This window comes from Oryzias latipes, chromosome 23, assembly GCF_002234675.1.
Source record: "Oryzias latipes chromosome 23, ASM223467v1".
Lineage (NCBI taxonomy): Eukaryota > Metazoa > Chordata > Actinopteri > Beloniformes > Adrianichthyidae > Oryzias > Oryzias latipes.
In genome coordinates, this window is record NC_019881.2 from 12,531,521 (window position 1) to 12,736,881 (window position 205,361).

General features: G+C 39.5%; 5 protein-coding genes and 2 long non-coding RNA genes across 10 annotated transcripts in view; 4 read left to right on the forward strand and 3 right to left on the reverse strand.

Annotated features, from left to right (window-relative positions):
* LOC101159060 (leucine-rich repeat-containing protein 17) overlaps positions 1-62,994 on the reverse strand; it is a 122,600-nt gene extending 59,606 nt beyond the window's left edge. The window contains exon 1 of the mRNA XM_004083013.4: positions 62,757-62,994. The gene's annotated coding sequence lies outside the window, so the exon portion shown is untranslated. The remainder of the gene's footprint in view (positions 1-62,756) is intronic.
* A 21,892-nt stretch (positions 62,995-84,886) lies between these two features.
* Positions 84,887-143,864, forward strand: ccdc146 (coiled-coil domain containing 146). 2 transcript variants are annotated; one of them, XM_023952483.1, is made up of 23 exons: positions 84,887-85,030; positions 85,626-85,774; positions 103,528-103,610; positions 104,810-105,025; positions 107,385-107,436; positions 109,613-109,695; positions 109,851-109,944; positions 110,050-110,123; positions 113,502-113,729; positions 113,822-113,911; positions 114,413-114,509; positions 116,106-116,198; positions 116,361-116,528; positions 116,733-116,821; positions 118,348-118,512; positions 118,637-118,712; positions 121,874-122,022; positions 122,101-122,329; positions 137,997-138,107; positions 138,209-138,346; positions 140,276-140,401; positions 142,157-142,279; positions 143,587-143,864. In XM_023952483.1, exons 2-23 carry the CDS (start codon positions 85,667-85,669, stop codon positions 143,779-143,781), a joined length of 2,787 nt encoding a protein of 928 aa, XP_023808251.1. In that variant the 5' UTR covers positions 84,887-85,030; positions 85,626-85,666; the 3' UTR covers positions 143,782-143,864. The 2 variants fall into 2 exon arrangements, with proteins under 2 accessions (XP_023808251.1, XP_023808252.1); XM_023952484.1 differs by lacking the exons at positions 121,874-122,022; positions 122,101-122,329.
* fgl2 (fibrinogen like 2) lies at positions 85,944-97,932 on the reverse strand. The gene is made up of 5 exons (XM_011491048.3): positions 97,085-97,932; positions 96,250-96,454; positions 88,799-89,018; positions 87,797-87,967; positions 85,944-87,723 (listed from the first exon to the last, which is right to left on the reverse strand). Exons 1-5 carry the CDS (start codon positions 97,661-97,663, stop codon positions 87,408-87,410), a joined length of 1,491 nt encoding a protein of 496 aa, XP_011489350.1. The 5' UTR covers positions 97,664-97,932; the 3' UTR covers positions 85,944-87,407.
* Positions 131,904-134,370, forward strand: LOC110017599. The gene is made up of 4 exons (XR_002872797.1): positions 131,904-132,415; positions 133,088-133,150; positions 133,476-133,568; positions 134,179-134,370. It is a non-coding gene; the product is annotated as an uncharacterized LOC110017599 (long non-coding RNA).
* Positions 141,409-182,809, reverse strand: gsap (gamma-secretase activating protein). 3 transcript variants are annotated; one of them, XM_023952485.1, is made up of 33 exons: positions 182,296-182,809; positions 181,461-181,531; positions 180,642-180,698; positions 180,483-180,552; positions 179,244-179,291; positions 178,001-178,089; positions 177,601-177,670; positions 176,950-176,999; positions 176,608-176,718; positions 176,431-176,487; positions 176,288-176,334; positions 176,102-176,187; positions 175,894-175,896; positions 175,001-175,078; positions 174,837-174,923; positions 173,081-173,173; positions 172,782-172,947; positions 172,483-172,573; positions 170,363-170,432; positions 169,813-169,892; positions 169,653-169,733; positions 169,453-169,575; positions 169,256-169,311; positions 168,574-168,605; positions 165,401-165,462; positions 163,081-163,176; positions 155,081-155,151; positions 154,905-154,999; positions 154,310-154,429; positions 149,074-149,135; positions 147,881-147,985; positions 146,477-146,573; positions 141,409-146,335 (listed from the first exon to the last, which is right to left on the reverse strand). In XM_023952485.1, exons 1-33 carry the CDS (start codon positions 182,381-182,383, stop codon positions 146,232-146,234), a joined length of 2,616 nt encoding a protein of 871 aa, XP_023808253.1. In that variant the 5' UTR covers positions 182,384-182,809; the 3' UTR covers positions 141,409-146,231. The 3 variants fall into 3 exon arrangements, with proteins under 3 accessions (XP_023808253.1, XP_023808254.1, XP_023808255.1); XM_023952486.1 differs by having other exon boundaries at positions 141,409-146,332; positions 182,296-182,807; XM_023952487.1 differs by lacking the exon at positions 175,894-175,896.
* Positions 150,623-154,202, forward strand: LOC110017613. The gene is made up of 3 exons (XR_002872798.1): positions 150,623-152,794; positions 152,950-152,990; positions 153,977-154,202. It is a non-coding gene; the product is annotated as an uncharacterized LOC110017613 (long non-coding RNA).
* A 2,552-nt stretch (positions 182,810-185,361) lies between the features above and the next one.
* Positions 185,362-204,178, forward strand: nampt (nicotinamide phosphoribosyltransferase). Its single transcript, XM_023952347.1, has 11 exons — positions 185,362-185,556; positions 191,975-192,131; positions 194,340-194,443; positions 196,446-196,574; positions 199,215-199,373; positions 199,819-199,955; positions 201,833-202,058; positions 202,154-202,273; positions 203,151-203,291; positions 203,498-203,632; positions 203,749-204,178. The coding sequence occupies exons 1-11, from the start codon at positions 185,503-185,505 to the stop codon at positions 203,860-203,862; spliced, it is 1,476 nt and encodes a 491-aa protein (XP_023808115.1). The 5' UTR covers positions 185,362-185,502; the 3' UTR covers positions 203,863-204,178.
* Positions 204,179-205,361: the final 1,183 nt, after the last annotated feature.

A 205,361-nucleotide genomic window follows, 5' to 3' on the forward strand; every position in this document is an offset into this window, starting at 1 on the left:
TTTAAAAATCAAACACAAATGGTTTTTATTGACATCCCTTTCTGTTAGAAGCCGTGTCTCTGCTTTTATTGTTGTGTTTCTGGATTTGGTCATTTGTAACAGGATTGTTTTTATGATTTCGTATTGGTAGTTTGCACCCGGATTTGCTGTTGTGTTTCTGTATTTGTTCATTTGTTCTGGGATTTGTTGTTGTTGTATCTTAAATGTAAATGTGTCTTGCACCTCTGGGCCACCCTACAGTAGAATCACAATACAACACTATAGATTTCACAACACAACACAGAATAACATGCCACAATTCGTCAAAACACTAAAAAATTTAACTGACATCACGAAACAATAACTCATAACAGAATAACTTACAACACAAATACTCACAACACAATAATTCACAACATTAATTCACAACATGAAACAATAACTCACAACACAACACTTGAACTCACAACACAACACTTTAAATCACAACACATTGTTCGTTGTAGTGAGTTAATTGTAGTATGTTATTCTGTGTTGTGTTGCGAAATCTAAAGTATTGTGTTGTTACCCTTCTGGGCCACCGCACATACGAGTAGACACAGCCTGCAGGAATCAAAAGTTGAATGAATTTGTCGGTTTTTACCAGTCTACAGAGGTTAAAGTTTCTGAATATGCTGTTATGACTTTTCACATACAGTATATTATTGTAACTCCACCCGTGCTGGATCAGCACCAATGTAGCTCCAAACTATGACTGTGTGAGAACTGGACTGAGTGACTCCTCCCTTCTGGCGTTCCAAACAGGAAGTACCTGCTGGCTTCAAGAAGCCAAAATCCCATAGACTTCTATTGAGAAAATAAACAGCTATTATTCAGTCATCACATTTGTTGGCAAAACCAATTTTGCTCTGATTGCTTTTTTACCATGTTCATACTATACCTTATTTTTTCACAATATTATTTCTTTATTGTAAGTTATTTAAGTCATAAACTGGCCAACAGATGCCTAAATAAAAGCATGTGGTGCCCAGTGGCCCTCACCTCAAAAGGTAGCCGTAGGTAAGACATCACACTCAATCAGTCCATTTCTCTTATGCAGTCAAAAGCAAAATAACAGCTTTGTGTTTGTTTTGCTTTTTTCTCAGTTGGAAAAAAGCCTCAACCAGCATAGTAGCCTAATCACTTACTATTACACATTCATTCACAGAAGCCAAATGATCTCAAATAAAATGCATTTCACTTGAAAAAAGGTTTAATCAATTTTATACAGACTGAATATTTTACATCTGACACTGAAGCAATCCCGATAGAAAACTCAAGAGAGGGGCTACAGAAAAAAATGAAACACCCTGCTTAAAATGTAAATGTGCAAATCAGTGAAAAACTAGACTAAAATAGATTCAAACATTTGTGAACATAACAAGAATTTGGAGTAAAAAGAATAAAAAACACAGAAAACGACCCCTTCCGAAATTTAAAGGTGATTGCATCATTTCACTACATATTACACCACCAGTGACATCATCTGATGACTTCACTGATGTCATGGTTTGACGTCATATAAAATCAAATCATGACTTCATGTCATGATATGATTTCATATGATGTCATATGAAATCATATCATGACTTCATGTCATGATTTGATTTCATATGATGTCATATGATGTAACATCATCTGTAATGAAGTTTTGTTAAAAGTTTATAAATACACCTTAAAACTTAAGATTCTGATCAATTTTTGTGCCCAGGTTTTCGTGTATTGCAAAGAACCAAAGACCAAGTTAAAGAAGAGTCTTCGGTTACAAAGAACCTTTCTTGTCAAACTGTGATTAGAAACCTCAATTAATAGTACCATGGAACCATCAACAAGCCGTGCTGTCCGAAAAACCCTAAAGAATTTAAAACTCAGCAATTTGGAATCTGTTGTGGAGAACAAGGCCACTTCTGAGTTGATGTTTCAGCCTACTCGTCCTAAAAAACGAGACACTTTGTGGATGGATGGTGTGAATGTGACGGAGAGTGTGATTACTCCCCCCTTTCTGACGATCATGAGGATTTTCCTGACGTGCCAGAACCTCCGCAACCAAAAAGACAGCGGGATTGGGAAAAAACCCAAGCCCACAATCTGCCGTCAAAAACTGGATAAGCCGACTTCAACATCTGAGTCAACCTCAGTGGAGAACGCAGGAGCACTTCAAGTAGAGAACGCTGCTCTGAAAGGGGAAGTAAAGCGTCTGAAGGAGCTTCTCCGGCAGGAAGATCAGAAGCTGACGGACTCTGCTCTGAAAGCTGATCACCGTAAAGTAGAGATGAGCCACAAGAAAGAACTTTTAGCAAAAGTGGAAACCTCTTTGAGCCACCTGACAAAAGAAAGGCAGCAATGGGAGGTAGAAAAGTCCTCTTTCATGCAAGAAATCGCTCAGCTAAAGACGGCTCAGAAGGAGACCGATTCTAAAAAAGCCTCCAAGCAAAAGAAAAGGATCGTCCAACTACTCCGTCTGACGGACGACCTAAAAATGCAGCAAGAGCGTCTTCTAAATGACCATCAGTTGGCATTAACAGAAGCACAGAATCAGCTGGCTAAAGAAAGAGAAGACTGGCAGAGGAAAATGGCTGAATTAAGAAAACCTTGTGAGGAGGATAAGGCCTCCAGGACAAGGATGGCAGAACTACAGGGTCAGATTGAACACCTAAAAATGGATCAACGGAAGAAAGATGACATGCTGCGGGAAGCTGCTCAGAAAGCTGCTCAGCTTGAAGAACAGATGAGCCGAGAAAGACAACATTGGAAAGAAGAAGAGTCCTGTTACATTGCAGAAATCAAAGAGGTCATGTCCAATATGAATGAAATGCAGACCGAGATGATGGATTGTGAAGAGTTCTCCAAGAAAAAGGTCTTCCGGCTCCAAAAACAGAATGAGTTCCTAAAAAGGCAGATACGGGAGGAAGGTTTGGAGCTTACCAGAAACTTTGAAAGAGAGAAAGGTAAGCTGGATAAAGAAAGAGAAGGATGGAAGAGAGAAAAAGAATCCCTTGTGAAAGAATTGGCTGAATTAAGAAGAAATTGTAAGGAGCTCAAGGCAGCATGTTACCAAACTGAAAAGACCTTTTTGGAACAGCTCTCCAATAATGAGAAGGCCATGCATAAATTAAAAGAAACCATCAGAGAAAAAGACGCCATCATCAGCAAATATGAAGTCACCTTGAAGGAAAAGCTGCAGCAAGAAGACCAACGGCTTCAGATGGCAAAACAGGCCCATCACAAGAACAAGTTGGACCGTGGTTTGAAACTACAGCAAATGGGAGAAGAGCTGAAGCAAGAGAGGATCCAAACAAATCAAGCCAAACTCAGCTTGGACCTGGAGGTGAAGGAGTCCACCAAACTAAGAGCTGCTTTGGCCCAAGTCCAGAGAGAACTTGAAGGCCAGCAGCAGCAGCTGGAAGAAGAAAAGTCCAGCCTTTCACAACAAGTCGCTCACCTCAAGAAAGTTGTGAAGACGAAAAAGAAAACCATCAGAAAGACTCAAGAGGACTTCCAGATCCAAATCCATCAACTGCAGCAGCAGGTGGACGAGCTGAAAAAGAAGACTTCAAAGAAAAGTCTTGGTCAGAGGTTCCTGAACCTGTTTAAAAGGTCCCCGACCACAGCTCCGGATAGAAAGCCTTCTTCCTGTAACACCCCCGCCCCCCCCACGCACACACACCAAGCCCCCCACAACCCACACAGACACAAAGTCCCCCCACAATCCCCTCCCCATTTAGTCTTTAGCCCTTTAGCAGCTTAGATGGAGTTATGATGTTCTAAGTAGAGCAAACTGTAGGAAAAGCTCCAGTGTTAAAGGGTTAAACATTTAGTTAGTATTTTACTGGTAGGAACTAGTGTGGCTTTTTCTATTCTAAATGTGTAATTTGTAAATATTTATTTTCTATTCTCTTTTTTTATTCTATTGCAATAAAGGTAACTTTCCACAACAGCCCTTTTAAGTTTAAGCTAGGTTTACTTTAACAGTTTTGTTTTAATTTTTATTTTAGTTTTTCATTTTGTTTGTTTAAAATAATTACTATAAAAAATATTATATTAGTGACAGTGCAGTTCTATTTTTCTCGATGTCAGGCAATTGTGTGGAAAGTAACCCACCCCCCCCTTAATGCCTGACACTCAAGTCTAAACAGGGTTTTCTCCAGGTGCCCTGGTTTCTCCCTCTGTCAAAAAAAAAAACCCCAAACCCTAGTCCCCTAATACTTAAAATAAATAAATAGATAAAATAAAATAAAAAAATTAGCATTGCATTAAAGGTGACTTTCCAAAACAACCCTTTTAAATCTAAGCTTCTAAGCTATGCTTCCTTAACTTCATTATTATTTTAGTTCTTCTTTTGTTTGATTAAAAAAACTATTATATTAGTAACAGTGCAGTTCTCTTTTTCTCGAGGGCAGGCAATTGTGTTGTGGAAAGTCTCCCCCCCCCCTCCCCAATGCCTGACATTTGAGTCTAAACAGGGTTTTCTCCAGGTGCTCTGGTTTCTCCTTCTGTCCAAAATAAATCCCGCAAATTCTAAATCTCCTACATCTTTAAAGTAAAATTTCAAAGCAAGAAATATATTTTAAAAAATTAAAAAAGAAAAAAGATATTGTAACTGCAACGAGGGTGAAACACTCAAAAAGGTTAAAGGTGTCAAAAAAAAAGCGTCAAGACGCCAAAAAATCAGGTCAAAAGTCGCCCAAAGCACAAAACAACATGACAATTGTGTAACGCAACAAAAATACACACATGCACAAAATCACCGAAAAAATGTCGAAACTGTAATCGCAAAAAATGACGATGACGGCAAAAATGAGGACAAAAATTCCCCCTCCTTGAATGCCACCTTATCACGGTGGATGGGTTTGCGTGCCCAAGAAAATCCCCATTTGATAGCCCCAGCCTGGGCCTATTGATGTTAAGGGATGGGCCAGACTAAGAGCAATTCACACAAAGAAAGAACAATGACTTGAGACATTACTAATGCAGGGTTGCTCATTCCTGCTCCTCCAGATCTCCCAACCTGCCTGTTTTCCAGCTCTCCCTGCACTGCTTCCTGCTGGTTACCTGGACCAGATGTGTTCATTCAACCAAAATGTGGAGACGTCTGATTAAGCCAATCAGCAGCTAGCAGGACTTGGAGATCTGGAAAAAAGTCAGGGTGGTAGATCTCCAGGACCAGGAATGAGCAGCCCTGAGTTACCAAAGCCTTACTCTAAACGAAACAAAGCCCCATTGAGCCTCAGTCACAGCTATCCTTACAGGTGGCAACAGGCTGTCTGCAGGGAAAAATGGCAAAATCTGTCAAATCAGTCCCGGCCTGAAACTGCAAACAGAACCCAAAGTAAAAATATTTTCAAAGCAAACGGTCAGGAGTGAGATTTCTCACCTGTGTGGATGTTGCTTCACTCTGAGATTTTGTAAAGTTAGAACAGTCCCATCACTAAACAAGCAGAATAAGAAGTAAAGCTCTTTGCTGTGCATTTTTGAAACACATACGTACGGTGGCTGAGAGGTGCAGGAAATGTGTACATTTAAGATAAAACAACAACAAATCCCAGTACAAATACACAAATCCAGAAACAGAACGAATGAAAGCGGAGACACGGCTTTTAACGGAAAGGGAACGTCCTGAATCCCAGAAGTGACGTTATATAAAACTACTTGTGTGTTTTTTTTACATTTATTTATTACTGTTTTTATATGGACATTTGAGATACATGAGACAATCCAAAAGCATTTTTAAAATTGTTTACTACAATAAAAATGACAACATTGTTTATTAAGGTAAAGTTTTTGCATCACTTTGGGTATTAAGGGGATTCCCTTTCCATTAAGCTTCCAAAACACGACAGCAGAAGAAGAAAAAATGAACAAAAGCGAGCAGCTGCTAATGGATAGGGAATTCCTTTAATACCAGAAGTGACGCAAAAACTTTACCTTTCTAAACAGTGTTTTCTTATTTTTATTTTATCGTAGTAATACAATAAAAAATTGCTTTTGGTTTGTTTTATGTATTTATAATGTCCTCATATATAAAACAGTAATAAATAACTTTAAAAATCAAACACAAATGGTTTTATATGACATCCCTTTCTGTTAGAAGCTGTGTCTCTGCTTTTATTGTTGTGTTTCTGGATTTGGTCATTTGTAACAGGATTGTTTTTTATGATTTGGTATTGGTAGTTTGCACCCGGATTTGCTGTTGTGTTTCTGTATTTGTTCATTTGTTCTGGGATTTGTTATTGTTGTATCTTAAATGTAAATGTGTCTTGCACCTCTGGGCCACCCTACAGTAGAATCACAATACAACACTATAGATTTCACAACACAACACAGAATAACATGCCACAATTCGTCAAAACACTAAAAAATTTAACTGACATCACGAAACAATAACTCATAACAGAATAACTTACAACACAAATACTCACAACGCAATAATTCACAACATTAATTCACAACATGAAACAATAACTCACAACACAACACTTGAACTCACAACACAACACTTTAAATCACAACACATTGTTTCGTGTAGTGAGTTAATTGTAGTATGTTATTCTGTGTTGTGTTGCGAAATCTAAAGTATTGTGTTGTTACCCTTCTGGGCCACCGCACATACGAGTAGACACAGCCTGCAGGAATCAAAAGTTGAATGAATTTGTCGGTTTTTACCAGTCTACAGAGGTTAAAGTTTCTGAATATGCTGTTATGACTTTTCACATACAGTAGATTATTGTAACTCCACCCGTGCTGGATCAGCACCAATGTAGCTCCAAACTATGACTGTGTGAGAACTGGACTGAGTGACTCCTCCCTTCTGGCGTTCCAAACAGGAAGTACCTGCTGGCTTCAAGAAGCCAAAATCCCATAGACTTCTATTGAGAAAATAAACAGCTATTATTCAGTCATCACATTTGTTGGCAAAACCAATTTTGCTCTGATTGCTTTTTTACCATGTTCATACTATACCTTATTTTTTCACAATATTATTTCTTTATTGTAAGTTATTTAAGTCATAAACTGGCCAACAGATGCCTAAATAAAAGCATGTGGTGCCCAGTGGCCCTCACCTCAAAAGGTAGTCGTAGGTAAGCCATCACACTCAATCAGTCCATTTCTCTTATGCAGTCAAAAGCAAAATAACAGCTTTGTGTTTGTTTTGCTTTTTTCTCAGTTGGAAAAAAGCCTCAACCAGCATTGTAGCCTAATCACTTACTATTACACATTCATTCACAGAAGCCAAATGATCTCAAATAAAATGCATTTCACTTGAAAAAAGGTTTAATCAATTTTATACAGACTGAATATTTTACATCTGACACTGAAGCAATCCCGATAGAAAACTCAAGAGAGGGGCTACAGAAAAAAATGAAACACCCTGCTTAAAATGTAAATGTGCAAATCAGTGAAAAACTAGACTAAAATAGATTCAAACATTTGTGAACATAACAAGAATTTGGAGTAAAAAGAATAAAAAACACACAGAAAACGACCCTTTCCGAAATTTAAAGGTGATTGCATCATTTCACTACATATTGCACCACCAGTGACATCATCTGATGACTTCACTGATGTCATGGTTTGACGTCATATAAAATCAAATCATGACTTCATGTCATGATATGATTTCATATGATGTCATATGAAATCATATCATGACTTCATGTCATGATTTGATTTCATATGATGTCATATGATGTAACATCATCTGTAATGAAGTTTTGTTAAAAGTTTATAAATACACCTTAAAACTTAAGATTCTGATCAATTTTTGTGCCCAGGTTTTCGTGTATTGCAAAGAACCAAAGACCAAGTTAAAGAAGAGTCTTCGGTTACAAAGAACCTTTCTTGTCAAACTGTGATTAGAAACCTCAATTAATAGTACCATGGAACCATCAACAAGCCGTGCTGTCCGAAAAACCCTAAAGAATTTAAAACTCAGCAATTTGGAATCTGTTGTGGAGAACAAGGCCACTTCTGAGTTGATGTTTCAGCCTACTCGTCCTAAAAAACGAGACACTTTTGTGGACTGGTGTGACATTGACGGAGAGTGTGATTACTCCCCCCTTTCTGACGATCATGAGGATTTTCCTGACGTGCCAGAACCTCTGCAACCAAAAAGACAGCAGGATTGGGAAAAACCCAAGCCCACAATCTGCCGTCAAAAACTGGATAAGCCGAATTCAACATCTGAGTCAACCTCAGTGGAGAACGCAGGAGCACTTCAAGTAGAGAACGCTGCTCTGAAAGGGGAAGTAAAGCGTCTGAAGGAGCTTCTCCGGCAGGAAGATCAGAAGCTGACGGACTCTGCTCTGAAAGCTGATCACCGTAAAGCAGAGATGGGCCACAAGAAAGAACTTTTAGCAAAAGTGGAAACCTCTTTGAGCCACCTGACAAAAGAAAGGCAGCAATGGGAGGTAGAAAAGTCCTCTTTCATGCAAGAAATCGCTCAGCTAAAGACGGCTCAGAAGGAGACCGATTCTAAAAAAGCCTCCAAGCAAAAGAAAAGGATCGTCCAACTACTCCGTCTGACGGACGACCTAAAAATGCAGCAAGAGCGTCTTCTAAATGACCATCAGCTGGCATTAACAGAAGCACAGAATCAGCTGGCTAAAGAAAGAGAAGACTGGCAGAGGAAAATGGCTGAATTAAGAAAACCTTGTGAGGAGGATAAGGCCTCCAGGACAAGGATGGCAGAACTACAGGGTCAGATTGAACACCTAAAAATGGATCAACGGAAGAAAGATGACATGCTGCGGGAAGCTGCTCAGAAAGCTGCTCAGCTTGAAGAACAGATGAGCCGAGAAAGACAACATTGGAAAGAAGAAGAGTCCTGTTACATTGCAGAAATCAAAGAGGTCATGTCCAATATGAATGAAATGCAGACCGAGATGATGGATTGTGAAGAGTTCTCCAAGAAAAAGGTCTTCCGGCTCCAAAAACAGAATGAGTTCCTAAAAAGGCAGATACGGGAGGAAGGTTTGGAGCTTACCAGAAACTTTGAAAGAGAGAAAGGTAAGCTGGATAAAGAAAGAGAAGGATGGAAGAGAGAAAAAGAATCCCTTGTGAAAGAATTGGCTGAATTAAGAAGAAATTGTAAGGAGCTCAAGGCAGCATGTTACCAAACTGAAAAGACCTTTTTGGAACAGCTCTCCAATAATGAGAAGGCCATGCATAAATTAAAAGAAACCATCAGAGAAAAAGACGCCATCATCAGCAAATCTGAAGACACCTTGAAGGAAAAGCTGCAGCAAGAAGACCAACGGCTTCAGATGGCAAAACAGGCCCATCACAAGAACAAGTTGGACCTTGGTTTGAAACTACAGCAAATGGGAGAAGAGCTGAAGCAAGAGAGGATCCGAACAAATCAAGCCAAACTCAGCTTTGACCTGGAGGTAAAGGAGTCCACCAAACTAAGAGCTGCTTTGGCCCAAGTCCAGAGAGAACTTGAAGGCCAGCAGCAGCAGCTGGAAGAAGAAAAGTCCAGCCTTTCACAACAAGTCGCTCACCTCAAGAAAGTTGTGAAGACGAAAAAGAAAACCATCAGAAAGACTCAAGAGGACTTCCAGGTCCAAATCCATCAACTGCAGCAGCAGGTGGACGAGCTGAAAAAGAAGACTTCAAAGAAAAGTCTTGGTCAGAGGTTCCTGAACCTGTTTAAAAGGTCCCCGACCACAGCTCCGGATAGAAAGCCTTCTTCCTGTAACACCTCCGCCCCCCCACGCACACACACCAAGCCCCCCCACAACCCACACAGACACAAAGTCCCCCCACAATCCCCTCCCCATTTAGTCTTTAGCCCTTTAGCAGCTTAGATGGAGTTATGATGTTCTAAGTAGAGCAAACTGTAGGAAAAGCTCCAGTGTTAAAGGGTTAAACATTTAGTTAGTATTTTACTGGTAGGAACTAGGGTGGCTTTTTCTATTCTAAATGTGTAATTTGTAAATATTTATTTTCTATTCTCTTTTTTTATTCTATTGCAATAAAGGTAACTTTCCACAACAGCCCTTTTAAGTTTAAGCTAGGTTAACTTTAACAGTTTTGTTTTAGTTTTTATTTTAGTTTTTCATTTTGTTTGTTTAAAATAATTACTATAAAAAATATTATATTAGTGACAGTGCAGTTCTATTTTTCTCGATGTCAGGCAATTGTGTGGAAAGCTATGCTACCACCGCACATACGAGTAGACACAGCCTGCAGGAATCAAAAGTTGAATGAATTTGTCGGTTTTTACCAGTCTACAGAGGTTAAAGTTTCTGAATATGCTGTTATGACTTTTCACATACAGTAGATTATTGTAACTCCACCCGTGCTGGATCAGCACCAATGTAGCTCCAAACTATGACTGTGTGAGAACTGGACTGAGTGACTCCTCCCTTCTGGCGTTCCAAACAGGAAGTACCTGCTGGCTTCAAGAAGCCAAAATCCCATAGACTTCTATTGAGAAAATAAACAGCTATTATTCAGTCATCACATTTGTTGGCAAAACCAATTTTGCTCTGATTGCTTTTTTACCATGTTCATACTATACCTTATTTTTTCACAATATTATTTCTTTATTGTAAGTTATTTAAGTCATAAACTGGCCAACAGATGCCTAAATAAAAGCATGTGGTGCCCAGTGGCCCTCACCTCAAAAGGTAGTCGTAGGTAAGACATCACACTCAATCAGTCCATTTCTCTTATGCAGTCAAAAGCAAAATAACAGCTTTGTGTTTGTTTTGCTTTTTTCTCAGTTGGAAAAAAGCCTCAACCAGCATTGTAGCCTAATCACTTACTATTACACATTCATTCACAGAAGCCAAATGATCTCAAATAAAATGCATTTCACTTGAAAAAAGGTTTAATCAATTTTATACAGACTGAATATTTTACATCTGACACTGAAGCAATCCCGATAGAAAACTCAAGAGAGGGGCTACAGAAAAAAATGAAACACCCTGCTTAAAATGTAAATGTGCAAATCAGTGAAAAACTAGACTAAAATAGATTCAAACATTTGTGAACATAACAAGAATTTGGAGTAAAAAGAATAAAAAACACACAGAAAACGACCCTTTCCGAAATTTAAAGGTGATTGCATCATTTCACTACATATTGCACCACCAGTGACATCATCTGATGACTTCACTGATGTCATGGTTTGACGTCATATAAAATCAAATCATGACTTCATGTCATGATATGATTTCATATGATGTCATATAAAATCAAATCATGACTTCATGTCATGATTTGATTTCATATGATGTCATATGATGTAACATCATCTGTAATGAAGTTTTGTTAAAAGTTTATAAATACACCTTAAAACTTAAGATTCTGATCAATTTTTGTGCCCAGGTTTTCATGTATTGCAAAGAACCAAAGAACAAGTTAAAGAAGAGTCTTCGGTTACAAAGAACCTTTCTTGTCAAACTGTGATTAGAAACCTCAATTAATAGTACCATGGAACCATCAACAAGCCGTGCTGTCCGAAAAACCCTAAAGAATTTAAAACTCAGCAATTTGGAATCTGTTGTGGAGAACAAGGCCACTTCTGAGTTGATGTTTCAGCCTACTCGTCCTAAAAAACGAGACACTTTTGTGGACTGGTGTGACATTGACGGAGAGTGTGATTACTCCCCCCTTTCTGACGATCATGAGGATTTTCCTGACGTGCCAGAACCTCCGCAACCAAAAAGACAGCAGGATTGGGAAAAACCCAAGCCCACAATCTGCCGTCAAAAACTGGATAAGCCGAATTCAACATCTGAGTCAACCTCAGTGGAGAACGCAGGAGCACTTCAAGTAGAGAACGCTGCTCTGAAAGGGGAAGTAAAGCGTCTGAAGGAGCTTCTCCGGCAGGAAGATCAGAAGCTGACGGACTCTGCTCTGAAAGCTGATCACCGTAAAGCAGAGATGGGCCACAAGAAAGAACTTTTAGCAAAAGTGGAAACCTCTTTGAGCCACCTGACAAAAGAAAGGCAGCAATGGGAGGTAGAAAAGTCCTCTTTCATGCAAGAAATCGCTCAGCTAAAGACGGCTCAGAAGGAGACCGATTCTAAAAAAGCCTCCAAGCAAAAGAAAAGGATCGTCCAACTACTCCGTCTGACGGACGACCTAAAAATGCAGCAAGAGCGTCTTCTAAATGACCATCAGCTGGCATTAACAGAAGCACAGAATCAGCTGGCTAAAGAAAGAGAAGACTGGCAGAGGAAAATGGCTGAATTAAGAAAACCTTGTGAGGAGGATAAGGCCTCCAGGACAAGGATGGCAGAACTACAGGGTCAGATTGAACACCTAAAAATGGATCAACGGAAGAAAGATGACATGCTGCGGGAAGCTGCTCAGAAAGCTGCTCAGCTTGAAGAACAGATGAGCCGAGAAAGACAACATTGGAAAGAAGAAGAGTCCTGTTACATTGCAGAAATCAAAGAGGTCATGTCCAATATGAATGAAATGCAGACCGAGATGATGGATTGTGAAGAGTTCTCCAAGAAAAAGGTCTTCCGGCTCCAAAAACAGAATGAGTTCCTAAAAAGGCAGATACGGGAGGAAGGTTTGGAGCTTACCAGAAACTTTGAAAGAGAGAAAGGTAAGCTGGATAAAGAAAGAGAAGGATGGAAGAGAGAAAAAGAATCCCTTGTGAAAGAATTGGCTGAATTAAGAAGAAATTGTAAGGAGCTCAAGGCAGCATGTTACCAAACTGAAAAGACCTTTTTGGAACAGCTCTCCAATAATGAGAAGGCCATGCATAAATTAAAAGAAACCATCAGAGAAAAAGACGCCATCATCAGCAAATCTGAAGACACCTTGAAGGAAAAGCTGCAGCAAGAAGACCAACGGCTTCAGATGGCAAAACAGGCCCATCACAAGAACAAGTTGGACCTTGGTTTGAAACTACAGCAAATGGGAGAAGAGCTGAAGCAAGAGAGGATCCGAACAAATCAAGCCAAACTCAGCTTTGACCTGGAGGTAAAGGAGTCCACCAAACTAAGAGCTGCTTTGGCCCAAGTCCAGAGAGAACTTGAAGGCCAGCAGCAGCAGCTGGAAGAAGAAAAGTCCAGCCTTTCACAACAAGTCGCTCACCTCAAGAAAGTTGTGAAGACGAAAAAGAAAACCATCAGAAAGACTCAAGAGGACTTCCAGGTCCAAATCCATCAACTGCAGCAGCAGGTGGACGAGCTGAAAAAGAAGACTTCAAAGAAAAGTCTTGGTCAGAGGTTCCTGAACCTGTTTAAAAGGTCCCCGACCACAGCTCCGGATAGAAAGCCTTCTTCCTGTAACACCTCCGCCCCCCCACGCACACACACCAAGCCCCCCCACAACCCACACAGACACAAAGTCCCCCCACAATCCCCTCCCCATTTAGTCTTTAGCCCTTTAGCAGCTTAGATGGAGTTATGATGTTCTAAGTAGAGCAAACTGTAGGAAAAGCTCCAGTGTTAAAGGGTTAAACATTTAGTTAGTATTTTACTGGTAGGAACTAGGGTGGCTTTTTCTATTCTAAATGTGTAATTTGTAAATATTTATTTTCTATTCTCTTTTTTTATTCTATTGCAATAAAGGTAACTTTCCACAACAGCCCTTTTAAGTTTAAGCTAGGTTAACTTTAACAGTTTTGTTTTAGTTTTTCATTTTGTTTGTTTAAAAAAATTATTATAAAAAAATTATTATATTAGTGACAGTACAGTTCTATTTTTCTTGATGTCAGGCAATTGTGTGGAAAGTAACACCCCTCCCCCCTTAATGCCTGACATTCAAGTCTAAACAGGGTTTTCTCCGGGTGCCCTGGTTTCTCCCTCTGTCAAACCCCCCCCCCCCCCCCCCCCCCCCCCCCCCCCAAAACCCTAGTCCCCTAATACTTAAAATAAATAAATAAATAAAATAAAATAAAAAAATTAGCATTGCATTAAAGGTAACTTTCCAAAACAACCCTTTTAAATCTAAGCTTCTAAGCCATGCTTCCTTAACTTCATTATTATTTTAGTTTTTCTTTTGTTTGATTAAAAAAAATTATTAAGTTAGTAACAGTACAGTTCTCTTTTTCTCGAGGTCAGGCAATTGTGTTGTGGAAAGTCCCCCCCCCCCCCCCCCCCAATGCCTGACATTTGAGTCTAAACAGGGTTTTCTCCAGGTGCTCTGGTTTCTCCTTCTGTCCAAAATAAATCCCCCAAATTCTAAATCTCCTACATCTTTAAAGTAAAATTTCAAAGCAAGAAATATATTTTAAAAAATTAAAAAAGAAAAAAGATATTGTAACTGCAACGAGGGTGAAACAATCAAAAAGGTTAAAGGTTTCAAAAAAAAAGCGTCAAAACGCCAAAAAATCAGGTCAAAAGTCGCCCAAAGCACAAAACAACATGACAATTGTGTAACGCAACAAAAATACACACATGCACAAAATCACCGAAAAAATGTCGAAACTGTAATCGCAAAAATGACGATGACGGCAAAAATGAGGACAAAAATTCCCCCTCCTTGAATGCCACCTTATCACGGTGGATGGGTTTGCGTGCCCAAGAAAATCCCCATTTGATAGCCCCAGCCTGGGCCTATTGATGTTAAGGGATGGGCCAGACTAAGAGCAATTCACACAAAGAAAGAACAATGACTTGGGACATTACTAATGCAGGGCTGCTCATTCCTGCTCCTCCAGATCTCCCAACCTGCCTGTTTTCCAGCTCTCTCTGCACTGCTTCCTGCTGGTTACCTGGACCAGATGTGTTCATTCAACCAGAATGTGGAGACGTCTGATTAAGCCAATCAGCAGCTAGCAGGACTTGGAGATCTGGAAAAAAGTCAGGGTGGTAGATCTCCAGGACCAGGAATGAGCAGCCCTGAGTTACCAAAGCCTTACTCTAAACGAAACAAAGCCCCATTGAGCCTCAGTCACAGCTATCCTTACACATGGCAACAGGCTGTCTGCAGGGAAAAATGGCAAAATCTGTCAAATCAGTCCCGGCCTGAAACTGCAAACAGAACCCAAAGTAAAAATATTTTCAAAGCAAACGGTCAGGAGTGAGAATTCTCACCTGTGTGGATGTTGCTTCACTCTGAGATTTTATAAAGTTAGAACAGTCCCATCACTAAACAAGCAGAATAAGAAGTAAAGCTCTTTGCTGTGCATTTTTGAAACACATACGTACGGTGGCCCAAAAGTACGGTGGCTGAGAGGTGCAGGAAATGTGTACATTTAAGATAAAACAACAACAAATCCCAGTACAAATACACAAATCCAGAAACAGAACGAATGAAAGCGGAGACACGGCTTTTAACGGAAAGGGAACGTCCTGAATCCCAGAAGTGACGTTATATAAAACTACTTGTGTGTTTTTTTTACATTTATTTATTACTGTTTTTATATGGACATTTGAGATACATGAGACAATCCAAAAGCATTTTTAAAATTGTTTACTACAATAAAAATGACAACATTGTTTATTAAGGTAAAGTTTTTGCATCACTTTGGGTATTAAGGGGATTCCCTTTCCATTAAGCTTCCAAAACACGACAGCAGAAGAAGAAAAAATGAACAAAAGCGAGCAGCTGCTAATGGAAAGGGAATTCCTTTAATACCAGAAGTGACGCAAAAACTTTACCTTTCTAAACAGTGTTTTCTTATTTTTATTTTATCGTAGTAACACAATAAAAAATTGCTTTTGGTTTGTTTTATGTATTTATAATGTCCTCATATATAAAACAGTAATAAATAACTTTAAAAATCAAACACAAATGGTTTTATATGACATCCCTTTCTGTTAGAAGCCGTGTCTCTGCTTTTATTGTTGTGTTTCTGGATTTGGTCATTTGTAACAGGATTGTTTTTTATGATTTGGTATTGGTAGTTTGCACCCGGATTTGCTGTTGTGTTTCTGTATTTGTTCATTTGTTCTGGGATTTGTTGTTGTTGTATCTTAAATGTAAATGTGTCTTGCACCTCTGGGCCACCCTACAGTAGAATCACAATACAACACTATAGATTTCACAACACAACACAGAATAACATGCCACAATTCGTCAAAACACTAAAAAATTTAACTGACATCACGAAACAATAACTCATAACAGAATAACTTACAACACAAATACTCACAACACAATAATTCACAACATTAATTCACAACATGAAACAATAACTCACAACACAACACTTGAACTCACAACACAACACTTTAAATCACAACACATTGTTTCGTGTAGTGAGTTATTTGTAGTATGTTATTCTGTGTTGTGTTGCGAAATCTAAAGTATTGTGTTGTTACCCTTCTGGGCCACCGCACATACGAGTAGACACAGCCTGCAGGAATCAAAAGTTGAATGAATTTGTCGGTTTTTACCAGTCTACAGAGGTTAAAGTTTCTGAATATGCTGTTATGACTTTGAATATGCTGTTATGACATACAGTAGATTATTGTAACTCCACCCGTGCTGGATCAGCACCAATGTAGCTCCAAACTATGACTGTGTGAGAACTGGACTGAGTGACTCCTCCCTTCTGGCTTTCCAAACAGGAAGTACCTGCTGGCTTCAAGAAGCCAAAATCCCATAGACTTCTATTGACAAAATAAACAGCTATTATTCAGTCATCACATTTGTTGGCAAAACCAATTTTGCTCTGATTGCTTTTTTACCATGTTCATACTATACCTTATTTTTTCACAATATTATTTCTTTATTGTAAGTTATTTAAGTCATAAACTGGCCAACAGATGCCTAAATAAAAGCATGTGGTGCCCAGTGGCCCTCACCTCAAAAGGTAGCCGTAGGTAAGACATCACACTCAATCAGTCCATTTCTCTTATGCAGTCAAAAGCAAAATAACAGCTTTGTGTTTGTTTTGCTTTTTTCTCAGTTGGAAAAAAGCCTCAAGCAGCATAGTAGCCTAATCACTTACTATTACACATTCATTCACAGAAGCCAAAGGATCTAAAATAAAATGCATTTCACTTGAAAAAAGGTTTAATCAATTTTATACAGACTGAATATTTTACATCTGACACTGAAGCAATTCCGATAGAAAACTCAAGAGAGGGGCTACAGAAAAAAATGAAACACCCTGCTTAAAATGTAAATGTGCAAATCAATGAAAAACTAGACTAAAATAGATTCAAACATTTGTGAACATAACAAGAATTTGGAGTAAAAAGAATAAAAAACACACAGAAAATGACCCTTCCCGAAATTTAAAGGTGATTGCATCATTTCACTACATATTACACACCCAGTGACATCATCTGATGACTTCACTGATGTCATGGTTTGACGTCATATAAAATCAAATCATGACTTCATGTCATGATATGATTTCATATGATGTCATATGATGTAACATCATCTGTAATGAAGTTTTGTTAAAAGTTTATATATACACCTTAAAACTTAAGATTCTGATCAATTTTTGTGCCCAGGTTTTCATGTATTGCAAAGAACCAAAGAACAAGTTAAAGAAGAGTCTTCGGTTACAAAGAACCTTTCTTGTCAAACTGTGATTAGAAACCTCAATTAATAGTACCATGGAACCATCAACAAGCCGTGCTGTCCGAAAAACCCTAAAGAATTTAAAACTCAGCAATTTGGAATCTGTTGTGGAGAACAAGGCCACTTCTGAGTTGATGTTTCAGCCTACTCGTCCTAAAAAACGAGACACTTTTGTGGACTGGTGTGACATTGACGGAGAGTGTGATTACTCCCCCCCTTTCTGACGATCATGAGGATTTTCCTGACGTGCCAGAACCTCCTCAACCAAAAAGACAGCAGGATTGGGAAAAACCCAAGCCCACAATCTGCCGTCAAAAACTGGATAAGCCGACTTCAACATCTGAGTCAACCTCAGTGGAGAACGCAGGAGCACTTCAAGTAGAGAACGCTGCTCTGAAAGGGGAAGTAAAGCGTCTGAAGGAGCTTCTCCGGCAGGAAGATCAGAAGCTGACGGACTCTGCTCTGAAAAGCTGATCACCGTAAAGTAGAGATGAGCCACAAGAAAGAACTTTCTAGCAAAAGTGGAACCCTCTTTGAGCCACCTGACAAAAGAAAGGCAGCAATGGGAGGTAGAAAAGTCCTCTTTCATGCAAGAAATCGCTCAGCTAAAGACGGCTCAGAAGGGAGACCGATTCTAAAAAAAGACTCCAAGCAAAAGAAAAGGATCGTCCAACTACTCCGTCTGACGGACGACCTAAAAATGCAGCAAGAGCGTCTTCTAAAATGACCATCAGTTGGCATTAAACAGAAGCACAGAATCAGCTGGCTAAAGAAAGAGAAGACTGGCAGAGGAAAATGGCTGAATTAAGAAAACCTTGTGAGGAGGATAAGGCCTCCAGGACAAGGATGGCAGAACTACAGAGTCAGATTGAACACCTAAAAAATGGATCAACGGAAGAAAGATGACATGCTGCGGGAAGCTGCTCAGAAAGCTGCTCAGCTTGAAGAACAGATGAGCCGAGAAAGACAGCATTGGAAAGAAGAAGAGTCCTGTACATTGCAGAAATCAAAGAGGTCATGTCCAATATGAATGAAATGCAGACCGAGATGATGGATTGTGAAGAGTTCTCCAAGAAAAAGGTCTTCCGGCTCCAAAAACGAATGAGTTCCTAAAAAGGCAGATACGGAGGAAGGTTTGGAGCTTACCAGAAACTTTGAAAGGGAGAAAGGTAAGATGGAAAAGAAAGAGAAGGATGGAAGAGAGAAAAGAATCCCTTGTGAAAGAATGGCTGAATTAAGAAGAAATTGTAAGGAGCTCAAGCAGCATGTTACCAAACTGAAAAACCTTTTTGGAACAGCTCTCCAATAATGAGAAGGCCATGCATAAATTAAAAAACCATCAGAGAAAAAGACGCCATCATCAGCAAATCTGAAGTCACCTTGAAGGAAAAGCTGCAGCAAGAAGATCAAAGGCTTCAGATGGCAAAACAGGCCCATCACAAGAACAAGTTGGACCTTTTGAAACTACAGCAAATGGGAGAAGAGCTGAAGCAAGAGAGGATCCAAACAAATCAAGCCAAACTCAGCTTTGACCTGGAGGTGAAGGAGTCCACCAAACTAAAGAGCTGCTTTGGCCCAAGTCCAAGAAGAACTTGAAGGCCAGCAGCAGCAGCTGGAAGAGAAAAGTCCAGCCTTTCACAACAAGTCGCTCACCTCAAGAAAGTTGTGAAGACGAAAAAGAAAACCATCAGAAAGACTCAAGAGACTTCCAGGTCCAAATCCATCAACTGCAGCAGCAGGTGGACGAGCTGAAAAAGAAGACTACAAAGAAAAGTCTTGGTCAGAGGTTCCTGAACCTGTTTAAAAGGTCCCCGACCACAGCTCCGGATAGAAACCTTCTTCCTGTAACACCCCCCCCCCCACGCACACACACCAAGCCCCCCACAACCCACACAGACACAAAGTCCCCCACAATCCCCTCCCCATTTAGTCTTTAGCCCTTTAGCAGCTTAGATGGAGTTATGATGTTCTAAGTAGAGCAAACTGTAGGAAAAGCTCCAGTGTTAAAGAGTGAATCTTTTAGTTAGTATTTTACTGGTAGGAACTAGTGTGGCTTTTTCTATTCTAAATGTGTAATTTGTAAATATTTATTTTCTATTCTCTTTTTTATTCTATTGCAATAAAGGTAACTTTCCACAACAGCCCTTTTAAGTTTAAGCTAGGTTTACTTTAACAGTTTTGTTTTAGTTTTTCATTTTGTTTGTTTAAAAAATATTATTAAAAAAATTATTATATTAGTGACAGTACAGTTCTATTTTTCTTGATGTCAGGCAATTGTGTGGAAAGTAACACCCCTCCCCCTTAATGCCTGACACTCAAGTCTAAACAGGGTTTTCTTCCAGTTGCCCTGGTTTCTCCCTCTGTCAAAAAAAAACCCCAAACCCTAGTCCCTAATACTTAAAATAATAAATAAATAAAATAAAAAAAAAATTAGCATTGCATTAAAGTAACTTTCCAAAACAACCCTTTTAAATCTAAGCTTCTAAGCTATGATTCCTTAACTTCATTATTATTTTAGTTCTTCTTTTGTTTGATTAAAAAAATTATTATATTATAACAGTACAGTTCTCTGTTCTCGAGGTCAGGCAGGCAATGATTGTGGAAAGTAACCCCCCCCCCCCCTTTAATGCATGACATTTGAGTCTAAACAGGGTTTTCTCCAGGTGCTCTGGTTCTCTCTCTCATGACAAAATAAATCCCCCAAATTCTAAATCTCCTACATCTTTAAAGCAAAAATTTCAAAGCCAAGAAATATATTTTAAAAAATTAAAAAGAAAAAAGATATTGTAACTGCAACGAGGCGTGAAACACTCAAAAAGGTTAAAATGTCAAAAAAAGCGTCAAAACGCCAAAAAATCAGTCAAAAGTCGCCCAAAGCACAAAAACAACATGACAATTGTAACGCAACAAAAATACACACATGCACAAAATCACCGAAAAAATGTCAAAACTGTAATCGCAAAAATGACGATGACGGCAGAAATGAGGACAAAAATTCCCCCTCCTTGAATGCCACCTTATCGCGGTGGAGGGGTTTGGCCCAAGAAAATCCCCATTTGATGGCCCCAGCCTAGGCTATTGATGTTAAGGGATGGGCCAGACTAAGAGCAATTCACACAAAGAAAGAACAATGACTTGAGACATTACTAATGCAGGGCTGCTCATTCCTGCTCCTCCAGATCTCCCAACCTGCCTTTTTCAAGCTCTCCTGCACTGCTTCCTGCTGGTTACCTGGACCAGATGTGTTCATTCAACCAGAATGTGGAGACGTCTGATTAAGCCAATCAGCAGCTAGCAGGACTTGGAGATCTGGAAAACAGTCAGGGCGGTAGATCTCCAGGATCAGGAATGAGAAGCCCTGAGTTACCAAAGCCTTAAGGCCCGTACACACCGGGACGAATATTCGCCAGCGTTATTCGCCAGCGTTTTTCGCCACGTTTTTTGTGTTCACACCCAGGCGATTTTCGCTGACGATGAGTGGAGTGAACATGCAATTTCATTCCCTGACATTAGATGGCGCTTAATGTAAAAGAGAAACACTCCTGTACACAAGGTGGCGCTGCGCAACTTTACGCTTCTTAAAGTCGCTTTTCACTCAGAAGAAGAGAGCAAGTATTTACACGCTTGTCAGAATCAACAAAGAAAACATGAATATTTCAAGCACCAGTAGCTCCAACTGGTGCTTGGTTCGGGGATATTTTAGAATGTCCGTCATTATTGCTTCGCGGCTGTGTAGACGCTACTTGGCGTCTATCTTCTTCGCTGGTATGTGTGCTCAGCAAGGCAGTTTTGTGTTTGAGCGCCCCCAAGTTGTGTTTTACTGTAACTTCAGAAGCTCCAGACACGTGAGCAAAAGCGCCATTCTCATTGGTCGAGTAGATTTCGACGCGACGCGTCGAAAAAAAAAAACGAACCCGAGGCGTTTTTTTTTTTTTTGACGCTTTAACGCGTGGCGTTTTTTCGCGTCGGTGTGGACACTCTCGTTGGTGCCTTTGTTTAGTCACGAGGCGTTAAACGTCGGCGAAAATCGCCGGCGAAATTCGTCCCGGTGTGAACAGGCCTTTACTCTAAATGAAACAAAGCCCCATTGAGCCTCAGTCACAGCTATCCTTACAGGTGGCAACAGGCTGTCTGCAGGGAAAAATGGCAAAATCTGTCAAATCAGTCCCGGCCTGAAACTGCAAACAGAACCCAAAGTAAAAATATTTTCAAAGCAAACGGTCAGGAGTGAGATTTCTCACCTGTGTGGATGTTGCTTCACTCTGAGATTTTGTAAAGTTAGAACAGTCCCATCACTAAACGTGCAGAATAAGAAGTAAAGCTCTTTGCTGTGCATTTTTGAAACACATACGTACGGTGGCCCAAAAGTACGGTGGCTGAGAGGTGCAGGAAATGTGTACATTTAAGATAAAACAACAACAAATCCCAGTACAAATACACAAATCCAGAAACAGAACGAATGAAAGCGGAGACACGGCTTTTAACGGAAAGGGAACGTCCTGAATCCCAGAAGTGACGTATATATAAAACTAATTGTGTGTTTTTTTTACATTTATTTATTACTGTTTTTATATGGACATTTTAGATACATGAGACAATCCAAAAGCATTTTTTAAATTGTTTACTACAATAAAAATGACAACATTGTTTATTAAGGTAAAGTTTTTGCATCATTCGGGTATTAAGGGGATTCCCTTTCCATTAAGCTTCCAAAACACGACAGCAGAAGAAGAAAAAAATGAACAAAAGTGAGCAGCTGCTAATGGATAGGGAATTCCTTTAATACCAGAAGTGACGCAAAAACTTTACCTTTCTAAACAGTGTTTTCTTATTTTTATTTTATCGTAGTAATACAATACAAAATTGTTTTGGTTTGTTTTATGTATTTATAATGTCTTCATATATAAAACAGTAATAAAAACTTTAAAAATCAAACACAAATGGTTTTATGTGACATCCCTTTCTGTTAGAAGCCGTGTCTCTGCTTTTATTGTTGTGTTTCTGGATTTGGTCATTTGTAACAGGATTGCTTTTTGTGATACAGTATTTGCACCCAGATTTGCTGTTGTGTTTCTGTATTTGTTCATTTGTACTGGGATTTGTTGTTGTTGTATCTTAAATGTAAATGTGTCTTGCACCTCTGGGCCACCCTACAGTAGAATCACAATACAACACTTTAGATTTCACAACACAACACAGAATAACATGCCACAATTCGTCAAAACACTAAAAAATTTAACTGACATCACGAAACAATAACTCATAACAGAATAACTTACAACACAAATACTCACAACACAATAATTCAAAACATTAATTCACAACATGAAACAATAACTCACAACACAACACTTGAACTCACAACACTTTAAATCACAACACATTGTTTTGTGTAGTGAGTTAATTGTAGTATGTTATTCTGTGTTGTGTTGCGAAATCTAAAGTATTGTGTTGTTACCCTTCTGGGCCGCACATACGAGTAGACACAGCCTGCAGGAATCAAAAGTTGAATGAATTTGTCGGTTTTTACCAGTCTACAGAGGTTAAAGTTTCTGAATATGCTGTTATAACTTTTCACATACAGTAGATTATTGTAACTCCACCCGTGCTGGATCAGCACCAATGTAGCTCCAAACTATGACTGTGTGAGAACTGGACTGAGTGACTCCTCCCTTCTGGCGTTCCAAACAGGAAGTACCTGCTGGCTTGAAGAAGCCAAAATCCCATAGACTTCTATTGAGAAAATAAACAGCTATTATTCAGTCATCAGATTTGTTGGCAAAACCAATTTTGCTCTGATTGCTTTTTTACCATGTTCATACTATACCTTATTTTTTCACAATATTTATTTCTTTATTGTAAGTTATTTAAGTCATAAACTGGCCAACAGATGCCTAAATAAAAGCATGTGGTGCCCAGTGGCCCTCACCTCAAAAGGTAGCCGTAGGTAAGACATCACACTCAATCAGTCCAGTTCTCTTATGCAGTCAAAAGCAAAATAACAGCTTGTGTTTGTTTTGCTTTTTTCTCAGTTGGAAATAAGCCTCAACCAGCATAGTAGCCTATCACTTACTATTACACTTCATTCACAGAAGCCAAAGGATCTCAAATAAATGCATTTCACTTGAAAAAAGGTTTAATCAATTATACAGACTGAATATTTTACATCTGACACTGAAGCAATCCCGATAGAAACTCAAGAGAGGTGCTACAGAAAAAAATGAACACCCTGCCTAAAATGTAAATGTGCAAATCAATGAAAAACTAGACTAAAATAGATTCAAACATTTGTGAACATAAGAATTTGGAGTAAAAAGAATAAAAAACATACAGAAAACGACCCTTCCCGAATTTTAAAGGTGATTGCATCATTTCACTACATATACACCACCAGTGACATCATCTGATGACTTCACTGATGTCATGGTTTGACGTCATATAAATCAAATCATGACTTCATGTCATGATATGATTTCATATGATGTCATATGAAATCATATCATGAGTTCATGTCATGATTTGATTTCATATGATGTCATATGATGTAACATCATCTGTAATGAAGTTTTGTTAAAAGTTTATAATACACCTAAAACTTAAGATTCTGATAAATTTTGTGCCCAGGTTTTCGTGTATTGCAAAGAACCAAAGACCAAGTTAAAGAAGAGTCTTCGGTTACAAAGAACCTTTCTTGTCAAACTGTGATTAGAAACCTCAATTAATATTACCATGGAACCATCAACAAGCCGTGCTGTCCGAAAAAACCTAAAGAATTTAAAACTCAGCAATTTGGAATCTGTTGTGGAGAACAAGGCCACTTCTGAGTTGATGTTTCAGCCTACTCGTCCTAAAAAACGAGACACTTTGTGGACTGGTGTGACATTGACGGAGAGTGTGATTACTCCCCCCTTTCTGACGATCATGAGGATTTTCCTGACGTGCCAGAACCTCCTCAACCAAAAAGACAGCAGGATTGGGAAAAACCCAAGCCCACAATCTGCCGTCCAAAACTGGATAAGCCGACTTCAACATCTGAGTCAACTCAGTGGAGAACGCAGGAGCACTTCAAGTAAGAACGCTGCTCTGAAAGGGGAAGTAAAGCGTCTGAAGGAGCTTCTCCGGCAGGAAGATCAGAAGCTGACGGACTCTGCTCTGAAAGCTGATCACCGTAAAGTAGAGATGAGCCACAAGAAAGAACTTTTAGCAAAAGTGGAACCCTCTTTGAGCCACCTGACAAAAGAAAGGCAGCAATGGGAGGTAGAAAAGTCCTCTTTCATGCAAGAAATCGCTCAGCTAAAGACTGCTCAGAAGGAGACCGATTCTAAAAAAGCCTCCAAGAAAAAGAAAAGGATCGTCCAACTACTCCGTCTGACGGACGACCTAAAAATGCAGCAAGAGCGTCTTCTAAATGACCATCAGCTGGCATTAACAGAAGCACAGAATCAGCTGGCTAAAGAAAGAGAAGACTGGCAGAGGAAAATGGCTGAATTAAGAAAACCTTGTGAGGAGGATAAGGCCTCCAGGACAAGGATGGCAGAACTACAGGTCAGATTGAACACCTAAAAATGGATCAACGGAAGAAAGATGACATGCTGCGGGAAGCTGCTCAGAAAGCTGCTCAGCTTGAAGAACAGATGAGCCGAGAAAGACAGCATTGGAAAGAAGAAGAGTCCTCTTACATTGCAGAAATCAAAGAGGTCATGTCCAATATGAATGAAATGCAGACCGAGATGATGGATTGTGAAGAGTTCCCAAGAAAAAGGTCTTCCGGCTCCAAAAACAGAATGAGTTCCTAAAAAGGCAGATACGGGAGGAAGGTTTGGAGCTTACCAGAAACTTTGAAAGGGAGAAAGGTAAGCTGGATAAAGAAAGAGAAGGATGGAAGAGAGAAAAAGACTCCCTTGTAAAGAAATGGCTGAATTAAGAAGAAATTGTAAGGAGCTCAAGGCAGCATGTTACCAAACGAAAATACCTTTTTGGAGCAGCTCTCCAATAATGAGAAGGCCATGCATAAATTAAAAGAAACCATCAGAGAAAAAGACGCCATCATCAGCAAATCTGAAGTCACCTTGAAGGAAAAGCTGCAGCAAGAAGATCAAAGGCTTCAGATGGCAAAACAGGCCCATCACAAGAACAAGTTGGACCTTGGTTTGAAACTACAGCAAATGGGAGAAGAGCTGAAGCAAGAGAGGATCCAAACAAATCAAGCCAAACTCAGCTTTGACCTGGAGGTAAAGGAGTCCACCAAACTAAGAGCTGCTTTGGCCCAAGTCCAGAGAGAACTTGAAGGCCAGCAGCAGCAGCTGGAAGAAGAAAAGTCCAGCCTTTCACAACAAGTCGCTCACCTCAAGAAAGTTGTGAAGACGAAAAAGAAAACCATCAGAAAGACTCAAGAGGACTTCCAGGTCCAAATCCATCAACTGCAGCAGCAGGGGACGAGCTGAAAAAGAAGACTACAAAGAAAAGTCTTGGTCAGAGGTTCCTGAACCTGTTTAAAAGGTCCCCGACCACAGCTCCGGATAGAAAGCCTTCTTCCTGTAACACCCCGCCCCCCCACGCACACACACCAAGCCCCCCACAACCCACACAGACACAAAGCCCCCCACAATCCCCTCCCCATTTAGTCTTTAGCCCTTTAGCAGCTTAGATGGAGTTATGATGTTCTAAGTAGAGCAAACTGTAGGAAAAGCTCCAGTGTTAAAGAGTGAATCTTTTAGTTAGTATTTTACTGGTAGGAACTAGTGTGGCTTTTTCTATTCTAAATGTGTAATTTGTAAATATTTATTTTCTATTCTCTTTTTTATTCTATTGCAATAAAGGTAACTTTCCACAACAGGCCTTTTAAGTTTAAGCTAGGTTTACTTTAACAGTTTTGTTTTAGTTTTTCATTTTGTTTGTTTAAAAAAATTATTATAAAAAAATTATTATATTAGTGACAGTACAGTTCTATTTTTCTCGATGTCAGGCAATTGTGTGGAAAGTAACACCCCTCCCCCTTAATGCCTGACACTCAAGTCTAAACAGGGTTTTCTCCAGTTGCCCTGGTTTCTCCCTCTGTCAAAAAAAAAAACCCCAAACCCTAGTCCCCTAATACTTAAAATAAATAAATAAATAAAATAAATAAAAAAAATTAGCATTGCATTAAAGGTAACTTTCCAAAACAACCCTTTTAAATCTAAGCTTCTAAGCTATGATTCCTTAACTTCATTATTATTTTAGTTCTTCTTTTGTTTGATTAAAAAAATTATTATATTAGTAACAGTACAGTTCTCTGTTTCTCGAGGTCAGGCGGCAATCGTGTGGAAAGTAACACCCCCCCCCCCTTTAATGCATGACATTTGAGTCTAAACAGGGTTTTCTCCAGGTGCTCTGGTTTCTCCTTCTGACCAAAATAAATCCCCAAATTCTAAATCTCCTACATCTTTAAAGCAAAATTTCAAAGCAAGAAATATATTTTAAAAAATTAAAAAAGAAAAAAGATATTGTAACTGCAACGAGGGTGAAACACTCAAAAAGGTTAAAAGTGTCAAAAAAAGCGTCAAAACGCCAAAAAATCAGGTCAAAAGTCGCCCAAAGCACAAAACAACATGACAATTGTGTAACGCAACAAAAATACACACATGCACAAAATCACCGAAAAAAATGTCAAAACTGTAATCGCAAAAATGGACGATGACGGCAGAAATGAGGACAAAAATTCCCCTCCTTGAATGCCACCTTATCGCGGTGGAGGGGTTTGCGTGCCCAAGAAAATCCCCATTTGATGGCCCCAGCCTAGGCCTATTGATGTTAAGGGATGGGCCAGACTAAGAGCAATTCACACAAAGAAAGAACAATGACTTGAGACATTACTAATGCAGGGCTGCTCATTCCTGCTCCTCCAGATCTCCCAACCTGCCTGTTTTCAAGCTCTCCCTGCACTGCTTCCTGCTGGTTACCTGGACCAGATGTGTTCATTCAACCAGAATGTGGAGACGTCTGATTAAGCCAATCAGCAGCTAGCAGGACTTGGAGATCTGGAAAACAGTCAGGGCGGTAGATCTCCAGGATCAGGAATGAGAAGCCCTGAGTTACCAAAGCCTTAAGGCCCGTACACACCGGGACGAATATTCGCCAGGCGTTATTCGCCAGCGTTTTTCGCCACGTTTTTTGTGTTCACACCCAGGCGATTTTCGCTGACGATGAGTGGAGTGAACATGCAATTTCATTCCCTGACATTAGATGGCGCTTAATGTAAAAGAGAAACACTCCTGTACACAAGGTGGCGCTGCGCAACTTTACGCTTCTTAAAGTCGCTTTTCACTCAGAAGAAGAGAGCAAGTATTTACACGCTTGTCAGAATCAAACAAAGAAAACATGAATATTTCAAGCACCAGTAGCTCCAACTGGTGCTTGGTTCGGGGGATATTTTAGAATGTCCGTCATTATTGCTTCGCGGCTGTGTAGACGCTACTTGGCGTCTATCTTCTTCGCTGGTATGTGTGCTCAGCAAGGCAGTTTTGTGTTTGAGCGCCCCCAAGTTGTGTTTTACTGTAACTTCAGAAGCTCCAGACACGTGAGCAAAAGCGCCATTCTCATTGGTCGAGTAGATTTCGACGCGACGCGTCGAAAAAAAAAAACGAACCCGAGGCGTTTTTTTTTTTTTTTTGACGCTTTAACGCGTGGCGTTTTTTCGCGTCGGTGTGGACACTCTCGTTGGTGCCCTTTGTTTAGTCACGAGGCGTTAAACGTCGGCGAAAATCGCCGGCGAAATTCGTCCCGGTGTGAACAGGCCTTTACTCTAAATGAAACAAAGCCCCATTGAGCCTCAGTCACAGCTATCCTTACAGGTGGCAACAGGCTGTCTGCAGGGAAAAATGGCAAAATCTGTCAAATCAGTCCCGGCCTGAAACTGCAAACAGAACCCAAAGTAAAAATATTTTCAAAGCAAACGGTCAGGAGTGAGATTTCTCACCTGTGTGGATGTTGCTTCACTCTGAGATTTTGTAAAGTTAGAACAGTCCCATCACTAAACGTGCAGAATAAGAAGTAAAGCTCTTTGCTGTGCATTTTTGAAACACATACGTACGGTGGCCCAAAAGTACGGTGGCTGAGAGGTGCAGGAAATGTGTACATTTAAGATAAAACAACAACAAATCCCAGTACAAATACACAAATCCAGAAACAGAACGAATGAAAGCGGAGACACGGCTTTTAACGGAAAGGGAACGTCCTGAATCCCAGAAGTGACGTTATATAAAACTAATTGTGTGTTTTTTTTACATTTATTTATTACTGTTTTTATATGGACATTTTAGATACATGAGACAATCCAAAAGCATTTTTTAAATTGTTTACTACAATAAAAATGACAACATTGTTTATTAAGGTAAAGTTTTTGCATCACTTCGGGTATTAAGGGGATTCCCTTTCCATTAAGCTTCCAAAACACGACAGCAGAAGAAGAAAAAATGAACAAAAGTGAGCAGCTGCTAATGGATAGGGAATTCCTTTAATACCAGAAGTGACGCAAAAACTTTACCTTTCTAAACAGTGTTTTCTTATTTTTATTTTATCGTAGTAATACAATACAAAATTGCTTTTGGTTTGTTTTATGTATTTATAATGTCTTCATATATAAAACAGTAATAAATAACTTTAAAAATCAAACACAAATGGTTTTATGTGACATCCCTTTCTGTTAGAAGCCGTGTCTCTGCTTTTATTGTTGTGTTTCTGGATTTGGTCATTTGTAACAGGATTGCTTTTTGTGATACAGTATTTGCACCCAGATTTGCTGTTGTGTTTCTGTATTTGTTCATTTGTACTGGGATTTGTTGTTGTTGTATCTTAAATGTAAATGTGTCTTGCACCTCTGGGCCACCCTACAGTAGAATCACAATACAACACTTTAGATTTCACAACACAACACAGAATAACATGCCACAATTCGTCAAAACACTAAAAAATTTAACTGACATCACGAAACAATAACTCATAACAGAATAACTTACAACACAAATACTCACAACACAATAATTCAAAACATTAATTCACAACATGAAACAATAACTCACAACACAACACTTGAACTCACAACACTTTAAATCACAACACATTGTTTTGTGTAGTGAGTTAATTGTAGTATGTTATTCTGTGTTGTGTTGCGAAATCTAAAGTATTGTGTTGTTACCCTTCTGGGCCACCGCACATACGAGTAGACACAGCCTGCAGGAATCAAAAGTTGAATGAATTTGTCGGTTTTTACCAGTCTACAGAGGTTAAAGTTTCTGAATATGCTGTTATAACTTTTCACATACAGTAGATTATTGTAACTCCACCCGTGCTGGATCAGCACCAATGTAGCTCCAAACTATGACTGTGTGAGAACTGGACTGAGTGACTCCTCCCTTCTGGCGTTCCAAACAGGAAGTACCTGCTGGCTTGAAGAAGCCAAAATCCCATAGACTTCTATTGAGAAAATAAACAGCTATTATTCAGTCATCAGATTTGTTGGCAAAACCAATTTTGCTCTGATTGCTTTTTTACCATGTTCATACTATACCTTATTTTTTCACAATATTATTTCTTTATTGTAAGTTATTTAAGTCATAAACTGGCCAACAGATGCCTAAATAAAAGCATGTGGTGCCCAGTGGCCCTCACCTCAAAAGGTAGCCGTAGGTAAGACATCACACTCAATCAGTCCAGTTCTCTTATGCAGTCAAAAGCAAAATAACAGCTTTGTGTTTGTTTTGCTTTTTTCTCAGTTGGAAATAAGCCTCAACCAGCATAGTAGCCTAATCACTTACTATTACACATTCATTCACAGAAGCCAAAGGATCTCAAATAAAATGCATTTCACTTGAAAAAAGGTTTAATCAATTTTATACAGACTGAATATTTTACATCTGACACTGAAGCAATCCCGATAGAAAACTCAAGAGAGGTGCTACAGAAAAAAATGAAACACCCTGCCTAAAATGTAAATGTGCAAATCAATGAAAAACTAGACTAAAATAGATTCAAACATTTGTGAACATAAGAATTTGGGAGTAAAAGAATAAAAAACATACAGAAAACGACCCTTCCCGAATTTTAAAGGTGATTGCATCATTTCACTACATATTACACCACCAGTGACATCATCTGATGACTTCACTGATGTCATGGTTTGACGTCATATAAAATCAAATCATGACTTCATGTCATGATATGATTTCATATGATGTCATATGAAATCATATCATGAGTTCATGTCATGATTTGATTTCATATGATGTCATATGATGTAACATCATCTGTAATGAAGTTTTGTTAAAAGTTTATATATACACCTAAAACTTAAGATTCTGATAAATTTTGTGCCCAGGTTTTCGTGTATTGCAAAGAACCAAAGACCAAGTTAAAGAAGAGTCTTCGGTTACAAAGAACCTTTCTTGTCAAACTGTGATTAGAAACCTCAATTAATATTACCATGGAACCATCAACAAGCCGTGCTGTCCGAAAAAACCTAAAGAATTTAAAACTCAGCAATTTGGAATCTGTTGTGGAGAACAAGGCCACTTCTGAGTTGATGTTTCAGCCTACTCGTCCTAAAAAACGAGACACTTTTGTGGACTGGTGTGACATTGACGGAGAGTGTGATTACTCCCCCCTTTCTGACGATCATGAGGATTTTCCTGACGTGCCAGAACCTCCTCAACCAAAAAAGACAGCAGGATTGGGAAAAACCCAAGCCCACAATCTGCCGTCCAAAACTGGATAAGCCGACTTCAACATCTGAGTCAACCTCAGTGGAGAACGCAGGAGCACTTCAAGTAGAGAACGCTGCTCTGAAAGGGGAAGTAAAGCGTCTGAAGGAGCTTCTCCGGCAGGAAGATCAGAAGCTGACGGACTCTGCTCTGAAAGCTGATCACCGTAAAGTAGAGATGAGCCACAAGAAAGAACTTTTAGCAAAAGTGGAACCCTCTTTGAGCCACCTGACAAAAGAAAGGCAGCAATGGGAGGTAGAAAAGTCCTCTTTCATGCAAGAAATCGCTCAGCTAAAGACTGCTCAGAGGAGACCGATTCTAAAAAAGCCTCCAAGAAAAAGAAAAGGATCGTCCAACTACTCCGTCTGACGGACGACCTAAAAATGCAGCAAGAGCGTCTTCTAAATGACCATCAGCTGGCATTAACAGAAGCACAGAATCAGCTGGCTAAAGAAAGGAAGACTGGCAGAGGAAATGGCTGAATTAAGAAAACCTTGTGAGGAGGATAAGGCCTCCAGGACAAGGATGGCAGAACTACAGGGTCAGATTGAACACCTAAAAATGGATCAACGGAAGAAAGATGACATGCTGCGGGAAGCTGCTCAGAAAGCTGCTCAGCTTGAAAGAACAGATGAGCCGAGAAAGACAGCATTGGAAAGAAGAAGAGTCCTCTTACATTGCAGAAATCAAAGAGGTCATGTCCAATATGAATGAAATGCAGACCGAGATGATGGATTGTGAAGAGTTCTCCAAGAAAAAGGTCTTCCGGCTCCAAAAACAGAATGAGTTCCTAAAAAGGCAGATACGGAGGAAGGTTTGGAGCTTACCAGAAACTTTGAAAGGGAGAAAGGTAAGCTGGATAAAGAAAGAGAAGGATGGAAGGAGAAAAAGACTCCCTTGTGAAAGAAATGGCTGAATTAAGAAGAATTGTAAGGAGCTCAAGGCAGCATGTTACCAAACGGAAAATAACCTTTTTGGAGCAGCTCTCAATAATGAGAAGGCCATGCATAAATTAAAAGAAACCATCAGAGAAAAAGACGCCATATCAGCAAATCTGAAGTCACCTTGAAGGAAAAGCTGCAGCAAGAAGATCAAAGCTTCAGATGGCAAAACAGGCCCATCACAAGAACAAGTTGGACCTTGGTTTGAAACTACAGCAAATGGGAGAAGAGCTGAAGCAAGAAGAGGATCCAAACAAATCAAGCCAAACTCAGCTTTGACCTGGAGGTAAAGGATCCACCAAACTAAGAGCTGCTTTGGCCCAAGTCCAGAGAGAACTTGAAGCCAGCAGCAGCAGCTGGAAGAAGAAAAGTCCAGCCTTTCACAACAAGTCGCTCACCTCAAGAAAGTTGTGGAAGACGAAAAGAAAACCATCAGAAAGACTCAGAGACTTCCAGGTCCAAATCCATCAACTGCAGCAGCAGGTGGACGAGCTGAAAAAAGAAGACTACAAAGAAAAGTCTTGGTCAGAGGTTCCTGAACCTGTTAAAAGTCCCCGACCACAGCTCCGGATAGAAAGCCTTCTTCCTGTAACACCCCCGCCCCCCCCACGCACACACACCAAGCCCCCCCACAACCCACACAGACACAAAGTCCCCCCACAATCCCCTCCCCATTTAGTCTTTAGCCCTTTAGCAGCTTAGATGGAGTTATGATTTCTAAGTAGAGCAAACTGTAGGAAAAGCTCCAGTGTTAAAGAGTGAATCTTTTAGTTAGTATTTTACTGGTAGGAACTAGTGTGGCTTTTTCTATTCTAAATGTGTAATTTGTAAATATTTATTTTCTATTCTCTTTTTTATTCTATTGCAATAAAGGTAACTTTCCACAACAGCCCTTTTAAGTTTAAGCTAGGTTTACTTTAAACAGTTTTGTTTTAGTTTTTCATTTTGTTTGTTTAAAAAAATTATTATAAAAAAATTATATATTAGTGACAGTACAGTCTATTTTTCTTGATGTCAGGCAATTGTGTGGAAAGTAACACCCCTCCCCCCTTAATGCCTGACACTCAAGTCTAAACAGGGTTTTCTCCAGTTGCCCTGGTTTCTCCCTTGTCAAAAAAAAAAACCCCCAAACCCTAGTCCCCTAATACTTAAAATAAATAAATAAATAAAATAAAAAAAAAAATTAGCATTGCATTAAAGGTAACTTTCCAAAACAACCCTTTTAAATCTAAGCTTCTAAGCTATGATTCCTTAACTTCATTATTATTTTAGTTCTTCTTTTGTTTGATTAAAAAATTATTATATTAGTAACAGTACAGTTCTCTGTTCTCGAGGTCAGGCGCAATCGTGTGGAAAGTAACACCCCCCCCCCCCCTTAATGCATTGACATTTGAGTCTAAAACAGGTTTTCTCCAGGTGCTCTGGTTTCTCCTTCTGACCAAAATAAATCCCCCAAATTCTAAATCTCCTACATCTTTAAAGCAAAATTTCAAAGCAAGAAATATATTTTAAAAAATAAAAAAGAAAAAATATTGTAACTGCAAACGAGGGTGAAAACACTCAAAAGGTTAAAAAGTGTCAAAAAAAGCGTCAAAACGCCAAAAAATCAGGTCAAAAGTCGCCCAAAGCACAAAACAACATGACAATTGTGTAACGCAACAAAAATACACACATGCACAAAATCACCGAAAAAAAATGTCAAAACTGTAATCGCAAAAATGACGATGACGGCAGAAATGAGGACAAAAATTCCCCCTCCTTGAATGCCACCTTATCGCGGTGGAGGGGTTTGCGTGCCCAAGAAAATCCCCATTTGATGGCCCCAGCCTAGGCTATTGATGTTAAGGGATGGGCCAGACTAAGAGCAATTCACACAAAGAAAGAACAATGACTTGAGACATTACTAATGCAGGGCTGCTCATTCCTGCTCCTCCAGATCTCCCAACCTGCCTGTTTTCAAGCTCTCCCTGCACTGCTTCCTGCTGGTTACCTGGACCAGATGTGTTCATTCAACCAGAATGTGGAGACGTCTGATTAAGCCAATCAGCAGCTAGCAGGACTTGGAGATCTGGAAAACAGTCAGGGCGGTTAGATCTCCAGGATCAGGAATGAGAAGCCCTGAGTTACCAAAGCCTTAAGGCCCGTACACACCGGGACGAATATTCGCCAGGCGTTATTCGCCAGCGTTTTTCGCCACGTTTTTTGTGTTCACACCCAGGCGATTTTCGCTGACGATGAGTGGAGTGAACATGCAATTTCATTCCCTGACATTAGATGGCGCTTAATGTAAAAGAGAAACACTCCTGTACACAAGGTGGCGCTGCGCAACTTTACGCTTCTTAAAGTCGCTTTTCACTCAGAAGAAGAGAGCAAGTATTTACACGCTTGTCAGAATCAAACAAAGAAAACATGAATATTTCAAGCACCAGTAGCTCCAACTGGTGCTTGGTTCGGGGATATTTTAGAATGTCCGTCATTATTGCTTCGCGGCTGTGTAGACGCTACTTGGCGTCTATCTTCTTCGCTGGTATGTGTGCTCAGCAAGGCAGTTTTGTGTTTGAGCGCCCCCAAGTTGTGTTTTACTGTAACTTCAGAAGCTCCAGACACGTGAGCAAAAGCGCCATTCTCATTGGTCGAGTAGATTTCGACGCGACGCGTCGAAAAAAAAAAAACGAACCCGAGGCGTTTTTTTTTTTTTTTTTGACGCTTTAACGCGTGGCGTTTTTTCGCGTCGGTGTGGACACTCTCGTTGTGCCCTTGTTTAGTCACGAGGCGTTAAACGTCGGCGAAAATCGCCGGCGAAATTCGTCCCGGTGTGAACAGGCCTTTACTCTAAATGAAACAAAGCCCCATTGAGCCTCAGTCACAGCTATCCTTACAGGTGGCAACAGGCTGTCTGCAGGGAAAAATGGCAAAATCTGTCAAATCAGTCCCGGCCTGAAACTGCAAACAGAACCCAAAGTAAAAATATTTTCAAAGCAAACGGTCAGGAGTGAGATTTCTCACCTGTGTGGATGTTGCTTCACTCTGAGATTTTGTAAAGTTAGAACAGTCCCATCACTAAACGTGCAGAATAAGAAGTAAAGCTCTTTGCTGTGCATTTTTGAAACACATACGTACGGTGGCCCAAAAGTACGGTGGCTGAGAGGTGCAGGAAATGTGTACATTTAAGATAAAACAACAACAAATCCCAGTACAAATACACAAATCCAGAAACAGAACGAATGAAAGCGGAGACACGGCTTTTAACGGAAAGGGAACGTCCTGAATCCCAGAAGTGACGTTATATAAAACTAATTGTGTGTTTTTTTTACATTTATTTATTACTGTTTTTATATGGACATTTTAGATACATGAGACAATCCAAAAGCATTTTTTAAATTGTTTACTACAATAAAAATGACAACATTGTTATTAAGGTAAAGTTTTTGCATCACTTCGGGTATTAAGGGGATTCCCTTTCCATTAAGCTTCCAAAACACGACAGCAGAGAAGAAAAAATGAACAAAAGTGAGCAGCTGCTAATGGATAGGGAATTCCTTAATACCAGAAGTGACGCAAAAACTTTACCTTTCTAAACAGTGTTTTCTTATTTTTTATTTTATCGTAGTAATACAATACAAAATTGCTTTTGGTTTGTTTTATGTATTTATAATGTCTTCATATATAAAACAGTAATAAATAACTTTAAAAATCAAACACAAATGGTTTTATGTGACATCCCTTTCTGTTAGAAGCCGTGTCTCTGCTTTTATTGTTGTGTTTCTGGATTTGGTCATTGTAACAGGATTGCTTTTTGTGATACAGTATTTGCACCCAGATTGCTGTTGTGTTTCTGTATTTGTTCATTTGTACTGGATTTGTTGTTGTTGTATCTTAAATGTAAATGTGTCTTGCACCTCTGGGCCACCCTACAGTAGAATCACAATACAACACTTTAGATTTCACAACACAACACAGAATAACATGCCACAATCGTCAAAACACTAAAAAATTTAACTGACATCACGAAAACAATAACTCATAACAGAATAACTTACAACACAAATACTCACAACACAATAATTCAAAACATTAATTCACAACATGAAACAATAACTCACAACACAACACTTGAACTCACAACACTTTAAATCACAACACATTGTTTTGTGTAGTGAGTTAATTGTAGTATGTTATTCTGTGTTGTGTTGCGAAATCTAAAGTATTGTGTTGTTACCCTTCTGGGCCACCGCACATACGAGTAGACACAGCCTGCAGGAATCAAAAGTTGAATGAATTTGTCGGTTTTTACCAGTCTACAGAGGTTAAAGTTTCTGAATATGCTGTTATAACTTTTCACATACAGTAGATTATTGTAACTCCACCCGTGCTGGATCAGCACCAATGTAGCTCCAAACTATGACTGTGTGAGAACTGGACTGGAGTGACTCCTCCCTTCTGGCGTTCCAAACAGGAAGTACCTGCTGGCTTGAAGAAGCCAAAATCCCATAGACTTCTATTGAGAAAATAAACAGCTATTATTCAGTCATCAGATTTGTTGGCAAAACCAATTTTGCTCTGATTGCTTTTTTACCATGTTCATACTATACCTTATTTTTTCACAATATTATTTCTTTATTGTAAGTTATTTAAGTCATAAACTGGCCAACAGATGCCTAAATAAAAGCATGTGGTGCCCAGTGGCCCTCACCTCAAAAGGTAGCCGTAGGTAAGACATCACACTCAATCAGTCCAGTTCTCTTATGCAGTCAAAAGCAAAATAACAGCTTTGTGTTTGTTTTGCTTTTTTCTCAGTTGGAAATAAGCCTCAACCAGCATAGTAGCCTAATCACTTACTATTACACATTCATTCACAGAAGCCAAAGGATCTCAAATAAAATGCATTTCACTTGAAAAAAGGTTTAATCAATTTTATACAGACTGAATATTTTACATCTGACACTGAAGCAATCCCGATAGAAAACTCAAGAGAGGTGCTACAGAAAAAAAATGAAACACCCTGCCTAAAATGTAAATGTGCAAATCAATGAAAAACTAGACTAAAATAGATTCAAACATTTGTGAACATAAGAATTTGGAGTAAAAAGAATAAAAAACATACAGAAAACGACCCTTCCCGAATTTTAAAGGTGATTGGCATCATTTCACTACATATTACACCACCAGTGACATCATCTGATGACTTCACTGATGTCATGGTTTGACGTCATATAAAATCAAATCATGACTTCATGTCATGATATGATTTCATATGATGTCATATGAAATCATATCATGAGTTCATGTCATGATTTGATTTCATATGATGTCATATGATGTAACATCATCTGTAATGAAGTTTTGTTAAAAGTTTATATATACACCTAAAACTTAAGATTCTGATAAATTTTTGTGCCCAGGTTTTCGTGTATTGCAAAGAACCAAAGACCAAGTTAAAGAAGAGTCTTCGGTTACAAAGAACCTTTCTTGTCAAACTGTGATTAGAAACCTCAATTAATATTACCATGGAACCATCAACAAGCCGTGCTGTCCGAAAAAACCTAAAGAATTTAAAACTCAGCAATTTGGAATCTGTTGTGGAGAACAAGGCCACTTCTGAGTTGATGTTTCAGCCTACTCGTCCTAAAAAACGAGACACTTTTGTGGGACTGGTGTGACATTGACGGAGAGTGTGATTACTCCCCCCTTTCTGACGATCATGAGGATTTTCCTGACGTGCCAGAACCTCCTCAACCAAAAAGACAGCAGGATTGGGAAAAACCCAAGCCCACAATCTGCCGTCCAAAACTGGATAAGCCGACTTCAACATCTGAGTCAACCTCAGTGGAGAACGCAGGAGCACTTCAAGTAGAGAACGCTGCTCTGAAAGGGGAAGTAAAGCGTCTGAAGGAGCTTCTCCGGCAGGAAGATCAGAAGCTGACGGACTCTGCTCTGAAAGCTGATCACCGTAAAGTAGAGATGAGCCACAAGAAAGAACTTTTAGCAAAAGTGGAACCCTCTTTGAGCCACCTGACAAAAGAAAGGCAGCAATGGGAGGTAGAAAAGTCCTCTTTCATGCAAGAAATCGCTCAGCTAAAGACTGCTCAGAAGGAGACCGATTCTAAAAAAGCCTCCAAGAAAAAGAAAAGGATCGTCCAACTACTCCGTCTGACGGACGACCTAAAAATGCAGCAAGAGCGTCTTCTAAATGACCATCAGCTGGCATTAACAGAAGCACAGAATCAGCTGGCTAAAGAAAGAGAAGACTGGCAGAGGAAAATGGCTGAATTAAGAAAACCTTGTGAGGAGGATAAGGCCTCCAGGACAAGGATGGCAGAACTACAGGGTCAGATTGAACACCTAAAAATGGATCAACGGAAGAAAGATGACATGCTGCGGGAAGCTGCTCAGAAAGCTGCTCAGCTTGAAGAACAGATGAGCCGAGAAAGACAGCATTGGAAAGAAGAAGAGTCCTCTTACATTGCAGAAATCAAAGAGGTCATGTCCAATATGAATGAAATGCAGACCGAGATGATGGATTGTGAAGAGTTCTCCAAGAAAAAGGTCTTCCGGCTCCAAAAACAGAATGAGTTCCTAAAAAGGCAGATACGGGAGGAAGGTTTGGAGCTTACCAGAAACTTTGAAAGGGAGAAAGGTAAGCTGGATAAAGAAAGAGAAGGATGGAAGAGAGAAAAAGACTCCCTTGTGAAAGAAATGGCTGAATTAAGAAGAAATTGTAAGGAGCTCAAGGCAGCATGTTACCAAACGGAAAATACCTTTTTGGAGCAGCTCTCCAATAATGAGAAGGCCATGCATAAATTAAAAGAAACCATCAGAGAAAAAGACGCCATCATCAGCAAATCTGAAGTCACCTTGAAGGAAAAGCTGCAGCAAGAAGATCAAAGGCTTCAGATGGCAAAACAGGCCCATCACAAGAACAAGTTGGACCTTGGTTTGAAACTACAGCAAATGGGAGAAGAGCTGAAGCAAGAGAGGATCCAAACAAATCAAGCCAAACTCAGCTTTGACCTGGAGGTAAAGGAGTCCACCAAACTAAGAGCTGCTTTGGCCCAAGTCCAGAGAGAACTTGAAGGCCAGCAGCAGCAGCTGGAAGAAGAAAAGTCCAGCCTTTCACAACAAGTCGCTCACCTCAAGAAAGTTGTGAAGACGAAAAAGAAAACCATCAGAAAGACTCAAGAGGACTTCCAGGTCCAAATCCATCAACTGCAGCAGCAGGTGGACGAGCTGAAAAAGAAGACTACAAAGAAAAGTCTTGGTCAGAGGTTCCTGAACCTGTTTAAAAGGTCCCCGACCACAGCTCCGGATAGAAAGCCTTCTTCCTGTAACACCCCCGCCCCCCCACGCACACACACCAAGCCCCCCCACAACCCACACAGACACAAAGTCCCCCCACAATCCCCTCCCCATTTAGTCTTTAGCCCTTTAGCAGCTTAGATGGAGTTATGATGTTCTAAGTAGAGCAAACTGTAGGAAAAGCTCCAGTGTTAAAGAGTGAATCTTTTAGTTAGTATTTTACTGGTAGGAACTAGTGTGGCTTTTTCTATTCTAAATGTGTAATTTGTAAATATTTATTTTCTATTCTCTTTTTTTATTCTATTGCAATAAAGGTAACTTTCCACAACAGCCCTTTTAAGTTTAAGCTAGGTTTACTTTAACAGTTTTGTTTTAGTTTTTCATTTTGTTTGTTTAAAAAAATTATTATAAAAAAATTATTATATTAGTGACAGTACAGTTCTATTTTTCTTGATGTCAGGCAATTGTGTGGAAAGTAACACCCCTCCCCCCTTAATGCCTGACACTCAAGTCTAAACAGGGTTTTCTCCAGTTGCCCTGGTTTCTCCCTCTGTCAAAAAAAAAACCCCCAAACCCTAGTCCCCTAATACTTAAAATAAATAAATAAATAAAATAAAATAAAAAAATTAGCATTGCATTAAAGGTAACTTTCCAAAACAACCCTTTTAAATCTAAGCTTCTAAGCTATGATTCCTTAACTTCATTATTATTTTAGTTCTTCTTTTGTTTGATTAAAAAAATTATTATATTAGTAACAGTGCAGTTCTCTTTTTCTCGAGGGCAGGCAATTGTGTTGTGGAAAGTCTCCCCCCCCCCTCCCCAATGCCTGACATTTGAGTCTAAACAGGGTTTTCTCCAGGTGCTCTGGTTTCTCCTTCTGACCAAAATAAATCCCCCAAATTCTAAATCTCCTACATCTTTAAAGCAAAATTTCAAAGCAAGAAATATATTTTAAAAAATTAAAAAAGAAAAAAGATATTGTAACTGCAACGAGGGTGAAACACTCAAAAAGGTTAAAAGTGTCAAAAAAAGCGTCAAAACGCCAAAAAATCAGGTCAAAAGTCGCCCAAAGCACAAAACAACATGACAATTGTGTAACGCAACAAAAATACACACATGCACAAAATCACCGAAAAAAATGTCAAAACTGTAATCGCAAAAATGACGATGACGGCAGAAATGAGGACAAAAATTCCCCCTCCTTGAATGCCACCTTATCGCGGTGGAGGGGTTTGCGTGCCCAAGAAAATCCCCATTTGATGGCCCCAGCCTAGGCCTATTGATGTTAAGGGATGGGCCAGACTAAGAGCAATTCACACAAAGAAAGAACAATGACTTGAGACATTACTAATGCAGGGCTGCTCATTCCTGCTCCTCCAGATCTCCCAACCTGCCTGTTTTCAAGCTCTCCCTGCACTGCTTCCTGCTGGTTACCTGGACCAGATGTGTTCATTCAACCAGAATGTGGAGACGTCTGATTAAGCCAATCAGCAGCTAGCAGGACTTGGAGATCTGGAAAACAGTCAGGGCGGTAGATCTCCAGGATCAGGAATGAGAAGCCCTGAGTTACCAAAGCCTTAAGGCCCGTACACACCGGGACGAATATTCGCCAGGCGTTATTCGCCAGCGTTTTTCGCCACGTTTTTTGTGTTCACACCCAGGCGATTTTCGCTGACGATGAGTGGAGTGAACATGCAATTTCATTCCCTGACATTAGATGGCGCTTAATGTAAAAGAGAAACACTCCTGTACACAAGGTGGCGCTGCGCAACTTTACGCTTCTTAAAGTCGCTTTTCACTCAGAAGAAGAGAGCAAGTATTTACACGCTTGTCAGAATCAAACAAAGAAAACATGAATATTTCAAGCACCAGTAGCTCCAACTGGTGCTTGGTTCGGGGATATTTTAGAATGTCCGTCATTATTGCTTCGCGGCTGTGTAGACGCTACTTGGCGTCTATCTTCTTCGCTGGTATGTGTGCTCAGCAAGGCAGTTTTGTGTTTGAGCGCCCCCAAGTTGTGTTTTACTGTAACTTCAGAAGCTCCAGACACGTGAGCAAAAGCGCCATTCTCATTGGTCGAGTAGATTTCGACGCGACGCGTCGAAAAAAAAAAACGAACCCGAGGCGTTTTTTTTTTTTTTTTGACGCTTTAACGCGTGGCGTTTTTTCGCGTCGGTGTGGACACTCTCGTTGGTGCCCTTTGTTTAGTCACGAGGCGTTAAACGTCGGCGAAAATCGCCGGCGAAATTCGTCCCGGTGTGAACAGGCCTTTACTCTAAATGAAACAAAGCCCCATTGAGCCTCAGTCACAGCTATCCTTACAGGTGGCAACAGGCTGTCTGCAGGGAAAAATGGCAAAATCTGTCAAATCAGTCCCGGCCTGAAACTGCAAACAGAACCCAAAGTAAAAATATTTTCAAAGCAAACGGTCAGGAGTGAGATTTCTCACCTGTGTGGATGTTGCTTCACTCTGAGATTTTGTAAAGTTAGAACAGTCCCATCACTAAACGTGCAGAATAAGAAGTAAAGCTCTTTGCTGTGCATTTTTGAAACACATACGTACGGTGGCCCAAAAGTACGGTGGCTGAGAGGTGCAGGAAATGTGTACATTTAAGATAAAACAACAACAAATCCCAGTACAAATACACAAATCCAGAAACAGAACGAATGAAAGCGGAGACACGGCTTTTAACGGAAAGGGAACGTCCTGAATCCCAGAAGTGACGTTATATAAAACTAATTGTGTGTTTTTTTTACATTTATTTATTACTGTTTTTATATGGACATTTTAGATACATGAGACAATCCAAAAGCATTTTTTAAATTGTTTACTACAATAAAAATGACAACATTGTTTATTAAGGTAAAGTTTTTGCATCACTTCGGGTATTAAGGGGATTCCCTTTCCATTAAGCTTCCAAAACACGACAGCAGAAGAAGAAAAAATGAACAAAAGTGAGCAGCTGCTAATGGATAGGGAATTCCTTTAATACCAGAAGTGACGCAAAAACTTTACCTTTCTAAACAGTGTTTTCTTATTTTTATTTTATCGTAGTAATACAATACAAAATTGCTTTTGGTTTGTTTTATGTATTTATAATGTCTTCATATATAAAACAGTAATAAATAACTTTAAAAATCAAACACAAATGGTTTTATGTGACATCCCTTTCTGTTAGAAGCCGTGTCTCTGCTTTTATTGTTGTGTTTCTGGATTTGGTCATTTGTAACAGGATTGCTTTTTGTGATACAGTATTTGCACCCAGATTTGCTGTTGTGTTTCTGTATTTGTTCATTTGTACTGGGATTTGTTGTTGTTGTATCTTAAATGTAAATGTGTCTTGCACCTCTGGGCCACCCTACAGTAGAATCACAATACAACACTTTAGATTTCACAACACAACACAGAATAACATGCCACAATTCGTCAAAACACTAAAAAATTTAACTGACATCACGAAACAATAACTCATAACAGAATAACTTACAACACAAATACTCACAACACAATAATTCAAAACATTAATTCACAACATGAAACAATAACTCACAACACAACACTTGAACTCACAACACTTTAAATCACAACACATTGTTTTGTGTAGTGAGTTAATTGTAGTATGTTATTCTGTGTTGTGTTGCGAAATCTAAAGTATTGTGTTGTTACCCTTCTGGGCCACCGCACATACGAGTAGACACAGCCTGCAGGAATCAAAAGTTGAATGAATTTGTCGGTTTTTACCAGTCTACAGAGGTTAAAGTTTCTGAATATGCTGTTATAACTTTTCACATACAGTAGATTATTGTAACTCCACCCGTGCTGGATCAGCACCAATGTAGCTCCAAACTATGACTGTGTGAGAACTGGACTGAGTGACTCCTCCCTTCTGGCGTTCCAAACAGGAAGTACCTGCTGGCTTGAAGAAGCCAAAATCCCATAGACTTCTATTGAGAAAATAAACAGCTATTATTCAGTCATCAGATTTGTTGGCAAAACCAATTTTGCTCTGATTGCTTTTTTACCATGTTCATACTATACCTTATTTTTTCACAATATTATTTCTTTATTGTAAGTTATTTAAGTCATAAACTGGCCAACAGATGCCTAAATAAAAGCATGTGGTGCCCAGTGGCCCTCACCTCAAAAGGTAGCCGTAGGTAAGACATCACACTCAATCAGTCCAGTTCTCTTATGCAGTCAAAAGCAAAATAACAGCTTTGTGTTTGTTTTGCTTTTTTCTCAGTTGGAAATAAGCCTCAACCAGCATAGTAGCCTAATCACTTACTATTACACATTCATTCACAGAAGCCAAAGGATCTCAAATAAAATGCATTTCACTTGAAAAAAGGTTTAATCAATTTTATACAGACTGAATATTTTACATCTGACACTGAAGCAATCCCGATAGAAAACTCAAGAGAGGTGCTACAGAAAAAAATGAAACACCCTGCCTAAAATGTAAATGTGCAAATCAATGAAAAACTAGACTAAAATAGATTCAAACATTTGTGAACATAAGAATTTGGAGTAAAAAGAATAAAAAACATACAGAAAACGACCCTTCCCGAATTTTAAAGGTGATTGCATCATTTCACTACATATTACACCACCAGTGACATCATCTGATGACTTCACTGATGTCATGGTTTGACGTCATATAAAATCAAATCATGACTTCATGTCATGATATGATTTCATATGATGTCATATGAAATCATATCATGAGTTCATGTCATGATTTGATTTCATATGATGTCATATGATGTAACATCATCTGTAATGAAGTTTTGTTAAAAGTTTATATATACACCTAAAACTTAAGATTCTGATAAATTTTTGTGCCCAGGTTTTCGTGTATTGCAAAGAACCAAAGACCAAGTTAAAGAAGAGTCTTCGGTTACAAAGAACCTTTCTTGTCAAACTGTGATTAGAAACCTCAATTAATATTACCATGGAACCATCAACAAGCCGTGCTGTCCGAAAAAACCTAAAGAATTTAAAACTCAGCAATTTGGAATCTGTTGTGGAGAACAAGGCCACTTCTGAGTTGATGTTTCAGCCTACTCGTCCTAAAAAACGAGACACTTTTGTGGACTGGTGTGACATTGACGGAGAGTGTGATTACTCCCCCCTTTCTGACGATCATGAGGATTTTCCTGACGTGCCAGAACCTCCTCAACCAAAAAGACAGCAGGATTGGGAAAAACCCAAGCCCACAATCTGCCGTCCAAAACTGGATAAGCCGACTTCAACATCTGAGTCAACCTCAGTGGAGAACGCAGGAGCACTTCAAGTAGAGAACGCTGCTCTGAAAGGGGAAGTAAAGCGTCTGAAGGAGCTTCTCCGGCAGGAAGATCAGAAGCTGACGGACTCTGCTCTGAAAGCTGATCACCGTAAAGTAGAGATGAGCCACAAGAAAGAACTTTTAGCAAAAGTGGAACCCTCTTTGAGCCACCTGACAAAAGAAAGGCAGCAATGGGAGGTAGAAAAGTCCTCTTTCATGCAAGAAATCGCTCAGCTAAAGACTGCTCAGAAGGAGACCGATTCTAAAAAAGCCTCCAAGAAAAAGAAAAGGATCGTCCAACTACTCCGTCTGACGGACGACCTAAAAATGCAGCAAGAGCGTCTTCTAAATGACCATCAGCTGGCATTAACAGAAGCACAGAATCAGCTGGCTAAAGAAAGAGAAGACTGGCAGAGGAAAATGGCTGAATTAAGAAAACCTTGTGAGGAGGATAAGGCCTCCAGGACAAGGATGGCAGAACTACAGGGTCAGATTGAACACCTAAAAATGGATCAACGGAAGAAAGATGACATGCTGCGGGAAGCTGCTCAGAAAGCTGCTCAGCTTGAAGAACAGATGAGCCGAGAAAGACAGCATTGGAAAGAAGAAGAGTCCTCTTACATTGCAGAAATCAAAGAGGTCATGTCCAATATGAATGAAATGCAGACCGAGATGATGGATTGTGAAGAGTTCTCCAAGAAAAAGGTCTTCCGGCTCCAAAAACAGAATGAGTTCCTAAAAAGGCAGATACGGGAGGAAGGTTTGGAGCTTACCAGAAACTTTGAAAGGGAGAAAGGTAAGCTGGATAAAGAAAGAGAAGGATGGAAGAGAGAAAAAGACTCCCTTGTGAAAGAAATGGCTGAATTAAGAAGAAATTGTAAGGAGCTCAAGGCAGCATGTTACCAAACGGAAAATACCTTTTTGGAGCAGCTCTCCAATAATGAGAAGGCCATGCATAAATTAAAAGAAACCATCAGAGAAAAAGACGCCATCATCAGCAAATCTGAAGTCACCTTGAAGGAAAAGCTGCAGCAAGAAGATCAAAGGCTTCAGATGGCAAAACAGGCCCATCACAAGAACAAGTTGGACCTTGGTTTGAAACTACAGCAAATGGGAGAAGAGCTGAAGCAAGAGAGGATCCAAACAAATCAAGCCAAACTCAGCTTTGACCTGGAGGTAAAGGAGTCCACCAAACTAAGAGCTGCTTTGGCCCAAGTCCAGAGAGAACTTGAAGGCCAGCAGCAGCAGCTGGAAGAAGAAAAGTCCAGCCTTTCACAACAAGTCGCTCACCTCAAGAAAGTTGTGAAGACGAAAAAGAAAACCATCAGAAAGACTCAAGAGGACTTCCAGGTCCAAATCCATCAACTGCAGCAGCAGGTGGACGAGCTGAAAAAGAAGACTACAAAGAAAAGTCTTGGTCAGAGGTTCCTGAACCTGTTTAAAAGGTCCCCGACCACAGCTCCGGATAGAAAGCCTTCTTCCTGTAACACCCCCGCCCCCCCACGCACACACACCAAGCCCCCCACAACCCACACAGACACAAAGTCCCCCCACAATCCCCTCCCCATTTAGTCTTTAGCCCTTTAGCAGCTTAGATGGAGTTATGATGTTCTAAGTAGAGCAAACTGTAGGAAAAGCTCCAGTGTTAAAGAGTGAATCTTTTAGTTAGTATTTTACTGGTAGGAACTAGTGTGGCTTTTTCTATTCTAAATGTGTAATTTGTAAATATTTATTTTCTATTCTCTTTTTTTATTCTATTGCAATAAAGGTAACTTTCCACAACAGCCCTTTTAAGTTTAAGCTAGGTTTACTTTAACAGTTTTGTTTTAGTTTTTCATTTTGTTTGTTTAAAAAAATTATTATAAAAAAATTATTATATTAGTGACAGTACAGTTCTATTTTTCTTGATGTCAGGCAATTGTGTGGAAAGTAACACCCCTCCCCCCTTAATGCCTGACACTCAAGTCTAAACAGGGTTTTCTCCAGTTGCCCTGGTTTCTCCCTCTGTCAAAAAAAAAACCCCCAAACCCTAGTCCCCTAATACTTAAAATAAATAAATAAATAAAATAAAATAAAAAAATTAGCATTGCATTAAAGGTAACTTTCCAAAACAACCCTTTTAAATCTAAGCTTCTAAGCTATGATTCCTTAACTTCATTATTATTTTAGTTCTTCTTTTGTTTGATTAAAAAAATTATTATATTAGTAACAGTACAGTTCTCTGTTTCTCGAGGTCAGGCGGCAATCGTGTGGAAAGTAACACCCCCCCCCCCCCTTTAATGCATGACATTTGAGTCTAAACAGGGTTTTCTCCAGGTGCTCTGGTTTCTCCTTCTGACCAAAATAAATCCCCCAAATTCTAAATCTCCTACATCTTTAAAGCAAAATTTCAAAGCAAGAAATATATTTTAAAAAATTAAAAAAGAAAAAAGATATTGTAACTGCAACGAGGGTGAAACACTCAAAAAGGTTAAAAGTGTCAAAAAAAGCGTCAAAACGCCAAAAAATCAGGTCAAAAGTCGCCCAAAGCACAAAACAACATGACAATTGTGTAACGCAACAAAAATACACACATGCACAAAATCACCGAAAAAAATGTCAAAACTGTAATCGCAAAAATGACGATGACGGCAGAAATGAGGACAAAAATTCCCCCTCCTTGAATGCCACCTTATCGCGGTGGAGGGGTTTGCGTGCCCAAGAAAATCCCCATTTGATGGCCCCAGCCTAGGCCTATTGATGTTAAGGGATGGGCCAGACTAAGAGCAATTCACACAAAGAAAGAACAATGACTTGAGACATTACTAATGCAGGGCTGCTCATTCCTGCTCCTCCAGATCTCCCAACCTGCCTGTTTTCAAGCTCTCCCTGCACTGCTTCCTGCTGGTTACCTGGACCAGATGTGTTCATTCAACCAGAATGTGGAGACGTCTGATTAAGCCAATCAGCAGCTAGCAGGACTTGGAGATCTGGAAAACAGTCAGGGCGGTAGATCTCCAGGATCAGGAATGAGAAGCCCTGAGTTACCAAAGCCTTAAGGCCCGTACACACCGGGACGAATATTCGCCAGGCGTTATTCGCCAGCGTTTTTCGCCACGTTTTTTGTGTTCACACCCAGGCGATTTTCGCTGACGATGAGTGGAGTGAACATGCAATTTCATTCCCTGACATTAGATGGCGCTTAATGTAAAAGAGAAACACTCCTGTACACAAGGTGGCGCTGCGCAACTTTACGCTTCTTAAAGTCGCTTTTCACTCAGAAGAAGAGAGCAAGTATTTACACGCTTGTCAGAATCAAACAAAGAAAACATGAATATTTCAAGCACCAGTAGCTCCAACTGGTGCTTGGTTCGGGGATATTTTAGAATGTCCGTCATTATTGCTTCGCGGCTGTGTAGACGCTACTTGGCGTCTATCTTCTTCGCTGGTATGTGTGCTCAGCAAGGCAGTTTTGTGTTTGAGCGCCCCCAAGTTGTGTTTTACTGTAACTTCAGAAGCTCCAGACACGTGAGCAAAAGCGCCATTCTCATTGGTCGAGTAGATTTCGACGCGACGCGTCGAAAAAAAAAAACGAACCCGAGGCGTTTTTTTTTTTTTTTTGACGCTTTAACGCGTGGCGTTTTTTCGCGTCGGTGTGGACACTCTCGTTGGTGCCCTTTGTTTAGTCACGAGGCGTTAAACGTCGGCGAAAATCGCCGGCGAAATTCGTCCCGGTGTGAACAGGCCTTTACTCTAAATGAAACAAAGCCCCATTGAGCCTCAGTCACAGCTATCCTTACAGGTGGCAACAGGCTGTCTGCAGGGAAAAATGGCAAAATCTGTCAAATCAGTCCCGGCCTGAAACTGCAAACAGAACCCAAAGTAAAAATATTTTCAAAGCAAACGGTCAGGAGTGAGATTTCTCACCTGTGTGGATGTTGCTTCACTCTGAGATTTTGTAAAGTTAGAACAGTCCCATCACTAAACGTGCAGAATAAGAAGTAAAGCTCTTTGCTGTGCATTTTTGAAACACATACGTACGGTGGCCCAAAAGTACGGTGGCTGAGAGGTGCAGGAAATGTGTACATTTAAGATAAAACAACAACAAATCCCAGTACAAATACACAAATCCAGAAACAGAACGAATGAAAGCGGAGACACGGCTTTTAACGGAAAGGGAACGTCCTGAATCCCAGAAGTGACGTTATATAAAACTAATTGTGTGTTTTTTTTACATTTATTTATTACTGTTTTTATATGGACATTTTAGATACATGAGACAATCCAAAAGCATTTTTTAAATTGTTTACTACAATAAAAATGACAACATTGTTTATTAAGGTAAAGTTTTTGCATCACTTCGGGTATTAAGGGGATTCCCTTTCCATTAAGCTTCCAAAACACGACAGCAGAAGAAGAAAAAATGAACAAAAGTGAGCAGCTGCTAATGGATAGGGAATTCCTTTAATACCAGAAGTGACGCAAAAACTTTACCTTTCTAAACAGTGTTTTCTTATTTTTATTTTATCGTAGTAATACAATACAAAATTGCTTTTGGTTTGTTTTATGTATTTATAATGTCTTCATATATAAAACAGTAATAAATAACTTTAAAAATCAAACACAAATGGTTTTATGTGACATCCCTTTCTGTTAGAAGCCGTGTCTCTGCTTTTATTGTTGTGTTTCTGGATTTGGTCATTTGTAACAGGATTGCTTTTTGTGATACAGTATTTGCACCCAGATTTGCTGTTGTGTTTCTGTATTTGTTCATTTGTACTGGGATTTGTTGTTGTTGTATCTTAAATGTAAATGTGTCTTGCACCTCTGGGCCACCCTACAGTAGAATCACAATACAACACTTTAGATTTCACAACACAACACAGAATAACATGCCACAATTCGTCAAAACACTAAAAAATTTAACTGACATCACGAAACAATAACTCATAACAGAATAACTTACAACACAAATACTCACAACACAATAATTCAAAACATTAATTCACAACATGAAACAATAACTCACAACACAACACTTGAACTCACAACACTTTAAATCACAACACATTGTTTTGTGTAGTGAGTTAATTGTAGTATGTTATTCTGTGTTGTGTTGCGAAATCTAAAGTATTGTGTTGTTACCCTTCTGGGCCACCGCACATACGAGTAGACACAGCCTGCAGGAATCAAAAGTTGAATGAATTTGTCGGTTTTTACCAGTCTACAGAGGTTAAAGTTTCTGAATATGCTGTTATAACTTTTCACATACAGTAGATTATTGTAACTCCACCCGTGCTGGATCAGCACCAATGTAGCTCCAAACTATGACTGTGTGAGAACTGGACTGAGTGACTCCTCCCTTCTGGCGTTCCAAACAGGAAGTACCTGCTGGCTTGAAGAAGCCAAAATCCCATAGACTTCTATTGAGAAAATAAACAGCTATTATTCAGTCATCAGATTTGTTGGCAAAACCAATTTTGCTCTGATTGCTTTTTTACCATGTTCATACTATACCTTATTTTTTCACAATATTATTTCTTTATTGTAAGTTATTTAAGTCATAAACTGGCCAACAGATGCCTAAATAAAAGCATGTGGTGCCCAGTGGCCCTCACCTCAAAAGGTAGCCGTAGGTAAGACATCACACTCAATCAGTCCAGTTCTCTTATGCAGTCAAAAGCAAAATAACAGCTTTGTGTTTGTTTTGCTTTTTTCTCAGTTGGAAATAAGCCTCAACCAGCATAGTAGCCTAATCACTTACTATTACACATTCATTCACAGAAGCCAAAGGATCTCAAATAAAATGCATTTCACTTGAAAAAAGGTTTAATCAATTTTATACAGACTGAATATTTTACATCTGACACTGAAGCAATCCCGATAGAAAACTCAAGAGAGGTGCTACAGAAAAAAATGAAACACCCTGCCTAAAATGTAAATGTGCAAATCAATGAAAAACTAGACTAAAATAGATTCAAACATTTGTGAACATAAGAATTTGGAGTAAAAAGAATAAAAAACATACAGAAAACGACCCTTCCCGAATTTTAAAGGTGATTGCATCATTTCACTACATATTACACCACCAGTGACATCATCTGATGACTTCACTGATGTCATGGTTTGACGTCATATAAAATCAAATCATGACTTCATGTCATGATATGATTTCATATGATGTCATATGAAATCATATCATGAGTTCATGTCATGATTTGATTTCATATGATGTCATATGATGTAACATCATCTGTAATGAAGTTTTGTTAAAAGTTTATATATACACCTAAAACTTAAGATTCTGATAAATTTTTGTGCCCAGGTTTTCGTGTATTGCAAAGAACCAAAGACCAAGTTAAAGAAGAGTCTTCGGTTACAAAGAACCTTTCTTGTCAAACTGTGATTAGAAACCTCAATTAATATTACCATGGAACCATCAACAAGCCGTGCTGTCCGAAAAAACCTAAAGAATTTAAAACTCAGCAATTTGGAATCTGTTGTGGAGAACAAGGCCACTTCTGAGTTGATGTTTCAGCCTACTCGTCCTAAAAAACGAGACACTTTTGTGGACTGGTGTGACATTGACGGAGAGTGTGATTACTCCCCCCTTTCTGACGATCATGAGGATTTTCCTGACGTGCCAGAACCTCCTCAACCAAAAAGACAGCAGGATTGGGAAAAACCCAAGCCCACAATCTGCCGTCCAAAACTGGATAAGCCGACTTCAACATCTGAGTCAACCTCAGTGGAGAACGCAGGAGCACTTCAAGTAGAGAACGCTGCTCTGAAAGGGGAAGTAAAGCGTCTGAAGGAGCTTCTCCGGCAGGAAGATCAGAAGCTGACGGACTCTGCTCTGAAAGCTGATCACCGTAAAGTAGAGATGAGCCACAAGAAAGAACTTTTAGCAAAAGTGGAACCCTCTTTGAGCCACCTGACAAAAGAAAGGCAGCAATGGGAGGTAGAAAAGTCCTCTTTCATGCAAGAAATCGCTCAGCTAAAGACTGCTCAGAAGGAGACCGATTCTAAAAAAGCCTCCAAGAAAAAGAAAAGGATCGTCCAACTACTCCGTCTGACGGACGACCTAAAAATGCAGCAAGAGCGTCTTCTAAATGACCATCAGCTGGCATTAACAGAAGCACAGAATCAGCTGGCTAAAGAAAGAGAAGACTGGCAGAGGAAAATGGCTGAATTAAGAAAACCTTGTGAGGAGGATAAGGCCTCCAGGACAAGGATGGCAGAACTACAGGGTCAGATTGAACACCTAAAAATGGATCAACGGAAGAAAGATGACATGCTGCGGGAAGCTGCTCAGAAAGCTGCTCAGCTTGAAGAACAGATGAGCCGAGAAAGACAGCATTGGAAAGAAGAAGAGTCCTCTTACATTGCAGAAATCAAAGAGGTCATGTCCAATATGAATGAAATGCAGACCGAGATGATGGATTGTGAAGAGTTCTCCAAGAAAAAGGTCTTCCGGCTCCAAAAACAGAATGAGTTCCTAAAAAGGCAGATACGGGAGGAAGGTTTGGAGCTTACCAGAAACTTTGAAAGGGAGAAAGGTAAGCTGGATAAAGAAAGAGAAGGATGGAAGAGAGAAAAAGACTCCCTTGTGAAAGAAATGGCTGAATTAAGAAGAAATTGTAAGGAGCTCAAGGCAGCATGTTACCAAACGGAAAATACCTTTTTGGAGCAGCTCTCCAATAATGAGAAGGCCATGCATAAATTAAAAGAAACCATCAGAGAAAAAGACGCCATCATCAGCAAATCTGAAGTCACCTTGAAGGAAAAGCTGCAGCAAGAAGATCAAAGGCTTCAGATGGCAAAACAGGCCCATCACAAGAACAAGTTGGACCTTGGTTTGAAACTACAGCAAATGGGAGAAGAGCTGAAGCAAGAGAGGATCCAAACAAATCAAGCCAAACTCAGCTTTGACCTGGAGGTAAAGGAGTCCACCAAACTAAGAGCTGCTTTGGCCCAAGTCCAGAGAGAACTTGAAGGCCAGCAGCAGCAGCTGGAAGAAGAAAAGTCCAGCCTTTCACAACAAGTCGCTCACCTCAAGAAAGTTGTGAAGACGAAAAAGAAAACCATCAGAAAGACTCAAGAGGACTTCCAGGTCCAAATCCATCAACTGCAGCAGCAGGTGGACGAGCTGAAAAAGAAGACTACAAAGAAAAGTCTTGGTCAGAGGTTCCTGAACCTGTTTAAAAGGTCCCCGACCACAGCTCCGGATAGAAAGCCTTCTTCCTGTAACACCCCCGCCCCCCCACGCACACACACCAAGCCCCCCCACAACCCACACAGACACAAAGTCCCCCCACAATCCCCTCCCCATTTAGTCTTTAGCCCTTTAGCAGCTTAGATGGAGTTATGATGTTCTAAGTAGAGCAAACTGTAGGAAAAGCTCCAGTGTTAAAGAGTGAATCTTTTAGTTAGTATTTTACTGGTAGGAACTAGTGTGGCTTTTTCTATTCTAAATGTGTAATTTGTAAATATTTATTTTCTATTCTCTTTTTTTATTCTATTGCAATAAAGGTAACTTTCCACAACAGCCCTTTTAAGTTTAAGCTAGGTTTACTTTAACAGTTTTGTTTTAGTTTTTCATTTTGTTTGTTTAAAAAAATTATTATAAAAAAATTATTATATTAGTGACAGTACAGTTCTATTTTTCTTGATGTCAGGCAATTGTGTGGAAAGTAACACCCCTCCCCCCTTAATGCCTGACACTCAAGTCTAAACAGGGTTTTCTCCAGTTGCCCTGGTTTCTCCCTCTGTCAAAAAAAAAAAACCCAAACCCTAGTCCCCTAATACTTAAAATAAATAAATAAATAAAATAAAATAAAAAAATTAGCATTGCATTAAAGGTAACTTTCCAAAACAACCCTTTTAAATCTAAGCTTCTAAGCTATGATTCCTTAACTTCATTATTATTTTAGTTCTTCTTTTGTTTGATTAAAAAAATTATTATATTAGTAACAGTACAGTTCTCTGTTTCTCGAGGTCAGGCGGCAATTGTGTGGAAAGTAACACCCCCCCCCCCCCTTAATGCCTGACATTTGAGTCTAAACAGGGTTTTCTCCAGGTGCTCTGGTTTCTCCTTCTGTCCAAAATAAATCCCCCAAATTCTAAATCTCCTACATCTTTAAAGTAAAATTTCAAAGCAAGAAATATATTTTAAAAAATTAAAAAAGAAACAAAATGTTGTAACTGCAACGAGGGTGAAACACTCAAAAAGGTTAAAAGTGCCAAAAAAAAGCGTCAAAACGCCAAAAAATCAGGTCAAAAGTCGCCCAAAGCACAAAACAACATGACAATTGTGTAACGCAACAAAAACACACACATGCACAACATCACCGCAAAATGTCGAAACTGTAATCGCAAAAATGAGGATGATGGCAAAAATGAAGACAAAAATTCCCCCTCCTTGAATTGCCACCTTATCGCGGTGGAGGGGTTTGCGTGCCCAAGAAAATCCCCATTTGATAGCCCCGGCCTGGGCCTATTGATGTTAAGGGATGGGCCAGACTAAAGGCCCGTACACACCGGGACGAATATTTGCCAGGCGTTATTCGCCAGCGTTTTTCGCCACGTTTTTTGTGTTCACACCCAGGCGATTTTCGCTGACGATTAGCCAAGCGAACATGCAATTTCATTCCCTGACATTAGATGGCCCTTAATGTAAACAGAAATACTCCTGTACACAAGGTGGCGCTGCGCAACTTTACGATTCTTAAAGTCGCTTTTCACTCAGAAGAAGAGAGCAAGTATTTACGCGCTTGTCAGAATAATACAAAGAAAACATGAATATTTCAAGCATCAGTAGCTCCAACTGGTACTTGGTAAGGGGATATTTTAGAATGTCCGTCATTATTTCTTTGCGGCAGCGTAAACGCTACTTGGCGTCTATCTTCTTCGCTGGTATGTGTGCTCAGCAAGGCAGTTTTGTGTTTGAGCGCCCCCAAGTTGTGTTTTACTGTAACTTCAGAAGCTCCAGACACGTGTGCAAAAGCGCCATTCTCATTGGTCGAATAGTAACCCGCGTCGAAAAAAAAAACGAACCCGAGGCGGTTTTTTTTTTTGACGCTTTAGCGCGTGGCGTTTTTTCGCGTCGGTGTGCACACTCTCATTGGTGACCTTTGTTTAGTCACGAGGCGTTAAACGTCGGCGAAAATCGCCGGCGAAATTCGTCCCGGTGTGAACAGGCCTTAAGAGCAATTCACACAAAGAAAGAACAATGACTTGAGACATTATCAAGGTTGAAGTTTGTTCTGTCAAAGCTTTACTCTAAATGAAACAAATTTGACCCATTGAGCCTCAGTCACAGCTATCCTTACAGGCGGAAACAGGTTGTCTGCAGGGAAAAATGGCTAAATCTGTCAAATCAGTCCCGGCCTGAAACCGCAAACAGAACCCAAAGTAAAAAAAAATTCAAAGCAAACGGTCAGGAGGGAGATTTTTCACCTGTGTGGATGTTGCTTCATTTTGAGATTTTCTAAAAAAAAATGGGGCAGAGTTAGAACAGTTCCATCACTAAACGTGCAGAAGAAGAAGTAAAGCTCTCTGCTAAGAGTTTCTGAAAACACATACGTACTGTGGCCCAGAAGTAGAGGTGCAAGACACTTTCACCTATAAGATACAACAGCAACAAATCCCAGTACAAATGAACTAATACTGAAACACAACAGCAAATCACGGAACAAATGAATGAGTCCTGGAACACAAAAGCAAATCAGTGTGCAAATGACCAAATACTGAAACCCAAAAACAATCCCTGGACAAATAAAGAAATCCAGAAACACAACGAATGAAAGCGGAGACACAGCTTTTAATGGAAAGGGACGAGATATAAAACGAATTGTTTTATTTTTACATGTCTTTACTACTGTTTTTTATGTGAACATTTTAAATACAGGAGACAGTTCAAAAGCATTTTAGGGAATTCCTTTAATACCAGAAGTGACGCAAAAACTTTACCTTTCTAAACAGTGTTTTCTTATTTTTATTTTATCGCAGTAATACAATAACAAATTGCTTTTGGTTTGTTTCATGTATTTATAATGTCCTCATAAAGAAACAGTAATAAATAACTTTAAAAATCAAACACAAATGGGTTTTATATGACGTCCCTTTCTGTTAGAAGCCGTGTCTCTGCTTTTATTGTTGTGTTTCTGGATTTGGTCATTTGTAACAGGATTGCTTTTTGTGATACAGTATTTGCACCCAGATTTGCTTTTGTGTTTTTGTATATGTTCATTTTTACTGGGATTTGTTGTTGTTGTATCTTAAATGTAAATGTGTCTTGCACCTCTCGGCCACCCTACAGTAGAATTACAACGAAATCACCAAAAAATATGCTACAATTTGTCAAAACATTAAAAAATTGAAATTGCAGCACTTGACAATAACTCACAAAACAATAATTTACAACACAGTAACACGCAACACAACACAATAACTCATTACACAAAACAATAACTAACAACACAATAACTCACAACACAATAACTCAAAACACAACACAATAACTCATAGGTCCCATCATGCAGCACTGTTACTGTGACCCCGCCTACCTTTACAAACATCCCCCACCCGGGACTTCTTGCTGCTAGGAAGCAGCGCTAACCACTGCACTTCGGCTGTACCATAGTGCAGCAGAATGAAAGTAAATGACATTTCAGATTGATTGAAAATATTTCCATTTCTTTCTATTAGAGTTCAGATTATAGTTGGTGATGCCACAGTTGTCAAGGGGGGAAATTTTAATTGGCACTTCATGTCATAAATGTCGCTGAGTTCTGGTTTACTCGTTCTTCCGTTAGTTTACAGCCCCTCACAACCTAGTGTTTCTTTTTGTTTTTTTTGCAACCTTACATAAGCGGTGCAACAAAAAACAGCGAACACTATTGATGCAGTCCAGTCGTACAGTTTTAAGCCAGATTCCTGCTCAGACGAGGAAAACAAAGACGTACGCTACATAGATCTAGTTGTCTACCAGCAGATGCATCGGAATGGAGCGGAGCAGGAAGCTTGTGGCCCCGCCCAGTTAATTTTCAATGTAACAAATACAACCATTTTCAAACAGCATTTCTTCTGATTCACGACGATTTAAATCAATAAATCTTTAGAAAAAGCTTCATTTTCTTTATGTGTGTCCTCCATCGTGAGAAAGATGCTAGAAGGACCTGTTAAGAGCACATTTATGATCAGAGTGGGTCTTTAAAACTAAATCACATCATTCCTAGAACCCAAAAATGCAATGCTGAGAATTGCAGTTGACCAAAAAAAAGAAGAAAAGCAGGATTGTTGCACTAATGGGAAAAGCAGATCTTGCACGGATTTTTTCAGGTGGTTTGTTGAAAGACGTCTGCAATGTCAACAAAGGCGCATGTTGAAGGCATTAGAGGTGATTTACCCAGAGTGGACTGGGGGCTGAACTAAAAAGAATGGAGGACAAGAGATGGGAATTTATGGAGGAGCCTTAAAACCTTGTTTGATCTGCCCAGCTTCAACCAAAAAATAGTAAGAGATTCTTTTAGTGGACGGAGCATTTTAGAAGGCACTTAGAGACCTTTGAGACATTTTTGCAAATAAAGAGAAAAGGTTGAAAACCTCTACAAATGGAGGAAAAACCTGTTTTTCTGCAGCCGTTGCCTTCCCAATGATTTCCACCAATATCTAATGTCCAGCATTAGGACTATTTGTGTTTCCTGGCATGGGATCCTTTGAATGACATGGTCTAGAAAACCCTCAGAAAGACACAGACTGACTGTGCCAAACCCAAGCCCTCCTACTGTTTCCCAGTCTGGAACAGTGGAGTGATGGTTTTATTCCACTGTGAATAACAGACCGAACACATATCATTACACACTTTCTTTTTTTCTGGGCCTCGTTCTTTGACTTTGTCGACTGCATCAATTTACTTAAGCATGAAAAAAACTTCCCAGTTTGTGTTCCTTTACTAAAGCCATAAAATCATCGCCAAATGCTGATTATTTGCAATTCATTGGTAATAACAGCAATCATACTATTTGAGAAAAAAATAAAGGCTTATGTTACTGTTCGTGAACCTCTGCAGGGGTCAAAGTTCACTCTTTTAAATCAGTTTCAGTCAAAATGTGTAAAAAACCTGAAATTTGCTTTTTAAAACTAAAACTGTGATTGATCCAGATCATAAATATAAATAATTGTTGTTTCCTTTTCTTTGACACAGTTTTCTTATATTTTTTCTGTAATCTTTGCCACTTCTACACAGTGGTTAAGTGTAGCCAAAGGCGACTATCTGCTAAAACTATTTTTATTTGGAAAGTTTACGTCATTTCGGGGGTTAGTTTCGGTCGAAAACGCTAATTGCTAAGGCTCTACGGCCTTTGAACCAGCAAAGCTTCGCTAATTAGTTTGGTTCCGTTGAGTCAGCTGTGTGCACTTAACACCGGCTGGAACTTTTTGCTGGAGCTTCAGTTGCTTTGATAAGGCTGCAAAGGCTTTTGTTTTCCAAACCTGCAATGATTAAGAACAGTGCCATCTGCACTGGAAACTGTGGTTATGACCCATGAGCCGCCGGGTCTGATGTTTTAAAGATTTCAAACATCTGTGAGGATTTCAGCATTCTTATTTTATTCTTATGAGTAAAATGAAGACAAATGTAAAAACTCCTTTGGGAAGAAAGTTTTTACGTGGATAGGGGGCATTGCTTTTGTTTTTCTTTGTGTTTTTCTACTTCATGTCTGTATCAGAGTGGGACCCCTATGTTTTTTGTCTGTCTGCACTGATCGTGTTCAGGTGTGGTGCTGGAAAGGTGTGGCTCTCCTTGGATCAGGGCTGATGGAGGCAGCCTTTAAAAGCACCGTGTGGACCTCCATCCCTCGAGATGGGAGCAAAGCTGACGACATACCTAAATTCCTGATAACAGTTGATCCGAAACGTTCAGTGACACCACAAACTTAAGCCTCATTTCTATTATCAACAAATATATCTGACTGTCATCAGCGTAACTGTAAAGTATTTTCTCAGAAGGAAGGAGGTTCCAAAATAGTGCTCTGGGGAACCCCAAACAATAGTGGAGCATTTTAGGAATTACATTCAGAAATTTGAAAGTTCTGTCAGCCAGTTATGATAAACTGACCATAGACCCCAGACAAATCATTGAGTGCAGACAGTGAAATCTTCATGGTTTATGCCATCAAATGCAGCAGACAAATCCAGTCAAATAAATAGTAGTGAAAGTGGCATTTTTTCTAATTACTCTAAAAGAAACAGTTACAATAAAATTTTAAATTGTACCCGACCTCTCAAACATCAAATGCATTCCCTCTTTATAGTATTTTATCCAGTTTATCATCTCAGTTTAAGAACAGAAGTTGGTACAAACATGTTCTTAGTCACAGTAAGTCACTAAATATAAAAACTTCCTTTCCATGGTCTTTTTAGTTAAAAAATTTAGTGTTTAAATACAATAATTGTCAATTGTATGACTCAATCTGATTAGAAAAAGATTGAAAAAAGACACATAAAATCGCTGCCTTTATTTAAAAAAAAAAACTAGTCTCAGGGTTACATTTTTTTTAAACTCTAAAAAAGTATTGTTGTTGAATTACAGTCTTATTTTTAATGTTTATGAGATGTAAATCCTTCTCTGACCCCACTGGGTTATTTGACCTCACTAGACCAGAGGTCACACACACTGAACTCAAACACAAATTTATACCACATTTATCACATAGACAAAGACAGAAACATAGTGGAACAGCTCATTTTGGGCCATTTCAAAGTAATTATTTAGGGGAAACTGGTCCAAGTTAATATGTTGTAAGTGTTTGTGACTATATGCACTGTTTAGTGGTATAGTTTGCTTGTCGTTTTACTTTTTATTAATATATTTTTGTATGACCGAAAGTCCTCCACTGTTCTGTCTGCTTCCTGTTTTCTGTCACAGCTGGTTTCAGTTTCAATCACCTCAGCTGCTTCCTGTTCCTTTCATTACCTTCAGCCTATTAAAAGGTGAAACAGTCTGTGGGAGTCTTCTGTTAAAACATGTCTTAGTGTTTGCTTTCAAAGTCTCTGTCTCATTTGTCTGTCACTACTGCTGTTCTAAATGTTTTCCATGTTGTTATATCTTGAAGTCTGAGTATTCCATGATGTCTAGAGCCGATTAGGCAAGGCTGATTTAATTGTGAAGACCCCTTGATGCATTAGCAAGTGCTTTAAAGAGATGCAAAAACATAGCAATTAAAATAACATGCAATAAATGACCAAGTTCAGCGTTTAAACAAAAATGGGGAACTTTGTAAAGAACATCTGAGCTAATAAATATAAAAACCGTAGGAAAAAATTCAATAAGCAAAAAAAAAGGAAAATTAGCAGAAGAACAATAAAAGGGAGTCTTGTTTGGATTGATGTAGTTCTGCCCCAAAATCAAGTGCTTTAGAAATTTCCCAGAGGTCCCAGTGTAAATTGATGTTCATTAGATTGGCAAATCTGGACCACAGTGCATTGCATTAGAAGTTTTTGCAGAAGAAGTTTTTTGTGCAAAAAAATGTATCTAAATGTTTTTTTTGAACAAACCAATGTTTTCATCTTCAGAACTCAGTGGATTTATAAATTGTCATCGCAAAAGACTCACATCGATTTGATTTTTTTACTTCGTGAAATCAAAGACATCATTTTCACCTTTAAAAAACAAAAGAAAAAAGAAAAAGTAGTTAACTTGGTGTCTGAATAGCTTTGAAAATCCAGGGCACTAGATAGTCTCACACTATAGAGTTTTTTAGTAGTTAGGGAGTTCAGACATAGCCCAAGTACCGTAAACAAATCGATGATGGGAAATGAGGGCAGGCTTTGCCCACAACTCACAGACAAATTTTTAGTACTGCTCCATAGAAACGATGTCCAAGAAATGACATTTTTGGATTAAAAACAGAATAATCACAATCAAACGATCTCTGGGAACACTTTGAAAATGGATCATAATTTGACTGGAGTGGGACTGGAATTTTTTGCAATGTTAGCGACGAGGAAGTGTTGTAAGATTTGCGTATGGTTGTTACCGATCAGGTTTCCGATTGGGCAGCGACATAAAATCCCACAAAACTGGCAGCATAGCATTAGCATTCCACGCAATTAGCAAAAGGACGCTCACGCACAAGTAGCAAAATAAAGGTCCAACAGGACAGTTGGCACCCACAAAGGAAGTGCATTCTCTGAGGAAGCTGAAATAACCTCGGGGGATGGAAAGAGTTCATAAACACAAGGGTCAGTGTGTTTCGGAGGAAAAAAAAAGGTAAAATGAAAAACCTATTGAGCTTCCATTCATTCTAAGCTTCATGCACAGTGGAGTTGTCAATCAGTGAGGCATTTAATTCAAGTAATTTAAATGTCAGCGTGTCTTTTTTTTTTACGGTTTTCCCCTCCAATTGGGAGAAGTTCCATGCGCGCGTGCCAAAATGGCACATTTCAGAACAAAAAAGAAAGTAAAAGGTCAAAAAGTAATAAGACATAGATTGCAAAGAAAAGGGGGGAAAAGCAGCGGGTGAGCCAGCCGTGAGGAAAAGCATGTTCTGTGTTTTGTGTGGAGCCAGCAAGAGAGAAACCTCAGACATCCATGAGAGCTTAATTGGAACCAGACGAGTTCACCTCCGCAGCTGGGAGAAAGGACTTAAAAAAATTAGAGAGTGTCATTTTATTTTGAAAAATATATATAAATCAAAAGTACAATTTCATAAAGAAATAGTTTTTCTTTGATGGAACAAAGACATTGTGCATGTCTAATGTCGAACTTTTATGGAAAAAAAATTGCTTTCTATTAACTTCTGGAGTCCAAACGTGCAGTTATTTGTGTGCATGCGAGCATCCTGACATCAAAAACCATTAAATCTTCTCATTTATTCTGTTTACCATTGCATGCAAAATGATGAGTCTGGTTCATTAGAACCAGGGAAGTATAAAGCTTGTCCTGCAATGTTTCACAGAGCACTCAAAGCTCTGTCAACTACTTCTGGATTATTTCCAGATAGATGTGGGTGGTAACATGCAAGCACACACTACAAAGCACTCTGCTCAAAAAGCATGGCAAGCTGAAAAGGCAGAAAATCCAGTGAAAGGAACTTGTGCACTTTGAAATCAGAGTAAACTTGCAAGTCAAGCAAGTTTTTAGTCCCCCCCATTCGTCATGTCGGGGCAGAATTCCAGAGTTAAACCACATGCTCCCGCAGCGCCGAGCTACAGGAGTTAGGGATTTGACTTGAACTAAAACAAGAGGGATTTCTTTTTAATTTATTTTATTATTTTTATTTTTTTGAAAGAAAACGGACCAAATGCCTCCAACAGCTAGACAGTAAAAGGAAGCAGCTGCTTGGGTTTTCTGAGAAGATTTGTATCCTTTCACCCTAAAAGTTTGAAAAGGTGACAAACCCCAAACATAAAGGGTTCTCTTAATATTCAAGCGAACATAAGAAACGCTAAGTGGATAAATAAACCTCCTACTGTGACAGAGCTTAACCTGGGATGGCAGTAAAGTCTCAACCTCCAGCTAGTAGCATAACAAAATAAAACATTGAAAAGTAATGCATTTAAGTGCTTCTGTTGGAGGAAGTTGGAGTGTAAAAACATTCTGTTCACATTTTATCAGCTCAGAGTTTGTTCTTTTTCAGTGGCCAGAGATAAGATTACATGTTCCCATTTGTTTAAGATGAATAAGAGAACTAAAACACACCAATTCTATCTTCATTATTGGAATTTTAGTTTTTTTATCAGCCTTGCTCTGCAGAAAATCAGCTGAGATCATTGAACCAAAGTCTGAAATTTAATGTTTTTTAATGAAATATTCGGTTTCCTGGGTTTCTTTGCACATTCCCCATTTTAATTTATATATGGTAAGTGTAAAAAATTAAATTTTTATTGCAGCAAAACAGTATATTTTTTACAAGAAATCTAATGTGCATGGAGCCATCTTGGGCATATTAGAAAACAGTGCAAAAATAGAATCAGCTGGAATGTTTGCACCTAAACAATATCTCAAATTGCTGTCCTTCTGTTTAATGTTAAAGTTTTAGTCCTACCCGTAAAGGGTGAGAATCTGTCTGGGGTTCTTCCAGTAGAACCTGCAGATCTCCAGTTGGTCCTGTGTCCCAGGCTCCTAATCCTGTCATGAGCGCTGCATCCACGCCAAGAATATCGGCCTGGCTGCCTTTAGAGCTTGGACTGGCGCTCTGAAGAGAGTGGCTGCTTCTCCTCCTCTCACTTTCTCCCTCCCTTCTTTTTCACCCGCTCATCCCACTGAGTGTGAAGACGGAGACAAAGAAAGACTGCAAAAAAAAAAAAAAAAAAGGGATTCTCATAGGAGCCACAAGGCGGCCTCCGGTGTAGCATTACACTTGAAGGGGGGAAGCTGAACACATGTGGGAGGGCTGCAGTTCTGTGTTGGTCTTTGTTTCTCCAGTGGATTGAATGCTGGATGTGACCTGACGGGAGTGAAAAAGAAAAGCAGAGAGCTGTCTTGTAAATGTTTTGTAACTCAATTGTAATTACCGGTTTGTTTTTTTCCATGATAAAAAAATAGGAAAAGCCTTGGAGATTAGCTCATTTTTAATGCAGATGTGGTAGATTTAGTCATTTGATCTGTTTTATGTTCAAGTGTAAAATCTGCTTTTGCAATGCTTTAATAAAATGGGCTGGTGGCCAGAAGATTCCCTGGACTTTGTTGTGTGCTCTCACAATTATTTGTGCAAAACAAAACAAAAAAAAAAGCTGCTTATTGATGAAATGATTCTAAGAGGTTCACAGTGCTGTCAAAAGGTTTGTTTGGGTGTCACTATAAAGCACAGCTAACATGTAGCAGGGTCAGATTATTATTTTTTTTGGCCTAGAGTACATTTTAAGAGAAGATTGTTCATATTATGCATTGAAACAGCTGCATAAATATTTGTTGTATCTTGTTCACAACATACTTATCTCCTAGATATTGTGAATACTAAGCCTAACCCCAATAAAAAGTATTGTATTCATATATATTATGCCTTTTTAGACTGTTGACCACTATACTTTGAAAACAAAAAAAACCCTTGTGCTATCCTAGGCACTTTAACATTGGGAGTTGGGCCATCTAGACCCACTAAACAGTGCGCTGAACCTTTTTTCTTCAATGATTTGTGATCTTCACTGGTGTCCATGGATTACATGAAATCTTTCCACCTTTATCCACCTTTTTCGTGGTAGGGAGAACACGTCAATGTAAAGGTGGGGTCATAGGATAGCACAAGGGTTACTGCACAGCACAGGTGTCTTACTGTTTGGTTCATTGAATATTGTATGATTATTCATTAATTATCCTTATCCATGGCAGGACGATTATGGACTTCCAGCTGGGAATAAGTTGACGCGAGATCATATTAACTTCAAGACACAGAAGATGAAAGTAAACCTAGCGGCACAACTCCTGAGCAGTTCTACTGCCAAAGCTCTGCGGCTGGCAAACACTTTGGGGCTTCCAAATTTCAGTGATGATGATTGCATTGCAACAGCAACTTTCATTGAGGCAATTTTGAAATATCCTGGTAATGAAAAGAGAATTGTCTACAAAAATTTCCAGTATCAAACTTTACAATCATTGCTTTTTTTTATTTGCAGATGTTTGATACTTTATTAGACATCTTCAATTCAAGAAATTTGCAGTGTCCTGGCTACAAAAAACCCATTAGTGAAAAAAATTGGGAAAATATCATTTGTCATTGAAAAGCCCCGGAAGGAACTCCAGTTCTCCACTCCTCGCGCAGGTATCTGACTTCTTCATCAGGAATTAGTTCATTTTTTTTTAACTCATGCTGTTGGTTCTTTATTATGATTCTGTTCCTCCGATAAAGAATACTGTTCATGAATTAGGAACACGGTTTATACAATCCTTAATTAAAAGAAATTGCTTTTTAGAAACTGATTCATTGTTGGTCATCTTATTTAATATTTTTTTTTCAGATTTATTTTGTTTTGTTTTGGGTTTTCTAATAAACATCGAAAGTTTGTTGGCTTTGGTGCCCGAAGTCCTACAAATGCAAAGTTTTTTGCTGACGTATAAACTGAGCCAGGATCACCAAGAACTTTTCTTCAGTGCCATTCGGAGGGCAGGTACAAGAGATACAATTTGGTGTGTGAGTGAGTCTCTTGAGATGTGAGATTTGGGCTCTGCAGTTCGTGCAACTATGTAAACATCACAGTTATTGTCTTCTGACTGCATCAGTAATTACTAATCGCAGTGAAAGCTGGTTCACGGCAGTGTCGAGAGTTCCATCAACAATTACTTTGAGCACAGTGGAGTGGATTCTGTGTAAAATGCTCTCACTTTCGTTTGGTTCAGTTGCAGAATATACAAGAATAATTTGTATTATATTTCGATGGAGTATTATTATGTTTTTGCAGGAGGCTGGAATAATAACCCAACATGTAGGCAGATCAATGCCAAATTCCGGCGCCTTTTGGTTCACAGCGGGGTGAAAACTGGTACAAGAGGCAACATCGCCAGTCAGGACAACACAATGTGCCTGAAGGTTTCCAAGACATCGATGACCAACCTGGATGCTCCGTCACCTTTTGTGGAAAAATCTATAGTGTTTGAACATGACTACAGCAAATGGGTCCTTCCTTTGCAGTTGGAATTCTTGGTCAATATTGTTGCCTATATTGCTGGTTTCGTGGTTAGGAAGGTTGTGTCTCAGGTCACATGTGATGAGTGTAGGGACTGTTTGGTGTCGTACCCTACAAGTTTCCAGCGAAATGAAATGTATCACCTGCTGAAGCTGAAAGACAACGGGGAACTTGTTATACCATATCAAGGTGTTGTGGATATCCTGGTAGGGGCAGAGAAAGCCATCAAGCGGTCTCAGAATATACATTCAGCAAGGCGCATGTGCCCTGTGCAGGTGATCATCAATGTGGTCAAGTCGGAGTTTGGTGCTCTCTATACTTTAAATTGACAGCTTCACTTCACTGTGAAGGTATATATATATATATATATATATATATATATATATATATATATATAAATATGCCACTACCTCTAGACTTATTTTCAAAACTAAAGAAACTTTTTGCCAGGTTCATGTGGAACAACAAAAAAGCAAGACTCTGTTTGACATTACTATATCTTCCCATAGACAGAGGGGGACTAAAAAGTCCAAACGTTGAATGGCACCACTGGGCTGCACAGATTATATCTATAATGTTTCATTTTACAGCCAAAGACACTCCCCATAGGGTTGAAATGGCATCCCAGGATCTAAAGCTGCCCCTCCCATTATTTCTTAATTCAAACACCTCAAAAAAGCTACGCAAAGAGACAAAGAACCCAATTCTGAAACATATGACACAAATATGGTTCAGAGTTCTAAATTACATGAACCAAACTCTACCACTATCACAATACAGCCCAGGGTCTTTCCACCATCCGGGACTTATATTTTCCAGATTCTGATGTTATGATGTCATTTGAAGAGTTAAAAACTAAATATGAGTTGTGTATAAAATAAATTTCTCCAGGTCAGACACTTTATAAGAAAAACACAGAAGACCCACAATAAACCACCATGTTCACTTTTAGAAAAATTCATGGTGAGAGACAGTTCCAAAAAAGGCGCCATTTGTGAGTTTTATAATCTGTTTTTGTCCAAATAAAACGAAAGTTCACAATACAAAGTAAACGCTTGGAAAGAAGATCTCCAAAAACAAATTACAAATGAGGAATGGGAGGGTGCTTCTGCTGCAGCTCAAAAGGTGTCAATTAACTCAAGGCTAAAATTAATACAATACAAATGGTTAATGCGTACATTTGTAACACCAGGGGATTTAAAAAATGTATAACAAAAATATACCAGATGTTTGCCCCAAATGTATGGAAATGAAAGGAACATACTTCCACTGTACTTGGGAATGCTAATGTATACAAACATTTTGGGAAGAAGTGAAAGTCACAATAGAGAAAATTACTTTAACCCTTGTGCTATCTTAGATGACCCCACCCTTACATTGACGTGTTCTCCCTAACATGACAAAGGTGGATAAAGGTGGAAAGATTTCATGTAATCCTTGGACACCAGTGAGGTTCACAAATCATTGAAGGAAAAAGGTTTAGCGGGTCTAGATGACCCAACTTTCAATGTTAAAGTGCCTGGAATAGCACAAGGGTTAAAGCAGATCCCACTGGAGCCAACGTTTTATTTTTGTTTGGTATATTTCCAAAAATACATAACTGCAACAAAGGTTAGGAGGTCGCTTATAAATCTCAGCCTGATCTATGCAAAAATGTGCATTGCCAAACGCTGGAAAAACACTTACAGTCCAAGCATAACCCAATGATTCCAACAAATGCTGTCAGGAGTCCCGTTAGAAAGAATTACATATATTTTAAAAGACAAAGTAGAAGAATTTGAAAATATTTAGCAACCTTTCATACATTTTGTAAAGAATATGGATCCTTTAGAATAGAACGTTGATTGTTACTTTTGGATGGTACAACAGACCTCTGTTTTTTACTTTTGTATGTTCTTAATTTTAAGTTTATATTCTTAATTTTGTCAATATCTAAGGAGAGGCACTCTTGTTCTTAGGGTGGGGGGGGTGGGGGGGGGTTAAAATAAGACTGCGAATAAGAGAAAGCATTACCTTAATACTGTTGATAAAAGTTGCAATTTTTGTAATGGCTGAATCGAGTGAAATGTAAAATCTGTTTCTGATATTTTTTATTGCATTAAAAATTTAATAAAAAGAATGTGGCAAAAAATAAGTGTTGGCCGCGTCAGCATGAGTGTGACGTCACCCATTGAAAATGGTTTACTTCCGACTCCAACCAAAGCCAATTCAGTGGCCATTTTTTTGCAATTCGTACATTGAGCTCAGGAGAATCTGTCAAACATCTTGGAACGTTTGACATTAGACCACCTGCATCTATTGAGGCATCTAATTGTTCAGTTTATAACTTGAATAACTTACACTATAAAAACGGTATTTAAAAAAGAAGGTATCAGAAAAGAATGATTATTTTGACAAAAATAATGACTAAGTAACATCTGTTTATTTCTCTATAGAAGTCTATGGGATTTTGACTTCTTGGAGCTAGCAGGTACTTCCTGTTTGGAATGCAAGGGGGGGAGGAGTCACTAAGTCCAGTTCTCAAATACAGTCAATAGTTGAAACATGTCCACTGACAGACCTAAAAAGATAAAACATCAACTCGTGCCTATTTTATTGAAGTTCTACATAATTGGGCACTTTTAGCTCTTTTCTAACAAATCTTTGATGTTCCATTTAAAAGCTTATCTCCACATCCTGTGCCTTTTCATGGCAAACCTCCAAACAGGCTGCAAATCATGTGTAAACACAAACTCATTTGTAACTCTTCAAGGAAAAAAAACTGTTTTAGAGTAAAATGTTGATCATTCTAAAGGCAATACCTCACAACAAAGCTGACCTGCATGAATCCTTTTTTGTTTACTATCCTATAGATTTTCTCTGTTTTTATATTCTCTCCCTGTCTGGGGGTGTTTTTGTCCATTTCACTTCTTTTCCATTGATTACAGGGATTGTAAATCCAGATAAAATATGTTATCAGAGGCTCTGCAGGTCATTCATGATGGTTTCCACTAGCTGTTCCTGCTTCCAGGTCATTCAACTCCAATTTCTATTAGTTAATTCCAAGATGTGTTTTCGGAAGCAGAATGCATGTGTCTACTTGAAAGATCTAAGCTTTTATGAAGTATTTTAGAATAAGTTGTATGTCCAGAGTTCCTCAGGGCATCCAATCAATGTGGTAGCAATATCTGCAACCTTTACAAATTTTCAGATTTTGCTTACTTGAATCTGGCCCTGCAATAGACTGGCAACCTGTCCAGGGTGTACCCCACTTTTCCCTAAGTAGCTGGGATAGGCTCCAACAACCCCATCACTCTGAAAGGACTTCAGCAGGTTCTGAAGATGGATGCTTCAGAATCAATACCCAAGATGGAAGACCAGTCCAGACTAATGGTCAAACTTTCAATACCTGACTGTGAAACACTGGAAAAACTCCCTCTTTATCTTTGCTAAAATCCTCAAGAAATCTTGGGAGTTTCCTCCATTTGGTCCACATTTGTTCGGTGGATTAGTGCAACCACTAATTCACCGAACAAATGTGGTCCAACCACTCCCGGTGTGCGCACTGGAGTCTCGACCCCGCCGGATCCGGATGGTGGTCCCGGAGGTCCAAATGCTCCCAGGGCAAGAACCCTGGTCCTGGGGTGGGATCCCTTATGTTTCCTCTTGATCAGGAGGAGGTATTGCTAACCACCAATCTATCTGCCCTACATGCTCACATATCATCAGAATGTCAGAATGTGAATTACAGTGATCAGTTCAGCGGTTAATAGGTTAGTAGATTAATCGTTTTGTGGGATGAGGTTGAAAATGATGTCTCAAACTTAAGAGAAATAGGAAAATTACAGGATTCTAAGAAGGGATTTTTCTTGATATGTCATAACATGTCACAACAAACATTATAAAGACAAACGAAGGCAGGAACTAGTGCGAGAAAACACAGATACCGGCCAAAATATGTGACGAAGACTTGTGGAGCAGTAGCCTGAAAGTGATTAATTCATTAATCATATCTGGAGACTTGATGAGTCATATTTAGTTTGGGGGAAAGCAGATTTCAGCTCAGTTTGTCTGCATTTTTCTACTTCAGTTCATTATATTTGTAGTTTTGTAGACAACTGCTGCAAATCCTCTGGAAACATCCGTAAACTAAAATGCTGCTCACACACGCTAATATAGTCCGTAAGGCTTTGTCCATGGTCTTGAATTGAAGCTTGCATTGCCAGGATGCTGAGGAGCATCACCATTCGTCAGTGGTTTTTGTTTTTCATTGTATTTTTAATAAACAGCAGCAGACATTTTTGCGGTTTGGACTTTTTGGGTAAAAAAATTCAATTTATTTCAAGAGTTTTGTCCCTTTAGACTTCCTGTAGTATGCAAATATGTCAACATAGATTGCAGCAAATGTGTTTTTTCTTTCTTTTGGAGAACATTATGATTGATTATGTGGAAAATAATTATGTTTTATATTAAAAACCTTTTAATCTTTTGATCTTCTTTTCCTTAATTAGGAAATGTCTGCTTTGTACATCAACTGAGTGGATACATCTACAAAAATAAAATAATTAGAAAATGTTTCACTGGGGACAACAATTTCCCTTCAACGTATCAAAAAATATATTTTTATGCATATTGGCTACTTGTTTGCATTTAAAATAGGTTTAAAACAATTGAAGCAATAAAAACTGATTTGAGTCTAATTCTAAATGCTTTTATTGTGAAAATACATGTTTTCCACATCTGTCAGGTTCAAAACCCAAGCTTGCATCAAAAAGAACGTCCAAACTTTAAAGAAAGATAAAAACCTCAGAGTGGCAGACAAAGGGTTAAAATCACATGATCCAGAAGGGGAATTACAGAGAATTTACCAGAAATCCAACACAAGGAATGTCTCCCGCTGAGCAAACCATTCAAGCAAATCTAGTTTTTGGTTTTCTCCACCTTGTAATAAACGTCTGAATATGAAAACAGGAGAGTTTTGCCTGATTTTAAGTCTGAATTCCCTGCTGCTATTAAAGAAAAGCTAACTTTCTTCTTTACACTTTTAACCAAGAAAAAATTGCAAATGTTCTTGTCATACCATTGGGGGGGAAAAAACAATTTCTTTGTTTTTTAACCAGTAATAAATTAAAAAAAAAAAGAGGATTTAACTGATTGAGATTCAGAATTCAACAGATAAAGAGCAAGTTTCTAAAATTTCTAAATTCTTATTTCTACACTACAATAAGATGCTTACAAAAACATTAAATTAAGAATGGTGAGTGATTTTCTAAGACCCCAAACGCCAACAATTTATCTTTTCAATATCATTTCAGCTTCTTTGCCACAACTGAGAGCTTTTTCCAACAGGATTTTATCATCTGCTCCTAATAAAGATACTTTATTGTTCCCAGCTTGGGAACTTTGGTTGTTGCAGCAAAGTGCAGTGATTCATCCCGATTTCAATTAAGGAATACTTAGAAATTGACAAGGACCACAGAATGGCGAGGACTCAGATGCAGAGTTCTTGGAAAACTTTTATTCCTGAGAACCTGAGATAGGCGTAGGGTTTGTTAAACATCTACACATGATAATCAGGCACAGGACAGAGGGAGACACAGACCATAAATACATATGAGGAGGGACAGCACAGGTGGGAACGATCAGGGATGATTAGGACAACAGCTGTGGGGAAAACAGACATGAACAGGAAAGGGAAGAACTTTCAAAAGAAAACAGGAAGCGAGACACGAGGACACAAATGTCAGACAGGAACTTGACGAAACATGACAGAAATGTAATTTTAAGATTAATCTTCTTGACATATGTCCTCCATATTGAGATAAATGCTACAAGAACATGATAAAAACACCATTTTCATTGAAGTGGGTCTTTAGTATCACATCACAATGATGGAGTTTGTAGCTAAACCCAAAGCTGTGTATGTCTATCAAACAACAACTAGCCACCACAAGAATATGTTCCGAGTGAGAAAATAAGGAACTCCCCTTTTTTTTTTTTGTGGGGGGGGGGGCATTTTGGTACATTTATGGTTTTAGTATGGAGACAAAAAATGTGGAACTTTGTGCGGTTTGTTCTGAAATGTAAAACTCATATTTTGGTAATCTGGGTTCTCCGATTACAAACCATGGACCCATAATTTTCCAAATACGTGCGACCAGCCACAAACTTTTTTTGTTGGTGGCACATACCTTAAAGATGGGTTACGGTTAGGATTACAGCTGCGGTTAGGGTTAAACCACTAAATTCTTCGTAAGCACAGCTGTTTCTGCAGCTCGCCGCTCGTCCAGCGGCTTAAAAAATGCAGAGAACACATTTCACACACCAAGGTGCGTGACAGATAATGGGACTTTGAATTAAAGTTTAATTTTAAATATGAATTTTAATATGATTTTAAATAAAAATATAAATATTGCATTTTTTAATGAATATTGTGCCAGATAGCAACAAAAAATTGGTAAATTTTCATAAAATAAGTTTGTCCTTTCAAAAACGAATCTACAAAAACTTTTGATGAATTTACCAATCATAAAAAAAAAGTGTTCTTGTCCTTGAAGGATCAGAGTTTTCTGTATTGTAGCTTCCCTGTATTCTGCAGCCCGAGTGCTACTTCCTATTAATTTGTTTTTTGCATCAAGGACTACTCCCTTAGAAACACAACTGTTTCCACTGACTAAAACCCAAAAGCAGACAAGAAATAAAAAAAGAAGTTGTGGATCCAGCATATCTAGCAATAAAATCCAACTGAGCCTGCTTTCAGACAGAACCACCAACCACAAAAATTATAGTCTGCCCTTGTGGTTTTGTACAATCCTGAAATGAAAGAGAAACAAAGGGAAGAAGAAGAAGTGGGAAACTTTTGGATGAATGATTAACTCTGCAGCAAGGAAAGAGTTTAAAGAATAATATAATACATCCAAAGATGCTGTGCATATAACATTTAAAGAATTACAGCAAATTACTCCAAATTTTATTCATTTGAATCAAATTTCAGTGCTAGATGAAGACGTGCAGAAGTGCATGGAAACGCAATGCAACATCAAAATTTTAATGCAGTTTTCAAGTTATTTATAAAAGTACCCCAATATTAGTATTATTTTTGACAAAGATTACAAAATCATCAATACAAGATTCTCTAAGCACTGCAAAAATAACAAAAGCAATATTTTTGAATGAAATTAAAAGCATTTTTTGAAAAGGCCCATTTTTGATTCTTTGATTTATAACGGCCTTATAAGTCTTCTGCCCCCCTCTAGCCCCCCATATAAAATGTTCAAGCTCTGCCCCGAGATAAATGCTAACTTTAAGACAGTTATATTGTTTCTACTGATACTGAAGACAATAGAAGAGCTACACGGTGCTCTGTCAAAATGTTAGGTTGGGTGTGATTGGAATTGTTAGACGGTTTATTTTTTAATGCTGCAAACAAGGTTGCAGGTCAGCTGATTACAGTGCAAATAAAGCAAATAGAAAATAACCATAAAATGATGTATCAGTGTAATACATGGCTAACATCAACTGAGTACTGTCCCTATCGTGTAATTCATATTTTAACATAAAAATATCAATGTACCACTATTTTTAGAGATTTGTTTGCCAGTTACTGCTGGCTATTATTATCATTACTATTACTATACCAGTCTATGGTTTGATTTTTGGGAAATCTGCAGTAAACAGGTCCTGTGTAGCCCTACTACTACTCAGACCCCGTAAAATAGCCTCTATCCTCAAAATCCCTGCTCTAGAGTTTAGTAGTCTCTGGGGAAAAAGCTGTTCCTCAGTCTGGTGGTCCTGCTCTTAACGCCCCGTTGCCTCCCGTCTGAGGGGAGCAAGGAAAACAGTTTGTGAGAGGGGTGAGTGGGATCCTTCATGATGCAGGAGGCTCGTTTCCTGCATCTGGTTATGCAAATGTCTGTGGTGGCCAAGATGACAGGAGGCTCTCCACCAAGCTCCTGTAGAAGAAGGTCAGGACTGAGCTCCCCATCCCAGTGCGCCTGAGCCTCCTTAGAATATAGCAAGCAAGTAAGTGTATTTATAAAGGACAGTTCATACCCAGGGCAATTTAAAGTGCAGTACAGTATACAAAATTATGACAGGGAATTTAAAACGAGTTTCTAAAACATAAGCAAAATCATTCAAATTGTACAAATACAGTGATTCCTATTTTAAAAAACATTGCTAAACAGAAAAAATTATCAGCCTAGAACCAAACAGAGACTGTTCCAAATCTTGGATGAAAAACACTCCCATGTTTAGTTTTGACTCTTGGAACCTGGAGAGGACGTCTGCCTGAGGGTTTGCAAATGGGTCATATGGAACCAGCATATCAGAGATGTACTTGGGCGCCAGGCCATAGAGAGACCTAGAAACAAGCAAAGCTGTTTTAAAAGCATTGGAAGCCAGTGTAGAGAGCTTAGAACTGGACTGGTGGGGTCATATTTCCTGGTTTTTGTCAAGACTCAAGCTTCAGCTATTTGATAAAGTACATTTAGAGAGCCCAGTGAGAAGGCTATTACAATAGTCCAACCTACTGGAAACAAAAGCATGGATTTGTTTTTTCCAAGTAAGGTTTGGACACAACCTTTTTAATTTTGGTGATAACACTTATTTTTTGATTTTGCTGACCAAGAACAATCATTTCAGTTTTGTCTGAGTTTAGATGAAGGAATTTATTTTGCATTCACACATTAATTTGTTCAATGCAGCTGCAAAGTCATTTTATTGGACCTTGTTCACCCGCTGACAATGAGACATAGATCTGAGTGTCATCAGCATAATTATGACAGGACACACGAGGCACAAAATGGAGACACTGATGTGCCCTCCTGATCAGGCAGGAAGTGTTGGTGCTCCAGGTGAGGTCGTGGGAGATGTGCACGGCTAAATACCTAGACTTTGAAACTATTTCCACCGTGGCCCCTCCAATGTGTAGGGGAAGAGGGAGGTGTAAATCTCTTCTGACATCTGCTAACGCATCATCACGAGAAAACGAGACACTAGATCTTGTTATCGTGAGATAACGAATTTCAGTATGTCATGATCATAAGATAATGAACGATAGGTTATCCTTTTTGTTTTTACTTTTCAGAAGTCCGCAGCAAAACAAAAATTTGTCAGAGAAAATGACTGAGCCGCTGTCACCAACGCCCCGACATTAAATTTGCGCACCGGACAATTGCCCGTATTACCTGTGCCTAAAACCGCTACCACTATTTGAGAAGCACTGCATTAAAGCAACTTTCCTTCATTCTGTCATGCTGCCTCATCATCACACTTTATTGTTTCTGGAAAGACTGTGTCCCCCCCACCCACCCTTTATTTTCGAAGCACCATTCAGACTCCTGAACCGTTTAAAAATACTAAAGAACATACATTAAGCAATGTTGAAAATAAACAGCATTTTATTTCCCCAATAGAAACTTAATGGTTATGACACAGTCATTCTTTGTTTTTTCTTATACTGAAAAATACTTTGTTGTGTAAATCTGACAGTTTTGACTGTTCCCTTTCTATATTTTTAGTTACCAAAATAAAGCATTATGAATTTGCTTTGGTTAAAGCAACTATGAGATACAGTTGCAGTGCTTAACATTGCGATCATTAATTTAAACTGAATTTGACCATTTTTATTACAATAGAAGACATATCGAAATTCAGATAGAGTTTTTTCAAAGTCATATTTAAAAACAAAAAGAAAATATGTTTTGGTAAAATATCAGGATATGTATCGTATCACCAGACTCTTGCCAATACACACCCCTACTGGATGGGTTGGTTTTTGCCAATAAGGAGCTTCAGTAACAGCTTAGCTCGAAGCTTTGAAGCTTGACGCCTACATGGTTACAGAACAATGCATGAGAGGTGCAGGCCGGAGTGACTGCAGGACACTTGTTACCAAGAGTAAAAAAAAAAAAGGGTTTTCTAATAATAACAAGATGGTAGATGTTGTTACTACAAGAAAACAATGTTGTTATCACATGAAAATGGGGTGAAAAAAGAAAGGCAGGTAGTTCATGTCTTCCATAGATGCTGTCTTTGTTGATATAAAAAAAGAAAACCTAATTCCCTTCAACATTTGAGGCGTTTTCTTAACTTAGTGTTTGTTTGTTTGGTTTGGTAAAGTCCTTTTTTGGCTCTGTTTAAATTGTGCTTTCATATTTCTAAATGTTGTTGGTTTTGCTTAATGGATCTGATTCGCAGCTTTATTAGTCATTAGTCAAACTATTTGACTTTAGTTAAGAATCCTATTTAATGAATCTAATGTGACCCAAGTGTGTATTGTTTGCGTCATCGCAAAAAACTCTAGGTTTATGAGAAACAACAGTTATTTTCTACTAAGATTTACATACATTTAAATTTTCTATTTTTCATCGCATTTCATTATTTCTGTATAGTGTTTGACATGCCTGATGGTTTCATGCCCCGTAAGAGCACCACTGATGCCATTTTTGCTTTGAGAATGTTGATGGAAAAGTACAGAGAAGGTCAGAAGGAGCTGCATTGTGTGTTCGTAGATTTAGAGAAGGCGTATGACAGGGTGCCGAGGGAGGAGCTGTGGTACTGTATGAGGTCGTCTGGAGTGGCAGAGAAGTATGTCAGAGTAGTTCAGGACATGTATGAGAGAAGTATGACGGTGGTGAGATGTGCTGTAGGTCAGACAGAGGAGTTCAAGGTGGAGGTGGGACTACACCAAGGATCAGCTTTGAGTCCTTTTTTGTTTGCTATGCTGATGGACAGGCTGACAGACGAGGTAAGACAGGAATCTCCCTGGACAATGATGTTTGCGGATGACATTGTAATTTGCAGTGAGAGTAGAGAGCAGGTGGAGGAACAGCTAGAGAGGTGGAGGTTTGCTCTGGAAAGAAGAGGCATGAAGGTCAGTCGTAGTAAGACAGAATACATGTGTCTGAACGAGAGGGATCAAGGTAGAAGCGTTAGGTTACAGGGGGCTGAGGTGAAGAAGGTGCAGGAGTTTAAGTACTTGGGGTCAACAGTTCAGTGTGATGGGGAGTGTGGAAAAGAGGTGAAGAGGCGAGTGCAGGCAGGTTGGAGCGGGTGGAGGAAAGTGTCAGGAGTGTTGTGTGACAGAAGAGTGCCAGCAAGACTCAAAGGAAAGGTGTACAAGACAGTGGTGAGACCAGCTCTGCTCTATGGGTTAGAGACGGTAGCAGTGAGACCGAGACAAGAGGCTGAGATGGAGGTAGCGGAGATGAAGATGTTGAGGTTCTCCTTAGGAGTGACCAGGTTAGACAGGATAAGGAACGAGTACATCAGAGGGACGGCTCATGTTGCCTGTGTTAGGGACAAAGTCAGAGAAGCCAGACTGAGATGGTTTGGACATGTTCAGAGGAGGGATAGTGGATATATTGGTAGAAGGATGTTGGAGATGGAGCTGCCTGGCAGGAGGGCGAGAGGACGGCCAAAGAGGAGATACATGGATGTCTTAACAGAGGACATGAAGTTGGCTAATGTTAGGGTAGAAGATGTCCATGATAGAGTGAGGTGGAAAAGGATGATTCGCTGTGGCGACCCCTGATGGGAAAAGCCGAAAGAGAAAGAAGAAGAAGTTTGACATGCCTGATATTTTTCCATCCACAATCAAATCAAATCAAACTAAATCTGAAATTCTAAGCTGGATTTCAGCTTTGTTGTTTCAGTGACAGAACAGCAAAAAGCTCATTCCTGTTTTGCCAAGTCAGTTAATCAATACATGTTAGCTAAATGAGAGAATAGACCATTACGTGATACTGAGGAAAAAACAATCCTAAAAACTGGCTAAATGGATCAGTAGAAGGACAATGAAAGAAAAAGAAATTTCAAAGTAAGTCATCATCAGCATAAATTTAACCTTTTTTCATGTTTGGATTAAAAGGAAAGCAGCCAGCCAGTTGTGGACTGTTTCAACCCAGATGCACTGCAGCTAGCAGAAATGGTGGTTTATCCTGAAGATCTGGTGAACAGATACAGTTAAACGCTTCCATCCTCCATTAGGGAACCCCCCCGGGAAAAACAATTTGGAGACAACAGACACAAATGAGAGAAAGTTTCCCAGACTTCTCCAGTGAAATCCGAAATATTTACTATCAAACATTGACCAAATGTAAGAAGAAAAAAAAAACAACAAACAGAAAAAACTGTTATCTTTTACCACAGTTTGTACTTTTCTCTAAGCAGTAAGACGATCTGATCCTGTGGGTTTATTTGGTCTCTTCTGTCACGTAGAACCAGCGTAAACTTTTTATTATCCTTATTTTAACTCCTAGATGCTTAAACCCCAAATCCACAAAAGGCAGTGAAGTAGACGCAGAACTGTCTTTTCAATGGAAACAAAGGGTTGTAACTGAGTTCTAGTCTGCATTGACATTTATAAATGTTCCAGGTTGAGTTGCTCCTTTGATTATAATAGACATACACTGTGTCTGGAACCTTTTAATCCACTAAATTTCTGTTTTTAAGACTGCAACCTTATAAAAACTTCCTTTTCCCTTGAGAATGCTAACCTCCTGTTCTGTTTTGTTTTTAAACCTGGCAGTAATTTATATTTTTTACCAACTGCCTCACTGTGCTCAAGTTTTTTAAACAAAGTCAAACTTTGTGGATATTTTAGGTCTCTTACCCTGCAGGAACTTGCCCCCCCCCACCCCACACACAACCATTACACTTTAAATAAACAGAACTTGTGGCAACTTTTTTACAAGAACTGAGTAAAAGCATCTAATTTAGAGATGCAAAATATATGCACCAGGAAAATAAACCTACTATGCCTCAATACAAATGATAACAGTGGATTTTTTTCTTCGATTTGAAACAATTGTATAATCGTATAGGGTTGATTCGATTAACAGCTTGCCTAAGACTGATCGATCTGGCCTGTACCACAAAATGCACAATTTGTCTGTCAATCAACAGACTCTGATAAAGAGCGATAGTTGGATGGTGCAGAAAGTGCAGGAGAATTAAAAAAACATGACTCAATGATGCTTTTATTAATTTTCTTTGGGGATTAAATGCAAGAATTCATCGATGTTTAGTCTTTTGTTTATTTAATCATTTCTTTTTAATTAAATTTAATAAAAACCACATGAAATCACTTTAATCTGTGGTACAAGGCACAGGTTTCAAAAAACTAAAATAAAACTTTTTCTTTGTCTTTATCAATATTTATTTTACATCAACACTCTAAATGTTTACCTAGTATTTTTTTTTTACTTCAGGCCATCAGCCAACAGCTTCCCGCTAGTCCTATATTTTTCACTTGTTTATTTTTCACTGATAGCTTCAGTTGCCGTATTTATATAAGAAGAACACTTATGTAAGCATGATACTGCCCCGAGCAGGGATGATAATCCACACGCACCGGCATTTTATATGTTTATTAGTCATCTGTTTCTCGCCAGTGATCACCTTCTTTCTGGTTATCTATGGAAGCCCGAAAGGGACAACCTGTGCTTCCCTTTGTGTTCCATAAACCTTAAACTTTAATTCAAAGCGTGTTTTCTTGTCTTGTGTGCAAGTTAGTTGAGCTAACTTGCACATTAAAAGCCTTTATGAAGCAGATGCAAAATTTACCCCTTCGTGCTCATCTGGTTTCTCTGCCTGACCGCTGCTGAAGGCTTTCACTGATCAAACACTAGTACTCATTAGGGTATCTAAGGAAATGTTGCGATATTTAATTTGGTGATTCTTGCATTGATTTAGAATGCTGTCAAGACAATAATTATTTAATTATTTATGAGCGTCTGACTCTTGTTTTCCAAGAGTTTGTGGAAAACAAATTGCCTCTTCATTTGCTATTAAAAAACCCAATTTTTTGTCTTATTTACCAAGCTCCTCTTTTAGCAGATTTATCTCTTATTTCTGATTTTAAGAGAGCTTTATATGGAAGCCCAAGATACAAAAAACTTGTACAGTAACCTCTAAAAGATCTGACTTCATTCCAAATAAATCGGCGGATCAGATGAAATGTGTACAGCTGTTGTTGGCTCGCACATCTGCCTTCAACTGGAGATAAACCCACAGGGCAGCACAGACTTGGCTGTCCAGAACCGGGTTTTCCCTCCCGTCTTCCAGGAACCATGCGAGTCAAATGAGTTTAAGCTGGAGGGGGTCTTAAAGTTTTGCCTGCTGACAGACTGAACAATGACTCGGATTCTCTAAGGGGGTTTCTACAGAGATGACATCAGCCTCAAGAGTTTGCCAGAAGCACTTTTCCCGTTCCAAGAGATTCATGTTTGAAGCAGTTCTCTACGTTCAGCTCTGACGGTACCGGGCACCGACAGAGAAAACAAAAGTTTGATTTGGGTACATTACATTCAAAACGGTGTGGTTTTCTAACCATCCCACTGGGCACGAGATGTTTATTAGATAACTAAAGCCTAAGTGACAACTGCCCTAACAGGTGGATATGGGCTCTCTGCGGGCAAAAAATGGATTAACCTGTGCCTTTTTGGAAATTACCAAATCCTTTTATCCAAAGCTGCTTCAGAGATTTTATGAATGTATAAAAATGTCTTTTTAATTCAATTCTATTTCGTTTATATAGCCCAAAATCACAACAACAGTCAACTCAATGGGCTTCGTACCGATGATTGTAAAGTAAACACAAAATCACAAGCATCATGAATACATGGACTAAACTACACTGGGCCTCCTTGCACTTAAACCCTCCTTCTCGGTATGGAAAAACTCTTTTAAAAAAATGGATTCCAGAAAAAATAGAAGAAACCTCGTGGATGTCCACATGAAGGAGGGATCCCCCCCCAGGACGGACAGGCGATGTACCAGAACTCTTAGAGAAGAATTAACAAGTCTAACTCTACAACTACATGTTCAAATAGTCCAGTAGGTGGGCTTCATCCAGATGGAGTTGGGGGACGGTTGGGGGCGCAAGACGAGGCAGAGGCAGGATCCACAACAAAGTATGGGAGCAGTAGTAGAGACGAGGTACACGGTCACGTAAAGGGGCCCAGACAAGCCAACTTGAACCTGGAATCACTCTGGAGTGGGAAAGAGGGACAGTACATGAATCACACTGCACCAAACAGAGGCATGGAGAACTAAATGATAAATGAATGTTCAAGAACAGAGCAGAGAGGGAGAGTAATAGTACACAAGAACAGAGGACAGAACCCCAGTGCACCATACTTTCCTCAGCTTCAAACTTCTAGCAGCCTACTAACAACAAATTGTTATTGTTAGGTTTAATTTAAAGATGGCTGAATTTTAACAGTAAGGTAAATATTCTCTGAATACTAGCTAGTCTAGCAATAAGCCAGAAACGTGAATTCAGAACCTTTTTTTCTTAACTTTTTTTGCAGAAAAGTTTGACCCAGCTTGGAAAAAAAACCCTGCATGCTGTGTGTCAATTAGTCTTTACAAAACAAAAGCAGACAAATTTATTTTTAACAAAAATTGTGGTTTTTAAAGCGACAGCCTCGCCCTCAGCGGTATTTCTCTCATTGCTCTTTTGCACTGTTTAGACTGCTGTTATTCTTCTTATTATTACTGTTTTTTTTATCTATCCTTATTTTATTATTTTATAAGCTGCTGGCACTGTGGGGCGAGAGGAAAGTAATTTCATCTGTGCTGTATGTCTTGTGTATGCAGCATATTTGACAATAAAGCTGACTTTGACTTTAAATTTTGACTTTGTTGAACATTGAACAATGTTGCAATAAAGTCTTGATTTTGCCACCTCAGGGTTTGAAAATGTAAAAAAACAAAAACTTTTTATAGCTGTTAAGAAGCTCACAGAAATGAAGTTAAAAAGTCTCACCCAAACTTCTAGCCTCGCCAGCTGACACACTATGCATCATCAACATCTGTTGTGGATTGGTAAGCCTCAGTCACTCTCAAAAGCTTCATGAATCACATGGCAGGGATTGCAACTGATGGGAAACGGCGATGAAAAACCCCTGACCAACATATTAAAGCTGCATGTTTCAGCCTTTTTAAATAACCCTTGTGCTACCTTAGATGACCCCACCCTTACTTTGACGTGTTCTCCCTACCATGACAAAGGTGGATAAAGGTGAAAAGATTTCATGTAATCCATAGACACCAGTGAAGATCATAAATCATTGAAGAAAACGTTTCATAGCACTGTGTAGTGCGTCTAGATCAGCGTTTTTCAACCAGTGTGCCGCGGCACACTAGTGTGCCGTGGGAGATGGTCAAGTGTGCCGTGAGAAATTGCCCTCATTAACTGATCTAAAAGCAATTACCATCTCCAGGAAATCAGCTCTTTGTTCATCCAAACAGGCCCTGATAAAACACTGAGAAGTTAAGAATATGAAATATCATAAAATTATTTTTTCTTTGTGTTTATATGATTCTATTAAAGACATTTTGATAAGAATAACGGGATACCGCGATTTAGCTGCAGCTATAACTGTGTGAGGAAAAGTCCCGCCCCTTTAACTGTCTCCACCAATCATTCTTGAAGGCTTAATCACATGTCATCAGTCTGACCAATCAGAAGTGGTTAAAGTATTCACTTCCTTGTTTCGATTTAGCGCAAAAAAGTCTCTCTGTTCTAACAAAAATACCAGCTAAAGCTCGTCTTTAGCGGTGTAGCTTTCCACAGAATCTGGTATCAGACTGGAACAAGTGAACAAAACCATGAAGCTCAAAGACGCTGGTCTTTCTGCGGTCGGCGGATTACGGGCACTACATCTCCCATGATGCAGTAAAGTGACTGTCTTAGCGCACAATGAGTCTCTCCTCTCAACGTCTTAAAACAACGAACACACATCAGTTTTTGAATCTTTTGACTTAATTTTTAATACATCTTTTAGAAAAAACAGCTGCAGTTTCCAGCGTTTTCTGCAATAATTATCACAAAAATGCATGTGAGATTGCAGAGCGGCTGTAGATCAATACAGACTGAGCTTTTTCTTTTTTTTTTTATTTATCTATTTTTTTGGATGCTGGTGTGCCGCGGGATTTTTGTCAAGGTTAAAGTGTGCCGTGGCTCAAAAAAGGTTGAAAAACACTGGTCTAGATGACCCAACTCCCAATGTTAAAGTTTAAGAAGTTTATTGGGCTTCATAAGTCTCAAAATAACTCCAATTTCTTTCTTTTTTATTTTTTTGTTTTTTTTTGGCCTTGTTAATTTAGCCACAAATGGTCATTTTCAGAAAAAACAGATGGGCGAATTTTCATAAAACAGTCTGCCGGAGCCTGGCACAGCTCAGAGGTTCACACAGCTGCGCTGCCGGAAACCTTTCAAAGTTCATTTGAAAACAGGCAAAAAAAAAGGAAAAACATCTGAACACCAGGTGATATGACCTGACTTTATGAGGGCTTGTAAACTCCAGTGAATGTCGAGCCTTTTTTTATTTCCATATTGGGGTAGGATCACCCCGTTTTATCTCGTTTTTGTTGCTTTGGATTGATTTTTTTCCTTTTTTCTTTTCCTTCATGCATGGGAAAATCCTGTATGTGCGGGATAATAGCCAAACAAAATGACATTATCTGGGAAAGTCAGTCGTTTTGCCTGATGACTTTAAACGGCTGGTTTGATCGTACAGAAAATCAGGTCTGAGGAACGGGAAAAGCCATCAATGTAATGACTCTTAAATCTGTGGCTTTATTACTGCAGACTATAACGATAAGGCTTGTTCATGCAAGAGCCTCTATGTAAGGGAAAAATTAGCACTTAAGGAGTCTAAAACTAGTAATTCAGCTATTTAGGAAATGATTTTTAAACAGGTTTAAAACACCCAAAGTATCATCAGTTCAATACAAATCTTTTTGAAGAAAGGTCTCAAACAGAAACTGAGTATTTTATACTTCATACATAAGAACACCCCCCAGCAGCTGTTCCAGGGAGTGAGTGATGACTCCTGCAGGGAAAAAGGCAATGGGTCAAGAGCAGTGTTACATCATCATCACCTAAGTCTCTTCAGTTCAGCTCAGTCTGTTTTTAATTTCTGCATGTAGGCCTCCCAGCATGTCCTCCAATCCAGCTGGCATTTGATGCCGCCACACACAGGGCAGGCAAACTGGAGCACAGCTCTCTGCTTCCCTCTGCTGGATGACTAATGTGTGTGGATGACATAATATGACAGCCTAAAGCTATTTGATTACTAAAATTACAGCGCCTTAGACATGACTTTAGAAAAAATTATAAATTGTTCCCTCAAATTTATAAATTGTTGCCACCATTTGGTATTCTGTGCGCATAAATTAGTATTTTGTGGCCACAAAGTAGCATTTTAATAGTATTTTGTACTAGTATTTTAGTAATATCAGCTGCTATTGCTAATTTGTGACCAAAATATTGATTACTATCCACAAAATGCTAATGTTCCACATAAAATACCAATATAATGCCAATTTGTGCACACAGAGCACTAATTCATGCCAAAAATTGTACAGTTGAGGGAACATTGTAGTTTAGTTTTTTTTAATGTCATTTCCAGGGCATGTTGGATTGAAATTTATTCCAAATATATTCTATCAGTGTAAGTCAGGTCTCTGCAGGCCCGTCAAGTTCTTCCATACCAACTTCAATCAGTCATCATTTTATGGATCTTCTTTACTGCAACAAAACTAAATCACACAAAGTATTTTGGTCTGGTTTCTTGTGTAAATATCTGATTATACTTGATTCAAGACAAAACTAACATACTTAGAACTTTTTAGTAAGACATAACACTTTTTGGACAATATATCTTGAGTCTTTTGATCTTAAAAACATCTTATTTTTAGCAAACGCACTGATTTTTTAAACAATATTTTACTCAAGTTTTATTTGTGAATGGTAAGCTGTCTTGTTTCATGATATGATTTACTTCTTTTGACTCACAGCAGTTCAAATATATTTAGCAATGGCAGAACAAGAGTTTGAAAATAAACACATATTTATGTGTAATTTTTAAAGAAATGTATCTCAAAATGAGTCATTTTAACATGTTTGTGCTCTAAAAAATAAGGATTTGGGCTGTTGTAGCATTTAAATAAGATATAATTGGGGGAAACTGTGTAAAAATACGTTCTTTTGTGTAAAACCTCCTAATTTTTAAAGATATAAAACTATTTTACTGACCAATACGCACTTATTTAAAGATATAATTCCGATTAGCAGACCAATATACCAAAACATGAGTCTTTATAGCAAGTTTAAAGATTTAATTTAATCTTTTGGTGTTTTATTTTAAGACATCTTACCAGAACAAAGTCAACTGGTTCTATTTAAAAAAAAAGGCTTTAGTATCAATTCACCATATTGTTACCCTTAAACAGCTGCAATAATTAAATCTATATCTGTCTAAAAACTCACATTTTTGTTGATCCTAATTTATGGTTCTTTAGTTGGGAATTTTTGCATTTATGTAGTAAAGTTAATGTCCTTGCAACCTCTTGCATAGGTTTGCACTTTACAATTTACTAACTCAGTTAATTGATAAACAATATGGACATAACACTTTGACAAGAACTGTTTATGTCTGTGTGTGTGTGTGTGTGTGTGTATATATATATATATATATAGTGTTTCCAATTTAACAATTTAACCTTTAGGCTAACGTGCTACACGTATTAGGGTTCTGTTCATTTATTTATGTCTTTTTTAGACAACGCGCAGCGTCGTTGTCATGGTAACGCGCTACAACTAGAGGGTAAATCTCTGCCTGCGTGTGCCTGTCTCGTCAACTCTTTTAAAAGTTGTTTGAGGTCGAACTTCAAGCAAACGGAGAAGCGGAAAAGTCTTGTAGGCGTGAGTATAAACGAACAAAATTAACCTTTAAACTTTTACTTTCGTGTTTTTTTGTTTTTTGTTTTTTTTTGTTTCAAATCGGTAGCCACTAGCTTAGTATGCAAAACCGAAACGCTCGTGCTCAACTTTTTCTTTTCAAGCTAACGTGGCGTTCGTAAATGTGCCTGAACAAAAATTCAACCGAAAAAATATCCAACCGTCCGGATCAAATCAATGCACATAACAAACTTAAAATTTATACTCATCATTAACCATTTTTGCTCTGCTTTTCTACACAAATTGTGCGTGTGACTAAGCACAGATATCTCTTAGCAAAAAGTAGTGCACCCAACGTTTATTTTACTAAATATCTGTAAGTATAGCAAGTATACTACACCATGTATACTTCTGAATACAAAATAAATTGGAACATTCCATGTTTACAGTATATAGATAGTATAGAAAAATAGACTTCAAGTACACTGCCTCACTTTTATATACCAAGTATACTTCCTATAGACCCCTTTTTACTACAGAATAGTATTTCTGGTAATGTGTTGTGCATTCTCTGTTGAATCATATGTGTAGATTTATAGAGTTGTTTGCTTTCCCTTAGAGATTCTGTTTGAGGATCAACAAGATAATAAGCCTCCAGGCATGGAGGAACAAGGGAACACTTCTCCACCTCATCCATCTCTCCAGGAAGATCAGCCCTCTGTCAACGTCGCTGTCTCTGCCTGTCCTGCTTTTCAATATCTTGAAGAGGTAAGGAGTCATGTCACTTTCAATCAGATTGTTCAACAGTGACAGACATATAAAATCGTTTTAAATGACATATTATGTGCCAGAGAAGTCGTTTGTCTAACTCTGATTTGTAAATGCAAAGGAAATTCTGACCAATAACTTTTTTTTTATATTTAAAAAACAGCTTAATTTCAAGCACAACTATTTTTTTTATTAAAGTAACCAGTACAGACAGTAAATAGACATTAAAATAACTTTCCAACAATAATGTCTGTCGCTCTTTGAGTAAACATCTCATTCACTTATCTGTTAAGGGCATGCAGCACCTCATCCTTCCTATTTACAGGCTTCTCTACTAGACCGGACACACTTTAAAATATCACATGCTAAACTTACATTTTTATGTACACTTTTTGTTTTCATAGCAGAAGACTAAAAGCTGATCAGGCATCAGGGAGTCTTTAAACTACGAAAAAAACTGAACTCCATTCAGCAAGAAAAAACAAAAACAAAAAAAACTTAAATTTCTCTCGTATAAAAAGTGCATATTTTTGGTTATGACAAATGGAAATGCATCGTAGAAAACATCCATGTGAACCAAGAGTGGTGAAGAAGGATGACAGTTTATATACAGTCTTCATCAGTACCATCAATAATTGGACTTTACTGCATTTGCACTATAAAACCTTTCAAAAACAAAATAAATACTGTACACATCCTTAGATTGAATCCTCTTGTCTTGTCTTTGCCATCCACAGTGTGTTTAAAAAAATGGTATGATGCTGTACAGTTTTCAAACATTAGGTAGCAGTATTGTACAAACAGTGAGTTAGCCTACAGATAAAGAATGTTATATGACATCAAGAGGTGTGCAGTAGAGATAGTCGAACTCGGAATAAGGTTAGAAAAACACTTGGAACTGTTTAATGTCATGATCAGTAGCTGCTGTCAGGAACAATTTTCTAGAGAATCAATAATACAGTGCGTGTAGCACTCACAGGGGGAATCTTTTCCGGCAGCACGCTTTATATTGTTTGGGAAGATAATCCATTGGCAAGCTGTCTCTGTTGTAGTTTAAGCTAGTGGCACCAGAATGTTAACTTGTGATCAGCTTGCAATGAAAAAATAATGTAACATTTGGACTCTGTTCACAGCAGGATGTCTTTTCTGGATTCATTTCATATCCCCGAAAAAAGAAGAAAACATATCATCCACTCTCATATACCTCACTTGGGTGGTTGCTGTTAATTATGGAGTCATTTACAGCGGAGAAAATGATAGGTCATTAGTTTTTACCGCTGGAGTGTGCTGCGCCGCGACTCAGCTGGGTTTATAGCAGGAGGCAGCAAGTGTAGAAATGTCACAGATGGATGACAAATTGCTCGTGTTAACCTCACGTGTGATATTATGGCCCTTTGTGGGAGGCTGGCCTTTCACACTGCATGTGTATTTTCCTATTGTCATCCTTGTTCACAGGTCATTCTCTTTTATTGTGAAAACCAACCTCGCTACGGTAGAAAAACTCCTAAAACATTATGATTTTTAACAATCCTTGTTGGTACTGCTTTTATTGGCTTCTTTTGCTGTGGAAACATGTACAAACGTAATTTCTTTTTATTTTTTAAACTGAAGTCAGAAATGTTATCATATCCACCTAAGGAGCATAGTTTTTAGGCCGTATCATCATCTTGACAGTTTTAAAGGCCTGCCTGTAGTTGGTAGGGTAGTACTCGGATGACATGTTGTGCCACGTTCCCCAGAAGATCCCATTCCGGACTCCTTTGTACCTCTTGTGGTAGTATTTCCCATTCAGATTGGCCGACATGCAGGCATCAAACCACCAGCCGGAGCTGTAGTAGGCGCCGCAGTTTCCCGAGGGGTACATGTCATTGTCCAGGTCCGGCGTGGAAAACAACTTCTGGTCGTGGTTGAAGTGCTTGTTGAAGCTAATGGCGTTACCGGCAGTCCCGCTGGAACCAAAAAACGCACATGTCAATACTGCTTCGCATGAATTTAACTCTGGACAAACGCCAAACAAATTACCTGTATCCGCTTATTGACAGTCGGTAGTGTAAGAATTCGTTAGCCACATAAAACTGGTCATATTTCGCATATTCCCGAACTCCTTCAAAGTCCTCCAACTCGATACGCAGAGTCATATCTTTGGCTTTGGTCAGCAAGTGGATGTGATCGTTTCCTAGCCAAAACTCTCCTCTGGAAGACACAAAAGAACAACAAGAAAACATTGTGTTACAAAGGTTAAAAACGGTTTCGTTTTAAAGCTTTTTTAAAACAAGTTTTATTAGTTATGAGAGTAACAGGGAAGCACCATATACTATGTCCAAATTCCCTCTCCCTAACTATTAAAAGACGATAGTGTGAGACTAAATGGTTAATATAACATTCCTAATTTTCAGTATGACTCTTCATAGGAATTTAAAACTCAAATCAATTGAATCAACCCCCCTCTAGTTATCCGACCAGATGGTAGATTCCAGATAGGCACTAACAACATTTTAAATCCAAATAGTCAGCTTTTCAAGCTGATTTTTTTGTAGTTTTCTTTTTTTTTGCTTCACAACTTAAAAAAATGGGACAAAAACTGTCAGCAGTAATAAAAGAAGACATCTGCACTTTGCAGAACTAAGTTGCACAAAGAAATAGGTGTCTGTGTCATCTTTACCTATAGGAGATCAGCAACGAAGGAGAAATGTAGCAACCTCAAACACAGCATTTTAGTGTAAAATGCTGGACTCAGGTCCTGTTATCAGTGCTGCCACAGCAAAGCAGTTTATTTTCATTCAGGTCCAGTTAACATTTCTTGAAATGCTAACCCTTAACTCCCCATGATGCCCATTATTTCATAGATGAGGGGTTTTTGTCACAAACTTTTCAGTTGAAGCTCAGCATCTGTTGCTAAAGGTCAAAATGTGACCTGCTCTTTGAGCTCCAGCTTTCTCGTCTACAGCGCAGGTTAAGTATTTTGACCTTCCTGTCCCTGATTTATGCAACGCAACAGCCACTTTGGAGACGAAGGAAGCATACCTGAGGTTCCCAAAGCCCTTCTTGTACTCGGCCCAGGTGCGGTTAAAACTGACTGAACCATCAAGGCGCTGCTGTATGACCGTCCAGCCACCTCCGTAGGACTCCATGTTGCAGAAGACCTCAAAGGTGCTGTTGCGGGGGTCGGGGGTCACCCGATAAACGCCGTTTTTCCTTGTTTCCAAAACATTGTAGTCCGAACAATCCCGAGGAGCTAAGATGACTGCAGGTTGGCACATTGATAGACAAAAAAGAAGGCAGTTTTAGATAGATTTTACTAGGATTTAATTCTATTGTCATTGGTTTAAAGACCCCATCCAATCATCAAGCTTTTTAGCCAAAATTAAAAAAAAATGTCGTTTTCTAGAGCATAGTTTTCCTCAGAGCGGCAGGAGCTCTTTAGAAATTTACCTCTGAGTTGTGGGTGGGACTGTAGAGAAACCCTGCTGCACTTCCCGTCATCCATAGCTGAGTAATCTGTTGACATCCTCTCCCACTAGCTTACAACCTCTCACAACCCCAACCTGACATTACCGGTGCAACAAGAATGGTAAGCAACATTGGAGCTATCCAGCCATACAATTTAGACTCAGATTCCAGCTCAGACAAGGAAAACAAAGACGTACATGGATCTAGTCGTCTACAAGAGGATACCTCACAATGGAGCTTGTGGCCCGCCCAGCGTATTTTCTATGTAACCAATACAATCTTTTTCATATAGCATTTTTTTAGTCTGCTGCTGATTCACATGGATTTAAATAAAGTAATATTTAAAAATACAATTTTAAGCTCAATTTTATTTATATATGTCCTCCATCATCAGAAAAATGCCACAAAAAATGTTAAAAACACCCCAAAACACAATTTATATCGGTGCATTTGTCTTTAAGAAGGGTACGTAACAAATACAACTTCTGAGATTGAAGAACAAAATAATATAATGGGTTCCAACTATTACGCAAGTCTCAAATGTGATTTCACTTTGGGGGAATGCAATCAAATTCAGAAACTGCTGCGGTTTTTTTAATGCGTGACTTTATAGGAAAGACACAGGAGGGAAAATTAAACAAGATGTCAAAACCTCCTTTTATCTCTAAACAGTTCCCTTTGAATAAAGATCTTCCTACATATCTTTGATAAAGAGTGAGAAATCAAATCTTTTGGGGTTTTTTTCATCCTCTTTTGACCTCTGCCTGCCCACTTATTATTCTAGCTCTTTCTCCTGTCACCTGTTTCCCACTGCAGGTCATCCACTAAACCCTAAAGCCAAAGTCTAAAGGTCCCCCATGTGGATAAGGGGGGGGGGGGGGGGGGACATATTTTCTCTTATTCTGCAGCTCATGTCTAAATTGTGAAAAGATGTAGCTCACCTTTCTTGAGTTTGCTTCATTCAACATTTATTACTCTTCTTAATATTTGAAGTGGGGTTTGATAGAGGTGTAAATCTCATCCATGCAGGAAAGTTGTGACAATTTTTCTTTAAATTTTTTTTTTGTTTTTTAAATCAGTGACTTGGAAAACTTTCGCACTGCAGATCATCAGTTTGTTAGCGAATTAGCCAAAGGCGTAAAGCTGTCCTTGTATTTCTCTTTTACCTTTTGGCATTTACATTATTGTCCTATAAATTCTTTCAGCGTCCCCCACACCTCGAGTGTCTAACTGCATGTTAACTTCACCCCTCCTTCTCTGTTTGTCCTCAACCTTCTGCGTGAGCGGACAGTCTCGTTTGTCGGAAGCCACCTTGGGAGCTCTGGCACTGAGCCCAACCTAAATAACTCTAATATCGCTCACTTATGGATGTCTAAAAGGATGCTGGCTGATTGTTTGACTGCTTGTTAACTGAAATTAGAAGCTAATTTGTCTTCAACTGCTCTAGAAAGAGAAAACAACATCGCTTTTGCTTCTTAAAGTCCCCCAAAGCTACTTCGGTTACGGTCAAATCACAAAGCTCTGTTGTGGATCTGAACTTTATATACAGTATTTTCTTTTGATCACAACAGATTCCTGTGATATCTCAAGCTACTTTCACATCGTCCTCAGCAACGCATGTACAACCAACCACTTTCAACAAAAAGTCTATGTAAATCTGCGTAAAAATGCTTTTTGGGCTTCTGTGTACAGAACTTTCCGTTCACATGTAGCTATGCACATTTTTAACAATGTTTTCGGGGTGGACGTCCAAAATACACGTTCAAAATTAAACCAGGTCACACTTTGACCAATTAAAGATTCAGACTTACTAGTGATGTATAGATGTCGTCCCTTTTAATTCACGGAAGTTCCAACCGTTTGACAATCGATCATGAAGGAGAAATTAACAATTACAACTGAATAGACCTGTGAATGAAAAGTGTGGAGCTTCGCCATTTCCCACCAAGCCTCTTCTAACTGTAGGTGGCGGACATGCGCTAGTCAGCAGTAGAAAAAAAGAAAAACCAGGTGGGAACATACCTGAAATTACTTTTAGTTTCGTAAACTACAACATCTCATTTTAGCTTAGACTCTGATCAATTTGATATTTAGGAACGCTTTTTTTGTGTATTTGCAAAACAAAGGTGTTATCATAACACCACAGAATTAGAAGGTGTAGTAATATTTGGACCTGGAACAAAGGCTTTTTGTGGCAGTTGGAAGACTTCATCAAAAATCCCATATGTTGCAGGAAGCAACTTTGCAACCAAATTAGGTTTTTAAGATGCCGTTAAACCGTTTGCTGCAGCAAGTAGCAGGCTCATTGCTTTCCCCTCTTTTTTGCTGAGTTCCTGACAAATGAAGCTGTAAGATGACGGGTCTGACAGATTCAGTAACATACTTTTAATAATGACTTGTTGAGAGTCTGGACTGCATACCAAGCTGCCGGCTTGAGTTATAAATGTGCATATGAATGCCGGGAGGGGGGGGGCACTGCTATCAGGGATGTTAGCCTTATGAAAAGGAAAGAAAAGGGATAATGTGTGGGGAAGTGGTCATTTAAGATATTCTGAAAAAAACAACTTCAGTTTTTTGGGTTTAAGAGACAAAATCTAAAAACTAAAGTAATGCACCAATTTGACAAAAAACTAAACATTTATTTGAATCTTTTTGAGGTGATTCCTTTTTACACAGCAACATTACCGTATTTTCCGGACTATAAGTCGCACTTTTTTTCATAGTTTGGCAAGGGGTGCGACTTATACTCCGCAGCGACTTATATTCGAAATAAATTGAAATAAATACATTGTTAACCCTCCTGTTATGTTCATTTGTGAGGAACAGAGATGATGTTCCTGGGTCAATTTGATGTATGAGGTATGTTAAGTGTTAAGAGTATGTTAAGTGACTCAGAGAATCAGCAAACTTTTTTTTACAGTAAGATCTTGAAGGCTAACAACATAATATTCTATTTTCCAATGATTTCATAGATTCAGAAATGCAATAAAAGTGAAAACTGTTTCTACAAATACAGGATGAAAACAGAGTAGTAGTTGGCCAATGATGCTTCATGAAAAGAATAAATAAATAAGTTTGAGAAAAAATTACTGTGAAATTATTAGATAAACAGTCTGCTATGATTGTGTCATATAAGGTTGTGAAAGTTAAAATGCGACTTATAGTCCAGTGCGACTTATCTGTGTTTTTTTCTACTTTATAATGCATTTTTGGGCTGGTGCGACTTATACTCCGGTGCGACTTATAGTCCGGAAAATATGGTATATGCACGGCCAAATATCAGGAACTGGTAGTGTAGGACCCTAAACTGTTGGAGAACCTAAACTGTTGGAGAACCTATTGTTTAATGAAAACAACTTGCCAAGAACAATTAAACTCAAAAATTAGCCCATACAACAGAGGAAGAAATAAAAAGGGTGACAAAGTGGATTCACCCAACTACCCAGGACCCAGCTGGAGATTCTTTTGCGCAGTGGCAGTTCTCTCACCCCTTCAGACCACACCACGTTAGACCGGCTCAGTGGCCTTGTGGTAGAGTGTCCGCCCTGTGACTGGAAGGTCAGGTGTTCAAATCAAGGCTGAGTCATACCAAAGACTCTAAAAATGGGACCTAATGCGTCCCTGCTTGACACTCAGCATTGAGGGGTTGGTTTGGGGTGGTTAATCCACCAAATGGTTCCCGAGCGCGGCTGTGTCTGCAGCTCACCGATGGGTCAAATGCGGAGAACAAATTTCACACACCTAGGTGTGTGACAGCTAATGGTACTTTGAACTTTACTTTTAACGTTACAACACGCCAGATAAAGGTTTCCCCGCAGCCCTTCTTGAGCCGTGCCAGGGCTACTCCTCTTCATTTTTCCTGCTGCTGAGCAGAGTTTCTGGAACCGCTCCTCCTCATGTTTCTAATCTTTGAAAGGTACCGACTGCTCCTCTTCATGTTCCCTGTACCTGTTGATGGTTTGCCGACCGGCTGGCCTGCTCGTTCATATTCTGTGTACCCTGAAGAGGGTCGGCAGGATTGCCCCTCTTCATATTTCCTTCACTGTGGAAAGTTGATGGGACTGAGAGTTGCCAGGGCCGCTCCTCTTCATGTTCCCTCTACCAGTGGATGGTTGTGGATTGTCTTGCTCTTTCAATGGTTCTTTGCCTGAGGATGGTTGGGGGGATTGCACCTCTTCATATTTCCTGTCATTTGTGTGGGTTGTCCAGACTGCTCCTCTTCTTCCTTGTCTTTTCCTGAGAAGGAAGTCACCATGTTACCCCCTCACCCCAGTTGGGCAACAAGGACCTGATCTTTTTTCTGGTTTTTAGTTCATCCTGGTCAGGTTATCTTCGTCACCTCATTTTTATCTCTCCCCTGTGCCATGCTTTTTTTGTTGTTTGGGGGTGAGCTTGTTTTACATTCCTGCCACCAGGCCCAGTCTCTTGGACTGTGGGTCCTACATCCACCGGTTCCTGAGTGCCAAATATGGCTGGATGGATTGTTGCATAGATTATTTTGTGATGAAGAAGACCATTTCAGCTCATAATGTCTCAGTCATACTCCTTTCAAACATCCAGATTGAGCGAAAAAGTAAGAATAAGATTTAATACACGATTTTCAACCGGTTCAAGGTTTTTTTGTTTTAATGAACTGTAGTTTCTGCAGGATGCTGTGGAACAACGTTTCCTTCAGCTCCCATACATGACCCAAAATGCAACACTACATCTATTAAATTATAAATGAAAAAGAAAACATCAGGGCAGTTCTGGGCAGGTTTCATTATTTTCCTTCAGAAATTCAAATTCTAAAATGTTTCATTGGTGCAGGTCCAGGTTGATATTAGACCTGTTAAAGATCCACAACCTTTTTAGGTCATTTGAGTTTCAGGTGAGTTCTTTGGATAGTTTATAATCAAAACTAAAGGCGACAGACTGAAACAGCCTGGCAGTAAAGAAAAGACCTTTTTGCACTAAAACTGGTACAAAGTTGACCTAAATACATCTTTTATTTATGCTACATGACCTTTTTATTTCAGTTATAAATACCACAAAATGTGTATCTTCTAATTCAAGAAAGTTGTTTCTGCATTATTTACTCGCTTTAAACTTCACATCTTGGATTTTTTTTTTGTGATTTCTTTATTTTTTCTGATATTATTTAAGAGTTTTATCCACTTTCTTTTTTAATTATGCTCATTTTTTCCGTCTGTGCCATAATTTTTGTAGATTTGACTAAATTGTGCTGTTGGTTACAGACCTTTTGACCGCTGTAGTTGTAAAAATAAAGGTTATGACTGATCTCTGCTGGGCTACGCAACATTTCTTATTACTTTATGCTAAAGCTTACAGTTTGAAGGCTTATATTAAGTAAAAGTGCAATATGTTTTCTATTCAATACATTTTCTATTCATATGTGATCCAAATCATCGAGAACATGGAATTTGTTCCTTAGTTCTATCTGTTCTAGTGACATTGCAGGTGAAAAACGGCTATTAAGGAGGGAAAAGCTCTTTAGAATCAGCGTTCCTGTCACTAATTATTAGCTAAAATCCTTTAGTGACACCAGCTGCTCCTGGTTTCCTGTTGAACTGACTTTAGACTTGACTGAGCATCACTTCCTGACCTGAAGCAGAAGCTGTTTCCGCCTGTTTCGACTTCAGCACCTAGGATTGATGTTCAAAGTGTTGTTGACCCAGCGTGCAATCCATGAGCAGAACACAGTCAGAAGATCTTCCTACACGGCAGCGTTTCTTACCGGCATCAAATAATTAGTGCTCACATTTACACCGGAGCTTGAAGGGGGCCAGAGGGAGGTCAGCCAGAAAGATTATGAAAGAGTCCGTTGAAGTTAAAGAAGAAGATCAGAGAAGATGGAAGGAAGTGAACAGTTTTTTTATGTTTTTTGAGGGGGGAGTGCCGAATTTGTGAGAGAAGCACAAAAAAAACAAGGGATGGGATGCCAGTGTCGCAGCTAATCTCCTTAGAGCTCACATCTGTTCTCCACATAAAAAGCTAGAGAAAGCATCACATTGGAATATTATTCTGTTTGTGGCTGAGAAGTGGCCTGCATTTCTCCTGCCAGCTTCCACATCCATGTCTCCACAGATCTGCATTTGAAGCTCTTTCCCATGTTGACAGCAGAGCAAACTGTGAATATAAACTATTTAAATGTTTGTGCAGCGAAAATAAAGGCGACTTTTCTCATTACTTGCTTAATCTTTTGCCATCATTTAAAAATTGGAAAAAAATCCTATACCAATTAAAAATCTACTCAGATGAAAATCACGTTTTCAGTGTTTTTAACGTGTTCTTGTAGCATTTTTCTCATGATGGAGGACATATATGAAGAAAAATAAGCCTAAAATTGCATATCTGAGTGTTCAAATCATTGTGAATCAGGAGCAGACAAATAATGCCATTGAAAAAAAGATTGTATGTGCGACAGAAAATCTACTACGCCAAGCCGCAAGCCCTGACATATCCACTTGTAAACGGCTAGATCCATGTACATCTTAAATTTCCTCGTGTGAGCTGGTATGTGGCTCAAAACTGTACAGTTGGTTGGCGCTGATATTGCTCGCCGTTTTTGTTGGGGTTGTGAGGGACTAAAATCTAACATGAGCGCGTGTAAACACAAAGATAATGGGAAATGAGGGTGGGCTTAATTCACACCAACTGTCCTGCCAACAACTCGGAGGCAAATTTCTAATGAACTTGCCTTTTCTTTTCTTGCATGCTTACCGTGGATGAAACTATTATTGGAAGAAACCTGTCAAAATTGTCAGCCTGAACAGTTTCACTTCCCATTTCCCAGAAACTATTGTGAAACTCAGACTTTGTTTTAGTTGCAATAACAAATCTGTTGACCAGATAAGACCAACATGGAGCCAACATTTTATTTTTCTGTTATCCAAGCAGCTGGCCTCTTCTTAAACTTAAGGAAAAAAAAGTGGAAAGTTCTCCACATTGCATGATGTAATGGTACAAATACAAAAGAAAAGTCTTGCATTAAGACTGCTGTGAAATGAGGGAAGAAAGCTTACATTGGGGGCTGTTCTGGACGGCACACTGGGTGTTGCAGGTGGAGCTGAGCCTGTTGACCGCACCAGTGATGTTCTCCACCCGCCTGTCCACCATAGTCTGCACATTTTCCATGTTGAGCAGGTTGAGCCCCTCCAGACGACCTTGCAGAACCGAGATCTGGCTCCTGGCGTTACGCAGGCTGACTGACATTCTATTGAGCTTCACCTGGGAGAGGCCAGAAGAAAGGCAGACGTTTTTTTATGGTTTTATTTTTTTGTTTTGGCATAGACAACAAAAGCAGGTGGATTAACAGACCCCACAGGGGTGTGTTTGTCCAGACAATTGCCATTTCTGAATAGAATTGTTGTCTGTGCGGCGGTTGGCTGTCTGCCAAAGAGGCTGCGAGAAGCAAATCAAGACGGCTCGAAATTTACCACAGTTTTTTTGGCCAATGTCTTATACTGATTCTCCACCCAGTAACATGAATTCTCCCTGGTGGATTGAAGCCAGCTCAGCCTTTACAGCCTTCATAACTTTTTGGTCAGTTTACATTCCAACTGTGTGCCTAGAAAAATAGCAACATAGAAGAAAATCCCAGCTTGAGTATTTATAAACGAAATATGTTTATATCTCATTGCTGCAATCAGTTTCTTCGGGACTGATAACAGTGTCGGATTGGAACTGTTTCAGTTTAATGGATGGACATTAAATAGTGCAAATATTCTTTGAGGAATGTGCACAGCCTACTAAAGTATGTCATCTGCAGGATTTCTTTGAGACATGAAACCTACATGCCCATGAAGTTTTATGCAATTAAGAATTAACTTCTTTTACTCATAACCTTTAGCTCCTTACCTGCATTTCCTGCAAATCCCTCGGGTTTGGTCTAGCTTTTCCCTCCACACCAGCTCCGTGAATCATCCCATCACCTCTCTCCTCTTGGCTTGACCCGCTTTGAACCCCGTTACCGATCCCGTCCATACTCTTGTCCTTCAGAGTATCCAGTTGAGTCAAGACCTCCGTCTGTCCCTGGTCTGCTTGCTGGTATCCAAACGCCCCCGAACCCCGTGTCCCACAGCACTCCTGGTACCCCCTTTTTAGCTTGTTCACCACCTCCTTCAGGCTTTGCACCTCCTTTAGCGTCTTCTCCAGCAGCCTGAACTGCTTGGGTAGCTGGATGCTTAGGGGAGGAAGAGTGAGCTGATAGGGGCAGTCCTCCCCTTCCTCAGTGCCGACCCCAGAGCCGCCACACTGGCCCGAGGGTCGAAGTTTCACGGGGCAAGAGGTAGGGGTGCCAGCCTCAAATCCCGGGTTGTAGGATCCTTTCATGTCCCATCGCTGGTGAGAGTTGACTGAGAAGTCAGCAGCTCCGATAGGCGACAGCGCCAAGGTGACTGCCAGCAGGAAACTGGTACAAAAAACAAATGTCCTCATTTTTTTTCAAATAAGATTTCTCCAAAAGAAACGCGTTAAAGAAGAGAGCGCTCGTGCTACCCGGTACTGCCCTGGCTATCAACTTGCTGTCTAAATTGGTTTCAGTTGTGTTTGTGTGGGTGGCTGTAGATTGTAAGAATGTGTGGATTTAAGGATCTTTTTTGGCGCACAAGTATTTTTGTGTGTGTGTGTGTCGGTGAGCGTGTGTGCATGAAGTGCAGCCTGCAGGAAGAAGTGAGCGCAGGGGATCTGGCGCTGCCTCAGATAGCTGTGTCATTAATATCAAGACGAGAGAGGGAGGAAGGGAGGCAGGCAGAGAGAGCGATGGGAGAGAGTGCTGAGTTTAGGAGGTTGGGAGGGGCCGTACCACTGCGCACTGCAAAACACATCAACGGCAGTGTAGAAAAAAATAAAAAAAGTACAGAGATGTAAAGATTGTAGGTGGATGGAAGGACGACAGAAAGAGGATGTAGAAAAGGCAGTCGTGGTTTTTCTTCCTCATCCATCCATTTCTCTGAATTTGTGACCTGGAGCGCAGAACCTATCCAGTCAGCTGACATTAGGGTGATGCTTTTCATGCTTCGTTGCTCAGTGAATTTGAGTGTCTATAAAATTTCAAGGCCACATGGTGAACCTCTTCAGTCCTCACAGGCTGGCTGGATCATTTCTACAAATACTGACTGTTGAACTGTTGAAATATATTCATGGAAATTAATCAATTCATTTTAACCAATCATGACACAAAATTATTAAAACAATCTATCAAGATGAAATCCTGTTAGGCTGCACTGTTTAAGTTGATCATTGTAAGACAGTGGTGAGGTGTGCTGTAGGGGTGACAGGACTTAGAGGTGGTGGTGGGATTACATCAGGGATCAGCTCTGAGCTCCCTTCCTGTTTACAGTGGTGATAGACAGGCTGACAGATGAGGTTAAAATTTCCCCTCTCACCCTTCAGCGGGTGGTTTCTTACCAAAGCTCGGGTCCTCTACCAGTATCTTAGCTGTTGCTAGCACTGCGCTTTTCTGGACTGAGAGGTCTGAGGTCTTTCCAGGTATCTGTTGTATCCACTCCTCCAGCTTGGGGGTTACTGCCCCGAGTGCTCCAATCACCACGGGCACCACTGTCACCTTCACTTTCCAGGCTCTCTCCAGTTCTTCTCTGAGTCCCTGGTATTTCCCCGGTATCTCATGGCCCTTCTTCTTGATGTTGTCATTAGTTGGCACTACCACATCCACCATAACGGCTTTCCTCTGTTCTTTATCCAGTACCACCATGTCTGTTTGGTTTGCCATTGCCATCCTGTCTGTCTGTATCTGTAAGTCCTACAGGATCTTTGCTCTCTTATTCTCTACCACTTTCAGAGGTGTTTCCCATTTTGACTTTGGGGTTTCCAGTTCATATTCTGCACACATGTTCCTGTATATTATTTTAGCATCTTACGCCTTGCAGTTATGTGCCGGATTGTTTCAGGTGCCTCTTTGCACAGTCTATACCTTGGGTCTTGTCTGGTGTGGTAGATCTGAGCCTCTATTGCTCTGGTGCTCAGGGTTCCTGAGCTGCCAGGATGAGCAGTTCAGTGCTGTCCTGTAGGCAGCCCTTTAGCCATTGATAGGACTTCTTGATATCAGCCACTTCACTGCATCCTCTGCTCTCCATTGCCTGAGACATTCACTGAGCACACTGCCAGTTAAGGCCTTGAGCTTGATGTATTCATGCAGCTTGGATATTTTATCTTGGATAAGGCTTCCACGCTCACTAGTCTTTGACCTCCTTTCTTGCAGCTAGTATAAAGTCTCAGGGTGCTGGATTTGGGATGGAACCCTCCCAAATCCATCCTCAGAGAGCATAGCAGCCTACCTGAATAGAATCCAGTAACCATCACAGTGGCAGACATCCAAGAAAGAGTATCAGATATAAAAAAAACTGGACATCACCAGATCCTGACATAATGCATGCAAACTGGCTAAAGAAACTCACTGCACTCCATGAGCACCTGGCCTGTTGTTGCTCACTGTTTAGCATATCCCTTAAGGGGTTGCCACTGCAAATCAGCTTTCACTGATTCACGCAGATAGTTTGGCAGACATTTCTACGCCAGATGCCCTTCCTGACACAACCCTGTATTTTATCCGGTCTGCAGACCGGCACAGTGGGATTCCCTCTTGGGCCCTCTTGTGGCTACATAGGTAGGCAGTGGTCCCTTGTGCGGGGAGGGGTTAAAAAATTAAAAATCGCTACGACACACCTGTGTCTCACCTTCTTGCTTACCCCCGCGTGTTTTTTGAGTGTTTTCCGCGACATGTCGCTTACACAACTCCCGTAGAAAAAAAAATGTGCATGAACATTTTGACTCTGCAGTTTCACTGACGTTCTATGACCTTCATATTATTTGGGTGCCACCGGTTTACCTCATTCAAATTTGGCCGTTTTTTGGCCTGCAGACAACCTATATCTAGCTGCAAGGGCAGTTACGACTTAATATTTCAAGTTTTTATTGCAATCTTAGTATTTTTATGAAGACAAATTTTCCTGATATGAGTCATGTGCAAGACAGGAAGTAACACGCTGTAAGTTGGAATTTTCTTTCGTAAAAAACATTTTCTTAACAATTTTTTCTCAAATTGCACCTTCTTACTTGATAAGGACCTCTTCCCGAAAAAAATACAAAAATCCTCAGAGGCCATCAGCCAGAATCATTGTTGACACCACTTCTTGTCATGTGACAGGGAAATTAAATTAAAAAGTGGATGTGGAATTTTTTCCTCTGCCAGATGGGGTGAAAGTATGTAAAACTAAAAAGCATTTTCAACCATCGCCTGTCTTCTATCTGTTCAATTATAACTGTATATTGTCATGGAATATGTTTCTCTGTCTCCCCTAAAGGGAGACCCTGGAGGTTTCTGAGTTGGAATTGCACCACTGTTGCCTTCCTTTAGGTTCCTGCAGGGAGGCGTGTGTGAAACTAACTGAATTATAGCCTCATCTTCACTGCTGCTGATAAGATTATCCATTTCAGCGGCTGTGGGGTCCGCAGTTAAACATTTGTGAACCGCTTTAGTTTTTTCAAATCCAAAAAAGCAGGAACCTCTTATTGATAAGCGACTCACTCACGGCTTGGTTTGGATATCTGCTGATGTGCTGGGGCTTTTCAGGCTTTAGGGTTGTCATGCAAGTTGGCATAAGAATTGAGCGTCTGATGGACCATCATGTGGGAATGATCATGACAGCATCTGAAATGAGCTATCTCCTCCAGTGACTTCCTCCCAGAATCACTCAGTCTTGTTTTTATCGTTCTGTATAATCATTAACGGGGTGCAGGCTATTTGTTGCAGTTCATTAAGAGAGTTGTAACCACAGGACAGGTTATTAAAACATTTTCCAAAAGTTTTGTTGGCCCATTTTTTGGTCTAGGGATAGATTTTTCTGCTTGGGTTCAGGGACAAACCCAAATTCTTTTACTACTCAGTACTTAGTGCACTATATAGCAGTGGTTCCCAACCACTGGGCCGTGGTGACAAAACATTTCTACATTTTTTCCCTTATCTGATTCTAAAGTAAGTTTTATTTTGAAAAAAACAACTGGAATTTTTCTATAACACATCCCACTCATTTTGGACACATGTCAAGTCGCTAGATCACATGATGAAAATCCTCCTGGTACTTTCTTAAAGCGCCTACTCCGACTGCTAAATTGAACCCCCCCCCAAGCTAGCAACTTTACCAAACAAAATATACATTTTTGGAAAGTTTGTTTTGGCAGAAAAGAACCAGAGAGGAAACAGAAGAAGCATTTGACTTGAAAATATAAGAAAACTGCATTTAACAGAAAAAAAACTTCAAATTTATTGAGACAGTTGTTCTCACATACCATAATAATATTGCATAATATTCAGTAAACGACTATCTAATGTTATGAGGATGTTGCTAATAAAGTTGTTCAAATTGTGGATTCACGTTCATTATTATATTTAGAAAATATCCGTTTTAGTGAAGTCCATGCGAAAAACTACTGTGCTTCAGTGCTCACCATTGGTGAATGACGATTTGAACGATTTGTGTATATATATACATATATATACCTGGATATACAAATATATATTACGTTTCAAATATATATATATATATATATATATATATATATATATATATATATATATATAATTTTTTTTTTTACAAATCATCCAAGTTTTTGTGTATGAACACATAGTCGATTCATAAATAGTAAAATGTTCGTATTTATATGGTTTTTACTGCAACAAATGGGTGATGTCATATTTGCCCTTCACGAAAAAGAGTTGTGAGCATGTGATTGCGTTAAAATCCAGGGCACTAGATAGTCCTACACTATTTAATCTTTTAGGGGTTAGGGAGTAGTAAAGCAAATGGGACACAACCCCAGACAGGAAGATAATGCAGCAAAATAAATGACCTAGACAGTGATTCAATTTGACTGTCGGCTCACCTCCAACACAAAATGTCAATCAGAGGTCATCAGAGTAAACAGACACTTTGTCACAAAGATCTCCTTATTCAATTTGCGATAAAGGGACTGCCTCTTTTTCTCATGTTCCAGGAGGTTTCTGGTCTGGAATCAATGTGCCGTGTGCATAAACATCCTTTACAAGTCTCTTCCTCCGTCCAGAGAAGGTCGCCACACATAAGCTTCATGCAGTCACCTTATAAAACCATTCCATTGCTTCCACTGCAGAGGAAAAGTCTTGGCGGCGAAAAAGAAGATAGTGTCGATCCACTGTCAACCACACTTCCACAAAACATAAAACGCTCTGGTTTTTAGAGAATTAGGCCCCATTTCCAATTAACATTTGAAGATATGGGGATTACTGTACACCAAATATCTTTGCTTATTTTGCTAAAACATAAAATCTTTATAAATATCTTTTTTTCTCATCCGTGGGTTCTTTTTTTTGGAATTTGCAATAAAAAAAACGTACTTCTGGAATTGAAAGTTGTCTCTATTGACCCAAACAATAACACAATCATGATTTATCTTTGGGTGTGTTTACGTCATTATAATAGTTGCTGCACAGCACAGCTCTGAGATATCATCAGGGCTGCAGTTCTTTGATACAGGCGAAGCCATTGCTCATTACTCGCCACTTTTACCTGCCTGGCTCGCAAGATAAGAGAAGAAGCATCACCTGACCTCTGATTACCTCCACCCACAAAGCTCCAAGACCAGGAAAATCAAAACGATGATTTCCCTTTAGTCAGATGTATTTTTTTTCAATCATTTTGCCAGCTTTCAATAATTCAAGAGTCATAACATTTTATTTACTTGAAGTGTCTCTCAGGGCCATTTTTAATAAACTGTCCCCCTTTTAGGCTGCAAATAGTTGGGCAGATGAGTTTATACATACTTTAAATGTGTTAGATCACAGCTGGATATGTTTTTTTCTCTCGTCTCATTAGATTAAAACCCTTTTCTGGGGCATCTAAAGCTCTGTTTTCTTCACGCACGAAACATTTTTTTCCTGCAACAACAAATAAACTTTATGCGCTGCACAGCAGAAACCTGAAAATGGTTCAAAAACTTCAGGCTGTTGTAAAATCTCAAGAAACAATTCAAAGTTTGTCCCGTTGAAACTCAATTTTTCCACTAAATCACATCATCCATCTGACCAGTAAGCACTTTTATTTACTTGGCTTGTTGTGGTTACCTTCTCGAAAATTTAATCTTAAAAATTGTCAGGAGTTTTTTTTTCATTTATTATTAAGGTTATGAAATATTCATGGTGAGTTCTGATTCTAGCAAATGATAACTGCTGGGAAAAAAAAACCCACAAAGTACCGTTATGACCTAAACCTTTGTTTTTCTCCCCTTTTCCTTTTTGTGTTCTGCAGATGTTTACAGAAGGCAAAATCAACCAGGCGACTTTATCCAAACTGAAAGGCAACTACAGACTTCTCCATGACAAATGGAAGCGGTACGATTTCATGCTTCTGCTGATAAGACGAGAATAAATATTTGCAGTAAATATCTGCAAAGCGGTGAAATGTTTTTAATCATTTTGACTGCGAAAAAGCCTGAAACAAACAAAAAACTTGTTTAACTTAGTTAAATTAATTGGATTTAATTCAATTTACAAGTCATTTAAAAAATAAATTGTATGGGAGCTTGGAGAAGAAGGTGTCAGTATATACATTTCTTTTTTTAAACCTATGGAACAAATTAAAGGAATAAAAAGAACAGGGACTTTGTATGTAACAACCATCATTTTGACAAAAAATATTCAAATCACATTTTTTTTTAAATGTCAAATTAGCCTCTAAGATCCCAACTTTTGGCAAAAGAACTATTATTGAATAAATTTACTGCTAATAAAGATTGGAAATCAGGGACGGATACCTCCAGGCCACGAGGGTCGCTTTCTTGCCTGTTTTCTAACCTTATCGAATTGGTTGGACACACCTGCAGCACGGGACTTGTGCCTTTCTAACGACTGGACTGAGCATCCCCGTACATCATAATTACGTGCAATATATATCATTCTTACAAACACGTTATGACCCACTCACCGCACCGCACACACACATCATCATCGAAACTCCATTTTAGTGAAGCTCCTTAAGGATCCTTAAGGAAACTGCTAGATGCACCCCCTCCTATCTATGACACTCTATATGCTCGGACAACCCGCAGCTGAGCAAACAGATTTGAGCTGAAGGCCTCTTGTGTTGGACAGATTCGATTGCTACAATAGGCGGTCATGAATCTTCTGACACACGGGGTGTCAGAAGATTTAAACCCTTTTTGGATTTGACGCTAAACTTTATTTATATTAATTATGTTTGTATGCATTTCTTGTTGGACTGGGCGGAAAAGAGTGGGATTTTAGAGATGGGCCACAGTGTCTTTAAATGCATCAAACCCTAGAAAATATGTATCTGAGGTGATCTGGATACAATACAAAATTGTATGTTGACTTCCTTTAACATCTTCAGATGTTAATTTTGACATAAAAGCTTAAAATGTCGTGTTTTTTTCTTATGGAAAAACATCAAACGTTTTATTGTGAAGGTGCTTCAGAAAGTTAAAAAATGTCCCAAGACTGGCGCCTGAAGCTGGAGTAGTACTAAACACTCAGACTCCAAGCAGACTTGTGTCATTTTGTTTATCCAACAGTGCCCAAGAATCTGAGCTCAAACTCCTGTCGGAGGCAAAGAGGTGTCGGGCGGAGCTGGAGAGGCTGCAGGTGGAGGTAGAGAGCGCAGAGGAGCAGAGCAATGTTGAGGAGCCTGACAGTGAGGTCAGCACGCTGAGGGGACAGCTCCTGGGGGCGTACAACACACTGCACGCTGCCAAGGAGAGAGAGCATAAGACTCAGCATGAACTGCAGTGGTAAGCTACACACACACACACCATCATCATCATCGAAACTGCTGATGCCACACATTTATATCTTTTTCTGTGAAATGCTGAATGAATCAAACACATGCATAATAAACACGAGCACATCCATGCAGAGACCCATAAGTGAGAGGAACACAGGAGGACAAAGTGAAACCATAGAGTTGAGCAGAAAAGTGATGCTTGACAAGTGTAGGGTTTTTTTTTTGATACACAGTTGCAACCTGGAGTGATCTCCATGAGGCAGCACCTTTTTCTTTATTGACTTTCGAGAGAGGTGAAGGTGAAAGAGTATTAGACACGCACAAATGCACAAACGCTCATAATATCGGTCCTGCTTGTGCGTTGTTCCACGTGGCAAATTTTATGCCACTTCAATGACAAAAAAAAGAGCCCATTATAGAGGCCATATCATGCTGTTTTAAAGGTGATCTTAATCTTATAAACATTTACGGCAGGGTATAGTTTTGTGTTTGATCATTCATTCTAGAATCACGTTTAAAATCCTCCTGCTTGCCTATAAGGCCTTACATGGCCTTACATGGCCCCATCCATGGCCCTCTCAAAATCGCTTCAACATCTGTAAACACAAACAAAAAAACGCATTGTTGCTTTAGGAAAAAAATTTAAGGCTTTTAAATATGCGTTATAGTGCGGAAAATACTGTATAAAAAAGAAATATGCTTCCAGTCTTTTTGGTTTTTTTCAGCAGAGTCCTGGCCGGTCGAAATGCCTACAGATTTCATTAGTTTTGTGGCAAACCCAGCTTTACGTGTTTCATTTTAGCTTCTTTTTTTGTGAAATAGTGCAAATTACTTGTCCAAAAGAACACCATCCTATGTTTTTTATACTGTGTTTTACATATCCATCCTTTGATGGGTTCATGTTCTCCCACCAATCCTTTTCTTTCTCTCCCATGAGCCTTTTTTCTCATCATAGCCTGTTTCTCTGCTCTCTACTGCAGGTTTTTTTTTTTTCCCTTCCACTTCCAACTCTCTCAGCTGCACTTACCCAAAAGGTCAAACACACCCACAGAGATGGAAAAGCACGCACTCGCTCTAGGATCTTCTCTTCCTCAGTACACTTTGTCAAGTGCCAAAGGGAGGGTTGCTGGAACATTGCTTGGCAGCATGATTACATGTTGTCCACCAGAGTTTTCCACACATTTTTTTAAATTATTTTTTTAACCAAGTGGTTTCTTAGCTTTAAAAACATTCGGGCTTAACCAAGTTTCGAAAATTAAATTGAGAGGTTTTCAAAGCAATTCAGTGAAGTCGGAAACTAGTATAAAGGTATATAAAAGGCTGTGAATCATAAAAAAAATAAGTAAATTCAGGGAAAAATAATAACAATCTCGTTGTCAGATGTTTTTTGTGTATTTTAGTTATAAAACAAAGCTAAAGATGTAATAAAATATGGTCAAAAATACAAATAAAGTTGCCGTGAAGTAGTAGCAAACCTTATTAACTCATTCTCACTTTGCTTTGGACTCTACCTCTGCAAGATTAAAACAGCTGCTGCATACAAAGCCCGCGCTGTGGCAAAGGTACGCTCTGTAGGAGGCAGAGTTATTTTTTTTTTTTTTTTAACACTGTGGCCCAGCAGTTATTGAAATATTCAATGCAAACTACTTGCAGTGCATTCTCTGAGGATGCAGTCGTACTCTGTAACAGCGAGCGAGCGTGTTATTTATGACAGCCTTTTGTCCCCGGCTGCTGCCTCATATCGCCCTTTCTTTCATCCTGAACTCTTTCTCCTTCCCTCCTTCCTGCATCCTCTCTTTATGTTGCCAGTCTGTGTGAAGACAGGCAGATGCTTTCTATTTTAAAAAATAAAATAATTCTCTGTCTTTTAGACAAACAGCCTCTTAAGGATTTATTTTAAAATCCTGCATTGCAACATCCCTGCAGAGTTTTTTTCTTCTTTTAAATCTATTTTTATTTTAAATCCACTACATAAACTTGTCAGGAAGATTAATATGATTTGCTTTGTAGAATGTGCCGATATGGCGTTTTATTATGATGGAGCTGGCTCGGAATTATTATTATTTCACGCAAACTGAAATCGACGGCTCCAGAAGCATCTGCTGCACGGAGATGAAAGATGTTTGTTGAAAGTGCATTTCTGCTTTTTAAGTAACTTTTCCAACTTAGAAAAGCATTGGTTCAATTCTTTTTATGATTCAGTTGATGGGAATCTGCAGAGTAGAGAAATTCTAAATATACAAATGGTGCTGAATGTTTGTGGATTCCTCTTTCTGTGAATCAGGAAGTGATTTTTTTATCTTTTCTGGGGTGGGGGGGATCTTCTCTTACGGTGCCTAAACTTGCTTCTGCTTCTTGCCGAGCAGGCTCCAGGAGGAAAAGAAGCATCTGGAGGCAGAAATTCAGAAGAAACCAGCTGTAAGTTTCAGTTCCATAAAAGATAAATCTGATTTTTTTTCATCTGTATTCTCTCTTTAAGCACACCCCTCTTTTTGTTTTCTTACAAAAACTAAGGATGTGACCATATTCATTTACTATAGTGCTCTTTATAGGGAATTTGCCTTTTCCACAGCCCTGGAAATTTCCCACAAGTCTCTAGGAAAAACTAGTGTCCACCGATGTAGCAAATATAGCCCAGGATGCATTAATCTGATTATATGCTTATAAACACAAAAAAATAAAAATAGCAGGTTCCTGCTCTGAAGTACATACGACTCAGACATACAACTCTCAATTTTTTCAAATACATTTTCTTTTATGATTGCCCTAATACTTTGTTGTAGTTTTACGTATTTTGTAAATGTACAACTTTATTTTAATGAATAACCCTAACATATAAAATGAATAACCCTAACATATAAGACTTTGTTTTCACAAAATCCTGACTTTTCCATTTTTTATTTTACAACCTTATTTTTGTCATTTTTTTATTTTTACCTAATAATTTAATTACTTTATTACTCAAATATATTTACCCTTTTCCCACATAATTGTACAACCTAATACTCAAACTTTTTTAAATTTCTTTTATTTTATAGTTGCCCTTATACTTTGTCATAGTCTTACCTATTTTGTAAAAGTACAACTTTTATTTTGATTAAAACCCTAAGTCAGTTTTTAAAAAAAGCGTGGCTTTTTCCTTGTAAAATTACGTTTTATTTTTTTTCTTTCATAATTTTTTTGACTTTATTTTCACAAAATTGTGACTTTTTAAAAAATACTTTCAAAGCTTTATTCCATCCATCTATCTTCTTCCGTTTTGTCCCTTTCGGGGTGACGGGTCTGCCGGACCGTATCCCGGCCGGTTGTGGGTTAAGGCAGCTTTATTCTTATACATTTTTATTTATTTTTTATGTTTTTACAATATTCCTGTAAAATTGTGACTTTTTTCTCATGATTTTATGTCTTTATACTCGTAAAATTTTGACTTTTTTTCATACTTCTACGACTTTATTCTAAAATTTATATATATTTCTTTTATGATTGCCCTAAAACTCATTGGGCCACCTATTTTGTAAATGTATAGCTTTGTTTTCTTGAAATAACTACATTTTTTCTCAAAATTTGACAACTTTATTTTTGTAAAATTTTAATCTTTTTCTCATAACTTCTTCACCTTATTCTCATATTCTTTTTAAATTATTTTCTTTTATGGTGGCCCTAATACTCAGTCATAGTTTTACCTATTTTGTAAATGTACAACTTTATTCTTATAAAATAACTCAATTTAAAAATCAAAAGGGGGCTTTTTCCACGTAAAACATGTTTCTTTTCCTTATAATTTTAAGACTTTATTCTTACAATATTTTGACTTTTTTCACAATTTCACCGCTTTATTTTTGTACATTTTTGCATTTTTTTTCTTTCATTTTTTTTAAAGCTTTATTTTTGACTTTCCTCATTCCTTTAGCACTATTTTCTCATATTTGTGCATTGATTTTCTTTCATGGTGGCTCTAATACTCTGGGTACAAAGTGGAAACTTTTTATTATTCCATATAAAATGATAACAAAATTAAAAAGTCATCCAGTGGGACATCAGTCCAAGCATCTGCTGAAAGCTCTATGTCTGTAGTTCTTTGGCGATGGTTCAGGGCTAATTAGGTTTGCATTGCTTTAACTATTTAAGTTCTTTTTAAGTTCATCACGTTGTGGAATATCATTTTCAGTTCATAATAAAGATACACCACATTAGCTATTTTAGCCATTAGCATCAAAAATCTGCTGAGGGAAATCCTATTAGAAGCACCAGCCTGTTTTGGGTTATTATCAGAAAGAATTGGTTTATCAAGCAGTAGAAAATCTGTCGTTAATATTGAAAGGGAAGGTAGATGTCGAACTCTGAAGAAATAACTGAGTAAATCAGAACGTCATTTCTACTAAAAAATGTGGCCGAACTGTTGAGCAGAAATTTGAACTCTGCGGCAAAAATCTTCCCCCAAACAGAGCAGTGGAAAAAAAAGAAAAGGTTATGTAATATTGAATGTGCTGTGACCGCATTAGTATCATGCCATTCCACCAACAGCTGAACATCAAGTGTTGAAGTTCTCTCTCATTCTTTGAGAAAATAAGGATTGTAACTTGTTCTTCTTCAGGAATCTGACATTGTAACAGAGACTCTAAAGGACAAATATGAAGAACTGAAGGAAGAAGTGGCATTAAGACAACAGGAAATCCGGTAACGCATCAAGAGATGATGAACCGGGATTGTTTTTTCAATTTATAATGCATAATTTTGGCTTTCTGTTTCATAAAAAAAGGGTTTTAAAAAGCAAAGTTGATCTAATTTGCCCCAAAGTCAAAGGCGTTGTTGTGTATCTCCTGCGTTCACAGAAACCTGATGAAGGATCTGGAAGCTCATGAACTCGCCAAATTAGAGGAACAGAAGGAGCTGGAGGAGAAGAAGCAAACCATAGAGCTCAAAGAGGTCTGTGGGAAGAAAAAAAGAGCTGGTGGAGCCCACAGCCTTTTCACCATTAATAAAATAACAAATCATCTGCCTTCTCATGTTTGTGTGCACGCTCCCTCCAAGGCTGAGAAAGCCCAGCTCCTCAGCAGACCTGACCAGATTTTTAAGGAGGCGGAAAGGAAAAGCTCCAGGTTGGAGTAAGTACGTTTAACTCCATTGTGATGCTCATGATCGAGAAGCGCTGTAGTGTCATGAACACCTGGAATAACAAAGAGTTTGATAAAAGACCAACTCTGATCATCTTCAGATCTACTTTAAAAGGGTTCCCAGTTTTTTTTTAATGTGATTATGCCGTTTTAATTTGGTTTTAGCCTAAATCAAACAGCTTTTCATTTTCTAGGACATAATCTCTGAAGAGCGACAGTAGTTCACTAAAATCTTGCCTCTGAGTTGTAGGCAGGACAGTTGGTGCGGAGCAACCCCACCCCCCTTCCCATCACCCGTAACTAAGATAAGGCCTGTGTCCAAATTTGAGGGCTGCATCCTTCAATGGCCGCGGCCTTCCTGGGCGACGTTGGCCGGGTCCTTCATCGAGCGGGTAGTCCGGATGTGAACGGCTGGGATTTTGGATGAGTCTAGCCTTTAGATAATTCCAGCTGTTACATCGGCGAATGTCTCGTCGCCTAGCAACCGTGTGTCCCAAACAAAGAGGAGTAGTGAACCGGGAAAGGAGCTAGAAATTTTCCTGGCTTATGTAATCCAACTTTTAATCTTGGAGGTGTGATTATAAAGAGGTGTAAATATCTTGAACTCGGGTCCCGCTTCACTGTCCGCCATGGTTCAGCTGCAATGCATCTTGGGATAGCATAGAAGGATACACCAGACCAATCCTTGAAATTAGGAAACAGAAGGCCGTATTCATTGGCTGCATTTGAAGAGGTTGCTGAATTTGGACAGAACTTATCGCAGCGCTGTGATGTAAGCAGCCTACAAATGCAGCCCAGGAAGAACGCAGCCCTCCAAGTTAGACACAGCCATACACTCTGCCTTGCTGGCTTACAGCCTCTTTATACCCCAACCAAGTGCAACCAAATGGCAACAATATTGGAGCTATCCAGCCGTACAGTTTAGAGCCAGATGCCACCGCAGACGAGGAAAACAAAGACGTCCATGGATCTATTCATCTACAAGTGGACGCATCAGAATTTTCTACATAACAAATATGCTTTTTTTTAAAACAGATTTTTTTTGTCGGCTCCTTATTCACATCGACTTGAATAAAAAGAATACTCAAAACGCAATTTTAAGCTTAATCTTCTTAATATACTGTATATCCATAAAAATGCCACATGAACCTGTGAAAAACACTAAAAAGACTATTTTCATGGGAGTGGGTCTTTAAGACATTGGCAAAAAGGTGACATGTGGCACTATTTTTCCCCAATTCTGTCAAATTGGATGTTCAAAGAGAATTTATTCCCGTGTTCCCGTGTGCCTCAAGTCCTCCATCATCGTGCCGGTGCCAAAAAAATCATCCGTCTCGTGCCTCAATGATTACCGGCCGGTCGCTCTGACACCGGTGATCATGAAGTGCTTTGAGAGGATCATCCTGAACCACATCAAGGACATCATCCCTGCTACTCTGGACAGTCATCAGTTCGCTTACAGGGAGAACCGATCGACAGAGGACGCAGTCTCACTAGCCCTGCATGCTACCCTGTCCCACCTGGAGCATCCTGACACCTATGTCAGGATGTTATTTGTGGACTTCAGTTCAGCCTTCAACACGGTGATCCCGGACAAGCTGACACTGAAGCTCCACAACCTGGGTCTGCCTGCCTCCCTGTGCCTCTGGATCAAAGACTTTCTCACCAACAGGCCCCAAGTGGTGAGAATCGGGGACTCAACATCATCCACTCTGATCCTGAGCACAGGAACACCACAGGGGTGTGTCCTCAGCCCCGCCCTCTTCACTCTGTTCACCCACGACTGCTCCGCTATTCATTCCACAAATCTGGTTTTAAAGTTCGCCGACGACACCACCGTAGTGGGTCTCATATCCAACAATGATGAGACTCACTACAGAGAGGAAGTTCAGCACCTGACAGGATGGTGTGCTGACAACAACCTCATCCTGAACACCTCCAAGACCAAAGAGATCATTGTGGATTTTAGAAGGACTAGAAAGGTGGCACACACCCCCCTCCTCATTAACGGGGAGGAGGTGGAGCAGGTGGACCACATCAAGTTCCTGGGAATCCACATCACATCTGACCTCACCTGGTCGCTGCACACATCCCACCTGGTGAAGAAGGCTCAGCAGAGACTCTTCTTTCTCAGGAAGCTTAAAAGGACTCATCATCCTTTCATCACAACTTCTGGGGAACTTCTACAAGGCAACCATAGAGAGCATCCTCTGTCTGAGTGCTACGGTGTGGTACGGGAGCTGCACCGCTCAAGACAGGAAGGACTTGGCCCGGGTGGTGAAAACCGCACAGGAGATTGTGGGAGGACCTCTCCCACAACTCGACTCAGTGTATGACAGCCGGGTCCGACGGAAGGCTGGTCGTATTGCTGCAGACCCCACCCACCCAGGACATAACCTGTTTGTACCTCTTCCCTCTGGGAAGAGATACAGGAGCATCAGAACTCACACAAACAGACTGAGGAACAGCTTCTTCCCAAGAGCAGTGAGGTCCATCCACCCCCCCCCCCCCCACACATCACACAACTGGGTCAACGAAACCGCCCCCTCCCCCCAGACTTAACATAACCCACTAACCCCTGTCAGCACACAGCTGACAATGCTCTGACTCTATTTTAAACTGTGTGCAATATTCATGCTGTATGTGCAATATCCATTCTAATGTGGAATACCCACTCGTGCAATATTCACCCCACTCTACTGTACAGTATTTAAGTATTTATGCCTTATATAGCTCCTTATTCTTATTTTATTTTATTCTACCTTTTTTATATCGAGAGTTGCTGGAAAAAATTTCATTGTGCTCTGCAGAATGATAATAAAGATTCTGATTCTGATTCTGATTCTGATTCTTATTCAAATTTTGTGCTCAAAAATGTGTGCTAAATGGACAGGCTAATTTGAAATCTAAGTAATCTGCTCTGTATTTAGATTTACGAATCATTTTACTTGCAATACATCATGATTACAAAACATTGCCACGTTAAATTTTTTATTTTAGATGTGAAATCCCAGTTTTCCATGCATTCGCTGACACAGGTATGAGTATTTGTTGTTGGAGGAATGTCAAAACTTGCAGGTGTATCTTTTTTGTAAGTACAGCTGGAGTGAACTCTCTTCTTTGTGTCAATTTCAAAAAAATGATTTATCTTGCCTGCAAACACTCTGGAACATTCTGTGTGAGCCGTCAGAGCCGTGGCTTGTAATTTGAAATTTACAAAGCTGTGGGATTCTGGTGGGGGGGGGGGTGAATATAAAAGATGGATGCGCGTGCTGTTAATTCATAAGAAATGAAGTCTTACAAGACAGTCGATTTCGCCCCCCCCCCTCATTCTTTATCTGTTCACTGTCTTTTCACTAAACCAAAAAGGGCCGGGCGGGTGAAGATGGAAGCCCTGAATGTTGAGTTTTCAGAAATGGAGCAGCAAGCGAGCGCCCTGAACGAGGGGAACCGGTCCCTCAGGACCACGCGGGACGATCTGAAGAAGGAGGTGGAGGGTTTGAAGGCCAAAGTCGAGGCCAGCGAGGGGGAGCAGCGGCAGCTCCTGAAGAAGCAGGAGCTCCTGCGGGAAGAGGTGGCAGAACTCACCGGAAACAGGTGCAAACCTCTGTGATGAAAAAGGGCAAATCTGAAATATTCCGCTCTGAAATAGATTCTTTTATTTTTTCAATATTTTTCTTTCTTTCTAGAGGCATGCTGGAAATGAAGCAGCGAAGCCTCACGAGCGAGAAAAAGCAGGTTTACGAGAGCAGATCTGTGCAACTCAGTGAGAGTAACAGGTATGAAATCTGACAAAAATCCTCACACACACAAGCTTTCCTAGAAAAACAAAAGCTGTGTTTACAGTTTGTGTTCCCCTTGAGCTCTAAGACCGCGCATTTCCCTCTTCATAAAAGCTGCAGCAGTTAGATTGCTCCTTGCTGCTCTGCGTTGGCTTCAGTATCTCATTGCCGCTTTGCAAAGCTGTGAAGCAGCCTCAGATTTCATGTTTGTTTTACTCACCTTTTCTCCTTAGCTTGTATAAAATACCAACATGAATAAATGTATTGTTAGGGATAGACAGAAACCTCACACTCTTTCATTTTTAATCAACCATATAGTTTTAAAGCACGAGAACAAAAAAACAGATTTTTCTTTCTAAAATGTTTACGTTGAAGCATTCTAATAACAGAAATCTGTACACAGAGCGCTGTGATGTCTTTTTGGAAACACAGAAGAAAAACCACAGCGGCAGCCATGGTGGTGGTAAATATTTGATGGCTTCCTTTGGTTTTCCTCAGGCACATTCAAGCCCTCAAAAGGATGGAGCAAGCGCTGACCGTGGCCACTGAGCAGCTGGCTTTCAAAACATCCGTCTATCATGAGCTACAGGCACAGGTGACTCCAGAAATGCAACGTTTTTCCATATATTTTAATTACATTTTATGTGTTGAAAATGATCAAAGGTTATCACCCAAGCCCTTTAACTGTTTTTGCGCTTCTTTTTTATGCGTTATTATTTTTTAGATTTTGGAAAGTCTGGATCGTACAAATGAAAATCATCTTTTTGACATGCTCTCGTAGCATTTTTCTGATGGACATATATTAAGAAATTAAGCTAAAATTGTAATTTCTGAGTATTTTTTTCAAATAGCTGTAAATCATGACCAGACCAAAAAAAAACCTGCTGTTTAAAAAAGATTGCATTTGTGACGTAAAAAGTACCTGGGGGCGGGCCACATTTCAAGCATCCACTTGTAGACAACTAGATCCATGTCCGTCTTCGGTCTCCTCGTCTGAGCTGGTATCTGGCTCAAAACTGTATGGCTTCTATATTGCTCGGCATTTTTGTTGGACCGCTAAGGCTAGGTTGAGAGTGTGAAGGGCTGTAAGCTAGCAGGAGAGCGTGTAAACAGAGAGCTCATGAAAAAGAGCTTATTTGTGTTGTAGGAAATACGCTGGGCGGGGCCACAAGCTCCCTGCTTTCAGCAGTGGGGAGGGGGAGGAGGGTTGCCAACACCCACAACTCAGAGGTGAATTTCTGATTAACTACTGCCCCTCTGCAGAAACTATGTCGTTACGTCCACAAACATGCAGGTCTAGGGGTGCAGTATGAGGCCGGAACAGTCTCCTATTTCAGAAATGCATACACTCTGATTCACAACTGTAATTTAATGCAAACATGCAATAGAAATTTGGAAATGCATACATGTTTTGCAAATGCACACCCTGTTTTTAACAAACACACGTGTTTCACACATGCAAACTAAATGGTTCACACATGCACAATAAGTGTTTCTCACAAATGTTTCACAAAAACACAATAAATGTTTCAGAAATGCACAAAAGATTCACAAACATCATTTTTAGGTACACTTGTAATATGAACAGATCATTTTCAGATTGGCTGAAAGCGACCACACCTGCTTTGCTGATGAGTTTTAAAACTAGCTCAGACGTACATGGATCTAGTCGTCTACAAACAGATGCATCAGAATGGGGCAGAGCAGGGAGCTTGTGGCTTGCCGTACTAGCTTCTATGTCACATCAACTAGTTTTTTTCAACTGCATTTTTTTTTTTCATTTCTGGGTCTTGATTTACAAAAATTTTAATTAAGAAAAATAAAATACTCAGAGATGCAATTTTAGGGGAAAAAAAATTAATATATGTCCTTCATCATCAGAAAAATGCTACAAGAATATGTTAAAAACACCAATTTCTTATCAAATAAATTTGATTTCATGGATTTAGTGCTGCTGGTGTGTTTTCCGATCCTCTTTGACAACTTGTCACAGTTGAACCTGACAACTCGGGGGACGATTGGAGTTTGATGCTGTTCTGAAAATGTTCTGACTGAATTTGGTTACAGTGCAAACATCCCGTTCGCTCCCTTTCGAGCAGACTCACAAACCCGGCTTAAATCAGATGAAAGCCTGCATGGCTTGATAAAAATTTGAAGAGGCATTTGCGTTCTGACTCCTCTGAATATTCAGTTAGATGCTGTTCCTCAAAGAGAGGCCACAACGAAGCAAAGGATGGAGCTTCAGAAGGACGTGGATGCTCTCAAAGTCAGCCTCAAAACTCAGGTGAGGGTTTGGTTGTTTAGAGTAAAAGATTATATTTATTTTCTGGCATCCTACAGAAAAAAACTGGCACAAACAAGCCATAACTTCCCCAGTCTTTTAGTTTTATCTAGATATTCTTGGCTTTTTTCTTTTTACTGGAGAATCATCTTTCCATGCAAGCAGCTATCATTGACGGAGGTGGAGAGCCAGAAGAAGCAGCAGTTTGAGATAATTCATGAGCTACAGAAGGACTCAATGCGTCTAAGGCAAGAACTCCACCAGCTCAGATGTCTAACCCTCATGAAAGCTGAGCAGAAGGGCCGGGAGCACAGAGAACTGCTCAGGGCGAAGGTGATTAAACAAAAACACAAAAACAAGGGGGATTTAAAAACTACCGGTAATCTGACACCATTTGTTTGCTTATCATATATTCTAAATGCTAGTAAGGATTTATAATAGTTGTATTTGAAAGAATTTGCATTGATGCATACACACGGAAAGAAGAATGATGAGGCTGCAGTTTTTTTTACCTACCTGTAATTGGTTTCTCCACAGCAACTGAGGGAGCAAATCCAGCAGGAGCTCAGGGAAAAAGACCTCATCATTGAAGAGCATGAGAAAGTCAACACAAATCTACAGCAGAGGTATGTGTGTGTGCTTATTCATGCTCCATCCCATGTGTTTGTCTTGCTAAATGCAGTATTAAGGATGTTTAATTCATCGGTCACACTTCAGGGTTCAGACTCATGAACGCAGAAACCAGGAAGAAGTTTCATCACATTTGCAAAAGCATGCAATGAGCCTGCATAAAGCTTTATATATTTTGTGTCCACAAAATGCTAATTTATGTCCACAAAATGCTGGTTTGGGTGCACCAAAGACTACTGTAATTTGTATCCACAAAATATGAATTTGTGCCCAGAAAACACTAATTGTCCCCACAAAAATACTAATTGTGTACACAAAATGCTAATTGTGTAGACATAATGCTAATTTGTGCACACAAAATACAAATTTTTACTTGATCAAAACTAATCTGTGTACACAAAATACCAATTTTTGCTGACAAAATACTGATTTGTAGCCACAAAATACTAATCTGTGTACACAAAATACTAATTTGTACCCCCATAATATTTATTTGTAGTCACAAAATACTACTTTATGCACAAAAATACTCATTTGTGCCCAGAAAACGTTAATTTTTGCCCAAAAAAATACTGTGTAAACACAATGATAATTGTGTAGACATAATGCTAATTTGTGCACACAAAATACTGGTTTGTGTTCAGAAAGAACTATTAGGCCCACAAATATACTAATTGTTTACACAAAATGCTAATTGTGTAGACAAAATACTAATTTGTGCACACAAAATACCAAGTTGTGTACCCAAAATGCTTATTACGGAGAACAAAACATTAATTCGTGGCCAATTTAAGGGAACAATTTATATAATGTTTGAAAATCAAGTCCCAAATTTTAGCAGTCTTCACATCTCACATTATGTTGCCTAACATCGTAGGTTTAAAGTAAATCAGCCACTGTGAGAAATGAACAATAAATTCTCTGATCGTTGGAAAAGTGACTGTGATGTGAAAGCAATATTGAATTCTCTTGAAGTGTGAGGCACTCATGTGGAGTTAGGATTAAATTAAAGCAGGAAAAGGCTGGCCCAGCTCACAACAGAGAACGATGGGACGGAAAGCTACAGCTAAGTTCATTAGTAGCATCCCAGGCAATTTCAATTTGAGGGGAAAAAATGAAACTTTTGATATTTGATATTAGAAATATCTGCCAGGCCTTTAGGGGTTCTTTCAAACACTTTATGTTAAGGGTTTTTCATTAACAAAAAAAAAAAAAGATTGAAACCATTTTTGGTAGAGAAATGTAATTCTTTGCTTAAATTTGTTTTGTTTTTTGCATTTACTGGCAACCCTTCTTTAACTCCAGCTCTTCATTTGTAAACATTTTCAAACAGTTTGTAATAATTGGTAAAATCTGTACTTAAAAAAAAAGATTCAAATCACTGAAATCTAATGTTTTACACAAATCTTTTGAGCCAATAAGCACTGATAAAGTGTAGTTAATACTTTTATGTAGCAAACACTCAATTCGATGTCCTCCTGCTTGTTTAGTAAACACAAATGATCTTTTTTCTTCCTAATAGGATTTCGGAGTATTCTAATCTGTGTGCAATAAGCAAGGAAGAGAGGAGGCGGTACTTTGATCTGAAACAGTCTGTCACTCAAACAGTTCAGCATTTGACAGAACAGGAAGAATTCTTGAAGAACCAGCTGTCGGGCCAGTCCTTTGCTTTGATCAGCATCAACAGGTGTGTTCGTGGTTTCGGTGTATTTCTGTATTCCTGTAATAAAACTGCCAGAAGATAGAGATAAAACAAAAAGTTCTACAGTTAAACAAAAGCGTCTCATGTTCCCAATGTGTTTGTATTTCAGGACAGCCAACCAAGCTTTTGTCAAAGTCTCTGTCAGCAACAGCGAGAGGAAGAAACTAAGCGACGGCATTGCTAAGGTCCACAAACTCACAAAGCGGGAAATTGTTTTGCCGTTTTCCAAAATTGCCACAAAACAAGCCAAAAAATAATAGATAAATGATGCCAGAGCAGTTGTTGCAAACCAACAAACTGTTATTTTTAACATTTGTACTTATTTTCAGCCAAAAAAAAAAAACTTAAAGCTTCATTTTTAATGTAAGACTTGATCATTTTATTGATAAAAATACCAACTTTGTTCAGTTTAAATCCACAGCTGTGTAAAAACGTTTCTGTAACCAACCAAAACCAGTTTTAGAATTAACGTTTGAAAAATAAATTGATATTTAGTCAAATACTTTTTGAGTTATAGAAACTAAAGTGATTACCGTAATTTCCGGACTACAAGCCGCTACTTTTTTCCTGCGCTTACAGCCCTGCGGCTTTTTCAGTGACGCGGCTAATTTATGGATTTCATTGACAGCCGCCGTGTATGTACTTTTGAACTCAGTGAATAGTTTGAACTCTCTATCCAACTCCAAGCACAAGGCATTTCTTTTCAACACACCTCTTGGCAGCCAAACAGCATGGACTTGGCTTCAGGTCTTAGACACTTCAGTCATGGTTCAACAAAACGAAACACGCATGCCCGGCCGCATCCCAGAATCCTTTGGGGCCATTAGACCCAACGTGCACGTGATCGCCGCTACAATATGATGAAGCTTTCAAGTTAAAAGCAATCGTTAAAAGCAGCGTAAAAAAGTCCACCATCACCAACGGGTTTGGAAAAGCCGGTTTGCTGCGTGACGGAGAGAACAGCGCATGGAGTGAATTTACACTCCATTTACGGTTTCTAAGGAAAAAGCGGAATTTTGCTTTGAAAAGCTCACAGCCTCCGTGTGAGTTGGAGTCATCTTCTCCTGCTGCTCTTATAGAGCTTCGGGGCCGATGGCAGTCTGATGGCTCCCACACGTAACAACGCATCCGCCCCTCATACACAAAACGTACAGTATTAAGTCCGATTGCTCCGCACAGACACGATTTGCTCGGTCCACCGGCGCAATGGGGACGAAGTGCTCCTCCTTGAAGCCGCCCTGGCCAGAGGTGTCGGAGTAGATAGGAAGGGGAGACAAGGAGCGCGCGGGGCGGGAGCGGAGCGCAGAGGCGTCCGCGGAGTGCAGAGGCTTCTGAATTCTGACACACGCGCCGCACTGAGGCGCGCGTATCGCGCTGAGGCGCGCTCTTTTCAGTCGCCGCTGCTGTATTTTACCGGTGTGTTTTTTAACCAGCCCTGTTACTCCCATAACGCTGCCGCGACACAAGCGGAAGGAGAGCTGTACCCGTTCACCCCTCCATGCACTGCTGATACTTGCTCATTCTTAAACACATACAACAGTATGGCGAGCCGGGCGTTGGCCCCGCCTTTAGCCCCTAAGACTCATGGGAAATGTGGAATCGCGGATGTAAATTTCCTCATCATAACTGAGGGATGTAATGTTGATTATATGGTTACTGTTTGTAATTTTATGTATGATACCTAGATTGTCAATAAGTAAAAAAAAAAAAAAAAGAATGAAATAAAAACACCATAACTGAGGAACTTGTGAACAGAATACAGGTCCATGCTGTTTGACAGATGTCGATACACTCAAATGCATGGGTCAGAGGCAAAGCTGGCTACACCCACAACATACTAATGAACTGCACTCTCTCTGGGATGCCGGCCGTGATCTGTCAGGATGACTATATCGCCTAACACATGCGCGGCTTGTACTCTGACGCGGCTTGTGTATGTATAAAATTAATTAAACACGTAAAAATGGGTGGGTGCGGCTTGTAATCGGGTGCGCTTTGTAGTCCAGAATTTACGGTAAGTAGTTTGGTTTTGATATTTTGAGATTTGATTTAAGGGCAAAGAAAGATTTGGGCGTTCTACAAATTTTTTTTTAATAGTTTTTTTCATTTCTATTCTAATTTTTAAATTTCTTTGTTTTTAAATAATTTTAAGCTCGTGTATCTGACCAACAAAAAAAGAATGGTTTGAAACATGAAAGTCTTGGTTGTTTAGTATTATCAGTAAACTAAATGCAGTAAATTAATAAGTCAATATTAATATTCTCTTGACTACCTGAGAGTTGTCCAGTCAATTTTTGTTTTTCAAATCCACCAAAAACTACCATTCCCAGAGTTCCACCTCTTTCCATTTTCTATCATTAAAAATTCCCCAGATGTCCTTTGTAGACGCCAAAAGACGTTCATTAAGTAGTACGCTGCTGTTGGAAGATATTCAGGACAGTAGTAAGGAGAACCCTTTGCCTTCCAAACTGCAACAATTCTTCAAGATACTGGTCAATTCTTTTTTGAAGGAATTTGACTGGAAGGTTGTTCCCAGCATGTTGGAGAACAAACCTTGGATCTTCTTCTCGTGTAATCCCCGGGACACTTCGTGATGTTGCGATCAGGTCTCTGTAGAGGCCATTCCGTCACTTCTAGAACTTCTTGGTTTTTATGCTGAAGATAGTTCTTAATGACTTTGACATCATTCTTTTGCAAAAAAAATCCAGGGCCAATCATTTACCTCCCTGATGGATTTGTATTTCTTAGCATTGAGAACACCAATAATGATGACCAAATCTCCAACTGCAGAAATGTAGATGTTCAAGAAACCTTCACCATGCTTCCGTGTTGCCTAAAGGCTGTCATTGTTGTACCGTTCTCAAACTTCTTTCTTCTACAACCAGATGTTTCAAATTTTGACTCATCAGTCCAGATCACCTGCTGCCATTTTTCTGCGCCCCTTGTTCCTATTCTTTTTGTGAAAACTTGAGTTTCTTGGTCTTGACTCCGCATCCGAAGTGCGACTTTTTGGCTGAAACTCTTCCAAGACGACCAATTTCGGGCCAAACTTCACCAGATGGTGGATGGATATACCCAAGTCCCAATGGTTCCTACCGGTGCTAAGCTTATGGCACTGCTGGACATCATCTAACTTTTTTCACACCTATTTAAAATGTTTACACAGCTTGTTGAAATGTGTTCCTTAATTTTGTGAGCAGAATTTGACCATCAAGATCATAGCTGCTGTTCTCTGTCTTCGTCCAAAAGACATCTGGTAATGGAACGGGAGAGTGGAAATAAACAAACTGTTCATCCCAGTCTTTTTATTTCTTCCTCTTCTTTTCAATAACCTGACATCCTGCAGCTTGCCTGGAAGCAACACCAGATCAGTCAAGAATGTGAGGAAAATGAAGTGGAACTGATGAATCTCAGAGAAGTCATCAAACTGCAAGAGGAGACGCTTTTAGAGATAAACAAGAATCATAAAACTGCCAGGAGGCGGCGTGGCTTTCTGTAGGTTCATCATTTGAAGTTCTTGGAAAAAACCACAGAGAAATAGCTTCTTATAAACCACATTCCCCCTTCTTGTAGAGCAATCCAACTCTTGGAACAACAGGAAGTTGTTTCGGACTACACTCAGCACATAAAGCGCCAGGAGGTTGCCATTGCGAGGAGCAACCAAGCTCTGGAGACGGTGGAGAGGAACATCAAAAAACTACAGCAGGAGATCGACGAGAAGAAGAGACACATTGACCTGAAGAACAAGGAGCTCCATCAGAAGAAACAACTTGAGGAGGAGATCACTGTGCTGCAAATAGAGGTAATAAATCTGAGGTTTTTGAAAAAACAAGGAACCTTTTAGCTGAAGGAGTACAAACAACTCAACTCAACATCGTGCTAAAATTATTGCGAGAGCATTCTCAAATGTACATCCTTGTTTCTTGGAACACTTTCCCACTAAAACTTTTAATCTGCATCAACATCTCTCTTTCTCAGTTGTTTCTTTTAGCAGATAGAAAAGCTTCTCTTAACAGTGGCAACTCTTGCCTAGCTGAAAACAAGATTGACAACATTTTAAGCCTTAGTAACAACTCCCCTTATAGGTGGATGTGGGCTGTAAACGAGTTAGAAAAATGACATGCAGGTGACCCGCAGGAAATAGCAAATTCGTAGACCGCTTGTAAAAAAACTGTTCATGCACAATTTTTTCTACGTCGATGCTGCGGGGAACAGGTCATAACAACTGTGACTAAGACTTTAAGCAGAGTTGGCTTAAATGGAGGATTAATGCAAAAAAAATGTTCATGTCTTTCTTTGTTTTTGATCTACTAGCATATAAGTTAATCAAAGCACCTCCAAACATCCTGCAGCTACTCCAACCCCATCACGTTACTGACACGTATTTTTCAACTTTTTGGTGATTTTGCTTCTCGCGATTTTGCACCAGAGTTCAGCAAAGCCAAATAAAACCGACTATTTGAGGTAACAACCTCTGGTGCTGACTGAACTGTCCAGTGTGAAACCACCTTTGGTGGCTGGGACTCTTCTCATGACAACACAGGTCGGTTTACAACGGGCGTTTATTTGCACTTCTGCAGGTCATCACACTTCTTGTAGGACATTGCGTGAAAACGATAACAAAACATTATGCACATTTGAGGAGAAATAAACACTTCAAAATGACACAAAAACAAGCAAAACAAATACCTTGTTTCCGCTTGTCAAGAAAAAGAGTCTCTTTGAGTCCAAGGTTTTCTTTTTTGCAGCTCTTTCTCCCAGCTTGAACTCCTAATTTCTGCAACCTTGTGAGCAAAAGACGTGCTCACCTGCGGCCAACATGAAAGACTCAAATTCTTGCGAGAATAATTCTATTCTTCTGAACATACTTCAAACAAAGTTTACTGTACACTCCAAAGAAATAAAAATGAAATCCCCATTTATTAAACATTTCTCAAGCCATGAACTTCAATAAACTATATAATTTCAAGCTGCATTTACAGTGGCGATCCAGGACTTGGATCGAAAAATAAATAAAAGCAAAAACTTGGATCAGTTTGTGGCTAAGTTAACTGTTGAGTTCTCCAAAATTTCCACAATGTAATACAAACTAATATTACTTTCCTGCGTGACTCTGCACATGGTTCTGCTAATGAATGCAGGCTGACCATGAACGATTCTGCTTCTCGCCAACAAGAAAACAGACTCCCATCAGAACGTGGCTCAGCTCCCACGATCCAAAACTCAGTTGGGGAACTGTCGGAGCTTTCCTTCTTAGTTCGCCCATATTTCTTTAAAGATTTCCTGGGAATTTTTTTCGACAAATATGCTTTTGTTAGCATGAAAACATTTCTGTCAGACCTTCTTCAACATGGCTTCAAGCCACTGACCAAAAAATGTTCCCATCATTAGCTCCATGGTTGTTTGTTTTTATGTGTAAGTTATTACGTTTTTAAACAATAAAAATAAACTTTAGCCTTAAACACATTAAGTTGAAATGAATTGAAGCCTTTGTCAAGCCAGAAAGTCGCTTTAATCTGTGACCATTGTGAAACTATTTCAGAGCCTCATACATGAAAATACTTTTCAGCAGCTCCAGTATCCAAACGATGTTGGATGATTTTTTTCTACTTTGATTAAATATGGCATCTATATGTTATAAATAAGAGTTATGAAAGTCATGTTTTTATTAAATTTAAAGCAAACATTGGTAAATAACAAACTCAGTATTCTTTTTTTTTGAGCCCCTCTTTACGTCAGATTGTTTCTCCGTTGTTTGTTTCAGAAGAAATGCGTGAAGTCTTGCAAGTTAGGAAAAACACAAAACTCAGATTTGAGCCAAAAGCCCTAAAACAAGATGAAATCGCTAATAATCGTAGTAAAAATCTCCAAAAAACCTCATGTCGCAAGGTTCACAGGGACAGCTGGAGCTAACAGAAGTGATTCATTAGATGAGCTCAGTCCAGATCAAGGCAGCTGCTGCACAGAATACTTAGAACTGATGCTGCTCTGGATCACAGTAAAGCATGTAATTGTGCTGCTGAAACTAACCTCTGATCTTTGACATTTGTGCTCAGGTCAATAGCTCCGGCAGCGGCAGAACTCTACCAGAGATAAACAACTATTCTCTCCTTTCAGTGTTTACATGCAAAAATAAACCAAACTGGTGCAATTTTTCCCCAGATACGTACTATTTCCATCAACATTATTTCGTGAACTTGGGTTTTTTGTATTTTTATTTTCGCTATTCATTTGACCCAGTTTTGCCTTTTTATAAATTCCTGTTTTTATGTATTCTTCCCATTTCTGACTGGTCTGGTGTTTGGTTCAACATACCAGTTTTTTCTTTTTCACAGCATATATACAGTCGTCCAATTATATATTTGACCCCAAAATATAGGCCTGCACAATAAATTGCATATGTATCGTTATCGCAATAACAAGCTGTGTAATATACATATTGCAAAAGTCGGCGAAAACTGCAATGAATGGTTACCTTAGATGTGCCAAAATAATCTTTTGGCGGCTTGAAGTATTTTTACAAATCAAATAAAACCTTTTATGCATTTGACTTATCAGATGGACGCCTCCACGTTGTTGACCAATCGGATGGAGCCCTTTTATTTACTTATTTTGGAGCCTTTTTATGTTAGATGTTTGCCTCCTATGTAAACGAGGGTCATTTGGAGAATAATTGAAGTTGTGTTGACTCTTATTTAAATTAAACTGCTGCAGTAAAATGGACATGTTTTTGGTTGTTTTGCTATTTGTTCATATACCGCAAGTTATATCGTCATCGCGAAACTGATCACTAATATCGCATGTTGCGAGTTTTCCTCGCGTCGTGCAGCCCTACCAAAATACATTTTGTTTGGTTGCTGTGACCTCTCTTATTGTGTTTCCTGGACTCAAAAACAACACTGTTGTGCTGTGAGCCTTTAAACAATTTAGTATAGATGATACGTCTTCAGGGATCATAGTATTATGCAGTTGGGACTGCCAGCATGTTGACCCTAAAACACCTCAGTTATAGATATAAAATGTTTTCGGTCAAGTCCTCAAGTGCTTTTTTGATGTCTTGTGAGTCATAAGGCACTTGGCTTTTCTTCAGGGCCACGGTTGACTCTGTTTTGGAAACAATTTCCCATAAAATTATGTTTTAGGACGGTGCTCACTGTAGAGCGCTGCAATCATGGAATGGCGTAAACTTATATAGCGCTTTTCTAGGCCCAAAGCGCCTTACAGTCACAGACCCATTCATTCACCCATTCACACACACATTCACACACTTCCACCAGAGGCAAGGTGGGGTTCAGTGTCTTGCCCAAGGACACTTCGACTCATGGGGGGCAAGGCAGGAATCGAACCCGCAATCTTTTGATCAGAGGTCAACTGCCCTACCACTGTACCACGGCCACAACCTGTAACTGTTGGTGTTGTCCCAGAACCGGAAAAATTATCCAATTAAATTAGGCCGTAAAATCCTTTAAGCTCAGGCTGATTAAGGCGACTGTGGATGGCGATTCATTTGTATGCCAACCCTGGTAGTTAATGACTCATCCAGTGGACCGATGAGAAGAACTACATCTAAGGGAATAAGTAACATAAACAGTGTGTAGCTCATGTAAAGTAGCAAGGTGTGAATCTGATGAAGCACAAATAACAAAATATGTGGAAAACAAGTCAATATTAAGAGAAAGGAACTCATTAGTAAACAACAGTCAGTGGAAGACTGAGACAAACCAAGTTCCTACTTTGTGCTTGTCCTTCTTCCTGGTTTTTGCACATTTCTAGCGATAGTGAAACCAAATAGGCACATCCATCTCTTTTCAGAACCCACTTAATCGCTTTTGGGGTTACAAGGTTGCTGGAGCCTATCCCAGGCACTGTTAGGGTGGGGAACTCCTGGCCAGATCGCCGGTCCATCGCGGGGAAAAGCACATACAGTAACAGCAAAAACTCCACATGATTTGGTGTGCATAATGTAGAGCAACAAAGGCAAACAAAAATAACACACAACACAATGAATCTATTATATACTATGATTGCCAAATAGAGTTTATAAATTTATTGATAATTATGTTTTATTTAAGTTTTTGTTGTTGTTTTTTAGTTTTAGATAGTTTCCATAATCCGGTTCTCAACATTCAGGATTGAAATGTTTTTGATTTTTCAACTAATTTTAGAGCCCATATAGTGTTTATTTATTAACGTAAGGCTTGATTATAAAGGTCTGCCTTAATATTTTTGCGCTAAATAACTGAAATATTTTGTTTCATATTGATCTATGGCAGCTCATTAAAACATATCAGTTTTTGATCAGGGAAGGGCTGGACTGGATCTAAAGCTACAACTAGAGATCTTATTGGATGTATTAAAATATTCAAGTGCAACTATACGTTCTTTTTTATGCTTTTTTCTTTAGAGGAAAAAATATGGGAAAAAACAGATTTTGGAAGATAAATGGGGGGAAAAAAATCAGCAATCCTAGTATATTTGTTTGTTCATCCATGTGTTTATTCAATATTTCTCATTTTTCTCTTAAAAAAAAAAAAACAGCAAATCTTTTTCTAAGCCAGTGTTTCCCTTGTCCGCCTGGCCTCCCCAGGTACAAAAAAGTGAATCACAGGCATCTCTCCATTTGCAGGAGAATTACCACATCTATTCATTCTCCCTCTGAATGCATTCTCTGTATGAATACAATCTCAGTGCAACTGTGTGGGTGATTTATCATATATATTGTCTATTTGTATTCATCTGCAACCAGTTTATCTGTTTATTGCAGACAGACCTCCCTTCCTTTGATGGGAAATGTTGACAAAGATGGATTAGGCCATCTGTCAAGACTATTGAAGTCCAATATTCTAGGAGTGGGGGTTTCATAACTCAGAGGAATTTTAATTGCAGTTAAATAAACAAGTTGGGGTCCTGAATTTACTATGTATTTATATAATGCTGTGCTGTTGACATCCAATACTGGCTCGCATGCATCAAATGTTCACTTCTGACTCCTAAATTTCCCTTGAAGTGTTGTGTAATGACTGCAGCGTTTGGGTTTTGTGAGAAAGCGTGCATGTATCATGTATACAGAAAGGAGGAGAAAAAAAAGAGAGATCCTGACAGACTGCAGGATCCCTGAGGTGATGAGTCACGTTGTTTGTCTGCCCCTCACTTGAATCTTTGTCCAACCTGTCTGAAACTTATCACTGAGGGAAAATCCACACAGCGAACTGCATCCTGACAGCATGTGTGTGCGGGCACAGAGGTTTGTGTGTAAACGAGTCAAGATGGAAAGAGGAAAAAACAGAAAGCGTGCAACCGTCTGACATCTCACATTGTTAAATTTGACTTGTGTCACGTATATGATTCCTGTAAAATGCTTATATTTGCTTTTTAGATGCTTAAACCCTAATGGAATCTTCTAGTTACGGTTTGGCATCTTGCATATACTGTCACCTCGAGCTTTATTTTTGTTTGTTTCATCTCTGCTGCTAAGTGGGTTCAGGGTCATGGGGGCATCCATCTGCACCATGATTCCCAGACCCGGCTCCGTCAGCTTTTCCAGAAAACGTTTGCCAGCAGAGATACAGTCTTCCCAGTCAAGCAAGAAAGTGTCTTTTTGCAGTTGGGCAAGCCTGTCATGTCTTCCCGGGATGCCATTCTCAACAGATGTTCAAACCACCTTTCTTTGATCCTCTTGAACTGCATTCACGATTTGACTAAATCATTATTCGGTCTCACCTCCACCCCTTTTTACAACAGACCATAGGTTCTGTGCTTCCTCCACTTGGAGGAGTTACTCTTCCTAATCTCGAGAAAGTAATAAACATTTTTACAGCTAAGAATTAACTGAAACCCTAAGATTTGATGGTTTGGATTTTCATGCCAGCCGCTTCACACTCCAGACCTGAAGGTCTGAGCTAGATTGAATATGATCACATCATCTGCAAAAATAGAGATTCTGGGTTCCAAAGCTAAACTGCTCCACCAAATGACTGCCCCACGAAATGTCCATTAAAGTTTAGACTGTTCTACAGATGAGATTCAGTTGGGCTCTGCAATGGACTGGCAACTAGTCCGCGGTTTATTCTGACTTCACCCAACAATGGCTGGGATAGGCTCCAGCAACGCTGTGACCCCAAAAGGGTTTAAGCAGGTTTTGAAAATGGAAGATGATATTCAGTTGTTATCCCCTACATCTCATGACTCAAGTACAAAGTTCTAGTTCTTTAGAAGTATATTTTAATAAAAGAAATGATGTCTGTGAATATGTAAATATATTTATTTCATATGTTTACATTTTTTTCAAACGGTAATCAGTAGTATTCCTCTCAATTTGTCTTTTTCTGTGCATAAAGTACTTCATTTATTCAAAGTACTTATTCAAGTTATTTTCAATAATTTAGGACATTTAGTAGGAATAAATCTCGGGACTTTATTAAAAGGTCTCCAGCTATTCTGTTTTTACATATTTCTGTTATTCATTTAGCTTAATAACCTTAGTGTTTTAATTATTCAAACTTTTGTGTTATTCATTTATTATGAGTTTTTTACAGTTCAATCATTGGATGTGGTGTAAAACAAAAGCTATTGTTTAGTGGTGTGTAAATTATTCACCATTCTGGTCATTGTGTTTTTATAGACATTGTGGTAACTGATAACCAAGCTAAAATGATGCAAATGACATGCAAATCCATAGTCGACATGGAAACTGTCACATTGGCAGTGTTTTACAGCACTCACAAGCTGAGAAAGCAAGCAATGATTTGTAACTGTCAGATGAATAAGGGGGGGGAGGTAGGCAGGCAGAACTGAGACGCTGACACGGAGACAGATAAATAAAAAAGACAGGAACGTCAGAGGGAAGGCTGGCCGCAAAATGAATGCGAGCAAGGGCACCTCAAAGAGAAGGAGAGACGAGAGGGAGGTTAACAGAGATGTTCTGCGGCTCATCCATCATGCAGTGTTTAACAGACTTTGGCTGGTTACAGGGTCAGGAGAGAACACAGATCAATCTGTCTCCAATCAGATTGGTGTGTTAGTTTAGGCTGTAGCACCTAAAGAGCGTTATCTGGATTTTGGAGTGCTTTCACACTGAGCTGGTTGGTCCACACCATTGACTGTATATGAGAACTGGACTGAGTTAGTCACGTACCATAGACAAATGGCTTACTTCCGATGTAGGAACTAAATTCATTTGACATTTTTATGCAATATTGATGCCACCATGTTGGAACCAGGTGTGATCAGTAAGCAGCGATTGATCTGAGTCAACATTTCTATGGCAACTACTCTTGCCAATCTGGAGCAAGCTTGTTGAAATTTCACAAAACTACCACTTGAAAGCAAGCTTGGTAGAATCTGTCAAACCTTTTTAAACGTTCAACATGGGGGCTAACAGGCACCACCTACATTCAATCAGGCATCTGATTGGCCGGTTTATAACTTGAAAAACTTTCACTACAGTCTATGGGACTTTGGCTCTCTGAACCAGCGGGTACTTCCTATTTGGAATGTGATGGGGGAAGGGTCACCCAGTCCAGTTTTCATATACAGTCAATGGTCCACGCCAAATCTATATATATATTTTTTAAATAGTTTAATAGTTGTAAAAATTACCTTTTCTCTAAAAGTTAAGGGAAACTAGAAGCTAGAAAAATTAGACACCAACTTTTAGCCTTGCACAGACCGGTTCGTGACCGGTCTGTGATCTCAAAAAGAAAGAAGTTAAAAATAACTGCACTGAGCTATTGTGGAGTAAAAGCATCCTTAAAGCTTTGCAACCTAGTAAAAATATTCATAAAATCAATGTATATATTAACCTGATTTCATCAGTGTGCAAGCTAATTTTGTTTAATTAGACTAACAAATAGGAATGCATCCCAGAGAGAGTGAAGATCACCCTATGGAACTTTTTGAAAGAAAAAAACGCTCTTTGGTTTGTGCTGCCTCGCAAGAGAATGATACCTTGTTGCAGAAAAGCCGTTAGCGTTGGGCATTAAAGCTGTCCTGTAATAGCGATTTCAGGAGCAGTCAACGATATTGGTCCCCTCCGTAAGGGCTCTATTGCACTGAATGTGCCGCCGGCCAGCTATTTTCTGTTGTTTAATTAAAAGGAAGCTTGTGATGGAGAGTGCAGTGAGTGGCTCCTGGAAGTATTAAAGACGAGACGAGGATTGCCACAGATCCGAGTCATATTGTTTCCTCTCTGGGTCCAACATTAGAAAGCTTGGGTCTATATTTTTAGACAACATGCCTCACAAGAAACCTAGCATGGGCTAAGCCCCAGCGCCCAAAACGAAGGTCCAAACTGTCCAACCACAGTAGGATTTATTTGGCCCACAGTGGCTGAGATCACCAGTTTACGTCTGGGCCCCCTGCCCATGTTAACAGCCCTCGTCATGTGCCCGCGCTGCTACCGTACGATTTCTAGCAATTGTACAATGGCAGGGGGCGTGGCTGTCTGAAACCCTTCTATCAGTCAGTTATCGTGCTGCTGCCTTCCTACCACCCGCCTTTCACTGGACTGCCACCTTACGACCTCCAAATGTGCCCAGGCGGCCTCTGACCCATGTCAAATGATCGTCCGGGGGCCGTTTGATTTGAACTTTTTCTTAAAAGCACCTTGGCCAACACGTGACAGGAAAAAATGTGACCCGATTAGTTGCCTTAGGTGGCTGCGCAGTGGCATTTTGGGACATAGGTTGTATAGAACCGGAAAATACGTTAACAAGAGTGTGTTGCGTTGATTTGAGGGCCTTCATTTGCATGACTAGCATGAATTGTGTGGCGTGTTATTTTGAAGTTGAACTCAAATAATTTCCTTTTTATAAAAAAATGTATATTTCTTTACATATACCCTATATGTACTGTTTTCCTTCTACTTTTTGTGTCTCTTGTTTGGTTTTCCATCTCATCTAACACTCATTTTCTCACCCAATGGGCCATCTTTGCTCCCCTCCATTCTTATCTCCCCCTCAGTCTTTTATCAGTCCCTCGCCGGGCACATCTTCCTTTTCGGTCTGTCATCTTTTGACTGTCAGTCATTTCTGTCTGCCAGCATTTTCTTCTTCTTGACCTTCAGTCCGACAAACACCTTGGTTAATCACATATCAGGCCTAGAATTGCAGGTGGGGAGGGAAATTCAGCTTTTTTTTCAACCAAATGCAACAGCTTTCTGCATCTGGAAAATAGAGGCTTGATTAGTTTTATTATTTGTCCTTATAAATAGAAGCGGAAATGTTTTCTTTCTGTATTCAGTGAGTTCCTTTTTCTTCCTCCACATAAAGTGGAATAAACATCTGCTGCCATTGCAGAAGCTGTCAGGTTACAAGGCCGGTACACAGTCCCATCTCCTCTGCTTTTGCTTTCCCTGTCTTCTTCACTTTTTCTTTTTCTCTCTCCAGCCTCTCTGGGCTTCTATTAATATTTTTAATGTATTCTCCCTTTTTTTTCCCCATCTCTCCCTCTTTTGTCCTCGGCTGCGTTTTCCATCCCGTCTCTCTGCTTACTCTGTGCTGCGTGTCATGGCTTCCTGATCATCTCAGGTTTATACACCATATAGACGGCCTTTATCCTACACTGTAAACCCGGATTTCATATCTAATCAAACATTTAAAGTATAATGTACTTACACGGCTCAAATCGATTAAGTTTTGATTGCATTACTAGCAGATGTAAGTATGTTATACTAATTTGTAGACCTAGTTGAGCCAGTGAATAATTTTAAGTGAAATGGCTTCAAATTCCCAAGTTTTAGTGATGCAATGCATGATGGGAACGTGATCGCTGTCACTTTGCCGCCGAGAAGACGTCACTTTGCCGCCGTGTCCCTGCTTTTTGCCGAGAAGACGTCACTTTCTCGCCGCGCACCGGACGGTCCAGTGTCTACTAAAACTCGCCAGAGACGGTAAGTAACTTTGATTTAGCTAACGTTGCTGCTGAATCATTCAACTTAATGTTTCCGTGTTTGTGTGTTGATACAAGGGGATGCTGGTGAGTACTGGGAGGACGTTATCGGTTATCTTATCTAGGTCGGCAGCCATTTTCACCTGCTAGCTAACCAACGTTACAATTTTTTTTTCACTTGGTGCGCTGTTTGTGAGAAGTCCTAGTGAAGCAGTTTGACGTCGATGGACATTTTCATCCGTTAGGTACTTAGCTATCCAAGTAAGTCACTTTTATCACCGGAGGGGCTTTTTATGCGTAACTTTAGAGAGAAAGACGTACTTTTATTAAGTTGAACGGACATCACCGTGACCGTAACCACCTGTTTGGTGGTTTAACGTTAGCTAGCCAAATTGCCTTTTTTATTGCTTGACGCGCTCTTTGTGAACTTGGAAAACTGTCGTTTTAATCAGTCGAACTGGACAATTTCAATCTCTGTAGCGTTAGCGGGCGCCGCCTGGCTTTGAACTCTCAGTAGATTAGAGGCGCCGCAGGCGAAAACCACGCACATTCATGGCGGCGGGGATGGGAGCGCAACGTTATTTACTTTTTTTTCTTACTGGAGGGGCTTTTGTGAACAGTGTAATGCTGTTGTAACTAGTTTAACTAGACATTTTTCCACCTGTAATTTTAGCGTCTTGGTGACACAGCCCGATCCACGCTGAGCGAGGGACACGCACTCAGTGGGAAGAAGAGTGTAAGAGACCACATTGCATTGTTTTTTCCTATTAACGTTTAATGTAAATGACTTTCACCATTAATTGTATTATTGTCTTATGCATGACATGTTTTGCATTAGTGATTATTTTACCTCCAAGTGAATTGCAACACACTCACACCAAAAGAAAACAACCTGGAGGTAGTTGCACGCACAAACACACACACACATTCACACCCACTCAAACTCAGACACACACAGGCTCACACACATGGGCCACCACAAATGCATGAATGAATGGGAAACCCTGATGTGAGGATCCTTAGCAAGATACGTTTTAACTGTTGTGTCCACTATTTTGCAGACCACTGAGCCAACAGACATCAGGTGCCTTTGTCTTCGGGGACTCCCTGTCATTTTGGCGGATGATTCTTCTGCCTTCTTCAGAACATGCTCTGTAAGTTAATTTGTTTTTGTAAATGTTGCAGGTGCATGCTCCTTTTGTCTCCTTTTTAACTGTTAATGAACACTGCCATTAATTTTCAAAATTATTTGATCAGCATCAGTGTCTCCATTAAGTCTCTATTTTATGGCCAAGCAAAGATAGTTTACCCACTTTCAGTCCCAGTCCTATTGAAAAAAATGCTCCCAATAACTAAAGTTGTATGAATCCTTTTACAATTTCCCAATACGTTTTTTAACTTTACTGGCACCAGTTGGAACTTGTGAAAATGTTTTTGGGTCTAAAACTCAAATGGGGAGTTCTGATTGCAATCGATAGGTTCTGGTTGCTCCATTGGGGGGAAAAAATAAATAAATCAGCACGGCTGTGACTCAGAGTGAGTAAACTACATATTTTGGGCAAAGTGTTGCAACCTGTACAGATCTGAATATGGCATTTGATAAAAAAATCGATATTGTCCTTTTAATATAAAATACTTTCAGTGTGGTTTATGTTGTACAATGCTGATCATTATGAACAGTCACGTTATTTTTTTGCACAAAAACCATTTTCTAACTGGCATGTTTATGTTCTCTCCTTGTCAAAATGTTTCTTTCAATGATAGGATGTAACTGACAAGGACTCGTACAGTGAAACTTCAGTGGGAATTCTCTGCCTTGGTCAAGAAAATACCCAGCTCAACCCATCCAGAGTAGGGATCATCTTGGAAGGGTCTGTGGTAATTGATGAACTGTTGAACCTACCACAGGCCTTCTGTGTCCTTTTCGGCCTGATCTATGCCCTACACCTGGACTACCCCGAGTGCATGAAAAACACTTTAAACTTTATTCAGCAAGTAATGCTCAAACTGGGTAAAAGTGAACTGGTACCCAAAATTCAAACTTTGAAAAATCAGCTGGAAGCATAAATCGTGTTCAAAATGGCCCTTCTACTTTTCCAGATTTGTTTGCCACAGTTTGTAATGTTGGACTTTTATGAAAACATGTTTATTGTTGTGTAAGGTTTAGGGTACATGTGTTCTGTGGTTTTTGCACTGATTTTTGCACAGGTTTCCATGACACAGGCTTTAAAAAAATTTCATTTCAATTGAGTTTGGTATTTTAGTTACAATACCAACTAAAAGCTAAAACATTTCCCTAATAGGAGTGTAAGTTACAATACAGTTTTAATGTGATTTGTTGTGATAAGGATGTACACATTATTAACACAATAAGTGTTTTTGATGGTGCTTTGTTTTATGCAATGTTCAGGGCATGAATGACACACATTTTGCCACTGTTTCTGGCTTATGATTCAAAGTTGTTAAAGCAGGGACAATAACCCTGTAACGTAATGCTGTTTTTAAATAAAATAGTAAAAAAAACTTTTGTGTTGCATATTTTTCTTAATTGAAATGTTCTAGTTTAGCAAATGCAATGAATACAAAAGTTTAGTTACTTCAACTTAAAATAGTAAGTGGAGTAAATGTGACAATGTAATTGATATTACTAGAGATTGTAATTGAAATCAACTTGGCATTTAGTATTTTGAACTTAAAATGATAATTCCACCCTTTCATGCATTTAAGTTAAATGCACTCAAGTTTTCATAACCCATTACTTAAAAATTTTAAGGCAACCGGTTTCCTCAAATTTTTTAAGTAAATTCAACTTATCCGGGCTTACAGTGTAGTGAAAACGGGGGCGGTTTGCAATTGAGTTAACCTCACTGCTTGGATTCTGCAGCTATTTAAACAATGTGTTTGTTTGTTTTTCTAAATCTGGAGTCATTGGCTGAAATACTGGACATTAAATACCCGCTCTGATCATCTTATGATCTATTGTTCGAAGTGTTCCCAGTGGTCTTTCAATTATAATGTTGCCGTTTTTAGCCAAAATTAAAAAAAAAACTGTTATTTTCTAGGACATAGTTTCTGCAGAGCAGCAGTAAATTATTAGAATTTTGCCTCCAAGTTGTGTGTGGAACCATAGGTGTGGAGCATCCCCGTCCCCCTTCCCCTCCCCGTTGCTGAGAGCTCTCTGTTCACACTCTCTGGCTAGCTTACAGCCCTTCACACCCCCAACCTAACATTACCGGTGCAACAAAAATGGGGAGCAATCTTGGAGCCATCTAGCTGTACAGTTAAGAGCTAAATGCTAGCTTAAGATGAGGAAAATCCCAAATGGATCGACCGTGTTTCCCCCACTATAAGGCGCAAGGCAAGGCAAGTTTATTTGTATAGCACAATTCGTACACAAAGTAATTCAAGGTGCTTCACAAAACAGAAAAATGCATTAAAATCACAATACATCATAGAAATAATCAACGTAAAATTTACTTTAAAAGAAAAGAAAAGAAAATTTGAAAATTGATTTAAAAATAAAGGAAGGAAAGGAAAGAAAAAGTGCAGATAGGACCTTTCAGTCATATACACGGCTGAACAGAAATGTTTTAAGTCTAGATTTGAACATGGACACAGAAGAGGCCTGTCTTACGACTTCAGGGAGGCTGTTCCAGATTTTAGCTGCAGAATATTGAAACGCTGATTCCCCTTGTTTAGTTCTGACTCTGGGAATCAACAGGAGGCCGGTCCCTGAGGTCCTCAGAGTACGAGATGGTTCATATGGCACTCACATGTCAGAGATGTACTTTGGTGCTCGGCCATGGAGAGACTTGTACACAAGCACCATTGATGACTGATCTATTTTCAAACTTCTGTCATATATAAGGTGGACTGAACTATAGAGTGCATTGAGACAGAAGAGTCAGAGATAAATCCATCTGTCAGACTTAAATATCTGCGTTCACAGTAGCCCAATTCTAGAACTTGTTTGTAACACGCTACACATACATATGTATTTACAAAAACCATAACTTATTGAAACAAGCAAAAAACAGATTGATACGGCTAAAACAAACTGTAACTCTAACTACCAACCTTGTTAGTAACACATAATAACCACAAGGTCCAAAACTGCTACACATTAGCAGCGTTGGCGCATTCACAACACCACCCAACCGAGCATTTGACAGAGCGCCGTGTACCTCTCAAAACAGCTGTGACATCATAAATACAACCAGAATTAATCCTATAAGGCACTACAACTTAAAAGCTTTTTTTGAAAAACATTAACGCTTTTAAGTGCGTCTTTTAGTACAGAGTATACAAGTGGTGGATGCATCAGAATGGAGCAGAGCAAGGAGCTCGGGGCACACCCAGTGTATTTTCTACCTCACAAATGCGCTCCAAATTTCCAACAATTTGTCTTTAATCTCAAAGAAAAATTGCATTTACCTTCAGATTTTCAGAAGTAATTTTTCCTAAAAAGTCGCATTGTTTTAATAAATGAAGGACCCTGGGAGTATTTCAGGCAGGCAACTCTAGCAGTGGGTTTACCTGGTTACTCCTCCCTGAGGGCGGTTCAGTTTAAATAACTCACCTGTTCAGCGTCCTGTGGTGTGCGCTCCATTCCTTCTCCTCCATTTCCTCGAGCTCTGCGTTTGTCACCCCACTCCACCCTTCCACCTGTGAGCTCCATTAGGGGTAGTTTAATACCCAAAGTTTTCTATGGAGATCTTTGATTTATGTATCTGAACGGAGCCTTATGCCAAACTACGAAATATGGAAATAGATCTTCTTTACTGCATGTTCTCTGACTGAAAAATGACTTACCGGTATGTTTTTCTCTCTTTATATATTTGCTTTTTAATTTCTAATTTTTATGACTAATTAATTTACGTTTCAAAGTTAGTATTAATAAAAAATGTAAATTTCATTTTATTTAATACAAGTGTATTCTATGCTGTTATTTTAAACAGAAAATTATCTATCATCCTTTTTTAGTTGTTGAATTGTCGTTTAAATCCAGCGTTCAAAGATGCAAAAAACAAACAAGCGGTCAAAAGTTTTGATTTGTAGCATCTAAGTGGTAAATCCATGTGTCATGTCAGCTCTTCTTGTCTTCCACCAGCTTCCTTCCTTCCTTTTTTTTGTCTTTCAGAAGAAGGGTGTCAGATAAAGGCGTGAGTCTGAACCGCCCCCTGCTCGGCTCTTTCACTGCCTTGCTTTTAGTCTCTTCATCCTTTTGACTCATCTTCTTTGTGCTCCCTCGTCTTCCCCTGCTTCCCCTTCTATTTCTGCTGCCTTAAGGGTTGTCAGAAAAAAAAGAACTTGGTTCCTGAGGGAACTCATGGCTTCTGAAATTTCCGTTTCTCTTATCGCATTTTGCCAGTGACATGTCCCATCTTTGCTCTACATATAACTAAGAAGGTTTTTGCTTTTTCTTTAAATCCCAGGGTACCAAGTATCTTAAATGCTCACAGGAAAGGACTCCCTTTTTTAGACTTCAACATAATCTTTAAACAGTATACCCCCTTTTGTCTAGTTGTATATGAATGTGTTGAGAGATTTCCTTTTTCTCTTTTTATTTCGGTGTCTGCCAGTTGTCAGAAGCCAGCGACAAGACTTTAGAAAGTGTGAATCGAGAGGCTGATTTCACAGAGCTGAAGAGCAAAGTCCCCTCATCTGTGGAGCTGGTTAAGAAAATGGAGCAGGTATTTTGACATTTTTCTGCCGGGAAGGTTTTACAAAGTTCTGTTGGAACTCTTACAGCTGCTCTGTGCATATGTGTGTGTTTGTGTGTTTGTGCACGCAGCTCGAGGGAAATCTAGCGGAGCGTGAGAGGCAGTTGCTGGAAAAAGAACTCCTGGTGGAGCAGGTGACCCGGCTGACGAAGCCGCTTGGGGAGCAGGCTGAGAACTACCAGCAGGACAGCCTCTCGCTGGCGAAGAGGGTACAGATCCATCTAGGAAGAGAGCAGAGGCTGGGACTCATGCACACACACACACACACAACTGTGTGTTTGTAAGCAGGGGTGTATGTTTGCAGCTGTGTGTCTGCAGGTGTGAAAGTGTGTTTGTGTATTTAGAGGCATGTTTATTTGCAGGTATGTGTGCGCATCTGCAGGTGTGAAGGTGTGTTTACAGCTTTGTGTCTGGAGGTGTGTGTGTGTGTGTGTGTGTGTTTGCAACTGTGTGTTTGCAGGTTTGTTTATTTAGAGGTATTATGTGTGTGTCTGCAGGTATATTTGTGTACATCTCCAAGTGTAAAGGTGTGTGTGTGTGTGTGTGTTTGCAGCTGTGAGTCTGCAGGTGTGTGTATTTAGTGGTATGTGCATTTGCAAGTAGGTGTGCGTCTGCAAGTGTGTGTGCTAGTGCCAAGGTGTGTTCGCAGATGAGTCTGTCTACAGGTGTTTGTGTCTTTGAGGGTTCAGGTTAGGCCTGCACAATATACCGCAAATTTATCGTTATCGCAATATCCAGCTCTGCAATATGCATATCGCAAAAGACGGCGAATATCGCAATAAATCGCAAACCCAAAATGTGTTAAAACAATCTTCTAGCAGCTTGAAGCATTTAACGAATCAAATAAATCCCTTTATGCTTTGACCAATCAGATGGACGCCTTCCCATTGTTGACCAATCAGATGGAGGCCTATTATGTTAACCCTGGTCCTGAAGAGCCTCAACCCTGCCTGTTTTCCAGCTCTCCTTAACCAGCTTGCTGTTGATTGGCTGACTCAAGTGATTTCACATCCTGATTGACTGAACATACCTGATTTTGGTTATCATTATCGAGCAGTCTAGGGAGAATTGGAAAACAGACAGGGTTGAGGCTCTTCAGGACCAGGGTTAGCCACCCTGACGTTTGTCCCCCATGTCGATGAGGGTCATTTGGAGTATAATTTTTAAACTGTTGCAATGAAATGGGAATGATGTTTTTGTTTATTTTTCTATTTGTTTATTTACCGCAGATTTATCGTTATCGCAATATTGATCACTAATATCGCATATCGCAAGTTTTCCTCATATCGTGCAGCCCTAGTTCAGGTGTGTGTGTGTGTGTCTGTCAGGTAGGGGTGTGTTTGTGTCTGCATCTGTGTGTCTGCAGGTGTGTGTTTGTGTGTATGTGTCTGCATCTGTGTGTCTGCAGGTAGGGGTGTGTTTGTGTCTGCAGGTGTGTGTCTGCAGGTGTGTGCGTGTGTTTGTGTCTGCATCTGTGTGTCTGCAGGTGTGTGTGTGTGTTTGTGTCTGCATCTGTGTGTCTGCAGGTGTGTGTGAGTCTGCAAATTTTTATATACATATATAATATGTGTCTACTTTATATTCATTCCTGTTTACTTAAAGGAATGTCATAATGGTAAAATACAAAAGCAAAATATTTGTAAAACATACAAATAAAAAATGTATCCCCCCTCCCCTTTTTTTATTTTAGAGAACTTGTAATATTATGTGAAGTGATAAAAGTGGGGGCATTTAGAGGGCAAATTTTAATAGATCATCTGATAGTTTGAGTTTTCTGTCAAGGTGCAAAAATATTATTACTCAAATATAAGTAAATAATGTAAAATATATAAAGTGGGTGTGAACTTTGATCTAGTAACAAAGGACTTGGTGGGTAATTGCTCCCTTCTGATACCTGCCACTAGTGGTCATTTAAGGAACTGCAACATGTGGTAATTCCATGTTAGCAAAACGTCACAAATAAATAATATTTCATTTCTATCCAAAATCTGAATACGCAGAGTTAGAGATGCTGCCCTTTCTAAAAAGAAATGATCCTGTGTGGTCATGTTCCTTCTTGCACCTCATCTATGGACTGAATGCGTAGACCATGAAAGGCTTTTCTAATCAATACTCGTCTTTTTGTTTCTTGTTTCTAGCTGAATGAAGTCCGGACTCATCTGATCGACACCAACCAGCGCATAATGGCGGTTTCTGCAGAACTGTCCGTCAAGCAGGCTGATGCTTCGTGTGAGCAGCAGCAGATCAAAGAGAAGGAAGTCCAGGTCAGAGATCCACATCACCGTGCCGAACAAAAGTCCTCCTGCTTCCCTCAAACCCTCACCGTCTTCAGCTTCCTTGCTGTCTCCTTTCATTGATCGCTGATTGAAGAGAATGATCCGTTCTTCACTCTCTTAGTAAAGCCACAAAAGATGCAACCACATAGAAACAGCTATCCTCTTTGTGGTAAACGGCGTCTCCTTCTATCGCGATTCGCTCCCTTCTAAGAAGAGCCAAAGCATTTTACAGTCCTAACTATCCATGCATACATACATTTACACACCTATAAGCAATTGTCTTGCTCAAGGACGCTTTGACACATGGCAACCAAACCTGTGATCTTCCAATCAGAGGTTGATCGCTCCACCTGTGCATCACGGCTGCCAAAAAAACATCAGCAAATTCTGCAACAGCAGATGCAATCAAAGTGCTAGCAACGTGAAAATGTCCAATAATTCTATGAATATTTAGCGGTTGTGCTAAACTCTGGGTCATTGCTACTCCACAAAAAAAATAAGTCCGGTCTGAAATAAACGTGAGCTGCTTTATGGTCTGATAATGAAATTCTAATGGGATTTTTATCACTTTTTATTTCATATGAGAACCTGAGAAAGGTGAGAAATCTATTGCCCTTTGTAACCATAGCAACCAGTTCCACGAGGCACAAGTTAGGTATTATTAGCTTTGTTAAGTTCCTCCTCATATGAAGCGACGCCTCCATCTGAAGCACTTTTTCTGTGTTTTACCTTTTGGGATTAAAGCTGCAGCTTAATCCATGTCAGCAGTCACTGTTTAATAGAACAAAAAACAGAATCTGTGCTGAAAACTGCTGCCTGTTTGATCAGAAACAGGATAGAAGATCAATCATAAATCATGACTTAAAGCCTGCAAGCAGCCTGTGAGATTAAAAAAAAGTTTAAACCTTGAATATAAACCAATATTTTTAAGCATTTGACGCGTAATATTATACGACAGGATTGTAAAATTGGCTCAAAAAGGCGTAATTTCAATAAGAACAGAAATAAAAGAGATTTATTATGAATTAATAAAGTATCATAACCAGTTAGAGATCTCAAATGCAACTTTTAGCACAAAAATATTGACAATCTGAGCAAAGGATTTTCGTTTTATTCTTGATCTACTACATAGCATTATTTGTTTACTTATTTACCTCAGAACAATTACAAAATCAAAACAATACAGGCAAACCTTTATTGTGGAAATAAAAGGAGAACTGAAAGAAGAAAGTTATATTTTTACCCTTATTACTTATTTATTACTTCCGTTCTCCTCTCTCAAAACAATAAACAAAAAGAAAAATATATAACCGAAAAATTAACACCAACTAATGTGGATTCTTTAGTTTAAAAACGAAATACAGCAATCATTTTTCTTCTTCTCACATGTTCTGCTTTCTCGTCAGGTGGACAGGTATCCTTCCATTCGCTCAAACTATCCCCAACCATTCCTCTTCTGCCGCCGTGCTTGAACCTTGGGGCGTGTCTCTGCTTCCATGCAGTTGGAGTTTGTTGCCGTTTTTCTGATCTGGGTGAACCTACAGGGTTTTGTTGTTGTCAGAAACTGCAGATGTGTGAGGATTCTGAATCCACATGCAGTCACAGTATTCAGGGAGTGTCAGGAGCTGCTGTCCGTCTGCGACTGTGAATGTTCGTTTCGACAGGAACCCGACCATCTGGCTCTGAATGGAGCCACGGAGGGAAAGGAATACAAAGTGATCGATCCTTTTGCTGTGTTTCCAGATGGAGCAGTGCCAGCGTCGGCTGGAGCAGGGCTTGTCACCACATCCCGAAATAGAGGAGGAGTGGAAGAGGAGGCTCCGGGACAAAAGGAGGAGACAGAAGGACAAAGAAGAGAAGGAGAAGGTAAAAACAAAAGAATTTGGGATATTTGAGGAGCAAGATCGACTGGGGTTCTGAGGAAGATGCTGTGAAAACTGTAACGGCCTTGAAATGAACTATTTTCAACACCTGCACACTGGAGATGATTGGCAGAAGAGGGGAAAAACAACAAGGAAAATGGCACAAACAGGAATTCTAAGACGTGTCTTCAGCCCGTCTGTTGCAGAACAGAAATGTGTCTTCACATTCTTCCTCCTGTTTCCATCCCAGCTGACACAGCAACGCTCCAACTCCAGAAAACTCAAACAGGAAGAAACGCTCGTCCTTTCAATCTGCGGTGACACAAAAACCTCCATTCCATTGTTAGACCTCATTAGACTGGTCAGTCCCTTCCACTCCTCCGTTTAACATTCAAACCACACACACACCCTCCAGTTGTCTCGGCCGCGCCCCTCAGATCGCACGCCAGCGGGGGGGGGAACAGCCCATATGCACCAGAGCGCCGCCGTCTCTTTGAAGCCTCGGCGAGGGGTTTGGCCACAGTTCGTCTGCATGCTGTTGTGGGAGTGACAGTCAACGGCAATGGCAGGAGGAAATGTGCAACCGTCCCCCATGGTTACCCGCTGATCCATCTCCCACGCCACAGCGCCAATCAATCCCGCACACAACTGTCGGCGTTCTGTAGAGCGAGTTTGTGCTTTATTAAACAGAGTGTTCTCCTCCAAAGTGGAAATAGACCCTAAACTTAAAGAGAATGCCAGTGATGTCATTGCATTAAGGAGGTTTATTTACCTTTTTAGGAGTTTTATTTCTTAAGATTTTGAAGCAGTTGTGGAAAAGGAAGACTAGTTTAGAGACTCAGTAAAGGTAACCCCTAAGTTTGGGAAGTAAGACTGATTATTATTGTCTGTAATGTTGCTGTAAAAGAAGCTAAACCAACTTTTAGCATCAAAATTTGGGTTAAAAAAAAAAAGCAATCAAGTTTACAGATTTTAATATGACTTTGCAGGAGAAACACTTTCAAATTAAGAGTCACCAACTTCCTGTATGAAGCAGCTTTAAAAACAAAAGGACCAAGAGATGGATGACTTGTAGTTTTAATTAAGCATGTTAAAACTTCAAATGATTTAACGATAACAAATGATACTTGCGGCCTTTAACATCTAAATAAATGGTAAACTTATTTAGAGTTTTTCTAACTTTAACCCTTTAACACTATTCAACCTTTTATGCTGATCAGATGAATCAGCGGACTCTGACGTGGAGAAAAGCAGCTTCGGTTATTCGCAGGTAACGCAGGTTCCAGTGACCTGCTTCTTCTATGTCCACAGCTCGCCGGCGAAGACAAGTGGAGGCATCTGCAGAGCGGGAAACGCACCACCGCCAACATCCGGCCCAACGCCTACATCCCCGAGAACGACACGCTTCCTCTGCCCAAACCGTACGGCGCCATGGCCCCTTTCAAGCCGTCCCAACCCGGGGCCAACATGAGACACTTTGCAAAGACGCCACATGCTTCCACGTGACGGGGAGGTGCTTGCTTTGAAATTCTACGTCAGCTCAGAACTCATTAGAAGTTAAAAACATAAAAAAAGAGAAATGTCTGCTACACTGAGTTCTCTTCTAATTGCTGCGTCCTCCCTGCTTTGCATCCTTGCAACCTCACATCTGGTCCAACTTGTTTCCCTTTTTTCTGTCAAATTTACCGGCAATGTTTCCACTCATCCAGCAGTTACACCGCACCCTGCCAGTGAGACACAGCCGAGGGAACCGGGGGGGGGGGGGTTGGTTGCATAATGTTCACAAGTTTCCCGTTAATTTCAGTGCCTGGCAACCCACCTCCAGCCGCTCGGACTCCTTCTCTCTTATAGATGAATTGATTTTTCCGGGATGCTGAAATATTCCTTGTTTGTGCTCCCCCTCTTCAAAGGTTTTTAAATCTTTGAATAAACAGGTGGGGGGGGGGGGGGGGGTTGTTTAATGCTTTGAGTGATTGATCCAGAAGAGGGAAAGCTTGGGTAACGAAAGAGCATAAAGAATGACGAGAGGAAATGGAAATGAAGCCAGTGGCAGTGAGAAGGGAAAAAAAGGCAAAGGGATTAAAGAGAAGCTGTAAATTGGCTGGAGAGTTCAGAGATGCTAACTTGTGACTGAAAACCAGTCCATTCCCTTTGAAGAAAAAAATTCTAACCAACATGTGATCCTCCCAGCATGTGGCACGCACACAATTTAGTTGAGTGAGTCAAATGAAAGTTTTGGATAAATGGCTGAAAGACGTCTGGATGTCCAGCTCAGGCGGAAACGGTGCTCGTCTGACGGACGCGTCTTAGGAGGAAACCCGCAGGCGGGATGTGTGTGATCCTCCATTGCTGCTGCTGCCAGCTTCCAGATGACCCCCCCCCGACTGTTAGACAGCTCCATAACTGACTGCATAACTGGGTGTGGGGGAGGCAATCATCCGGGAAATGAGTGATTTGTTCATCCTTCAGTAATAGAGGTTAAAAAAAAAGAAAAGTCCCGGACTTTTAGCTGTTCTCAAGAACAGAACAGCTCACTCCTGCCTCTGTTCTGCCCCTCGCCCTCTTAATTACATCAATGGGGGCTGGGATGGTTCCCCGATTTATCTTGGGGCTCCACAGCTGCTCTGAAGCAAATTAATTGGTAACAGTAAAGCTCTGCTGTCCTGTGCTCTACAGAAAAAGGGGGGAAAAAACTCTTTTAAAAAGCTGTTTCTGAGAAAAACGTATTTCCTGGTTTTGGAGTTCAATTTTAGTGGGACAAATATAATTACACATCTAATATACACATAGACAATCTTTATGTGGTTAGGCCTTAGTCACAAGTGCCCTAACGGGCTGATTCGAGCTGTTTGTGGGCACAAAATGGTCAAACCTGTGGGGGGCACGCGGTAGAAACCCGTTGGGGAATATCCAAATTATGGGCCGATCCATCGGCGAGCCCGTAGAGCAAAAAAAATGTTTGTGCACATCTTTTCTACGGGCATGCTGCGGGGGACAGGTCGTCGTGGACACTCCAACAGCACGCAAGGGAAGGTGAGACGCAATCGTGTCGTACCGTTTTTTTTCAACCCCACTGGACGCTGTGTAAGGGCCCTGTTAGTGCTGTTCATGTGATATTTTAACTACCTTTTATTAAACCAGGTAAGCTATTAAGAACATGTTCTAATTTACAAGAACAACCTGGGTGTGACGCACCTACATTAACCATACAAACAATTGATGATGCACTAATCACACACACAACAATGGTACGTTCCATTTTTATGTCAGTCCTTAACCCTTGTGCATCGACCCTTGTTCAGATGACCCCACAAGACAGTGAAATCCTATCCACCTTTGTCATGGTAGGGAGAACACGTCAATGTAAGGGTGGGGTCATCTGGACCCCACAAGATAGCACAAGGGGTAAAGTGGTCGCATGAGCTTTTAGGGCGCTCCCCTCAAGACTCCTGTCTACGGCTCTTCATGGGTCCGGACAACCCAGAACCCACAGCATCCGTAGGAGTGAATGTGACCCGGACTCAACCTCCGTCCCCATTTGTCCTCAAAACGTCCCTGATTTTGTTCTGATTGGATGACTTTAAAGCCTGATGGGACCTGAATGGAAGCGTTCAGCCTGATGGTTTTGTGTTTTTTTCAACAGGTGAGGGTGGCTTCCAGGAAAAAAACTGTTGCTGCAATGAGTTAGCTGCCTGCACTTATTGATTTGATGTTTCCAGATGAATTTCCTGCTTTCGGTTAACACATACATTCCCGCGCCTCTTAGGCTTCGATTTTTTTTTTTTTTTCCTGAAGAGCAGACTAAGTCCCCCGCCCTCATTTGTCATCGGACAGCAAGAGCTTGTTTACTCTGCATCTGAACTGGTAGTCATCCATCAGCTCCACTTGTCCTTAAAGCCTCCTGGCGGAGACGACCCCCCGATCGCCCGTCTCTCCTCTGCGCTCTTCGCCAGCCCTCATTTTTTCTCTAAGCCCAGCAGGATGAGCGTCTGCATCAGAGCCGTCTCCTCCACAAACCTGGCATCCACGTTCTCCTGCTCCTCGAACGGGTTCGGAGCTGCTGGGAGTCAACCGGTGAAGGTAATAAGAAAAGAAAAAAATTCAACCACCTCCTGTCTCGACTTTTAAACGATAAAGGCTGCAGAGTTTTAATCCTCTAAAGGCCTCGCTATCTGAACTGAACAGGATGCACACACATTACCTTGCGCCTCAATATCAGAGAGTGTATTTGCCAGGTAGGTAAGAGGCAGGAACTCGTGTCTGAAGCCAGGCTTTTCTCTGCCAGCAGCAGCAATTCCCTGAGGAGGAGGGCAAAGAAAACACACAGATGAGCTTTCTAAATGATACAAACTCCTGCAGTACAGGAAACGAGTCACCTTTGCTCTTTTTAGTGATAAAGCAGAAAGCAGCCATGGTCCTCTTGGTTTAAGGCATCACCAAATATGCTTCAAACAGCAAAGCATTTTATTAACCTGAATTTCTGTTTTTTTACATCGATTTCTGGGTCATTTCTGCAAAGTGTCAGGAAACCGCCCTCATCTTTAGTGTTAGCGGGTCAAAATTGACCCGTGATTTAACTCAACTTGAAAACAATAAAAGACACTAATATTACTAATTAAAAGTACATCTTTTATCTTACAGTATACTAATCCTTTTCATTATAAAAACTTTGAATTGACTCATATTTTTTATAGTGAGAAAACCTATTATTATAATATCAACAGTGGTTTGAGGAAGATTTCTTATTTCTTCCATGTTTTCAATGTTTCCTGTCATCAAACACATTTACATATGAGTCAAAAACAACAAACGCTACAATAAAATGCACTTTTCAAATAAAAGCTTTTATTATTATGGGAGAAAAGAACTTAAACCTTTATTGCTCTGTGTGAAAAACTGATTGCCCCTTTAGCTAAAGCCTTCCTTAACTTTGGTTTATCCAACCTGAGTTTCAGTTCTCTGGCCACACCCAAACCAGTAATCCCAATCAAGTAATCCCTAAAATAGGACCAAAAGATCCTGAAAACCTAGAGATCATGCTAAAGTCTAAAGACATTCAGGAGCAAATTCATTTTAATGAAACCAACTATATTTGAAATACAACTGCTAATTGAAAAATGAAACCATAAATGTATTTATGAGAAACAACACGTGTCTATAAGGCACATGTGTGTGTGAGAACTATAGTTTGAATTTGAAAACAATACGCTGTCAGACCAAGTGTGTGTGTTTGATTCTTCTATGGGAATGTCTGAGTTCATGTGGTAGAGGGGGGGTGGAGGGGGAGGGAGACCTGTGTGTGTTGTTGAGATATATTTGATCCTAAAAAAAAGCAACCTGCAGCTTTTAAGTGACGCACACAACAGCCAAGATTCTCTGCCGGGCCATATTTGACCCATAACACCGTAAATATCTCTTTATATTTTGGGGATGTTTAAAATTTAATATAGTGGTGTAAAATAAGTTTCAAAATACTTGTGTCTGAGGATTAGATGAAGCCTCGGTCCAGTGCGAAACAGCAAATGGTACTTATTGCATACTCAAACTTCAAAATGTGTTTATTTTGACCCTAACACAAAGTAATGGTGACGTGACCCAAAGTTACCTTATATTTGTTGTGTTTCTCCAGCAGACCCCTGACATAATCTCTGGAAATGGAGGCGGAGCTGACGGGATGATCCCACATGTGGTAGACCCTCTGCTCCACGACCTGCAGTTCCACACAAAACAGTTTACATGTCTGGCATGCAGCCCCTCCTCTCGAAACGCAGCTCCCTGGTGCCTGGGAACAGCTGTCCCTCTCTATTCTGCCAACTGGATCCCAAACGGGTTTTTGCAGACTGGACTGTTAATGAGGGCTTCCAGAGATGCTGCGTTTTGCTGGGCGAGCTGGGGAAATGCGCAACGCTGCTATAAATCCCACAGACGTCACTGAGGTGACTAAAAATAATACGCTTGAAAAAAGAGATTTTGCTCCGGTCTCTTTTAAAAACCTCAGAGAGGTGAGGAGAAACTGCTGAATCACTGTCAGTGTTGCAATTCTCCTATTATCGTTACAAGATTTTCAAAATAAAAGTAGATCTAAAAGAACTTTCTAAAGTAACTACTTTGATAGTAAAACTAAAGACTTTAAAACCATCATAAAGTGAAATCAGAGCTATTTTAACAAAGATCACACAAGATGTTTTTTCTTTTCTGTGTTTTCCTCTAAAATATCAAGACTTAAGGTTTAACGGAAGCGGGGATCATGGATTAGCAGCATCAGAAGAGCTGCGGAGTTGAACCAAGGTACAAATCTTTGAAAGTGGTCAATATGTGCTGTTTTTCTTTTCAGACACACTATGTGTGTGGGTGTGTGTGTTGTAGTTACTAAGCCTCTCCTGCCAAAACTCTCCAAACTTCCATGCAGGAAACAGACCAGAGACACCAAACATTCGACATTCCTCTGATCGTTGACGAAACTGCTGAGAAACTTCCAGGACCCACATGGGATCATGGGATAGAAGTTACACAATAATGTGACTACACACACACACACACACACACACATCTCCACTAACCTTCTCAACACACACACACCAGCTGGTTACACAAGAGTTCTGTAACTGGCTCAAGGCGGGCTTGGGGGAGAGAAACCCAAAAATAACTTCAAACTCTTAATTGGAGCAGAGTAAGAAGATTGGTAAAAGAACAACTGGAGGATGGATTTTCTCCCCAGTAAAAGAGTAGATAGATTTGTTTTTTTTGTCATTGACTGGTGTGATATTCAGTTTTTATGAGCCAATCACAGAGCCTTACCTCCGGTAGTCTCTTCAGTATGCTGAACTTCAGTCTCTCGTTGGCTTTGCTGTTGTCCAAATCTGAACACAAAGACAGAGGCTCATTAATAACGAGTTGTTTTATTTTGAATGAAACTTTTTATGTCTGCTATACGGCAGTCCTCTATAAATAAACAAAATATATCATCACTTTATTTCCCATTTCACCTAGACCTACAGATGTGGGAATGCAATCAATCCACCATCAACTGCCACGTTTTCTTGTTTCACTCGGTTTACTATATTGATTAATTTAAGCCTGATGACATCATATCCTACCAAGATGGTGGCTACCAAAAAACTCATAAAAGTGGCTTTGATTCAGCTGGAGACAGCTGATATGTCATCCGGTCACATCCAATGATCTAAACCAGGGGTCTGCAACCTGCGGCAACCGTGCACCCCCCCCCCCCCCCATTGGATGGGGGGGGGGGGGGCACGGGGGGGTAAAACAACGAACAGGTAGAGAAGCGGGGGCGGGGCTTAGACTCACCGCTTATGATTCCAGACAAACTAACAGCTGCTTCCTAATAAAAAATAGTTGTCGTCAATAAAATTAATATAATTTATTGGGTTTACTGTATTTAAAGAGAAAAAAATAGAAAGGAGACTGCATCAAAGTGAATTTGTTTCCATTCTCTCACTCATCTGAACTCTGGGTGTTTGACAGATGGAAAAGTCTATTCAAGGTTGTGGAAAATGGACAAAAGTTCAAAGGAAAACTCACAAGCTCATAAATAATTTAAATAAATAAATATCCTGACAGCATTTTGAATCAATTGAAGTACGGCCAAATGAACTATCGCGATGTATCGGCGAAATGATATTTTCTAATACCCCTAGTGTTGCGGCTCCCTGTGCTTTCATTTCTGAGGGAAACTGATCCAAAAGGCTCTTTGAGTGGTACAGGTTGCCGACCCCGGATCTAAACCAATAAAAGAGCAAACAGTCTGACTTTTAAAATGTGGAAACTCTGGTTGGATTTTAGTTTGTGTTCGTGTTTTGTATTATTAACCCTTTAACATCGGAGCTTTAGCTACGGAGTTTACATTCCTTTAACTACCGTTTACGCAATTAACGTAATTCCATTGTGATTTTGATGCTGAGAAAAGCGGCCTGGCGCTGATATGCAACACTTAACTGTAGTGAAGTGTTTACACTTATTCTGTCACAGAGAAAAGAGGCTATATGCCAATATGCAACGCCGCTTTTCTCTGCAACAGAATCAGCTGCTTTACGTTGATCGCGTAAACGGTGGAAGAGTTAGGGTAAAGTATGTCAAAGAAAGGGTGTTACTTGGGTGTTGTCAGTGGCATCTCCTCTGTTACAGATGTATTGCGTGCAGAAAAAAAGGCGCAAATATTGATCCACTGAGCCTTATTTATTCTGAGTTTGTGTGTTTTTCTGCTTTATTTCTGTCAGAGTGGGACCTCAGCTTTTTTGTGGATCTTTGTCTGTCTCTGATCTTTTTCAGGTGTGGTGCTGCAAGGGTGGCATCTGATTGGAGGCAGCCTTTAAATCTGAATTCATTTCATTTACTTGGGTTTGGTTTATTTTGATTATACTTGAGGTAAAGATTGATTGACAGTTTTTTTTTTACACTCTGCACAGTACTACTTTACATGCTTATTTCCTCTGTAACCTTATGCGGTCGTTGCTGTATAAACCATCTAGTAGGCTATATTGTCATATTTTATTGAGATTTCTTTATTTATACTTACTGTTTTTATACTTTGTTGGACAGTCGTGCAATACATTTCAAAACTTCTTGGTCTATGTATTGGTGTACTTTGTGTGTATGTGCCAAAAGAAATTGATAACAAACCAATGTTGAGTAGTACCACTAGGAGAAAGAAGAAACGTGTACCATCTTTTTGAAACTGACCCAGATAAACAGCGCAGAGCCTAAAGCTCTAAACATGGAAAACGGTAAAGAAAAATAAATGCAACCAGATGTTTAAAGCTTCATCAACGGACTTGACAACCACATGTCTGCTTACACAAATAGTATTCTGCTCTGAGGTCCATGTCCAGTTTGATAAAAGGAAGGCTTCCAGCTCTCAGGAGACCCAAGGGGAGGTTTGTTTTGATGCCGCTCGAACTCTGCTTCAAACATTTCTCCCGTTTTAATCAAACATGTGCGGTCACTGTACGCATGTTCAGTAGTTAAACCTCCTTCAATGATAGACAGGTTTTTCTTAACTGCACAGCAAGAGCCCAGATAACAAGAGCGCATCACGCGCTGCATGAAATACTAACCGACTTCAAGGAAGCTTCAGCGCACTTAGAGTCCATGATTGACACCAAAAGGTGAATGATGTATTTATGTTTGTCCTTTGCCATAACCATGACCACTGGCAGCTGCTCTTCACTTAGAAAACTCAGACTTTCTGTCTTTGTCTATTGTACAGTCTGGTGTATGTCTCATCTCTAAAGCAGTCAAGCTCAACTTTTATCTGCAAGTTGGAAAACATTTTAATCAAGTTAACTAACACATGGAGTGGGAACATTTTGAATGATTAATTTTCTATTAATTATTTTCTATTAGAATTCAGGCTTCCAGTAATCTGGTAACCTCTAATTTGTTTGGCTGTTTACAGAAAAAGAAAACAGATAATCATAAGTCCTTCAAGCTTAAATGGAGATGACAGACTTTTGGTTTTTACCGAAAACAATCACAAAATACAAGAAAAAGAAAAGAACAAATACACTCTAAAAACTCCGCAGTTAAAAATAAGTTAAGCTGGGTTGTTCATTTTTTTTTCTAAACATTTTTTCTGGGTTACTTTAACTCAGAAAAAAAAACAAAATAGAGTTAGGATGAAAGCACTATAAACCAAAAAGAATAGTTTTGCTCCAAAAGTGTGTGTTTACTGTGGAGATGCTTGATGTCATGTTTTCACAAACAGAACTGAAGCTAATTTACTACGTTTCCAGCAAGAATGTGGCTGTTTAAACCGCTATGGAATCTATCAACAACACTTTCAGAGTTTTCAACAATCTGGTCTTCTTGTAGTTGCTGCTTGAAAAGTCAGATCGTTTGAATCCTCAAGAAAAGTCTTAGTTGACCTGTTACAGGCAACCGTCTATCAAGTGTTATGTCTATTTTAATTGCTGCCTGAACGCAGAGCATACATTCTTTATCTACCTAAACAAACACTTTCTTCATCTTAATGTGTGTTCTTTCTTTATTGTAGGAAGTATGTTGAATATTCCATTTTAATAGACATTCAAAGTAATGGAAAATGTCCCCATTTGACTGTTTCACTTAGATTTTATTCTGCTTTCTGTTATTCTACTATCAAGTTCTTATTCGTCTTTACAACCAACAACATTTCACTGTAGTGAGCTGTTTTACATGAAGAGCTTTATTCAGATTTCTAATATATGAAAATCTGAAAGCATTTTTTAGACATAAACGTAATAAAGTCAAGCTTTTGAGGATTTTTGTAAGGCCTCAACCTTTAGTAGGATGCTTAGAGATCTATTTACTAACTAAACTGGTTCATTTCTAAAAATAAAAATAAAAAAAATGTAAGCAGTATCTTTAAAAGGGGTTTTGTGCCAAATCATGGCATTTTCCTAAACTTTCATCTAATCTTAATCTCATTTTGTATTGCTTATCCACAAAGACATGAGACAAACTGGTTTCCAACAAGCTGAGGAGTCCAGGGACCACAGATCTTCTTGGTTACTTATAGGTGAGCAATGAAATGCTGTTTTCCTGCAGGCTTTACTTCAGCAGCTGCTGCTTCGGTTGCATTACTCTCATGCTATATGTAACCCCTGGAGCTATATGTATTTATTTCTGTCAGTAGTTTTGGTGAATACAGCTATGTTCTGCTCTCACTTGCAGCTTGTGAGGGAGTGAAACATCCTTCCTAGGAATCCTTCAAAGTGAGACCAATTTACAGAATTATTACCTTTCTGTTTGATTTTAAATGAAGCTAACTCACATTAGAGCATTACAAGTTAAAAAGGGACAGTTAGCTAGCTCGCTGATGTAAACTAAACACGTGTTTGCTGTTAAATCATGGGAAGGGACTTGCATGATGAAAGAACTGAATACCTGATCTTAGTGACAAGGAACTTACATGTTTTAAATCTAAGCCTTTTTTAAGAAGCCACAAGTTTGGCTTAACTAGATAGAAAACTAGCATTAGCACTGCTATTAGCCACTGTTAATTTTACCAAGTTGGACCGAGTCCAGCTCGCTAAAGTTCAGTTTACCAAACTGGAACGACTGTGACATCATCCAAAGAAAATGGCTGACTTCCGGCTCCAACCAAATGAAGCCACTTCAATCGCCATTTTTCACAATATGGAGGTCCTCAGTAAGCAGTCAGTGGTCTGAGTCAACGTTTCTATGGCAACCACTCTCCCCAATCAGGAGTATGCTTGTTGGGAGTCCACATCTCTACAACTTGATGCTGAGCTACATGAAATCTTCATGACTTGAATCATTTTAAATAAGGAAAAAATGTATATATTTTAAAAATAGCATGACCAGGAAAATGTAAAAAAAAAAAGGTATCGGAGACTAGTTACTTTGAGAAATGACTGACGCATGAACAGCTGTTTATTTCTTAATAGAAGTCTATGGGGTTTTGATTTCATGGAACCAGCAGGTACAGTACTTCCTGTTTGGAAGGGGGGAGGGGTTACTCAGTCCAGTTCTCATATACAGTCAGTGGTAACAACCGATTATCTTAGTGGAAATAACACAAGTAAAGTTCACTCGCTTAGCTGATAAGTTTAAAGCCAATTTGGAATAAGGATTTCAACAAATGAAAGAATAAAAAATATGAATGTGTTGGTTTTTATAAGCTTTTCAACTCAACTTTGTTTTGTTTTCAATTAAAACCGTAAAATGTCTTTCACAGATCAAATTCCAAAGGATCAACAGTCGAGGAGAAAGAAGAAAAAAAAGTCAGAAAAGTCCAATGACAGCTGAGGGGTTCTACACCAAAGAGGTACATCAACAGTCAAGTACAACAAATGTAAAGAATAAAGGCCAACAGAAAAAAACATAGAAGCCATTCGCTTCTATGCTGTGACTGGTTTTGTGTTACTGCAAAGGTTTTTAGAGGCCAAGGAAACAGAAAAAAAGATTTGAACTAAAGCAATAACTGTCTAAAAAGACAAACCATTCGAGACGGCCTCATATTTTTATATTTCAAGCTTCTTTTTGCAGTGTGTGTCTGCCGCACATGTACCTGTCATGAGGCGGGACGCGAAGGTTTCAGTGAGCTGCAGAAAACCGTGATCAATGTACTGCAGGAAGGTGTTGTGAGGGAGGCAGCGGATAGCAAACACAGCAAACAGGGTGTGATAGCCTGGAGACACGAAAGAGGAAATTAAAAGAGCAGCAAATGGGATTTGTTTGTCTGGAAACAGTAAAAAAAAATGAAGTCACTTCATGAAATATTTATCTAAAAACAAAAAGTAGCTTGTTCTTTAAGGGGTTGTTGATCAAGGAAATGTAGATTCAACAATCCTACTCTGAGTTGCAGGATTTTTCCAAAGAACATGTAAGAATTTGCAAAAGCTGAACAGAATCCGGCTGACTTCCATCTCCCCTAAAATGTTTCCTGCTGAGCAGGAGGAGGCTTTTTTCCGCCTTTAGTTTTGGATTCTTTAATTCTTCCAAATACTGACAAAAAAAACCAGCAAACACATTCAAACCTTTGTCATATATTCTATTTTCCCCAAACCTCATGAGTTCGTATTTACATATGTCGGTCATACTAGTGACATAAACAAATGTGGTTCTAGCTGAGATCATCTTAAGTGTGAGACGGGGGGTGGTACCAGGTGGGAGGGGCAGGCAGAGGCCACGCGTGGACTCCAGGATCCGACACATGAAATGAAACACGGACCACTCAGCCGGGCTGCCCTGCTGCATGCTGGAACAGTCGGAAGCAAATGAACACTGAGATTAGTGTCGATGGTCTTTAACGGCTTAATGTGAAAGAAGGAGAACTTACAGGCACAGAACTCGGGAGCCCAGTTTGTATTTGGCCCAGGCGGACTCCAACATCTGACGGATGAGCTCCAACTAAACACAGAGGATTTACTTTAGTGCGTGACTGATTTTGTTTGAATGTTTTTATCTCTATTATCAAGCATTATAACATAAAAATAACACATTTTCTGCTTTAAACACTCACTCCAATCATCTTTAAAATGATTGTAAAAGCTATCCCGGTCGCCCTTCAATCACAAGTATGCCGTTTTGAACCGTTTTTAGGTTTTACATCACACCTTCAAGCTTTTTCCAACGGCATTTTTTTTTGTCTGCTCCCTCAAAACAAATTTGAATTAATATTTACCCTAGAATGCCATTTTAAGCTTAATTAGGATTTTATATGTCCATCAGAAAAATGCTACAAAAATACAAAAACATGTTTTTTTTCAAAGAAGACTTTAACTTTGAAATAAACACTTCTGCATTAGTCCCCACACTTCCCTTGAACATATTTCCCTTAATCATTTCCACTGAAGACAGCAGAATTTGCAGCAAGACCAAGAGCCAGGGATCACATCACATCTGGGCCTGGGGGTGTCTGTGTCCCTGTGGTGTGGGTTCTGGTCCTTGCCCCTGAGCGCTGGGCCTCGCCAAATTCCCAACTGTGGTGTTACAACACTTCTTGTGGACCCCCTGGGTGTCCTCCTCCTGGACGGGGACGGCTGGCCCCTGCCCTGCTCTCTCCTGGACCAACAGTGGGCCGGATGGGTGGCTGCCTGAAGCGTGGGGCGGGTCTCCCTTAGGGGGTCCTGGCTTGTACCTGGGGTTGGGGATGCCCAGAACTCCTAGGTGGCGGGGGGGTGCTCGTCTGGGGCTGTGGGCGCTGTTGGGCGCTCCCTGCGCGGCAGGGTGGCTGCTCTCCTGGTTGGGCTGGAGCTTGCACTCTCTGTCCCCCCCATGCCACCCTGCTCTCTGGCTCTGGGGGCCCCCGTGGTGGTCCTGCTGGCCCTGGCCTGGGTGGCAGATGTGATCGCCGGTGGGGGGTTGTTCTCTATCTGCTGCCGTGCGGGCGTTGGGGGATTCTGGCTGCCGCTGCTGCTATGGCGGGGGTCTTGGTGTGGGGATGGCTGGTACTCTCCCTCCTTCTTTTTACATTCCATAATCCATTTTAGAAGAATATAAACAATCACTTAAGCATAGGTGTTAGCTCACCTTTGCACTAATATTTTGCGTGATTGAATGAAATATTTCACACTAGTTGGTTTGAAGGCACAGGTATGCGTGTGGGAACAGTATTTGTATTGTGTACATGTTGACTTGTAAACATTTTTGGAGCCAACAGGTGTGTTTATACCATTTGGGGGTGTGTGTGGACAGGCCCCGCCCTTATAGACTTGTATTACATCTGAACCTCATCGTAATGAGTATAACCATCCAGCAACTTGTTGCTTTATGCTGCTTCATGGTTTTACCCCCCCCCTTCTATAATCACCCTTCTATCCTCCCTCTCTAACATCCCGCTCTCCTCTTCCCTCCTTTCCTTTTCCGTCCGTTCCAACACAAAAGATTTTAAAATATGATTAAAATGAATAAAGTTTGGCCTCAATTACAAAAGGGGTTTATTCAGACATACTTCTGGTTATGCAGAATATTCAGAACCCCTGCTGTTAAAGTAAAATATGTCCAACACAAGAGGCCTTCAGCTCTCATCTGTTTGCCCAGCTGTTGGACAGGACAAGTTAAAAAAAAAAAGAAATTTGCGTCATGATGTGAGCAAACATGTCAGCGTTCACACCGTACGCCTAGATATGCGCCAAGTTTTTTCCACTGGCGGTCGTCGGGTCAGTTTCTGAACAATAACCGGACGATGAGCTGCTGCTCCACATCCTGTGCAGCAGCGGGAAGCCTCCAGCAGAATCCCCCTTTGACCTCAAGGCAGCAAATTCAATTAGTTTCATTTGTGTAACAGCGAACTGAAAAAAATCCTTTTCATCTTTTTTTCCGGTTACTGACAAGGGATCAAACTTACTAACAACACAACATTAAAGTCGGTAAAATTCTTTTTTTTTTTTTACCCAAGATATTTTGACTTTTCTTACAAATTTGAACTTAAAATATTACAAATATTTGGGTTTTTTATTATTTTCCACTTTGTTTTTTAAATTTCCACTAAATGTTATCAAGGCTGTGATTTTCTTTAAATGAAACACTCAAGGTTCTGCTTTTTTTAAGGTTGTTTTTACTAAAAACAAACAAAATATGTCCTTGATTTGCGGATTCTAGACCATAAATAATTTCAAATGTTTTTTTTGATGTTTTTACAGTCTCTGGGTTGCATTTTGCAATAATTTTAGGTTTTGCTTTTGCATTCCTCTGCTTTTTTTTTGCACATGAAATATTAATTACTACCAAAACAAATCTGCTTTTAGCACAGCTCCTTGCTACTCATTGACTATAATTTGTGCTTAATCAAACTTATTTCCAGTTACTATCATACATTATTCAATTCAACTTTATTTATATAGTCCAATATTACAACATTAGTCGTCTCAATGGGCTTCAAACTGGTAGTTTATGTAATAAAAATGAATCATAAAGAACATGAAGTTATATTTTTCAATAGGTAATGGCTAAACTAAACTACACAGACTAAACTAAACTGGGCATCCCTCTTATTCCGTAAGGTAAAAAAACAACAAAAAATTGGATTTCAGAAAAAAAAGAAGAAAGAAAGAAACCTCAGACCAGAATTTCCTTTTATGTGCCAATATCTGTTTGTCATTTGCCAATAGGTGAAGATGTCTCCCGAAGGTTTCGGCCGACAGCTTTTTATGTGAATTCCGATTTGAATTTTGGTCTGTTGAGAATTGCACAGTTTATGCGTATTTTATGTAGTTTTTATGTTATTATTATGTAAATCTCACACAATTGTTTGTGATTTTTGCAAGATCCGTACGCACATTTGTGGCTTTCCACCAGCGCTCCACGTAAGTTCACTCATGTGCCACCCATGTATAACTTTAATGTTGCATATATGCCGCACATATCAACATCAAATCATGTAATTGACGCACGTATCACTGTTGAACTCCATATAAATATATATATTTTTTTACTTCTTCCGTGGTTTTAATGTGGTTCATTCGTGATACATCTGTGATAATGTCACCTAAAGACCACAACTTTACTTATACTTACTTTTTCCACGTACATTCATGTATGCAATATGTATGTGTACGTGGTGGCTCGGCGACATGACCTTTAAGTTTAGGGTTTGAATATCTACACTAGATCATAAAAACATGGTTTATAGTAAATAATATACTGAGAAAAAAACATTTTCTTTACCAAAGATGGGGTATAATTCAGATCAAAACAGATTGGTAACTTTGTTTCCTTTTTAAAAACAAACTTTAATCTTTTGAGAAAACATAACCACCTAATAAAAAAAAGTGTTTTAAACTGAATTTATATAATTTACATTCCTTATAAATTATTTAATATTTAAGCACTTTAAAATATGACAAATCATGGTTTTAGATTAATATTTAATTAACAATGTGAATTATTTAAAGTTTCTCCAAAATCCAAAATGGTATGCTGATGCAATATTGTAAGATCCAAACACAAATTGTAAAGTTTCTATTTTTTGTGCTTCGAAACTGACAAAATGATGAAACTGAAAGATTCTCTGCAATCCTTCTGCAACTTTCCCCAAAGCTCAAATCTGCACTCAGCAATTAGTCCTAATGAGCCTATAACGAATAAACGGCGTGAAGCTCCTGCTAACAAACCTGCAGTGACCATGGGGACAGAACAACTTCCTGGTTAAAAAACATGAATTGAATACTTTTTAGTTCTGAGAAAACTTATAAAATCCAAAATCCATTATTATCCAGCTGTTTTTTTAGCCTTTTTACATTCTACAAATGAATGTGTAACAGTTGTTTGAATCAGTGAGGCAAGAGGTAAATATCTGTGACAATAATGTGGAGTGGAGTTGTAATCCATCATAGCAGAACTTTGTTGCCTTTTAAAAGCTGTAATCTATTTCATCCCTGACTTCTCCCCTGTGTGGCTGAAACCATTAGTCTCAATAAGAGCCAGAGGAAGGAGGAGACGCTCTGTATTTGCAGACGGGAGAAGCATCTCCTGAATTTAACAGCCTGAAGCCGCATGGTGCCAAGGTTTAACTTTTGTTGCAACTAAAGAGGTTTTATACATCGCAAACAGACTGTTTTTCAATCTGAAGGCATACTGTTGAAATGTTTCCAAACAAAAGGTTTTATTCCACCTGTTTGAGTTCTGCACGTTAGAAAAGCACAATGTGCTTCCTTACGACTAACCCTGGAGTTACACTAGCATTTCTGTAGCGTTGAGTACGTCTCATGACAGTCAGTTAGTTTACATTGTCTCTGTTGCTTCTCTGGTCCACCCCCCTCCTCCTGGTTTGTCCTGCGGTTCACTTGAAGCTCATACGGCCAAAAGAGACGTCATAAAAATGGAACGTACCATTGTTGTGCGTGTGGTAGATGCATCGCGAAGTGTCTGTGATGCTACATCCACATCGGGCTCAGAAACATACATTCAAGTACCCACTTCCACTGAAAGGTCTGTGCAAACGCACATATATGCCCGTTTAGAGCCTCAGCATACAAAACTCTTGTGTCGCTACACAAGTTTAAATTAATTAATTAAGACCAAAACCATTATTCAGGTATTTGCAGGTTATTTTTTAGCCATGTGACTCCTCTGGTTCATCACAAAAACTCAGTCAGCTCAAGACGCTCGTATGAGACTTTTGCGTTTGAAGGAGGTGCTGCCGGGGAGGAGGGGAGCGGAGATGAAGAGCACACCAGTGTAGGTACCGTAACCATTCGGTCTGCAAAAAACATTCGGGGTCCTTTCGACTGAGGATAACGTCACACTACTACGGTAACTCCACTTGGACAAACTACGTAGCGTGGAGAACTGCTCAGGCTCTACATATTTTCATTTCACGTTTCCTATTGTAACCTAAAGTTCTTTTCCTTCATAAGTTGTGTCTGACATTATTGCTTGTAGTGTTTATAGAGAGATATTACTACAACCCACTTTGTAAAAAGATCTGTGGCTGTTAGAATGAACCGGCTGCTCCACACAAGCGGACCATGTCTCTGATCAGAGCAGCTGGAGTCTCGTAGCTTCGCGTTGGCAGGCAGGGAAGGTGCTTTGTTATAGTGTGCGGTCCAGAGAAGAGTTTTGACCGCAGTCCATTCATCTGCAAATAAACGTAATACTAATCGTAATAACAAAAGCACGTTTAGAAGATAATCTCGCTCTGTGTCGGAGCTCTGTTTGTTTACAACGGACCGCATAATATCTTCTTCTATGATAGTATAGTAATTTGTCCAGACCAATCACTATCAGACACGTCATCGGACCAACGGACAGCCAATCACATAATGTGAGGTCAGAATTAGTCGAAGGACCCTGAACGGTTGTTGCAGGCCGAATGGTTATGGTACCTACACCAGCCCGTCGGCTTCCTTGCCGGCTGCTAGAGATTAATTTTACAGCTGTTCCACTGGTTCTTGAATCGCTACGAACCAAAGTTTGTGCCCCTGCACTGAGAAATGGCATCAGCTGACTCTGAAGCGGCTGGAAAATATATTCTTAGAATCTTAGGAAGATAATGGTGGAGAATAATTATCATCCGGATGAATGAATGATGGATGGAACCGGCCTCTTCTATAAAAAGAAGATGCCCTCTTCTCCTCTGATGGAGGAGGAAGCCTGGGCTCCTGGTTTTAAGGCACAGAGTGACACTCCTAATGTGGGTTATAAAGTACGACACGGTACAATCTATTGCTCTGAATTAAAAAAAATATTGAGTAATATACCAATGTTCTTTAATAAATATTTTACAAAGCATCAGACATTTTTCAGAAAGAATTTTGATGAGTTTGTGCAGATTCTGCGGATGTCTCTGGACCCTAACCCCCTCAAACACAGCAGGAAAACTGTATACCTAAAGTTGTGCAGGAACTCTGGAGTCGCTCAGCTGCACTTAAAATAAAACAACCCCTAACACAGATTCTCATGGGTCCGTGTGTCTCACAGAGTTCCACTCAGATGAATAAATCCAATAATCACCTTGCGTGCGTGCGCTGGAGCAAAGCCGAAGCCATTACAGCCGCTCTTATTTCCCCCTCTTTCCGGCTGAGTCTGAAGGTGCAGGTTAAGACTGCAGCGGCATCGACCGATCCGAGCGCGAGCGCCGAGGGCTTTCTCTGATCGTTTTAACTCCGGCATTTGTAAGCCCTCAAATGCGGTGCCGGTCGGCTTTTTCTTCAATTCCAGCCCTGCCCTTGACCTGATTCAGAACTGTTTGGATGTTTATGCTGGTGCCTCTCAAGGCCTCTGATGTATAAGAGAGCAGCTTTGCAGGTCCCAACTGTGTTAAACAATTGACCTGTTGTTTGGTAGGGTAATACAATAAATACTTTGTGTCAAAATGTTAGCAAAGCTCCAAAATATTTATACAAAACGAATAATGAACCTATTATATTTGGTAGAATGAATATAAATGACAGCTATTGTTTGATATTAAAGAGTTTTGAATATTTTATCTTCTTCTGTTGTAGTTTTTTTTATGTTTAGTACTAAAATAATAAAAATTGTGTTTGGTAGAACCTTTTTTTGTTTCCCTGATGCAGTTTGATTATAAATTCTAATATTTATTATTAACTTTTAGACTTTTAGACTAACTATAGTCTATGGGAAAAACACTCAAAATGTGAAACTTTTTCTAACAGAACAAGTACTCTACTGAATGATTTGAGCCTCTTTAAAAACACAAACATCCCATATGCAGCCCGTTTAAAGGACCTACATCATGCAAAATAGGTTTTTAGAGCTTTTAATTGTGTTATAATGTCCATTCCTCACAAAAAAGAATCCCAAACGCAGTATTTTGAGAATTCCTCAGAAATAGTGAAGACCGATTTTGAAGGCTTGCTGTCCCGCATTAACCCAAGAAGGTAAAAATAAATATAAGAGGAAAATCAGGGGAACTTTTTTACTTTTGCCTCAATGAAAATCAAATCGCGCCATAGGATCTCAGATCGCATCTTTACCAGTGACTTAACATTGAAACTGCTGTGCGAATCGCGTTCGGTGTAAACACAGCTTTAGGAGCCTTCAAACTCTTCCATCATCATTGGGAAGCTGCTTGGGAACAAATGTTGGAATTAGTTCTAGATTATGAACGGCATAAGCGTGGCTAGCTTGCAGAAGTGACGTTCCCCTGTTGCTCCTACTTTTTTTATCGGAATATTGTGAAAATTTAAAACATAAATTGTTGGCTCAAGCTGAACGAAAGGATATGACATAGAATATGAACATGTTAGAAATGTGGGCCTGATCAACAAAAAACCTCTGTTGCCAAGGAAATCAAAAGTTTCCTTTTGGGGATTCTTCTAAACATGAGAGAGACTAGTTCATCACTCCCAGACCTTTAAAAACAATGGTTGCTATGGAGCTCAAACCAACAGAAAAGCCGCCATTATGGGAAAAACTTGAAAGTGAGTAGTGTTTAGCAGCTGCTTAGCCAGTGAGGGTGGGGTCAAAGGAGGCCGGGGGGGGGGGGGGGGGGGGGCCTTACAACACTGCTTGCAGCTTTAATTTCAGTTTGATTTTTATTGGGTGTGAGCCCTGATGCTTGAAGGTTCAGAGAAATCTGACATTTTTGTGTATGTTTGCCAAAAAAACACACACAAAAAAAGGAATCAGAAGCTGAATGTACAGAGTTTGTTACATGAACTGCTGCACTAGTGGCATTCATGGCTCCTGTAATGGTTTCCATAAAGTGCACAAAAAGTTCATTCAAATGCAAACCCTTTATTGCTTTCTGAAGTGTCAAACTCCTTTTTTAAAGTGTCAAATTATGTGAATAATTTTCTCAGGAAGGAAAATTAAGCAAAAATGAGCTAACTGTCTTTGAAATGTAAAAAATTTGTTCATTTGCAGTATACTAACCAGTTTGGCTACATAGTTGATAACCAGCGAGTCAATCTTCTTCTTCCCCAGTCGAGGCAGGTGTCTGTTGATGTGCTCTCGAAGTTTGTCAACCGTCTGTGAAGGGGAAACATGAAGTCATTGCTTTTTTTTCCCAGAATGCTTGAGTGTTTTCTGTGCTTTAAGCAAATTCTGGCAAAGAAATCAGCGGGGTGAAGTAAAGTTCGCATAAATCTTCCCCGAGATGACATTATTTCGAAAGTTCGAAAGGTGATGAAGTGCTAAACGATGATGAGGGTGATGTGAGGAGACGAAGAAGAAGCGAGGAAGGAAAGAAAGTGACAAGAGACCAGTCATTCCAAGAATAGCTTATAGACTGCGAGCGTCTGCGCTGAACTCCATTAAATCTCCCTTTTTAAAAAGTGTGCTGAGTGTGCGCGTGGGGGGTGGGGGGCAAGAGATATGAAATTGTCCATCAAACCAACAAAAAAAAGGAGACACCCTCCCAAAAAGGAAAGGAAATCCCTGTTTTAAAAAAAAAAGTGTTGAGTCATCTGAAGCGTAACGGGAACTTCACTTTAACAGATGACTAAGGAAGGAAATAATCTGTTGTCAGCATTTCGCTCCGGACTTTTAGTGGTCCATAAATCAACCTGCGTTAAATGAGAAGTTCACAAGCAGCAGCTGTTTAACTGTTGTATATCAAACCATGCTTGGCACCTCAATTGTGCGATTGTAGAGGTGATTGCTTTCCCAATAAAACCACTTTCTCCTCCATGTGTCTCCACGTCACTTCATCCCTAATAAAGAGAGACAGAATAAAGCAGCAGGTCTGTTTCCCTGAAGCTTTAATTCTGTTTTTGTCTTTCTGGGATCCATATGACAGATTTTAGTGCAGCTTTTATTTCCCAGCTTGTCAAATTTAGCTTCAACTTTGATTTCAGAAATCATTTTTGCTTCCAGAAACTCTTCTCTGCTAGCTTTGGGGATATATGTAAAACCGTTGAGCGACGATGTAAGAACTGGTGTCCCCCCTCCCTCCATCAAAGCCTTCTGCTTTTATCATTAGAATGTTTTAATCAAATAAGGGTAAAAAAAAATATAACTGCTCTGACTAAAAAAATAGTTAAAAATGAAAATGTTTTGGGTGTTTTTTACATGTTGTGGCATTCTTTTTTTCTTTTGAAAATTTAAAAAAATGAAGCTTTAAACTATCTTTCTATGTATTTCTTTGTTGAAATCGCAAATCAGAAGCAGATGTAAAAAAAAAGGAAGTTTGAAAAAGATCGTATTTGTGAGGCAGGGAATACACCGGCCGGGCCACATGCTCCGTGCTATGAACTTTAAGCGATTGGGAGGGAAAATGGGGGCGGGGTTGCTCTATGCCAACGGTTCCGCCCACAACTTAGAGGCATATTTTTAATATGTCCTAGAAAACAACTGTTTTTAAAAAAATCTATTTTGGCTAAAATGGCATTATCATAATTAAAAGGCCACTGGGAAAGCTTTTACAACAGATCAAATGATGATCAGAGTGGGTCTTTAATATTCATAATGAAGGAAATGTGGAGAAATCACTCAATTCTCTCAAATAAATGCATAGGAATGACTTGCATTTCCTCTAAAATGCTCATGAGCAAAAATCTAGACAAGTAGAACCCTGTTACCTCGCAGGAACATCATCAGGTCTTTCATCCAGCTGCTCTTCTCTCTTTATGGTTTAAAAAAAAAAAGCTTCGGCAGAAATCTACCGAGGAATCCTTAATATAAGCGACATTTCTATTTGCATGATATTAAAAAAAATGGATCACTTGAGAAAATTAGTCATGTAGGCCATAAGAGTCCAATCAGACATTCAAACCTTGTCATATCTTAAGAATACTTACAGTAATGAAACAAGATTTTCTATTTTTAACACCGACAGAATCAGTTTTCGCTGAAGATATACAGATATGTAAGGTTTACTCATGGATAAAAGGTGTTTTTCCCACATTTTGGTATCAAAGGCAGCACTTTAGCTGTCATCTGTGCCTCCGCGGTGGGCATTTTTTTCATTTTATTCTGTCATCCTGTGGCAGCTTTCTGCCTATTTGCATGCAAATGCTTCCGTGATATGAGAATTTCCCATTTCTGACATATATTCAAAGGAAAAATGTCTGATTCATCTTTCCATGTTGCTTGGGATTGATGTGAGGTGCAGAAAAAGTCGTGCCCTTATGACACATTTCCATAAAAAATCTCTTTCTTTAAAACTGTTTTCTGACATTTTTAGGTAGGTATTAGTCTCTAACTGAGGAAAAAAATGGAATAACCCTGAGCGTCTTGTGGCAGGTTCTCTCACCAGGCCTATGAGCAGCCTTTGCTGATGGTCTTCCTCCTGAAAAAGTGGCACCAGCTTCTTCTCTACAAAAGAAAAACATGAGAAGAAATGTTTGAGGCTGTGAAAACAGCGGGAGGCCATACGACTGTCACTGCATTGACGTCACTAAACTCGTTATTGGTAAACATTTAGATGATAAACATCTTCTGACTTGTTTACTGCTTTAATTCAAATCAAAAAAGGCGGAAACCCTACTGTGCGACTCTGACATTTGAGTCAGTCCAGAACGCGGTGAACTCTTTAGTTTCTGAACCAGGAATCACGTAGAAATATGAAGACTAAGTTGAAGAGAAGACCTGCCTGTCAGCAGCTTCAAGTCAGACAGCGAGACGTCGTTGTGAGATGCACGAGTCCCACGGCCCTCAAGACAACGCATCCGTCTACCCAATGTGTTTTTCTAAATCTGTGCTGACAGCAGCTCTGTGGATTTGGAGCGGGAGTCGGCCGAGTTAAAGACGTTTAGTTTGATGTTGAGCGTGACGAGGAAGCGGCGGGATTAGAGATGTGCGAGCAGGTTGAACCGATCTGTGAATGAAGGATGCCGGGCTTCACCGGGAGAGGTTTGCTGATTGTGCAAGTGGAAAAGGGGAGAAAAAAAAGGGGAGATGAAAGCAGCGATGGGCTTCAGATTCAGCAACTAAAGGAGCAAGATGATGGTTTTTACAAACCAACCACAGTGCTAAATCGACTGTTTATATGACTGATAAGCAGGTCAGAAAGTTATGTGAGGAGAAAAAAAGACCAAAAATCTGAGAGCTGTGGTTACTCAACAGTAAAAACTATGAAGCCTTTTGGACAGTTTGTGTCAAATCAACTGTTTGGTTGAAATAAATAATGAAATATAATTGAAATAAAGAAACATTGTAAATAAAAACACAGACAAATTCGAGCTACGATTGTGTTTTTTTGTGTATGATTCTTCGTCACATGCATGCATGTATGATGGGTTGACTCATATGGGCGCTGCAGGATTTTGGGTAAATCGCGCCCTTGGAGGGTTGTAGACAGGGTATGACAGTTTTGTAGTTCATAGGACCACCTGACGGGACGTCATGAAAATGGAACGTACGATTGTCGTGCGTGTGGTAAAAGTGTCGTCAAGTATTTGTAGGGTTAATATAAGTTACGCCCACTTATGGCCAACAGATGATGCTGTTGGGCAGTTCCCTTCTGCCACACTCTAGTCGTCCATAAAGTGCACAGAGACGCAAATGCTGCACGCACATGGTGTGCACGTGATACGTAAGAGCCCATAGGAGACCTGTGGGACGTCCACACAAACTACACTCTGATTACAGGGGCCTTCACGTATTACTGGGGCAGTACTAACCGGCACAGGATTTAGGGGGGTTGAAAACACGAAAAATCCACAGTACGCCTGTTTGTCCAGTTTCTGGATTTCTAAAAGTTGGGATGCTCACTAACTTGTATACATCTGCCCTACTTTACCCTTATTTACCCTTGCGTGTTGTATAAGTGTTCACTATGACCCATTGCCTGCAGCATATTCGCAGAAAAAAAGCGTTTGCTCTACAAGTCCACAGAGGGGTCTGTGACTGACATTTTGTGTGGGCGGCTGTCTGAATCCCTCACACAGGTTTGCCCATTTTCTGCCCACAGACTTCTCACATCCGCCCATAAGGGCAGTTGTGTCTAAAACCTGAAGATGGTTTTAGCTAAATGCTAAGTGAAATTGCAAAACATGTGTGTTAAAATCTCAAGTAGAATTAGGAGTAAAAATTGACAAAATAACAGATTCTGGTATAATATTGCCTCTTGTGCTTTGGGTTCTGTGTTTTTTCCTTTGATTTCTTCAGTGCAGGTTGGCTGTGACTTCTCCTGGATGCCCCGCCCCCTCCTGGTATCATCTGGAGATGGTCACAGCTGCCTGGAATCATTTCATTAGTCCTTCTATTTAATGAGGTGTCTCACCATCTATGTGTCTTTTGTGTTTTCCAGTTATCCTGCCAGTATTGTGCTGAGTCAATGTTCTTTGTTATTTTCTGACTTTTCTTCCTATGCTTGTGGTAAGTTTTGGTTTTTCAAAACCTTGTTTTCCACTACTGGCCAACCTCAACATTCTCCCACTGATTTACCTCTTTGACAAGATTAGAAGGGTCTGAAATGTTCATAGTTCAAATCTGAAAGACTTGTGTATTACTTTGTAGGATTTTAATTTTTTTTGATTAATTTTTTAAAGCATTTATTTGTATAATGGAGCAGGAAAATGAGTATTAAGCTCCTACAAACCAGGAAGAATTCTGTCCCTCACAGACCTGTTCCCACTTCTTAAGATGCTCTTTTATTCTCTTGTCAAATATGTAAAAGTCACCCATCTGAACTGGTTATCTGTATAAAAGACACCTGTCCACACCCATAGACAGTCAGACTGCAGCCTCTCCACCATGACCAAAGAGATGTCAAAGGACACCAGGGACAAGGCCGCAATGAACCAATGTACGAAAAGCAATCAACTTGAGGAGAAGAGATCCACTGTGGGTGCAATTACTAGAAAATGGTAGAAATATAAGACCATTGACAATCTCCCTCCAGCTAGAGCTTGATGCAAATCTCACATGTGAAGAAACGGTCTAAAACTACAAGAGGGGAAGCGGTCAATGAGCCAAAGAGGTTCAACCATTTTCCTAGTTTGACAGTAATTTTACGTGTTTTTTTTTTATTAGTTTTGATTTCTGTGAAGAAGTTTGGAAACCTTTTCTTGTCAAATGTGCTAAAAAAAACAGTGTAGTATATTGAATTGTACTGCATATCCAGCCTTTTTTAAGGCAAAACATTGTGTTTTATGTGGTTTATAAAGAACTGTGTGAAATCACATCGTGGAATGAATTAGCTAAGGTTAGAATGGATCCTCCTGCAGTGAAGTCATGACAGAAACAGGAAATATGCGATGGGAGACGGCAGAGGGAAGAACCAAACTCTGCTGTTATGTAACTGTAAACATTCTTGTGTAGTTTTCACTCCTTTCTCCATAAACTCTCCTTTACAGATAAATTCTTCTGCTGGTTTCATTGAACGGATTCTATACAGTCAACATGAAAAGCGCATTTGTATCAGTGTGTGCTGCATCCCTGAATGCCGCTTTTAAAAGTGTTTGTGCGTTAAACTCAACTTACCGAGACACCAGGTGTCCACCATAGAGAGAACTCTGGGAAACAGAAGGAAAGGTTGTGAGAAACATCCATCACTAAAGCGTCACAACAGAAACTATTACTGAAGTCATTGAATACATCAGGGTTGAAAACATTTGAAAACTATTAAAAGTAACTGCAGGCAGGTATGACGTTATTGAAGGCACGAGGTTATCAAACTAAATTCTGATTTGAATAAAATCGGATAAGAACTGAAGTCCAGAAATGTCACTTTAGTACACAAGTTTACTTTGAAAAGTCTGTACATTTGCACAACGCTGTTTGACTAGAAAAAACATACAAAACACATTTATAAAAAAAAAAAGATAAAAATGAGGAAGGGAAGGAGGATGTACAGAGAGAAAAAAAATTAAAGAAATTAGTTTTAAAGATCATTTGATCAATTTACAAAAAAGGCCTTTTGTTAAAGTTGCAACTTTTTTCCAGCAGAAAAAGAAAAAAAAAAGATTTAAAAAAATAGGTTAGTCAGACATTGTTTTGTTCTGAAAATAGATTTTTTTAAGAACCTCAGAAAAAAAAACCAGTATAGTCGGTTGAGGCTTGACATTAAAGCTCCTCATTAAAGAGAAATGTGTAATTTCCTTAAGTCAGTTTCAGGAGTGTGAGTGCACATTTCATGACAAACTCAGGTGGGAGGCAGACCTACTTCTTTGCATTCTCCTCCATGTGATCCATGTGACTGGAGGGTTTTTTCTCAGATTTCTGCATAAAAAAAAACACAACCATGGGATGCCTGAACACATGTTCACTGTTTTTATGCTAAAAGGAGACACCTTATCTATCAGGACTTCAGCGAGCATGTCTAGTGTAGAAAACCAAACAAAAAGCCCCAGAGAATCTCACCAGTTTATCCCATTCGGCCTGAATGTGGGAGGTTCTGTATCTGGAGTGCATCAGAGCATCTAGACTTTTAGTCCTTTCCGTGTTGCACTGCAGCTCTGACCAGAAATTGAGAAGGCCCCTGGTCTGCATCACAGTTTACATACAAACAAATAAGAAAAAAAAACATTTTCTTTAAGCTCAAACTCCAGCTGTGGCCTTACCTTCCCTTTAAAAACAGGTTCGGCGTGGAATCCATTGGTGCAACAAACACAAGGGACATCCAACAGACAACCTGGGACCTCCTAAAACATATTGAAATTTAATTTAATCCTCACAAAAAATATAGTTTCTTTATAACTTTATAGTTTCAAATGAACGTACCTTCTTTTCAAAAATAGAAGAGAAAGGCAAGACTTTATCCAAGCCAAGAAACCTGTTATAACCTATTCTGTACCAAGAGGCTGTGGAGGAAAAGACAAAAATATATATATTTTTACAGCTTCTTCCCTTCCCATTTACATGTAGTTTTTCACTATCTGGACAAATTAGCCGATGCCTCATTGACATTTAATTATCACGTAAAGTCTGAAATTTCCTGGATTAATGTGAAAAGCAGTCATTTCAGAGCAAATCAAATGCAAATGTATTCCATCTTCAACTCCATTATTAACTAAAATCATTCAATCTTTTTATTTTACAATTTAACTGTATTTTCTTTCACCAGAAACACTTCAGTGAGGTTTCTGGAGAACTTTTTAATTATACAGATCTATGCGGGATCACTGGTCTGAAAGGACGTTTAAAAGCTCAACAGACTTAAAGCCGGTTTTGACAATCCAGTCGCACAAAAAGTCGAAAGAGCAGCAAATCTATAAAAATACGTGGTGATGCCCGGGAGGCCGGTGTCCTTTTCCTGTGAGATGCAACTGACCTAGAATGAACTCCTGGATCAGATCAAAGGATTCAATTGTGTTCACGTTGTCGCACACCCACGACATAATCTAGAAGCACAACAGAAACACACGAGATTCAGTTTTTCAGATCATAGATTTTCCTAAACGCTCAACATTACAAAAGAAAGTTACATCTATTTCTGCCTGTATACAGCAGAGACTAAGAGTCAGCAGCAGGTTAGCTCATGTTGGCCTGAACCTTGAGAAATCAATAGTTTTGTTTCAGATGCAGCAAACACTGCAGCTGCTCTTGCCTTTTCCTTTCTTCTGCTGAGGTTAGCTTACTTTATCTAAATCTACCAAGTACCTTAATGGATCTATTTAGCAAATACTTTGGTGGCCCAAGTCATAACCGATAAATACTGTGATTTAAACTCCAAAACAAAACCCTATGTGTAGCCTGAGTCCCTTACTCTATTACCCATTTACTAACAAACAAATGTTTGATTTTGTGAATAGTCACATTTTGAAACATAAATTTGTACTTCCTTTATTTATTTATTTTTTTAGAACATTTGACCTCTAGATGTTTTACTGACTAGGTTTGTTCCTGACAGATGATGTAAAATCCTCAGCAGTCCGGTACGGTAAAATTCAAACATGTTTGTCACATTCATTTCCTTAATTTAACAAACAATGTCAAATCGACTGAGGAGTCAATGTTTAGAAGGCAAAATAAATGAATAAATAAAGCTTTAAGTTGTATCTGAAAACCTTTTAGACATAACCTCCCCTCAAGCCTTTTCAAAGTCCTTGACTAAAATCAGAAATCTTAAAGTTAAGAGCATTTTCGGTACAAAATAATCTCTTTGAGCACATTTAGGGGATTTCCAGACTGAAGTTAGTCTGCATCATAGTTTTCTTACTCAACAAGTACCTTTTTGTGTGAGCCATATAGGGGTGAATCCCGACCAATCCTAGGTACAGAAGTACTGGGTTTCTTGCAAGTGAACCCTGGTGCGGTTTACTACAGTGTGGATGCACACAGCAGACTCGAGAAAAGGAGATTAAATGAAGGAAGTGATGTGAATTTTTCAGTTGTGCAATTATGGAGTAGGAAAAAACTGTAAAGTGTGAAAGATCTAGAGTGCTCTTTCGCACTTTCGATGTTTTGCAGATTTTTTATGTGAAATTTCACCACCTTTTTAAATTAAATTTTATTTTTTTAAAGTTCTGTATCCTGATTGGCTGTAGAGCATTATCAATCAATCCATCAATCAATCAATGCAGAATGCATTAAGCTTCCCAAACCTACATAAATATTTAATCGCTAGTAAATGTTTGCTTTCGTTATAGATTAATAGGCACATTTTTCTATGAAAGTTTTAATTTTAAGAGTTTAAAACAAAAAAATGTATTTTATGTCATTGTTAAAAATAAAGATGACTAATTTGCAGGTTTCACCTATCGCGGGTTATTTTTAGATCGTAACTCCTGCCATAAACGCTGGAGACTGTATTTGTAAATATGTTTGCTCTTAGACATTAAGTTTTATATAAGTTTACATTAAAGCTACTACAGTAAAAAAGACAGAAAAAGTTCTGATCATAAACAAGGTGATCCATTTAACCTTTCAAGGAGTTATTTATTATTGAAAAAGGCTTGTTTTTGGCTCTCTCCTCACTCTTCGTGGTCACTAATGTTAACAAAGACAAAGACATTTCCCTTGATTTCTGTTTTGATCTCCGTCCACGTATTACAGCATCACATCAATCCCCTCTAGGCTGTGTTCTTCCTACCAGCTGTTTGCTGCAATCTCATGGTGGACTTTCACAGAACTGCAGAAAAATGACCAACATTTGCTAATTATTCCCCCTTTTTATATCCTCTTGTCTCTAGAGGACGTGTCTGAGCTTGGATATATATGTAGCCACACTGTAATCCGTGCATGGCCTGTGTGACTGCAAGGACTGTGTATTGATCTTGTGTGTTTTTTGCATTAAAAGCCCAACTACAATCAGTTAATTAGTTGCTTCAATGCTTAAAATATTGTCTCAAACGATGCTGCGTTGTTCATACAAATGAGTTTTCTGTCGGATGCAGACTTTAGCTTGGAGGTCAATATCTTTGCCACACATTAATCTGTCTCCAGCTGCACCTTCAGCTCCAGTTTTGGGTCGTTTCCCATGTAAACCAGCAGGCAGTGGAGGGCAGCCAGGCGTTGAGGGTCAGCCGCACTGCCGGGCCACCTAGGACAAAGAAGGAAAACTACCAGAGACGGGATCCAGAGACAGATCACGATAAAATTCTGGATTTTAAAACTTTAATATAGTTGAAAATGTTGATTTTATCTTGAGTCTGGTGGTGAGAATTCAAACTGTTGTCTCTGTAGGAGCTGGCACAAAAAAATAACCTCTCATTTCACTTCTGCATGCACATTACCCTCAAAAGTCTCACCTGGAACATGTGTCTGATCGCAGGATCTGCAGCAGGAAGTCAGAGCTGAGCTGGACAGCGTTGATCTTCCCGCTGACGAGCTCCAGCAGACAGGTAGGCCGTCCCTCTGCATGCAGCACTGCGATATCAGCTGACTGACACTGCAGCCCTGAGTTCACATCATGACCTTCAAGTGGAGGACAAAGAGTAAGCTGGGGTGTATTTATTAATACAAAAAATCCATCTGCACATATGTTGTCTTAGTGAACAAGCAGACACTGCAGCTGATGACAGAGAGGCGGAGGAGAATGGTGTTTTACCGGAGAAAAAGAGGGAATAGCAGAGCATCTCCTGTTGGCGGGTGTTGATGCAGTGGAGAAAATGTCCCTGCAGATACACCAGGACGTAGTAACCTACGCACCAGCACATTATAAACACTGTCAGGGTCAACAAAGTCTGCATTCATGCATTTGAGGACAAAATATCCATTTGTATTCATGTGCTTCTGAAAGGAACGTGCTCTAGTCAAACCTATAAACTGGTACATGACTTGACTAGTAAAATCTGCACGTCTATGTGAAGACTGTTCATCTGTACTGAACATGAATATGCAGGTGCTAAAAAAATAGACAGCTGTAAAAACGTTTTATATTTTCCTGAAAATGTGATGAAAATCTAAGATTCAGCGTCTCTCAAAGTTAAAATAATGTCAAAAATTCAATGTCGGAAAATCATAATCAGCTGACTAAATCCAATTATTTTGCTAAACGGACGCCACCATATTGGAGCCAGACGTCATCAAGTCTGTCTGAGTGATTTTTTTCTATGCCAACCATTCTCGCCAATCAGGAGTGAGTTTGTTTGGAAGTCCAATGGTTTCTCTTAAACATTCATGGAGAAGACTTGACAGCTGTCCAGAAGACAGTCATTGACACCTTTCGCCAGGAGGGCAAGCCTCAAAAGGTAGTCACTGCTGAACCAGCTGGTTGTTCATAGAGTGCTTTATGTTTTTGGTCTTTTTAAAATGTTCTTGTTGCATTTTTCTCACGATGGAGGACATATATTAAGAAAACTATGATTAAAACTGTGTTTCTGAGTATTTCCTTGTTCAAATAGTTGTGAATCAAGAGCAAATGAAAAAAAAAATGCTGTTTGAAAAACAGCATATTTGGGATGTAGAACCCACTACAGCATGCCACAAATTCCCCCTCCACTCCATTCGGATGCATCCACTTGCAAATAGATCTATTTTTCTCGTCTGAGTTGGCATCTGGCTCAAAAATGTACGGCTGGATAGCATCAATAGCCTATAGAGGATGATTAAGTAAGATCTGTTTAAGAATGTGGAGGAGCATCAGAAAGCCACACAGGAAACCTGGATATGAACTACAAATGTTGCAGTCTTCAAGTCGCCGGGACTCCTTGGGTAAAAGAGAAAATGATCTGGAGGTGCTTAATGGTCCTTAAAATCCTATTTTCAGATGAAAATACATTTTTCATTTTTGTTGGAAATCAAGGTAGAGAGGCAGAGAATCCACATCCAGTGAGAAGTTTCCACGTTCATGGATGGTTGCAGGTGCCATTCCATCTGCTGGTGTTGGTCCACTGTGTTTTCTGACGTCCAAAGTCTACCAGGAAATTCTAGAGCACCTAATGCTGCCCTCTGCTGACAAGCTGAATGGAGAAGCTGGTTTTCTTTTATAGAATCCCAGACTGCTGAAAGTACCAAGAGTGTTACTGTGCTTGATTGGCTAGCAAGTCACCTGACCACAACCCAATATTTAACGTATGGGCTGTAGTCAAAAGGGAAGATGAGAGACACTAAACCCACGATATAGACATATTTTTTCCGAAAACAGATTTTTTTTGACTGTTCTGATGTGATTTTCTCAATTTCTGATAGCTTTTCCTTTAAGTTTTCATTTTCCTAAGACAATAATCTCCAATAATTGAAGCAATAAAGGCTTCATTCTAATGTACTGATTCCATATAAGATGTCAGTCTTACATTTCAAACTGACTGCTAAAAAATATGAACGTAATCCTCTGTACAAAAGTGAATGTTAACAGTAATGACCTATGGGAATGAAGAGAGGATGAGGCTGCTGGGAGTTCTGTGAAGACCCGTCGCTGGCCAGATCCACTCTGAACCTCTTGGTGCAGTCTGCAAGAAGGTGGAGGAGTAGAACTTGAGAGCAAACAGGAAGCAAGAACAATATATAAAGATGTGCACATACTCACCTTTGTGAACCAAAACCACAGTGTATATCAGCTCCTTTTTGTCTTTCAGGGGTTGGCTGTAGAACACACACAAGCTTCCTGAGGAACACAGAGCCTAATTTTAACCACATTTTGGGGAAAAGCCTTGCTGTTTAAAGCACTGCAGTGAGCTGAAAAATGATTAAAATAACTACTAAAACAGAGGATTCACATCTGACTGCAGGTGCTTCATCAGATACTCTCGCTCATCTTTTACAGTATCTGTAGAGCCTTTTATTTTTAAATCACAGGGTGACGTCTTTGGATTTTTGATTACAAACTCCGTCTAAATAAGGTTAAAACTCAAAGACCCAACACAAAAATCATTGCAGAACAGCATGGAGAAAGTATGTGAACCTTTGCTTTTAGGGCAGAAGTAACTCCAACTGGATTATTCAGTGATCTCCAGAGGCTGAAGGCATGAAAGTAAAGAGCACTTTGATACTTAGAAGTTGCCCCAACCTCCCGTACAGATCAACCCTGCTGCTCCTGGTCTGACATATGTAGAACAAACAATTAGAGATTGTTTAGAGATTATTGGGTTTTTTTTATGAAAAACCTTTTTTACTTATTTAAAACATTAGACTTTGGTTTTATTTTGAAAGGACTTTTCTTGAGGTTCACATTCTTTTGCCATTCTGTTGCCCTGATTGCTCTAAAATCCCTGCTATGTGAGGAAGTTATTGATCAGACGAGAACATTAAAATGAACCTTGAAGAAATAGAATAGAATAAACTTAATAAATCTTAAAGAGGAGAAATTCACCCCATAGACCCTTTGATCATCACCAAAAATGCAATTGAAACTGTAGAAAACATTTTTTCATTTCCTGTGATTCATTTATTAGCGTGGTAAGAAAACTGGTAAAAACTTACTTTCTTGTTTTTTTTTAAAGAGAAATATAAAAACAGAGAAAAACCATGAATTCTTGCAGCCTCATTTGGTTTAAATAACAGCACAGGTGTGTGTGTGTGTGTGTGTGTGTGTGTGTGTGTGTGTGTGTGTGTGTGTGTGTGTGTGTGTGTGTGTGTGTGTGTGTGTGTGTGTGTGTGTGTGTGTGTGTGTGTGTGTGTTTGTGCGCACCTATTGGGTTTGTGAACACTCTCATCCTAACAAGCTCCCGACTGGGTTTTTCATCGTGATAGTGGTCAAAGCCGAGATTCACAAACCTGTAATGCAGAAAATGAATGCAGGATTTTTGGAAAGCGGTTACGCTCCGATACATTTGTCCATCTTTTTCTCTTATTCTACTGAAATGGTTGGTCTTACTTGACTGTGGGGAAAGAATTAGCCGGCAGATTCAAGTGAAGCTCCAGCTAGTTCACATAACAGGAGGAGAGTTCTGTTAGTATAGAGGGAATTTGTAAAAAATAAAAGCATTAAGATTTGACACAACCTATATACGGACATACCACAGTTTCACAGTTATTGTTGGGGTGGAACTGAACACACCGCAGCAGATACTTGTCCTGCGAATATCCAGAAGCAAACAGGTCATTCTGTGCAGGCTTACAGGTCTTTTTTTTGCTGTTTACAGTCGACACGGGACTGTCTTGATTTCCTCACATGGTTGCATCTGTATGCATCACCTTGAACGTGAGATAGTGGAGTCTTTGAGTGTGTCCGTCCCACTGGACCCAGCAGAAATCCTCCACGATTCTTTCTGCTGTTTTGGACAAACGCTCGGGATTTGCCATTACCTGGTTCACAAAAACAAATTGGTATTCTGCTTTGCAGACACACTGAATTCTTAATGCGCTGTTTCTCCAGGAGAGAAAGAAAACACATTCTTACAATACTAAAATAGGGAAGTGAAAAAAGAAAAAAAAAGAATAAAGAAACGCACTTAATGGTTTTAATTCCCCATTCTCAGTGTGTAGTTTTATTTAAAAACACGAAAATGCAGCAAAGAACAGAGAAGTGGAACATACCACTCTGTAACCCTCCTGCTTGCTCAGTAGCACATGATAGAGATCCACATCTGAAAGAGCCAGAAGTATAATGAGGACCCTGTTCCAGCCTCTTTCCCTGCTTATGCTTTATTTCTTTCCCTATGTTTAAATGTAAAAACCAGCAGCTCCACTGAATATGAGAATTGGACTGAGTGACCCCCCCCATGGCGTCCCAAACAGGAAGCACTCGCTGGTACCTAGAAGCCAAAATCCCATAGACTTAGACTATGGAGGAATAAACGGCTGTTACTCCGTCATTCTATTTATCAGAATCACTATTATTGCTCCCCTACCTTTTTTTTTTTACATGTTCTTGCTAATTCTAATTTTTTTTGTCATGCTAGTTTTTGTTTATGCAAATTATAAACTGACCAATCAGATGCTTGAATAAAAGCATGTGGGCAAAACGTTTGACTGACTTGTTTTTAGTGGTCGGGGTATCGACCCCTTCCAAGAATCTCACTCCCGATTGGCGAGAAATGTTTTAAAACAATAACTCCAACTGAATCGCTGCTTCCTGACATCGTCTGGCTCCAACACGGCGGCGGCATGTTGGAAGCCATTTTTTCTCTGGGTGGCGTCTGACACACTCAGTCCGGTTCTCAGACAGCTAACGGTCTGGACACTCACATCCGTCCTCGGCAAACAGCAGCAGATGGCTCTCCAGCACCGACTTCCTGTCGCCATCTTGATGAAGAAACTTAGAAAAACCACACAGGAAAAAAAAATCGTTACTTTCAATATTATCATAGAAACTCTTAAACGTTAGATGACAGAAATACTTTTAATTTAATTAAATAGAAATGAACTGAAATGAACAGAAAAAAGTTTGAACTAAAAGTGAATTTAATAATATACAAACAAGATTGTGAAATAAAAAATCATTTTTAGACAATAAAAACAGTTAAATGTGTAATGACATCATATTTCCAAGTATTCTGAAGCCTTTCTGTCTTTTAGGTGGACTCTACATTAGAATGTAAATCTGTTCATGTTAGTTACTGAATAAAGTGAAACATTGGTGGCAAACCTGCACTTTGACTCTGCAGTCCACTGCCTTCAGGACTTTTGTGTTGTTTATGGGATGGATCTCAATGAGGAGAGTTAGACACTTTGAAACTGAAAAAGAGAGACATGATGGAGCAACAACAAGCATTCAAAACACTTAACCCTTGTGCTATCCTAGGCACATTAACGTTGGGAGATGGGTCATCTAGACCAGTGTTTTTCAACCAGTGTGCCGCGGCACACTAGTGTGCCGTGGGAGATGGTCAAGTGTGCCGTGGGAAATTGTCCTCATTAACTGATCTAAAAACATTTTCCATCTCCAGGAAATCAGCTCTTTGCTCATCCAAACAGGCCCTGATAAAACACTGAGTAGTTACGAATATAAAAGATCTTAAAATACCTTTTTCTTTGTGTTTATTTGATTCTATTAAAGACATCTTGATAAGAATTACGGTACCACGATTTACCTGCAGCTATAGCGGTTTGCGGAAAAGTCCCGCCCCTTTAACTGTCTCCGCCAATGATTGTTGAAGGCTTAATCACATGTCATCAGTCTGACCAATCAGAAGTGGTTAAAGTCTTCACTTCCTTGTTCTTAATTCTGCGCATAAAGTCTCTCAGTTCCAACAAAAATACCAGCTAAAGCTCGTCTTTAGCGGTGTAGCTTTCCACAGAGTCCGGTGTCAGACCGTGAACAAAACTATGAAGCTTAGAGACGCAAGTCTTTCTGCCCTTTTTGGACAGTTTTCACACTACATCTCCCATGATGCATTGGCTTAAAGGGCCAGTGTCCCAGCGCACAATGAGTAATCCGCGTGAAATGTCTAGAAACCTCAAAGAATAAACAAACAGTTTCTAAATTTTCTAATTTAACTTTTATTTCATGTCTTAGAAAAAACAGCCGCAACTTCCTGCTTTTTCGGCCACAATTATCACAAAATGCACGTGAGATTGCGGGGGGGGCTGTCGATCAATACAGACCATGCCGGTACAGAGATGCTGGTGTGCCGCGGGGTTTTTGTCAAGGTTAAAGTGTGCCGTGGCTCAAAAAAGGTTGAAAAACACTGATCTAGACCCACTAGACAGTGTGCTGAACCATTTTTCTTCAATGATTTGTGATCTTCACTGGTGTCCATGGATTACATGAAATCTTTCCACCTTTATCCACCTTTGTCATGGTAGGGAGAACACGTCAATGTTCATCTTGACCCCGTAGGATGGCACAAGGGTTAAAGAGGCCAGAAATGAGGGAAAGTGGGCATTACTTGGTTTTAGACGCTCCTCTCCTCTGATGTTTTGCGCCAGGCTGACGGCTGAAAGTGAAATCAGGAGTGGAGTCATTCAAAATCTCGGTTGTATTAAATCAACTTTGTCTAGCGGAAATGTAGCTTAAATAGAACCAAAATATCCAGAGCTTCTTTCTGATAACAGGCCTTTGAATCATCTCCTGATTAAAGTCCCACTCGGATCATCATTTGACATTTTTGGCAAAATAATCAGGGGTTGTTTTCTAGGACATAGTTTCTACAGAGCGACAGTCGTTACTTCAATTCACCTCTGTGTGGGCGCTGAGAGCTCTATGTTTACAGGCTCTCCCACTAGCTTACAGCCCCTCACACCCAACCTAACATTAGCGGTGCAACAAAAACAGCAAGCAATGTTGGAGCCATCCAGCCGTGCAGTTTTAGCCAGATTCCAGCTCAGACGAGGAAAAAGCAGATGTACACGGATCGTTTTGTCTGTAAGTGCGTCAGAACAGAGCGGAGCAGGAAGCTTGTGGCCCCGCCCAGCGCATTTTCTACGTCAATCCTTTTCAAACGGCATTTTTCGTCTGCTCCTGATTTACAACATTTTGAATAAAGAATACGGCCGTAACGAGTATCCGAAAATTCTGATATTCACAATCTGTTCCTGCAAATCTGAATATGAATATTTGCGGCGTCCGGGATCACTGATTCGCCATTTTTATGAATCAAATGGAGTTTAGTAAAAATACAATTCAGGCTATGTAATCATCTTTATAAAATTGAGAAAACTGTTGGATTTTAAGTGCATAAATTAAAATAAATGAATGCACTTCTGTCACCAGAAGTAAATAAAAACTTTCAAAATAATGTGTCGGTGATGCTTCTCATTTTCAAAGTAAAACTATAGAGAGTTTTCCTTTATTGACAGATTTTAAAAAAAAAAGAGATTAGAGTAAAAAAACAGAATGAGAAATATGATAAATACAAGTTTAAGACTATTGTGAAAACCTCCTGATCTGTTTCCTCTAAAGAGTGTGTGACTGTGAGTGGTTTCATGTTGTTACACGGTGGTTTTTATGTAGGTGTTGCCGTGTCGATCTACTGCTCTACTCTATCTGCAATCCACAGCCCTAATGAAAAACTACAATATTAAGCATCATTTTCTTTATATTGGTCCTCCATCATCAGAAAAATGCCACAGGAACATGTCAAAACTACCATTTTCGTCAGAGTGGGTCTTTCAGAGTGCAGGCTCACCAAGCAGGGTCTCCTCCTTGTTAAGGGAGCAGCTGCTGATGCACACCTGCTTGTCGAAGGTGTACAGGAGCTGTTGAAAGGAAGAGGCGTGGGAATTAGGCGTGCGGACGCGCCTGGCATGGTAAAGCCAAACCCCCAGCAAACACAGAAACGCGTTACCTTGTTCTGTTTGGTGTTCTGGTCGTATTTGCCAATCCTGGTGGTGCCTGTAGCTCCCTTTCACAATAAACAGAGCATGATCACTGACTGTGTTTTTGATTTTGATTTTTATCAATTATTCCTTTAAACAACTGTGGTAAATAATCCTAGTCTTGATAAATACTCATTCTGAATGTCTTTTACCCCATTACCCTTAGAGGACACATTATTTCTGTGGGTTTGGAGCATTTAAAATCAAAGGGCTCCCCCCAAAAGCAAAACAATAAAAATAAAATCTGTGATCCTGGCCCTAAAAAAAAAAAAAAAAAAAAAGGCAAGATTATCTTCAGTCTTCTCAGGCACCGCCGTCTCTTTAACCTCCTCAAGCCGTTCACTCTTCTGAGTCGTTAAAAATTTATACCGTGCAGTGGAGAGCTTGATTTTCTGTCTTACAGTCTGCAAAAATACCAGATATGTGTCTATGCCACAATTTAGGAGAACCTTTCTTTAGCTTGATGGCATTTGATGAATTACCCAAACAGCAACTGAGATTTCTATTTTAATGGTTTAAAAAGAGGATGAGCAGCAGCAGCTTTCCAACAGGAAAGAAAAAAAAAACAAAAAAGGCTGTCAGAGCAACAATTTAGTACGGAATATCCGGTTTGACAGCATGTTATTATAAATGAGAAAAAGCTCAATCCAGCCTGTATCTGAAACACCAGCAGACAAAGAATTTGATTAAACTGACTGGAACCGATGCGAAGCCTCACTGTATGACTATGGATTGTGATAATCACACCCACGCCAGCATGTGCGCCACCTCATAAGTGATGGAATTACCTTCCACGAATAAAGGATGCCCCCATCGCTCTCGATGTTCAGGAGACGAGCGTCCACCGCTTCAGAGTACTCTGCAGGCACAGCACTGATATCATGAGCACACAAATGACTGCATAAAGTACTTTAGTGTCAAAGCATGTGATTAAAATGCAAGGTTGGCACAGTTTGCACTGAAGAGTTTTTAAAGTCCCACTCCGATCATCTTTTGATGTATTGTAAAAGCGTTCCCAGTGGTCTTTGAATTATGATTATGCTGTTTTTAGCCAAAATTTAAAAAAAATCTGTGTCGTTCTCTAAGACATAGTTTCTGCAGAGCGACAGTTATGTAGATGTTAAATGTGAACTTTAAGTTATTATTACATTGTGTGTTAATTTGTTTCATTAAACTATTTTATAGCATTATTTTACTATTTAATAAAGCACTGAAGTGTCCACCTTGTGTTTTTGTTTGTTTTGTTTGTTTGTTTTATTACTACCAGATTTCTGTTCAACCCACTCCTTCTGAAGCACTGTCTTGTTTTATCTGTCTTTTTAAAACTTTTGTGTTTATTTTCATTTGTGTTTTGAAATAAATAAAGACATAAACATTTGGGGGATGATGGGTAAGTGATGAAACAGCACCATCTAGTGTCGACAATGTAAAGCTAAACTCACTCGCTTTGGTTTATAACAAATTTATGCTAGCTGGAATAAAATTTTAGTAAGTAAGAAAAAAAAGAATTGACAAGTACGATCCGACTATAAACAGAAACATAACTTTTATTGAATTTGATACTTGTAGTTTAATTTATGACCGATATAACTGGAACAATTGGGGAACACCTGAACGCCTCACCTGTCATCCGACAGACCGACGCCTCTTTCCTGAGGATTTCCAGCACCACGTCTCTGTGCAGGTCAAATCCCTCCTTCAGCTTCAGCATATTACTGTTTTCCTTTACTCTACCTTTGTTTTATCGACTTCTTGTTCTTTCCCCCAGAAAATAATACGTTTCTTTCTTAGGAGAAACGGCGCCGTCCGTGTCGCTTTCGTTCGGCCTCCACATCATCATGTGACTGAAGAAAAACTGTTCGTTTGTAAAAATGCAAAGGTGGTAGAAGGGCTAACACCCACGTCCGCGTGCGTTTAGCTGACTTTTACTTCCTCTTTAACCTTTCCCAGTGGCCTTTATTGACTTGCGGAAATGGCACGCTATACCAGAGATGGACCCTCCCATTTTTGGCACGCGCTGGCTGGAAAGGAGCGCTCCCATTGGTCGAGGAGATTGTCCATCTTTTTCCGGTTGGAATTTCTCGCTGTTACTTTGAATCTGACACTTTGGAGAGGCATGTTACACATTTATACACATTTTTAAAAAATGTTTTATTTATTGAAATTATTGCGTTAGTTTTAAATATAATTACATATAAAATTTTATTATAATTATTGGAGACACCTTACTATTTTTTTTAAGAGAGTAAGAGAATATGTATATATATATATATATATATATATATATATATATATATATATATATATATATATATATATATATATATATATATATATATATATATATATATATACCAAATCCAGGCCCCTGAGACTGTATGCTAACCGCAAAAGGGGGGCTGAGAACTACTGAGCGTGTGAGCGTGGAAGCCACTATACAGGATGAAACTTCCAAGATGCATGATTACATCAAGCTCAAGGCCCCAACTGACAGTGTGCTCTGTGAATGTCTCAGAAAATGGAGAGCAGAGGATACAGTGCTGGAGGAAAGATCCTCATGGGAGGACAAACCCCTGCATGGGATGTACCACCGGACCATAACTGAAGTGGCTGATATCAAGAAGTCCTATCAATGGCTAGAAAGGGCTGGCCTACAGGACAGCACTGAAGCGTTCATCCTGGCAGCTCAGGAACAAGCCCTGAGCACCAGAGCCATAGAGGCTCAGATCTACCACACCAGACAAGACCCAAGGTGTAGGCTGTGCAAAGAGGCGCCTGAAACAATCCAGCACATAACTGCAGGGTGTAAGATGCTGGCAGGTAAAGCATACATGGAGCGCCACAATCAAGTGGCTGGAATAATATACAGGAACATGTGTGCAGAATATGAACTGGAAACCCCAAGATCAAAATGGGAAACACCTCCGAAGGTGGTAGAGGGCAAAGATCCTGTGGGACTTCCAGATCCAGACTGATAGGAAGGTAATGGCGAACCAACCAGACATTGTAGTGGTGGATAAAGAACAGAGGAAAGCCGTTGTGGTGGATGTGGCAGTGCCAAGCGATGGGAACATCAGGAAGAAGGAACATGAGAAACTGGAGAAATACCAGGGACTCAGAGAAGAACTGGAGAAAGCATGGAAAGTGAATATGACAGTGGTGCCTGTGGTAATTGGAGCACTCGGCCAGTGACCCCCAAGCTGGAGGAGTGGCTACAACAGATACCTGGAAAGACCTCAGACCTCTCAGTCCAGAAGAGCGCAGTGCTAGGAACAGCTAAGATACTGCGTAGAACCTTTTTTCTTCAATGATTTGTGATCTTCACTGGTGTCCATGGATTACATGAAATCTTTCCACCTTTATCCACCTTTGTCATGGTAGGAAGAACACGTCAATGTAAGGGTGGGGTCATCTAAGATAGCACAAGGGTTAAGTACCCTTTTTTTGTTTCTCCAATGAGGCACTAGAGGGCAGTATCCTACACTATTATGTAATTACATATAAAGCAGTACCAACCTTCTTATTTATTTATTTTATTTCTTGTGTCGTTAGTCTCAAGATTAAAATAATAATAATAATAATGAAAACTTTACCATCCCAAAATATATGGTACAACATGTTGTTAACATTTTCATGGTTTATGTTTTTTTCTCCCGTTTGGTATTTTTGTTTAACCCGCCCAAAATGTCATTTCAAAAGTATTTAAACTGCAAAAAAAAGCTACAACTAATAAAAAATAGTCACAAAACATTACATAAAAGATAAAAAATAACAGAATTTTTATAAAACAGTGAAGAAGTATAATAAAGACTAAAACAAAGTTACAAATCTGATTCTGAAAAAAATAGGAAAAATTTTTCATAATAAATTTATTTATTTAATTTGTTAATTAAAAAAACATTATTTTTTTGTTTCCAATAAAAGTAAGAATAAGTATTAAAATAACTTTTTTTCTCATAAACTTTTGTAAAGGCATACTATACTGCATTCTTTGCTGTTGTAATAACAACAACAACAAGCATCAGCATTTAACTTTAAAATGTCTAATACTTATTGTATTTATTTATAATGTTTATGGCAATATTTTCCCGTTTTTGTTTTAAAAGCAAAACAAAAAATCGGGATTTTCTGTTTTCCTCCAGCTGGATTAGTGGTTTATATCACCGGATTTAGGCTATTTAAATTCCAGCACTCAGAGACTAGAGAATATCGACATCTTTTGTGTTAAATTTTTTTTTTCAACTTGTTCAACTTGTACAGCTTTATTTATTGAAAAGGATTATTTAAAAAGTCTCGAAATTTTCTGCTGTTTCACGGAACCCTTCCCAAATAAAAGTGTTTTAAACCAAATACAGGTCTAGTGTGTGTCAATGTTTGTGCGTGTTTTTGACAGTTTCACTATTTGTTTTTCAAATTTTGGCCGTCACATATGTCTACTGATAAGGTTTTCTAAATTTGTTGAGCAATTGATTCATGATACGTGGCCTGAATTTGGGTATAATTAGCAAACGTTTATGTCAACTTTATCAATAAACTAAAAACAGATCAAATGAAAAAGAACTAAGAAGGGAAACCCCCGAATTGTTTTCTTGTTTTTTCAGCTTTTAATAAAGTTTTAAAAATTCAAAACCCACGCGAACCAAACTCCGAGCTCCTCCGAAGATCCTCGAATACGGCCGAAGTTCAGTGACGACAGAGCCCGGCCTTTTCCGACTTGCCTCGTTTCGCTTGTCCTTCCCTGCCCACTTACGCTGGGACCTCAGGCAGCGCGGCGCGCAAAACACAACGCTGACAGACAGCTGTGACCGACTCACAACCGAAGAGGGAAAGATGGAACACAGAGACGTCGACTTCAATATACTGCTAGCGACCGACTCGTACAAGGTACCGTATCCGTAACGGGTTCAGACTGAGCGGGCTGGCGTGGAGGGGGCGCTGGAAATTGATAAAGTGAAGGTGGTTTATCAAGGCCATCATCACATTGGTGTGTTTGGCCGGTCTCCTTTACTGGTACACCGCAGGCCAAAGGAGAGGACGATGATGGGGTCGAAGGAGGAGGACCGCATTCGAATATCATATGTAGCATCCCTCCAGGAGGTAGACGGCTTCCAACTGCTGGTGTAATTTAAAGGAGGCAATTTCGCACCGGCTTTGTTGGTCTATGCTAGCCGAGTTAGCCACCTAGCTAACAAGAGCAAATGAGGGAGACACAGCAGCGAGGATTGATATTATAAAAGCTAACATTAGCAGCTAGCTATCAGGTGCTGTGCGGGGTTATACACTGAAGTGAGGACATAAAGTCGAGTCATGGTCGAGGCGAGTTGGCATAATGTCACCCGACGAGATTACGAACGAAGAAACAAAAGCGAAAGTTAGACGCAGACATGGATAATTAATAATATTATACATTATTCTGAACAATGTTTGCCATAAAGAGGAGATTTAACTAAACCTTTACTCAACTGATAAAAAATGTAAATAAAAGAAGAATTAAACCATTTTCTCACTTAAGGTGGTTGCCACGTGACAGCTTTATGAGTCCCAATAATAAGAATTCATTGACAATAATAATAATAAAATAAAAACATACAGACTTGGATATTCTTTAATAAATGTACACATTAGGTTTGATAAAATATTTTAAATATTTTCCATTTCATGACCTAGTTTTTTTAAGTTATAAAACGAGTTAGCAGTTATTTACTGAATAAAAACCCAACTTAAAAGGCTAATACTAGCAATGTTTAACCCAAAAATGCATAAAACATCAGTTTAATGCCCAAAAAGTACTTTTGATTAATCAACCTAATAATTTCTTTAATCCACATTACAATTTTTCTCATGAAGTTTGATTTGATAAAAAAAAATGTTAATTCAGCTCTATAAACATGTAATCATACACTGTAATAAAGATAAGCAGCTTGGTTTGTGACCCAATGATTCTTTTGAAATGCAATTGCTTCACATATGTTCAAACCCGACTTTCTACATTTATTTCCCAACCTTGAAAAGAAGTCTCCCCATCTTTCAAAAGGTTGTGGTGTACATTTAGAGTTTTGTTTAAAACAAAAAAAAGTTAGCAAAAATATTCTGGGTTTGTAAGTCGGTTAATGCTCCAGCCATGTAAGGATTTGACGTATGGTTTTTGATGCCAGTGGAATTTCTCTTATAAAGTACAATAAAAGTAAATGTATTAATTCCTTATTTATTTTTCCTCATTTTATGTAATTATATATGTTATGAAGGTTAGATGGAGGCAGATGATTTGCTGTGTTGATCCAATAACAGCACAGGTGTCAAACTCCAGGCCTCGATGGTTATGTTTTCCTTCTAACCTGCAATTATCACTTCTTAAGGGCAAAACACAACTGATTCAGGTAATCATCGGCAGTTGGGCTGTGTTTCTGGAAAAGCCAGCCAGGTTGCTGGCCCTGCTGGCTGGAGTTGATATTTTATTATTGATCTATCTAAAAGTTTACCTTAAATATTATACATAAACAATCACATTTATAGTGTCAGACTTTAGTGATAATTTTGAAACTCTTTACTAATGCTATTGAAATCTGGTGCATTCTGCTATTGTACAACATTTTGTTTTTTTTTCTTCTTCATACTTCTTGCACATTATAAATGCATTTGGTTGTCCTAAGAGTCTTCCTGCTCCAGCACTCGTCTCCACCTGCGGTTTTGCTCTAAAAGTCCATGGGAGGTGGAGGGTGCGTCTGTATTTCCAATAAAGAATGGGGACTCTTTCAGAGTACATTTTTTGCTTTGTTCTCTTTTAATTTTTTTTGTCATCTGACTTCCTTAACCCGGGTTAGTAGTTTGTCACGCAGCCAAACCCTTTTTCTGTGACGGTTTCACTTTTTGAACAGGCTGCATTTGCTTTCTTTAAGAACTAGTTTCCATTTATATTTGTAGTAGATTTTAGTCTAAAGAAAGAAGTATAAAGAATAATAAAGTTTACCTATAGCGAGCTTAACATACTTCATTTTTTTATCAGTTTCAGTTCCTTGTTAGAGAGCTGTTGTTGTTGAGAAATGTTTGTTTCTACAGAGGTGTGAAAAAGCATTAAAGAAATCAAGTAAAAGAACACAGAATTTTTTAAAAACCAGGTTATCTTTCTAGTGTGGAGCATCACTAGTTACTACAAGGCTAAGCTGTTTTAAAATGTTGGCCTAAAATTGTCATGAACAAAATTTGTTGTTGTTTTTTTTTCTCGTGGGCTAAATTTTCTTACTTTTTCTTTTTTATCACTAACTATTCTTTTCCAAAATTTCAGTTAATCAACAGTTTTTTCCTGTTGGCTCTAATATAAGCTTCCCTAGGCTAGACGTAAAAGCAGTTTTATGGCAAAGTTTTTATTTATGTGCTGTAAAATACTTAGTTTGAGTCGAGCTTGAAGTGAACAAAAGAGTAATCCCCCCTGCGATCCCTTTAGAATGAGGTAGGATCTGGTTGGATCAGTCACCTCAGTGCCCCATCTTGTTGTTATTACACATGGTGCATGTATGCCTTTGTTGCATTGTTCTGGACTGGAGACATTCTGGATTTGTTTGTCTGGATTGTGCATGACTGTAATAGATTCAAAGTCTAAAAGGGCTTGCAGAATCATAGCTTAAAGAAATCAAAGTGCTGCTTGCCTGTAAATACACACACACATGACTGTTGCATAACTGAGGTGTCATAGTTTAAAGTCTTTTTTCCCCCCGACATTTTTGCACTATACTTGAAAATGTATTACTGTATCCTGTATTTCACAATACAGGAGTCTGTAAGTGGAGGCTCTTATTTTGATAATCTGACCTAGCTACAGTTCCATCTCCTCCATTTATCCCACAATTTTTGTCATAAATGTGGATTATTTTTCTTTTTTAATTTATGTGATCAGAAAAACTAGAAATGATGTAAAGTTGATCATTTTCTGGATTCTCATTGGATGTTGGACAGTTTTGTTGATGGCTAGTCTCGCTAGCTGGACTGTTGTTATTTGGGGGGGGGGGGGGGGGGGGGGGGGAATAAGCATTTAGGTGGAAATGCCAGCGGGTGTCCCGGTGAATATGAACACACGTGCTCACTGCATAGTGTCATGTTGAGTGCCTCCACTCTATTTTGAGTCCTCGAAAGCCAGCAGGAAAAGGACACAGTCGGGTCAAAGAAACCGAGTCGGTCATTGACATTTATCTCTTCTCTGCTATGGGAGCTTCACCCTACGGTGGCCCTGAGGTGCAAATCACTCAACGCAAACACGTTAAAGATCACAACGACAATTTCAAAAGCAAAGCAATTTTTTTGAAAATTACATTTTCGAAACCAAAGCACAAAATTAAACGTTTTGGAAAACAAAAGTAATTTCCAGAAATCAAATTAAAAAACGAAACATAATAAGAAATTGGAAAAGGTTGGTGGTGTGAGACACCTCTGACTGGATGATGACATTTGAGTTTTGATGCGGTTAGTATGGAGCAGATCCAGTAGCGCTTAATGCCAACTTTTGGTTGAAATGATGGACAAATGTCATCATCCAATCAGCAATGTCCTATAGTACTTACCTTTTTATGCCTTTTTTTATTGTAAAACAAAGAAAACAACATTTTGGAAAACAAAAATAATTTTCAGAAATCAAAACGAAATGTTAAATAATTAAACCAAAGACGAAATTGGAAAATGGTGTATACTTGTATAGCGCTTTTTTACCTACACGGACAAAGCGCTTTTACAGTCACAGACCCATTCACCCAGTCACACACACATTCACACACTGGTGGCCGCTCCAATGCCAAACACAGGCGCCCGCCTACCACCAGAGGCAAGGTGAGGTATAGTGTCTTGCCCAAGGACACTTTGACTCATGGGCGTGCAAGGTGGGAATCGAACCTGCAACCTTACGATCATGGGTCGACCGCCCTATCGCTGTTCCACAGCCGCCACAAAACGTAGGTACTATGAGGAATTGCTTATTGGATGATGATGTCAACACTGGACATGCTCCTTACTAATTATGAAACTTTTATCAGTATACGGACATCTGAAAAATCTCAAACGTCAAAAATCGAACGTCCTCATCCAATCAGTGAGGTCCTATAGTACCTACCTTTTCTGGTTTCTTATTGTGTTTCCTATTGTAACATTTCATTAGGATTTCTGGAAATTACTTTTGTAAGTCTTCGATCAATAAAATGTTTTTGCGTTGACTGATTTGTTGGTGTTATTCGCCCTTCAGGGCCACCGTACCACGCTGAGGAATGTGTGTCCCCCCCCCCCCGTATATCTCTTTTTATCCAGAGTTTTTCCAAATTGGTGATGACTGTATGCGAGTCTGAAACAGCCAAGGAAGAAAATGAATGTTTGGCTTCTTGCTCTACAGCATCTGTTGATTTATGCTCTTAAGCCCTCAAATGCCATAGTGTGCTTTGTGGAAATCCCTCAATTCAATTGGGATTTAATTACTGCCCTCGTGGCTACAACTGATGCTCAGTGTTTGCTCTTTTTTTCTTCTTCTATTTTTCTATCCATGGGTTCGTCTCGTATTCTTGGACCGCCACCGTGTTTCCCCTTGCAACATGCCTGGGCATGTCAATCTATTGACTCGCCGAGCACACCACTGGTTTTCGGAGTTTACAGTAGATTAGAGGATTACCCAAGAAGCACGCACAGAACACTCGAACCTTTCTGAACAATAGCCGAACCATAAAAACCAAATGTTCCCATTGGAGAAAAGTCTGATAGCAAGATTTTGGCTTTGAGCAACCCGTCAACATGAGCCGTGGGTGCCTTGTTCCAAGGCTCTAGTTAGTAGAACTCTCTTTAGCTTCATCCTATGTTGTTTAACATCTTAATGAAACAGTAGAGTCTCTCATATTTCTGGCACAAATGTCTTCTGTGTGCTCAAGCTTTATGAGCTTTGTGGTCACAGTGTCTTCCTGTCGGTAATTAGGCATGACTCATGGAAATGTACAAGCATCTGCTCCACTAGTTAACTCCAGTCAATTAATATTATTCCTAGAAAAGTCAAGAAAAAAAAACTCAAGGTGGTTTTGTGTTTCTGCATCGTGACCTTTGCTCCAATAAAATATGGAGATGCTTCACATTTTGCACTCAATAATGTTGCTCAATAAAGTGGGTTTTTGGTGTTTTTATCATGTCCTTGTGGAATTTTTCTCATAATGGAGGACATATTGAAAGAATATCAAGCTTAAAATTGCTGGCATAAGCAGCAGGAGCAGAGTAGTTTGAAAAAGATCGTAAATCCATGTACATCTTAGTTTTCCTCGTCTGAGCCGACATCTGGCTAAAAACTCTATGGCTGGATAGCTGGGGATCTGAGGGGTTGTAAGCTATCAGGAGAGCATGTAAACGGAGAACTCTCAGTTATTGGGGACAGGACGGGGTTGCTCTGCACAAATGCCTGCAACTCAGAGGCAGTTATCTAGTGCTGCTCTGCAATAACTTCAGTGGAGCAAAAAGGTATTAAGTCATCCACCAAATGTGCAAGTTATCCCACTTAAAAAGATTAAAAAGATTTTCATCATATATATATATATATATATATATATATATATATATATATATATATATATATATATATATATATATATATATATATATATATATATATATATATATATATATATATATATATATATATATATATATATATATCAATCATGAGAGACAAAATGAGAGAGAAAAATCCAGAAAATCATATTGACTGATTTTTAATGAGCTTATTTGTAAATTAAAAAGAAGTGTTTGGTAGGAGGTTTTCACTCAAAATCTGACCATTCATGGCCTCATTCATTCTTTCCTTTTACACGGATCAGTCGTCCTGGTCCCTTTGCTGAAAAACAGTCCCAAAGCATGATGTTACCACCCCCATGCTTTACAGTAGGTATGGTTTTCCTTGGTATACTTATGATGAAAGTTACCGGCCTCTCTCATATTTTTTAGTGGGACAAATTGCACATTTGGTGGCTGACTAAATATTTTTTTGCCCCAATGTATGTTTTTTATTTTGGCCAAAAAAATTGCACAATCATAATTCAAAGACCACTGGGAACACTTTCGGCGGTGACACCTTGCATAACAACACAAAGCTGCTTTCCTTTGTATAAGAAGGTGCTGGAATCATGTTCATTGCGTAGACGATTGATGAGTTACTGTAGTCGAAAGAAAGTTTGGTGTTTAAGGTTTCATTTGGTTTATTCTATGAAAGGAAAATGAATGTACCTTTTCTGTACTTTTCAGGTAACCAGGTTACTTAACGTGTTTCTCCTCTTTTTCTCCCCTTTTTTTTCTCTAGGTGACCCATTACAAACAGTACCCCCCCAACACGAGTAAAGTCTACTCCTACTTTGAGTGTCGGGAGAAAAGGACAGATCCCACCAAAACGAGAAAAGTCAAATACGATCAAACTGTCTTTTATGGGCTACAGTACATTCTTCACAAATATCTAAAAGGTAAGCTGCAGTTTATTTTTGCTTGTTTGTTGGTTTCTTCAGCTTCCCAAGGTCACACGCTGCCCTGGAGCCGCCTCTCCTGGTTTTGTCTCCTCAAAGCCGTTTGTGTAAATGAGGGACCCCAAGTCAGTTAAATAAGGCTAGCATTCCAAAAATACTTTACTCTGGTTACTGTCGGAGCTGCACAGCATTGCTGCTGTTGTGCTGTCAGCCTGTGAGTCCCTGCCTTTACTCTACAAGCGCTTTTCCTCAAGGACTCTCCTGCAGGGCAGGTGCTTGATATCAGCAGAGGCGGTTTCTTTATTTAAGTAAAAAACCTCAAAGATGTCATTGTGTTTCACTATAGTGTAAAGCGCTCAACAAAGGACGGGATGCTAGCGAAAAGGTCACGTAGGACAGCGATCGAAATCAGGGAAAAACTCTTCAGTCATTCATTCGTCGTCCTCCAATTAGCTCTCGCAAGGAGAGTTTGATGTTCCACAGAGCGTTGCTGTGATCCTGAGACACAGGAGAGTCATGTGGAGAGACAGAGTCAAAAGAATGCATCTCCCTTCTTTTAGTCCTAAAGGGATTTCATGGTGCGGTGGCAGAGGTGAGTGGAGGGGAGAGGACAAAAGCACAGCTGCTCTTCCACTGTTTGAGGCAGGAGGACCAGCTGTCTGCACAGAGCGTCCCTGCTTTCTTATGAGTAGTCCAGCTTTGAAGCTTGAAACTAAAAAGAGTTTTGCAATTTATACTTTTAAAAGGTCCCTAGAGGTTGGAAGAAACATTTTGATTCTCTGGGGAGCATAACATTTTTTCTAGTTGTAGGGGTGTGAACTTCCAACAAGCTCACTTCTGATTAGCAAGAGTGGTTGCCATAGAAACAATGACTCTAAAACAAATTGGACCAATCACTGCTGCCGACATCGTCTGGCTTCAACATGGCGGTGTCCATATCGATGGTGAATGAATTTACTTTATTTTGTTGGAGCCAGAAGTAAGCCATTATCTATATGACTTCACACTCACTCAGTCCAGTATTTCTACTGCTACCTCACTTTGCCCCAGTCATAGAACTTGAACGTGACACCCCACCCCCACCCCCCCACCCCCATCAGAACGGAAAAATGACAAAAAGGTTAGGGAAGAGAAAATTAGATTTATAATGAAGGGTATTTAAGCTGTGGTGGACAAACTAGTGTTTTTTTTTGTTCAACACAAAGAAAAGGCTGTCCGTCTCATTTGCAAAGAGACGGTGGCCGTATGCAAAGAATACAATCTAGGCTGACATTATGGATCCCGTCACAAAGAGAAATATGATAGCTAGCTTGCAAGGGAAAATGCGAGCAGACAAACCTATCAAAGCTAAAAAGTGGACTGTTAGCTCAGCAGACTGGGTTACTAAATATTTTCTGACTTTTTATCCAAAGAACCCAGAAAGGGTTATCTTTTTTTTTGTTTTTTTTTGTTTTCATTAATAGTGTAATTTTAACAGATCGGGTTATTTATATCTGGTTATGTGTGGCTTTCTGGGAAACAATAAATGTTTACATTTAGACACCCCTGCCATCGTCACACTTTTTCTGTTTCAAACTGCCCCTGGCCCCCATCAGAGAATGGAAACGTCATGTAGTCCTCACTGGAAAAGGTTTGGGGACCCCTGGTCTAGACTTTGGGCCAAAGCTCCGGTGTTAAAGGGTTTAATAAAAAGGGAAAAAAAGGAAGCATGTGACAGAATTGCATTAAAACCCAGGATGCTGGATAGTCCTGCCCTTTAGAGCCTATAGTTAAGGATTAGGGAGTTAGGTGAAGCCTTCAAATTTCTCCTGCTTTATTCTAACAGCAAACTTCCAATTTGATTGCAAGATCCATTTTTAATTTTTAACTGATAATTAAAAAGTTTTTTGATGGAAAATTTTTTATTTTTTTAAAGAATCAAAAGTAGAGTAAATGAGATGTGTTAAAGCCACAAAAAAGGGGATAAAACAATAGGGGATATAATATAAAGATAAAAATACAACATTTCACCAACATAAAAGTCCAATTTTAGCCAAATGCTTGCTGAAATAAAAAGGTTTTTGTGAGGGACAACCCATAAAACCTGACCTGATCTAAAAACCATCAGGTTTGTGGGGGTCTAGGAAGCTCAGAAATAAGTGTGACTTTCTAGTCCTTTTCCTTGCATTCCCCTCTTCCTCCTCATTCTTCTCCTTCTGTGATTTGTAGGAAAGGTGGTGACACCAGAGAAGATCCAGGAGGCAAAAGAGGTTTACAAAGAACACTTTCAGGATGATGTTTTTAATACGAAAGGCTGGAATTACATTTTGGAGGTAAGTTGATTTAAAAAGGTATTTTCATATCATGTAGGACCAGTGTGTATTGTGTTTGGGACTGGAAATATGGGGGTTTTGTTTAAGAAAATTGGTTTAATTATGGGTAAACTTGGATTTATGCCTTTGTGCTTATCCACACATGCCAGCATTGGCTTATGCCTTCACGCAATACGAGTTAAAGCTGATTTTTTTCCTTTTATTAGATCTATTTTTTCACGTGTGAAATACGGATGAACTTTTATGAATTACAACTTTATGAAACTTCTTTTTGAAAAGATGGTTTAGTGACAAATCTTGGATATTTTCACTTTTGTTTGAAAATGAACCATAAAAAGCCAAAACAAAAGAGTTGTTTGTGGAAAAACGTGCACAGGCCACAGAAGATGTAAGAAAAAAGAAGTCAAAGAAACATGAAGGAAATCTGTTTTCCTACAGGATATGAGCAGCCATTACATAAGTCAAGATTTCACGTGTTATCATCTATTGTAATTGATAAAACGTTCAGTCTCCATAACAAAGCCATGACGAAGGTCGAAGGATCAACGAATGAATAACAAGCTGTGCTTCAGGAACAGAAAACATTTTTTTCTAATCCTAAACACATTTTTAGGAAACAAATTGTTGGATGAGACATAAAAAATAAAAGCGCAATGCAACCATACAGCATTTACCAATTAGTGCTATTAGCAAGCTTTACTACAGGAAGTGAACCACAAGTTCACGTTAAATAAGTCACGTTAAAGAAGAAGAGATAACTTTGGCAAAATGCATTTACAAGAAGACAGGAATGCAAGACCAACATTTTCTGAATTCTGTGTGCACTTTGACAAAAAAAGAGCTACTTGTGGACAAGTGAAGCTTCATGAAGCTCTGAAATGTCTAATTGTATTGAAAGAAATCTGAAGCTTTGAGGCTTCAAAAACAGTTTCTTGGCCAGGTAAAGCCATCATATTTCATCATATTTATTGATAAAAAGAAAAAAGTTGTACAAACTTTCTGTTAATGCTGATTGTGAAAAGAAAAAATTTTAAGTAATAAAACAGTAATAGAAAAATGCAAAAAACAGTTTTGTCAAGGAAGGATGAAATAAAAAAATAACAAAACAAGTCAATAATTGAAAGCTTCTCTCAGGTATTTATGCTGAATGCAAAGAAAAAAATCTGTTAATGATTTGAAATAAAACAAATTTTGATTGAGATGAAACAAAATGTCATGTTGGCCTTTTTTGCATTGCTTAGATAGTTGTTGCGTGCTAAGAATTCTACATATGAATTTTAGTATCTAATATCAGCTTTATCTACATTTACCATTACAGGGTTAGAGACCTGGTTGCTGTGTGATCTTTAGTGTTTCTGACAAATCCAGCTTTGTTTGTTAGGTTGTGTCGTGTGACAACACGTGTGATGTGCGTAGCATCCCAAACTCTAACCTGGTGTTGTTAGCTACTGGTCTATTGAGGTTTCTGTTCTTACCTGGAGACTTCTAGAACTGCAGAGACATCTTTGCAGTGTGACAATCAACATTTAATAAACATTTAAGGGGAACAGGTCTTGGTTATTTACAGAATGTTTCTAGGTGTTTTTTAGTTGATAAAGAATCACGCAGAGTCTTGCTGGTAAGGAGGACATTTCAGGACCTTGGAGAGAGAACATTTTATTCTCCATACTTTTCCCACTTCAGGTGTTGTCTTCTCTTCCTGTTTGTGTCTCTTCCCCCTTTTATTGGTCATCTCAAAGCCTAGCAGCCATGTCTTCTACAAAAAATAAACAACAACCTTCAACTGATCGTTTTTTTTCCTCATTTAATTTGCATAAAAACTTACAAATGTAACTTTCACCAACTTTATGCGTTTGCATCACGTTGCTGTTGAGAATGGTGATGCATGTGGTGTTCCTTTCATGTTGTACTGTTGCCAGATGTGCTTGTCGCACAGAAACAGCTGTTTAAACAGAGTAGAAGAAGCCGTATTGGTGTAAATGAGCCTGATTTGTGTTGACAGAAATACAACGGTCACCTGCCCATTGAAATCAAAGCGGTGCCAGAAGGAAGCGTCATCCCTCGAGGCAACGTTTTGTTCACAGTGGAGAGCACAGACCCTGAATGCTACTGGCTCACGAATTGGGTGGAGGTGAGTTTGTTTATATGGTTATCGAGGACACATCCCAATGGACTATGGGTAATTTAGTCTCTGACTTTCTAGGTTCATTCATTCAGAACAATCTGCAGCAAAGCCTAAAGTCCTTCTGTCTAAGATACATTTCCTTTTTCATGAGCCCCCTCAGCTTCTTAAATGGAGCTAAATCACAGGGAGCAGCCTTCAACAATATTGCTTCAAGATTACCTTCATCCATCTAGATGGATGTGCTGTCCCCTTAAACGTCCGTACACATTTCAAGTGCTCATCAAAGCCGTATATAGCCTCCCTGATGGGCACATCTGTATTTGATTACTGATTCAATTGGTTATGTATCAAAGGTAAAAGAGATTAGCGAGCTCATTTTGGCCGTTTCCATCACTTTTCCTTCATTTTAAATGACCATGAGCGGTTTATCATCATCTTGACATGATGTCCAGTAACTTTTGCCTTGTCAGCATTTCCAGCACAATCCACTGAGTCACACTGGCGTTCAGGTTGAACTGCATTGGCCGGTTAATGTGGGAAAAGGATTCGCCGCTGCCCCCTGAACCACTCTCTCATAATTTTCAGCATCATGAATGCCGCCATTGTCATCTTGGAATATGCCCGTGCCGTGAGGAAAGAAAGAATGCACTGATGGAGTAGCAACCTGGTCTTTCAGCGTTTTTCCAGCTGTCAGCTGACCTCATTCTTTGAGCGTATATTGTTGCTGAGCCTGGACCTGACTGACGATGCAGCAATACCGTTCATCATCATTCGAGAATTCTTTCCAACCTCCATGTTTCCCTGAACACCATACATTTACTTTTCTTCCTATACAATTTCTGTCATATTTTAGATTTTAAAAAGTAATAAGTCACTGCAAAACAATTTATTTCATTGGTCTAAAATGGAAAATTGAAAGCAAACAAATTTTAATTTCATATTTTTTTTTTTCAATTCAATCTAAACCTGAATTTGTACAAACAGCATTTTTTTACAGAATTGCAAGAAAATAACCAGAAGTTTTTAGAAAAAAGTACATATCAATGAATCTTTTTACTACTTAAAATATCAACTTTAGATATTTTTTAACACTTTTCTTTATTTTTTTCAAAGGTGGTCTGTTAAACGGTTCCACTGTGGAGTAATTTGGATTAATTACTGGAATGATCCCAAACAGGTTTAATCCTGTTGGTTTGGGGATTTAAACATTCCAAGCTACAATTAAGCCCCCACTTCGTTAATGAAATATGTAGTCTATATTTTTAATGTATTTGTGTGTGTGTGTGTGTTTACTGTTTGGAAAACAAAAGCCTCTCTCCGACATTTGAAGCATGACGGAAGCGTCTGCCGGGTTAAATGGCGGCCGGTGGATTGTTGTGTCTCCTGCAGAGGAACGTGCATTTGCTTCCTGGAATCTAACTGACCACACATTAACCACATTTTCATTCCATTCCTCTTGACTTTGTAGCACAGAGAGCACCCAAAGTCAAGAACACTGTCGCAGAACACACACACACACACTGCTGATAAATGTGGTAAAAAATACACACATCGACACACACAAGGTCGTTATTCACGGCTGCTTTAAATTTAGCCGTTGCGTTCACCCCGGCGTCCTTGGATGGCGTCACTAAGGTCGCCGTTCCTTCCTTTTCATGTTTTTTTTTTTTTTTTTTTTCCTGCTCGCCTGAGCTTCCTCGCCCCCCCCCCCGTTCTGCTCTTTAGTGAATGACAGGAGTCACGCTAGTTGACATTTAGCCAGCTTGTGATCACACACCCCTCCATCGTGTCATTTCTGCTCATCCCGCCGCGCCATTTCCTCCCACAACACGTTCATGCGTCCACCGTTAAACCGAACCAAATTTAATAAAGATTGGATTACAGTGTTTTCTACATCCCCTCTAAAAAAACAATCTTTTTTGAGGTTTTAATTGAGTTAAAGGTTCATTGTGCATTTGTGTGTTTGGACTCCAGCCTGACCCTGACAGTCACGTGCGGCCAAACCGCCCTTCATTCTTTTAAGGAAGCATGTGACCTGCAGAGACTATTGGATGGAACAGGCTCAACAGGCGACGTTAAATGTCCAGACCGCATCGCATAGGAAGTTGGCAGAGATTGCATCCATTTCCCCTCTTGTTTTTTTTTTTTCTGCTCATGATGAGGTTAAAAACCCAGCGTGCAGCGCCCAGAGGTCACACCTGGTATTCATTGCCCAGTTTCAGTCTTTAGCGAGGGCGGGACAGATGAAAACGCCATGAAAAAGATGATAAACCTCAAGCTTCATTAGAAATATGTGGACAAAATTGCACAGGCAATGTGGAACCGGTTCATTTGTTGTAATTAAAATCAGGGAATCTGTTCCTGGAGTAGAAATGTTGCATCAAGTGTCGAACATTCCCCAGATTAACTCTTGTGTGAACCTCGATGATCCCTCTGAGCCTGTTAGCTTTTGGGCTTTAACAAAGTTTAGCTGACCTTTGCTTATGATGCCAAACAGCTTCTTTTTTTTTTTACACAAAGAATGTGCGTCGTCTAGGATACGCTTGCTTAAACTGGATTATATAAAAGTTTAAGGTGACAGATTAAATGAAAGAATAAGTGAGGTTTAGCAGGAATTTAGCCACTTGTCCTTTCTCGTTCAATCAGACCATCCTGGTGCAATCCTGGTACCCCATCACCGTGGCAACCAACTCCAGAGAGCAGAAGAAGATCCTGGCGAAGTACCTTCTGGAGACGTCTGGAAACCTGGAAAAACTGGAGTACAAACTGCACGACTTTGGCTACAGGGGTGTCTCGTCACAAGAGGTATGAACAGTCACGTGTTTTTGCATCTTCTCTCAATAATCCTTTCTATTTGTTCAATAGATTTTACACACACATATTTGCTAGTAACTCTAATAAAACCAAAACTTGTTCATGTTTTTTACAGTAATTATTGTACATTTGAGTGTTTTTGATGCACAGAAAGGGAAAATAATCCATACAATCCAGATAAAATAATGGGGAATCCCTCTTTAATACTGTTTCAGGAATAAAAATCTGCTCAAGTTGTTCTAAAAGCATCTCATTAACAGAAAGGTTGTACTTAGCAGCAGCTAAGACGCGGCAGAAATAAAGATATTTATAAAACAAGCAGCTTTTCTTTTATTTCCTCATCCATTGTAACTGTTTTTTGTAATCCCCAAAAGTGTAAAAATCGTTCCATTTCTAAACATCTTGAGGTCTGTAACTGCCTCCCACTTGTTCACAGACTGCTGGCATCGGAGCGTCAGCCCATCTGGTGAACTTTAAAGGCACAGACACTGTTGCCGGGATTGGAGTCATTAAGAAGTACTATGGCACCAAAGACCCGGTGCCGGGATTCTCAGTGCCTGCTGCGGAGCACAGGTACCCCCTCACTTTATCTACCGCAACGAAGCTTATGAAGCTTTTGAAGCTTTAGGATGCTTATTTTTTTTTTTTTTATGAGCGCTCAGGATTTCCTAAAAGTGAAACTCTGCAGCATTTTGAGCTTTTGAAACTTTTACGCTTTTCTAAGCTTTCAAAGCTTTTGAAGCTTTAGGATTTTGGTTGAGTTTTTTAAAGAACACTTAGTATTTTCTGGAATTGTTTTTTTTTTTTAAGGTCAAACTAAGCTTCTGAGGTTTTGTAAAGTCCTGCAAAAATCAACTATTTTCTATTCGAATGCTTCCAGAACTTGGCTTTTGATGACTTTATTTGCTAAAAGGAAATTAGCTTTAGTTCTGAAGGAGCCTGGTGTTGGTTTTCTTCCACCAGTGGACATGCGAGCCCGGACCGGCTGCTGTTTGGTCAAACGTTTTATGGCGTTAATCCGATCTCCTTCCACAAACATGCTCCCAAGGACTGAAAGCCCCTCTCCTCCCAGGCTGTTTGACCAAAGCACACTTGGTTCATCAGGGCAGTTATTGCAGCTCCAATGCACCTTTCTGTTCTGCACCAGTGCATCTTGGGATCAGGTCACAGCTGTTATGCAACGGAAAGTTTCCTTTGTTTTTGTCTCAGAGAGGAAATTTTCATTGAAAGTCAAGAAAAGTTTAGCTGATTAGATCTTTCTCCTATTTATCATAAAATAAATGTAAAATATGATTCCTATTTTGAAAAAAAAAAACAGTTTTCTGTTGTCATTATAAAATAATTCACTTATTTATTTTAAAAATAAAAGACAGCCCGCCCAGGGTATTTTCTATGTCACAATTGCAATCTTTTTCCAACTGCATTCATTCGTCTGCTCGTGATTCACAGCAATTTGAATAAAGAAATACTCAGAAATGCAGTTTAGGCTTAATTTTCTTTATACATGTCCTCCATCATCAGACAGTCATGCTTTACTTGTTTCTTTGCTTCACCAACACCTGATTTAGCTCAACTGTTTGTCTAACTGTGATTTAAACATGATTATAGCAGTATAGCAGGTGTGTAATGCGGAAACAAGGAAACCACGCCAAGCAGTGACTTCCATTTAAAAAGAAAGTCTGCAATTCTTGTTCAGATTTGTACTACTGTGCAGTTTCTGTTTTACAGTGTCTGTTCTACTACTGTCAAAGTTTGTGCTGCTCATATTGCAGAGTTTTTTCCCCCATAATTATATTTATTCTGCACTAGTGGATGTGCTGGTATATTGTGCTTTTCATAAACTGAAATATTCAGACACAATCAACGCTAACATTATCTGCTTTTTATAGCTCATTATAAATATTTTTTTGAAAACTGTTTTTTCTCCTTGAAAAAGTAAATAATTTTTTCATAAATTTATTTACTGTTTTTTAATTTGATTTTGAGTTTCTGTCTAATATAATCCCCACATCATCATCATCATCATCATCATCATCGTATGTTGAGAGCAGGGCTGCATGGAGAGCTTCACCATCTGCTGCACAGATCCTTGTTCTTAAGAAAAAGTCATCATTTACTGCTATTTCTGTTATCCTCTGCAGAAAATAGCATCAAGCCCTTAAATGTGTTTGAAGCACCAGAGTAGCAGTTGCTGACAAATTCAATCAGGACATTTATGTCTAAAAAGGCTCTTTGATCGTAGTCAAAATCCTGGAGCGTGGTGCCCTCTTGTGGATTCTTTTGGCACTTTCACTTGAGTTCAGTTTATTTCTGGGTTAGGTTTATGCAAGGATTTACATGTCTTTATATTTTTGTTTGTTGAAGCTTTTAATAATTCAAAAGGTTTTTTTTAATCTTTTCATCACTAATGTGCCCATTTATATCCTCTTTTTTTTTTTTTCCATCTAAAGCACGATCACGGCGTGGGGGAAGGATCACGAGAAAGACGCCTTTGAACACATCATCAAGCAGTTCCCCAACGTGCCCGTGTCCATAGTCAGCGACAGCTACGACATCTACAACGCCTGCGAGAAGATCTGGGGGGAGGACCTTCGGGGACTCATCGAGACCCGCAGCGCTGACGCTCCGCTAGTCGTGCGGCCGGACTCTGGAAACCCGCTCGACACTGTTTTGAAGGTGCGCTCAGACCGACTGTTTGCTTTGACATCCACGAAGGTAAACTGCTCCTAACTTCTTATACTTTTAATGTTCACCCCCTCTTCCTGTGTCAGGTTTTGGAGATTCTGGGTAAAAAGTTCCCTCCAAAGGAGAACTCCAAAGGCTTTAAGGTTCTTCCTCCCTATATTCGAGTCATACAAGGGGACGGAGTGGATATCAACACGTTGCAAGAGGTACGGTTGCTCAAAATGCTCGTAGTAGTGGTGCCACAACCTTTATTCTGGCCACAGACCGGGTTAAAGTCGATCAATTTCACAGACCGGTCTATTGGCGACTGTTACTTAGTTTTCCTTCACTTTTTAGGGTAAAGCTTCTCTTCATCCACTGTAAAATATCTATTAAACTTTATATTTCTGCTACATCCTGAATAGGAACCATTTAAATGTGATACAGATTTTCCCCTAACCCTTCACTTTCAAAGTAAAAGCTAAAAATCAGATGCCAACTTCAGCCTCATCCAACTTTTGAGTTGAGACTGATAAATACAAAAAAAAACTAAAATTGGTCTTTTCTAATTGGTATCATAAACTAATCTTAGGATGCTACTAATAAAGTCCTAATACCATTAGGATGCTGAATATTTTCTGAATATGGTGTCTAGGAACATCTGTCTCAATAAATCCATATTTGGAATAAAGACTCCTGGTTTTTGTCTGTTTATTGCAGCTTTCTTTTATTTTGAAGTCAAAGACTCTTGCTTGACCTTACTGACTCTTTTTTTGCGGAAATAAATGTTCCAAATATGTTTGTTTTTTGTTAACTTTGCTAGCTCGGGGGTTTCATTTTAGCGGTCAGCAGAGCCTCTTTAAAAAAGTATCTGATGGATTTTTGGCACGTGACCGAGAGACTTGACACGCATCAAGAATAAGTTGGATGTGGTGGGGAGACTCCAGTAGTTTTTCCAAAATTAAACTTTATTCAGAAGTAGATTAAAAAAAAAAAAAAGAGCTTGTTTTCTTCTTCTTTTTCCTATGCAGCTTAGATCCAACTGTCCTGTGAACTGGGGTTTGGGGACAACTGCCTTAAAAGATCGTTTGTATTTTTCTGCAGATAGTGGAGGGCATGAAGCAGCACCGGTGGTCCATTGAGAACATCTCCTTTGGGTCTGGAGGGGCTTTATTGCAGAAACTGACCAGAGATCTGCTCAACTGCTCCTTCAAGTGCAGCTATGTGGTCACTAACGGACTTGGGGTGAGAACTGGCACATTACCCTCTTTAGAGTCACTGTTATGTTGGTTCTACTCCCGCCCCCATGTGTCGTCTGCCCTGAAACATTGAAAAATAGGAAATTCACACGTTTAACATTCTTTCCTCCAAAAACGCCTAATTTTTATTTAGAACGTCTAGTTTTTTTTTGTTTAAATAAAGTTTTTTTGTGTGTGTGTGTTGTGGCTCAGGTGAATGTGTTCAAAGACCCGGTGGCGGACCCCAACAAAAGATCCAAAAAAGGTCGCCTGTCTTTGCACAGAACACAGAGCGGGGACTTTGTGACCCTGGAGGAGGGCAAGGGGGACCTGGAGGAATACGGCGAGGTGACTCCCCAATCCAACGTGTATCTTGCTCACTGCACACCCCCTCATTTCCATCTTTTCTTGTTTTTCTCCTCCTTCTGTGTCCTTTCATCTTTTCGCTTTTCCTCTCTCTCCAGGATTTGTTGCACACAGTCTTCAGGAACGGAAAGATCGTGAAGACGTACACGTTTGACGACGTCAGAGACAATGCTAAGCTGAAAGACAGCGAGCTGGAAGAGCTGCTACACTGAGGGCGGTCTGCGTCCGCCCTCCCCCACATCTACTGAGACTCCCAAAACAAAAAAGAAACCCTCTCCCTCCAAATCCTCACCTTCTTGCCTCCACCGTGATCCAGAATATGGAGGTGTGTGCACTGCTAAAAAAAAAAAAAAAAAGAAGAAAAAAAAACATGCTCCCATACTCGGTACCTGAGACTCACTTAAGCTTCGTGGAGTTTTTATGTGTGGTTTCAAAATCCCACAGGGATGACTAAGATATTTAGAAGTTTGCACATTCGAGCGTTGTTGGAGGGGGCAAAAAAGAAAAATGTATTTTTTAACATCCGAATGTGTGCAGAAAGTCCTGTTAAAAGTCTGCTACTTCCATGAATGTGCAAAGTGTCTGCAGAAACTCCCCAAGCAAAAGCGGCGCCACCGCAGATTCCAGAGCTTGGGCCAAAAGTCACCCCGATCACAACCGGAGAAAGCGTGGAAGCCACACCCCCTCTGCTGACCGCTGTCCAAGTACTCTGTACAGAACCCACGAGGAAAACACGAGCTCATTTTGCCAGCGTAGCTTCGTCTCTTGTGTGAAGGATGGCAGTAAATGTCCGTGCACTGATAACACTGACAGTCAATGTGCTTCAATCCTGTAGCATCTTTTCACAAACTCGTCGACTGTAATTATATTGTTGATGAACATTTTATTTTGGTTGATTTTATTTTGAAATTGTGGCCCAAATTAGAAAAGCTTTAGCATGTACTTCCTGTACAGTGTGTTCTGCTCGTTCAGAAGCGATTCGTTCATCTCTGAAGGAATATAATTTAAACAGTCCTCTCGCCGCCATGAGTACGTCTACTAAAGCCCATCGGATCATCAAAGGTCCAGTCCAGAGTTTAGCAAAAACACAGAACCTTCAATCAAAGATGGGTGTCTGTGTTCAGTGGATGAAAACGTCGTATTTTTCTGTGCAAAACCAAACGAGAGAAAAAACACGTCACACAAGTCATCTTCAAAGATCATTTATGAAAGATTGCGTAATTTGTGTATGCTGGGCTGAGATGTGTGTTAAATGTTGTGTGTTTGTGTGTGTGCTGTCACATTTTTTGTCGTATTCCTTTATGCAGATGCGTTTGTAGGTGGGGGGGGGCACAGAGCCCTTCTTCATCTTTCAAACAGACGCGCTTCACCTTCCTGACACCGACTTCCACCCAACTGAGTAGTTTTCCCTCCTCTGTGTCACTGCCTTAAAAGCAAAATTCTTTTTTTTTTTACATTTATTCCTCCTTTAAATTTAGGTTTGAAAGGTAGATCTTTTTTAGAATAAAAGAGCGTATATTTATTGCTATCACTGACATTGCAAGTGTGCCAACCCCTGATTATATTTTCCTTGCAAAAGCCATCAGCCTCACCCTTCTATGTTTACCTTTCGTTTAGAAATCTTGAGATTTAGAAGATGGATGGACTTTTAAAAACCTCTGGAAACCTTTAAATTAAATTTTAACTAAAGATTTATGCTCTTTTTTTTTTT

Coding starts and splice junctions, on each gene's coding strand:
- ccdc146 (XM_023952483.1), top strand. CDS start 85,667: ATGGAGGAACAAGGGAACACTTCTCCACCTCATCCATCTCTCCAGGAA. Junction 116,822..118,347: donor AACACAAATCTACAGCAGAG/GTATGTGTGTGT, acceptor TCTTCCTAATAG/GATTTCGGAGTATTCTAATC. Junction 122,023..122,100: donor AGGAGGCGGCGTGGCTTTCT/GTAGGTTCATCA, acceptor CCCTTCTTGTAG/AGCAATCCAACTCTTGGAAC.
- fgl2 (XM_011491048.3), bottom strand. CDS start 97,663: ATGAGGACATTTGTTTTTTGTACCAGTTTCCTGCTGGCAGTCACCTTG. Junction 87,968..88,798: donor AAGGGCTTTGGGAACCTCAG/GTATGCTTCCTT, acceptor TGTGTCTTCCAG/AGGAGAGTTTTGGCTAGGAA. Junction 87,724..87,796: donor CTGTCAATAAGCGGATACAG/GTAATTTGTTTG, acceptor TTTTGGTTCCAG/CGGGACTGCCGGTAACGCCA.
- nampt (XM_023952347.1), top strand. CDS start 185,503: ATGGAACACAGAGACGTCGACTTCAATATACTGCTAGCGACCGACTCG. Junction 192,132..194,339: donor TCTTCACAAATATCTAAAAG/GTAAGCTGCAGT, acceptor TGTGATTTGTAG/GAAAGGTGGTGACACCAGAG. Junction 194,444..196,445: donor GCTGGAATTACATTTTGGAG/GTAAGTTGATTT, acceptor TTGTGTTGACAG/AAATACAACGGTCACCTGCC.
- gsap (XM_023952485.1), bottom strand. CDS start 182,383: ATGCTGAAGCTGAAGGAGGGATTTGACCTGCACAGAGACGTGGTGCTG. Junction 181,532..182,295: donor GTCGGTCTGTCGGATGACAG/GTGAGGCGTTCA, acceptor CTGTGCCTGCAG/AGTACTCTGAAGCGGTGGAC. Junction 176,335..176,430: donor ACAATAACTGTGAAACTGTG/GTATGTCCGTAT, acceptor TATGTGAACTAG/CTGGAGCTTCACTTGAATCT.